At 40.0% G+C, this 288,358-nt stretch overlaps 3 protein-coding genes across 9 annotated transcripts; 1 reads left to right on the top strand and 2 right to left on the bottom strand.

Moving 5' to 3' along the window:
• Window positions 1-94,291: 94,291 nt before the first annotated feature.
• CUNH4orf33 (chromosome unknown C4orf33 homolog) lies at window positions 94,292-110,531 on the bottom strand. Its single transcript, XM_044429360.1, has 7 exons — window positions 110,366-110,531; window positions 106,860-107,040; window positions 103,060-103,120; window positions 100,933-100,984; window positions 100,652-100,851; window positions 97,815-97,949; window positions 94,292-97,115 (listed from the first exon to the last, which is right to left on the bottom strand). Exons 2-6 carry the CDS (start codon window positions 107,038-107,040, stop codon window positions 97,844-97,846), a joined length of 600 nt encoding a protein of 199 aa, XP_044285295.1. The 5' UTR covers window positions 110,366-110,531; the 3' UTR covers window positions 94,292-97,115; window positions 97,815-97,843.
• A 146-nt stretch (window positions 110,532-110,677) lies between these two features.
• Window positions 110,678-183,074, top strand: SCLT1 (sodium channel and clathrin linker 1). Of its 5 annotated transcripts, XM_044429709.1 has the most exons (23): window positions 110,678-110,936; window positions 111,020-111,182; window positions 112,256-112,355; window positions 115,389-115,456; window positions 116,583-116,635; window positions 117,819-117,891; window positions 118,520-118,575; window positions 120,094-120,229; window positions 122,408-122,530; window positions 123,140-123,205; window positions 133,284-133,354; window positions 138,096-138,186; window positions 138,303-138,394; window positions 143,478-143,655; window positions 144,602-144,700; window positions 148,267-148,338; window positions 151,702-151,776; window positions 155,116-155,261; window positions 157,993-158,185; window positions 159,397-159,593; window positions 173,175-173,253; window positions 179,680-179,775; window positions 182,637-183,074. In XM_044429709.1, the coding sequence occupies exons 3-23, from the start codon at window positions 112,331-112,333 to the stop codon at window positions 182,703-182,705; spliced, it is 2,058 nt and encodes a 685-aa protein (XP_044285644.1). In that variant the 5' UTR covers window positions 110,678-110,936; window positions 111,020-111,182; window positions 112,256-112,330; the 3' UTR covers window positions 182,706-183,074. The 5 variants fall into 5 exon arrangements, with proteins under 5 accessions (XP_044285644.1, XP_044285642.1, XP_044285641.1 ...); XM_044429707.1 differs by lacking the exon at window positions 182,637-183,074 and having other exon boundaries at window positions 110,678-110,820; window positions 179,680-180,061; XM_044429706.1 differs by lacking the exon at window positions 182,637-183,074 and having other exon boundaries at window positions 179,680-180,061.
• A 991-nt stretch (window positions 183,075-184,065) lies between these two features.
• JADE1 (jade family PHD finger 1) lies at window positions 184,066-262,406 on the bottom strand. Of its 3 annotated transcripts, XM_044429702.1 has the most exons (12): window positions 262,141-262,406; window positions 251,895-251,972; window positions 223,954-224,036; window positions 223,783-223,857; window positions 217,923-218,080; window positions 215,119-215,306; window positions 212,501-212,712; window positions 209,372-209,539; window positions 208,054-208,170; window positions 200,307-200,834; window positions 195,935-196,052; window positions 184,066-188,576 (listed from the first exon to the last, which is right to left on the bottom strand). In XM_044429702.1, the coding sequence occupies exons 2-12, from the start codon at window positions 251,944-251,946 to the stop codon at window positions 187,663-187,665; spliced, it is 2,613 nt and encodes an 870-aa protein (XP_044285637.1). In that variant the 5' UTR covers window positions 251,947-251,972; window positions 262,141-262,406; the 3' UTR covers window positions 184,066-187,662. The 3 variants fall into 3 exon arrangements, with proteins under 3 accessions (XP_044285637.1, XP_044285638.1, XP_044285640.1); XM_044429703.1 differs by lacking the exon at window positions 223,783-223,857 and having other exon boundaries at window positions 262,141-262,403; XM_044429705.1 differs by lacking the exons at window positions 223,783-223,857; window positions 223,954-224,036; window positions 262,141-262,406 and having other exon boundaries at window positions 251,895-251,966.
• Between the last annotated feature and the right edge of the window lie 25,952 nt (window positions 262,407-288,358).

The following is a 288,358-nucleotide window of genomic DNA, read 5'->3' as shown; positions in this document are numbered from 1 at the left end:
TAATGTCTGTGAGTCATGAAGATGCCGTACCAAATCAGGACTTGGAAGGGTCCCAATTGGCTTGCTTTGAAGAATGTTAGAGGAGGGCCATGGGTACAACACAAAGCCCATCATCTTTAGTGACACGATGGCAACATAAAAGCCTCATTCTATCATCTGCCACGGCCATCCCTTGCGAAGATGCAGTGTGAAGCAACTGACGGAGGCATCAGATTCAAGACAGCATCCCCCGGCCTTCAAGCACAGTGTTCTCTCCAGAGCCAGCCCATCAAGAAGCAGGGTGAAGCACCCACCTCAGGCAACAGAGCCAGAGAAGCAGCAAATTGTATCACTCCCATCCGCTGCCTCAATCCAGATGTCCCACCTTTTGAGGAAAGGTTACAAAATGGTTAGAAAACTGAGGAGAGGGAGTAAGAGGAGAAATGATGGAGATGCACACAATTGTGCACATGTGGAGAAAGTAGCAGGGCAAAACCTCTTATACTGCAACCCAGTGTGTCCATATGAAGCCAATTAGTGAGAGAATTGGGACAAATAAAATAAAGATCTCTTCACAAAACACATGGTTAAACTATGGGATTCACTTCCATAGCATGTGATGGCCACCAATGTAAACAATTTGAAAGGAAGAATAAACACATTCAGGGAGTGATCAGGGGTTATAGACAAGATAAGGAAACCACTGTACCATAAAACTCTCTAACGCAGTCTTATGCTATTGCTCTCCAGATGTTCTGAGTTTAACTTGCATTAACCCCAGATAGTATGCCAGAGGGTAAGAATGCTAGGACCTACAATCCCAAATATCCAGAGGGAACCAAGTTGGGGGAAATCACTACATCAGGTAATATTATTATTTAATATTATACAAGTATTATTATTTAGTATTATTGCAATAGAATCCTCATATGTTGAGGCACAGTTGTTACTTGTTAAAGCATACTCTGGTAGCAGAAGACATCAGAACCAGTAATGGAAATCAGCAAGTACAAACTCTGCGCCACCACCCACATTGATCTGACAGTTTACCTTCTTTGGGAAACACATGTCTCCCGTAAATACACAATTTATATCCACATTTAGTTTCTAACTCAACCAGTAGATGGAGAAAAGAGCCCATAAAATTATTTTCATAAGTGACATTTCTGGAACCTGTGGGATAGATAACATATACATCATATATTGTCCCATCCACAGGAAAGAAATAAGCACAATGCTACAGCATGAATTTAAAAACAAAAAACAAAAATCCTGCTATTTCAAGGGAAAGAGGACATCTTATGAACAGATTTGATCAAGTGAATTACATTACTGTACATAATGGCACACTTATTTGTAAACTGTGCAGTGTTTATGGAGCATGCCCATTGCTTAGCAGATTTCTTTTTTAGAGCATAGTAGAACCAAACTAGGAATAAACATGTGGAACTTTTATTGGATGTGAAATAATTCAGTGTGAATAAATGTTAAGTCCATGCACTGTGAAAAGGTATGTGCACTGTGAACTGAAGTTGCACATAGTTGTTAAAGATTTAAGATAACTGCACCAAGTTAATAAAGCTAAAGAAAAAACACACTGTAAATCTTTACAATACAATCCTTAATTTCTTTATCAATCTTGCACACAAGTGTATAAAGGGCAGAATTAGGGCAGACAGGAGGGACGCATTACAGATGGAAGGAGAGCATGCAGTCAACCTGAGAGAATGAAAGAGGTTTACTAATTCTAAGCCTTGCTTGTCATACTTGTGTACAGGTGGGTGACCTTCTAAAACAGGTGTGATCCCACCGTCTAATCTATGAAACAGGTTGACCAAAACAGCAGAGATTCCTTTAGGGCACTGATAGTGAACCTTTTAGAGACCAAGTGCCCAAACAGGAAGTCAAAACCCAGTTAGTTATTGCAAAGTGAAAACACAACAAAAAAACCGGAGAACTGAGGTTGTAGTTTAGAAAAAACACCTCACAGTCAGACCAAGAAAATATATATGGAGAGCCAGTGTGATGCAGTGGTTAAGAATGTGGGACTGGGACTCAACTGATCTGGGTTCCACTGCCTGCTCAGCCATGGAGCCAACTGGGTGACATTGGCCAGTCACAGACTCTCAGCCAAACCTACCTCACAGGGTTGTTGTTATGGGGATATAATGGAGGAGGAGAATGATGTAAGCTGCCTTGAGGGCTTTGTAGGAAAAACCCAGGATATAAATCGATATATATACATATATTTATATATATATTCATTCTTGGGAGCACATTGACCTACCATTGGAAAGCTAGAAGAAGTTATGTCTACTGATTCATGGCTCGTGATGTCATCACCTGGCCCTGTTCCTCCATTCCGAGCCTATGCATGGCCGCTCCGTACGATGTTATCCGATGCTAGGCTGCCGGAGCGATGCAGGGGTGACATAGCTCACGTGCCGAAAGAGAGGCCGCTGCGTACCTATTGTGGAACCCATGCCATGTGTTCACCACCACTGGCCTGACCCTACCCTGGTGCATTCCCCTAACCCTAATATATGGGAATGACACCATTACAAGGGGAAATTTTGAAAAAGCCTTCCTTGAATACCTTTTTCTAAACAGCACAACATTTCAGATCACTCAAAAAACATTCAAAGGATCAAAATCATGCCANTAAAAATGTTTTAATAAATAAATAAAATAAATAAATAAAATCCCAACCAAGTTTGCATGGAGTCTCTAAACTGGATCAGGGCAGTGGTACTGATGATTAGCAGGGTTATTCCTTTCTCTCTGCATCATTTTTCCCACTCTAAATCTTGTCTCTTCAAAGGCGCTATTATCCCCACCAGGGAAACAAGTACAGATGCAAATTGGATTTACAGGCATATTACCTGCATGCATAGGACTACAGCAGCCAGGGATCCAATTTATATGGGGAAAGTAGTTAGGGCAGAGAAAAGATACTCCCCCACCTCAGAGTACCCTGCCTCACCCGCCCAGAGACACCCCCCCTTGCTATTAACCATAAGTCAAGCATTCAAAAGACCTTAGAAATCACCACACCTTTATAAGTAGAGGTCTTTCTTTCATAGTTTACCAGTTCCTCAATTGTACTTCACACATTTTAATGACTAGGATTCAAACTTAAAGCAGAGATGCTATTTATTTTTTTAAATATAAAAAATGGGATTCAGAATCTTGCACCCCCTGCTTTTACCAAAAAAAAGTTGCTGGAATAAAAGACTCCATTCTACCAGTCTTGTCTTTCACAGTCTGAGATCATGATGACTACAACTATTTTAAGTGTCAGATAGCAGGACTGCAAGGCAGAAGAGGCCATTCCCAATCTTCAGAGCACTCAATTACTCTAAAAGCTATTTATTGGAAGTATTCATAAAGTACCTATTACTTTGGCACCTGAGAACCAATTAACCTTTCATTAGAGCCCTTCATGTAGTGAGGCTTGTACTTTATATGTCAATCTCTTTTTCCAGGAGTAAAACCACCTGTCTTGTACTCACTTGCCCTTTGATTCAGCACCCTGGATTGTCAGTAACCAGATCCATTTACTCCTGCAGGCCTGCAATAACTCTCCCTGAGCAATCCTTTAATTCAAATAATGCTATCACTATTTCCAGGACATAGAATATTTTATGCAGACACAGAACAATTGGATACAAAGTAGGGCAGGGATCACGAAACTCTAAAAGTTTTGGGAACATCTGGCAACAGTGCACAGGGATGCAGAAAAGCTAAACCTACCAAAATGCTGCCACGTGGTCACCTGCTCAAAAGAGCACATGAGGACAGCTTCCATGGGGCTGCTGGTCATCAATCTAGCACAAGTTTTTTAAACTCTTCAGTGATGCCACATTTTCATTTATTCTAAATGGTACCTGAAAAGTAAGCAATATTCCATATAATATGTCGAGAAAGAAAGAACCCACTATGAAAGCTATTGATGGTTAACAGAAAATAGGTTCACTGATTGCTTCTATGGAAGAAATGAAAACAAGTGCTCCACAGCTGAAGTGGTTCCAGCTGGTAGCATATAAGATCACATCAGTTTAGACTGTTTCTCAAGGCCAAGAGGTTCCAGATGCTGCTAAGCTGTTTGATTTCTTCATAACAATGTGTGCCTTTTGCTGCATATCTCTGAAAATATCCAGACTATATATGTGCATACCAGCACACAGAGAAGTTCAGTTCTCCATACTCCACCCCAAACCTTGATTCAGCTCATCCTCTTTTCCATCTTTGACCTGTTTTTCTTTCTAATCAAACAAGAAAAGCATGTATTTCCATGCCTATCCTTTAAAAGGGTACCCTTTCTCTATTGACTAAAATTTGTGAATGCATATTTTTGAAAAAAAAATCTAAAAATGATCTTTGGAATGCAATCAGAACTTAAGAATGTGCAAGCTTTTTCTGGAAAATGTACTCCTGTATGCATTTGGGGCTACAAATGGGACATTTGTGATCTGAAACGAACATCCATCATACATCCCTATCAAGTGTGAAGAAAGCACCTGCAAATAATTTCCAGTTTACAGGAAAAGGCTTAGAACATAAAGCTTGTAGAGTTCCTTATTCCACTTTACAGGGACTGCAAAATTAGTTGATTGATAAGAAGTATAGGATATCTGGGTGCAAAGGCTGTATACTGCTGAATACTAGATGCAACGTGAGGTTGTGAACTGGAAAAATGATTCAAATCACACAAGGAAAGAAGCATATTGAAATTTCATTCAGGTTCTTTCACAGAATTTTGAAGAAAATGTTCTTGTCTGAAATATTCCTGGTAGCAAATAGGCCATAATATACTTTGAACTGCCTCCCAGAATATCTTTGTGGTATACATTTCTTATTTCTTTCAAATCCTGCAAATCCACCTTTTCTATGAAGTCTTTGACATAACACCTTACTCTCCATGTCCTATCATAACTAAGCCTGCAACTTCTAGAAGGCAGTTACTTAATCACATCTTAAATATGCTCTGTATAAATAATCATGTCATTTTTCCTTGAGGTGACAACTGCATATTTAATATCCCTCTGCCATTCTCAGTTCCAGCCATAGCATAGAGTGGAATAGGAAAGAGGGCTAGATTCTTTTTTCCTGTTTCAAAACCACCTGCAAGCAAGAAAACATGAACATTCTTCTGGGACTGTATTTCTCAAGAATGTTCCTGTAGCAGTGTGGTCCACACGCATTGACCCTCATAGCTATTTATCTTTCAGCTTTATCAATTTAAAAAGGCAGGAGGAATTCTCAAGAAGGTCCATTGACTATTTACAGTTTCACAAAACACCCACATAGCTCTCACTCAAAAGAATTTCTCAGGTTGTCATTGACCTAAAGGTTCTTTTCCACAGTTTTTGTAACAGGAGCATCTGCAGAGGGGTGCTCCAGCCACTTGGAACTCATTAAAATATACTTGAGCTTGACAATGAGTTGCGAACATCTGTCAGACTTGGCCAAGATTTCCATCAAGTGAGACGTGTGGCTGTGTTACTCTGCTACACTGACTTAATAAATGAGTTGGCTGCTGTCAGTAGAAGGAAAGGTTGGTTCTAATTACTACATTGCCCTTTTTCAGTAACTAGAATGTACTTTTACTGAAATGTTCACACTTTATATGAATTGCTGTTTGGTGTAATTAATTTGCTGGCATCAGAAACCTAAGTAGAAAACATTATGAGTTCCCATTTAACAAGGTCAAATCAGGGAAAATATGGCTGAAGTTTATGCCATATAAAATTATTTTTAAAAGCTATATGGATGTATCTAGAAAGAAGTCTAGGTTAAGTTGACATTTTTAAAGTCTAGAGGATTTTAGAAACGTGTTTATTTGATACCAGATAAAGAGAAAGGTTAGATGTATTTCTGAACTAAAAGATGCACCTACCCCGAAATCCCTATTACAAACTTAATCCTTTGAAGATAATGTGCCTTGAAAGACAGCTCTCTGTATTGTATCTTCTACTTTAACAATCTAAAATATGTGTTATTTAAAATCTGTTTCAATTGTGCAATAGAATCTGAGTCATTCTGTAAGGTTAAGAAGTCCCTTCCATAATACATATACAAAATAATATATATTCAATATAGTACAATACTGGGAAACCCTTATTTGTCTGTGATGTCTGCTTAAAATACCAACCATAATTTCAATACTTATGTATAAAAATCCCAAGAAATCCATGCCTTCTACCATGACAAGGATAAAGCCATTCTAATGTTACAACTCAAAACTGGAAGAGTTGCCCATTGCTCATACTAAAAACCATTTTTACAATTTACACAGAGGCAAATCTGGGCTTTCAAGCAAATGCACACTAACAACAAAGAGCTTCACCCAGTTGCTTATGGTGTGCCTGTATGACAAGATGCAAGCATCTTAGGACCAAACTACTCTTCATGTACGTTGTTATCACTGATGGGCTGAAAGGTGGATATTTAATGAAAAGTAGCCCCTGAGACTGTGAATGAGAGCAAGAGGAATATTGATCGGAAGAAAGAATCCTCTTAGCCATTTTCCTTCTTGGTATTCCTCTACTTGAAAATACTGTCTCAGCTATGACAAAAATTATCTGGGATGTGTATCTTGGCCCATGGATGCTTCTTAGATGTACATCTGAAAAGGTAATGAGCTAAGTAACCCTAACATTAATGACAAAATCACGCTTCACTAATACACACATGTATCATCCTTGTTACTGTCTACTATAAAGCTTACACACTAAGGGAGCCTTCAGTATAATATCCTCTACTAGGCTCTTTCCCTCCACTCAGTGGGGCAGCTGTCAGAGGTGCCTAGCTGCCATGTAAATTTCATACAATGCCTTGAAGGAAAGCCGCATTGCATTGTGGGACATTAAAATGGCAGCTGGGTGCTGAATGTTCACAGTACTCTGTCAGGAAAATGCTTAAACAGGGCCTGGAGCACAGTGCTGGGCCATTAGCTGCTGTCCAGGGACACTGAATGCTGATTTCAGCTCTATGCAGAACTGCAAACAGTGTGTTTTCTGTGTGGTTATAATGTGCTGAAAGAAGTGAAGCTGATTTCCTGTTCCACAAAAGAATCAATTATCCACAGCTATATAAATATTGCAACTATAATAGAAACAAAGAATTACAAACATATGAGCATTTTGGACTACTTGGAGATGTGTCCACATTTTTCTAACTGTCGAAGAGCTTCTGAAAAGAGGCAGTTAGATGCGTAGAATTCCTGTTCCAAAACTGCTCTTCCACATCAAGGGCACAAAGAGTGAAATGGTGGCAGGGATCAGAAAAGTTTGAAAAAAATATTATTGCGTTTTACAATAAGAGCGTGAAAAGAATGGATTAGAGAGTGAAAAGACTGGATAAGTTGGCTCTGTTCTGTATTATTATTTAATGAGAAATTAAGAACACTTATTTGGTCAGTAGGAGCACATTGAAACAATTTTTCACTTGACTGGGAGAATCACTTCACCTCACACTGATAAGATAAATTATTAAATTATTTGAATATAGTGACAAGAGGAACTTCATCTACATTCTTTTAAATGCAGTTTTCAGAAGCAAAGCTTCAGCATAATTTTAACAATTTCAACTAAACATAAGTAAACATTAGAATCTTAGTGCACCTTAAGGACTAACAAATTAATCCTGGCATAAGCTTCCATCAAATTATGGCAGAATAAATTTGTTAGGTTACAATACATTGTCTGAGAGGCCAGAGGACTATTTGGAATCCCAGTTCCAAGATCCTGTAACCTTATGCCAATAACCATCAATGCCCCTGCGTCTTTCCCACTCCTTTATCTAGTTGGCCAAAAACAGCTGCTTGGACAAAACGCATGGTGTGAGGTGCTACAGAGTTCACCACTGTTCCTCATTCCATACATGGGATGCACATAAGCCTCAGAGTTCAGAGGGTTAAGGTGCAATGAGGGTATGGGCACTGGATTACACTCCTAGTTTTTAAAATGTCAAAAGTTCTTTTCCCTGTTTTACTACGATAGACTAAAATGGCCACTCTTTAAAAAGATTTCTTCCTAAACATCATGCAATGCTAATAGACGCTGTGAGTGCTGCATACACAATCCAGATATATTAAACAACTGGGCAATTTAAATGGTACATGTGAATGTGGAGCTGGGGGACTAATCCAGCCTACAGTAGAGGGTGTAAAAAAAGTCATCTTTCCTGCTAGCTTCTCAGTCTAGATTAGGTGTTGTAGGCTTATTTTTGAATGAAGGGGGAAAGGAGAAAGAATTTTACTAGCTACATATTTCATGTGGCATAGTTTGACCCTAAGCAATCAGCACTGATTTGCCTCTCTGGGACCACTTGTTCCCATTAGTCCCTGCAAAATGGAACAAAAAAATAATAATAACCTATACAACCAAAAACCGCTTGATGAGTATCTTTGCTAGAGATATGTGTTGAATTATCCATTCCAGCCTTGTACGTATAGCCCAATTTGAAAGTCAGTTGAAAGTGCTACAGTGAAAGCTGGTGTGGTGATTAGAATGCTGGATTGAGAACCACAGCTTCAAGTCCAAGGGTCAGCTGAAAGTAGATTTCCAGATGTTGGGACATTAACTCCTACTATTCCTTCCCCCCTTTTATTTTTTTTTTTAAATACAGAAAAAACATAAAATGCAAACATGTCATAATATGAATACAAAATTTCAACTAATAATTAAAAAGGAAATAATACAGTACCCCCACCACCCCAGAGACCAATAATACCTACCTACTCCTACCATTCCTAACCAAAGACCATGGGGATCTACTTCCTCCCAAATCATGAAATAGACCAATCCCCTGCTCAGTACCAGAATCTACAGAATTCCTGACTGAGGGACATCCAGCCTCTGCTTAAAGAACTCCATTGAAAATTGGCCCATTCTGAAAATTCTGAGCATTCTCCCTGGCCTCAGTATCTTTGCACAGTATGATCTATTCCTGAACATGACCTTCATCTCTTTCTCCTGCCTGACTTTGATTTCCTTTTAGACTGCATCCTGCCAACAATAATCCCGCAGGTATGAACCTGTAAATACCACTTGTGCCCTGGTTGCCCTGGATTCCCTGAATCTGATTACTTTTGAGAGAGTGTAATTTAGAACAAGACTACCAACTGACTAAAAGTTTTGAAATTCACAAGCCTAACTGAAGAATTTTGCTTTTGAAGACAACACGTGCCTAGCAACTGTTCTGAAGATGTATGTAGCTGTCTTCACTGCACTGGATGAAGTTCAGTTAGCAAATATCTGATCAGATTCTGTGATGCAAAGACAATAATTGCACTGCGGTCTGAATTCTGATATCTTAATAAGCACTCGTTTTTCTGTTCATTGCAGGAGTCCATTACTATTGATAGTCTGAGGGGATGTAAAAGAGTCAAGTTACTGAATCGATAGCCGTGTCCTCTCTGACACAGATAGGCAGAGCTTCCTACTTTAGTATCCTCCATAATGTTTATATGCAAGATCAGTGGGAGCAAGAAGCAGGTGATGGTTCTGTATTCATCTCTAACATTCCTCTATTCATGTGGGAAACATACTGTTCTTTAACCACTCACATTTTGAGTACACGGGTGCTTAAAGGGTAGCTAATGAGTGTTAAGTGATCTTCAGTATGACACCATGATGCACCATTCATGCAAGTAGCCACTTAGGATGCATCAGCAACACCTCTTCTTGCTAGGTCCCTTCATATGAATTGTTGAAAGAATGCCTATGTAGATATTACGGAACATTATGAACTAACCTCTTTGAATGTCTTGTACTCATGTAAACATTTTTTCTGTTTTAAAATAAAGACTCACTGTTGAGCTGATAATATTAATATTGTATTATAGCCATGCTTCTTATACTTAAATTGCACTTTCTGTGAACCACTTTGAGCACAACATATTTCTATAAAATGCAATATACAAATAAATTGACAAAGTACATAGGCAGAGCTCTATGGAAATAAGAAGTTACGTTGTCTCAAGACTGATTCAGTCATGTTGGGAATCACTCAAAAAAAAATGGCTTTCTGCAGAGGTCTCTGCTTATGTACTAGAAAATGACCATGTAACTTCTTTCATAGTAGTTTAATGCAGGTCTTTGCTTGTGAATCCCTTATCCCTTAAAGTCATTCCACTAAAGTCGTTGAACATTCCAGTGGTATTGTCCTTCCTTGGGTGGAGTTCTAGGTACAAACTGGAATATGCAGAAGTTCAGGTCAGGTTACCTGCTATATAGGACCTGTGAATAGCGTGACTGATCTTCAGCAGTGCTTCTATATGAAATTTCATGCAAGAAAATGTTCTGAAGGCTGATGTGTCTTTTTGGTGCCATGAAATGCTTGATGCAGTGCTTATCCTCACTGCTTGTTCATTAATGCCATCAATTACATTGAGTCAGGTGCATTTCAGTCCAGTTTCTCACCATAGTTCAGTACTGAAACGATCCTTATTTATTTCACCAGTACAGTTACAATCGAAGTGATATCCTGCTGATTCTTCTTAATTTTAGTGACTTTCGATACTACTGCTCTGCTATTGTTCCAGATCAGTGGGGAGATCAGTGGAGGTAACACAAAGCAGTGACTCCTCTACTACTTTGCTGATGAATGCCATAAAGAGAGCTCAGAACCTGCGGTCCTTCTAGGTTGGAATTTCCCAGGAGTCATCACAGTCTATTCTGAGGAAGGGGTGAGGGGTGTGCTTAAGACTCTACTATCATTTCCCCTTTCCCCTAACACAAGGCTCAACAGCAACTTACCTTGGAAAGGAAGGAAAATTACCATGGGAATAGAAGGAACAGCTTCAGTGTGCTCCTAGTCTCTCACTGGAAGGCAATTCCCACCAAAATGATAAGCCCAGGGACAGGCAGGACGGGAATCATTTAACACTGTGGGATTTATGTGTACAACATCCTCCTTCCATGGTGGAATAGGCCTGTCATTCCAGAACAAGCCCCAGTGGAAGAGCAGAGCTGCATATGGTATCTCAGTAATGGAGAGGGATAATCCATTCCAGACACTGTCTCATGGATTCTTTGGCTGAAAGAAACACACAGTTGTGACTGAATCACTAATTATGCACTCCTGGAAGAAAGACATCTAGTGACTCTGGTACTTATCCCAGTGACCTCTTTGATCAGGGTGGTGGCCACTCCAAAAACTACCCTCTCAATAGTCTAAAACATCTGGCAGTAGCAGTTGGGAAGTCTGCATTAAATACTAGTGACACTACACCGGAAAATAGTGCCTGTAGTATATTTCCTTGGATGCATTGTATGATAGCATGGACTCTGACACAGATGGGCAGAGATTTCAAAAAAGAAGTGGGGAAAGAAGAAACAACTACATGTGCCACAGTCTGAAAATGTTAGATACTGCTCGAAAACTAAATTTCCCACCCACAAGTCAACTGAAATGGAAGGGTTCACTGATGCTGTGCGGAAAATGCTGGGAGAACTGCCTGTCTGCCTGTCTGTCTGTCTGTCTTTCTGAGAAAGCAGTGCAAACGGACTTTTAAAATGAGAAACCTCTGATTCTCCTACAGTCTGGTTGCTTGCAATGTACATACAACCCCTCTAGTCCCAGTGTACCCTTAATAACTACACGTCCTTGCCTAAGAAAATCAACGAAATTTCTCCAGCCTCCCCTCAAATATGCAAAAAATGCCTCCCCACCTTTGCAACCCGAGAATGGGACTGAGAAAGAAGCTAATGCTGCTTTCCAAAACAGTGTTGCCAACAGTTAACATATCACAGCAGTGTGAGCTCATCATCCTACAGCAAACCTAAGAATAAACAAAGCATCTTAGTAGGAGGCAGGGAATTACTTCTGGGGCAAAGACAACATCATGTTTATTTCTTTGTATTCTGTCAGAGATGATCACTGTCAAGTCAGTCATCTCTAAAAACTGCAGAGCTACAATTAGATATGTTAAAAACCCATCTGCATACAATTTAAATGCTGCAACTGAAACTTCTCTAATGAAAACCAATTACGTCCTGGGACAATGTATCTTATCCAACAACATTTCAGGATTGCACTATTACTAAATGCATAGTTCACATTCCATATAGACAAATGTCATTTTGATGGGGCAATAATTTGATTTCTAGTCACAGTATTCTGTCATGTTTATATGGAACAATTTGCATTTTATGACCAAATATTGGCACTCTAGTAAATATTGAATGTGTTGCTTGCTCCCTCATAATGAATCCATTCAGAAACCTCTTTTTATATTAAGCAGACTGATCATTTCTGTTTTATTTTTGGTTCAAGTCCTAGATCATGCTGTAATGGTAACAGCCATTACTGAAATTTCACTGTATGAAGGTAAAAATAACTGGCTTAAAAGTTAAAAACATAATCCGACCCATGTTTAGATAGACAAAGCCCCATAACCCACCCACCCACAGCATTCCCTGATTAATGGGGTAATTTGCATAGGGAGTAGGAGGCCTGATTTGGTTTCAGTGTTGCCTGTTTTACTTTGCCTGTTTCAGTTGGAAAAAGAATCCTGTTAATATTAATTTAAGGTTCTTTTTAAACCTTTCAGTTGGCTTCAGACTCAACTATGGTCAGACAGAACTTATTCTGCAACAGATCAGAGGTGAGAAACCTACAGATCATGTTCAGCTCTTGTCTTCACTTCATTGTGTAGCCCCCAGTAACCTCCCATCATCTCTTCTATCTTTGTCAGTAATTGATCTGATCAAGCCAATGTCAAGAAGAGAAAGAGAAGAGAAACTGGGAGGCAGATGCATGCACAAGCTCAGAGATCATGAGAGATCATGTCGCAGATCATAATGTCTAGAATGGCATACTGTCCTTTAGAAGGATGCTCCTGATACCAAGCTTGTTGTTTGCTGCTGTGCTTGTGTGTGCACATGACTGCTTTGTGAGAGAGGGGTGGGTGGGAAATGAGCCAGGATGAAAAGCATCTGATGAAGAGACAGAACCAGGAATTTGCTAACATAAATCAACCCGGCAGAGAAATTAAAGGTAACTTTTTTGGTGTGACAAGGTGCACCATCTTGCACTGATCTGAGAGGAGATGGAAGAAGCCCTAAAAATACAGAAATGGATGGGGTAGGAACAATAGAGTTATAGAATGGAGGAGGAAGGCAAGCAGCAGAGGTATGTAGCAGGATAGGTGTAGAAGAAATGCATTCCACAGAACTATTTACATATAGCATTTGTGACATTTGACATTGGTTTCTTCATTGCTATCTGCATAATAACATTATTATATCTTAGTTAAGCAGTACATTCTAGGTTTTGCATTATTTGAACCTCTTCTGAATTTTCCCCTGCCAAACACTTTCTCTGTCCCTACCCACAATCTACCCTGCCCTGGATCATGTTTAGAAACAAGCAGCAGCGCACAAGTTCAACAGGCTACCCATGCAGAAATTCGGCCCTAGGAAGACAAAACTTTGTCCACCCCTTTTCTAGATACACAGATTGTTGCAGCTGTTTTTAAGTGTGTTCACAATAACTAACCAACTTAGGAAAGACACAAAGTAGCTGTTATCTTCCTGAAAGAGCTTAACCATTCAGTAAAAGGACCTGAAGTGTGTTTTACTCTAGTGGGTTGTTTTATGTAACTTCACATTTATCCCTAGAAATGTGCATGTGTTTTCTATTGTTTGCCATTGGATTGATTTTTGAAATGACAAAGAGCTAAGGAAGAAAAGCTCCCTAGAGAACCTCCAAAAATTAAAATCACTGACAAAGGGCTCAGTCTGATGGAAACGACCTTAAGACCTTGAACTCAGATGCTTATGAGTATCTAGTATCTAGAGTCAGAACATTGAAGACAATTTTTGACTCCTCACTCCCCTCACTCTACATTTTCAATAGCCAGACATTTTTAGTCATGTAGCAACAGTGTTCCAGCAAGATACATAAGAATGATGGCGCAACTACAGCATACCTTTCATCTTGGTCACTCCAGGCACCTCCCCTCCCTGACCCTCAAAATGCCCACCTTTCTGAAGGTAGCTTTCTGGTCTTAGGGTGTAGTTAGTGCACTTCCTTCAAGAGGACAGAGAAGGAGGATTGGTGATCTGATTTCCAGTTCTGAGGTCAGTCTGGGAAACTGGATTATCCTGTGGTTATTCACATAATGTCTAGGGACTATAGTGTCATTCCCTAAGTCTGACTGCTTAGAATGGCATGCCCTGCTTAGAACGGCATGCCCCAGTAGTATAAAAGTACACCCTGTTTGTATTTCACCAATGGTTGTATGCATGGCAAGTCTTGAAAACCAACACAGGATATCTAGCCCGGAAAACCCTAAGTCAAGTTTATGCAACTAGTTTTAAACATTTGCAAAAATTTGCATCATCAGGGCATAATGTGCAGAATATGAACTTGCCATTCCTATTTCAAAAAGTGTATGGATGAAAACAAACAAATCTAACTGCTATCCCATTACTACTCAATTCCATAGTCATCAAAAAATCAAAAAAATCCATAAAAGGAAAAAATGTTGCCAATAAAGTCTGGGCTCTCTTAATTTCATGCACTGTGACTTCAACAATTTCTTCATTTCTCATTTATTTCTCTAAAAGTGGCTTCATTTAAAAACAGGGGAAACCACATTTCATGCTCCTCAGTTTCATTAACATTATACAAATGCTTCTACCAAAAGGAGACTCCTCTAATTAAACCATCGTAGCAGATAAAAACATTTAAAATGATGAATCTGAACAGAACCTGACATTCCATATATTCTCTTGCATTTCTTTTCATTATAGGATGTTAAAAATCTAAAACTGTATGCTGAAACATCTAAGACCTGTCTTATAAATAACAGAAATTGAATATCTCGTCCATTTTTTAAAGTGTTATCAGCAAGGCTGGAGAACATTGATCAATATTGCAAAAACCAAATGCTGTGACCAATGAAAAACTTATATCTTGTTGACTAAGGGGAAGATATAGCCCTGGTACCAAGCTCATTCTGCAGGAAATTTAGTATCCACATTAAATGAGTTACGTAAGTCAGACTCATCATAATTCAAGATGAGCTACAGTATGTGCTGATTAATGGGCACTTGATATAAAGTGTTTCCAAAAATGAGAGTAAAATTTAATGTTACGCATTCCCCTTGGGGCCAGGAAAATAAGCTTGCTTGACTGACACCTTTCAAGAAGTGAAAGCAACTATAATGACTGCTCAGAGGCTTACAGTATTAAAAATGAAAGGATCGTACTCAACTTGTTTCTTTCCTTGATTTCAAAGTGTGCACTGCTAGATTATGCAAGGAAAGTCTTGCCCTCTGTTTGTTTTGATAGAAACCTAATATCTTTGTTCACAGATGTGTGCATACATGCATGCACACACGCATGTGCACACCCATACAAATGCAGAGAAAAATCATACATGTTTTGCCAAACTCTGTAAACAGCCAGTAAAGCAATAAAGCAAGGTTGCAATACTGCAATCCATAAATCCATATGGAGCAAAGCAGAAGTACTGAAATATTCTTAAAATAAGCTTACCTAAGTCAAGAACATGAAATCAACAGCTTTGGTGATATTTCAGAACTACCACAGAGACTATGTTAGAAATCCATCTGGGCCAGTGTTCTATCTTAAATCTCAAACAGTGCCCAATATGAGTCCTGAGAAAACCCATGAGCAGTGAACTATATATAAATCTTATTTAATTAATTAATTGTGAAGCGAGACTTTTGTTATTGCCTGGTGTTTGTCTCTAGTAACTGATAGTCTGAGAATTACTATAAACATGGAAAAACCAAGTCTAACTATCAGGGCCAGCAGCCATTTGTACACTTAACCCTCCATGTATTTCTTTAATCCCTTTTAAAGAAAACATAACATCACGTAATAAATTATATACTGGTAATTATGCATTAGGTATGGTGTTTCCTTTTAGTCACCTTAAGCTGTGGTGGATGATGTCTGTTCTAACATTTTATGGGAAGCTGAATGATTTCTTTGCATTCCTGCTGTGCAATCCTTTAATTATTCTATAATCCTCCATCGTAATGGAGTTTCTAAAGTATAATCCTTTTTTTCATAAGGAACTTCTTCCCACCTTTCTACCCTGAGAAATTTTGTTGCTCTTTCTAGTACCAGAACTATGTTTGCCTGGAAGCCTATACATCTTGTGGCATATGAGGTCATCAGGCTGAAGCCAAAACTCAAAATGCAAGGCAACCATACACACATTTCTTTTGGACTCATGTTTCCAAAATCATGCTTTCCACACTACTTCCCAAACATTTCTGAAGCTATAAAACCTGGTATTATCTGGAAATGGTGGAATGAATGAAATGAGAAGCTTATGAGCTCTTGCAGTTCCGTTATACAGTAGCACCATCTTCTGTTGCCTTATAGAAAGGCAGAGAAAGAAGCCTTTCTATAAGAAAGAAGCCCCAGTAGAGGGAGAAGTTCCAAAAGACAACCAGCATGTGCAAATAACTGAGAATATTTCCACTGCAACTGTGCCATTTTTGATTTAGGTGATAACTGGAGGTGTCAGGGGGATGCCACAACATCCTGGGAAAGTACACCTTATACATAAAGCATGGAAAATGACTGTGTTTTCACAAAACATTAAACCACGGTTTAGTGTCACAAGAATGGGCCTGTGCAAGCCTTGAGTACACACTTTCCTCATTTCTACTTTGCTGCAATCACAAGGAACTTGGAAACTTCCATTTCCAGTATGGAATAACCATAGATTTCTATATGAGCCTCAGTTAACCTCAATTTTGGTTTATGGAAACACCAAATTCAAATAGTGGTTTATAAAGTTACCTTGTTTTAGTAAACCATCACTAAGCTTTAACACAGTTTTGCACTTAGACATAGTACTTGACTGTGGTTAATTTAAAAACTGAAAATAGAAACATCTGATCTCCTCACGGGTACACAAGAAGATTGGGAAGGGGAAGTGTGGATGCCCAAAACATGCACAACTGTACCCTCACAACATTAAATCATGCATAGTGTGATAAAAATGCAGCTTTAGAGCACATTGACAAAAATCAGAACTGTAGTCATAAAGCATGTTGAAGGATAAACCCCTTAGCTTCCAATTTATTACTTAGTTTACTTCATTATTCCTTACATTAAAAAATGCATGATTAGCCTCAATGCATCTTTCACACTTTGCATTCCAATGTGTTAAAAATACCTAATCATTAAAACAGTAACAATCTGGAATCTTCTAATTATTTTTTCTCATTGACCTTCCTGTTTTTACACAATCTTTTATATATGTAATGTGACTCCATCAAAATATAATTTAAGTTTTATAATTGTTCATTTTTCTAATTAACACTTTAGTTTCAAGATTCATCTGATATGATTTCCCAATAATTATGCACTGGGCTAAGTACTTCTTTCACTTCCCTAAACTGTTTATCCAGTAGAGCTAAAAGGAAATAGCATCTATTAGTATTTATTTCATTTTTATCTTTATTTATTAACAATATTTATACCCCGTCCTTTACAAAATGTCCCAGGATGGCTTACAACCATAAATAAATCAAACAATAAATAAGTACAACAAAATACAAGATAACATAACAAGAATAACAAAACATAGCTGACCATAACAATGTTAAAACCTAGTTAAAATAATTAAATACTAAAATATTGGGAAAATAAAAAGGGTTTTGCATGGTGCCGAAAAGAATATAACATCACTGCCAGGCAAACCTCGCTGGGAGGTTTCACTTAAGTATCACTTAAAACCACTTTAATATCCAATTTAAGAAAGGAAAGTTGGAAATTTTTTGCAGTTTGACATTATTAAACATAAAGAAATTCAACACAGGAAGCCTTTCCATATATGGAAATACATTGATAGAGTGCATCTCCGTCTGTTGGGTTTCTACCTTCTCCCCCAACCAACCACGCCATTTTTCCAGGTACTTTTTAAAAACCTGGGGAAAAGTGGCAATCTTATATTGAGAAACAGAAGAATAATTACTGTTATTCACAGAGATTTTGTAATTTCTCCATCATTCAGCAACAAACATAGCAACAGCTTCTTTCCTATGTACTTCCTCTGTTTCATATGCTCTTATAAACCCCTTCTTTAGTTAGACAAGCATGAAATGATCTGTTACTGGTAACATGTTACAGATAACAAAAACTCTTTATTGAAAAAGCAAAAAAATTAAACAGTGGAAAGCTTTTTAAAAAGAAAAAACTTCAATCTTAAGCTTGAATGGCAACTTCAATCTTTACTTCAAATGAAAATCTCTTTCAAATGGGCAAGGGGAAAATCCAGCGCAAGTAAAGTCTTTCTCATTGACCATGAAATTCCATACTGCTTGGTTTTATTTAGGTTTAACTTAGGTAGATCAGCTAACTGGGTTTCTACCTACCTAATTTAGATTTGTAGACAGACATGCTAACTGGGTTTTGAATGCATTGAGAGTTTTAATTTAGATTTTAAATACAAAAACCAGGGAAGTGGATTTGCCCTTTGATGAGAACTGAGATGTGGCTTTGAAAATATATTGCTCATGAGCTTCACTTTTCCTTGAAATATTACATACCCCCATCCCTGAGATTAAGGTATACATTTATCTTAAGTTATGAGTTATGATGCATTCTCTTTAAGTAGATTAGCACTTGGAAAAAAAACAGACATTGCATTAACATGTACATTGGGAGGTTGTCACAGTGATAACTGGGCCGCAATATCACCACCCCTTTCTCTCTGTAAACCTCTTGGCTCTTTAAGAAAATGCTTGATTATGCCTACAGTTTTTCATTTTTACCAGGTGCATAAGGAAGATGCCTGCAGACAAAAGGTTGTACATCCCTAGCCACGGAATAGGGCAAGATCTTAGGAGAAAGCACAGGATGCCTTATAGCATAGAAGGTGATAGCTCTGTCTGTCTATAATATCTTCAGAAACAACACATAGCCTTATGGTACCGCAAGAATAATATAATTACTATAACATAGGCCTTCATGGACTGTAGTGGCCTTTATCAAATGCTTGAAGAGTTATCCTCAGTTGTCAGCCATACAAATACATACACAGGTATAGAGGAACATTGAATGGTGGGATCAAATTGTAGTGAATACAAAAGGTCATTGATACTCAAACTCACCTCTTACATGGTTTTCTCTGTTGTGTGTGTGCACATGTGCATGCCTACTAAATATAACATTTCATTCAGGGGATGAAGTAAACCTACTTCTCTAAATGAGACACTTTTTGTGCATTTGTGTTTCCTCACTCATGGAAGGAGTCCTTTGCACAGGGTCTTGTGCATGTTTTCCAGTAATACTCGCCACTTTTTTTAGAGCATGTAAAATCTGGTACTTATCATGCCCTTGTCTGTGCAGTGTTCAGTGGTGCATTCTAGCACCTTGTGGTTGCTTAATAAACATATAGTAAGGCAGGGAAAGCAAATACCTAGGGGAAAACATGTGTTGAAGGCCACTGGCTTCCTTCACAGTGAAAACAGAAGAAGAAGCCTCAGTAAAGCTGTGGGATAAATGTTCCCTGTAAAGAACCCCTATGAAAGCTCTTGCCATGATAAATCTGTTCAACTTTATGGTGTAACAATACTTTTTGTTGTTTCATCGGATGTATAATCTGATCAAATGTGCAGTTACTGAGAACAAGGCTCATTGACCACATCAAAGCTTACTTCTGAGAAGACATGTAGAGGGTTGTAAGGTGAGGGAAACCAGTGGAAACAGCAGTGGGGCTTAGATAGCAAACTGACCAATGTAAGGAAGATCGATGCTATTTATTCCTAGCAGGGCTCCTGCACTGGCAGAAATTGGCAGAAATGCACCAGGTAAGGCCTTTCTTATTTCACCACTTCTATGTTGCTAAAAGTTGTCTTACATTCCTGCCTGCCACACAATGTTTAAAAAGGCTGGAGCCTCACAAGAAAAAGTTAGTAACTCTGCCTGGAATCCATCTGGATATATTGCCAAAGAAACGCATTTGCAGTTCTTTCTGTTTTGTACTGGGTATTCACAGTGCAACCTTATGCATGTTTGCTCAGAAGTCAGTCCCATGATCTTCAATAGGATGTACTCCCAAGTAAATGTGTAATTTACTCAATCAAACTGGTCAGTCCCAGAGATCAATCCTGACTGCTCTTTAGAAGGCCAGATCCTGAAGATGAAACTCAAATACTTTGGCCACCTAATGAGAAGGAAGGACTCCCTGGAGAAGAGCCTAATGCTGGGAACAATAGAGGGCAAAAGAAGAAGGGGACGGCAGAGGATGAGGTGGCTGGATGGAGTCACTGAAGCAGTTGGTGTGAGCTTGAGTGGACTCTGGGGAATGGGGGAGGATAGGAAGGCCTGGAGGAATGTTGTCCATGGGGTCGCAATGGGTCGGACATGACTTCACGACTAACAACAACAAAAAATTGGAGTACTCCCAAATTGGGATGTACTCCCAAGTAAATGTGTATTGACGGAGCTTCACAGCACAGTCAATACACCCTTCCAAGGAGTATGGCTCATGGAACACAGTGGGACTTATTTCTAAGTAACCATGAATAGAATTGCACTGATAATGAAATAACATAAAGAAAAGAGATGGGTGGGCATGTATGAAACCTGCATATGCTGGCACAAAGTAGAGAACTTTTATGTAGGTTATGGGAAACTACAAAATTGTTAGACGAGAGTAAAAAAAAGAAAATAACACCCAACTTGCATGCTGTGCTGTTTTGTGTGTGCACGTGCGTGCACTCATGCTCAAGCACATGGGGGGTGAGGTTTACTTACAGACTGTAACAATTTAAATAAGTTGCTCTCTTCTGACTTTTGCCCAACATACCATTTTTCACACTAATCTCCCTCTGACCCAAGGACCAGCTGAGATGGTGCCTGCTAGGAAAATTCAGAGCACTTTTGAAATCATAAAACAAATCAGCTGTCTGAGATAATCTTTCTTGAAAGACACCAAGATATATTTTTTTAAAGTGCTAATTATGATTTTCTTTCTGCAGCAATCTCTAATCCCTGGATGAATGCTATGTAAACCAGCAAGGTTTCTGTGGCCACCCTGCAGTAATTGACCTTTTGCTCTTCCCATTTCATTTGCCCTAAGTGTTAATTGACTTTGAAAAAGCAGTATATTATCCTTTTAGAGGTGCAGGGATGGGGAGGAAAGAGAGAGACAGAAATACTGATTTGTGCATGCCAACATCCTACAGCATCAAAGCCCTTTTAAATCATAGTGCAGTGGAGCTGGAAATGAGAAGCAGGAAAAGGGGGTGGGGAAGGAGGAAAAAGGCACTGATATGAAAGAACTCCAGTGACATCTACAGGCAGTCTAGACCTGCCATGCCTGAGAAGAGGAGTCAAAAAGTTAATCCTCAGTGCATTTACATCCACATTTTCTGATTTATAGAGCTTAAATCACTAACACTACCATCACACTAATTGAAACTGATACAGAATATCCTGAAATGTAATCTAATGAAACCCCTGCAGGAATCTTACAATAGCATCTTCAGTTTCAGATCATTTTTGCCTTTTCCCCCAGAACAGTTATTTACTCCCCTTGGTAATGTTGGGAACTTCTCTAGGCTAAATTAGTCAACCGGCTTTAGCGTATACAATACATACATTGACTGTAATATATGCATTATGTATATTGACTGTTAAGAATTCTATATTCATGCTTATTTGGAGCTGTGTCTTCAGCAGAACTCATTGACATTGGTACTACATCATGCACAGAGTTGTTCCGCTTATTAGTCAAAGGCAGCATACGATATGCCAAAGCATCAACACGGTGCAGACTTGTACAGCCGTAGTAACAACAATGATGTCATGCCAACTGAGATAACGTTAACTTTTCCAAACATGCTAGCAACTCAAAGGTTGGTAATTTCCTCAGGACCAGTTCGTGTGCAACCTTATGCCTAAGGAATGCACTCTAAGATGGAAACTTCCAAAGTCTGTGTATCCAATGTCCTGTTGAGCTGTTGCTGGTAGGGAATGAGGATGGAGATGATTTGTGTCTCTGTCCTCTGAGTTTAGCTTTCCTCCTAGAAAGGCTTCTGAGGCCATGCAGAGAAGGCATGCTGGACATGGAGGCAGGGCTGGAGAAGCTACAGGATTCCTCATAACCTGAACTCTCCAGTGCCTTTCTTTCTCTACCACCACTCCGCTCTGAGCTCTTTCTGACCAGGACTGCCACAGCAATTATTTCCATGACATCTAGAAAGGGGTGGGGCAAAGGTCCCCCTTCCAGGCCATAACCATTTCTATCCTGGGCCAATATGATGACAACTTTCCCCATGGCTACCATACCAAACAGCACTTTGCATGTGTAGGAGAGCAATCCTAGACCAAATGTCCCAGTTAGAATGTTCTTATCACAAGGCATAACATCTTTGAATGGACTTACTTCCAACATTCATCTGCAAGTCACCAAGAGCTAAATTATTGAGAAATCAACATATAACCCTGTGGCTAGAGCATCCTACTAGAACTGGGGAGAGACCCAGTTTCAGATTTCCAATAATCATGAAGTCCATTGGATGACCTGAAGTCCGTCAGCTACTATCTTTCAGCTTCACTTCCCTCACCAGATCACTGGATGGAATCACATACACTATCCTCAGTTCCTTGGAGCAAGGGTAAAGTATAAATTAATAAACCTGTTGTATAATAAATTGTATAAACCTGAAGCCAGCCTTCAACTGCTGCAAGTGACTGCTTTTGTAATCTCACAATTTCCATCTAAAGCAACAATTAACAAAGAGGCTCTTCAGATATAAGGTGCTGTATGGAGTGGGACAACACCTTGCAAATGCATTCATCCATGAATGGAGAAATGACAACAGAAGAGAGAATTATTGTTCATGTAAATTATATTAAAATGCACAAAATGATATATGCATACCCAGTTCAACTGGTTTCATAATCAGCAGGCCCTTCCTGAACATTGTGGAAGGGTCACAGAAAATGAACAAGCCATCATGTGATATTCTGTTACTGGTAGACCTTTCTAAGACCAATACCCAGCACAGGAATTGTTACCAATTTTTAGGGACAGGTATGGAAATTTTTTTCATTTTGTTCACATTTTAATGCAAACATGTCTAGATTTATACCTTTAAACCACAATGAAAACTCAAACTCATTTACCATTCAAAATTCACACTTCAATTAAATTTTCCAGTCAAAACATGCATATACAAATACATAAATCATGTTTTGTGATATGGCTGCAAAAGAAGGGCACATGCTGTCTTAGACTGCATTTATCAAAGCTTCACTTCCAAATCATGTGAAGTTCCCCTTTACTCAACACTGCTTTGGCCTCATCTGGAGTACTGTGTCCAGTTCTGAGCATCACAGCAGACAAGAGGGAAAAGATTCAGAAGAGGGCAACAAGGATGATTTGAAGAATGGAAACAAAGACCTGTGAAGATAGATAGAATTGGGCATGTTTAGCCTTGAGAAGACTGATAGGAGATAGATAACACTGTACAAGTACTTGAGAGACTATCACAAAGAGGAAGGGCAGGATCTCTTTTCAGTCATCCCAGAGTGTAGGGCATGGAATAACAGTTTCAGGATGCAGGAACCCAGATTCCAAATAGATATCACTAAAATTTTCCTGACTATGAGAGCAGTACAGCGAGGGAACCCATTACCTAGAGAGGTTGTAGGTTCTCCCACACTACATGTTTTGAAGATGCAATTGGACAACCAACTGAGAGGGATGGTTTTAACCTGGAGTCCTGCACTGAGTAGGGAGTTGGACCTGATAGCCCTCAGGCCCCCTCCAGCTCGCATATTCTGATTCTATGTTCAGAAATGCATTATATTAGGAAAACTGGTTGCATTTGTAATCAATGATACATACAAAAATGCATGTATGTGCATACAGTTGCTTATGGATTGTCATGTGAACTTAAGAAAAAGATCTTTAAAGTTTAGGATGAACTGAATGAGAAAAAAGAGAAACTGAAACGGATTTGTCCTTCCCTAGTCTGGGAATGTGGACACTGTAGCACAAAAGTTCTGGAGGACATCAATTTGACTATTCCTGTCCTATCATATTGACCTCTGGACAAAATATCTAATGAGCTTCAGGTTTACTTGGTGTCTGTCTTATGAATGCCCACCTCCACACAAATTAGGATCACATCTATGACTTGCCAATAGGCTTGCAATATGCCACACATTTCCAAACACAAGCAAGCCAGGATACTGGGAATGAAGTGAGCTAGGGTGAACAGTTATCAAAGAGTAAGCCCCGACAAACATAGTGAATAATACTCGTAAACCTATGTGCAATTCACAAACATACATGTATACATCATATACCCAGTTCCATGCTTAAGGGTAACCTTGAGCTTGTTCACTCAGAAATCCATTGATTTCAAGGGGACATGTGCCATAGTAAGTATGATTAGCATTGCGGATTGAGTCTAGCATTCAACACATGGCATGAAAGACTAGAGAAAAGTGAAGAACAGCAAGAAGAACTCTGTATCTGCAAGGGCTTCAAGCACAATTGTTTAACTTATACTGCAATATAATAATACAGGATTCCTGAAGAATGTTTTCCCCTACACATCCAAGGAAGGCTTTGTTTTCAATAATCTTGTAAGAGCAATTGTTATGAACTGTGGACATTTCTTTAGCTTTTATCATTTTGTAAAGTCAAAGTTGTGACGTGCAACAGTTAGCAGAGACAGCCCCCTGCTGTCCCATGTTTTTCTGTCATAACAAAGCAGGCGTCCGGAAATACTGTAATTCTTTCCTAGGCACTGCTTGCTGTACCACTGCCAAAGGGGAAAGGGCATATCTGTATCCTGTTCCAAATTAGAGATAAGCCCTTTCCCCACACCAAGGGAACCTTAGCAAGTTCCCATTCACATGGAGCTCTGCAACTATATTCACCCAAATGTGATTACATTTCCCCCTGAGGCTTTCTGAGTTAACACTGGAAAGTCAGGAGTGTCAGGGCTAGAGCCAGAGCATACATCCCATTCCCCTCCATGGATGGACATTCTAAATGCCTGCACAGGCCTTACATCTCTCTCACTTCTGAATCGCTGTAATGAAGCATGTTGATAGGCCTCTCGCCATTGACTGAACAACCTGGGAAAACAAAGATCTCTGTACCTCTGAAATAATGCAAGGTTTTCTTCAAAACTTAACCTTACTAAGTGACCCCTACATAAAATGATTCCTTCTCTTGGTCAAGTTCCCAATGAGCATAAATACATAGTCTTTCTTCTGTCAGTGTGTTATCAGGTGTCTTTGTAGAATGTGTTGCTTTGGTTCTAGTGAAGTGCACTTAAGATGCATTGACATGAAACAGTGTGTTATGATTTAGGCACACGTTGTAGGTGCTGAGTTAACCTGAGTGAATAAAATTCTCACCAGGATATTGCAGTCACAAACAGTTCCAATGGAAGGAGTTGACTTGTAGTGTGCCATAATATTAGTATCGATCCGGATTGCTTAAAGACCTAAAAGGGAAAAAAACTGCAGCACAGTGAGGCAAATGTGCTGATGATACAAAATGGAAGGAACCATGCAAGTACAGGGCAGAAAAGCAATAAAACTCGCAATAACTCAAAGAGACTAGAATCATGGGCAGATAAGTAGCTTATGTAATTCAGCTTGGCAAAAGGTAAGATAATGAATCCAGAGACGAGACAAGAAGAAAGCTGCATCTGGAATAAGAGAAAGGCAGCTGTTAAAATGGCTGCTATTTTAACATTCTGTTCCAGAAAGTGCTTTACTGTAAATTTAGATTTTTAAAAGTAAAGAAGAAGAAAAAAGAATGTTTCTGTAGTTATTTCTAAATGTCAAAAACATTACGCAAGAAGGAAAGATCTGCAAAGAGAGGACAGAACTTCTATTTGGGGCACAACAAAACAAACACACAAACAAAATACCTAAAAGATTTTTTGCAGCAAGAAAAAAAAGGTTGTGGGAAGATGTGGCAGGATTATTTGTGGCATACGCAAACATCTGAGTCACCGCTAATATTCAGTGAACAAGACACAATGAAACGTTATCTGGAGGCAGGAAAGTAGACCGTCTGTTTGATACAACAGGGCCTTTATATCCTTTAGCTGGTTTGCACTTAGTGACACTTACTCAAAGGCAGCATGAAGCAGAAAAGGCAATACAGGTTTGGAGATATTCAGCCTGTATTGGTTGCTGGGGGTAGGACTGAGAAATGGAGGATTGACTAGGGGTAGATAGAGGCAAGTATCTGTGTATCTGTCATGGAACAAGTGAATAACCCACTCTGAAATTATGTATAGGGCAATCAGAGCCATACAATTCAACTTCCTCCATTCAGGCTCCAGAAATTATATACTCTTGCTCAGCTGGTTAATGTGTTAGACTGGAGAGTTTTAAAGAAAAGTCATCTTCTGAGAGGACACATGCAATAGAGAGTAAACTTCCTCACATTTTCTCCCTTCTGCATGTGGAGATATATCACTCTTCATTCATTTGATACACCTTTTTTCTGAATCACCATCATAACAATTATTTCCATGCATGGCTTTCATGATACTAAGACCCAAAGAATCCAGCTTCAGGAGGAAAATCAGGTGTTCTGACAAACTGAGGATGTTGTCCTCGGAAAAGCAAAATACCTTTTTTCAGAGGAGGGTATTTAGAGCATTCCTTCCAACATGGCATGACACCAGTCAAATTCAGGGCCTGATGCTAGTGCTTGTAATAGAAAAATAAAGAAGCAAGACAGCCAATTTTGATATCCTTTGGAAATTTTCATTTCAATATGTGGGTGGGTCTGGGGCCCCTCCTGTAACTTCATTGAACCCTCCCCTGACTTCATTAACCCCTATCCTTCCATGAAGTCTCGCCACATGATACCCACTTGAATAATACAGATGCCTGCAGGGAGGCCTCAGTCACATGTACTGCTGCACTCATGGAGACTTCCAGGTGAGCCAGAACCCTGTGCTATCAAGGTTCCAGATCAGGTGGAAGTCTCAGAGACCATTAGCCACATAAGCATCATACATGCAGGTCTAAAGGGAAAGGTCTGCATGCACATTCATCCCAGTACGTTTATTCAAGTAAGTACTTCAGATAATGCCTGAATCATGTGGATGTGTCACCCAGTTTTACCCCTAAAAAGCTGGTGATCACAGCATATAACTAGTCATTATACCCAATTTGTTTCATAATAATTAGGACTTCAAAACAGTGTAACAGCTAGAAAAACAGATCCACTGGAGTGTCGACTCATATGCCTTTAATCAATGCATAGATGAGGGAATTTCAGCTTTCTCTATCTCTGAACAACAGCTAAAATTTATCGTTTTTCATGAGATACATTCCATCAAGCTCTTTCACACAATTATTAAAGGTACGTGAGCTGTGTCTTCCTCCTGTAGGAATACTTACCTAAGACTGCAATCCTTCACCCACATTCCTGGGAGTAAGCCCCTTTGAACTTACTCAGACTCACTTCTTTTTTTTTATAAATTTTATTAAGATTTTTAAACAAACACTAAAGACATCATTCATCAAATACATCAGATGTACTGGGTCAGCCCCCTACTCATATTTTTTAACATTCTATAGTCATATTCAAATCCATTTATAATAATTTAAAAGCATCTTTAAATCTAAGCCAAGTCCCGTTTCTCTAGCCAATAATAAAAAAAATCCCAAGTTTGATAGAAGTCAGTATCTTCTTTCTTCTTCAGTGATAAAGTCATTTCTGCACAGTCCAGAATTTTTTTTAGAATCAGTTCATCGGTGAGTAATTCCTCACTTCTCCAGTGTTGAGCAAATGCAATCCTCGCCCTGGTGATTACATGTAACATCAAATACATTTCTTGTTTACTAACATCTTCCGGTATAATGCCTAATAAAAAAACTTCAGGTTTAAAAGCTAAGGGTTTTTGTAACATTTCCTCAAGCCATTTAGGTATTTTAAGCCAATACTTTTTCACATTGTCACAAGTCCACCACATATGGTAAAAAGTACCCAATATATGTTTACATTTCCAACATCCATTTGACATATTTGGAAACATCTTAGCTAGTTATTTATATGTTTTAATTATGCTGTGAGCCACCCTGAGGCTTTGTTGTGATGGGGGTGGCATAGAAATGTTTTAAATAAAGAAATAATAAAATAGTCAATTTGGCAACAGATACCATCTATAAAACATTTTATATAAGTTTTCTTTATACGAAATTGCTAATGTTACCTTAATATTTCTCTCCCATAGCTTTTGCCATTTTTCTAATTCAATATTATATCCAAAATTTTGTGCTCATGTTATCATAGTTTCCTTAACTTGTTCAAATAAGAAATCATATAATCTTTTAATCATTTTTTCATCTGATTTAAGCATCACTTGATCAAATGCTGTTAAGTCCTTATAAAACCCCCATGCTTTACAGTCTTTAGTATATCTCGATTGCATCTGCACCTTTTGTCACCAGGATATATTAGATCCCTGTTCTTGTGTTTCTTGATCTAGTTTCAGGCCTCCATCCTTATCCAAAATATCATCATATCTTATGATCCCTTCAAAGTTCAATTCATTTGGATACACAAAAGCTTCCACAGGTGAAAGCCATCTTGGCAGTTTATTATACAATTTTAGCTTTAACTTTTCCCACACCGACATTAATGATCTTCTAATAAAGTGACTTAAAAAAGACCCATGTGACTTAGCCTTCTCATACCACATATAAGCATGCCAACCCATTTGCAAATCATGACCTTCAAGATACAAAATTCTCTTTTTTCTTAAAGTTATCCATTCTTTTAGCCAAGTTAAAACAGACGATAATACAACATCCAATCAGGAAGACCAAAACCACTGTTCTTTTTAGCTTCCTGTAGTATTTTTAATTTAATCCTTGGTTTCTTCTTTCTCCAAATAAATCTTGAAATTTGAAAGTTTAAATCATCAAAAAAATTTTTATCAATTTTTTCAGGAATCATTTGAAATAAAAACAAAAGCTTTGGTAGTATATTCATTTTAACAAATGCTATTCTTCCCATCAAAGATAATTGTAAATTGGCCCATTTTTCCAGATCGCCCTTAATATCCTTCAATAGTTTATTGTAATTGTCTTCTTTCAAGGTAGTACACTTGGCTGTAAGATAGATTCCCAAATGCTTAACCTTTTTAACAATCTGCAAGTCTACTTGTTCCCGCAGCCTTTTTTTCTGGTCTTGTGTGAGATTTTTAACTAACAATTTTGTTTTTTCTTTATTTATTTTCATCCCCATAACCTCACCATATTCTTCAATCCAATGTAGGAGTTTAGGCATTGTTACAAAGGGTTCCTCCATTAAGAAAACCAAATCATCTGGAAATGCTTGCAATTTATAACTTCCATCCCTAATTCTAGTACCTTTAATGTCTGCGTCATCCCTGATATTTCTATTCAACACCTCTAAAATCAGAATAAACAACAGGGGTGACAACAGGCATCCTTGTCTTGTACCCTTTTGTATCTCTATAGTCCTTGTAAGTTCTCCATTAATTAAAATCCTGGCCGACTGTCTTTGATAAATGCTTGATATCGCATTCATAAACTTTTCACCAAACTCCGTTTGAGCCATCTGTTGCTTCATAAATTGCCAATTAACATTATCAAAGGCTTTCTGGGCATCCATAAACAGTAAAGCCATTGGATACTCAGACTTACTTCTGAATTGAGTAGAAATGTATAGGGTTGCACTGTTAGTTATAGTTTAGAAGCCAAATGCTCCCAGATTTTACAATTCTGCCTATTAGTCTTATTAATTTTGCTATATACACTTTGCTCAGCCTATGTTTAACTGGCAGATTTAACTATCAAAGTGCTCATGAAGTATATAGGGCATCCTAATCTTTTCATCTCTTTCAGTATGACACAGACATACAATATATTTCTACAGTTAGAGAAGCCAAAAGATAACCGGCATAATATTCAGGCAATATATGTATGTATCAGAGGTTCTTGGAAATATTCCTGCACATTACACCTCCAAGAGTACTCCTTTGTTGTCTCCTTTTCCATTTCAAGGTGTGTAAGGTTAAGGGAAAATAAAATCTAATATTTGGCTTCTGTGTGTATTATTATAGGGGTGGTCTGCTTCCTTTGACAATGGCATCATCAGTACAATTCAGAATTAAAAGAAATGTACATTTGTGAGGATCCTGTTAAACACTCACAGCTGTTAATTTTGACAGTTAATCTTTTCTGGTATCCTAGTGAGGTTTGCAAAATTGCTAACAGTATGAATTTTCATGTCTGTGGTGTAGAGTTTTACATTTATAGATAGTGAGATTTCAAAGAAAACTTCAAAGTATTGCCAGAATTTTTATCTCAAAAATATCAGAACATAAAAAAACAAATAAAATAATGTACCTTTAAGAAGTACCATGATTTCAGTCACCTGGTTCATTACTAGCACGTTAGTGATACTAGGAAAGGGAACACAGATGTCTTAGAAAGGTCAATTCACCATTGTCTGCTTGGCAGTTCCCAGTTAAGAGTTTTTGGTGTCTTAGACTTGGCACATTGCCTTAATTCAATTAATTAATTAATGTAAACTTTGAACTTTTCTCCTAGATGGCCAATAGATATCCAAAATAACTAAAAAGATACCTACCTACAACTTGATAGAAATGATCTGCATGTCCCTATTTTACACCAGTAGGACATCCAGAAACAAACTTAAGCATGATTAAATACACAAAGTCATTCACTCCTTTGCTTTCCTCTACCATACAGGTCTCCTTCATGGATCACTGCCTTGTTGTGGTGAAGGGGCTTGCAAAGCTCATTGAAGCAATTAGCTATGCCGTGCAGGGTCACCCAAGATGGACAGGTCATAGCAGAGAGCTTTGACAAAACATGATCCACTGGCAACCCACTCCAGTATCTTTGCCATGAAAACCCCATGGACAGTACCAAAAGGCAAAAAGATATGATGCCGGAAGATGAGCCCCTCAGGTCGGAAGGTGTCCAATATGCTACTGGGGAAGAGCGGAGGGCTAGTACTAGTAGCCCCAGAAAGAATGAAGCGACTGGGTCAAAGCCAAAAGCACACTCAGATGCTGATGTATCTGGTGGTGAAAGGAGAGTCCGATGCTGCAAAGATCTATACTCCACAGGAACCTGGAATGTAAGGTCCATGAATCAAGGCAAGCTGGATGTGGTCAAACAAGAGATGACAAGACTGAACATTGACATCTTAGGAATCAGTGAACCAAAATGGACAGGAATGGGTGAATTTAATTCAGATGACCATCAGATATACTACTGCGGGCAAGAATCCCTCAGAAGAAATGGAGTAGCCTTCATAGTCAATAAAAGAGTAGGAAAAGCAGTACTGGGATACAATCTCCAAAATGACAGAATGATCTCAGTTCGAACCCAAGGCAAACCATCCAACATCACAATAGTCCAAGTTTATGTCCCAACCACTGGTGCTGAAGAGGCTGAAGTTGACCAGTTCTATGAAGGCCTACAACACCTTCTAGAATTAACACCTTCTTCCAAAAAATGATGTCCTTATCATCATGGGGGATTGGAATGCTAAAGTAGGAAGCCAAAAGATAACTGGAATAACAGGCAAGTTTGGCCTTGGAGTACAAAATGAAGCAGGGCACAGGCTGGTAGAATTTTGTCAAGAGAATACGATGGTCATAACAAACACTCTTTTCCAACAACCCAAGAGATGACTCTACACATGGACATCACCAAACGGTCAACACAGAAATCATATTTACTATGTGCTCTGCAGCCAAAGATGGAGAAGCTCTATACAGTCAGTAAAAACTAGACCGGGAGCTGACTGTGCTTCTGGTTGCAAAATTTAGGCTTAAGTTGAAGAAAGTAGGGAAAAGCACTAGGCCACTCAGGTCTGACCTAAATCATATCCCTGAAGAATATACAGTAGAGGTGACAAATAGATTTAAGGAATTAGATCTGACAGACAGAGTGCCTGAAGAACTATGGACAGAGGTTCGCAACATTGTACAAGAGGCAGCAACTAAAACCATCCCAAAGAAAAAGAAATGCAAGAAAGCAAAATGGCTGTCTGTGGAAGCTTTACAAATAGCTGAGGAAAGAAGGGAAGCGAAAGGCAAGGGAGAAAGAGAAAGATACAAACAATTGAATGCAGAATTCCAGAGAATAGCTAGAAGAGATAAGAATGCCTTCTTAAATGAACAGTGCAAAGAAATAGAAGAAAACAATAGAATAGGGAGGACCAGAGATCTCTTCAAGAAAATTGGAGATATGAAGGGAACATTTCATGCAAAGATGGGCATGATAAAGGACCAAAATAGCAGGGACCTAACACAGGCAGAAAAGATTAAGAAGAGGTGGCAAGATTACACAGAAGAACTATACAAGAAAGAGCTTAACATCTCTGATAACCACGATGGGGTGGTCACTGACCTCGAGCCAGACATCCTGGAATGTGAACTCAAATGGGCCTTAGGAAGTCTGAGCAACAACAAAGCTTGTGGAGGTGACAGTATTCCAGCTGAGCTATTCAAAATCCGAAAAGATGATGCAGTAAAAGTGCTACACTCAAATTTGGAAAATTCAACAGTGGCCACAAGATTGGAAAAGGTACATTCCGATCCCAAAGAAGGGCCATGCCAAAGAATGTTCAAACTACCGCACCATTGCAGTCACTTCACATGCTAGCAAAGTTACACTCAAAATCCTACAAGCTAGGCTCCAGCAGTATGTAGACCAAGAACTACCAGAAGTACAGGCAGGATTTCGAAGAGGGAGAGGAACTAGAAATCAAATTGCCAACGTACGCTGGATCATGGAGAAAGCTAGGGAGTTCCAGAGAAACATCTACTTCTGCTTCATTGACTATGCTAAGGCCTTTGATTGTGTGGATCACAACAAATTGTGGCAAGTTCTTAAAGAGATGGGAGTAGCAGACCATCTTGTCTCTTGAGAAACCTATATGTGGGTCAAGAAGCAACACTGAGAACTGGACATGGAACCACTAATTGGTTCAAAATTGAGAAAGGATTTCGGCAAGGCTGTATACCGTCTCCCTGTCTATTTAACTTATATGCAGAGCACATCATGAGAAAGGCGGGCTTAGATGAATCACCAGTTGGAATTAAGATTTCTGGGACAAATATCAACAACCTCAGATATGCAGATGATACCACTCTGATGGCAGAAAGTGAAGAGGAACTGAAGAGCCTCTTGATGCATGTGAAGGAGGAGAGTGCAAAAGTTGGCTTGAAACTCAGCATTAAGAAAACTAAGATCATGGCATCCAGTCCCTTCACTTCCTGGCAAATAGATGGGGAAGAAATGGAGGGAGTGAAAGATTTTATTTTCCTGGGCTCCAGGATCACCGCAGACAGGGATTACAGTCAAGAAATTAAAAGATGCTTGCACCTGGAGAGGAAAGCTATGGAAAATCTTGACATCATACTAAAAAGCAGAGACATCACCCTGCCAACAAAAGTGCGTATAGTCAAGGCTATGGTTTTCCCAGTTGCAATGTATGGCTGTGAAAGCTGAGTGCAAAAGGATTGAGCCTTTTGAATTGTGATACTGGAGGAGACTCCTGCGAGTCCCTTGGACAGCAAGGCGATCAAACCGGTCAATCCTAGAGGAGATCAACCCTGACTGCTCTTTAGGCCAGATCCTGAAGATGAAACTCAAATACTTTGGCCACCTAATGAGAAGGAAGGACTCCCTGGAGAAGATTCTAATGCTGGGAACAATAGATGGCAAAAGAAGAAGGGTATGGCAGAGGATGAGGTGGCTAGATGGAGTCACTGAGGCAGTTGGTGTGAGGTTAGTTGGACTCCAGGAGATGGTCGAGGACAGGAAGGCCTGGAAGGGTGTTGTCCATGGGGTCGCGATGGGTCGGACACGACTACACAACTAACAACAACAACAACACCACCATACAGGTACCTGGGATTAGGTATTTCCATTCAAAATCCAGCTCTTGACTGCTACTAGGCATGGAAAGAAATCAAGACTATAAGATGAAGGAAGAATTCATACTTGCAACATTTACTAGTTCCTTTATGTTGCTTATTCATCATGGGTCATTAGCTAAGCTTAATCACACTTTTGAAATAACTGTGTGTTATAATTTAGTGAATTTATGTCTAGCAGTTTTACCCATTTTAATGACTTAATTAAGCAATTATTACATGTTTACATGAGCAAGCTCTGCTAGCATCAATGGAACAGTTCATGTGGGTAAAAGCAGCTCATACAAGCGAAACTTCTGGGAGTTCGTTTCATATTGCTTCTAGTTTTGGGGGTATCAGTGTATACATGATTTTTCCATAGCAAAGGTGGGGTAATTTTTATTTTTTTAGGATTAAAGACTTAGTATTCCGCTTTTCATTCACTACATCCTGCATTTACTGTAAAAGATAAGGGTGGTTTGGTCAAGCATACCCTAAGATAGTGCATACCAAAAGAAATAAGAAAAAAACCTACAATAAAATGGTGAAATGAGACCACAGTATTTTCAGATGGATAGAATATACTGAGGAACCTGGCTCTATGATTCTAAACATTGGGAAGCTGCTGCCACCAGATACAAAACTGAATGCTCTAGAGGGGTTGACAAATTGCCCAGGTGGCTTTCTCCAGGATGGCTTGTGTGGGTACTGCAAGCCACCCAATAACCCATGAGCTATTTCAGGAGTTGATATACCCCCAGACAACCACCCCACTATGTAGACAGTGAATTGGTGGATTAGCTCGATGCCAAGAACAGGGGGCGGGGGGGCAGGAACATGACGCTCTTGCCATAAGGCTACGTTGAGCAACAGTGCCAGTAGCCTGAAAGTGCTACTGGCACCACTTGGCAGCTGACACTGGCTTTCCCTTCACCATAAAAAGCATATTGTTTGGCATGCAAAAATGGTTTGGGAGCTCCTTTGCACATGATTGTGCAAAAAAGCTAATTTTAAAAACCAGTGCAATTTTGAGGATTTCAGACCTTGTCTATAGCTATGGCCAGGGAATGTTTGCTGTGGGGGACATTGTCCCAGTTGAGACATCAAATCCATTGTCACCCTGCTTGCCCTCGCAGAGGGCAAACTGTTAGGAGAAAACAAAGGTATGAAGGAGAACAGGTTGGGAGTTTTTATTATTTTTTGAAAATTTACACCTCCATTACAGCAAGATTCTCATCATTTTTCCCCAACTTTATTTATCATCACACTGCATACTTTGCAATTTGTTCCAAGAAAGGCGTGAGTGGGAAATGGGAAGCTTTGGACTGGGACATGTGTCTAAAAGCTCTAGGTCCTACTCACCTGCACCTTTTTAAGGGAAACAAGAGTTTTGACAGTTATCAGACCTGTCAAAACCTCTCTCCCCTTGAAATAGGGATGGGGTACATATTTGTACTGTTCTGAGCATCTCAAGTCTCAGGATAAAGTGCATAATGTGGAATCCTGATGGCAATGTGCATCCTGATGGCAACACCTCCTTCTTAGCAAAAGATCCTTTGTGCCTCCAGACTGGATATGGAACCTGCACAAATTCCAGATGGAATTGTACACTACAGCAGTACTGTAGCAGTGGGACTGAAAACATTCACAGTTTTGCACCAGCTCTATTTTTTAAAATAGAACTGTGATTTGATTGAGTGCACAATTTAGTTTTCAATTAATAAAAGAACTGGGCAGTCAGGGACAGCACCTTCAAGGTACTGCTGGGACTGTTGAAAGGACTGTTCACAGGTGTCAAAATAGGAATTGTGAAAGGTGACTTGACAGCCAGTATCTGTGATCTCTGAAGGAAACAGGTTTGAACAAAAACAATAGCCAGTCTGAAATGGCCCTCAGCAGTGACCTTCCTTCCATGAGGACAAGGAAGGAGCCAAGAACCTACCCTGACCTTAATTGTCTGACAGTGTGGTTGTTCACCCAAAAACCAATCCACTGTGGCGAGCCAGTGTGGTGTAATAGTTAAGAGCATGGGACTGGGACTCAGGTGATCTGGGTTCTAGTCCCCGCTCAGCCATGGAGCCAACTGGGTGACTTTGGGCCAGTCACAGACTCTCAGCCCAACCTACCTCACAGGGTTGTTGTTGTGGGGATAAGATGGAGGAGGAGAATGATGTAAGCTGCCTTGAGCCCTTTGTAGGAAAAAGGCAGGATATAAATTGAAAATAAATAAAAATAAATTGCAAGGGTGGCCTTGTGTTATGTGGAAACATGCCCAGTTCACACAACTCAAGACTCCACAGGGTATTTTCAGACTTGTTTGTCTCAGGGTAGCTTGTCATAAGGTCCAAACCTGACAGTTTCCTCAGCATGTTTTGTTAACCACACACAAGTCACCCTGAAAATTCATAGGTTGTCCTTGGGTTGTTCAAGGTGGCTTGCTTTCAAGGTGGTTTGCCATGAAGTGTGAACCCAACAAAATGACTTGAACATGGTTTGTGGGAAGGAGCTACAAAACTGCCTAGCTAGATCAGCAAAAAGCAGGTTACATTTCATAGTCTTGCTTGCAATATTCCCTTTCTTTGATATCTTGAAATGGCATTAGTCAGCTTATTCATTCATTTTGTTATCTCCCTAGACAGCAACGATTCTTCCCTCTTTTTCCCTTCCTGTGAGAATTGCACAAATCTAACCTCCACCACCTTTGGGAGAGTTGTTCATTTTAAAAAATAAAGGAGCATTGCACAAATTTTTAAAGCAAGGTTACTCCTCTAATAAGCATTTGTGCTCATTAGCAGAATAGTGGAAGCAGAGTGGGTTTCTGGGATTGTGCTGTAAAGGCAGCACATTCATGCTACAAGCAGGCAAGAAGCCTAAAGCAGAAAGAAACCATGGCAAGCTGCAGACCAGCTGATCTTTTGTCAGGAGTAATATGGGTGGAAAGCAAACAACCTATGGCTTATTTTCAAGGTCGCTTATCATGACATCTGAGTCATCCCAATCCAAGCTACTTCCCCCATGCCAGTAATAACCCGTGTGGGCAGAAATGAATAACTAAGTAATGGTGTGCACAGCAGTATATTATTATTGCTACATTCCATTTATACCTCACCTTTCTGCCCTCTGTAAGCAACTCAAGTGGCTTACAAGGAACTTTTCATTTTAGGCCACCTTGGAAAGGTCCCTGTCCTGCAAATTTTCAGCAACTTCAGCAGGGCAGTGTCCTCTGCAAGATGGCCTAGAATTATGTCCAGCCAACTCCTTGTTTTGGATACAAGACATTGGCAAGTAATAGGGATTCACTGAAGATTATTGTTCCTCTTCTAGTGCCTTATTCATTTCTACCCTAATATTGGCATGGAAGGATCATGCCTAACTGTGCCTTGCGTCCAAAGCATGGAACTGGATACAGCATGAGGCTGCTAATCCACAGTATCTACTCGTAGTTACATCATGCAACATTGACATCTGATAACTCTATAAATGCTTCCTTTCTGATTTTCTGTTCGTTAACATCTAGGCAGTCCTGCAGTACAGTGGAATAGTGTGAATACACCAGTTCAAATTGTGTTTCTTTTGCTTTCTTTAAATACCACATTTTCCTGCTGATAAAGAATGCGCTAAAAGTGTTATTGAAAAATAGAAGTGAAACTGGGCATCCTCCAAAGAATCCATACATTATTGTGAGGAGGGAATGACAAGCACACAATAATGTCTCATGAGGAACAGTTCAGGGCCTGAAACCACAGGTGTTAAATGCTGATATAACTAAATGAACACACAAAATTAGTGTTAAAAGTATGGGGAGGTCCTGATTGTTGTGCTTATAGATACATAAATGACCCTGCTAAATATCTGAATGTTTAAATATTTGAAAAGCTAACATATTAAACAAAGAGAGCTCTCCCTCCTTAGAAGCAGAAATGTTCCAGTATCAAATGGCTGTAACTTTTCAGCCATACCTATTAACACCAGGCACTGGGGAGAAAAAACATCTTACATTGAGCTGGCCATTACAAGTTTACTATGTTCTTATGCTAGTCTTATCATTCACTTAAAACATAATGGCTTTTGCAGGAATTTTAAAGCTTGCATATGTCTTTATTGGACTAAGTCCAGCTGGATTCTCTAGGTGGAACTGGGAGGGGACACCGTGCTTTTTGCTCAGCAGCCAAATGTCTTGTGCTTGCTCTGCTTATGTTTTGCTGCACCAGTTTTGCTTCAGCCACCAATGCAATTCTGGAGGCAACAGCAAGGGCTTTGCTAACGTGAGCAGTGCTGCCATTGATTTGGGGCAGGGGATGGGAGACATCCCACACAGGACTCATCTGTGGAATCAGATGAGCTGTATGAAGAATTAGCAAAACAACAGACCCAGGATCATTCTATTTTCATTCTGGTGTAGCAGAAGGTATTACTTCTAGTGAGTCCTATTTATGCATTTGTATAAAAACTGGAAAGTATCTGTGGTGCTGTATACACAAAAGAAAATCAAAGAACAAATCACAGTGAAATATATATTTTCAGCTCGACACCAGGTTTTGCCTCCCCTGTTTAAGATCATTACATCTTGGTGGCAGGTATGAGTAAACATAAGTAGTATGGCGGATATCTGTGAAGCTGAGAATAATAATGACTGACATTTCTATAGCTTCTTTCATTCAATGCTCTCTAACAAGCTTCGCATAATATTGATTTACAAAAGCTGAGCCTAGGCCTGCAAACACTTCAGCACACGAGTAGTCTGACATCCACGACTAGTGCCATCACAGTCAATAAGAAGACTAGTTGTGCCGATGGCTTCTCTTATGCTGAAGCTGATAGGGAGTATTAAATTGAAGAGCCCATATGCCTGCAATAGCATTCCAGCCCCCTTATTAGCATAGCAGCCAACTACCAATGCAAATCTTGAATGAAGCTAACCAATCTTGCACTCCAGGGATCACAAGGAGGGTGATTTTATAATTACCCAAATTGAATGAGCCTTAAAATATGGCACCATTTAATTATATAGCCCTATCAGCACCTCCAGTGTATGACCTTATGCACATTCATGGAGTCAGACAGTGCAAAGCAATTTAATACTCTAGCTGATCGCATTTGTAGGTAAAGTTTGAGCCACTCTCAAGAAAGGAAGGAAGATGGACCATATATAATTCCACAGCCTTGTATGGAATGAGATAAGACAGTTTGGACAAATGAACCTATTACCACTTCTCATATTAATAACATTAATTTTATTAAAATGGTAATCATCATTTAAAATTAGACCACGGGGAGATTAGAAGCAAAGTACTGCACTGCCATCTGTTGACGATATGGCATAAAGACACCCAGCCTTGTCCTTTCTCACCTCTTTCCTCCACTCCCCAAATCTCAGAATAGGAGTGTGAGGTTTGCTTTGAATTTTGTTTTGCTTTGTCTTAACAAGAGTAATGCTGCAGAGAGATCTAAAATGTCTGTATGGCCTAGAGTTTTTGCAGCCTATCCCAATGATAATAGGAAAGGTTGGCTTTCATCAGGAACTTTATTCTAACTGAGGAAAGCTACTGGATGCAAGGATTTCTGGGATGCATAATGTGAGTATACTTAATTACAAAGAAAAAGAACTGAGGCTAGAGTTTGGGGCATGTGTGTTTTCTCATTAGGATAGGTCTGATTAGATTGTTGGGTTTTTTGAATTATATATGAAGTAAAGAATTAACAACAGGATGAGTTCCCATTCTTTAAGCCACTCTAGCTTACTGAAGTACTTTATCAGGCTGATTATTCATCAGGACCACCTGGATCTCTGTCCAGATCGTGGGGTCAGCATGCTAACCAAACAATCCTATATGTGACTAATCAGAAGTAAGCTGCCAAAGTCCTGACATAAACTCCTCTAAGTCAAATTGGACTTACTCCCAAGTAAGTAAGGACAGAATTGCAGTCTGAATGTACTAAGTACTATTCCATTAAACAGGCTTATGTGCTAGCTTTAAACACTTAAGTCGCAAATCCCAAAGACACAAAGAAGGGGGAATGATGTTTTCACTGTGCTTTTCTGTAACTCTTGTGAACTTTATTTGTAAATCCCATCAAATGCTCTTAAAACACACTTCTTTCTCTTTCCCATTTTTCAGTTTAAACACTTGGGCTGGGCCCCCCTTCCTTCCCATCCCCCACTGAAGGTGTCAGAGCAGAGTTGCAGTTATATCAAAAGCCAAGAAGTCTGGTTGAAATAATTGCAAGAAATTGTGTTTGCAGAATAGCACATGTAGGCTCCCAACACCTCCCACCCCTGCTTCATATAGGATGACTTGATGAAACAAAAGACAGGAGCCTGTACCTTTACTGATGCAGATTAAGAAGCTTTACTAGTCAGAGAACTTTGCAAAAGCTTGTTAGGAGGGCATGAAAAATGCTGGATCTGCATAATCCTGCCTGTGCTCTGAGCAACTCTTCAGTGACCTCCCATATTTTCCTACCCAAAGCAAAGCTCAGATTCCCCTCTGTTCCATTTCTATTCCCAACCATTTAAAAAGAAACAGCTTGCAGCACCATTCAAATACCAGTTCCTGCCTCCATCTATCTGGCTCTCATGGAGCTGATTGAAGAAGCAGATCACTTCACCACACTGCATAGCAAAGCAGGCTTTGCGGCTCTTAAAACTAATATAGCATCTGGTCATTTGTCTTATTAGCTGCAAGCACTGATCTACCAGTAGTACATTATTATTCCAAATATCATTATAAACAACTGATTCAAGAAACAAAATCCCAATAGCATGCATTCTTTAGAGGTCTGACCATAAAAGCATTATTTCTTCACTTAAACTCTCGAGTTATTCGGTTATTACCTTCTTTTCATTATCTCCCAAGCTATCTATTTGGTATCCCCCCAACTCTTATTCTTAGTGAAAGAGTGATTCATCTGCTCAGTGAGATTTATCACTTGTTTTTCCCAGTGTTGTTGTGCATTTTGCAGTAGGTCTTTATTATCTAATAATGATGACTTGCAAATTAAATTAGTTTTTAATGGCATAGTTAAATTCTAATTTATGTTTTGGAGCTTTGTTTAATTCATTTAGTTGTAATGCAATGGTTTCCTTGTTATTACCTTACATTACACAGTTTGTTGCCTAGAAGAAGCAAACAGAACTACAGTAACTATTTGAGATTTGTTGGACATCCTAGATCCTCATCAGCATTAGAATAGGGTTCATTTTCTCAGGAAAGCCTTCTTATGTGGGTAACTACCAGCATCACACTACCGCCCTACAACCTTGATAGTTTGGCAGCCTGATCAGATTAGGTTACTAAGAAATAATTGTACTTAAAATTAGAGAGGGGCTGAAGGAATTTTGAGGGAAAGTGAAACACTGTAATAGAACAGCCTAATGTTTTTAGAGGGGCATCACCCTAGTTAATTTGAGCCAGGGTACTCCAGATGTTAGTCCTGAAATTTATTTTCAATTGAAAGGGATCATTTCTGAATGATATGAAGAATCACAATGGAGAACAAAATATATCCAGCTTACCACCCCATTTTACCCAAAGCTGCATTCAAGTATGAGGTCCCTGCTTGGTCAAAATTTTGTGGGATTGATGCATATGTAGGCCTTCTGTGATGTCCTTCAAAGTTGGATTCAGATTTAGTCATACATTGAGCAGATCCACTGCTCAAGATAATTTTGTCATAACAAACTTGAATTCTAGTGATATTAATGGATCTATTTTAACTAAGTCTAGATCCAACCTATGGAGTTTTGGGGGACCTTGCAAAGGAATCATTTTTCAGTGATATAGCACATGATTTATAAGCAGAATGTCCATGTATTACTTCTATAGCATTGTAGAAGTAAAATGTAACCACAATCTTCTTGTTGAAATGACTGCTGAAATGTGGAAGTAGAGCATCCAGCCCAAGGCATTCTACATAATAGCACAGTGATGGCGAACCAATGGCACACATGCCATGGTGGGCACACAGAGCTCTCTCTGTCGGCATGTGAGCCAAGTAGCCCCAGCATCACCCAGCAGCCGAGCATCAAACAAGAGCACACACAGGGGCCATGCGCATGCTAGGAAAGGAGTAGCGGCGCCAGGCAATGATGTCACATACCACAACTCATTAGCTGCAACTCGTCTGAGCTTTTGCATGGCGGTCAGTATGCTGCAAAGGATATATATATATTTGTTTGGACTGGCTGTGAGTTGTTTTTTCTAAACTAAACCTCAGTTTTCAGGTTTTATTGCAGTGTTGGCACTTTGCGATAAATAAGTGGTTATTTAGGCACTCGGTGTCTACAAGGTTCACCATCACTGAGTTAGGGTTAGAAAAATGAGGTGTCTTGGCATGATTTTGATGGTTGGAATGTGTTTTGAATGGACAGAAATGTTGAGAGGTACAGAAAAAGCTGCTCAAGGAAGGCTTTTTCAACATCGCCCTCTTTTCAATTGAACTTTCTCCCTATGTTAGGGTTAGGGGTGTGCACCAGAGTAGGGTTAGGGTTACAGAAATGTGGTGTCCTGGCATGAGTTTGATGGCTGGAATGTGCTTAGAATGGGCAGAAATGATGAGCAGTCCAGAAAAAGCTACTCAAGGAAGGCTTCTTCAAAATCGCCCTCTTTTCAATGGTATTTTACCTTATGTTAGGGTTAGGGGAGTGCACCAGGGTAGAGTTAGGGCAGTGGTGGTGAGCCTATGGCACACATGACACAGTGGGTATGCAGAGACCTCTCTGTTGGCACGTGAGCTACGTCATACCAGCTTGGCCCCAGAAGCCCAGCATCGTACAGTGCACGCAGGGGCCATGCGCATGCTCAGAATGGAGTAGTGGCACCAGACCATCACGTCACAAGCCACGACTCATTAGCTGCGACTCATCCAAGCTTTCACATGGCTGGTCAGTGCACTGCCACACGCACACAAACATATATCCTTGGACTGGCTGTGAGTTGTTTTTTCTAAACTAAACCTCAGTTTTCAGGTTTTATTGCAGTGTTGGCACTTTGCGATAAATAAGTGGGTTTTGGGTTGCAGTTTGGGCGCTTGGTCTCAAAAAGGTTAGCCATCACTGAAATAGCATATCTATGATAGTAGATTCAGATATTTTCCTGAATCTACTATTGATCAATAGATAGATAGATGTAGATATGTGGCATCAAAATACACATTTATTTCTGACAGTAGTTTTGACTCAATGATATGTGCAACAGGACCCTTGTATACACAGGGATAGGTTCCAAGCTCCCCCGTGGATGCCTGAAAGTAAGGGTAATAGCAAACATATTACCCAATAGAAGATAGCACAAAAGACTGAAAGAGCAAAAGAACAGAAGAATGGAAGATGGAAGGACAGAATGATAGATTTGTTCTTTCCATACATCCTAGCAACATATGGTTTTTTTTCTTTCTCTGTTTTGTACATCAAGAATTTTGCATTCTGTCTGGCACTTTATGGAACTTTACCATTTTTCTTTCAGACCAAGGTCAAACACAGTTAAATTAAGACGTGGTAACAGAGGCAGTGGATATGAGGTCCAGCTGTATTTTCAAAGTTACAAGCAACTACACTAGAGCCAATCATACTTGTGTTATAGAAGTTCTGTATTTATCAAAAAGTTATATACTTCTCTTCCTAGCCATATGTGTTCTACAGGTGATCACTATTGCATACCGTGTTCCCAAGACTGTTAACATCTCAAGTAGGAGATTGCTATCTATCATGGCAATAGACAGCCACCTTTCAAAGAAAATGTCTAACATTTGAAGAAGCATGCTACAAAAAGAAATGAATACAGAATTGCACTGAAGTACTGAGCTCAAATACAGAATGAGGGTAAGTCAAAGATAGAAGTGACATGCCTCTGTTTGAAAGGTTTAGCTCATATGTTTTTCATCTGAAGTGTCCTCGAAATCAGCAGTACTTATTTCCCAATAAATATATCTAGGACAAAGGCCCCACATTATGCTCATGCTGTAAATCCTCCTGAGAAGTAACTCTGGATTGTCCACTAAATAAACAAGAAGAGTTACTTCAGAGGAACTTTTTGAGAGAAAAACATATTACTGTTTTGAGGCACAATCCAATGAAGAGGCCCATAGTCCTATCAACATGAGGGATTCTGGGCATGATATGTATGGTGGGAGCTGTGTGGAAGCAAAGGTCACCTCTTTTCTTCTCCCACCATGCAAAGCACTCAGCTACTTCAGCCATCTAGGTATTAGTGCTTGGAGTGCAAGCAGAAATGGTTGAGCCACTGCCAGGATATGACATATGCTAATACCGCCTGTCTCTGCTCTTCCCTGTCCCCTTCCCTACCCCATCAGTCCATCTTCAAGGTTGCTCTTGCCACCACAGGGCCACAGCCAGGGCTGTTTTTTTCCAATATGGCTATGAGGCTACAGGGAGGTGCCCCAAGTTCAGGGTCCCAGCTTCATCCTTGGAGCCCATTTCCAAACTTGCTGCTGGCACTCTAAATTATCCTGTGGCCATCTAGATTCTGTCTAGCACTCAGAGGATTTTGTTCTTATGGTTTCTGTTACCGTTGCTTATCTCTACTTTTGCTTTTCTTCAGCCTTCGTTACCCTATAACACAAGGAAATGTAATTAAGAAATTTCATGTTTACATTGATTGCAGGATACTTGCATGAACTGGTAAATTTTTTATCCAACATTATTCTCAGTTTGGTCACATGTTAGGCAAACCTTCATGGATGCGGCTAGGTAATTTTAGACCCTGAGCCTTATAGTCTTACCAAGTGCTTTACTTTTAGGCAGTCATATTGCTTCAGTTGTAAATATTTATTTTCTTCCCACCTCTTGTCACCATTTGGTGTCACATACCTGCTCCTATATTCATCATATTTTAGAGACAAAATGTTTTCTAACTTTGATTAGGAAGGAAGGAAGGAAGGATCTGAACATGTGAGCTTTGTATTTTAAATTAATTCAAAACATAACACCACCACTATTCTGGGAATAAAATGGCTTTCATTGCTCTTTTTTACTTGGGAATATGCACTAATTTGTTAATGCAATACATTTTAAAGAAAAAGAAGAGTAGAAACCCTGAAACATCCAATCCTGAAAATGGTCTAGGAGAGCTCCACTAATGCTTGATCATAGGCAAACCCAAGCAGCCAATTAATGCTGCTGTTTTAAGGGCAAGAATACTGAGTCAGATATCACCAAGCACTTTTATTTCAATGGAAAGTGCCACTGCAACATCTCACCAGCTACTAGAATCAGTGGAAAGGAGAATGAAAAGACATGCAGGGAAATGAATACATTTTCTTCAGTGTAGGGGAGAGGAAAGAGCCAAGGGATTGTAGCAAGATGTTTACTCCCTTTTAACCTAATAATGTGCAGAATATTTTTCCATAAGCATTTGGTAAAGAAAACACAAAGACTGCCAGAATGTGCAATAAAAGGAATAGTGAATGCAGAGGTATTTGAATAAGACAGGTGGAGCAGTGACGTCTGAGTTTTCCAAAATTCAAACTCATTTTGGCTAATTCCTGCTTATTTCTTTAACTAACTCTCACTCTCTCTCTCTCTCCCCCCCCCCTTTTATTTTATTGCATTTTCTAATCAAGAAAGTCTGTGTTGCTAATGGGAAAAGTGCAATTTTCCGTGCATTTTTTCCAAAGTTTACCCTTTTCAAAAATATGCATTTTTCAAAAGTATTCGCAAATTCAGTAATTTGTGAACATTTTTAAGAAAAAATGCTCCTGTTGACATTCACATTCAGAACTGGGAACTGGTCACATCTGCATGATTTATGAACAGAAACAACTCTTGTCTTATATCTGTAAGCATGAAGCAGTATTTAGAAAGGTTAGCTGCTATATCTTTTAAAAGAATGCTTGGGAGGACTGGGGAAATCTAGGGAATAACAAGTAATGTGCAGAAAAACATGATTTCCTGGGTCCTTCTTTGAAACCTCCTGCCTTTTATATAACAGCCTTAATTTCAGGAGTCTATGAATCCATTCTCTGATACTAGGATTTGGAGTCCTGATCCTCAAGCCCAAAAGGAATAACAGAAGATCAGAGTTATTACTGAACATCTGTTGGAGAGCATATCTTTAAAGGGGCTTATCTTCCTGTACCCAGTAAAAAGAAGTGCAATTTGCAGACTTTTACAAAAACAAAAACAAAAAAGCCTAGTTTTACATCAGCTTCTTTTTGTCTCTGAAATATCAAAGCAGATGGTTGGGTTGATTAATACAACTTCTTTAGAGTTTTCACAGGCACTGACCGTGTTCTTCCTTGCTAATGTTCTCAAATAAGAAACACAGAAAACTTGAGAGCTGTGGGCCAAGTATGACAACACAGAAAATGGTAAGCACTAAATATAAAGCAGCAACATTTGCAACCTAATCCTAAACAGGAAATCACACTTGTTTCCATGGAATTTACTCCCTAGTCCTTGGGCTTAAGATTGCAGACCTAAAGCTCTTACAACATCATTATTGGCATAACACCATAAGAACAGTCTCACTGGATCAGAACAAGATCCACCCAATCCAGCGTTCTGCTCACATCATGGTAACCAGCTGCCATGGGAAACCTGTAAGAAACACATACAGTCCCCTCCTGCCCATGTTTCCCAGCAACTGGTGTATACAGGCAGACTGCCTCTGATACTAAAGGTACCATATAGCCATGAGGACTAGTACCCACTGATAGTCTTACCCTTCAGAATGTGTCACCTTTTAAAGCCCTCCAAAGTAGTGGCCTTCAATGCATCTTGTGGAAGTAAATTCCATAGTTTATCTAGGAAATGTGTAAAGAAGCACTTCCTTTTATATGTTCTGAATCTCCTACCAATCAGTTTCATGGGATGACCCCAAGTTCTAGTACTATGACAACAGCAACAAAGAAAGAAAGAAGACCTCTGTCCACTTTCTCCAGTCATACTTGTCATACTTTTGTATACCTCTGTCATGTCTTGCCTTACTAAGTAATCCCATCTTTTGTAACCTTCCCTCATAAAGGAGTTGCTTTGGCTCTTTTCTCCACTTTTTCCAACTCTATAACATCCTTTTCAGGTGCACTGAACAGAACTGCAGACAATATTGATACCAGTTTCAGCAGTCTGTGCCACCACTTACCATTTGGAGCAGATGTGAAAGCATTCGTCTGTGTCCAAAGAAACCTTGCCTACAGAACATCAGTCTATCCAACCAGCAATGAACTCAGCTGACCATTTTTCTGGACCTGCTGATGTGAGCCTGATTCACCACTTGCAAGTACTGTACACGCCCAAATTCCCCAACATGTTAGCACTCGTGTTAGGATGTCTAGGAGACAATATTAGAGACACCAGTCCCCCAAGTTATCCAATACCTTTTTTACTAAAATGGTTCCAATTTATCAACTGTGTAGAGAAGGACTGCATTGTAATTTGGCATCTTCTGAAACATAAAACAGTTCAGTGTTTCTAGTGATAATTTACAAAATGGCTTTTTTTAAATCTCAGAAATCTAGCAAATGTAGGATGACTTTTTATAATGGCTAAGTGCAGTGCTGTGTACATTATTCTTCTCTGTAGATTCTTTCTTTCTTAGACATCACTTTTCAAAAACTTTTTTGAAATCATTTGTATAGTTACGTCAAAAAAATGTAAAGTGGATAAAACTATATTGCTAAAAGATCTATATATAAAGTGAGCTTACCACATAAGTGTTTGATGCTATCCTTCCCTGCTGGTAACAGGAGAGTTTGGGAAAGGAATGGGAAATGGTCCTTTTCTGAACTTTCTTCAGTTAGAATCCAAGTCATTATATTTATCTGGTCATAGGGACATTTTTCGCAACTGCCCACAACTGAGAAAATTGATATAAAACCACTGTGGGTGGTATCTTTGTACAGCATGATGCATATAAATGTCTTTCCATGTGTGTGAATTGTCCTCAATCTGTTATTCAGTTAATCACTTATTGACTGAAACTGCAAAAATAAGCAATCTTTCAGAGTCCACATAGCTGAAAAAGAGGAGGGTAGAACAAATGATCCTATGTAATGACATTCCACAGATGAATTCCTTATTTATGAGTGGAAAAAGATCACCAAAGTTTCTCCAAGGAGATCAGAATTCTACAATACCAGAGCTGATGTTTGGAGAGAGAGAAGATTATCAGAAAAAAGAAAAAGAAAAAATGAAAATTCTCTTTTAAGAAATGTTGGCTCAGGCTATAATGAATGAAACTATATTGTTAGTTCATACTGATGGGAAAAGGAAACAGTTACAATTAGAAGTGAGGTAGGGCCATACTTAAACCATCTTATTTGTCTCTTGAGAAAGTCAAGAAGCAACAGTGACAACTGGACATGGAACTATTGATTGGTTCAAAATTGGGAAAGGAGTATGGCAAGGCTGCATACTGTCACCCTGCCTTATATGCAGAGCACATCATGAAAAAGATGGAGCTAGATGTATCACAAGCTGGAATTAAAACTGCTGGAAGAAAGATCAACAACTCAGATATGCAGATCATACCACTCTTATGGCAGAAAGTGAAGAGGAACAAGAGCCTCTTGATGCAGGTGAAAGAGGAGAGTGCAAAAGTTGGCTTGAAACTCAATATTAAGAAAACTTAAGATCATGGCATCCGATCCTATCATTTCCTGTCAAAGAGAAGAGGAAGAAATGGAGGTAGTGACAGATTTTATTTTCCTGGGCTCCAAGATCACCGCAGATGGGGACTGCAGCCAAGAAATTAAAAGACGCTTTCTCCTTGGGAGGAAAGCTATGGCAAATCTAGACAGCATACTAAAAAGCAGAGACATCACACTGCCGACAAAAGTTCGTATAGTCAAGGCTATGGTTTTCCCAGTTGCACTGTATGGCTGTGAAAGTTGGACCATAAGGAAAGCTGAGCATCGAAGAATTGAGGCCTTTGAATTGTAGTGCTGGAGAAGACTTCTGCAAGTCCCTTGGACTGCAAGGAGATCAAACCAGTCAGTCTTAGAGGAAATTAACCCTGACTGCTCTTTAGAAGGCCAGATACGGAAGATGAAACTCAAATACTTTGGCCACCTAATGAGAATGAATGACTCATTGGAGAAGACCCTGATGCTGGGAACGATTGACAGCAAAAGGCAGAGGATGAGGTGCTAGATGGAGTCACTGGGGCAATGGGTGTGGGCTTGGGTGGATTCTAGGGGATGGTGGAGGACAGAAGAGCCTCGAGGAATGTTGTCCATGGGATCGCGATGGGTCAGGCACAACTTTGCGAATAACATAACATAACTTAAGGCCCATAGTTTCTTTCAACAATATTAAAATAAAATTAAGTAATATGTCAATTGTTCTATAGTTGTACCTAAAATTCTGGATGCTATGTATGGGCTGTGAAATGGGATGGACATTTTGCCCCATATTCTCCAGGTGTTTATTTTCACTGGAGCCCAAAAACAGAACATTCTCAGAATATAATCAGAAAAATCTGTTCTGAGAAATTTCAATGTAGTATTTTGCAATTAAATGTGTAGATGCTCAGGGAAGAGAAAAGAGAGTTTTTAAATTTACTTTCACATCAGCATAAATAAACATACCTCACTGATTTCAACAAAGAAGTGTTAAGCCTCAGCTTTACTCTTGTAGAGATGATAATTTTTTAGTTGTGCAGGATATCCTAGGTCCCACCTCTAACATATCCAAACAAGCACTTGGAGAAGCACTCCTGCCTGGACCCCTGGACAGCCTCTGCAGGTCAGTGTTGACAATATTAGACCGATAGCTTGACTTGTTATAAGGGAACTTGTTTTTTGTAAGCTGTCCAGAGACTTTTAGTTTTGAGACAGCATATAAAAACTTTTAAAAAACAAATAAAAATAAAATAAAATAAAACTTCTATATCCCTATGTTGTACTCTGGGTTTTGGATCAGAATTTAATTATATATGATACAAAATGAAAGTTCAGATTTGCTACTCAAAACTCTCATATGCTTATGGAAGCTTTTTTGCTTCACTACTCTACTAGAAGACGTTCATGGAGGGTTTTGAACTTACAACTTTTTTACTTTCAACAAACTGGTGCAGTTAAAGATACCCTTGACCTAATTTGTCTTCACACTGGGAAGTCTGTGAATTAAACAGGGATCTACAACCTTTCCATCCCTGAGGGTTTTATGTGGTACTGACCTGGGGACACCAAAATCTGTATATGCATGCATACAGACATATATACATACAAAACATGCTTGCATTCACACACATACCAGACACCTGAATGAGATTTTTGGGGAGAAGGACTTGAGATCCATTTCCAGCAATCCTGATATAGATCACTTTTTCCTTACTACTAGTAGCAGCAGGAAAAGAATGGTCTGCATGAAAGCCCCTTGGGAAGAGAGTAGAAAGTACAGCAGCAGAGGAATTTGGCAGTGATGAAACGGTTAGGTCTTGTGGTGGAAGGCCGTGTGGTGGAAGGCACATGTAACCCCAAGACCACAGTCTGTTTATAACTTGACTAAAGGTTTAACTTGTTTTTGAATAGTAAAATCAAAAATCTTGTGAACACAGCAAATCTGCTCATTTCTGGGAAAACTTTAGGATTATATAGTTCTAGTGATATATTTTTTGAAGAGAATGCTACAGGGATGAAGTGTTCACTCCAAAAAATTGTTGTCCTAATTGCTACCTATAGAGCATCACAGTGCAAGATTGCTTATTACAGGATACAGTATATAACTAGCATAGTAACCATGCACAGACTCAAGGGCTGAGCAATCATCAGCATATAGAACAAAGAGGCAATTGTTGCTGAGGAAAACCACAGGGGATATGCTGGACTGACAACTGACTGGAATTCAATTTACTGAAGTGATGCTGAAATATGGGGGAGAGGTGGCAGCAGACTGATTATGGTTCGAAAGCAGTATTGCTAATACATCTCATGAACCTGTATCTTCTGTTGTCACCATGGCAACATGGTCATCAGAGCTATCCAGGAAGCTGGTAATGCTACCCGACTGTTCATTTACATTTTTGTGCTAGATACTGAGAAGACTCATGATTTAATAAGGTGAAAAGAAACAAAAGACAAAATGTAACCTGGCACAGAGCAACTGCCCCCTATCACCACCCATTCAGGCCACATGAAACAAAGGAGATGGCACTAGATCGATAGGTAGCTAGACCAACAGACGGACGGACGGACGGACAGACGGACTGCACACATTGGCTTTATTAGGATAGAAACGAATCCATACATTTTATTGCATTTCTGGAAATCACTAGCATTTCACAAGCGCCAATGATGCCTCCTTATTTTAGAACATTACCAAAAGTTTGGAAAGCCCAACCCACAATCATGTAAGCCAAAATGTGCAGATTTAAAGGAGCATGCAGTACCCGCTGTACATATTTACTCAGAAGTAAGACTCACTATCCTTAATGGAACTTACTCCCATGTAGGTACATAGTTGCAATTGCACAGTGGTAATACAATTAAGTTGATTTAAATATAAGACGAGTACTCTAGCTTCACTGGTTTGTAGATCAGACTGCAAACTTAGATATGTATTCCAAGAATTCTTCATGTTTCAGTACACTGATGCATATTGGCCATACTGAAGCTCCAGATTGCTTTTCATGCCATGAAGAATACTATTTTTTCCCTCATGACTTGAAACATAAACCCATGTGCCCTGTTAAGTGATAGTTATGCATAGGGAATGCTAATCCACAAAAACATAGCAATTTTAGTGGTCTAGTCAAAACTGTGACTGTTCACCTTGACTGTTGATAGATTCTTCAAATTCAAAGGAAGTGGTGGAGGGTCAGAGGTGGACAGACTTGGCACTTTCAAAGTTTCCAAGAGAAGAAACTCAGACAGAGTGTGTGAACCAGCCCACCTTGGAGTCATTTCTGAACTGTGGGGAGCATAATGGAGAGAGAATTCCTTGACCCAGTCAGGAGATGACAGGTGAAGTAAGCAGCCCAGTTCCGGAGTGTCCAGCATTTCTGAGGTCTAGCAGGAGCCACCCTGAGGGTGGAGTCAGAAACTCTCTGAAAGAGAGAGAAGGAGGGAACACTTCAGTTTGGATTCAACTCTTCACATGAGCAGATGCTTCTCTCAGCTCTCAAAGAGAAGCATTATTTTGATTGATGCTGCTTTGTAACCTGTGAACTCTAAGAACTATGCTTCAAAGGTATTGCCTAAGTCTGCTGGACACAGAAAAATGAGAAAGAGACCTACTCCTGGCACTGAGAATGCACTGCCTTTAGGAATTCTTGTGTGTACCAGATAAAGCACATACCTTGAAATTACATTAAGACTGTACTGTTATGCTCACTGGAAGTGAACATACAGTAATCTGAGTAAGCATACAATGTATCAGGCTGTGGTGTGACTCCTTATAGAGTCTGCAGCCATTCAGTATGACATTTTAACAATATAGCATCAGCCTGGCACATTGAGACAGAAACATCACTGCGTTTTTAAGTATGATCTCAAGTTTTCTAAAGCCTCCGTCCCTTCCTTTATAATCTACAAGCAGAACTCACACAGTTTTACAGACTGCGGGATATGAAAAATAGTATCAATAAACTTTTCAATGCCTCTCTAAAAATTCATAAAGCAGTTCTCCTGTAACATATGAGGAATACACAGTGCAGTGACATATATAATGATTTTTTTTTTCTTCAAACACTTGTTTGAGAAGACCTGCTTATCTCATTCAGGGCCTCTATGTTTATGAGTAATGTTGCCATCACAAACCCATGCTGATAAAACATGAATTTTGGCTCTCCCTTGCAGCAACGGTTTGCTCTCTTCCCCATCCCTTTCCCCCCCAAAAATATGTACTTTACCTCTGAAGCAAAGGTAATTTTGAAGTGGCAAAGAAAATTGTATCTTTGAAGAAAAATGAGGACTCATTTCTTTATGTGGTGAATCAGTGTTCTATACCTCCATTTCCCAGGAGGTATTTGAATCTACCACAGAGCTAGATGTTATCATGAAGCTGGAACACCAGGCTAAACTTTAGTAAGATCCAAAACAATGCATAAATATTTTGCATGTTAAAATGAATGTCCACAAAAAGCACTAAATTACTATCATTTCAGCATCTTTGTTGCTAGTGTGAGTGCTGGGAGGGATCTAAACTCACTTGCTGACATACAAAGTAAGGATCCCCTGTCTTCCTCCCTCAGCTCTATGTAAGTGGGAAGTTACTCAAGGAAGATGAGGCAGCCCATGAGTTAGAAGTCAAGCAAAAGAAGGGCGCCTTTTCTGAGGTTCACTGAAGGTATCCCTCTCTTTGCCCCATGAGCCCTGGAGGATGCTGGGAAATACTGTTGTTGTTGTTACAACAACAATAAGGATTAGGGACAAGAAGGAAGTATTAGCAGAATCCATGTAAAAATTTGGCTTTCAGACATAAAGAAAATCATTAATAAAATCTCTAAAATGGCATGGAGTCCCCAGAACAGTCCAATGAAGCCTTGTGCACAGAATATCCTCAGTGCACATGGAATGTCGACTGGCTTTGGAAAGGAGCAAGTGTAAAGCCAGATGGGAAGGGAAATGGCATGGAGCAGCTTGAAAAGGAAGACAGAGAAAGATACAAAGCAAGCACGGTTCGTTGCTCAGGTATTGCAGGTTGGAAGGGCCTGTAGTGGGGACAGAGTGGCTGATGACACTCCTGAAGTGTAGTTCATGGTAAGTGGCTAAATCATTCATGATGTGATAGGTTGCCCAGAGGTACTGAAATCCTATTTGAGATTTGGCTGAAGCTAAAATAGTTGTTCACAATAACCCTGGTGAAGTATCCATTGCTTTTGTACCCATATTGGACTTTGGGCTGAGAATATACAACAACCTTGTGATGCAATCCATTGGTTTAAACTTTTGCAGCTTGGAGGGCTGTGTACTGTATTTACAGTAGACCTGTAAGGTACTCAACACTGAAGCCAATCAATATCTTCCCAGTCCGTCCACCACCCACCCTCAATTTGCAGTAACCTCCAGACCTCTCCTTCAGCCAAATCCAGCACTCCGGTCCAATGTTAAATGCCCATACCCCTTTTTGACCCAAGTCAGAGCAGGAACTCACATATCTCCTGCTAACTTCTCTATGCTTGTTTTTAACCACTTCAGCCACAGGTACAGCTAACACAGACAAGCTAGGGGCACAATGCAACATTTCATTGCAGTGCCACACTTGCATTTATCTATTTTATTTATTTCATATTTATGATGCCCAATCAGCCTGAAGACCATATACAATATATACAGTGTACCCCTGTGAAGGAGATCGTTTCCTCCAAGTTTGGACTCGCTTGGAGAAAACAATCTCTGCGTGTCCCTGCCCCTGCCCCTGCCCCTGTCTCGCCACACGCACATGCCCACCCCCCAGCCCGTCCCAGCCTGCGCCTCCCATCCGCACCACCTTGGCGGCCAGCACCCATCATGACACCAAATTCACAGTTTTTCACAATTTGCGGGTGCTTTAGGAATGTAACCCCCGCAAATTTCAGGGGACTACTGTAGTCCATTCCCAGTCTGCCAGGGAAGAGCAGGGAAGCTGAGGTGGCTGAACTAGCACTGTCCACATTGAAGAGGGAGGTACCTGCCTCCTCAGGTAGGGATTTTAAATAAAAGCAATTTTAATAGCAGTTTGTGATGGAACTTCAGTTACTGTTTTTCAGATTATTTCACTTCTAGTGTAAATAATAATTCAAAATGATGCATAAGGAAAGCATCAGAGCAACTGTCTCTAAATGTCCCTAAAGATAATATTAGCATCTCTTCAGAAATGAGAAAAACAGCAGCCTTGCAAAAGTTAGTATCTCTTTAGAATACACTTATAGCATACTTATTACCTACCAGCACTTGCTCAGGGGAAGGAAGGAAGGAAGCTAGCAAGCAAGCTCAGAGAGATCAAGCTAGCTAGCTAGAGAGAACAATGGTTCTTATGAAGAGGTACAAAGTGGTGGGTAGGGATTAGTTGGAGGAAGGATTAAACTGCTGTAGGATGAAAGGACATGAAAGATGCGAATATCACAGAGAGAGATTAATTTTCTCAGGTACAACAAGGCAGTTTATCTAGGAGTAATAAGATTAAGATTGCCAAAAGGAAAATTTATGATGAGTATCAGGACCATGACTTAAAGTAGAATCAATAGGCAAAAATAATTGACTTCTGCAAAGCAGAATCCCTATTATTAATTTATTTAAAATTGTGTTGGGTAATAAGTTTAGGATTACCTGACATAGAGCAATACTGAATAGGAATGCAATTGTCATATAGTTCTTGTTTTTCAAAGCTATAATAGCCAAATTATGTATATCCAGATGCAGTCCTCTTACATCTGGTGCAACCATATGAAGAAGTTACTGGCTTATTTCTCTGATTTGTAAACTTATCTGCTTAGGGAAAGTTTATGCATGCATGTTGTTCAGATAATGATTACAACATCGTGACTATACACCTGCCTGAAACATTAATCACACATCAAACACAAGAGACAGAGCTTTCCTATCACTTCACCTCAAACAGAATTTTTCTCCAAATAAATAAATTTAGGGGCTAATTCAGAGTTCTGCATTATTGTAGCCTTCCTTCCTTGATCTGGTATATTCCAGATATGTTGTATTACAATTACTGTCATTCCAAGACAGTTCAGTCATTGGGATAATTGAAGATGAGGTGAAACACATCTCAAGAGTACTTGTCACAATGCCCTAATGCCCTTTAAGAACAAATATTTTGGTGAATGGATAATTTAAAGGAGGAAAGTGATGCTTAACTCTTTACCCCCCAATACACACACAATGTATCTTCCCCAAACTGCCTCCCCCACTGACTTTTCCTATCATTTGTTTCTATTTCATATTTGTAAATACGAACACTAAAGCTCCTTTGGGCAGGCAAAAGTTTCAGCCCAATAAACATCTTCAGATACCCACTAAAATGAGAATTCTTGGTACTGTTATAATGCTGTGTTATTTTTAAGTTCAATTTGAATTGTATATTGGGATTTTTTTTGTTTTACTGTGAGCGGCCTAGATTATTCTCTGGCAACATGGAAAAGAAATGCTAGAAATAAAATACATTTTTGTTAGCTCAATACATTTCTATACTTCAAATATATAAGCAATGTTGTTGTTAGTCGCCAAGTCATGTCCGACACATCGCGACCCCATGGACAACATTCCTCCAGGCCTTCCTGTACTCCACCATCCCCTGGAGTCCACTTAAGCTCACACCAACTGCTTCAGTGACTCCATCTAGCCAGCTCATCCTCTGCCGTCCCCTTCTTCTTTTGCCATCTATTGTTCCCAGCATTAGGCTCTTCTCCAAGGAATCTTTCCTTCTCATTAGGTGGCCAAAGTATTTGAGTTTCATCTTCAGGATCTGGCCTTCTAAAGAGCAGTCAGGGTTGATCTCCTCTAGGACTGATTGGTTTGATCACCTTGCGGTCCAAGGGACTCACAGGAGTCTCCTCCAGCACCACAATTCAAAGGCCTCAGACCTTTGGCTCTCAGTCTTCTTTATGGTCCAGCTTTCAGTCATGCATTGCAACTAGGAAAACCATAGCCTTGACTATATGCACTTTTGTTGGCAGGGTGTGTCTCTGCTTTTTACTATGCTGTCTGGATTTGCCATAGCTTTCCTCCCCAGGAGCAAGCGTCTTTTAATTTCTTGGCTGCAGTCCCCATCTGCGGTGATCTTGGAGCGCAGGAAAATAAAATCTGTCACAAATAAAAGCAATAGCACTTATCATTAAGGTAATTCATGCCAGACTTGAAATATCTTTCACACGTACATTTTTTCAGTAGTGCATGCCAATGAAAATTACAACATTTACCTATCCCAAGTCTGAAACGAGTCCACAAAAATTTGATTTGGAATTGCCTGGGTGTCTCTTAGTATAAGGTTCTCCCTCCCCTCACCCATCCACCCACCCAGAGAGAGAGAGAGAGAAAATCCTTTTCTACAAATAGACCAAATAAATCCAGGAACCCAACCCAAACAAAATTCTGTGATTGGGTGCACAAATTGTCCTTATAGGCATTACAGAAATCTCATCTTTTGTATATACACAGAGATACTATATAAACTTCCATTTATATGTATTCATGTTCATACAGAGAATCATTTATAAACAGGATCTTCATGACAACCTCCAGTGTGTTTACTCAAAAGTAAAACATGGTCACATGTTCTGTGTTCAACAGAGCTTTGTTTGGAGCTGCAGCCCAATTGTTGCAGGCCGTTCAGGCAAGAACTGTAAATGTATCTCTGTACACACACCTCTTTCCAGCTTATTTGTCCTAGACATGCTGTGCTATGAAATAATTTTAGGGGGTTTCAGCACCATAATCTTTATAACTGCTTCCTGAACTCTGGGCCAAATGATTGTGCCATTGTCCATGTATCCCCTGGACCAGCTCCCAACTTCAACTTTAATTATCTTACATTTCTCTATGGTGAGCCGTATTTGCCATCTGCTGGCCCAGTTTAAATAACCACTCTTTCAGACTTGCTTTTCATTGTATCACATTGTTTGCTAGCCTTAAAGGCTTAGTGTTACCTTTTGAGTTAAAAAAATGAATCAGAGAAGTGAACAATTCATATCTAAGTTCAACCTGATGTGAACAAATGAAATAAATGTTCATTTGGGGATTCTAGTCTGATAACAAGGCTTTCTGCCATGCTTAATGCAATTCCGTGATATGTTTTATTTTATTAAAAATTGATTGAATCCTAAACTTACTTTGTGTCAGGTGCTATCTCCTTAATCCTCTTCTAGCAGTATCATCCAGTACACTGAATTCCAATTCTTCCCACACCCACACACAACAAAGACAAGTGTTTACTCTGGAGCACTGACATTTTAGCATTTTTGTTTCTGAACAAATGGTAGCCTTAATAGAGGGAACAAGGATGAACATCCTTTCAATTGCCCCTTTATATAAACTGCCTCTGATGTGTGATTCAATAAAGTGCAGCCCTGCAGTGGCCCTTTGATGCTGGCTCTTATCTACCTGTCTTCACCCATTCATTGGATGCAGCCAACCAAGTGGGATTTAGTGCTTTTTAAAGCAGCAGTTAACTCCTGGCTAGTTTAAGCCTGAAAAGCCACCAGACCAGCAGGGAAATGCATCTCTTTTTCTCATGTCTGAATGTTAACCTCTATTTCACCCTGGTCACAGCTGAATATCTTGAAAAGTGTGAAAATCAAAGACACGCCAACCTTCACATATATACACAGGCGCACAACACTTCCCTGCTATATCTGGACAGTTTTATTTCCATACCTAGTTGGTTGTATTTGCTTTTACATGAATGCAGCAGTAGAACAACAACATTGTAGTGTTGGGTGTTTTTTTCATGACTTTGACCAGGGATGCTGAATATACAGCCATGCAGATGGTCCATGCTGATGGACCACTATTCTCATCATTCCTTTACATTGCCTATTGCTGAAGGAAGTTGTTGTCTACCAATATCTGGAAGTTACCTATTCCCTAACAGCAGCTGAAACCTGTCCTATTTTCTTACAATACTTTCTCATTCTCCTCACAGCTTTCCATTTGTTTTTCATTCTTACCAGCAAGTTTCCAACCTTTCATGGCCACTAGCTATGTTAGTTCTCTCTGGGTCATTTTGCTAGGGGGATTTCCACCTGAGGGTTTGGGTTTTGGCAGATGATTTTTCTCCAGATGATTTCTTATTATTCTCTCCCACACCCCCACCAAGTCTGCTGGCATCTTCCTCTTTTTTCTGCATGGTGCCATTTTGGCTGCATAACACTGGCACTTGGGAGAATTCAGCTGTTTATCACAATTTATGATCAGTGAAAAGTCTAGGGTCCGCCCCACCCCCCATAAGTGACAGTATGCAATTCACTGAGTGCTGTTAACTGGGCTTAGAAGATAGACTCCCTTAAGTCCATTGTTTCCTTGGATTTCATAAATACTTCCCCAGAATATGCAAACATCTTATCTGCTGGAATCATCAATCCAAAATGCGTGTTCAGAATATGATGACAAAGCAGAACACTCCTCCAATAGTCAATTCCTAAACTTAATGTAGAAACAGAAAAGAAACATTTCTGTATATACTTTTGTGTGTGGTTGTGCTGAAAATGCTGACAATTTATCCTACTGTGCAAGAAGATGGGGAAGATTATAGGATTCCTTCAATTCATTTAACATGCATCAGTGTTTACCAACAATATCTTATGCATTTTCTGTGCACTTGACAGAAAATACTTGGAATAGTTATTGCCTCTCAAACTTTTTCATTTCTGCTTTGTCCTAGCAAAGGAACAGCTATTTCTTAGTTACCTTTGGTCTGACAGAACAGAGTTAACATCTAACAAGGTGTAGCATCATCAGTACCTGCTATTCATCTCTTTCTTGCCGTGCATCCTATTGCATGTTAAGATACATTGGTAATTGTGGAAGGAAAGTGAGGCAGCCTGCAGGTTGCTCTAGGCTTCAGATAAGAACATATCCCCAATCTTATTTATAAGTTATCTTGATAATAATATTAACAACAACAAACAGCCTCTGAGAACTTTGCTGTAATAGAAGAGATGTCAGATCTCTTACATCATGTTATTCCATTACAAGTACCAGCACTGATCTTTGGGACTTGGAAAGGTTCTGAGAGCACACCCAGGTGAAAACCAAGAAAGCTCTTGTCCCTTGCATTGTTTCATACACCCTCAACAGAACCCTTCATATTTGTGCCCCCCTAAACTTTTTTCCAAGATTGGAGGTTGGTATGCATGGAGTTTATTCCATAATATGGACAACACATCATATTTATGCTAACAATCGAATGCCAAACCATGGGATCATCTGGGTATGGCTAATTAAATATAAACAAGTCCACAAATCAAACTGTGTCTGTGAGGAAAGAGAAATAATTAGGATTCATTTGGATAATTAATTAATTAATTAGATAATTAATATTTGTACAATAATTAATTGGATTTCTGTAACGTGCTTTATGTGGGGCTGCCCTGGAAGACAGTGTGGATACTTCAGATGGTTCAAAATAGAGCTGCCAGGATTGTTGGGGACTGGGCGTTATTCTCATATAACCCAGTCCTCTATCAGCTCCATTGGCTTCCCATCGAAGTCCGGGCTCAATTCAAGGTGCTGGTTTTTACCTATAAAGGCCTCAACAGCTTGGGACCAGGATACCTAAAGGAACGCCTTTTTCCCTGTTTGCCCTCCCATCCCCTGAGATCTGTGAAAGATGTTAGGAGACAGAGTACCCAGAGGAAGGCCTTCTCTGCAGTGGCGCCCCGACTATGGGATGCGCTCCCCAGAGAGGTCTGCCTGGCACCATCATTATATGTTTTTCAGTGCCAGGTTACGACCTTTTTATTTAATCAATATTTTAATATGTTTTAATATTGAAATTTATTATTGTATTTTATTAATTTGCAGCCAGAGTGGCTCGTCAATTTATTTATGCCGTTAGCCGTCCAGAGACGTTAGTAATTGGATGTCATTCAAATTTTATAAATAAATAATCTGTCAGTAAGACATAAGAATGGTTAAGATACCAAATTGTGAATTAGGATGCTGCTGGTTCAAATCCTGCTGCTGACATATGTGAACCAGGTAGACTGAGGAGATCTATCTGCCTCAGTGTCACCACCATCCTCTGCAACAAGTAGATCAGCCTTCTGAAAACTGAAATTCTCCAGATTTTTGGACCCACTCCCCATAAGCCCCAGCTAGCATGTTCAATAGTCAGTCATCTTGGGCCTTGTAATCCAAAACTTCTGGAGGACAATGTGGGAAATCTATAGTAGGCATGTTTAATGTGATTATACTGCTTGATTTATATGATTTTGGAGAGAGCTATAAGGCTCACTCCAAACCATCCTCTTCATACTACTTCTGCAGTTTTCCTCAGACATGTTACTGTATGTCACAGCTTCTTTAGATGTTGTTGTTCTCAACATGTGTGTGTGTGTGTATTAAACTTCTGGCACTATTCTGAGGCCAGGAGGAGTTTTCAGTCAGCTGGTGAGCTTTGAGGAGATGAGGGAAGAGGAAGTATATTTGGGACTTGAACAAAATGGTAATAACTTAGAAATTTTTCAGATGCTTTCTCACTTCATTCACACACATGTTCCAACCACCCCCCTCATAAGCAAATGCCTTTCCCCTTGCCTTCTACTTGAAAAATAAAGTCTGTGGTGCCTTTTCAAGCCTTTGCAATTGTCTCTTTGTCATCTGGCACAAGAAACAACTAGCTGAAATGTATGTCTTCTCAAAGTAAATCAGAATATCTTAATTGCCTTACTCACAAATAAATTGCATACATTTCACTGGGGATAACTCATGAAAAAAATCCATATGGCTGTACTTTCTTTCTTCTGGGTGGAAGGAAATTGGGTGCAGCTGATCCCACAGGCTTCACCCCATGGGGGTTGGGAAACAGGAGCAAGTGGCAACACCCTTTCACCTTGTCCATGAGGGGGCAGGAGAAGCCATCTATTTTCCCTTTGTTCAGTATCTTCACTTTTGCACTCCCACACACATTCACATAGTTAATTGAGCTTTAAAAAGGCACAAAACACATGAAGATTAAAAGGCCATTTCCCTGTATGCATACCCTTTCTAACTCCTCTGACTTCTCCCACAATTGCAGTTATGTATGGCATAAGCTCACATTTTAAACTACACTGTATTCATTAGTATGTGCCCCAACCTGAGAGAAATGTCTTTTGCATAAATACTGTTAGTGTGTTCCTTCATAAGCAAAAAGGGCTACAGCTTAGATCCCACCTGGCTGGGAAAGGCTGATGCAGGTAATAGGAGTGATATATATTAGAGGTTTTTGCAAGTATTGCTGTAACTTAAATTACTTGTGATATTTATTAGCATCATCCTTCCTACTCAACTTTTAATAAAATGCTATGCAGCCATTGGAGGCTGCAAACTTGAGTGGAGCCAGAAGACTAGGGATGCATGCCAATTCCATGTGGGAGGTGAACTGTGTGAATTTATCCAGTTTGTCCAACCAATCTTGTTCTGTTACCCACCCCCTTTCATTTGAATCAATTTGATAGGTATTGAATCATGCAAGTGTACAGATCCCCCCTTTTTAATAGCAGCAATTGTGCAATCTTAACTTTTGTGCAAAAGTTGCCCTATCTTTAAAAAAAAACTATTGGCAATCTTACCCTATGTGCACAATCACAAGTCTGCCTGCCTACTTGCTATATAGCCCCGTAGAGGAGTATTCTTGTAAATATCATTGTCCATTTCATTCTTTCTATACACAACTTCCTTTAGCTCAGCAGAGCGATATTCTGTAGTTTTCAAAGAAATGATGAATTCCTTAGTTTCTTAGTGAAACGGGAGGGATTAATGAGTTCTTTGACAAGGAATATGACTCTGCTGGGCTAAATGAAGGAGTGTGTGGAGACCATGGAAGTGACAGAGCTATTAACAAGAGGTGAACATAACTTGGTGGAGCCATATAGTGAACAGTTTTGCAATAATGCTCACTTGTGCAAGATCACCACTAAAACACGCTATCCCATTAGTGCCCATCTCAAGTTCTCCTCTTCCAAAGTTTATGCAGATGACAATTTGCACAAGTGGAAACTCCCCCCACCCCCAAAGTATGTATTTTTTTCCAGAACTGGGAAAAAGTTATTGCAGTCTGCCATTGCTCACTGGAATGGCAATGCTATGAGATGCCATCAAACTTAAGCACAATGGTACTCTCAGTGATGCGCATCCCTAGTGAAAACTCTTAACCCATTCACCTCACCAGTTCCAAGCTGCATTGCTATTTCCTGAAGCAGCTTTTTTCATCCATGGAGGGAAAATAGGAAGAAACTATTTTGAACAAATAGTAAAATGGGTAATCATTAAGGAGACCTCCTCTGTCTCTTCCATTCTGGATTACAGTGGGTGCTTTTGAAAAATTCACTGAAGGACATAATCATGCAACTGAGTATTATTCTGTCCTGAAATAAAATGCAAGCAGTACCATAAAATACTAGAAAATTGGTAATTTGAAACAAGACAAGCACAAACAAGTGTTCTACTATTCACAGATAATTTTGGCAGGCACTCATGTTTGCATTTGGAGCTTCAACCCATCACAAAAACACTTTTCTTGTATGTCCCTGTGTATCATCACACAGTTATGGGTGACAACACAAAATGTAGGATTGGTGGCACAAAAGAGAAAAAAAGTAGCTCAAATTATTGGCATAGGTTGGAAGAGATATGAGAATGTAAAGATTTTATCTTCACTGGGCCCCACCCGAGGGTATATCATTTTCACACTTTTGGTAGCAGCACAAAACTTGGAATCCCCCCCCCCCCAAATCTATAAAGCTATTTGGCATAGGTTTGGCAGTGATAGTAGAATGTTGTTTTTTGTGTGTTGATTCTAAACATGCATTTAATGTATAAATACACAGTTGTGGGTATTGCTACAACATCTGGAATTGGTGGCATAAAATGGCACAAAACTTTGCTATATGTGTGAAGGAGAGACTAGATGAGGGAAGGGGGGGATTGTAGTTAACAGAGCCTGCAATGGAACTGGGTGCTTTGTATCTGATAGCAGCCTCAGATAGGTCTTCCTATTATCCAGCCTGGAAGACTGTGACCTCCTCTCTGAGTTTCAAGGCTGCACTTTCCTGCAGCCGGAAAGTAGTGCTACAGTGGCAGGGACTCCCAGGCTTCAGCTCCCATAGCACTTGGCCACCTACAGCTGTCTTAGCATTGTATTCCTCTATTTATCCCCACGTGAATGCTCAGTGCCTGATTACTGCTTCCATGTGGTGAAATAACTTTCTGAGGCAGAACCCACATAGGATAGCCTGGTAGCAACCAGCAGTGATGGGGTAAATCCTCCATCATTCTTTACAGCACATTTAACTAAGAGAAAAATAAACTGAGCACTGCTGTCCTCTTGGCTTGTGAGTGACAGCATAATCCTCAAAGCAGCATGTCTAAGCCCAGCTCCATCAAAAGAATTGTTTATTACATTTGGATGATTTGTGCCTTCATGCTCATTACTTAATGACTTGATCATGACCATAGCAATCAAATGCCAGAGCATGTGTGTCTGTGTGAAAGAGAGATGCATGATGCTTTTCAGCAGAATCAGTTCACATATTTAGCTACAAAGCATTTAGCCACTAAGTAATCAAGTAAGGAGATAGAAAACCATGTGCATGTATGTTTGAATTGGCCCGTGTCAGCCATCATTACTTTTTCTCATCTGTCCCTAATGATGCTGGAGACCTTTTGGGGACTCTCTGCTCTGTCCCTTTCAGATCATCCAAGCAAGGCCACATCTGGTTGCCTGAGGGACAACATGTTCTTGCCTTGTTCTGCTGCCAAAAATGTGCTTATCAAAGCCGGGAGAACCTAATGCTGTGCCTGCAGGGGTACTGGCTAAATATGAGGTAGAGACATTGGCTTTCATGCAAGCCTGGCTCTCACTATCTCCACTCTGGCCATTCAAGCCCTCCATATAAAGGGAGAAGGTCTGAAGGGGCTTCTACTGATAATGCTCACAAAGGAGAATAAGCCTCCCAAGATCATCCACACATTGTATTCCCATTGCTATGTATGGACGTGAAAGCTGGGCACTAAAGAAAGCTGACAGAAAGAAAATCAGTGAGGTCAAAACATGGTACTGGAGGAGAGCTTTGCAAATACCCTGGACCTACAGAAAGATGAACAAGTGGATTCTAGATCATATCAAGCCAGAGCTAGAAGCAAAACGGAGGCTGTCAGACATCAGGAGAAGGAAAAGCTCCCTGGAGAAGACAATCATGCTAAGGAAAGTCAAAGGCAGAAGGAAAAAAGACCAAATATAAGATGGATTGACTCCATAAAGGAAGCCATAGCCTTGAATAGCTGAGCAGGGCTGTCATAGCTAGGCCATTTTGGAGGACTTTCATTCAAAGGGCTGTCATAAGTTGGGGATGACTTGAGAGCATGTAACAACAACAACAACAATCTGGAATCCTACTTTAGCAGAGGTTAGACATAGGCTTTCACCCACATTTAAGCAAATATTAAATAGAAGCCTGCATCAGCCCTTCACTCAGACTTGGATGCCAAATCTGGCCTTCCTGGGGTTCCTGAAATGGCTTGGTCATTATTCTAGAAATCTCTTGCTGTGGTCAAATAATCATTATTTTCTCCCTCTGTCGCCTTTACATTTTTTGTTTGTTGTGGTTGTCTGCATTTGATCCAGTCCACTGTTGGCAAAGTACTGTGTGCAGAGGAAGTGCCACTGGGAAATGGTGGTGTTTTCCCTGCCCCTTCAACATATGCACAGGCTCTGCATTGGGCCATTATGCAGACTGGAAGAGCCTATGGGCATTTCATATCCCCATGTACCCTACCTCCTCTACTCCAGGTATTATGTATTCCATGCCCAAGCAGTAGGGCCAAGTAGGAAGAGAATAGGGAAGGAGTAGACAGGCCTCTGTTCCAGGTAGCAAGTGACAAGGGGAGAAACAGAAATCAATTACCCCCTCTGGTGATCCCTCTGCACACAGCTATTGCAACCCACAGTTCTGTGCATTGAAATATTTTAACATATATTCAGTTTATAAAATGGTTTAAACCGATAAACTCAACTCTGCTTTCATTAACCAAAATAAAAAGCTTTACACTGTGACAGATTTTCTTAGAATGGAGGAGGATGGCACCATTACAATGCTACCTAGATTCTGAACTAGTTACCATACACTTCAAACATGCCATCATTCTTATTTCCATAATTGGTTTTATACAAGGACACATACCACAGAGTTAATGGCACGAAAACCTCCTAGCCTTAGTTCATACTATGGATACATTAATGGGCCAATGGGGATGTCAGACGTAATGTAGAACATGGCCATGGATCTGCAATGGGGGCCTGTCCTGGGTGCTCCCTTGCAGTTCCGGATGCCTTCATTTCCACCAGCTCTAGCATAGCATCCAAGACTCCCTCACCCTTCTGTACCTTGGAACAAGGCAGGCTCAGTCTTAATTCAAGAGGTGAGAAAGGACATCAAACATAGTCTCTGACCATTGTCACAAATGTTTCCTACAAGCTCATGACAGCTATGCAAAGACATACCACATAATCAAAATAAGCCAGCATAGGGGTTTTTGTTTTGGGGTTTTTTCTCTTTTGAGGAGGAGAAGATGGAATAAACGAACAATGCCTTTGATGAGTAGCAGAGGTTCAGCAGGCTGGTTCATACTTCATAGGATTGAAATAAGCCACTGAGGCTGATTTACATTGTGGTGCATGCAGGACACAATTTGCATAATCCCTCTCCAGGTACAATTTTTCATGCCATCTGAACCCAAGCAACATGGCTTTAGTAGGAAGAAGCAACCTTCCAATAATATATGGGCAGTTGTAGCTTTATTGGAGGATTGTTTTTCCCTTCAAAAGCCATGCTGTCTGAGTTTAGCCAAAATGAAAAGTCACACCATGACCAGTGATTAAGGAAATCATACCTGGTATGCATCATGATTTAAATAAGCCATGATGTTTGTTTTGAATGCATGAGTATACGCTATCTCTCCAGAGGTGCTTCCAGATGGCCAGCTGTTAGGGCTACCAATCAAAAGGCATTATGCATTTTTCCATTTCGAAACACAATTTTTGTGAAAAGGAAAAGATGGCAGAAACAGTGTAAAAGCACATGATGGTAACAAGTAGAAGATAGTGTCAATTGGATACCACAACCATTAAAATCCACGTGTAAGACTTTACAATTGCATGTTCACATGCTTATTTGAAAGCAACCCCTTCCTTTCCCACAGTACTTATGGTGAACTGTGCACTGCATATATACTTTGGAACAACCACTATATATTTGCAAAATCCTACAGCACATCATTCTAATGCATTTTGTACTGATTCACAGGCATCAAGACAGATGCTCCCCTGTGACTATGACCATGGATCATTTTGGGTTTTGTCAAACCTCTTTGTGTTTTTTTTTTCTATAGCATTTGAATGTATTAAATATAATAATAAAAAGCTGAAAAATAAAGGAAAAGAAAAGACCCTACAGTATGACAATATAATTAAATTACTTTAGTATCCTGCTTATCTCCTGGTTTTCAGATCTATGAGTTAAATACAGCGCCAATTCAATTTCCTTAAACACTTGACAGGACCTATTTTCTCTGAGATTTCCTGCTAACAGGCTTTCAGTCACATTAAGTGCTCTGAAAGTGCACCAAAGTTGTATTTTATCGCATAGGCCTAATTGAGCTGTCTGGGCTAAAGTAGCTGAATGTTACAGAAATGTTTATTATACAAACCCACTTCAGCTAGAGCTAGGAAAAAGAGCATTTTTGTAATTTATCCCTGCAAAGGGCTAGAAAAAGGCCTTTTATCACCTTTCTCATTTTAGTGAATTATGTTTATAGAGTCCCTCTACCTCTGTGAATCTGATTTTGCTCCAGCCAATAGACAAGAGATGCCTCAAACATTTAACAGCTGACTCTCATTATGCTGGTTGGTTCCTGCTTCAAATCAAGAAATATGTCTTAATTCTATATCATATGCAGTAAAACCAACTGTGTCTCTTATTTACAACCAGTTTCTATTTCTATCATCACAGCCAAATCATGAGCCTGGTAATAATGAAATGAGTTTGACTAAAAACCTGCTCTAATTTCATCTCCATTTCATCTTCTACTCATCGTGTGACTTATTTATATCTTTTTAAACCCCCAGTTGGAATGTTCTTGAAACTGATGGTATCAATTGCAGCAAACAGCCTCAGGAGACAAAATGCTGAATGATTTTGTGGTTGACTTGCAACACTGGGAAAGCTGAATATTCAACCCAGGTCTGTCTCCAGCTTGTCTCTCTCTATTGCCATATTTAATGTGTCTTCCAAAGGTAGAAGGTAGTACCTGGCAGAAATGGGGCAACCCTATAATTTCCTGGAATAATCCTATAATTTCCTGGAGAGAGGGTTGTCCAAGACCTCAAAGGAAGAAAGCAGTTAACCTTCTTCAACTTAGCAGTTCATAAGCAAGGCATCTGAATAAACATGTTAAAATACTGACCACACGTTGATGAATATGATTTCACTTTTCTTAAGGAGGTCTCCAGAATCAAGAACCATGATAACCAGAAATGGGGGGAGGGGGAGCATGTGCACATAAGTTCTGGTAAGGTATCCTTCCACAGGGGGATGTCCCCATGAACATGGCAGCTACAGTGGTCTCATATCATAAAAAGAAACTTTCTAAAATGATCTTCAAGTTCTATCATTAGAAAGCATTGGGTAAAGTAACTTTCAGAGAAGAAAGCCTGCCATTTCTAATCATCTTGTTGATGAACCCGTCATATGCTTCCAGGAAAGAAACCCAGAGATTTCCCAAAACCCAGTCTGGAAGCAATGATTTATGGCAACAGTTATAGGTTTAAATTTGATCTGCACTTCCACATATGCTTGAAAAAAATAACACTGAAACTGTGATCATCTCACAGGAGTTAGGTCTTTTCTACCTTGTCATTGTTCAAATTGCTGGGCATGTGAGAACCTGGATCCACAATTAAGGTTTGCATTTCATTTTGTTACTTTTGTCTAGTTGCAATACTATAGTAGCCTACATACTTCACTGGTATTCAATGCACCAGGGGAGCATGAGGGAACAGCAAGAGACTACAAACAATGTATGCTGTATTTGTTGGTGATAAACCTGTAAATAGTCAAAGCTTTCTAAAGTGTGCCCTTAAATGCTAATAGTACCACTAAAAAAGAGACATGAATCGTGAGGCATTGACTGCTGTTGGCTCTGTTAGCAATGAAGGCATGCAAGGAAAAAAAGGGTGCAAAAGACAGCAGAAGAGCAGTAGAAAAGGTGCCTAGGGGCATAAAGCAATATGTGATGAATAAAGAAGCAAATATGTGGAAGATGTTGAGAATCTAAGAACATGAGAAAATGGAACCATGGTCTGCCAATTCCAACATTCTGTTCAAGCAGCAGTCTGCAGGGAACCCACAAGCAGGACATAATTACTCTTTCAAGCATTTTCCCCAAAACTGGTGCACATAAAGGAGGGAGCATATATTCATCAGGACTAGTAGCCATTGGTAGTCGTATCATGAATGAATTTGTCCCCCTTATAAAACCATCCAAAGTAGTGACCGTTACATCTTGTGGGAATAAATTCCAATGTTGAACTGTGTATACTTCCTTTTATCTGTCCTGCATATCCCACAAATCAGCTTCATGGGATGACCCCAAGTTCTAGTATTAAAACAATGGGAGAAAAATTTATTTCTGCCCATTTTCTCCACACAATGCATAATTCTGTAAATGTCGATCACGTCTTCCTTCAGTCATCATTTTTCAAAGTTAAACCACCTCGCTGTTGTCAGCTTGCTTCATAGGGATCTGTTAAGAGCTAGGCAGATGCAGCAGGAAGATTTCTAGCTAGTTTCCAGACATTATAGTATGCTTAGAAGGTGGTACAATTCAACAAAGTTTGAGTAACATGGTGCTTAGTGAAATTATGTTGTGTTTGTGAAAGTGATTGTAGCAGCATCAAGATGAAATACTGTTAAGTGATCAGTGAAATCATTAAGGGACATCCTTGTCTCATTAACAAGGCCCACTCCTGCATACCATATCTTTCTGTTCCTCTCTGAACTTACTCTACTCTAATACTTAACTCATCTTGCTTTATTTCTCTTCCTTTTCCCAAATGCCTCCTTATTAAAATTCAGCATCCACACTAGACTTGCAATTTGATTGACTGACTGAATTTTTTTCCCTCTGTCCACACTTGGCAGGCATTTAATAGTAATTAAAGATTTCTCAAATCTGTTGAAAGGCTACTCAGATAATCAACAGGCAATGACTTTGATTGATAGTCACTGTCAGACACACTAGAAGATGAGACCTCTGAACACATTTCCTTGAAGAAGCTTTTCTGGTGTAGAAAATATGCTCTGGACTGAAAAACAGAGACAAATTTTCCCCATATGCCAATGATGCCAAGAAGAAGGACAGACTAGGAAAGATTTGCTGCAGCCTTCAGAATTTCTTTATGATCCTATTTCGCCCTGGGGTGTCTCTCCTTTTCAGTGTTAGCCTTGGTTCCTTAGTGGTATGACATTTCAACTAGATATCCACAGCAATAAAACTAATACTGAAGCAGCCTTGGCTGCTTAGGAATTAAGACAGAATGTGAATCCTGTGGGTTTTAAAATAATGAGAAGAGATGGCAAAACCAACAGCAGTGGTAAAGGGCAAGAACAGTTAAAGAGCCTCCGTGGGTCATCTTCGGAAAACATATTATTTCTGTATACATTCTCTTGATTTAGTGTCTGCTACATACGGGCTGTACTACCACAAAAGCTAATAAATCATTGCTCTGGGTGACAGCTTTAGCACCTGTGCTTTATCATACAGCAGGGAACCTTGTAAATTACCCAGAGAAGCAACTGGTAGCCATACAGCATGTCTGGAAGAATCATTCAACACCCACCCTGGCACACAGTTTACTTCATCCCATTTTCAGTAGTATATAAAGCAAATGTGACAGGAAGATTTACCCTGATTGCATGATTAGTTCATAGGACTGACTTCCAGTTTGGAAAATCATGGACCCCGTGTCCTATGTGCAGTGTTGAAGAAGGGATGTATATACTTGCCACTTTTGCTCTTTAAAGGTTTAGGGTTGTACTGAAACTTAAATAGCTCCTCATGCATGTAAGCCCAATTAGCAAGCTTTGTCCCCTCCTCAGAGTGGTTAATATACTATACATCTTCCACCAGATTCAGCCACATGCTGGTGCAATCATGTTGACAACCACTTCTCCAATGCTCACGGATCAGACAACTGAAAAAAAAATGTGAGCACAATCATGGAAGCAGCATAAATGCATGTCAACATAAATGCATTGCTTCATGAATCGCTTCCTCCACATGACTGAATCCATAAAGCTGTTATGTGTGTAGAATCTTTCAATATGTGAACCAAGCCCTTGGAAAAAAAGTATGGGGTAAAATTACTTGAAGCAAGCCCAGAGATGGAATTTGCACATTGAGGGTCAGAGCTAGAGGGAGGAATGTGTGTTGAGTTCTTTACCATACGAATGTCAGTAATAATGGTAAGGAAGAGCCATAGCTCACCTGCAGAAGGTCCCAAAGTCACTTCCTAGCATCTCCAAAAAGGGGTAGGAAAGTGCTAAGTACAACTGGAAGGCTACTGCCAGTCAATGACTTATCTTGCATTGAGGATATAAGGCTGCTTCCTATGCTCCTATGAATTCTTAGGATTGAGTAAGTTTGCATGGCTCTCCTTTGCCAAGTAACTAGTGCTAAGAGTAACTAGTTACTCTTTGGAGGTAGATTTGGTTACTCTTTTAGAAGTAGTGGGTTTCCTTGCAAAATGAAAGATCAAAAAAGACAAAGATGGATGTTGCACACTAAATTGCAATAGCTGGATATAATTTCCAGGAAGGCTGGTGATTCCTATGTTGGTGAGATCCTAATCCATTGCAGAGCAGTGCTTTTTCTGTCATAGAACACACCAGAACAGAGTTACGGCACCTTTTTTTGACAGATTTTCCAAGTTTTAAAAGTAACTTTTGAAAATTTGATGTTTGGCCCATGTGGATTTGAATCGCCCTGTCGAGCATAGCAGGTCAGCGGCAAAATCATTAAAACGGTGCATGCAGGCTGCTTGTGTGTTGAATCTGTTGCATGCGTACTTCATCCGCACTGGTTGTAATGGCACCGCTCAGCTTGTGACGCTGCTTGGCTTGTGACTGGTTGTGTGGTTGCGCACTGAACTTACTGCGGGTGGCAACCGTTATGTTTCATTACACAACTGACGTGTGTGGGTGTGTGTACAGTGATTGACTATGTACAAAAGGTAAATAATTTCATGAGTTCCGGCACCTTTTTTCTTACAAAAAAAGCACTGTTGCAGAGTATATTCAAACTTTATAGATGCTGACCATGGTACTGAACTCCAGCCCAAAAATAGGTTTATCATCATGTAGCACCATGGATAGCAGTTATAAAGCTCAAAATAAAATCTACAAGGAACTCCACTGACATAGGAGTCACCGTGTTTGTATTCCCCAGCAACTGGGGTGCAGGCACATACAAACCATATAACCACTCGACCCACAGTATTCTCAGTAGTATTTAGCATGGTTTGTGATTAAAAACATGACAATGAATTACACAAAGTTTGGTCCAAACCATGCAGTTTGTAAATACATATTCAAAAGCTTAACCACAGGTTTTCAAGAACAAAAATCAGTTCTAAATATCAATTTTAATCCTAACAAATTGAACCTCAGCACAAATGCTATGACAAACACATTGGACCTGAATTTCCATTTGAGAATCCAATCACTTCATCAAATCTGTGGGCTTTAGGCAAGCTCTGATCAAGAATTCAGTCATGGCTTTTGGCAGGGCTAAGCAAGCTAGGTGGAGAGCTCAAAGGTGACCTGGAAAGGGCCATTCAATAGAAAGTTCTGTACAGCAGGCTGAAGGAAGATCTTTAGGCGGGGTCAGAGACAGAGCAGGGTTCTTACCTTAAGACAATGGACAAAGAAGGAAAGGAAGGAAGGCACCATTGAAACGACATGGGAAGATGTGTTTTCAAAGATGAACTGAGACTATTTTACTTCAGATTTTGTAGTTCTTCTTTGAAGGCAACTGGTTTGGTCCTTTCTTGTGGTAACCCACATCTTGCATGGCATCTTACCCTTGAAGAATAGGCTCAAGAATTTGACACTGTTGAACTAATCAGTTACTCTCCTACTCTATTGAGGTTTCATTTCTTTCTTTTTTTCTTTTGGTACAGGTGCCTTGTCTTCTTTCTTTCATTGCCCATGATATGAGAGAAAAAGCAGAACACATGCACATACCCCAGGGCTTTTCCTCCAGCCTGCCCAAGGAAAAAGCCTTTGTCAAGCCAGTTAAAGTTGCCAAGCCTAAATTTCTACGTTGCTTCAGAGTCCCACCAACAGGGCTACATTAACACAGGAAATAATGAGTTTGTCTTTGCAGGCCAGAGGGGAGCTATTCCCCAGCACAAACACATAAGAAATTAGGTACACATTCAATCAGCAATGAATACTTGAAGATGAGTTTTTTGTGGCATTAACGCTCAAGTAAAATTTAAATAGTATAATGCGAACCAGAGCCTCACATTTAGATTATTGTGTGGCACAAACAAGCTCTAACTTGCCACTTATTTGCAGGGAACAGTGATTTGATTGTAATGTGGAAAATTGGAATACACATCATGCAACCATTGGGAAATACACACACGCACACACACATACATACAGATTACAATAAGAGTATGCTATTATACAGAGAGAATGAAGATTACATGGCAAGTTGGAGTGTAACTATAACAACTTGTAAAAAGTTTGTCCATTTGTATTTCAGGCTCCATATTGTTGTGCATGTGTGTTGTTTTTTTCTTTAAGTTTCACGTTTTCATCTTGTTACAGTCTTTCTGGCAGGAATGAGGTTCAGAAGATTAGTGCTTCAAGTTTCTGAAAATTGCAAGTAATTTCAAGAGAAGCCAGAATGCTTTCATTTTGGAACATTTCAGTGCCCTATAGTTTAATTGGCAGACCATTCTATGTGCTTTCACACTTTCTGCTCACTGCTAGAGTCACCAAATTGTTGGTCACAGGTGACCTAGAGAGCCAAATGCAGGCTGTTGAAAGAAGTGGAGCTTGTAACTTTATCTAACAATCCTGTTTCATCATCCTTATAAGAAAGATCTGTATATTCCTGGCACATATCATTATGAATCAATGATAGCTCGAAGGTCAACCACTCCAATCCTTTCTACTGAGTAGAGGTATGAAGGACTGGAAAACAAAAATGGAAAAAACAAAAAAGTTCAAAGGCATCTCCTAGCTGCTCACTCCAAAGGATTCTTCCATTTTTTTCAGGTGCAAACCTGAAAATCTTGGAGAAGACTGAAAAAGATTCCTGTGAAATATTTTCTGTTTGGGAAAAGGAAATGCAGTACTCTCCCCCTTGCCACCCCACATGTTCTTCTAGTTCCTCCCTTTCAAAATTTGAAAATGCCTCAATTTCACCCACATACACACACACACAGACCAGTCCAGCTGCTGCCCAGTAGACATTCTCTCCTTTATCTTCATGGTCCCAAACTTTGTGAATCGCTCTTATTGTCCCTACTCATCTCAACTCCACCACTCTGTTCTCTTTTTGACCAACCAGGCCAGAGTTTGGTCCCTGAGCTCCCTTGAAACCATCTTCATAAGAGCACTGATGAAGTCCCTACTGCAAAATCCATATTCAGTTTAAATAACCCAGCAAGTGGGATTCAGAGATATTTATTTATTATTTATTTATTTAGGGGACTTCTATGCTGCCCCATTCACCAAAGCCTCGGGGCGGCTCACAACCATAAATAAATAGAATTCAATAAAACAATATAAATTAACAATATAAATTAAGTCGCCCTGGCCAAAGAATAAAATGAATAAATAGTATTAACAATTAAAATAACATTTGAATAAAAAGTTATTCGCCTGGTGCCAAAAAACAAATAACGACGGCGCCAGGCAGACCTCTCTGGGGAGCACATTCCATAGATATACTGCCTTTGAACCTGAAGGTAATATATAGCCACCCCAACTAGGTTTTAGACAGTAGATCTTTATTTCCTACCAGATTCTTTTTATGCACCAAGCCTCCATGATTCTGTCCTTAGCTAGTTGTCCTCCAACCTCTAAATCTCTCTTTCAGTGTCTCCACAGAGAAACACTCTTTTTCTGTTTTCCCTTTATGTTGGTACCCCTAAGGATCCCATACTTAGCCCTCTACATTTTTTTTTTTACTCTTGAGTAACCTCATCACATCTTATTGCTCCAGTACCATGTACAGTAGGACCCCCATATCCACAGGGACAGGTTCCAAGCCCCACAATGGATGCCTGAAGCCATGGATAGTAGCAAACACTACGTGTGCAGGGATTAGGGCACAGGCCCTCTACAAAAGTGGAAAAACTGTGAATATCTCTAGAGTCTTCACTACCACTGAGAGACAAAATATGTGAGGCTGGCTAGTACCAAGACAAGGACTGTGGTTTCCCCAAACAGAGTGTGTACTTTCCTAGAGATATTCACCCAGGTTTTCCACTTTTGTGGGCATCCGGCACCCCTAACCCCATGAATGTGGAGGGCTGATGGTCAGCTTTGGTTAAGTGAAAGTCCCGTCACACATCTTACTGCCTTTCTGATATTTCATTTGAAGTTTTGTTCAATGTCTCAAGTTCATTATGTTCAAGAAGCAACTTTTCCTGTTTCCTCCTAACTCTTCATTTCCTTGCTCATTCCCCTTCTCCATTGGCAGCACCACCATCCACCTTGTTGATCAGGCACAGAAAATTAAGGATTTTTTCTTCAACTCTTCATTTCCTCCTCCCACCCCCATTTCTGTCCAAATCCTAGCACTACTTCCATTGCAACCTTACCAAAATGCAATTTCTTCCTCTGGTCAGCAAAAACTCTTGTTCATGCCCTGGTCATCTCTCACCATCTCTTACTTTTTTAAACAATTTTAATCATTCTGGCCTTCCATTGTTTCATTTTTCCTGACTCACATCAATGCAAAATCCACACAGCACTGACATTATGTTGCTTCTCTTTTGATCTGTTCATATGGCCCTCTTCCCTAAATTTCCTTACTGGCTTTTTTCCATTCCTGCATCATGCATAAGTATCATATTCTCATCTTCCAAATATTCAATTGCTTGGCCTCTCCTTATCTTCCTGAGTTCACACTGAAGTCTTGTTTAGTCTAGCATCTTATTCACACAATGGCCAACCAGTTTCCTGTGGTGAGCCCACAAGCAAGACGAGCACAATAGCCCTCCCTCAGCTCTCCCCATCCTGCTTTTGTCCCCAAGCAACAGAGATCTGTATCTGCATAGTAACTCTGAATATGGAGGCAATATATAGCCAACACTTCTTTCCATTTATTATGTTTCTATTCCCCCAATAGCCAAATCTCTCAGAGATGTACCCACTATACAAACTATTTGTATACAAGTAAACAGACAACACATACACAACTCACAGCTATTGATAAATCCTCCATGAATGTGCCTGACCACCTTTAAAACAATCCAAATTGTGGCCATAATAGTTTAACTCCGAGCTGTATGGACAAGGGCTCCATTTTATCTGTCCTGATTCTTCCATCAATCAGCTTCATCAGATGACCCTGAGTTCTAGGATTATGAGAAACAAAGAAAACTATCTTCTGACACACTCTTTCCAGAGCATGCTTAATTCTTTACACTATTGTCATGTCTCCCTTTTTTCTTAGCTCAACAAACTCAACCTTTTTTCATAAGGGAGTTGTTGCCCTTGATCATTTGTCTTCTCTGTTCTACACCTTTTCAAACTTTATCATATCTGCCTTTAGGTGAAGTGATCAGAACAGCACACAGCATTCCATGAGCAGTTGCACCCAAGATTTTTATGAGGGCGCCATCATATCAATGATATTTTTTACTCCTTTTTAAATTATGCCCTGTGTGAATTTCTTCTTTTGCTCAGTAGTAAAGCACTGGGTCAAGATTTTCACCAAGCTATTCAGCATAACCCAGAATCTTCCCCATGCACCCATTTTCCCCTTCCTCTGTTGATTTCATTTGCCTGTTTGAGATTTGAACCCCCAGTTCACTGTAGGACACCTTATGCATGGATAGTGTATGATAGTAATAGCAGCAATAGTAATTTCACTGTCCATGTGCAGACTGCCTCTACAAACCAATGAGTATTCACAGCCAGCCTCCACATAAGTCTGATGTTCAGTAACACAGCTGTCAGGTCAGAGGACCATGGTTGGCACGAATGGGGCAAGAACTGCTTCTGCAGGCTGGTGTCTTTACCGCCAGCCAACCCCAAATGCATTTCAGCTCCTTCTGCACACTTCTCTGGACTATGCTAGGGAAGAGAAGAAACATGACATGTGCGCACGCGCACACACATCTAATTATAATTGCACTACTACATGGATTGTAACTGTGAGAAGCAGGGGCACAAGTATCATGAATGGATAAACCTATCATCTACCTTTTTTAGACATCTTAAGCTCTGTCTGTCTTCCCTAAGAAATATTGCCCATTGAACTAAAAATTAAGATGTTCACACACTTGTTTGCTAACCTGCAAACCATCATGGGCAGGGATTGTACCCATTCTTCCCCAAAAGCGTATTGACAAACAAGTCTAACATTGAAAGTAGCAGTTGCAATTTGGCAATGAGAAGTTCTCTTTTTTTCATTTTAATAATGTTGCCGTTGGCATTCACAAGTGATATGGTGGCTGTTATTCAAGGCACTACATCCATAACTCATGTCTGCCAGGCTGTTATTGTATGTACACTTTGAAAGAAAAGAGCCTTGTCGGCTGTCTAATATGATGTCCTTTGCAATCTGTTATAAGAACATGCATCTCCCATCTCGTTAATCATACTTTTATGGGTACTGAAGACATGATAACCAACAGCAAAAAAGATTAAAATATAGAGGAATGTCAAGATTAGGAAGAAAGCATTTGGAAACAAACAAGCACAGAGAAGAACTGTAAGCAGATAAGCCAAGAAGCTTTGAGCACACTTTGTGGTGAATACGTGGCAAAGGATGAGGGCAGAAAAGATGAGACTAAGCAAAGGAAGGTTTTGTGTCTTGCTGCTACCAACAAGCAGAAACAAGGTTTAAGTATTTTTGATAGAACCCTATGAAAACATTTTTAAAAATTGATAAGTGTACCAAACCTCTCGCTGCCTTAAAACTGGAAATAGCTGAGGCATTTTGTTGGAATTATCATGACATCTGCGAGACATCATTAATCTCAGTGCTTGCTTATGAGCCCAAGACTTTGCCTGCTTATATGTACTTTGCTGCCACCAACAGGATACAGCAGTTTATTTGGAGGCGGGGGGCGGGGGGGGCATGACTACAGTACAAGGCTACATACAATTATATAGGCTGCATCTTTCCCTTGATGTATGTTTACATGCAAAAGAGCAGCAGCCATGGAGATAAAGATAGTTTTACAGATGCAGAAGCTGCAGTCTGCTTGTTACACTAGGAAAAATGTGTTTTTATAGTAACAGGCTATAATTTTAGTCAATTCATTATGGTGGGGATTCTATAAAAATATTTACAACATATATTCATACCACATGATTAACACTGATATAGTAAATACTAAGAGAATGAATAGACACTAAATTGTCATTATTAAGAGTTTTGCTGTAGCTCCTTTTGTTTCTAACTGCAAGCAGCTTAGAGCATTCAAGATGCAATGCTAAAAGCATTGCACACTTGATAACAGTAGTAGTAAGTGCAAGCAAAGCCTCCCAGTCCTTAATGATATTTAACTGAAAAAGGGGCAGGTATAGCATTTTTATGGAAGGTATCTTTAAATTTATGTGGCATCTAATACAAAGGGGATAAATATTATCAAAACTTTGCAGCAAAATAACAATAGCATGCCGTAGAGACATATATTACATTATTACATTGCACATCATGAAACATGCTGACAACATATTAAAATCCCTATGGTTGGTTATTGATTTATACCTTAATGCTGAATACATTTACTCTGAAGTTCCATTAATTTCAAAAGGAAATTACTTACAAGACAGAAGCTGATGTTACTGGCAGACTGGTTACTTACAGGAAAAAAGGAATAGCAATTCTGATGATTGCATGAGACAGGATTGCTTCTTCACACAGTTCTACAATTTCCCAGAGTGTGTATAGAATCAAGCCAGTTATATAGCAACAAGCCAGGTTTTCTACAGATTCATTTCAGCCTGGGTTCAGGCCTGGTTTAGGGTCCAAATTGGCCTTGGTTGCCTTATTAAGACTGGGGATAGAGGGAGTTCAATTTTGCTACCCTTATTTTATTTCTGTGTGACTTTTAATGGCTCAACCATGGGGTCCTTTTAGATTGGTTTCCTTGGCTGAGTTTTGGGAGCGCTGTACTTCAGTGTATCTAGTCCTACATACAAGGTTGGTCTCAGGGCATAGTGTCAGGAGAATGCCTGCCACTTGTGTCATGGGGTGCCACAGGATATTAGAATAATGGAATAGAGTCCAACCACATGCTCAAAGCATCCCTGACAGATGGTTGTCCAGTTGCATCTTGAATGCCTCAAGTGTGCCACCCAACCTTCCTAAGTAATTGGTGCCATTGCCAAACTGCTCTAACAGTTAGGATTTTTTTCCCGATGTCCAGCCAGAATCTGGCTTCCTGTAACTTGAGCCTATTATTCCATGTCACGATTGGGAAGGGATCCTAAACCTCCTCTGTGCGACAGCCTTTCAGGTATTTGAAAAGTGCTATCATATCTCCCCAATCTCTTCTCCATTCCAAACATGCCCAGTTAATTCAATCCTTCTTCATACAACTCTGTTTTGGACCAGGGGTCATCCTTGTCACTCTCCTTTGAACCCTCTGCCAACTAGAGGGAAACCAGTACCTCATGTGAAGCCATACTTCTGTTAAAGCAGCCGAAAAGAGCATTTGCCTTTTTTGGCAGCCACATCACATTGTTGGCTCATATTCAGCTATGATCTACACCAATTCTGAGATACTGCTTGCTTGTAGCATTGTTGAGCCAAATATTTTCCATCTTGTAACTATGCATTTGATTCCCTTTGCCTAGGTACAGAACTTGGCATTTGTCCCTATTGAATTCCTTTATGTTGCTTTCAGTCCATTGCTTCAGCCTATCAAGAACACTTTGAATTTTGTTTTTGTCTTCCAGGGTATTATCTATCCTACCCGATTTTCTGTTGTCTGCAAAACTGATCAGCATTTCCTGCACCTCCTCAGCCAAATCATTAATAAAAATGTCGAACAGCACCGGTCCCAGAAGCCCTTTGGCATCCCACTTGTTACCACTTCCTAGTTTGTGAACTATCGTTGAACACTTTAGCAATCAACATTAGACAGACCCCACAGTTCTGATGTTCTTAAAACTTATCCCTTTACACAGGCTTTTCCTCATATGTGTCCAAACTAGCTAGATTTTGTAGCACATAATAGACTGTGTTTTATTACTGAGTGATTGAATTGTCTTGATTTTATTGCTTTATTCATTGTTGTTGTTATAACTTTGTATTCTATGCCTACCATTGTGACACCTTCATGAAAAGCTGTATAAAAATTTGAACACTAAAATAAATAAAACATAAAAATATTTGGTGCATGTAAAGAACACCTAGCGATAAGGAGCAAACTGGTTGGATTAAATATATATTTAGAACAGAGGAATATGGAGAGACTGCAGGAAGCAGGAAACACTGCTAATGAAACATGAAGTTTCATTCAGTGTCATTCAGAGCAGTAATGTTAAGTCTCTGCCACTGAAGGCTATTTGCAGTTTCTCTAGTTTTGAATATTTGCTATAGATTGCACTGTCGGTGAAGTATAGAAACTTTAACCTCCAAATATTGTTGGAGGTTGTTGTTTGTCATTAACAAACAATGGTTTGTTGGCATGGCTGGGTTCACACAACACAATAATCCATTTTTCAACAACCCATGGTTCAACAGCAACCCACACGTAATTGGGTGATGTAAACCAATCCATTACATTTACATGTTAAAAACACCTTTATGTATTTAAAGATAATTTTTAAAGGAAGAAAAATGACATATATATTAAATTGGGAGCCCATTAGTTAACACATACTGTCAGATTTACAGCCAAATAACAGTTTGCATCACCAAGTATTCTATTAAAACAATTCAGCCCACCAGATTGGTCAATGCAACAGTGTGAGAATTTGGCCTTACAGCTTTAGTCACTTTTGCCTGAATCTGTGGCATGCTTCATATCCTTATGGAAAAATAAAGCTGAACAAGTTATAGGCCATTTCTTGCAGAAGCACTGAAAATGTTCTTTCAAGGTATTACTCCTTGAAATGTAAATGTTGGTGATTTACCCAGAAGAGCCAATCAGGATTTCCCCTGGAAACCTCTCTGTTGAAAGTTCTCTTAAATATATTTGCAATCAACTGTGTAAGATTGTTGGAGCTAAGAATTTTCTGCATGTTTCAGTTATCCTTCTCACAGACAGCCCAATGAAGTTTTTATTATTCCCTATAATGGCATTCTATAGCTTATAATATTCTATAGAACTCACACCCTTAAAAACCTGCATTAATGGCTTTTAGGTGCTGAATAAAAACCTGTCTTGGCCTTTTGATGATTTTAATCTCTGGTGTATTATTGATTCTGCTGCAATAGTTTTAGTACTAATTATTATTTTGATTTCTATTCTACCCAATAGCTGAATCTCTCTGAGCAGTGTACAACAGGTCATAAATACAATGAAGCACCATTTTAAAAAATCCAAAATATATGTTAATGTATAAACTAACCTGAGGTACTTAATCAAAAGATGTTATAGAAATATATTCAAACAAACAAAAAGTGGGGCTAAATATTTATAGTATAAATATACATTTCTCAGAGAGGTACAGAAGAAAAATTTCTACCCATACCTATGTTGCTTTATAGATTGGGTTCTACAGCACATTAAATTCATTTACAAAAGAAACTTTCAGTTTAATATTTTAAACACTTCCCATGTTCACTCAAGTTAGAAAATGCCGGGGGAGAAATAGATACACTATTTATACAGGTATGGTGTGGTAGTTCGTGTTGTGGTTTAGAAGTGGTGTGTGGAGGAAGTACACCTCTGACTGAGGAAGGAAGATAGGCAGACAAGCTTTCCCCCACACAAGGACCTTCCCTTGAGAGAACTGAAATGGCTAATGTCCATTCACAAAAGTACTGCAGGGCAGAGCCATTCACAAAATGGTGGCAGACAGGACTGGAGTTTGGCATCATCAGCTGATAATTACTGATATCAGGGACAGTGTCAAGGGTTGGCTTGGTCAAGGGTGCACACCCTGGCATGGAGGTGCTGACCGGAGCTCCTCGGAGTTTCTCTTGCTCTTCGTCATTGCCACCTGCTAGTCCATTTGCTTCTCACTCTGGCCCAGACAAAAGTGGTGTTGACATCAGCTGAAACATTATAAAGCTGATCCAGTAATTCAAGGAAAAAATTATTTCATTAAGTGATCCCTTCTCCAACGTTGTTTCTCCATATAGCCCACTGAATGCCAATATACACGCTTCTGACTAGACATATTGTTGTGAGCCAGGTTTCCACCCTTCACACATTCATAGCCACAGACCTTTTTTGCAAAAAGTTCTTTATTCACCAAAGTGTTTTCCAGAAGCACAGGCACCCAGAATGAATCTCTGAGCATTTACAGAGCAGTTAACTGAACCCAATCTATCTAGTATTTACGTCTAGGAACTCTCATTTACGTTTGGCCCTATCCTTTTGGGAGGGGCCTTTTGGAAATGAATGTGCCTCCTCCATGCACATCGACTCTCTAATTGGACCACCCTGAGAAACCCCTGTGTTCCAGGTGCCCTCCTCATAGTGGTACTTCCTGGTTATACTGAGAGGCTGCCTGTTCACCTTGGAAATATGGCCTTGAGTAAGTATCTCTGCTTCTCACATCTTGCTGTCTGGAGTTGGTCCACATTCTGACCCCCACCCCCAGTCCTCCTCCTCCTCCAAGTCCAGGTCAGCATGCCTTCATCTCAGTCGCAAAAGGTATATAGAATTGTACTATTTATCTTCGATTCCCACCTCTCCCAACAAATAAGCATATAGAATTACAAGTGCATATTGTGAGTATAATGTGTTGTGTCATTAGGACTGCAAACAACACCCTACTAGACAACTGCAGATTTTTTTTTCTTCAAATGAGCCTTCCTATGTGTAATTATTATGCTATTATTGTTGTCCTTGTGCCTCCCCTGAGCTGAATTAACTGAATAAGCAAACCAATACAATTAAAACAAATAGCCAAGTATAATAGTTTGTTGTGAAAGAGGCATCGTATTTGCCTGCATGCAGCATTACTAGGACTTAAGACTCAATACATCCAGTAAATACTACTGATTTGCTGGATTAAAGGCTATTATGGATCTATCTTGACTAGGTAAGATTAAGCTTCTTATGTACACTCAGCTCTCTAGGTTCTGCTGATTTTATCTTGCCTCTTGAGACCTATCAATTTGTCCCAATTCTGTCCAATAGAACCATTACATTTTCTGGTACCAATCCATTCACTTTCAATAGAAATACAATTTTTGGTAATACTTCAAAGGATGCAAAGGGGTACATAGCTGAACATAAATATTCAGGTTGTTTTCCCAAATCAGAGTACATCACATTATCCTACCAATGAATACATTCTTTGTTGGGTGTCTGCTCTCTCTTATCTCACCAGTTCTCACTCTTTTCTAACCAAAAGTCCTATGTAACATGCTTTTTTTCTAATGAAACTGATACATCTAAAGATTCCAAAAAGTATGTTGAGTTCTGTGCTAAGCACTTCAGAATGCTGGCACTCTTAATATTAGATAGAACTAGTCAGCTGACTTTAAGGGGAGAAAATCACAGTTCTTTGAGCATGCTAGTTTGATTTGCATTGATTCAGTAACTTAAGAAGCATAAAGCTTAAAATGATTAAAAAGAAACTATGAAGTTAAGAAGAAATGTATTTAACCATGCTAAAACTAGTTCAATACTGATTATACCGATTCAATATCTCAACTTGAAGCTTAAATGATTTAACAGAGTTGCATTTAGGAAGGTACATGCTAAGAAAAATGCTATATTCACATTTGACCATGTCAAAATATACTCAAAAAATTGTAATGAGCCTGTGCTTAGGAAAGAGCATTGTGCAACTTAATGTAAGTAATGAACCTTTCATGTGAAATGATGTAGTGTCACAACTCATTTGCATCCCACTTAAAGTGTAATTAGGTTTCCCTGACAGCATGGCTTATGGCTGAAAGAGCAGACCTGGCTGCTAAATTAATCCCGAATCCTTCCAGTTAATAACATTCTGGAAAGCAAACTTTACACACTTTAAAGTTCCCAAACTCACACTTAACATGACAAATTAAAAAGAGAGGCTAGTGAAGGCTTAAGGGATGATGGACCAAATTAATCTTTGGAGCTCATTTTACTTGTAATTGTAACTATTTTCTTAAGGATGGTATTTGCTCTAAATAAGGCCTATGCATTCAACAGTGTGTTGCCATTTCAGATTGATAGATAACAAATTTGTTAATTCCACTATCCTTAGGCCCTCAGCTTTCAAAGGTCCAATATCCAGAAGTGATGGAGAGTGAAATGATCACCATTGATTTCATTAACTGTGGCATGCAATCAACAGCTGTCAGGTAGAAAGAATATATTAATATAACAGTATCCTCATTCTTTTGGGTTAAAGACTTTTCTTAATCAAACAAGAAACCAGTGCTTAAAAAAAGAAAAGAACCTAAAAAATTAGGTCTATTTGTTAGAGGTATTAATGGTACACAAAATGAAGGCAGCTGGCACAAAACTGCTCTTTTGCTACCAGAAGACAATGAATTTTTCAGGCTCCCTGTGGTGGGATCTTCATTGAAAATGAATCTTATGAAGAGAACTAATCTCGCTAATGTCCCCAAATACCAGGTGAACAACAGAACTCAAAAACCATGTTTGACAAGGGCCAATATTATGCCAAAACACAATTGCATAAAACTGAAAGAAGAAAAATAAAATTTTACCGTGTTAGCCAAATGCAAGTGTATGGTCTTAGATACTCATAGTGGTTACCTTTCAGGGGTGCAGACTCCAGATTGTCCTTCCCTACATCAGCCAAGTTTCAGCAGGCAGTGCTTCAAGAATAGGCCTTTTCTGTTGTGGTGCCTTGATGATGGAAGGCTCTTCCTAAGGGCTTTGAGAAGTTCTTTGGTGTCATTTTGGTACAGACCATTTCATCCTCTTAGCTATTTTAATGTATCCCACTTAAATTGGCTGCTCTGTTATCTGTGATTTTATTTTTTAAATTTGTCTTTTATTATTGCATTTTATATTATTATAAGATGCTCTGGGAATATTTTGTGGAGAGTGGGGAACACATTATTGAAATAAATCCATAACATTCTAGATCTTTGGCTTCAGGTAATGCAGGTATGCAGTAATAATACATTGGTTATCAAATTGTGTAAGGTAACAACAATAACCAAGAGATGAAAAAAATGTAAGAGGAAAAATGGTTCATGCAGAGGTCAAAGGAGAGTTTTATGGTGGAATAACTGCTAAATCATATTGGGAATGACTGACTGTCTGGAACAAAAGAGCTGCATAAACATTACTGAAATGATAATCCATTCATTATTCTAAATTGACTGACCCACTAAAACACAACAAGAAAAAATTAAATTTTTGTCTCAGATGTAAAATATTGTTGGGTGTTATATAACTATTTTTTCTTGATGACTCCTTTGACTTCAGAGGTTCCTTCAGTTGCAGCCAAAACTTCTGATGGCTTTGTTTTTAATGCATCCAGATCCTTGTGGATTCCCTTGGGGACACAGTCGTCAGGACTGTCAGGGAGTCTGTATTTAATATTTAATATTTAAAAATCCTGAGAAATAACAGAGGTGAGTCATTGGCCCATTTCAGATATCACATTGCCAAAATGTGGTCTTAAGCACTGATTTGGACAAAACAGTTACAGCAACCTACAAACGGAGGAGTGAATCGGTACATAATAGGTTGGGAAGCTTACAATGACATCCCTGTCCTGACCCCTCAAGACCAGGGGAGACTATATTTATCTAGTTTTTCTAGATGGTCAGATTTTATTGTATTATTGCTCTGTTGTAAAGTGCTTGTACAATGCCTGCAGAATTTGTTTTACAGATGTCTAATAAACACAAATAATAAACAACGAACAACTTTGCTGAGTAGGTACCTGAATACAGATCTCCCCATTCCAAGTCTACAATGTCACACTTGCCCTCATATTTATATGGTAATTCTTGCTGTAAAAAGAAAGAATGCTTTTCATGATTCTGTTTTCTACAGTATAAAAAGTTCTTAAATTAACTATTCTTATTAGAACTGACCCAATCTCTACTATAAATGGGGAAGTATATCAAACCCAACTGAAAAAATAAACATAATCATTTTTATATGTGGCATATCATTCTCACTCTGCTCACGCTGCATGGATATAAGTTATCTTATGCTACAGCAAAAGAGTATAGTATTGCTAGTGAAACCGTTCTAAGATATTGATGCTATTCAAAATTCTAAAATGTGATAATATGCAAATAAAGCATTATGCATTTCCATACCATAGCACATGGTTATTAGCTTCTGAAATATGAAAACCTTTTTCCAGCTCTATGGAATATATATATGCATTGCTTATAATAGTTTTAAGGAATGTTGTATTGCTCAGTACTAAATAGCACTGAATAAATAGTCTCAGATAAATTTATACCATAATAAAAACTTTGATATAAATGGAAGATGTGTCAACAGGTGGCTATTTTTATTAATTTGATAGAAAAAACTCCATAGAACCAATTTGCAAGTGATTTGCAGATGTGTTGGCATTACTTAACTGTATTACTATGATTTATGTTACAAACCCTAATGGAGATGATGGAATGAATTTGCTGTCTGTAATTACCACAACAGAAAAAAAATCAGAAGGGAAAAGGGTTTTTTTAAACCTCAAAAACATAGTGATTGGCTTTTAAATTCTGTTCGCAAAGCAAAAGGTGGAAATCCATCTATTTAATTTAACAGCAGAAACGGATTACACCATGATTTGTAATCCCTAGAAAGATTCTTTAATCAAATGACCTTAGCTGAACTTGAGAAATTAGTACATATGCATCCCTGTTTCATACATTTACTTATGACCAATTTCACTGAACAGTCATTGAAAATTATTCATGAGTGCATGTTGGATAATGCCATGGCTATTATTTCCATTAAATTAAATAACTGCCATAGTAATCAAATAGCTCAGTACAACTACATTTGCATAAAAAGAACTGTATTTATATCCTTCTGTCTTCAACCTTGCTGTAGACTAGTCAAGTAGGTTACAATCCCTTATACAAGTAAGTTTCATTGACTTTAACAGGACTTGTATTCGAATAGGCATACACACTATTGCACTATTATATTTAGTTTGCCATCAAAATCACTCCATTTCTTGTACCTCCAAAAAGCCCCCCTTTCACTCCATTGCTTGCATCTCCAAAAATGTGCATATGAAATTATTTTTGTCTCATTTTTCACAGTAAAAAGGTGCATCATCCATCATTATACTTGGAGTATAATGGCCAAAATAGATCTGTCTTGATGAATGAGCCACTTAGTGGTCAATCAAAGAATTTCAGCTGCTACAAAAGCACCATTCTGTGGTAGGGGTATAGTAAGTTTGCACAATCTTGCCAGCATCACTAGTGCAAGACATTCCAGTTAGGATATTAAGCCAGTCTCTTTATAAGGATTTAACAGCATTTGATCAGGTGATGCTTAAATCAGATGAGAAAATGATTAAAAGATTATATAATTTCTTACTAGATAGGAGAATGGAAGATGAACAGGTTAAGGAAACTATGATAACGTGGGCACAAAACTTTGGATATAATATTGAATTAGAAAAATGGCAAAAGCTGTGGGAGAGAAATATTAAGGTTACATTAGCAACTTCATATAAAGAAAACTTGTATAAAATGTTTTATAGATAGTATTTGTCGCCAAATAGACTAGCCAAGATGTTTCCAAATATGTCAAATGGATGTTGGAAATGTAAACATAAATTGGGTACCTTCTATCATATGTGGTAGACTTGCGATAAAGCGAAAAATTATTGGATTAAAATACATAAATAGCTTGAGGAAATGTTACAAAAACCCTTAGCTTTTAAACCTGAAGTTTTCTTATTAGGAATTATGCCTGATATTAGTAAACAAGAAATGTACTTGACTTTACATGTAATTACTGCGGCTAGGATTGCATTTGCCCAACTCTGGAAGAGTGAAGAACCACCCACCGATGAACTGATCCTAAAAAAGATTTTGGACTGTGCAGAAATGGACAGATTGATTTTGTCACTGAAGGAGAAAGAAGATACTGACTTCTATCAAACTTGGAACTCTTTTTGTTATTGGCTAGAGAAACAGGGCTTTGCATAGATTTAAATATGTTTATAAGTTAACATAAAAAGAAAAAATGTGGGGGGCTGACCCAGTAGGTCCGATGTTTCTGATGATGTTGTTTTTTTAGTTGTTCTTTGTATTAGGTTTATTCAGAATAAAACTTATTTTAAAAAAAGGATATTAAGCCAGTCTCCACTAGGAATGTGTAAGGAATCAGATAATCTCAAAAGCCGTCCTGAGGCCTTCATGACAGGACAACATATAAATATTTTAAATAAATTAATTAATTAAGGTGGAAATCCAGTTGATCTCAGTTTGGCTCCACAGATGCTGCTTCATCAACCATGTTCTGGTCCTGACTTAATCTGACATGAACCAACCCATCTGTTTCTCAAATAGGCTGCGATTTGTATAAACCTTTAAAAATAGAAAGCAGGGGGAAATTGTGCAATATTTGGGCCTCTGTTTTAAATTTGTGCAAATTTATGCAAATTTCACAAATTGTAAATAAAGTAAATTGTGCCAAAGTGATGCTTTTTGGGCTCCAAATTTGTTCAAATACTTCAAGCAACTTTATGGACTGCAATTTGGTCCACTTTTGGCTGTCTGGTCAGAAATGAATTAAACAAATGCAAACAGGATGGGTTTTCAGTCTCAAATCTCTAATTACCATTCATTAAGATGCAGAGGAGCTAAGTTAATGATTTCCAGATATATCCTTTTAATGTCAACATCTATGTATATTGAAATCCTCATGTACATAAAACATGAGCAGTACCCAGAAATGAAATACTTAAATCTGATTGGGTTAGATGTTTGTTTTGTTTGTTTATATATGGAAATTATTCTAGTGGAAATCTATTTACTTCAAAACAAGAAGGTAGCCATGCCTAGCAAAACAAAAACCAAGGAGGAGGAGGATAAATAAAGTGGACTGTCAGAACAGGTTTCATAGAAATATAATATTGTCAGAGCAACACTTAGTGAATTTTACAGCAATGAATAGAAAAGAACAAAACACAGAAATCTTCTAGGCTAGAAAATTTGCAGATGCAACTTCATTCTCCTCCTTAGCAGGGAATCACAGTGGTGTTGGGAACTACACATGAACCCATGTGTTTATGTGTATCCCTATAACTGTTGATCCATAAAAACACTGGTTTTGTGTGATATTAAACCATGTATTATGATTTAACTTTAGAGAGGCAGCTCAACAATTCCTTCAGCTATGGAAATGCCTTGTGACATTGAAACACTCTCAGAAATAAATCAAAGCGTAAAAAAGTAACAGACATATATATTTTTACATTCCAAAACTTATGAGCAGAGTTCCATTCCCGGTATTTTTCTGTTGCACTATATTTTAAAATAGGATTCGACCACTAGGAAAGAAATAATTCCACCATGATATTCAGTCAATAAGGGGAAAAACCAGTCATAGAAATCTATTCTTATGTCTAATACTATAAAGCAAAGGTTCTTTATCTTTATTTGATCATCCTTATACCTATTTCCTGTTTCACAGACTGATGCACTTGTAACCACACATTGAGTCCTTGGCTGAGGTATGATTTTAACACAGGTTCACTGAGCTGGATTTAATGACTGATTTAACACAATAAGTCACTTTTAGCTGAATCTCCATCTCCATTAAATATAGGCTGGAATCCAAAGAGCACCTTTAGTTGCGTCCAAGAGTTTAGACATACCAGTGAGATCTTCAGACTTTTTTTTCCACTTGCTACTGTGCCAGATCACATACTGCCTTTGAAAATCCACTCTGTTTAAAAGTGGCTTACTATGCTATATGTGGGAGAGACTGAGGGACTCAGCCTCAAAACCACATTGGGTTCATAGACTTAGTTGTTTAGCTTTTTGGTAATTTTAATCCTGAGTTATCATGGCTACACAATGTGTGCAGATGATCTCAATTTCCGTTCCTGGAACACTGTCATCTAAACAACAGGAACATCATGACAAAAATCACCATATTTTTATGTGCTGGATCCAAAGGGCAATTTTATGAATTTCCAAAATATGCTATCTGGTGGTGGTACCCTCCCCTGCAAAGGTAAAAACAGGCTCTCATAGCATACAAGACACTTTGACAAGGTGGCATCAAGCCAGGTCATAGCTGGGTACCTGCTGAGGACCCTAATCCAGCAAGGCTTCTACTGACAAGAGCTCCCTGGATCGACTCCTCTACTTCACCATTGCAAAGGCATTGTGCAGTTGTTTCCATTTTCTGTTAATGTGCATGTACTGATCCCTCATGTACAAATCTCCTTCACAAACAATGTAAGCTGTATTTTCTTAGGATCCTTGCCACCCAAAACATCTTCCTACGAGCTTTTAGGAGCAGGAATATTTCATAATACTGTTTGTAAGTATCTTACAGTATAATTAAGTATATATGGACATTTTGGTCCAATATTTATAGAAAGTTGAAAGGTGGTCCAATATTTATAGAAAATGATGAATTAATACCCTTGAAAGAGATGGAAGAACATATATGTTCCACATATACCCAACAGCTTGTTTGCCAGGGTTGGACAATCACAAGCATAGCTGCTAAATTGACCAAAAGTAAAAAGGACTGGGAAGCAAAAGAGTTCAAACATGCCAGCTATTCATTCAACTTCTCAAGCCAATGCAAGACAATTGTCCATTTCCAGAGCTTCTGTGATACTCAGGACTCAATCCTATGCAATGAAGACAGAAGAGAGACCTACAGCTGCCACCATAGATGAGTGGGGTATGCACAAAATTGCAGCCTCAATTGGAAATACATTGTTTCATTTAACTCAACATTTTAAAACATTAGGTTGAAATGAAAAAATAGAAGTGTAATAACCGCAGTGACTTTGCCATTCATTATGCTTAATCTCATGAACTGTTACAAATGAGCCTAAATGTGTTTATACATTTTATTCTGTTAAAACTTAAGAATTTTGATGCATTCATATGCAAATACTAATGTATCTTGTTTCAACCATCAAGAATTTTATCCCATGATGAAAAAAGCTGTATTTTCACTTAAGAAAAGTTACATTTTCAATAGTGAAAATTGCTCAGATTAATAGCTCTTATTCAGTGTTCCATTTTAATCATGAAATGGGAAGTTCCATCTTAGAAATAGCAATCAAATTAAGATTATTCCTATCTTAATTTGAAGTTTTAAAAATAGTTCTAGAAAGCAGTCAAAAAGAAAATTTAGCGAGGAACTCTTAAACACAACATTGATAACTTTATTCTCCCATCTAGTGGCAAGAAACAGTAAGAAGCAAGGTTTCTGGGAAAAGCCTCTAAATACAATAATAAAGAGAGGCACAAATTATCTAAAATTTATTTCTATGCTCATACAGATAGCAAAACACAACTGCAAAGAAAAAAGACAGAAAACCCAAGTTTCTACTTCCAAACACGTACATTTAAGGATTCTGATTAGATTTTGCTATATTTAACTTCTTTATTTAAAAATCTCCAACCCTACTCAACTCATGTGTAATAAGCTTTACACCTATAATAAATAGGTGTAATAAAAAATGGGCATTGCATTTTTATCTATATATGTCTTACATGCAAACAATACAATGCAAGCAGAAGATGGAGAACAAGAGACAGAGAACAGCATTACTATTACCTGCTAGCCATTCTTCTGCAGGCTGCCTCAGAATCATGGTTTAAATGTTGAATTCTTGCAAGACAGCAGCGATCCATGCATGCTTACTTGAGAGTAATTTACACTGAATTCAATAGGACTCTGAAATAGGTTGGACCAGTGAGCAGTAGATTCTGGTGACTGCATTGTCAGTTGATCCATTCGCGGGGGAGGTCTGAACTTTAAAGTAATATTCCACAGGTTCAGCACCATGGATAACTCCTTAAAAGTTCAGAGCCCAATCTGGAGCAGGCAAACCTTCCCACTGACATTAGAACCATCAGCCTCTGTTGAAAATGGACATATTCTCCCACTTTGAACAACATGTGTTATTCTTTAAGTCTGCCTGTACATACATGGCATGAACAAAGAAGGTGGAAATCTAAAGGAATGTAAAATTGTTAGACAAAATGTGCTCATTGTATACAACTGGACTACACTAAGCAAGCCTGGAGGCGAGGATGGTAAAGAAACACATTGCTTGCTTTGCTCTTCACATCCTCAAAAGCAGTTACATATGCCAGCACCCTGGTAACTCTGCACCTTAGCACTTTTGATGTATATGGCTAACACAGGCCATGAACAATCAGAAAACCATTACAAGGCTCACTTCAGATCCAAGAAAATTTTGCTTTGGTATTCAGAGATCCTGCCAAATCATGCTTAACAAATGCAGCCTATAGAGCTTAATTCAGCTATATAGCTGAATAAAGCTTAATGAGATGTCTGAATAGCCAAACCATAGCTTCAGAACAACCGCTCAGCTTTCAAACTATGGTTTAACTTCAGATTTAGGGAAACCTCCCAACACTCACTTCTCCATGGTAGAATCTCCAGCCCTTGCAAATATTAACAGTGTTGGAGGACCTTGCTAAACGGGATAGGCATCATGAAGTGGTTACAAATGAAATCATAAGCAGGGCTCCATTCCTGGAAGACGATCCTGCCAGTTTTTAGGGAATTCCTCTCCTTCCTCCTCACCTGCCTCCTGCAGTGCAGCCTACCCCATTCCGCAGTGTAGCTGTGCCCCAGTTTTGGGGGTTAGAATGCCTGCCTTGGCAAAGAGGAGGCATGGAGATCTTCTTCCACCAGTCCAGTTGCAGCCATTTAGGGCTTTTCTGAACAAGGCATGTATCGCATGTTCAATCCCTGCTCACAATGTCACATTTAGACAATGTCAAGACCTCCAGTTTTGTTTTTGTGTCTAATCAGCACTTCCAGCAAGGGTTTTTAGAGCAGAGAAAATGCAGCATTTCATTGTTACAGCAAAATTGCAATGTGTTCCTGTGTATTTTCACTATTCCACTATACCAAGTGCCACCTAGATGTTCTGTAGTGAAAAGGCAGGAAGAGAAACATTGCATATAAGTGCTCAGACCTCAGTTCTGTGAGGAAGCTGAAAGCAAATACAGCAGTCAATTAATGGCCTTGTCTAGAAAAACTCTTAAATCCAGATCTAGTTCCTTTGGTAGCTCTATTTTTTAATTGAACCAAGATGTTGGAAGACTTTTAAAAGACAGCAGGCATAACAAGGAAAAGGGGATTCCAGTTAAGAGTCTGTATTCCATCCACACACTATTCACAAAAGAAAAATCCATCCCACCATTTTTACAGATGTTGTTATGCTTGGCTTTTTCTTGGTTCATTGAGCTTTGAAAGGGGAAAAGCCAGGCATGAAACTAGTGCAGTGGGAAAAAATGTGTCATTCCCCTCTTTTTTTTCATAATGAAAATGGGGTGGGATAGTGCAGGAGTGGTATACCATGCAAAGGGGGAAAGGAGTTAGGGAAAACAGGTGCTTCCAGACTAATAGTGCCGCCAATTAAAAGGAACGGTGGAGCAGTTCAGCCTTTCCATATTTTTTTCCCAGAGTACACAGAAAAGGGAAGAGATTTTTAAAAATGAGAGTAGTTGCTACTGGAAGACAGTGTCATTTGCCATCCCCCATGCACATAACCTAGACTGCAAAATTCTCTGAATAAGTCAGAGAAATTGCATCACTAAAGTCTCAAAATGCAGTCAAGTAAAACTTGACATATTTCAGGAGGCATTTGATAAGATATACACATAAGACTGTTGCACAAATCTTCTTAAAGACTGAACTTGAATATTAAATATAGGCAGTCCGAGTTATGAATGTCTGAGTTATAAACAACCCCATACTTACAAACTGCCATAAAGCCTATTAATTTTTAAAAAATTACTGCAGAAAATTGTACCACTGAGACAGGGGAAGCAAAAAGGAGGAGGAGGCCTTCAAAACATGCCTTCCTGCCCTGCCCATCTAGAGAGGGAAATCTCTCTGTCATTTCCTTGATGCAAAGAGGTGGCACTGGTGAGTTTGGGTGAGCAGGGAGCCTAGAGATACAGTTTTTCTGCTTACATGGTGGTCCTGCTCCCCTAACCATTGCATATGTGGAGGCCCTACTATACATGATCTGTACATTCATGATCTGTACATTCAACTTAAGGATGAATTTCCATTTTCTCAGGAATGGAACTTGTTCATAACCCGGGGACTGCTGGTTTGAGTTCTGACTTAATGCACAATTTTCATTCACCTGAAATTTATGGAAAGAAAATCACAAAACTTTGCACTGGATTGTGCTGTATCGTGTAGCTGTTCGAGAAAATTGTATTTCAAAGACTAATGAAGGAAAATAGTTGGTAGATAAATGCATGAATCTTTCCACAAATATGGTCTATTGTCAGAACAGAAAAAAATCAATTTCCAATAAAAGTATTAAACAAAGCAAAAACAAGAGTGAACATCATTTCTGGAACTCACAGCTCCAACACAAATATTTTCACACATCCCAATCCTGAGAAATAGTGGCAAAGATTTGCTTCTCACTAAACCAATGATCTTACTTCTTGCAGAGCTTATAACTTAAACTAACTTATAACTTTTTAGTACAGAATATCTAATTTCCTAAGCACTTTGACAATCTTACTGCTGAAGGAACAGGATGAAATGTTGTTCCATCCCCCCTACACTAATTCTCACAAGAGTTTGTTCATATTGAAATGACTCATAACCATCCCTTATGTTTTATAAGAGGAATCAAAGCCTTTATCTTACTAAAAATCTTTATGGAAGAAAGAGGAGGAAATAAAATCTGCATTAAACATGAAAGCAGGCCACTCTCTAACTGGACAACCCACAAAAAATTATGCAATACCTGCTTGGTATGAAGTAGTGCACAGGGGAAGTAATGCACATAGTGATCAAAGTTGCAGCAAGTAAAAATTGCATTTTCAAAGCCATCAGGCAATAAAGAGTTCAGCACACCTCATATACCACAGCTCCATTATAAGAGCCAGGAGGCTTCTGAGATGTTTATTTTCAAGAAGTAATTAACAGTATTGGGTAACCTTGACAAGGCTTTAATAATTAACTAAGTTTTAATCAGTGGGCTATGATTATAGTAAAGAATTTGTGGCACTTAAAACATATACCCATTATTGCAGTAATAAAACATAGGGGATTGAATCAAGACTTAAGCCTTATTCAGGTATTATCAATGTAAGTCTGCCAAGCACATTAGGAGGGGGAGCGTGCTAGGCCTTCCCTCCCTTCTCCCTCATTGCTTTCATTGGCCCCAACCCAAAGAGAAAAGCAATACAGGCTAGGTATGGTTATGCTTCAGCCACAGTGACACCCTGACAGGGGTCCCCCCAAGAATGTCAGCAATGGTTAGAGATGAGGAAGAGCAAAAGCAGCTGGTGACGAAGATGAGGAGAAACTCACTGATGGAAAGAGCACATTAAGGAACTATTGTCCCAAAGTCTTCAAAACCCTGGAGCTGACACCATCCTGAAGGGCTATGTTCTGAAAACAAGTACCTGGGTTGACTTAAGAGGTCCTCCACGCGATCCGGAACATCGATTTTCCTGCATTCAAAACATTCATGGAAAGCCTCCATGAATACATGACGCTTTGCTCTTTTCAGAATGTCCCCCTGAGAGTACCAGGCAACAGAAATATCCAATATATCCATTTTCTCATACAATGTTAACTATGTTTCCTTACATTTTAGGCAATGCCATATACAGATGCCATAATGCAGCTATACTGAAGCAGAGATACTCTCCAAGAACTTTTGGTTCAGTTTGAATTCCATTGTCTCAAGTGATCCCTGTAAAAAACCCCAATTTTAAAAGGAAGCTCGATCTTTGACAATTTATATAAGCTCTCTGTTCCCATAAAAGGGTGGCCTGCACTTTTCTACTTTTACAAGTACCTAGAATTTAAAGAATGGATGGACCGCATGAGGAAGCTAGGAAAAGTGAGAGTCAACCAACCAGCCAAATAACCTATACGCTGCTGTGAAGGAGGTGAGCTACTTGCTACCCCATTTCACAAGCAAAATCCCTTGCGCCTTTGGCTTTCCCTTGATAGCATGCCTTTTGACAGCTGCCAAGACAGCACAAAGTAAAAATGGACCCAGAGAGGATGTAAATAGGTCCATGTCCATCACTGGTGCCTGCTGCAGTTTGCGGTTACCTCCCAAGACATTGCCCAGGGAAGGCTTCCTACTTTTGACTTTCACAAATATGCAAGGCCAAATATGTTTTTAATTGCTAAAATTTTTATGCTTATAAAATAATTAAAAGAGGGATGACAAATAGTGACTGTGCTGCTTGAGCACTCTGGAAGGGCTGTCAGGGCCTGTCAGCTCAGCAATTGTGAAATGCAACTTCTGGGAGGAAAAAAAGGATAGAAGTGAGAAAACCACAGTGGCTGAAGAAAAGCTTAAAAATGTGGTGGAAAAAGAGATGACGACTGTCGGTTATTTACAGGGTGGGTTAGCATGACATGAAAACTTTCCCTATAATGGAAAGAGATGACAGAAAACCACCTGAATCAATATCGCTGGATTCATTATTCATTCACAAGGCTATCAGTTTAGCATGAGAAAGGAAAACTTGTGTGACAACACCAAAAACAAAGTATACAGTTTAGCTCACAATATGTAACTCCATGATTAACAGCTTCTGGCTTAAATACATTGACAATGCTTATTTTTGTAAAATAAAGTAGATTTTTATGGAAATCATATGTTTATGTCACACTGACAGACCCACAGATCTTTTTTAATACTTCAAAGGTGGGCTTCCACTGAAGAAAAGTGTCCATTTAAGTATTCAAGACACAACAGAGGTGACAGAGCAACAGATAGATTGTGCAGCTGGTTCAGGAAGAGTCACTAAAAATGACAGAATTACATGCTCAAGTCAGGAATATATGAACGTTTAAAATCCAATGATAGTCTAGAGGGTACAGCAGACCAGGAGAGACTTAATTCTTCAGTGCATGCTTGTGAGTAGCATTAATTGCTGATTTGCTTAAACAACTTGATTACTTCTCCAGTTCACATCCATTAGAATGCAGAAGTGTGGTTTCAGGAAAGCAGGTTTCTTCCATTTCCTTTTCTGTAAAAATAATATTAGTAATCAGAAGGCATAACATCATGGACATCATTGCAAATTCAAAACAATAAATTCATTGTCCATAACTATAGAAATAAGTAAACCCTTCCATTTTTTCTTTTTGTTATTCTCACACATACTGCATTATTTGACACTCCAACACCTGCGAACCACAAAACTATAAGTACTTTGCTGCCATGATATAACAACCAACAGAAACAGGTAAGAGCTTACTGCGAAATTCTCTGGAGAAAAACGTAGAAAGAGAGGGCATTTTCCAGTTTGCTTAGCATCTTGCAACTGGAAGACCCATCACAAGAGTAGCAGCAAGCCACAACTTGTTTAAATAATCCAGGAAGCTAACCAAAATGCATGCTTCCAAAATAGGTCAAATCAACAGTCCTCTGTTCTGTGAACTCTACTGATTTTCTCCATTCTAAAAATGAGCATCACAGCTTATTTCCATTGTTGATTTAAGTACCTAGTGTGGCTTAAATGTGGACATAAAGGCACAGTGGAAGGGCAGTCACTGACAATGGCAAAGTGAAAGAGAATGGTGAGGGTTTTCAACAGTCTGATATGACAGCCCATCATGATATGACAGCCCATCATGGCTATTTGCCCATGATGGGTTGTTGTCTCATGCAGATAAGGCCATTGGAATATTTCATATTTTATGAACACAATTATGAAACTACCTACTTCAAGCTATTCAGCACTTCTTGTCCTTTTTAATTGGTATGCTTGCATGATGCCCACAAATCTGATATAGGTTGCTTCCAATCTTCTCCCATTAACAGGGTCAGGTTGAGACTTCTAAAATATTCTAGACGATGGCTACAGGAAAATGGAACCAAAGATTCAGAGAGTTTAGGAATTTATCCATTGCAATTCCAGCTGGATTAGTATAAACATGTTAATAATTTTTAAAACTATATCAGAGAGCTAGGATAAATTTAGTACTTCTTACCACTCCAAGAAATTGCATCCTCATTTGTACATATGTTAATGGTATTTATATGTGCATAATCAATGTACTTTTTATTCTGTCATCAACATTTGCCACACAAGTCTTTGCACTCATATTTAAGCATTTTTCTCCTAGAATCTCAGAACTCTTGCAACAGCCTGTGTAATAAGCTTCATAGCAAGGTTTACTATATGACTAAAATCGTTATGTTGTTCTCGTAACATATGCTGTTCTCTGCATCTCCTATAATACCGATATTCTTTTGCTTAAATACATTGTCATATTAAGCATGTATCATTGCTTCTAGCAGATACAGTAGAAATTGACTGTATATCATAGTGAATGCATTTTTCTCTTCTGACCTTTGAGTTGACCTTTGAGTTTGCCTGTCAGGATCCGAGCCTGATTCACCCCACAAGTACCTGCAGAACCAGGACAACACCGGTACCTGCTTGGAGGGATCAGGTGCTTACAATCATGCAGCACAGGTAGAAGCCTCAGAGAGATCCAGAACGGCTTCCTTGTGCTGCCCCTTTTTGCCACGGCAGCATGAGCTGTCGAGCTGGCTATTGTGTGTCCTTGCTCCTACCTTCACTCTTGTCCCCAGCCAGACCCTGCCTCGTCAGGTACCTGCACCCCATCTTCCTGACCTTGCCCTGTTTCTGATGGTGTTTGTCTCTCTGGTATCTGACCTTTGACCTATTCTTGGACAGTGCTTCTGTCTGGGCCCTGTTGTCTCACTGGTTTCTGACCTCAGACTGCTTGCAGATCTGCCTTTTGCCTTTGGCCCTTGGAACCTCATGCAAAGTCTCTGCCTTGCACCTGCACCTGGCATCCTGACTGTAGCAGCCGACTGCCTACATCCTTGCCCTGACTTTATAATTGTTAACCTATGTAACAAACAAGACCAAACTTTATCCATTTGAACTCAGGAAAAACAACATATGGGTTGGCTAAGGAGCCTGAAGCAAGGATGGCTGCCTACATAGGCAAGATTGCGTTGTACCCATTTTCTATTTCTGGTGTAAATAAGCCAAGATAAACTCTGTTTATATACAATTTCAATCCAATCCAATGTGCTGAAAAGAATTCTCTAGAAGGAAAGGCATGCTCCTATGGATTGTGCTCCCAATGGACAGAGGGCTCTGAGACTGGAGCCTTCCATTTATCCCATCCCCTAAAAGCAAGCGCTACATTCTGTGGTCTTTGGGGGCTCTCCTGGGCCCATTAAACCTGCTCTATTAGGTTTTGAAAAGTGTTTTGCTTATTATAATTATTTTATATTGTTTTATATGTCCTGTGATATCATAAAATAACTTTATATGTAAAGATTAATATTTTAAAGTGAAATTCAGAATCTGTTTTGATAGTTTAATTGCTGTGTACCTGTTTCTCAGCCCAGAACCTGCAAATTTTCACCTTGCTCTGGGAAAAGAAACCATGATCAGTTAATTGTTGGTTTATAGCCAGGTACACATAAAGATCACCTCTCAGAGCCTTGGGCAAATTATCACAATATAAAGAACAGTACAATACTTCCTTTAAACAAGTGGGGCATACAGTTTATGCTCTATCAAATTTTATCCCAGATCAAGAATAACAACTAGGGACTCAGTTAACACATCCATGTGAGCCGTCCTGAGATGCCATGTGTAAGGGACGGCATATAAAAGTTTTAAATAAAATAAAATAATAAAATCCATACAATGAGATACAAGTAGGTAGGATTAGACTTTGTCTGGTACAGCTATTTGTAGGGACACGGAGAATATGCAAGATTGTGCTACAACAGTTACCTCTTTCAAACTTAATTCCTCTCATATATAAAGTTTTCTTCTAATCAGCAACTCAGATTCCAATTATTCCTTTTGTTTCTGTTTACATTAGTAAAATGCGCAAGTTAACATCCTTACCCAGATGTTAAAACTAAGCTTTGTACTAATGAAATGGCTGGACTTGCACAACAGTTTAGGGAGGAGTTGAAAAGTGTGGACTCTGTCAGAACATTGCAAAGTACTCATAATTAGCCCCCTTGCACAAATACAATGAGTATGGGACACAGCAAGTGATTTCAAACCCCACAAAATCATTAAATGTATTCAAAATAATGTGTGTTGAGGCAATGACAGAAGAATAAAACGTTCTGCTAAAAAGGTGCTAATTTACAGCACCTTTCCAGCACACTCATTTTTTTTTTGCAAAAATGCACCAATTCACATACTGGTTAATGTACTACATACCCAAACAGTGAACAAAAATGCATAGCTGTACTAAGTTAGCTTTCACATTTATGTTTAAAAACATTTAGGAAAACAGAGTATAAACAGGAGAAAAATTACTTTTAGCTGTGATTTTGCTTATATTTATTTAATCACTTCTTTACTAGAAACAGAATAAAAAGTTTCCCCGCATGCATTCTTTAGTGCCAGTAGCTATACCACAATAATGTTGACCATGACCCAGATTCTCCCGAGTTATCCTTGTCTTCTAACTTTACACTCTAAGTGAAGGGAATAAAATACCACCCCCCACCGTCATAAACGTTAAATAGCAACACAGATGTACTTACAAATCAGGTTCCTGTTCTTTCTGAATGTCACACTGAGGCACAGGGTAAAGGGCTTCATATGTTCTATCCACACTGGATCCATGAATCGCAAATGCATTAAATTTGTCACTGGCTGCTGGAAAATAGCTCCAAGGCAGGTGAGCTCTGCCATTCCATTTGGCACTTGTTCTTGACACTTCAAACTTTACAGGAAGTTCTTGCTATGTTAAAAAAATTACAATTATATTTCAATCCTAAAATCAATCACGCATTTCGGGGTGGGAATCATATGGTTTACTTACTTTGCATATTTTTCGTCTGCCGCAAAGTAACAACACAAGATGTTGTCCATGCCTATAAAAACATGGCATAGTTATAATAGGAATGCATTCACTTGCACATCTCCAAGCCAGGATTTATTATAGTTCTTACATAAAAATTGAAAACCATTTCTAAATAACCATCAGCAATGTAACTAAATATGAAGAAATTGTAGGACTATATGTGCTACATTCTACACAAACCCACAACATAAATATTTTATATATATGTACATACTGTATATATGATTAAAAACATATAAAAAACTATGAGGTGCTTTTACATTAACTAGTAACTGCCCAATATTTTCACTGATCCATCATCCTAACTGCTGATCACTGCTCATCATTTCTGGTTTTAGACTCTATTCAGATTTGGTCTCCTTCATGCCTGCTTCCAAAAATTAAAACTGTACACTACTGTAAGTCTCAAGCCTTAAATCAGTTTTGGACTCTGATCACTTTGTTCACCAGTTTCTCCTGCTGGTTATTTTGCTGCTACTGCAGCCACAAATGTATAGAATACTACGTGGGATTCCTAGATTCATTTAGAGAGCCAGTGTGGTGTAGTGGTTAAGAGCATGGGACTGGGACTCAGACGACCTGGGTTCTAGTCCCCGCTCAGCCATGGAGCCAACCGGGTGACTCTGGCCAGTCACAGACTCTCAGCCCAACCTACCTCACAGGGTTGTTGTTGTGGGGATAAGATGGAGGAGGAGAATGATGTAAGCTGCCTTGAGCCCTTTGTAGGAAAAAGGCAGGATATAAATGGAAAAATAAATAAAAATAAATAAACTTTAATGCAGATTTCAAAAGCACTTGCGAATTCTCCTACCATTGTAGGTATTGAGATAAGTAACATTTGCCACATGTTGTGTGTTCATGCTGTAACTAGAAACTAGTCTATGTACAGCCTGAATAGCTGGGTATCAAGTGAGATGGAAAAAATATGGAGAGCACAGAGAACTGTCAATTCAACAACTGAAAGGATAACATTGCTAAAGACTGTGTCTCCAGCACCTTTCACTGCACCTACTTTTCTCTCTTACCACTGACTTTGGATTGAAAGCTTGGCAACTGTGCACAAATTAATCTATATGTTGTCTAACCTTATCAGTTTCTATGTTACCACTACATTTCACTATCTGGCAGTTCAAACTTGCAAGAATACAGGTCAGGAAAAACTACAGATCATTGGTGGCCATAGGTCCACATTGACATGCCTCTGAAACACTGACATTTCTTTTTTAAAACATTACAGACAACTGTACAATTTTCTAGGGCACCTTTATTTAAATTACTACAATGGTGCATTTTTTCAGGCTTAAAAATACAACTAAAAACCAGTGGTGAACAAAAGGAACAAAGAGGGCAGTGGAAGATAAAGAGATAAAGCAACCCACAGTGTGTCCGAGGGTCTGTTGGGTGTTCCATGGGTTGCTCCATGACCAACCCACTGTGGTTTATTTGCATGGTGACTTTAGCATGTGATGTGACCCTGCCCACTGAAAATTTATTAACTAAAGAAACCAGATCAGGAAACATTTCTGCCAGTTAAGAGACTATTAAAGAATCCTTGCTGAAGAATCCTGACTGGAGGAAAAAGAGAAATGTGTCCAAGAAATGTGTCTTGCCCCTGAAGACTCTGTTCCTTCCCATCCGAATCCCTGTGTGGTACTTCATTATACAAATATTCAGATAACCTTTTCCAAAGGTGTTCTACTAAAGGTTTTCTTCTAGTCAAAGGCAGAACTAGCACTTACTCTTTAAAGCAGGGGTAGAGCATCTGTGGACTTTCTTTTACTATTGGAGGCTAACTTCCATCATCCACAGCCAGGAATACCAATGGCTAGTGACTATAGCTGTTATACAACAAATGCAAAAAGTCAGAGGGTCCCCATCTGTCTTCTATAGCCTCAAAACAATTTCAGGTGGAGAGACACTAACCGGAAGTATAGATTCAAGCCTCTGGTGCTAGAGTCTGTTGATCATCATCACAAAACTGAAGCACACTTAAGAACTTAAGGAATCTCTTGGAGTCAGTGTTGAACATCCAAACAAACAGAAAACTGTGTACTTTTTAAAAAAGATTTTGAAATATTTACTTACGGGCAAAGCTCCACTTCTAAGTACTGACGAGTTTGCCCATTCAAGAAGAATGCTTCTACAACTAAAAATGTATAAACCATTACTTATTTCATTTTAAATCTGTTTTACACTTAGCAATTACTAAGTAATAGCATGCATGAGTATTCAGATGTAAGACCTACTGAGTTCAGTCATTCTTAGTCCATGGGCATTAGAACTAAAGACTTAGACTTCAATCCTATAAGCACTTACCTGGAGGTAAGTCCCAGTAAACTCAATGAAACTTATTTCCTTATAGATTTTATAAAATTGCAATATTAAAGCTTATTTTCTTCTTTAATTTTTCAGCAGCCAATTAACAGTATATATTTCACATCATTTGCTTTGATGATAGGACAACCATAAACCATTTACAGATTAAGTAACAAGAGTAGTTTTAAAACTGGTACAAGGAAGTAGAGATGATTCTTCCTTCTAGGTAAGCTTAGAAACAGTTACAGAAAATAACATTTTTTCTAACTCGTATTAGCTGTCAATCAGGTACATGCAGCTTAGGAACTCTTCATCAGAGGCCAGTGTAACTGAAATTGAACAGAACTGAGCAATCACTCACGAACTGGCCCCAAGGAAAAGCCCTAAAGAGCAAGACACTGATGTTATGAATTCCTAAAGCAATGGACCGAATGTGAAACAACCAAGGGAGCAGAGAAGGAATTTCATTCATGTGTATGAAAAAACTACAGGAATCATGTTGCAGTAGGGAGGAACAAATCATCTAGAAAGAATATATAGCAAGCATAAAAAGCAAATACCTTCTATAAGAGTATTTCTTCTTAATTTCAACTAGGAAAGTATAAACTTTCATATATTCTTTGAAAACAGAAAAAATAGGGAAAATTGTGATTCCCTCTCACACACACACACATTTAAGTTTTTTAATGCATATTTTGTGTCTAGTGTTAAAGGTAACACAGTCCAACTTGAGAATTCATGGTATACTCAGGCATGACTTCAGGTGGTTCCCTAGAAAGTTGTGCAAATTTCTTAAAACACTGAACATGTATTTGTTGAAACTATAGATACAATCCTACAGGTCACATCTTTGCAAGACAGAAGCCTCTGAATATAGAGGGTTCTGCATCTTCATTGCCCCACTAAGCAGTTGCTAGTCAGGCAAAAGGAACAAAGGAAGCAGGTTTTGTCTCTCAGTCCACTATGTTTTGCGTTTTCATCTATATAAGTCTCCTAGTCCAGGTGAAGTAGGTGCATGGGTGGCATCAGGGCCGGGTTAACAGAACCTATCAGATTCCTCATAGCATGGACTTGACTATCCCTCTCCATTGGCACACTCTTCTCACTTCTCTGAGATTAATTCCCCAAAAAGCAGCTGCCATGGTTGTTTGAAGCAGTTGCAAATAGGCAAAACATGGTTGGGTATCTGATACCAGAGTCCCCTTTCAGAAGTCCAGTAGTGCCTATAGCCTTAGAGAGTCCACTCTGAAGATATTTGGCATCCCTGAAACACACTCTTGGAACCACAGGATTGCTCTCTAAACTACACTTTGTATAAACGCTGGTATTTGGCAACCATGAAGAAAGTTTAAAATGTAAGGTGAAAGAAAGCAATTCTGATTATGTAAGATTTGTTTAATTTCGAGAAGCCAAATAAACATTCTGATTTCTCAATCATACTTCACACTGATATATTCTTATTTAAGTAAAATATTTGTTTGTTTAAGGTTTTTATAACACATTCAATTAATCAGACTGGCTCTCAAAATGGTTTGCAAATCGACCATCTAAAATATAAAACACACAACATTAAAAAACACAACTAATCACAAAATAACAGAGAGCAGTTACAAGCTACCACAACAACAATAGTAATAACATACATGATAAAAACAAATCATATCATGCCAATGATTTGCAAGATAAAAACCAATAAATATAAAATCCATAAATTTAACAATACATCAATGATTAAAATGCCAGGAAAATTAAAAGCTTTTAACCTGGTGCCAAGAGAACTACAAAGTCAGTGCCAGGAACACCTCCCTAAACAGCTGATTCCGTAACTGGGGTGCCACAGCCAAGAAGACTCTTCCCTTGTGGCTACCTTCATTACTTCTTTTAGAGGTTGCTCCTAGAGAAGGACTTCTGTAGCTAACCTGAGGGTGACAGAAGTCAGGGTACTCATAATGAAGGACAGGCTGTAACGGATATTTTGCTTAGGGCTGGGTAGAGGAGGAGAGCAGGGCAGCCTTGCAAGGAAGAGTACAATTATTGATAGCCCATCAAATATGTTTCATTTACTGCCTAGCTGTGCAAGCCTATAGTCTAGCTTATAAAAACAGAAATCCATGTTTTCTAAGGCTTTGATGCCTGGTTGCCGGATGCAAGATTTAGTGATCATAGATACAAAGTGGGTGGCTCTTCAGAAGACTGAATTAAAGAATTCATTTGAGGAACTTGATTTATTAATAGGCGCTTGAGGGAAAAAAATATTCTGACCATAGTTTGGAACTCAGTTGAAATGATTGAAAATGGCAACTGTACTAAGTGAACTGCTGGAAATCTCATTATAAGATAAACCATTTTTAACTAGACATTTGGTGCAAATTAATTTATCTGGTATGAAAGATGGAAGGTTGAAGTAGCAGCTAATAGCCTGCTTCTTGAGCTTCAATTTTATACTGCTGTTTCAGCCAAGCGTACAATTCTTCATTATATGGAAAACTTAGGATAAATATTTTTACATTCAGCCATTTTGTACTTGGATATGACATCTGACTATGAAAGTGCAGGAATTTATTTCAGTGACACCCTTTAATCATCGCCATGCATAGTGACTGCCTATTTCCATTATGTTTAACATAAGCCAACAGTGTTTACAAATGGCGTGTGCTATAAACAGGTCATCACTAGGATCTACATATTTATAATAAAATATCATAGAACATTTCTGCATAATAATTTGCTAAATCACTTCCCTCTTTGTTGAAGGGACCTTTCCTTTTGTACTTTGCAAAGTGCCATATATACCAATGGCTATATATAATAATGATGAAGTTTTCTTAGCGCTTCACTATTCTTGGCTTTCTAAAGCACAAGCTGCATGATAATTTTTTACAGATAGCTTAGCATAAATGACTTTTGGGATTCAACTTGAATAATAAGATATCTGTTTATCATAAAACCCCAGGACCTGCATATTTATTTTGTGGACAGAATTGCATGGAGAACACAAAAAAATCTAGATTCCATGGCTTTCCTTCCTGTTTAGATAATCTAGACTAGCATGCTCAACATATAAATGGTGTTTGATGGTATTTATTTAGGTCACATAAACTCTTATCATTTGCAATTAATAGCCAGCCAATAAAAATGGAAATTATCTTTTCATCCCACCATATGCTGTATACTGAAAGAAACTATGTTTACACATTTGTACCTCATAGCTGGCTTTCCTGCATTTATTCAATCAGACTTAGTGGGACTACTCTGATGGTCACACAATCTTCTTTACTAGCAGTTAAATGCTCTGGATGCAGCGCCCATGCAGGAAGAGGAAATAGCAGCAACCTTGGGGGAGACTCACAGTTTCTAAAAAACTGTATAAATAATGGTAGAAAAAACACACTGTGAATATACTCAATTGCCATGAAATATGGTGTGTGATGGCAATGAAACAATGAATCTTTAGGAAGAAGAATGGAATAGAGAACAGCCATATAGTTTCAAATTGCATTTGCTTTGTTTCTTTTTTTAACTACTAACCTCTACATGCAAGATACCTTAACCTCTATTGTTTTACTTACCTTCATAGTCCCATAGTCCATTGAATGGCTTTCCTGGTGCACCAGGAGGAGCTGGTGGGTCATTAAAAAATGGAGCAGTCACTTCCATCAATATTCCTCCATTTTCAGCTATAAGCCTTATCACTACTGGATCATGAGACACTGGGATGCTGTTCCATGTATGCTCAATTTTAAACTCCATCTACGTATTGCACAGTAATCAAAATTAATGATTTCAAATTTAAAGTATATGTAAACAGTCGTAATAATTAAAGGCAAATATTGCACAATTGCGGTTTTTATTCACAAAATGCATTTTACAGAAAATAAGTACAAATTATTTGCCCATTACTAAAGACAGACATCTAAATATCAATTAAGAAGTATTTTATTAAAAGCAAGGGATCTAAATCACACATCAGATCTTATAGCTGCTCAATCAATATTATGATTTGCACAAGTTTCTAATGAGCAAGATTAAGAACACACCCATGTGTTCACTTTGTGAGAAGAATTTCTCATAACCTCTAGAGCTGTTTAAAAAAAGGAAGCTACACATGACCTCTGTCATATAGCTAGGAAAAACAAAACATAGCAAAATGAAGCAACAAGCAAACAGATAAGAAAGTGTGGTGCATATAAAAAACTCTTTTGCCTATGGTTATAGTACAGAATCATAGCTGAACTGTAACTTAATATTCTGATTGCCCAGTTACAACCAAAACATGTGGGAGTGGCACATTATTCAAAAGAAATGAGCAAGTGAACATTACATTTTCCACTATGAGATTTAATATTAGCTATCATATGTTACATAAGAGTTAACTGCCTTTCTGGAATTCTAAACCTTTTCCTCTGGTCTATATACCTGTCTGTTCCTGCCTTTTTTTACCACAGGGTGTCCACAGTGATCACAACATTAACTTGCATAAATATGCAAATTAACAATTACCTGCCACAAAAAGTTATATTTCCACAGCAACATTTGTGTTCAATGAATGGCTTGTTCCATTGAGTAAACAAGATATGCAAGATTGCAAAGGATGTATTTTAACATTATGTAAAAAAACAAATTTCTGTTTAATTACGGATGTGAGAACCTACTTGTAAAATCATCTACATACATGCCTCTAAACACTACCCAGAGGTTCATACTGATATGCAACACAGGAGTCTCCCATTGAATTCTGTGGTTCATTAACTTAATTCTTTGTGCAGAGAGAAAGAAGTTTACCTGCAGAAGCTTTTTATGATCTTCCATGCACCATTCCTATGGGCAACTTTAATATACTTAATATCACTTCTCATTATCTCTGTATAGTACAAAACTTGGGCATTCCAGTTACTTACATTGCAAACCTCTGAACCAGAGAAGCAGTTCAAATGTTACAGTTTATAATCAATTTTCCCTAAATAGATCTACAAGCAGCAAACAAATAAATCTCTCAAGGGAAACCAAATGTATCTTAACACACACAGAGAAAAGTGTCAAAATCAGAAATCCAATGTTAATTTAACTGTAGCCCCATTAATTATTATCATCATTACATTTCTATACTGCCCATAGCTGAAGCTCTCTGGGTGGTTTACAATGAAGTATAAAAACAATAACATACAATAGATAAAAACATTAACAAGAATTTAAAATTAATTTAAAGTAGCATTGAAACATTAAAAGACAATAAAAAGAGAATTTAAAAACTCAGCCAAGAAAAAAAGGCACCTAGATAATCATGTCAGTCCCCTGACTGGGGAGTCTTTAAAAGACTCTGCAAAGGGGGCTGCCTTAACCTGGGGTCAAAAAGATGGCAATTTTGGTGTCAGGCAGGTCACAACAGGGAAATTGTTCCAAAGATGGGAGGGGGCACAGAAAGGGCCATTCCCCTAGTTGTCACCCTCCAAGACTTTTGAGGGGTTGGCACTAGGTGGAAGGCCCCATAGGATCTACTGTAAATAGGAGTAATAATGAGTAAAACACAGACAGAAGCACTAAAAGCAAGCAGCTGAAAATTTGCAAAAACTATCCCAAAAACTCAATTGCTAGGAAAGGCCATGGGGATAGAAGAGATTTTCATCCTGTTGAAAATCAGGAGTCTCAAAGTAGGCCTGATGTCAGGGATCAAGATCTTTGCCACCTGCTAATGTCCCAGGGGCCTTTTATCACCATACTCTGATTCAAAAGCTGACAGCAAAGACTGAAACCTCCCCAACCCACAAGCCATCACTTCCATTCACACGTGCCTTCTAGCTATGGGTAATGCTGCAGCAGCAGGAAATGGAGAATAAGAAATCAACGGAGGGTGTGTTGCCAGCCTACCCCTTCAAAAGCCTATGACCAACCTGCTCAGATTAGCAGTAACCTCCCTCCCCTTCCTGACACACACAGCAAATGTAGAGGAACATCATGCTCTAAAAATCCTAGGGCTGAGAAAGGAGTGATTTTTAACAGCAGAAGCCAAGATACATTTACTGGTAAGGAAATTAATTAAAAGGGATGAGCCTTCATTTCCCACCTGTGGACAGGCTTGAAAAGGTGGTTTATAACTGCCTGTTACAAATCACCCAGAAAGCTTTCTTTATTATGTTATAGGGAAATGAAATAAATAATAAGAATAGTCATAGCAATAAATGTGATTTCAGACAAGAGTTTGCATTTAAATTACACATCACTCAGAAGAAATCTCATTCTCCACACCTCCTAAACTTGCTTAGTTATCAGGCCAGCTCAACTGGAAGTCAAAGCAACATTAGCTGCAACTGCTATGGGGCATGTGTATATGCAGATACATCTCATTACATAAGATATAATTATAATATATAATTAGTTTAATCCTACATCTAATCTTGAAGAAAACCCTAGCAAATTCAACAGAATTTCCTTCTAAATAAATACATGTCGGATTGGTTTGTCACTTTAGTAACATACATCTAAACAATGCATATTCTTTCCATGTTCAGCCATTTATTTCAAACAGATTTTCAGGTGTAGCTCCACAGGGTAGACACATGCCTCCTTATGTTTTGCAAAGTGCTGGACACACCGGTGACATTATAGAACCATTAAATATTATAGATGCTTAAGAGGTGGTGTCAGGACGCTCAGATGGCTGCTACTCCTGTTCCCCACAGTTCTCTTAGCTTTACAGCACCTCCCTCCGTGTGGTTCCCTCCAGGTGTGTGGACTGCAGCTCCCATCAGCTACTTTACAGTCATACAAAAAGCCTCTCCCTCCGCCGGACAGCTGACATTCCCCCAGCTCCGGGAAGCGCCCTCTGCTTTTGACAGCTTTGTGTCTAACAAGGCATTTAACTTAAAACAGTCTTGCAACGAGCAGAGCTTGAGCAACCACAAAAGTCCTCTTAGAGTGGAACCCCGAAACAGGGAACAGCAGTCCAGCACAACCGAAGCCACACGCCGCCACCTTTAAGGACTGAGCCTCTGCGTGTCTACTCAAAAGTAAATCCTCGCTGACCCAAGAACTGCATTACTTATACGGGATTTCTTTTTCTTGTGCGCAAGGTGCTAACCTTGGTAGCCGTTTCTTTAGCGAGCTTCGGGGCGGTGACTAGCCAGGCAGGCGGCCTGCCTCCCCCATCCCTACGTCCTGCCCTGAATTTCAAACGTGCAGCAAAAGGCTCCCGACGAACAGCGCTTCCGCACAGCGCTCCGCTTCACTTCTCCACTCAGGGAAGTCTCTTTGGACTGGGAGGCAAAGGCAGAGATGAGCACGTGACATGCTAAACCAACAGGAAAACATCTCCCAGTCGCCAAGGTTCGGATTGGTGGTTGGCGCTGGGGGCCTCACGCAGCACCCGCCCCCGTTTCTCCCCGCCGCTTTTTTGGCCGGCGTCGGTCGTTATGGTAGCTGGCGGCGCTGTGGCAAGTAAGTCGGCAGGGCGCGCCCTCTTTTTGTGGGGGGAAACCCGTGACTAGGCGGAGCTGGCGGTGTCGTCGCTGCGGTGAAGCGAGGAGCTACCTCCAGGTGAGGCGGCGGGGGCTCCCGCTGCTTTCTGTAACCCCGGCGGCCTTTTTAACGGTCCGCCTGCCAGGAAGTCCAAGGAAGTTGTCGCTCCGCGGTCGGATTCTGAGCAGCAGACGGTAGGCTTTGTCCTAGGCGACACCGTTGGGGGGTGCGGAATGCATAATGCCATAAAAAGCTGGGGTTTTTTCTTCTTTTGCAGCTTTCTTCAGTGACGTTTACTTATAAGTAACCCCATTGAACATCTCTGGGCCTACTGTGCAGTAAAAAGTTGCAGCGTAAATCTAGCCAGATTTATTGCCCAATTCTTGGAATGTCTGCTCTAGGAGTCAGTCTTCACTAAGTTAATTACGAATTACTCTCAGGTAAGTGCGAACTGAATTACAGCCTTTTAAATTCAAATTTAGGGATGTATATCCTAACTTCTACCATGTTTCCAGGGCAGTTTATATAAAAATCGAAACAGAATAAAAGTACAAATGCTTTAAACTTTTTATCCTTTGGCATATGGAATTGTAACTATACCAAATATAACGCCCCACACAGAGAGAGCAGGGTGTGCAGGCACCCACATATAGCAAGCACAGCCCTTTTAGTGACAGGCAATAGGTTTTTTGAAGTGGTTGCATGCTAATGGCTCAGCATCTGTCAGAGGATAAGAGAGACATCCCTGCTCACCCACCTATCCTGACCTTGCTAGGTAATGAGAGTGGGCTGATGAGGTAACAGCCACCGCTTTCATGTTCATACTCTGTGCGCTTGGAAAGCTGGAGCAGAAGTACACTGCTTTCAAGTTTCTGTGTTAAACTTTACATATACTTCTTTTGCACGTAAGTGAATCTGTGTAAGGGCTCTGTGCTAAGGAAGGGATAGGGGATATTGCAGGAGTACACTGAATCTGAAGGAAGAAGGGATCTTAACTGGAATCAGAATGCTGAAATGAGATTGGAAGGGAGAAATATTTTTAATGGGCTTGGCAGTGGGTGGTGGGATACATTGAGATTAAAGCTGTTTGTGGTGGAGTTACTTGCTCATATGGTTAAAATCACTTCAGCCAGAGAATTTTAAGTGTTTTGAATTCTTTTAGGAACCTTCTTTCAGCTAAAGGAAAGAGTAACACTGCATAAATTCTAGCTAGGGAGTATTTTTAAGTGAAGGTTAATCTGAATATTATCCTGATAGGATGAAATCAAGACTGTTGTCATTGTTTACTGTATTTATGAACCTTGCCATGCTGAAAGATGCTGAAATTCTCAAGTTTATTAATTTGGTTTTATCATATTTTAAACCCTTTTTTGTTTTTCGCTAATTCTTTTTTCCAACTACAGAAAAAGTAGCTGGAGAAAAAAGGTTGCCCTGTATTTCTTGCTAAGAATTTATTTTTTTAATATTTTGAGATTAGAAACAAATGGAATTAAATTCCTGGCATATTTGTCAGGTTTTGCATTTCTGCTGTTAAGGAGAAAATCTGTCTATTGGAAACCTTATGTGAACTTCCAGATAAAGTTACAGAATGGCGTCAGAAACTGATTTGTCAAGTAAGTTCCACATAAAGTACCATTAAGATGTATACTTTTATATATATGCATTTCCTGAAGTCTTATCTTGATAAGCTTAGCTAGTGCGTTTTTTAAGAAAAATGTGGTAACAAATTGATTTCTTATTATGTATTGATTTTTTGATTGGATATCCACATATTGATTTATTTTATGAAGTAAGACTTCCTGTATCTGCCAAATCAAATTGTTGTTCACCCTTTCTGATTTATTTTCATTTCTGTCAAATGTAGCAGTAATGTACATACTATAAAATACACAAAGACATAGAATATTAATTTGACTAAAAGCATGAACATAACAGGCTTAGTTTAAGGTACTTTAGATCTGATAAATATGCTGTTTAAGATAGTGTGATAATTTAATGTGGTTTATGAAGGTTTGCATCACAAAGTAAATTTTCTGTTTCTGAGACATTTCAGAGGAACTCTTACTGTTACTGAAAAACTTCTGATATAATTTCTTTATATCTAAATATCATTAATCTGACATGCTCTGAAAATGTCAATAGCCACTCTCAAAAGCCAAGTGTTAGCTATCCAAAAACATTTCTTATAGTTCTGTTTCACCTTCATAAAATACTTGCCAGGTACAATCTTTGTAATGTCAAAGCATGCCAAGCTGCAAATAAATGAAATAGTTGTATTGTGACATTACATTTCCTTTGCTTTAACTACACCTTTTCTTTACTATATAGCCTTTTCCTCTGTCATTCCTTAAATGTGCAACTTTTGAAAGCTATGAGTCAATATATTTGTATATTTCAGAAAACTACCAAGTCTATAAGGAAGCAGTCCAGTGGCTCCATAGACAGTATGGCCACTTTAGAACTGAGAATCCATTCCCTGATCACTCTTCCCCTACTGTGCAGCTGGCACAGTAAGAACCATACCAGCTACCTTTCTGAAATTAGGAGCTTGACCTCACAGAGGGCTTATAGGGTCTGCTCCAAGGGGCCAGGAGGAGAAGAAACTGCAAGAGGACAGATTATAAACTGATCTGCGTCCTTCCCTCCCTTTCTGAATTGCTGCCACTAGATTATCCGGAAACAGTCATCTAGCAGTAGTGCAGAGCAGGAGGGGAATGGTGGTGAAGACTGCCTTGCTCCTCCCTCACTACATGGGATGCTCATAAGGCTCCAATCTTGGAAGCTTACTGGCATCTCAGTTGAACTATGATCTAAATGAAGGTTAAGTATTCTAACCTGAAGAATTCTCTATGTGAAATTCTAAAAGGACCAATACCTAAGAAGCACAATTACGTTTACAAGATTTTATTTTCCTATTTTAAGAGCCTTTAAAAATTGAATAGCCTCACATAAGTTGTAATGATTTAGACTATAATAGAAGTAGTATTAAGTAAGAACAAAACATCTTTTATGTCTACTGCAAATAGTTTTATCAGTGCATGTAATAGTAACTGATTTCACTTAACTGTGGGGTAATGAGAGTAGCAGAATGATATGCACAAGCTAGAAGTGCAACTGATTATTGCTTGTATAGGGTAGGTTGTGGAGATTCCCTAACATTTTGTTAAGGTTCAGCTGATGTGCTAACAACTTCTATTCCTGAAGTAAACTGATCTGACCACTAGCTAGCACATGCTTTGACTGTATCTAGGTTGAATTGTTACTTTATGCTGTATGTTCAGAAGCTACAGGTAGTCCAGAATATTACTGCCAGGTTGCTCTTGGGGGCCAATTAATGAAGCATATTATTCTGCTGTTTTTCAAACTTCTTTCAGTATGATTCTGGCCACAACTCATTCGGTGCTGATGATCACCTTTACAGTTGTAAACAGTTTGGCTTAGGACTGCTTACTCCCCTGTGATCCTGCTCATCTATGGCAATTGTTTGAAGATGCTCTATCCTGCACGCCACTTCCATCTAAAATTTAATTGTTGGATATGCCATTTCTGAAGTTGTACTTAGGCTCTAGAGCTTCTCTCTTGGGAAGTCTGGCTGACTCCCTTGCTTGCAACCTTTATATGAGCATGAAAAAAGTTTATTTTAATATTTTTGGTCACCTGTATCAGGATTGTTTTAACCTGCTTTTTGATGGTTGCTAATTGTAGCTTGGATTAGATGCTATTATTTTTGAATTATATAGAATCAAGATTAAAACATATATAACAGCTATGTTAGCAAAAAAGCAGCATATAAGTATAAAAAAACTAACTTTTTTCAAAACTAATATTAGATGTTTTGAAAAAGACTGAATATTATGTAAGCTATTAGGATACAAACTTCGAAACATTACATTTATACAATAATCTCTCAACTTCTGTCCCAGACCCGAAAAATTAAAAATGGTCAGTGAACACAGTTTGAAAATAATTATCATCAAAAGGATTATAAGTCTGTCAGATAGTTTATCTTGGGTAAATTGCTAATGAAGGCAAGACCACTTCAATTTATGCGTTACTGTTCTGTTGATATGTGGATATCCAATAATCCTTTTGGCAGGGTCCTGACCAATTTTGAAAGAGAATTATGTGCACTTATGGTAAGGATAGCAATAACATAAAACTGAGAGCCAGTGTGGTGAAGTGGTTAAGAGTGTGGGACAGGGATTCAGGAGATCTGGGTTTCAATTCCCACTCAGCCATAGAGCCAACTGGGTGACTTCAGGACAGTCACAGCCCAACCTACCTTAAACAGCTATTGTTGTGGGGATAAGATTGAGAAGAGGAGGAGAATCATGTAAGCCACCTTGAGTTTCTTGAAAGGGAAAAAAAGATGAGATATAAATATAGCAAGCAAAGGCAATCCATGCATATTAAATGCTGTGATGTAGTAAGTTTATTGCATTTAAATTATTAAAAAGTATGCCTTCTTTAGAATGCCAGGAAACAGAACTGATTTAATACAAAGCTGCAATCCTCTGCATGTTTAGATGGAAAAAATATTCTTAGTAGGACCTGCTGGCGGTTGTAATACCATTTTCTTTCAACTGTGCATAAGATCATATCCTGTTTATATGTGCTGAAAGTGAAGGCTTTTTTCTTTTTTTAAGATGAGAAGCTAAGTGCTCTGCTCAGACAGTCTCCAAGAGAAACTCTTCCAATGACTGCCTCAGTACAGGTAAACAGGGCTTGCTTGAATTCTGATATGGGAATTAATCACAATAGTGATATAATCTATCAAGACAGATATTGAAGCTGTTCTTATTTTTCACATGCTGTAATGTGCACTAATTTACAGTCTTTGCATTTAATACGCAATGGCTGGATTTCCCCAGTCTCCATTCACAGTAAGGTTTTTCTGTTCATCCATTCCTTGATAAGGAGAAGATAAAGTTGCTTGTGTTTAAAGAATGGAAGTATCTACATCTTCCTATTTAAAAACATTGCCTTAATATTTATGGTTCCTGTAGTACTATAGAGTAAAATCTAAGCCAAAGTTTCTACTATGTGTGTCTAGTTTAGTCAGTATAATAACCATGATGAATAACTGGCTTTGAATTCTTGTTGTTAGTCGCAAAGTCGTGTCTGACCCATCACAACCCCATGGACAACATTCCTCCAGGCCTTCCTGTCCTCCACCATCCCCTGGAGTCCACTTAAGCTCACACTGACTACTTCAGTGACTCCATCTAGCCACCTCATTCTCTACTGTCCTCTTCTTATCCCTTCACAAATTCAGCTTTCCTTCTATCCTACCTTCTTTAAGTACCATATATGTTATGATTGTTCAGTTAGACAAATTATACCTTGCAGAATAAGTATTTAATCCCAATCCTGAGCCAGAAACCAAGGTTTAAACTACATTATGGTTTGCACAAACCAAACAGGGATTGAATTGAAGCATGTAGATGGATGGAGGAGCACAAAAGGATAGTCATTATCCTCAATGACTAATCCATGGTTTGGAAATTAGATATAAACTCTTGCTATTGATCCTAATAGATTGAATAGAAATTGTTGGAGTAATAAGTACACATTTTGATAATATTTCAAGTTATTCATTATACCCTGTTAGATACATTATTGGTTGAAACAAATCTCCAGAAGTACTGAAATGACATAGATCATATTAGTGCAAAAATGGAATCAGCGGGGTATAATTAAGCCCATGTTAAAGGGTTTATATATGTTTATATGAAATAGTTTCTATGCTTTTTATAAAGCTCCAAGTTTTCATCATGCTTCTCTTGTATTCCTCTCTCTGTGTGACAGCATATAAATTAATTGAAATTGCTTTGTTTCAGAAAAATACCCTTGAAGCAGATAATGCAATGGAATCCTGGTTGCTGGACCAAAGGTGAGAAGGGTTTTCTAGTGTAATTAAAAGTAAATCAGTAACATTTAACATGAATTTTAACTATTATGTTACTTCATCATAAACTTTTTCAATGCTTGATTTTTTTACAAATAAAAAGATACATTATTAAGATGAGTGATAAATACTTTATGTGAAAGCAAAGCTTTGCTGGTGCAGATTGTGCTATAAATTATACCTCTATTAAGTCTACTTAATTTTGTGGTTCTAGATTCCATTTTAATCTTACCAAATAATTCTAAACTTGGTAGGACATACCTTGAAATAGATATGGTTTGATCAAGCTGTAAGATTTTTAACAGGCAAGCAGAAAATGATATCTGTGTTTTTATCTGAAACATCATGTGGGCTGATTCCAAGTATAGTCATACTTACAGCAGATCCAGTTTTAATCAATGGGACTTAAGCTAGCATGACTACATACAGCCATATTTATTCATATTTCTTGAGCTACTTTGCCAGTAATGATATTAGGTGTGTTTAGAAAACCTGCTGACTTTCCATTTAAGAAAAAGTTCCACAAACACTTCATGCCTTAGAAATTGCATTATGGTGAAATTCCTATAGGAGAAATTAAACAATACTGATTATAAACTGAAATAGCCTTGTGGTACCAACAGTCAGTAGACTAATCACTACATGGGATTTTTACTGGGTTCAGTTTTTGGTGTGAAAACTACCATTTTGGATAATAGTGGTTAATAGCTATGCAAAACTACTGTGTGGGGTCATCCAGCAAAAGCCTTGCACAAATTCCTAAGACTTGTTTTGGAGTATTCATTAAATTATTTACCAAACTATGCTATACTCTATAAGGGAGAGTATCCCAGGAAACTGAACAATGAGCATGAAAATAGCAGAACTGATATCTTTGAGTTGATAAGTGGATAGCAAAGAAATAGGAAGCTCCTAATGGGTATGGCAGAAGAGTGAAAAATGACACGTATCAATGGAAAAAAAACTCTCCATAGTCATGCCTATAATCTGACAAAAAATTTTAGTACCCGAGTACTGTGCTCAGGTTAATATTATGGAATACTGAGAGATTAATAGCACAGTTTTTTAGAATATTAGTGGAATGGCAGTATTCGTTGTTTAAACTGCATGCTTTCTGAATGTTCAAACAGTATGGTAATTAATGTTGTGCTTTTTACATCCATTTTAGCTTATTATCCCCTATAGTTGCTGAATATGATAAACATCTGGAAGAAATGAATGAACAACTAAGATACTGTCAGGTATGAATCATACAGAAAGCTATGCTAAATGAGTTCTTGGTATTGGTGAATATTAGTTCGAAACTTTTTTTTTTTTTTGCTGTTCACACCAACTTTAACAGTAAATGCTAAGAGCCAGTAATGTTCAGAGATGAACTGATAAGGATTTTAGTAGCATATCATCCTATGGTCTCCTGATATCATTGGAGAAACACTTCCATTCTTGGTGTTCAGTATCCAAAAAAACATGCCCCTACCCTTCCTCTTTGCAGCCAATGAAGGAAGAACCATGATAAGTGAACTCTTCTTCCAAGGTCACATTTCGGCCTTAGGGAGGAATTGAGAACAAGGTCAGGCCAGAATTGTTCTGATTCAAGTTGGAACCCCACCGCCTTTCATCCTCCTAACCAGCCTTAAATCTAGATTGCTGAAAATACCCATCTAGATAAAAGGTAAGGCACAGGGCACAGCTGTGGCAGAAATTGCTGCCTCCATACTTTGAACCTTGCATTGGATAATGGTAAGCCTCTGAAACATACATGCATCTGCTTATTTATTAGTGGTAGAGATCATCTTGATTGATTTTTAATCTTACTGTATGTGGCTCCTATTCACAAGTATTAATTGGTCCTGCTTTGTTTTCCTTTAGATTCAGATGAGGGAAATGAGACAAAAACTTGAAGAAGTCATCAAAGAAAATGAAAGGTAGATGGACTGAGAAAATTTGTCAGTATTTTAATTGTTGAGATCAGACAGGACAATTTTCAGAAAAAAGCTTTTCATAAGAATATGCATTTGTGAGTTTAACTTAGTTAACTTTAACTTAGAATTGTATCTTTTCCTCGATACACATATATGTCTAGGTGAGCACAGGTTGACATGGAGGTCTGTTTTTGAAGCATCCTGTGGGCCAAATAAAATTCTTTGTGTTTACATTTACACTAAAATCCTGTGCATGCCTAATCAAAAGTAAACCCCATTGAATACAATGGAACTTACTTCCAAGTGAGTGCAAATCTTCCTCTTCCTTGCCCCCCCCCCCTTGCCCTCACCATCTTTTCCAACCCTGACTTCATAATTACAAAATGCACCTTCTGAGCCACAAATGCTCAGGCAGTTAACAGAGGTTGACATGTGCATGTGCTAAGGAAGAAGCAGTCTCCCCCCCTGAAGTGCAGTAAAGATTGTATTGCATCTCTTAACCATGTTGGTTTGGATCCAGAATTTTGCCTTCTGCCAATGGAAGGATTTCTTACTTAGAACCAGTAAAGGGATTGTTTTGGTCGAGTGGGGGAGGTGACTTGTGCTACAGGCCATATATCATCTGAAACTTGCAGACCCTCCAGAACATTTTCGGAGGTGAGCTGACCAAGGCAGATTCACACAGACTTGGAGGGAAAATAAGCTAGTGGCTTATTTCCTTCCTGCATGTGGCCTAATAGTGGCTATTTCCTTCCTGCATGTGGCTATTGTGAGCTGCCTAATTAGCAAAGTTATGCTTGACCAATCCCATTAAGGGTTGCTGTCTTGGTTGGTTTACAAGCTATCCTAAAACCCTAGAACAAACTGTGGCTTTTTCTGTTTTTATGATCTTTGAACCTGGTATTCCTGTCCCACCCACCCTCCCTCCCTCTCTCTCTCACACTCACACTCACACTCACACACTCTCTCACACACACACAAATGGAGGGAGTTAACACATATTTTCTCAGCCAAATTAGTGATGCTGCCACTAGTGGAAGACCAGTGGATCCAATACATTAAACACCTTCCACAATTTTTCATGAAAAACCACCATTGCTCTTGTTTATACAACTATAAGATACGTTTCCATATGATATTTAGCAGATATCCATTTGCTGATTTTGTATTCTCTGAAGAAATTTCCCTAGCAGCTTTTCCGCTTCTTACCTGCATAGTAAGAAGTTACTAAATTCTACAGAAAACTTCTTATTTTGTATATGGATCAGTTCTCTGCTATGTCAGGATTATGGACAAAAGAGCTACACAAATCACTTTCATGATGTACATATTTCTCAAGCAAGAAATAGGATTTCTTTTGTGCATTTACTGCAGAATATCTCCAATATGCTTATAATGTCCAAAATGTTAAAACATTGTTCTTAACTTGAAACATGTTAATTTCCAATGGATGATCCATTTCTAACATAAATGAGATTTGATTGTTCTGTTAAAGGTAATTAATTGTCCACTTTAATTTAGACTGCATGAAGAACTGAAAGAGGCTATTGAAAAGCAGCTGGACACTTTGCCATCTGGCTCTTCTTTAGGGGATGTCATGACGATGGATGAAAACTTAATAAAAAATCTTCAAGAGCAGTTACAACTAGCAAATAAAGTGAGTAGATTCAAACATTCATCCTGACTTGCTTCTTTGACTTTATTGTATGCAATGCTTAACAAGGTTTAAACAGGGAAAAAATGATGGCCAGTTTTAAATGGTGGTTGAAAACACAGCTGTCCATACATGCTTTCTCTGACCTATGCTTTCTCTGACCTATTAAAATACAACCCTATTTTATCATCATGTAATGTTTTTAAGGTATTTAATGGTTTTAATTAATTTTGTCTTGTTTCTATGTCATGCTGCATTTTAGTGCAACCTATTTAGGGATTTTAATGGCTGGAGAAAGCTTGGAATGTATGATATATACATTCCCAGACTATGTACCCTGTCTCTTAGGGCAAGTGCAACCCTGTCTAGAAAGGATAGTATCACTTAGCAGGATAACTAAAGCCACCTACCAACAGAACCTCCTTCTTGATGGTATTGAAAGCTGCTGACAGGTCCAGAAGAACCAATAGGGATGTACTGCTCCTGTCCCACTCCCAGCACATCAGTTATTACTTTTACAGTGGCGCCTTGGTTCATGAACTTAATCCATTCCAGGACTCTAGTCGTGACCCAAATTGGCTGTGAGCCTAGTTAAATTTCCCCATAAAGTTCTGTGTAAATAAGGTTAATCCGTTTTGTAACAATTTTTTTAAATCAGAAAAATGTGAAGCAAAGTGACAAAGAAAAACAAAGATCACAGCCGTCTCCCTCCCCACCCTGAGCATGAGTGCAGCTATCTTCCTGCCCCCCCAGCACAATCGTGATTGCGCCCATCATCCCAGCATGCTCGGGGGGAGGAGATGGGTGTGGGCACGCTGGGGGCAGGGGAGAGATGGGTGCAAATGCAGCCGCACTGGGGGGGAGAGATGAGCGCGAACATGGGTGTGCTGGGGGTGCACGCTCGGGGGGGGGGGTGGAGACGGGCTGATCATGCTGGGGTGGGGAGATGGCTGAGATCGCGTTTGCACTCGTGCAAGAAAGACAAGCGCCATTTCAGCCATCTCCCCGCCCCCAGCACAATCACAGTCATCTCCCTACTCAGGAGGGTGGGGAGATAGCTGTGATCGTGATTGCCACCCAATGCGAAGTTTGCCACCTGAGTCAAAAATTTTTTGAAATTTTTGTTCATGACCCGATTTGATTGTGAACTGAGGCGTTCATGAGCCGAGGTACCACTGTATTTTAATGTAAACCACTTGGGTATTTTAAAATATGTACATTTATTTATTTATTAAAAGCTTTTCTATCCTGCCCCCTACAGAATGTCTTGCGATGGCTTATTATAAATGAAGCATTTATCTTGAAAAGATTATTTTTGCTAAAAATTAATACAATACAAAATTATGTTTTTTGTTTGGATTTTTTGGGTGCAATCCAACGACCTCCTCATATGGTTTAGAGGGACAGGCTTAGGAGAGGATAGGGTTCATCAGAGTCTCAGCTCCAAGTTTCTATAATCTCAGAACTGGTGGTATGGAAAGAACTCTGCCAGCTGCTGTCCCAATGGTCACAAATGTACCTTCAAGGGGAGAAGGAAGGGCATGCTGGCGGGAGTGGGGGACAGAGTGAGGAAGAAACTGGACTGGTTACTTTGATTCCTATTGGCAGTCAGCCTTTTTCCTTCTCCTCCCATGGTGTTTTATCTAGACTGCCAAAAACAGCTGTCTAAATAGAAATCAGTGATAACCACTTTTGCACCACATACAGAGCAATGGATGGATGTAAGCTTCCAAGTTTGGAAAGGCAGGGTTTAAAGGATTGTGCCCTTAAATTTGCTTTTAATTTAAGGGCTTTAACAGTAATGCTAGCTCTGTGTACTCTTGAGTTCTGTTACACACACTTATAGTAATGCTTTTTATTCTCACAAGTAAACAATAAGCCTTGAACCCCAGGAAAGGAGAACAAAATATTAGCATTCATTGATACTCTGTTGCAGTTGGCATATAAGAATTGCAATGTAAATAATTGACTTTCTCATGAAAAATACATTCTTGCTGTTTCAATGTCTAACATGCATAAGTAAAGCAGCATCACTTTAGAAGATAATTAGTCATGTCATATTTGCATAATAGAAAATGATTTTGCAAAATATGTACTTATATTGGTTTTCAGGTTTCTGCTTTACCAATACAAACAGAAAGTAATATACACTATTATGATTTCTATTTGTATTTTTTGTAGGAAAAAGAACATGTACTAGAACTTTGGCAGACAGTATCACAGGAATTGGAGCGACTTCAGCAGATATACCAGGAGCATATGACAGAAGCACAAATTCATATTGTGGAAAGGCAAAAACAAAAAGTAACTTAATTACTTAATTATTTTGATTTTTTTTTTTTTTTTGTAAAAAATGCCAAAATTCCCTCTTTCCTATTCCTTTGAGATTGCAAAAATTATTTCAGGACTAATAGTGAACATTAGAAAGGTTGTAAAAGTCATAAGGCATATTGAAAAGACATTTGTCATACATTTGAAGATTTTTAGTTGTGTCCATCTGGATGTTCAGAGGCCGATTTCACTTTACCTGTCATTTACTTGTGAATTTTAGATATATTTCTATATCTAAAAATTATTGGTTCTGCTGAAAGTTTCACCCATACAATTGATGAAATGTACTAAGTTCACCCGTGATCTGTCAGCTACTCAGAATAGTTTGTCCATGTTTTTACCTCACATGTTTACACACACATCCTACTAGTGACTAGAATATGCCACTATTGCCTTATTTTCTTTGCATGTTTCATTTGAAATATCTGGCTGACCATCAAAAAGAATTCTGGAAAAGAACCTGTGGTAATATATGCAATATACTAGTATTCAAATGTTTAAAACATTAAACTTGAGCATTTATTTTATGTTGATAATAAATCTTTTAGATGTTAACTGCATGCTCTGCATCCTTCTTTTTAGGATCAATTGACAAGCTTTCAGCAACTAACGAAACAACTGCATTTAGCCAATGAAAAGACAGAGTCAGTAAGTGAAGTACTGAATATTATAACAATTTGAAATTGTTTTAGCTTGTTTCATAAGAGAAGAAAAAATATAAAGCAAACATGTTTCTAAAAACAGATTCCAGGCATTTTTTACATGAGGGGGGCAGTTTTTAAAATGCATATATTATAAACCGTCCTATTTTTATTAACTGCTGTATAATGTGTTCTACTTCATTTTCACCTACCTTAATTGGGTTGTTGAATGGAGAACACAGCATCCCTGTTATAGTCTAGAAAATACAGTCAGGATCTAAAATCCAGGCCAGCTTGTTATTCATAGGTCCTGAGTTAATGCTGCTTGTCTAATAGTTCTGCACAGGGCAGACTTGAACCTGCTGGCTAGTATGTGAGGAAGAGTTTGTAAGTCAGGAAGTGTCTGGTTTGGAGGGAGATTGAAATAGAGGGCCCTGTAATGCTAGTCACTAGCAGGATATGGTACGCCATGATGAAGAGAACATCTTATCAGAGTGCTTGAAAAGCTAAATGGCTCGTGCAATTCCCTCATGGAGTCCTACTCTGTCCTGGGCTGCCTGCCTTCTAAGCTGGCTGACATCTAACCTGGTTATGCTGTTGGGTGAGCACCAGCTTGATTCATAATAATGTCCCAGTCATGATGGTTTGTTCATGGTTGAGGGAGCTGATCTGACATGCGTTACTGAACCCTGGATGAATGAGCTGGCCTGTTTAGACCTGGCCAGCTTTGACCATCCACATGCTCTGCACAGTGTCAGGCCAGGCTGGTACATAAAACATAGTCACTCTGATCCACAGAGACTCCACCTTGCTCACTAGGATGGGCTCTGAGAGCCTGTGGTTGCATTTAGCATCCTCACTAATCTGAGTACTTGGAGGAAGAATAGAAAGGAAAAGAAAAGTACTCCAGATCAGTCCCTATCTAAGAAAGTTGTTGGTGTTGAGACTGGAGAGACTTGGATTTTGGCATCAGAGGAAGATGGACTGCTGGCAAGGGATGCATTGCACTGTACAAGGACTGTGAAAAATGTGTTTGGCCACAGTAGGAAGAAATTCATTAGGAGGCCTTTAAATTGAATTCTACAAGAGAAGTAGAAGTACAGTGGTGCCTCGGCTAATGAACACCTTGGTTCATGACCAAATTGGGTCACGAACAAAAGTTTCATGAAAATTTTGATGTGGGTTGCGAACTCCGCATTGGCGGGCAACCAAGATCGCAGCCATCTCCCCCCCCCCCCACCTTCGAGTGGGGAGATGACCATGATCACAGTTGCGTTCATGCAGGGAAGACATGCATGATCACAGGTGCTCTCCTGCAGGAAAGCCCATCTCTCTTTCTCCCAGTGTGCCCACGATTGCACCCGTCTCTCCCCCCACCCCCCAAAGCACACCGGGATGACGGACACATGCAGTTATGACAGGCTCAATCTCGGTTGTGTTGTGGGGGCGGGGAGATGGCCACGCTTGTGCTCGGGGGGGGGGGGATGGCCACGATCATTGTTGTTCTTTGTCACTTTGCTTCACATTTTTCTGATTAAAAAAAAAATGGTTATAGAACGGATTAACCTTATTTACATTGAACCTTATGGGGAAATTTAACTTGGCTCATGACCAATTTGAGTCACGACCAGAGTCGTGGAACGGATTAAGTTCGTGAACCAAGGTACCACTGTAATAATGGGCAAAGGCTTATATACCATAACTGAGAGATCAGCTGTAATAGTGCTGTTAAAAGAAAATGTAGGAAGAAAACTAGACAATAAAGTGTGTGGTCTTTGATGTCTTTATACTAATGTTCAGAGTATGAGAAGCAAACAACATGAACTCCTTAATACAGGAGGGTGAATATGATTATAGGTATAAATGAAACTTGGTGGGATGACCCCCATGACTGGAATTCTGCAATTGAAAGACATAGCTTGTTCAAGAAGAACAGAAGGGGAGCTGGAGTTACACTATATATTAAACTTGAATATCTCTGCACAGAAATAGGGGAGGATGAGCTTAGTAGCTCCACTGAGACCATCAGGATTAAAATAAATGGAGCAAGGAATAAAAGGAACATGATGGTCAGTCTACTATTGACTACCCAGTCAAGAAGAGGAAAAGGATAAAATGTTTGAAAAGCAAATTGCTAGTGTTTCAAGCTTGCATGATAGAATACTAATAGGGTACTTCAATTTTTTTGATACCTGTTGGGAGAGAAATTCCATAAAGTGTGGCCCCTCCAGGAGATCATGTTCATGACTTTCTCCTATAGAACATGGAGGAAGGGACTAGAAGATTAGAATCTAGTGAAGCATAGTCAATCAAGCGGGAAGACCTAATATATAAAATTACAGTTACAGGAATTCTGTGGGTAAGTGACCATGTCATACCTGAATTCTTGATTCTAAAGGAAGCAAAAGCTGAATGTAGCTAGGTGTATACCTGGAATTTCAGGAAAGCCAGTCTTAATAAATTCAGAGCAATAATAAGTAAGGTCCCATGGCAAGTGAGTCTGATGAGAAAAGAAGTCAAAAATGGGTAGAAATTTTTAAAAAGGAAAATATAAAGCTACAATTACAGACAATTCCAGCAAAACAAAAAGTAGAAGACAACAGGAGAAGCCAGTGTGACTTCACAAAAAGCTTAGAAATTACCTGAAAAAGGAAGGAAGGACATGTATTAAGTGGAAGAAAGCCAGGCTACAAAGCAAGAATACAGGCAGGTAGTGCAGAATGGGACAAATGGTGTCAGGCTAAAGCTGAGACTGAGCTCAAGCTAGCAAGAGATGCAACAAAAAAGCCTTCAGATAGGTGAATACTAAAAGAGCAAATGGTAGTTCAACTATTTAATGAGGAGGCCAGATGACAAAGTGCTCTGTTCCTATTTTGGCTCAGTATCCTTCCAAGAGTGATCTATAACCACCCTTGCAAATGTTAAGTACAGGTTGAAAGACCAGGATTACACCTTGAGATTGATAGGAAAATGGCCAAGGAATGTCTCATTACCTGGAATGAGTTCAAATCTCCATGGTCTAAACTGTGTTTTAGAGTAATAAAGGAAATGGCAGAAGAACTGTTAGAACCATTGTCTGTTATCTTTCAGAAATTATGGAGGATGAGTGAAGTACCAGATGACTGGAAGAAGGCCTAATGCTTCCCTCTTTAGAAAGGGAAGAAAGGAGGACTGTGGGAACTGCAAACCTGTCAGTCTGACATCAATCCTTGTGAAAATACTAGAACAGTTATAATATAGCAATCTATCTGCAAACATCTTGAAACAATATATAGATTGCTAGAGGCCAGCTTGAGTCGGTTGCAAACAAATTCTGCCAGATTAATCTGATTTCATTTCTTGCTTGGATAACCTCCCTGATGGACTGTTGGAATGCTGTGGACTTAATCTATCTTGGCTTCAGCAAAGTTTTTGACAAAGTGCTCCATTAGTAGACTAGTTAAAAGAAAGCTAGATGGAACAATCCGGTAGATCCACAGTTGAACATAGAATTGAACTGAAACATTGCTCATCTTCTCAAACTGGGTAGAGGTAACAAGTGGGGTACCACAGCATTGTCCTAAATCTAGTGCCATTCAAGATTTTAAATAATTTTTGAATGAGAAGGTACAGGAAATGCTTATCTAATTTGCAGATGACACAAATTGGGTAGGATAGCTAATACCCTGGAATACAGAATGAAATTCAAAGTGATCTTGATTGGTTGGAATACTGTGCTGAAAAAAAAAAAGACAAATACTAAATGCTGCACATAGGAAAAAGAAATTACATATGTGGCGACAAGATGGGGAATATTTGTCTCAACAACACTGCAAATGAAAAGGATGTTGTAATTGTGCATCACGAGTTGAATATTAGTCAACAGTGTAATATAGTTGTAAAAATGGTAAATGCTTTTTGGACTGTGTTAATAGAAGTATAATTTCAAAATCACATGATGCTAATTCCTTTCTAATCCCTAGTTAGGCCTCATTTTGAGCACTCCTTCCAGATTCGGACCCCACAGTTTAAGAAAGATGTAGATGAATTGTAAAAGACTCAGAGGAAGAGAACAACAATGATCAGGGGACCAAAAACAGAGCCCTGTGAGGAGATATTGAAAATGTGAGCATGTTTAACCTTGAGAAGAGTGAAGGGAGAAATGATAGCACTCTTCAGGTACTTAAGAGGTTGTCACAAGAGGACTGTGTGTCATGGTCCATGACAAGTCAAGAGCAACAGAGGCACCAGGACCAAGTCAACAGAACTTCAGGAAAGACAGATTGCAAAAGCGGGATTTAATGGAAAGTCCAAATCATAATTATAGTACAGGCCAAGATAGGAACCAGAATATGCGTGCAGGCAGAACAAGGATATGGTTAGGAACAAGTCCAGGGTCAAGAACCAGGAGGACAAACAGAGGTGCAGTACCTTGTACAGGATGACAGGGTAGGAGACATGGCATGGTAGGATGCAAGTCAAGGCACACAAGGCAAGATGCTTGAGACAACAGGAACCAGATGGAGTAAGGGTCTGGCAAGAATCAGAAACTGAACCACACCTCGCAGGAAGCCCTGCATTACTCGGCAACATGGCAGGGTAGGAACCAGGATCAGAAACCATCAGGCACAGCAGGAAACAAGTGAGCCTGTGTTGCTGAGGCAGCATCGCAGTGCAACAGACACAGCAAGATGCAGGAGAAGGAAGGTTCAGGCAGGGTGCAAGCACAGCAGCAAACAGGAAAACCTTCACTGCTGAGGCCAGTTCTGGAGGGAAGAGCTTGTTCTTATAATAGCTCTTCCCCAAGGATTTCTACCTAACACTCATCAGTAGAATAAGAGGTCCAAACATGCGATGGTGGTGGTGGTTTTTCAGGTTCTGACCACCAGAACAGCTCAGATTCTGACACCACAATTTCTTCTTGACCATCCTAGAGTGCAGGATATGGAATAATGTGCTCAAGTTACAGGAAGCCATATTCCGGATGATCAATAGGAAAAACTCCCTGAATGTCAGAGCATTACAACAATGGAACCAATTTCCTAGGGAGGTTGTGTGTTCTGCTCTGAAGGCATTCAAGATGTAGCTGGGCAGACAGCTGTTAAGCATGCTTTATCTGGAAGTTTTGCATTGAACAGGCAGTTGGACCCAATAGACCTAATGGCCCCTCCCAGCTCTGTTGCATGATTCTTTGGCTCCTTTGAGCTACATAGGTTGAATTAGCTAGATCACTGCAGAATAGTGTGGTCCCTGCTGCACTGAAAGAAGTGGTGGTGCAACTACCTATGAAAAAACCTTTATTTGATTCATAGATTTATACTACATATTGCCTGGTTATAAATAACCCCCAACCCCACTTTGGAAAAGGTTCTCAAGAGAATGGTCGGCAGTGTTAGGCACTTTTAAATGACACTGATTATCTTGATCCATTCCAAGATGGGCTCAGGTCTGGTTTTGAAAAGGACTCAACCTTGGTTGCCCTGATGCATGAGCTGCTTTGAGAGAGAGAGATAGGGAAAGCAACTATTCTTTCTTCTTTATCTTATGGCAGTCTTTAGTATCACTGACAGCAATATCCTTTTGAATTGTCTCTATTATTTGGGACATAAAGTCACCATTTTATGGTGGCTCAGCTCTTAAAAGTTGGGTTTAGGGAATAATATTGCATAGCTTTATCTAGACCCTGCAGAACACTCTTCTATTCCCCAGCATTTAACTTTTATATGGAGCTGTTAGGAATTGCCAGTAGGAGATCTGAGGCAAAGTTTGTGGCTCTGTTTCTCTGTGACATAGAAACACATTATAAAGCAATACCTGAATATAGTTATGATTTAGGTGATGTCCAGCAAACTGAAACAACTTTACATGGTGTGCCAACTGTGTCCATTTCTGGATAGGGATAACCTAAACAGTATAGTCTATGCACTAGTAACCTCATGATTAAAATGATCTAAGTAGTGCTGCCTTGAAGCCTAGTTTAGAAGCTGCAGCCAGTACAGTAAGTAGCACATAAAATACTAAGTGGAGACCCGAAATATACACAAATTATACTTGTTTCAAGGAGTTGTACTGGCTTCCTTTAAGCTACAGAGCTGTTCTTGAGGTTTTGCGGGTCACATGCCAACTATAAGCTTCCCAGGATACCTAGCTGAGCATCTTTCCTCGTATAGACCTTGTTGGTCCCTGCAATCATCTGAGAAAGCCTTACTTGTCCTTCTCTGACAAATAGTATGTTGTCAGATAGTAATAAATAAGAGGATCTTCTCACTGATGTGGTACCCATCCTTTAGAACATTCTCCTTTGTGAGGTTTGAGATGCAGAAACATGGCAAGTTTTAAATGCATCTTGTAAACATAGGCTCTCCCTGATTTGTGATAGCCTCTGTTACTTCCTTTGTTTTATTGTTACAATATTGTACTGTTTTGAAATGTACTTGATGTTTTTACTTACTATTAAATCTTGCTTCTGTACTACTAGGTTGTATTTTAATGTGAACCAGTTAGCTATTTTAATATATTAATCAAAATAAAAGTATAAACAAATGAATAATCAGCTTCATCATGAAAAATAAGCTTCTGGGTAGGGGACATTACTTCTTTACCTATTTTATTGCCTAGATCTATTAAATTACACATAGTACTGATTTATAACTTTTTCTCCCTTCCCTGTTCCTGCTTCCCACTTTGTATCATGTCTGTTAGAGGGTAATGAAACAGATGGTGAAATTAGAAGCGGTTTTGTACATTTTCTAAAAAATTTTGCATTGGAAAATTTTCCAAGTCAAATTAAGTTAATTTGCATAGGTTATTTTCATCAGGAAATTTTCTGATGCCCTTAAAAATTACTTAATGCACATATGATTTGAATGTTGTTTTATGGAAATTGTATTAAAATACTTCTAAGAACAATTTAACAATAACATGTATTTGTTTAATTTTTTAAAGGTACTAAAAATGGAAAATGTTAACCGGGTTTGCATGTTATAGCATCAATTCCTGGATTGTTTAACCCAGGAATTGCACAGATAAGCAGAAAAAGTGAGCCATATGCTATTTTTTTCTTCTTTTGATTAACACGTCAGAAACACCCCATTTCTAGTCTTTTGTTTATTTAATTCATTCATTTTTATACCACCCAATAGCTGAGGCTTTCTTTATGATGTGTGAACCTGTAATAATAGGTCATTTAACCTATAAACAACTCAGGATTAACCTAACAATTGCCCTGCGTTTTCAGATTTTCACATTTTCACAAAACAACCTAGTATAAGAATGTTCTTGGATTGTTAACAGTGAGAGGGCATGCATGGCTTGCATACTCTGCTTGTTCCTAGAGTTCCTGAGTTAAACAGCATGCAAATCAAACCATTACTTAAATTTAGCACCTGGAAGAGCTGGATGATATGCTGACAATCACTCATCTATTTCAGCAGGTTTCTGTTCCCTTTCACTAAGATTATTGGGGCACCTTCAATTTTTCTGTCACTCTTCTTTAGTTCTTTTAGACTTGAAGATGCACATGTATTTCAGTATTCTATATGTATGCTAGTAATCACCAGGAGAAAAAAACATTGCAGTTTTGAAACTGCCAGGCTTGCTTAATGCTTTATTTGCAATTAGCTTACATTGACTGGGTTTGCTGAACTTGAAAACCCCTTGTGTGTAAATAGCCATGATGTAAGTCAAGTAAGTCAATCCCCTTCAGAATGTCTTGTTTTGAAGACACTCTGATAACCCATGGCTTGTTACAAGGGTTTGTAAACCAACCAACAATTGGTTTGGTTGGTTTTAAACCAACAATTGATTGTTGTGTTATCCAAGCCCAGCAAAGTGATCCCATCTTGAACTGTGGGGAGGAGATACACACTTATCCAGAGCAGCAGATATGCATTGTCACTCTTCACAATCCTGCAGTGATGTTGCCCAAGCAGCACTTCTGACTGACTGTTGCTGGTCACCCCGCCCCCACTTCTTTCTGATACCAGAAATTTATGCAGATGTCTCTAAGCCTTAAAATAAAAAGGTACTTTTTCAGAGTTCTGCAACTGCTTTCTTTTTCTTGCCACTGTTTACTTCATGCCAAAACGGAGCCACAAAAAGAGGGTACCTTTCTGGACTATCTGGAAATTTAGAAAGTTACAAATGTGAGAAAGTACTGTGTTAGTGCAACACTTACAATAAGAAGACTACTTTGTGATGGGAGGATCCAAAACACACACCTGTAGACCAAATGGTCCATGTTCTGGAGTGCCTATGCCCAAAGTACACAACAGGAAGGTTTTCTTTTAAAAGATTTATTCTTGAGAATAACTGGTTACCGAAGAATCATTCCAGATGGTGAACCCAAGCAGTTTTTAGTTGGCCCTTTTATACATTGATCATAGAGGATTATATGTAACACAGTTAACACTTTCCAATAGATTACAGAAGTAAAAAGTTACAATGGTGTGATCTTTCCCACTTGCATACCAAAGAAGATGCTCCAAAGCGGGAGCAGGGGGGAGGATAGAGTACTGTTACGCAGAAGAGAAGGAGGATGGGGTGGGCTGGTGTGTATTGCCCTTTGTTTGACCTGCTCTTAGCTGTCAAGTGCCAACTAGATTTCTTTGGAATGATGCCTGGTTAGAGTCAGCTACATTTCAAGGATGCATACATGCTGATTTCTAGAAAAGAGGGTTTTTCTCTGGCTTGGCTATGTGTCAATGACTGCATGATTACATTTGGGTAAGTTATACCTCTTGATTTGTACATCACCCCTTTTGTTTCATTCACTTTTGCATTTTCCTCCTGATGGTGTGTTCCAGTTGACAGACACTTGACAGTTGTTAACTGTCAGCTGTATGCATGTAGGTTACATACATTGTTGTTCACCTCATCATTCTGTTACCATTTCACAGCTGTAACTGACACTGTAATAGACTAGACAAGAGTTTAAAGAATGCACATGTACAACGTTGAATGTTATCAACAAACTAAATAAAAAAAAAATTAGGAGGACACTTGAACACACTTCATCCTAATAATAATAATAATAATAATAATAATAATAATAATAATAATAATAATACCCCAGTTATGCTTTTTAGAATTCCTCTGGGTGGGGGGCAAGGAATGCTGAAGAGTCAAAAGGTATTGCAATTTCAGTGGAGAATGAGGGAAACACAAGATGTGCCATAAGGGACCCTGGGATACCACTGAAGGAACAAGGGGAGAACCAATGATCTTTTAGGTGTGCTAAGGATTGGTCCATGATTAACCCACATTGCATGGTTGAATAGCTGAAAGGTGGGTTGTTGTGCTGTGTGAACTCAGCCATTAATTATTACAAATGAGCTCATGATTTTTTTTCCATTTTGAATAAGTTCCATCCCATAAGCCACATGAATTGTTTATATGAAGAGATGGAGCATTAGTACTGTACAGAATGATTAAGAAAAAGAAAATCTGATACAAGCAAAACATAAGCGGGACTTGAAAGCAAAATATTGTTTCTGTTGCATAAAGAAAGTGATAAGATTCAAACTGAGAGAGTGATACAGTGCAAAATCACATTAACAGTGATACAAGTGGCAACATTTAAGAAAGAAAAAAAGTGACTTAAAATGGGAAATAGGACACCTGTTAGGAAGATACTGCAATTGTCAAGTTGAAAAAATATGAGAACCTCAACAAGAGTTCTAGTATTCAACAGTAAGAAAAGAACAAACTTTTTTGAAAAGTAAAATTCATGTTGCTGAAAACATGCATGTAACACATAGGTTACAGGATGTTCATTACACTGGCGGAAAGGTGACACACTGATGTTCATTACACTGGCACTGCTTGCAGAAGGTGCCTCTGCTTGATTTTTGGAGAACCACTCTTTCCTGCTCTGTACACCCTGACCCACTGCACTCAATCAAGTGCCCTGGCCTTCTGTGTAACAATTTCTTGGAGGTAACTGCTGTGGGAAGAGATGTGGGAAGGTCTGCTGATACAAATCGGGATCTTTCCCTGCGACTTCAAAAAATAACAGCTGAAATTTGTTTGTGTCAAGTTGCATGCTTGCTAAAATAGAAGATCACTTGCTTTTTGGAGAAATGCATTTAAAGACTTTTCTCTTGCAGACTAATAAGGTATTTCTGAAGACTGTAATGGAACAGAATGCAGAGCTGGAACTGCTACGAAAGCAACAGAGGTATACATAAGTGCATGTGCAAAGTGCTGCACAGTTTTCAATGATTCCATCCACTGCAGTTTCCATGCCATATTGTGACATGTGTCCCTATCCCTTATGGGGCTATGTACCATTTTCCACCCTGATAGAAAGGTGGTGCCCTGATTGAAAGTGTTTGGGGAATTAGCAGAAATCATATGAGGAATTAGACAATTCACAATGGTTTCCTCACACACAAGCAGCTTTGTTTACAAGCTGATGGTTGTTGGTTGATTTGGCAGTATCTAGGGTGTAAACAAGCATTAGCATACATTACCTGTATTGCAACACCAATAGTGTTGGCTAGAGGGTTCCCTGGAAAACCTTTTAATCTCTTGTTGTACTATTAATATGACTTTAGTGTCATTCCTCTTACTCCTTTTAGCCCCCTGGCAAGTGGGAGGGGATGGGGTTTAACCTTAGGTATGGTATGGAGCCAACTCTATTCTTGTTCTCCCTGTTGGCAAAGCAAAAGATAATTTGCAAAAAGGCAATGACCAAGTAGTGTTTACTGAGCATGTTCAGAGGCAAGACGTCAGCAGCACTACTCACAGATGACTCAGATGATGTGCATTTACACAATAATGGTTCCCTCTACACAAGAGAAACAGATCTTTCTTTGACCCTACCCTGGTGAATAATCAGCCAGGTAAGGAGTAGCAGGTGACAACCACAAACTTATCTTGTTGTGTTACGAAGCCAAAGCACTGAATTTGATGGAGTAAACCACCATTATGACACACTCCAGATTGAGAGAATCAGTGGTGAAATCGGTGGTGCCCTGGTTGTTGTCCATCATGGCTGTCATGATGGACAATTGGCATGCATGGGCTAGGACTTTATACCTGAAACAGGGTCTGCAAAATCACTCGTGGATGGTGTCACAGTGGAAGTATTCCTCCACATACTGCTTTTCAGTCCAGATAGGACCTGTGTAAATGATAATCACTTCATATCATGCCCAGCCAGAGGAGAATCATTCCCAAATAGCACTGGTACTTACTTCTGTGGTCATGTTGAGCTTCATTTGATCAACAGGATTGGTCTTGCCCAGCCCATAAGCATAGCCATTTATATTGCAAGATTGGACACCACTACCGCCATGTCTTTCCCCAGACTTTTTTTGTCAGGGTCAGTGACTGTGACATTATTGTAATACATTTTCCAGACCCTCATCTGCATGGGAAAACCTAAGTTGTTTGACCCATATTGAGCTGTGTTATCTGAATCTGGGAGAACAACTTTATCATGGTTGTGGAGATTGTCTAGCAAGCCACTTAAGAACCATGCCATTCTTAATTATCTTACCCATATCAATGCCCAACCAACACTTTGGAGAGAACATCATAGGTTCACCTGCTTCCATTTGTCCCCCCTCCCCTAGCTTCAGAAAACTGCATTAGTAAAAAAGAATGCGGACCTATGTTTTAAGTTTACATTTATCAGTCTTTCTCAAATGCACAGGGGCACATTTATACCATATGAGAAATTTTGCTTGGTCAGTTTCCTTGCCCATTTCAGCTGTCAAAGGGAGTGGCAAATCACAGTGAGAAACAGATTGACAAAGCAAGACTGTATGTAAACAAATTTGTGCATGGTTGCTTGTACCAAACTGTTTAGCAGTAAATTGAAAGGGGAAAACCTGCAATAGAATATGCACCCAAATGGATAAAGGGAGAAGTGCCCCCATTTATCAAGTCTGATCCTCTGAGTTTAACTGCTGAGCATCACCATGTATGCAAATTTGATAACCAGGAGCTAAATGGAGAAGAATTTTACATACAAGAGTTGGGAATCAAGTTGAGAGAAGAGTTGCACACCTGCCTTAACTGCTCTGTTAGAATTTTGTTAGCTTATTTTTAGAGTGGCTTGGCATGACTTGTGACCCAACCTAGCATATGCAGATATTTCTGTATCAAATATCTGCCAGTCATATGTGTTTAAATGCTATCTGCCTGACAAACTTGATGATTTTAATAGGAGCATTTTTGTTTTCATCACCATTATAGATACATGCTTAGGGCCAAACTGGAAGTGACATGTGATCCAAGTAGGACTTTCAACTTCTTTTTTTAGTATTAAAAGCTATTGTGGGAGGTGGCCCCGAATTAGATATAGGCTGTAGTATAGCCACATTTTTTTCTCATAAGGGAAGTAGCAGCAGACAGGCTCTCTAAATTTGGATGGGATGATTAACCCATCCAAGTTGCTATTTGACAGCTCTGCCATATCATTGATTTGTTCTCAATGTCATTTTGCAAAATAATGCATGAAAATTAGGTGGAATGGTATAGATGGAAAGCATCTCTTCCATATAGCTGGAAGTGCCTGATCTTGCTTAATCTTAGAAGCTAAGCAGGGTTGGACCTGGTTGATATCTGTGTGTGTTACTTTTTGCAAAATAATGCATGAAAATTAGGTGGAATGGTATAGATGGAAAGCATCTCTTCCATATAGCTGGAAGTGCCTGATCTTGCTTAATCTTAGAAGCTAAGCAGGGTTGGACCTGGTTGATATCTGTGTGTGTTACTTAACTTTTGTGAACCACCCAGAGAGCTTCGGGTATGGGCAGTATAGAAATGTGAATAATACTAATAATCGAGAATGAACCGAGGCTCATGCGATGGGGCAGCATATAAGTTGTCTAAATAAATAAATAAAAATAATAAATACATTAAGGAGAATAGGGAGTGTAAACGTGTAAGGATATTATATGAGATGTTTCTCTTTTTTAGTGAGTTATTGGACTGCTTGAATGCAGAGCTAAAACCACTTAATAACCTAAGTCAGTCAAGAAAACTTGTTGGGGTGAAAACCAATCTAGAAACTTTATCTTACATAATTTTTATAGAGAAATGGGAACTCTTTAGAGAAGATGTTAATTTCATATCCTAATTACAATATTGTTATTTAATTGCAATAAAATATGCTTTAAAATATGAAATAAAGAATATGATAAAATAAATTTATGACATTGTCTTTCCTTCCTCTTGCATTATCAGAATTAAAATAGAAACCTGATTAAAACATCACAAGTATGTGATGTTTATAGCAGATACTGTCTATATTTCTTTAATCTTTTCCATTTTCATTCCTCAAGCCTCTTTACCCAAACTGAAAACCACCTTTTCAGAAGAATATTAAAATATGTGTAGGTGGCATTTGCGTATAAACATATGTGAGAAAGTGGAATGTAACTGCAAAAAGGGTCATCTCTCTACCAACTCCTCTTTACCAAGTGTGTTTGTATTTTCATGTAATACATAGGCGTAGCCATGTGTGCATATACATTATGACCCAACTTGTACATTATAACAACTGAGGTTAGTAAAAATGAGTAGGAGTGAGTGTCCTAGTTTCTGTTTATTTGTGCTTCATCCCAGGTTTGTTTCTTTGATGTTTGATCCTGTACCTGGTTTAAACTCTGAATTGTTTGTTGATCACAGCAGGAGCAGTCAGGCTAAAAGGAACTAGCAAGCAATCATGCACACCACCATTCATCATGGTTTCTTAACCATGGGTTGTTACTTGTTCAAACTGACATGTATTTGTGTATATGAAAATGTTTCAAAATGTGTGTGTGTGTACTGTATGCATGTGCATTCCATCCCTGTTCCTTTCTCTGTAAAGGAAACAAAGGCCTGTGCCTGTTTGTTTCAATCAGAATTTTAGCATGAAAGTATGCCTTATGTAATGCATGTAACAGTTACAGACTTTTTAATTGGATTATGTTTTTTAGAATGTGTTTGGTTTGCATACATCAGAGCTTCAAATAGATGTTATTTTATATAATTTTAAGAAAATTGGACAAAAGTTCAAAGCTTACTTAATTGAAAGTTACATTTTGGTATCATTTTTGCATTATGCCTAGTTTTGGATGCACTGAAAATTTAAAGTGCAATTACAGTATTTTCCTCTGTCATTTAGAAAGCATCCTTGCATAAATAATTGATTGCTACAGTCTTAGGAGCTAACCCTATATGTAATGAGCATGAATAAATATTTTAGTGTAATTGCCCTGTGTGCAATGGAACTAAGCATAGAAGTACGAATGACTTATTAGATATTATCAGCTGAGGAGTTTTAGGTGCAGGTGAGGAGTTAGTATTCCCCAATCTTATGCCCTCCAGATGTTACGACTCAGAATTCCTGACCATTGGCCATTCTGGCTAGTGCTCATTAGAGTTGAATTCTGGCTAGTGCTCATTAGAGTTGAATTCTGAAACATCTGGAGTATATTTGGCTGAGGAAGGCAACTGTAACCAAGTTCCTGTCTATGGTAAGGCTTATATAGCTATAAACATGGTTTAAGTTTTTACATGTCTCATGTTGGTTTTATATCATATGTATGGGCACAGGCCATGAAAAATATCCACACCCACACCATAATGTTCTGGGGATCATAGCACTGTTAGAGTTCTGTGTAGTAAACTCATTATAAGCATTACTGTACCTAGATGAAATTCCTGACACACAAGTGATTTCAGCAGTAATGTTGTGATTTATTAACAGCAAGTGTATCAAAGATATACAAAATAGATAAAAAGGCGGCATTTTTTATTGGTCCAACTTAAATCTTTCTTTTTAGTCATTCTCAATAACTTTGTCATAAAACAAGAAAATTCCAGAAAATGCAGTTGTCCTTAATAGTTTTCAGAATCTTTTTCCTTTTATGGTACATAGGTAGAATTTAATTACAAGTGATATATGTGTTTGCATGCAGACAGTCCAAACTGAATTTGAGAACAGCTGCTGCAAAGGTTGAAGAAATGACCAGACTCATTGAGGATCTTAGGGCACAGATGACCAGAAAGGTAAACTGCTGTGCTTGTTTAGTTTCAGTCTCAAAAAAATTAATTAAAATTTATTGTATTGTATCATGGGGTTTCTTATATTCAAGCAAAACTTGAATAACTTCTGTGGCTTCCAGGAAGAAGAGATCCTAGCTGCTCGGGAAAGAGAGGAAACATCAGATAGACACTTTCAGCAATTACAATCTAGCATAAAACAGCTGGAGACAAGGTAGGTTATTAAACATTCACCTCATGAACAATTATTGAGATGGTAAGGCTGCTATCCAATACATGTTTACCTGGGAGTAAGCATCACTGAACTCAGTAGGAGTTATTTTTGAACAAACAGTATAGATTCATGCTGTAAATTATAAGAAGCATTTCTGAAATTCTGAACTGTCCCTTTTTAAATAAATTGAAATTTGAATGTGATGACTATCAGTTTGGACCATACATGTACTTTGCAATCTGGGCAGTTCATTATACACTCAGCCCTGGCTTTTGCAGATACCAATTGTATCCAGCAAAGCAGTGTACATGACAAGGTTCAGTTATTAGTCTGATGCTTGTTACTGTAGAGTTGTTAAATTGCATTATGGACCTAATTTAGAAATTTCTATTAAACTAAGTAGAATATTTCCGGAATGGCTATGATCTCAGGACAGCATGGAACAGATCTACACAGTTATCCTTGTTGGTTTCTCAGTACTTGTCTTTATTTTTGTTGTTTACAACCCTTACTTGGCTCCATCAAACAAATGAGCAAATTGCAACTGAATCTCTGAAAAAGGCTTCTGTTCTGGGACTTGCTATTAACTCCCCCCCCCCCCCCAAACTGTTAGCAAATGCATTTCTTACATGTGGATCTTGAACAGGGTGGATAAAAATGGATGACTTAAAAAATTAATTAATTTATATTGACTTTTTTACCAGACTTGGATTTTTAAAAATAAAATGGTTTTTGAGGGGGGAAAATCTATCTAAATATAGTTTTCTATTAAAGACCCGTTATAGTCCAAAGGTTATTCAACATGGAATAAGGATTAGTTTTTAATTATCTAGTATGAGTCTATATATTCATGCAATTTTTCTATCTAGAAGATATTACTTTACAGTTCTCAAAACTGTGAATTTGTGTCTGCAGAAATCACATGCCTCTTCTTCACAGCAAAATAATATAAAATAAATATACAGTGTTGAGAAAAAGACCTTAATCCTATTACTCCTTTGCAAATCTTTGTATGCAGAATCAACTCCTTACCTCTTAAGTGTTAAGTTTTTAAAAATCAATGAACAGAAGAAGATCATTGTGATTAGAATACATCTGCACAAGAAGCTAAGTGTGAAGAGAGTGGAGCGAATAGTAAAAAATTAAAGCGAATACTTTTGAGCAGAATACTCCACAGGCCTTTGGATCTTTTTGTGCATATCCTGAGGTTTATCATATTGTTCTTTCCCTGGAGGAGAAAACTCATAATGACAGCAGGTCATAAAAGAGACCCAGTTTGGGAATATATTTAATAAAGTTCCTCTACCTACAGGTAAAGTAGGCACACATACAAATCATCTAGAAAACCATGATTTAAATCATGATGTAAATCAAATCCACTTCAGTCATGAATGGGGCGAATTTATATCTGAAATGGAGCAATATATTTGAATATTTTCAATTTTAGAACAGTGTACTGTAGCCTATGTTGACTGGTGAACAAAAAGCTGTTTTAATTTCTCTTTGTTTATTTTTGATACTGCCTTTTCACCCAAATCATAAGGCAGCTAGCAATTAAATCCAGATTAAACAAATCATAATTAAACACAGCATAAAGACAAATAAATTGAAAACATGACAACAGAAGAAATAAATAGTACCAAGCAATTAAGCAGTTTACATTAACATTTGGCAGATCTTTGCTGTCAAATCATTTCCAACTTATAGCGACCCTATGAATGAATGTTTTGCTCCTCTCAGCTATTCCAAATGCAAGAGGGCTTCATTTATAAAATATTTCTCTTATTTGATCTTCATTTTTATTTTTGCCCTCAAGTTTCTCTAACATCCTTGTCTTTTCCAGTGAGTCTTGCCTTTTCATACTGTGCCTACAGTATGACAGACTCAATTTGCTCCAGGGCAAGTTCTGACTTGATGTGATCTAGGTCCTACTTGTTCAGTCAAAGGTATTTATAAAGCTCTCAGTCAGTACCATGTTTTGAACACTTCATATTTCTTTCTGTCAGCTTTCATATGCACCACAGAGTGATCGGGAATACATCAGTGTGAATGATCTTGGCCTTCATCTCCCATGAAATGACCTTATCCTTCATGATGTTTTTAGTTCCTTCACTACTGCTCTTCCAAATCTCACTGTTCTTCTAATTTCTTGGCTGCAGTTTTCATCTGACTGATCCAGGTTGCAGAATATTTCACAGCTTCAGTTAACATGAAAGTTGTGTAATCCTTCCGTGTTTTGTTAACATTCAGCAGCAGTCCTGCTTTTGCAGTTCTTCTTTCACTTCTGTCAGGAGTCATTTCAATTTACTGCTGCTTTCTGTCAGGAATAGAGTACCATTTGTATTATCTTGAATTATTCATGTATCTTCCATCAATTTTCACTGCTTCCTTTGATCCTAATCTAACTTTTTGCATGGTATGTTCTGCATACAAATTTAACAGATAGGGAGATAAAATGCACCCTTGTCTGACACCCTTGCCTACAAGAAACTGTTCTGTTTCTCCATATGCTGTGAAAACAGCACTTACTTGACCACAATGCAGGTTGCATATCAGGATGATCAAGTGCACTCATACCATGTACTACAATGTGTAACTGCTCTGTTTCTTACAGTTCCCAGTTTGTCTTTATGCATACTTCTCAGCTTTCTTGTTCCAGTTGTATGCATTGTGCAGCATCTGACTTTTGTTTTGCCTTTCCGCATGTCAGACATTTGACCTCCTTTCAGCTTTGAACTAGTTGCATCATTGGTGACAGTGTTCTTCATACTTTGTCCTTTGCTTTTTCCCAGTACCTGGTTAGTGCCCTCTAATCTGAGAGTCTCATCTTCTGGCACTATTTCTTATTTCATCTTGGATTATTTCATCATAGGATTTTCAAAGTAAGAATAATCAGAAGTGGTTTGCCATTTACTAACCAGAGTTAGGTTTTGAAAGGTCCTCTGTCAGTTTCATCTTCAACTTCCACTGCTGCCCAGTAGTTGCCTGCCTGAATAATAACTGCCTTTGTTCGCTAGTGGAAGGACAACAAAAAGGAGACCAACGTAACCTCCCTCAGCTGAACCTGAATGGGGCCAACAAGAAAACCCACTGTTTGGGTTCCTCCCATTAGCAGTGTATATAATACATCACACCAAAACATGTTTAAGGGATCTCTTTTACAGTTTGGTATAGTGCTGAGGCTCATTTCAAAGAAATTTTCAAGCCTCCAAAAATTTGCTGGTCCAGTTAGTGTGACCCTTTACTTCATTTAGCTTTTTCATTATAAAAATATCACTATCGCAGTCTGTTGAATAGCTTCAGGGAATGTTGGTTTCAGTAGGAATACCACACTGGAAATACACTAATATCTATTAACAGAGACTTTCTTTTTTGGAAAAAGGTGTAAGCCAAACACTATGAGGGCACATTTTTTTATATTCAGTCTTTTTGCCTTAAAATAGTTTGGCCCATTAATCAGCTTGATAGCTGAGGTGCAAAATTGTATTTTAGTAATACAATTTAGTAATGTCAGCAATATCACATATTTCAACATCTGTTTCCATTGTTTTGAATCTGTTGAATTTTCTCCTTATATATCCTAATACACTTGATGAAAACTGTAAAGTGGTTGTCTCATAGTCTTTCTACCCTGTAGAGCTCAATTTCAGAGTAGGCGGGAGAGAGATGCCTTGTATCTTGGCAGTGCCAATCTCCTGCCCTCATCACCCAAAAACTCCTCTTTTAAGGTTGTACCTCTTAGAGATGCAGCTGGCATGGTTCTTTCTACACCAGCTCTGTTGGGTAGGAGGGAAGGTACTCTGAGTATAGATACCCAACTCTGAGGTCAAAGCTGTTCTCCAACTTCTGAGTTGGGAATCTGAACAATCCAGTAGCCCTCTAGACATGTCTAAGGTAATAGGATTTCTGTACCTGCCTAGTCCCAATTCATTGTCTTTGGCTATAAAAGTAGCTTTCCAGTCAAGGCCATATATAACAACACTGAATGATATGATACAAAGCTTGATTGTCAACAGCTATTCAATTAAAAATTTGTAGTAGGAGAATATGTAGTAATTTCTGAAAGTACTGGCTATACACTTTCAGGAAGAGAAAATAAGTGTCATTTAAGCTTCAATTTATGCTATTCAGAATTCTGAGAAAACAGTTCTATTGTACAAGCCTGAACATTCTAGTCATAATATAATAAAGTCAATATAATCTTGCCCAGGAATTTCTTGCAGTGACATAGCCAGCATTAAAAAGTAAAGCTAAGAAATGGCTGAGATACAGGAGCTTTAAAGTGTAGCTTTAATTTGCTTGTAGCCATTATTTGTGCAAGTACAATACACTTTTTTTTTCCTTTTGCTGTATTAGATTCTATCAAAACTTAAAGGAAGTAAAACATTTGTTTGACTTCTGTAAAATAGTAATGAAATCCTATTTGCACCAATTATCTCTTAAGTAGAAATATAAAAGGCAAAGCAAATGGAAGTTTTAAAGAGTTATTCTATAGTATTATTAAGTGATATTTCTATAGTTGTAGAACTCTCTTTGTTCTAGTTACAAACTACACAGATTTTAGTTGGATGTTTTGTAAGTATTCAGTAAAGAGATAAATATAAGTTTACTCTTAGCTTGCGTTCAAATTAGTTAAGCACTGTACCCCTAGTGGAAGTAAATATTTGTAAGAAGTTGACATCTGCCTTCTTGGCTTCCTTGATATTGGAGTCCCAGTAAAATGAATTAGTTGAGTACATACAGATTTAGATTCAGCAAATCAAAAAGAGCCCACTCAAATACAACCTTAGGGTTTTAAAAACTCTGTCTACAATAGTCAAAGTTGTAAACATTAATTTAATAACCATATTCAAGTTTGAAGGAGGCTTCTGTTTTCTTTCCACTTAGGCAACTGAAGTCTGATCTTTAACACGAAATAAAAAATCCAGGACTCCTCCAAAATAGTAAACCTGCATGATCTGGGGAGGTTTAAGGAAGAACTCGTAAAAACTTGTACTCCCTATTCACTATCTGAGAGCTATTGTAATTCATTTTTGTCTAAATTTAATTCTATCACTTGTGGAATCATTCGTTCAATATACAGGCTTTGTGTAGCTGTTCAAGATTCTAAACAACTAAGAACAGAAAGAACAAACCTAGAAAAACAAATCCAGGAATTGCAATCAAAATGCTCAAATATAGAAGGAGAAAAGTATGATGCTGTAGAAAAAGTTCGTCACACCTTGCAACTCTTAGAAGAAGCAAATCTGCAAAAGAGTCAGGTAAAGCAAAGTTCAAGGCATTGATCTTAATATCTGGATTTTATACAACTTCAATAACCCTCAAGTTAATCTTTCTGAAATAATTCAATTAGTATTATTGGCTAGCATTATTTTGTTTTAATTTGTTTGTTTTAATCTTGTAAGGAATGCATAATTTTCTGTATTTTTAGAAGTGATGCTAATGCATTTCAGTTCAAAATAAATTATGCTTGGAATAGCGCTTTAAAGCACTCATATTTTGACAATCCAAAGTATAATTTCCTGACTTGGAAGGATGGTTGGGTGGGCGGAAGAGAAGAGTTGTTTTACCTGCCTCCTGCATGCAAGACTAAGATTGATGGGAGAAGAGGATTGGCAGTTGGTGAATGTTGCACTTAATGGATACAACAAAACAAGAAGATAAGGTTGTGCTGAACTACTGGATAATTTCTCAGGTTATCAGTTTACCTTGGAAGATAGTAAATTACTCAGATTTTGATCTGTTGGTAATGGGATTCAAATAACATTTCCATAATTCCAAAATGAAAAGAAAGCTGTTTAAGACCAGGAAAGATGCAGCACTGAGCTAGGCATATGCTTTTTGTGTATGTTTCTTCTGGAAAGAGGTTCTTCCATTTTGAATGCTTTGATATACATGTTTTGGGTTGTTGTTGCAACAAAAATAACATCTGCAATTAGGACCATTTAAGAAACTCCTTTATTGCATTTATAAAATACAAAGCACATTATTAGCTGGAGTTACACTGATCTACTTACAAAAATGTGGAAGAATCCAAAACTTATTAAACATGTATTTTAAACAACAGAGTTTGGAGCAGGTAAGTAAGTATACCTACCACATTTATTTTCTAGAAAGTCACTATTTTCTATATTATTGAAAGTTGTGGCTTGGCTTATCCTCTACAATAAGATTTTACTGGCATATTCCTCTTATTTCCCACTCTAGGCTATGGTAGCTGAGAAACAAAAAGAAGAGGAAATTGAAAATATGAAGGAAGCAGTTTCTCAGTTGCTTCAAGATGCTGCTTCAAGAACTAGAAAGGAAGTGAGTTACCATGCTTCTGTATTCTTATTTATTTACTTATTTACTTACTTACCATGTATTTATAGTCCCCTGATTAACCCGACAGGGCTCTCTAAGTGGCAAACAACAATAAAATACAGACCCACATTGCAATTCTTAGTTACGGCAGGCAGGGGGATGCTGCTAGAAGTAGAATGAGCTCATGCAGACAAACAGTTGGTAAAATCAGGTCCCAAAATATCTGTGAAAGAGAACAGATTTTGCCTGGCACTGAAATGAAAGTAGTGATGGCACCTGGCAGACCTCTCTAAGCAGTCCACTTCAAAGGTGGTGGAAGCCACCAAGAAGGCCTTCTTCTAATTGCCATCCCTTTGATTTCCTTCAGGGATGGTTCTTTCAGAGGGACCTCATTCCCAGATCTCAGTGGGTGGGTGTATATGGGGAAAGGCATTTCTTCAAGTAACCAGGTCTCAAGCTGTTTAGTGCTTTACAAGTTAAAAGAAGCACTTTAAATTGGGCCAAGGCTTCAATTGACAACCAGTGCAATTTATATAAAATAGGTGTTATATGAGCTCGCAAACTGATAGTCAACACCAGATGCGCAGCCCTATTTTAGACTAGTTGAAGTCTCCAAATAAGACATTTTTTCTATTAAAAATAGCATAAATAGTACGAATACTTTAAAACTAATTTTTTTATATAAATGTGAAATTGATATTGATGGGCATATATTTCTTTCTGGATGCTTGATATTAGATTTAAATAACATTATTTGCTGAATGAAGAACTCCTACTGTTCCTACTAAACAATGTATTTCAGGCAAATTCAGTTCTATCAAAGCCATTACAAATGTTTAAATTAAATATTTTATGTTTGAAGAACTTAAGCTGCAAATTGGAATGAAGCTTCATAATTGAAATGAAAAATATGCTATATTTTAGTGTTACAGATATATACCTTATCTGAGACATTTGTGCAAGTGCATTTTTAGTACAAGTAAATTCTAATAGGGTTTAAACTGACCAATAACGGGGTATATCCAACATTATGCTAGTTGGAAAAAACCAAGAGTTAGTATTGCAACTAGTACAGATAACACCATTTAATGAAGTTGTAATGAGTTCTGCAACAACTTGCACAAGCAGAATAAAAGTATTAGATGTTACACTTGTGCACTGATAAATACAGGGTTTTTGCAAGTGGTAGAAGCTTTGTACTAGTGGAATGACACTATTAGATATAACCCCTTGTCCCTTTTTTTCTTTCTTGGTAGCTGCTTATTACCATAAGTGGTGGCAAAAGTGTACTTCAAATAAAGACGCTTTACCCCTGCTTAGAAAAGTTACTTTGTCAGTCTGGCAAATATGAAGCTTTGATACTGGAAACCAAAATGGCTGTCATGAAGTCATATTGTGTGTCTACTGTGAGATATATAACCCATTATGTATTTTCTGAGTCATACCTTTTTATGCTTCAGTAGAATCAGTGATGCTATTGACTTCACTGTAATATTTTAACTGCTCTCATTAACAAGATTAGCTTGAGGTTTTTAGCTTAGGATAATCTGAAACAGAAAAGCTTTGATGCAGCAATATTGTGCATCATTAAGTATCTAATACTGAACAAAATTGTAAGTTTGCATCAGCTCATCTCTAAATCTAAAAGTCTAGTTATGACAGAAAAAATAATATGCTTGATGTATTTATTATTGCATATATCTCACATTTTTTTCTTCTTGCTAGGAACTCTAGGCAGTTTACAAGGTTCTCCTCTCCATTTTATCTTCAGATGAGGTAGGCCTGACTGAGACTCAGTGATTGGCTCAACGTCACTCAATGAGCTTCATGGTCAAGCAGAGACCAGAATCCAGTTCTGTTGAGTCCAACAGGCTTAATCACACATTTATTTATTTAAAACATTTCTATGCCGCCCCCATTGCAACAAAGCCTCGGGGCGACTCACAACGTACATTGGCTATCGAACATCACACTGGCTCCATTTTCTCCTTGGAACTAGGTTTTGAACCATAATAAATCCCTAGTTAGTGAGGCTAGATTTAAATCATGATTTTCTAGATAATTTGCATGCCTGCCTGCCTTACCCATAGGTAGGGGAACTTCATTAAAATATTCCCAGACTGGGTCTCTTTATGACCTCCCTTCATTATACATTTTCTCCTCCAGGGAAAGAATGATATGATATGCACAAAAACATCCAAAGACCTGTGGAGTATTCTGCTCAAAAGTGTTCACTTTCATTTTTACTACTTGCCCCACCCTCCTCACACTTAGCTTCTTGTACAGATCTGTTCTATTTCCAATGATGATCTTCTATTCATTGAATTTTAAAAATTTACCACTGAAGAGGTAGGAGGTTGATTCTGCGTACAAAGATTTGCAAAGGAATAATAGGATTAAGGTCTTTTTCAATTTTTTTGCTGTAAAGAGGTATGTGATTTCTGCAGACGTAAATTCACAGTTTTGAGAACTGTAAAGTAATATCTTCTAGACAGAAAAATTGCATAAATATCCAGCCTCATACTAGATAATTAAAAACTAATCTTTATCTCATGATGTGTCTTAAATAGAAAACTATATTTAGGTAGAATTTTCCTCAAAAAGTGTTTTATTTTTTAAAATCCAATTTAAATAAAAATCCAATTTAAAATTTAGAAATCTTTCTTTTTAGGTTAATTCATTGATTTTTGTCCAGTCAGTCCAGAAGTAAGCATACTATCCTACAGGTTTGGCGCTTGAATTCACTGAAGGCCAAACCCCTCCCACAGCCAGCTTAGAAATATGCCAGCTGTTCCCCTTGAGGTTCTACCTGAGCCTTGGAGTAGGGGAAAGGACATGTCAGAGAGCAGAATAGGAAGAAGCATGAATCACATAGTTTGCACCAATTCCAATCAGTGTTCCAGCCTCCTGTCCTCTCCTTCCTCTGGCACTAAATATGAAAACATCTGTCTAGATAACACACAGAGCATAAAGCATGGTAGTAGTGGAGAGTGCCACGGCCATGTCTAAATCCAGTGTCAGCGTCCAAGTTGCCATAGGAGTGATAGAGTTGAGCCCTAAATGTGCATTCTAAGTTGCCATCCTGTATTGTTATATTGCAGCTTTAACCATGGCTTGCCAGATTAGGAATAAGACTTTTCATACATGGGTAAACCAAACTGAAACAAACTTTTGCCACTAATGATAATGAGTTGCTTATGGCATGATATATTTGTTTTCATAGCATTTTAAAAAACTAATAGAAAGCTGTGACATCTAGTGCTTAAATTCATAAAATGTGAAAGAGCCAAAAAGTGCTTGCCATATGTCTTATAGCACCTTATTTTTAATATTTTATTTTAGGAAGTATTTCCAGAAATGTATGTCCAGAAGTGTATTTAAAAATGTAGGACATGCTATTTCACACAACAATATATAAATGAAATGCATAATATTATAGTTACTTTTATCCCGCTATATATCTCAACATCATTAAACCAGTTCTGTCTGTTCATTGTAGCACTAGTAATACTTTGTTTGCTTGGCTGTTGCATCCTAAATAATAATGTAATCATTTTTTTTAAATATAGGTGGAAAATGAAAGGAAAAGGTATAATATACAGATTTCCCGATTAACAGAAGAACTAACAGCACTTCAAATGGTATGTTTTTGTATTTTGCAGAAACTGTTTGATTTCAGTTTCAACTTCTAGGAAAAAATGTGGGTTGTTTCATGAATTAAAATCTTCCCGTTTTTTCTCATACATTGGAGAAATATAAATTCAAAGGCTAATGATGTGACATGAAAAAATTCCAGTGTTTTATTTTCCTCTAGAAAAAATAGTAATTCTAAAAATTGACTGGCTTCTTAAATTCATTAATGACTTTGTTTGCACAACACAGCTTTGGGTAACCAACTATGGTGGGTTGTTCTGTCTTTCCAACCCAGAATAGTTTCTGTAGGGTAGCTTACCCTGTCTTGTTCTAGGGGATGTTCAATCCACGGTGAATTATATCAAGCATACCTGGGAGAGTAATTTTATTGTGGGTTGTAGAGAATGGCTACAGAGCTTTTTTTTTTAAAGGAGTAAAACCTTTATGCCACTCACGTTCCCAAGATTACCAGCAACTGCCCTTCTACTGATGCCAAAAGATACTTTGGAAGCACTGTCACATGTTCCTCATTTTTTTTCCTTAGAAGAAATCCTAAAAATACACAATTGAAATCTCTTATTTTCATCTCTTGAAAAATGTGAACACATTTTGTTGTTTTGCCAAGTGTACATTTACAGCTATCTAGTACGAGGTGAGACTGTACATAGACAGCTTTGTGCACAGTTTCCTGAAACTAAATGCTTAGTTGTCAATGGCAAGTTACCAGTAAAGGGCAAAAGAGCAGAGAAAGGAGGTGCACCAAAATAAGGTGGTGGTGGACATTTCACCTCCTTGCCAAAAATTTTAAGAGTTGAAGTGATAATTGACAGTGTCCTCTACCTTTTCAACATTCTCCAATGTCTGCAGCCACTCCAAAAAGGTGAAAAATTAAGTCCTATCCCCCTTTTTGAAACAGTTATTGAAAATGAACAAATGTCCCCATCATTTACTTCTCAGCTATTACATTTGCATATATATCCGTCTGCGTGTATGTATTTGAAGTATCAGAGAATCACAGTACTCACAGCACTACCTCCAAAAAGGAAGCAAAGTATGTTGTGGCAGAAGGAGCATCTCCCTTTTCTGGAGTAGTTGGAGACATGGGGAACTGTAGGAAAGATGGAGAGCGCTGAAAACTCTTACTGCACAATTAGAATTGGGAGGATTACATTGCTAAATAGGTGATAGTGCCTCTGCACTCTTTTGGTGGAACCTACTTTCCCTGCTTTTTCCTCATTTACTGTACCTTTTCTGTTGACAACTAGACAGATGACAGCTGGCAACTGTGTGCAAGTTAGCCAGTATACAGTTTTGCCTTGTTCTGCCTTTGCTCCCTTTGACAACTGAAACAGACAGGGGAATTAACCAGGCAGTAGTTCTTTGTGGTCTCTATGCATCACACATATGGGCTCTTCGACTACATGGACCCTATTGTTGATGTGAATACACAGATGACCACTCAGAGAATGACAGTTACACTTTAAGCAACTTGCCTTACTCACTTGCACATTTGCGAAAGGCTGACAAAAGTTTAAAAAAATGGACAATATCCAGGCCACAAAAATAAGAGAATGCAACCCCAATTGTATTATTTGACACTGTGTAACTTAGCCCCCAATATCTACATCTCCATGACAGAAATTTGTAAGGCCACATCTTTTCTTTTCCAGCAGTACTTTCTGTTTCTGTTTCTCTAGTCTGCAAAGCTATACATTTAGTTAGCATGTCCAGTCACCTATGCTAACCTGGAAAGGAGCAAGCCTGCAGCCAGATGGATGACTACATGTGGAAGTAGAGCAGGGACTCAGTGACACTATAGGCCCCTTCCAACTCTAGTATTCTATTTTAGAACCAATAGACTGAAAAATATTTTATTGCATGGGCACTGCTTTCTTGGGTAGCAAAAGAAGTTAGCCCATTGTGGGATCCTTTATACGCACAGACTCAGAAGTAACCTAGGAAATAACAGAAGTTCTGGTCTGTGTGCTTACTGGAGTTTCAGCCTATGCCTGGGGGGTGGAGGGCAGGAACAAGGAGATAGTGATTTTGGCACCCCTGGAAGAGTTGGTTAGTAAAGGGACAAAATCACTGAAGAGACAAGAAGAGGTGAAGAAATGAGGGCAGGGGCAAATACTACTTTTACCTCCTTCCAGCTTTGCAGGTTCCTATTTGAAATTATTTATTTAAATATTGAATTTTTATATTGCTTCTTTCCTGCATGTAAGTCAGAATTTAGAATGTCTATATAATGTATTTTCTCTCGCATGGAAACCTCAATTCCACATTTTTATTTGTGTAACTGTATAACATGCTTTATTTGCATATATCCAGTTCCAGTGTTTGAGTTATGTATTTGAGTTATACCTATTTGAGCAACATTGAGTTTTAGACCAGGCTAGACTGAAAGAAAGGTCAGTTGGTATAGAGAAATGAGATGGTAAGCATTGACAAAAACAAAGAACTAGACAAGGTGCAGTACCTTGAGTACCAGCGGCATCTCAGGGTATTTGTACAGGTACCATTTAAGAATGCCTTTTGTCATAGGATGGCATCCCTTGTTAATAAGGAAGAGCAACTGACAAATATTTTATAGTCTCACATACACAATAATCAGTGCAATTTGTTCATTCAGCTTACATAATGCAAAAATTAGTGAAAGCAGTCTCATTGTTGATTTATTTAGAGTTTTTATATACTGTTCTTTAGTAGACCCTCTCAGAATGTTACACAGCAACTAAAACAACATAAAGCATAAGACTGAAGCATTTACATAATAATCATAAAAATTCAAATATAATAAACCACAATGAACCTAAATAATAATAGCAATGATCCACAGCACACCAATCATCATATAATAAAACCAGTGTAAAATCAGAGCCTTCTATTCAGCAATTTAAGTAATGGGCAAATAAAAAGTTTTTACCTGGTGCCCAAATATCTAAAGGGTCAGTGGTAGGCACACCTGGGGAGCTGATTCCATAACTGGGGTGCCACTGCCAGGAAGACCCTTCACCTCATGGCCACCTTCCTCCAATCAGTAGGCTTTTTACAATAAATTTTATATAACTTACAGTTATCCTGTTGTTATTCAGAAAGGAAAGTCAAGGTATCAAATTGCTACACTGTAATGATGGTTCTGAACTTTACTTCTGTCTTGCAAGCAGTGAATTGCAGAAAAAAGACAGGGCACTAAAGGATAAAGAAATCTTAATGTAGGCAGAATTTGTGCTTATGTCATATGCTAAAGACAGTGCATATATTGGTGCCAGGTGCTTGATGCTTCTCCCCTGACATTGTTTGCCAAGTACAGTTACAGCAGTATGAGACTTACTGAATTTTTGAATGCCTACCCTTTGTTTCTTTGGTAGGAATGTGGTGAGAAACAGAGCCAAATTGAGCGGGCTGTCAGAGAAAGGCGAGCTGTGGAAGAAGAATTAGAGAAGGTAAAACTTACTTCCTGTTGTGCCGTTTGTATAAATCATTCTGCTTAACTTCACGGCTATATCCAGGATAATTTTCATGGGATTATATCCTAAGAAAAACATAATAATTGACATTTTCTGTAGAATAAACATAGGCAAATTATACAAACAACTCTGAGATACAGAGATACTGTTGTAATAGAATGCCTAGTTGTTCATTACAATACATTTTGTTTGCATTACATTTTTCAGATGAAAGTGCTGACATTTGCCCCTTCACGGATGCCATTGTTTGGGAGTGTCAGAGATGGATGTGGCCAGGGTTCCATTTAATCGTATTATTTTGGATAGATTTCAGTTTGTGCCATCTGATGATGTGGACAAATTACTTGGCGGTTTGAGACCACCACCTGCTCTTTGGATTCTTGCCTTTCCTGGATATGAAAAGCTGCCAGGACCGGGCTTAGCATCTGGACCTCAAAGGTGGTTAACGCATCATTGAGAAAAGGTGCAATTTCCATTGCACTTAAATAGCAAGTAGCTAAACACTTGTAAAAAAAATGGAAACCTTAATTCAGCATCTCATGGTTCTCATCCAGCATCTAATGGCCATTCTTAGATAATATACTAGAAAATGTTTGATAATACCGATTATTCAGATCCATTCCAATATGACTTCTTGGCTGGTTTTAAGTTAGAAGTACCATTGGTTCTCTGTGGTGGATGATTTACAACAGGAAATGGAAGGGGGAAATACCCCAGTTAGTTAACTTGCACCTCACAGCAGCCTTCAATACCATTAAACTTTGTATCCTGGGTCTCCTAGCTCATGTTGGACTTGGGGACATGGTGTTAATGTGTCCTTGGTCCTTTCTGGAGGTGGTGCTGTTGTGGGGTCAATTCTCACCCTCTGGCTATTGGCCTTTGGATATTTTGATTTTATTTGTTCTCCATGTTTTTTTAAAATCTACATAAAACTACTAAGAAGTCATATGGAACACCTGGAAAGTACAGGAGGCATTTCTTGCCAGAAGAATTTATTTTTTTGTTTCATCTGTTTATTAAGTGTGTTCCTTTCTGGAGGAGGCAGACCTACCTATGGTCATCCATATTCTGGTTTTATCCAGACTAGATTACTAATAATGGTGTCTTCAGCTGTTTTTAAAAAAGTTTCAGCTGGTGCACATGCCTGCCTTGAAGAGGCTTTGCCTCAAAAAACAGTATAACAATACTATAGATAAATAAATATTATCTCTAGAGGCAACTGGCATATAGTTTAGCACTTACAGAAATATTCTGCATAGATCACAAGGCCTAGTCAGACATGGCAACATCAAGTACAGTGATAGCCAGGCTTAGCATGTTAGATTTGCCCCACTGTTGTTTACCTGCTCCTCACACCCCCACTCTGTCCATGTATCAAGGAAAGGTTTGAAGTGCGCAAGCCTATATAACACATGTAAGATGTCCTATGAGCTGTAATTGCAGGCATTAGCCAAAAATCCAATGAAACATTGAAAAGGCTGTTTTGTCAATATAACAATGAGAAGGTGGGTATAATATGTTACCATAGGTTAAACTATATGTAGTATACTGGGTTTCATTTCTTTTGCTGGGGCTTCCAGAAAGCATTTTCAGGATTGATTTAGCTGTGAATTAGAAAAGTCTATTAAAAATGTGGCCACAGTATAGAGAGAGGAATGAGTGGAATATTACTCATTTATTTCCACACAATGCTGTGTAAGATATGTGTAGAGACTTAACTGTATGAAGTGAGATTCCTTGGATTCCTTGTCATATTTCTTGCAATTAGCTCTTTGTGTGAGAAAAGCAATTCTTCTGTGTTTAAAAGCTGTTTCCTGCAAAAGAGCATTTTCCTATCATTCACCTTGTACTGTGTCTGTATTTGAAAGACAAGAATGCTAAAGTAAAAAAGAAAAAGCAGATAACCATTAAGTTGGAGTGTGCACAAAATTATAATATGGGTGAATTATGTGAAGGATACGGCATTCAACAATTTGCACAATTTATTTAAAGAATTTTATTCTGCCTTCTTGCCACATATTGGTATTTGAGGCAGCTCACAAGAAGATAAAGCCTGTGAAACAGTACAAATTCAGCAGCAGCAGACAGTAAACACTGGCTTCAATCCAGACCTTGCCTCCTGCAGACAGAAGGGCTGTTTCCATCTGTGAAAGACTTCTGATCCAGTTGAACATTTTCTGCTGGCAGAACAGGCAAGGAGGCAAGTTTTGTCAATTCCACCCTACCTCTGAGTTTCCCTATGCCACTTAACAAGATGCTCCATAGGGCTAGCGACCTTCCAGAATAGCATGGAAGTTAGTTCTGCATACTACAGATGGATACAGGAGTTTAGGACTACTTCCCACCAGCCGGAGTGTACTGAGTTGTATTCTACTCAGGCAAATTGTATCTAAAAGCCATGTTACAAGGAGAGCAAAACAGCACCAGCAGCCAACCCATAACAAATGGTAAAAAACAGAACCCTCCTATTAATTATAACCTACTAATTAATATTTGTCTGTGTGTAGTGCCTTTCTATGACTAATCAAGGCAGTTTACAAAAATTCAGATAAAAACATTAAACAAATACAAACATGATAAAACATTTTAAAACATTTAAAAAGGTTAAATTAGAAAGATGTGTCTTTACTTCCTTTATAAATGCTGAAGACTACTCACAATGTTTAGCACTGAGTAGCTAAAGCAGAGAAAGCCTTTTCTCACATGTGGAACAGACAGACCTTTGTAAGTGAGGGTTTCTTTAAAAGGGCCTCATCTGCCATTCTCAGTAACCAAGCTGGTTTGTATTAAGATAGGCAGCACTTCATATAGCCAAGCCTTGAGTTGTTTAAAGGTTAAAGAACCATCTTGAATGGAGACCAGAAACAACTGGCAATCAGTGCAGATCTTTCAGCACTGAAATAATTTGATCCTGATACTGTGCATCAGTTAGCAGAATATTTACTGCATTTTGAACCAGTTCCAGCTTCCAGATGTTCTTCAGGGTAGTACTTTGTAGAGGGAATTGCCCCATGTAGAGAGAATTGCTGTGGTATAACTTTGATGTAACCAAGACATGGATAGCTGTTGCCAGATCAGGCTGACCAATGAACATCACAGACAATCAAAATCTCAGATTATAGCCTTCATCTGATGCCTGAAAGATAGTAGAGTAGGCAGAACTCCCTTGGGAGGAGATAATCATGGTGCAAAGGAAATACTACTTTCTTGAATGAAACTAGGGTGTGAAAAGTGATTACTAATATAACACAGGTGACAATGTTATTTTTACAGAGCTCTAACTAAAACAATAAGATGCTTTTGTAATTTAATCAGATATACCGTGAAGGCAGAGGAAATGAAGACGATTATAGAAAACTAGATGAACTATACCAAAGATGTCTGAATGCTGAACGTACAAAAGATGATCTTCAACTCAGCCTGCAAACAGCACAAAACAAAATCAAACAACTGCAAATGAAGTAAGTAACTTCTGTGCACTTCAAACAGGTAATGATTTCATTCATTTGGTGGTGATGGTATAGTATGCTGTCAAATTGTCCCCAACTTATGGTGACTAATGAATGAAGACCTTCAGTATGTTCTGTCCATGGCAGCCCTGCTCAGCTATTCTAAATGCAAGGCTATGATTTCTTTTTTATATCTCTTATTTAAGTCATTCACTTATTTGTTGTTTCATCGCAAAGTCGTGCCCGACCCATCACAACCCCATGGACAACATTTCTCCAGGCCTTCCTGTCCTCCACTGTCGCCCAGAGTCCACCGAAGCCCACACCAACTGCTCCAGTGACTCCATCTAGCCACATCATCCTCTGCCATCCCCCTTATCCTTTTGCTGTCAATCATTCCCAGCATCAGGGTCTTCTCCAGGGAGTCCTTCCTTCTCATTAGGTGGCCAAAGTATTTGAGTTTCATCCTCAGTATCTGGCCTTCTAAAGAGCTGTTGGGGTTGATTTGCTTTAAGATTGACTGGTTTGATCTCTTTGCTTTCCAAGGGACTCGCAGGAGTCTTCTTCAGCACCACAATTCAAAGGCCTCAATTCTTCAGTGCTCAGTCTTTCTTATGGTCCAACTTTCACAGTCATGCATTGTCACTGGAAAAACCAGTTTTGACTATATGGACTTTTGTTGGCAGGGTGATGTCTCTGCGTTTCAGTATACTGTCTAGATTCGCCATAGCTTTCCTCTCAAGGAACAAGTCTTTTAATTTCTTGGCTGCAGTCACCATCTGCAGTGATCTTGGATTCCAAGAAAATAAAATCTGTCACAGCCTCCTTTTCTTCTCCATCTATTTGCCAGGAAGCGATAGGACCAGATCCCATGATCCATTCCCTTATACTTTGCTGTGAAGTCTCTTGAGTTAGGATTTTCATAGCTATTTTGATTGATTTGATTTGATTTGATTTATATGCTGTCCCACTAGCCATAGGCTGTCTGGCTAGTTATGTATTGCCATTCCCCCCCACCCCCTCATTGAAATGTACACATTGAAATATAGTTATGTGGGCATTTCTAACTGGTTTTTATTTTGTACTGATAGGATAAAGTTTTAAAATAAATTTCTGAAGGGTGATTTCTGATAGTTATTAATCTGGGCTCTGGATGTCTTCAGATAGATAGATATATCATCATATACTATGGTTTCAATGTACATTGAAGCCATCTTATCATCGTAAGTTTTATGTAAGGAAAGGAAGCAGGAGGGAAAATGAGTTCATGATGAGATTGTGTTTCATATGTGCCTTAAAATATTTTATGGTTGCTGACAGGATCGTGCTTGGCATCAGCTAAGAGGCCAGGAATGGCAAAGACCAAAGTCTTCCCCCCTGCTCCCCCAGTACAGCTAAATGGAAAATGGCAAAATTCTTACACAGATTTTGGTACAAGTGCGAAGGGGGCCCTGCAGCACTGTGACCATAGTGAATAGAGTCCTTCTTATACTTGTAACTTAGTAAAGCCTTTCTTTTCTTGTAATATATTCACTTCCCTTAGGCTAAGCCTGCAGCTGACTTGAGGAGCTTTTGCTTCAACTGCAGCCTGCAAAAAATTATTTCCTTTCATGAATACTAAGTGTTGAGTTTCAAAATTCATCTTCTTTATATCATACCATAGTAGAGTTATTTAAATAATGTCTTAAGGCTTTTTGTAACAGCATAGAAACTAGACATGAGTTGAAATGCTTGAATTTTTAAAAAAGTTTCTAAAAATAATACCTTCTACAAGCATACCATAAAATTCAATAGTCTCTCATATTTATTGTTGGGAGCAGGCAGTATGGCAGGCTGGCCAAGCATTCCCACAGGGTACCAGCCTTACCCCAGGTGCTGATTTAGATTCGAGTGATGAAGACTGTCTCAGTAAGATTGGGAAGCTGGATTTGGCTCAAGGTCCTCCTCAACAGGGTGAGGAGCTGGAGGTGATTAGCTCAAGTGCAGACGCTTCACCACACCAGGCAGATTCTGGAAATGGAATGAACAGCCAGCCAGTGGGAGAGGCAGCCAGGAATGAGGAGCTTCCACACTCATAATACTTCCCTCCCTCTGAACTGAACTCCATGGTAAGGCTCCAGCAGAAGCAGAAGGCCCAAAGAGATGAGCAGCATGCAGAAAGGAGGCAGCCCTACCTTCAGAAGGTCTCTTCTGTGGGTTCGGGGCTCATGTGCATTCATAAGGAGAATTCTTGGAAGTAACCACAAGTTTGGGTTCAACAAACTGCTTTGTGCACGCTAGAGATTTGGTCTGTGTGATTTGTACTAGAAGCAATAAAGAGTGTTTATAAGGAAAATGGACTGTGGCTGGCATTTGTTTGAAGGAAGAACCTTAGCTCCCAACAATTATTCCAATATATATATATTAATTATGTAATGTATAGTGCTGCCACATACATGGTTACTTAGAAGTGATCCCCTTGGGATTACTCAAGTGAAGTGTGTCTGGATTTGCAGTCTTAAAGTAGTTTTTGAGTTTGTACTGATAAATATGGAAAATGAAATCTCCAAAAAGTACATATATGGTAACATGCTTATGGGAATTGCTTTTATATGTTTGTCCTGCTACAAACCCCTGCATATTAAATGCCAATAAAATGATCATTCCACAGTTAACTCCATTCTGCTATGCATCATAAGTATTGGGCATTCTGATTAAATAATGCCCTCAATGTATTTGTATGTTTCTTTTAAACTTTATTAAGCTATGAGGAAGAGATAGGCCATTGTCGGGAAATGATCTACAAGTTGCAAAGTATTCTGGACTCTGAAAGAGAGAACTGTGGCTCAGTCAGTGAAGAACGCTTAAAACTTCAACAGGAGAATGAACAGTTTCAAAAAGAAATGGAAGAATTGAGAAAACTAGTCTTGGAGGTACAACAAGCTGCAAAATTAAAGGTATTCATGTTATAATACTTCAGATTTGATTAGGAATCCAAGAGATATAGCTATACAAAATGCAATACAATATAATAATAAAAAGACAGAAATAGTTATTAAAATTGTTTGGCAAACAAACATAATGATTAAACATTAAACCTAAAATACCTGGATAAAATGGAATGTTTTGATTTGGTGCCAAAAAGAAGGTAAGGTTACTTAATGCAAGCCAATATATTAGTCACCTTTTGTAACAGGTATTTCATCTAAATGCTTAGAAATCCTCAATACAGAACATACAATCTGCATTATTAATACATTATCCATTAATAAACACTTCAAGGTTGAATCTACCAACATCATTCCATGAATCCGGAATAGGAAGTATTTCAAATACATAACCTTACTACTGAAACTCCAAAATCTCATTTCCAGGCTTCCCATTTTTTTCCTTTTATTTTCTCTCTCTCTCTCTCTTCCACCCAGGCTTCCCATTTTCCCCTCTTTATTCTCTCTCTCTCTCTCTCTCTCTCTCTCTCTCTCTCTCTCCCCCCCCCAGCTTCCCAACCCCCCCCTTTATTCTCTGTGTGTGTGTGTGTTGGAGGGGGTGGAACATGCAGTCTTTTGTTTTGCCTGTAAATTCCTCAGTATCCTCTCTTTACTTTCCCTGTGGGAGTTGCTTTCTCTTTTTAGCAGCTGAGCTGCTCCTAATCATGTCCTCTTCACCCTTCTGGAAATAACTGCTCCCTCTTCTTTAGTAGCTCAAGTTTTCAGTACTTTGTATGGGGAATATTTGTTTGAAATAAGTGTTGTGGTTGGGTCCGTACAGACTTTAACTTTGGTACTACAATACTAAACAGAGGCTTCAAACAAAATGCTTGTTATAGAACATTAAGATACCACTGAGAAAATGAATAAACCTGTTCACCTAGAAACGGTCATTGCTCACTACAAGTATTAGCTGTTGCAGTCTATGTTTCATCAGTGAAATACTGCAAAGTACTTCAAGGCAACTGGCTTGTTAACTAGCCTATGTAAAATAAGAAAGTGCAAAGCCAAAATAATTTGCAATAAATTCTTGCAAAATGTATTTTATATATGCAATTAAAGTTCTTTAACAGCTGGATATAGTTTATTCTTACTGTATTGCGTATTGATATCTTTTAGGTCTATGGTCAAAAGAACAGAGCTGCTGTTGTTCTAGTGTGCATCTTTTATTTTTCCTACAGATAAGCACAATGGAAAATGAACATTTAATAAAAGAGCATGGATTTGAAGCTCGACTGAAAGAGTTGGAAGATGTGAATCAAAATTCCACAGCTGAGTTGAGACACTTGTTGATAGCTCAACAGAAAGCAACTAACCGATGGAAGGAGGAAACAAAGAAACTAACAGAAGTGTCAGAAGCCAGAATAAATAGTTTAAAGTGAGTTATCTTTTCCCCCTTTGTATACAAGCAGTAGTATGTAGATACATTGAGAACAGCATTCCATACTGGGATAGTAGGTATTGTGATACAGGTTAGTTTTTAGGTATTGTGATACAGCTGGTTTTTAATTAATGTCATTCAGTTTTGTGACTGTCCTGAAATATTAGCTGCAACAGAATTAATCATGGAAGTAGGATAAACTCTTTCCAGTGGATAAACAGTGCTACCAGAAATTTAACTTCATTTCCACATATCTATTCGAAACTGTTTACAAGTGGACTCTGGTCTTCTGATTCAACTTAAGATGTAGCAGCATAACTAAGAATCCTGGCCTGCTTCTGGGGCTACACCCTCCCTACTTGCCTGCTATGACTGGAACATCGGTGTTCAAATGTAGTAGCTACAGTTATTAGAGTCTCCTTCAGTGGTGTTTAAATGAGTCATGGAGCATAATACAGCCCAGCCATAGGAGCTAAAATGGTAGCAAGAAATGTCTGCACTGGAATTGGAAGAAAGTATCAGATTCATTGAGCTTTTTGCTGTTTCAGTGTAAGTGCTTGGTTGTGAAACCTTGAAATTCGATTGGAACAAGAAATGCATTGTAGTTGTAAAATATTTGATCAGTTCAATCCTGTAACCATACCAGTTAGTTTAAAGGATGACTTAGAAGCTTATAAAATGCTACATGAAAGCATGGGAGAGAACTTCAAACTATGATCCCCAAGCTGCAAATATCAGATGTCCAAAATGGGCTTGAAATTGAACTTCAGGCCTCTGCACAATGGGTTAGTCACGTTATGAGATTACACCCCACCCCACCTTTGAAACAGATAATGATTGCAGAACAGTAAATATGCATGCAGTGCAATACAAGTAGCAAAGTTATTGCTGTACAGAAATTGTGTAGGAAAAATGTCATGTCCAAGATGACCCTATGGATTTTTACTTTAAAATATTATTCAGTTCTTCCCAAAGTGTTTGCAAACATTTATATCCTATTATCAGACTTACACATGTTCACATCAGACATTATACAGGCAGTCCCCCAGGTTACAAATGAGTTCCATTCCTGAGAAAACAGAAATTTGTCTTTAAGTTGAATTTGTATGTAAGTCATATCATGTATAGTTGGACCTTCCCATTTGCAGGGGTTGGGGGTGCAGGACCCTGTGAAAGTGGAAAAATACATAGATATCTCTGCACCCCCCTCCATCTGCCCAAACTCGGTAGAGTCTCCTCTGCAGCAAGAAAATGCCTGAGGGATTTCCCTCTCCAGATGGGTGGGGCAGGAAGGCATGCTTTGGAGGCCTTCTCTCTTTCCTCTTTCACTTCCTCTATAGTAATGATGATTTTTCACAGTAATTTTTAACAATTAATAGACTTTATCTGTAAGTATGGGTTGTTTGTAACTCAGATGTTCATAACTCCAGGACTGCTGTAGTAATCTGCAAGCATATGTGAAGATCTGCTGTAGCAGTGTTGGCAGATGCTGTCATATAACAAGAAAACTCCTGTGCATAACAGTTTGTAGAGACTTGATTTAGAGACTTGAACCAGGATCGTGCCCAGTCTTTGTGTTTCTGTGAAATATGTTTGCTAACTGGAGTATGATGCTATCTATATGGTAGCTTGTTACCCTTAAGAGAAGAGATAACGTTGAGGTTGAGTAATTCATTTTAATAATATGTTTTATACCTCCTTTTGAGGTCCTTTCTTGTTCTTCCAGTTTGCATTCCATTTTTTCTTTGAGTAGTTACTAATGCAAGCATGATTTATTATTCTGTAGTAACAGACGTAACGTAAACAGTCTCAAAGAAGAAATAAGCCTAATGGTTTTTGTTCCAGCTTACATATGTCATTGAAGTATCCATTACACTCATGTTTGCCATGATGTATCTTCATACTCCAGGCTGTTGCAGAGCCATATCCTGAATTCTAAATATTTAAATATGGCAGGACACGTTATTAAAGTTGCAATTACCTTTAGAATATACTCCCATGAAATACTGCTCTGTTTTTGCTTCTGCTTTAACAAGAAAATTGTCATTGAAAGTAAAGTTCTTAGCTTGTGAAAATCTGTTCCTCTTCTGGGTAGGAATGCAATCCTAGATGAGGTAGATCTTGATTCCAGAAGTGGAAACACTTAAGAAGAGGATAAGAACATAGGAGAGCCATGCTGTATCAGACCATGGTCCATCTAGTCCTGCACACTGTTCACATAAAGGCAAACCAGCTGCCCACAGGGTCCCTCAAGCAGGATGGGTACAGAGTTCTTCCTTCCTAGGCTCCTCAGCAACTAGTGTATGCAGGCCTGCCACCTCTCATAATTGAGGTAGCGCCTAGCCAGCAAGCCTAGTAGCAATTGATAGTCTTGTTCATGAATTTGGCCAGTCTCCTTTTAAAGCCGCCCAGCTGGTAGACATCACTGCTTCCTGTAGCCGTGAATTCCATAGTTTAAGTATGAAGAAGTACTTCCTTTTTTCTGCCATGAATCTCCCACCAATCAGCTTCATGGGATGATTCCAAGTACCAGTATTATAGAAGAGGGAGAAGATTATCTCCCTCTTTGCCTTCCCCACACCTTTCATAATTTTAAATGCCTCTATCTTATTTGCCTTTTTTCTAATCTGAACAATTCCAGTTAATAACCATTCTTCATAGGGGAGTTGCTCTAATCCCTTGATCATTTTAGTTGCCATCCTTGCACTTTCTCCAACTCACTAATGTCCGTTTTCAGGTAGAGGGACCAATATTCCAAGTGTGGGCACTCTAAAGGGGAGTACTATCTTGGCAGTTCTACTTTCAGTTTCTTTCCTAATTATGACTAACAGGGAGTTTGCTTTTTTTCCCCACAGCACTTCCAAACTGGGCTAACATTTCATCAAGATGTGCACCACAATTCCAATATTCCTTTCTTAAGCAGGCACTACTAGCTCAGATCCCATAGCTCATATTAGAAGTGGGAATGTTTTGCACCAGCATGCATTATTTTTAATGAACTGCATTTGCCATTTTGATGTCCATTTTTCCAGTTTGGAAGAATCCCTTTGGAGCTCCTCACAGTGCCTTCTGGTTTTAAACATCCTAAATAGTTTAAGTGTCATCAGTAAACTTGGCCACTTCATTACTTACTTCTAATTTCAGTTCATTTATGAATAGGTTGAAAAGCTTTGGTTCTGATACAGAACACTGTGGGAATCCACTAGTGACATCTCTCCACTGGGAGAAATTTCCATGTATTTCCACCCTCCATCTTCTCTTCTTTAACTAGTTAGTGACCCATAAGAGGACCCTTCCCCACTTTTATTTTACAACTGCTTAGTTTGCCCAGAAGCCTTTCAAGGGGAACTTTGTCAAAAGCCTTTTGAAAGCCCAAATAAACAATTCCTATTGGTTTGCCCTGTCTCCATGTTTATTGACAATGTCAAAGAATTCTAATAGGTTAGTGAAACAAGACTTCCCCTTGCAGAAGGCATGCCAATTTCTTTTTTCCAGCGGCATTTGTTCCTGTCTGCTTACTGATGTTTCTTTCCCTCCCTGGCATTTGCTGAAATTCTAGTTCCTTACAGTGCTTTTTACTACCGTATATATTAGTCTTGGGCTGGACATTTTGGTTTATGATTTGGACTTAGTTTAAACATGTCTCAGTCAATATAGTATCATGAATTTTCAAAAGGCTTTTGACCTGGCAAAGGAGCACTGGTAAGATTAGCTTTTGAATATAGGTCTGTGTGAGGACTGGACCTGCTTCTCCTCAAATGCAGCATTCCAGGGTGGTTAACTTGGACTATAAATCTGAACTAGAAGAAAAGGGAAAGGTCTGAATTCTTAGCTGAAATACCAAGAGCAGAAAACTCCAAGATAAGCCAAGTAGCTGGTGAGAACCAGATCAAGTCTTGTTCAGGGAAAGACACTGTTGAACAGGCAAGGCCTAAGAAGAAGGAATGCAATTTAATAAGATTCACTAGGTCAACAGAAGTGGCCAGTTGAGTAACATCTGGCATACCTGCCTTCTGGTCCACAAGCAGCGGGAACCTCTCTAAGGGTGAAGCAAATTGTTTGATAGGGAGGAGAGGAGATGAATTCAATTTGGAATCTACTTGTTGGCATGAGCAGTACCTTTTCTCTTTAATTAGCTGGCTCATTAACTTTAAGCTTGTCTTTTGCTAATGACCTCTGCAATGCTACCTTTGCATCACAAACCCAGGTTGGCTGGATCAATTTTACATGACTGTAGTTAGACATTTCTCTTCTTAATGTGCTTTTAAGGGAAGAGGAGGAGGTGGGGCATATCAGGACAGACTACATCTTAATGCCCGAGCCAGGTGCTACATTTGGTTACTATACTGAAGGCCAAAACATCAGCCTCTATTTGCAGCACATCCAAGTACATACCTTCCTAGAAGGCAGCAATGAGAGAAATGTACCAGATACCATCTCTGACAGATTTAAGTAAATGTAGAAATGGAAACCACCTCACTGGTCAAAATAAAACTAGCTGTAGCACAGACTGAGGCAGTAGGAACCCTGAAGAGCCAGTGCTGATGTATCACAACTCCTGGATGACCCATTAGCATTACATCTAAATCAATGAGCGAAATAGCTATAAATGTTAAGCCCACCACAGGCCTTCCACCGTTGGAGCAGTAAAATTGGGAAAAATATTTTTAGTCAGGCATCAATTTTTTTGAGTCCATACAGGATAGACAACTTGCTAAACAATTCTGCATATTATTTCTTGATGGCCACGTAGGGGGAATGCAAAAAGAGTATTGTAAAAGAGGGACAGAGAGAAGCCAAACCTATTCCCACTGGCCTTGAGTATTTGGAAGGAATTGCAGGGTCCTCAAACAAACCCAGTGGCAAGGTGAGCACAGTGTTGTCTAGACATTTGTTGAATATGCTTAGGAGGAAAAAGTTTACCTTGGAGATGTCTAGAAAATTTTCTCTCTTCTTTAGATTATCCACTATCCTTTCTAAAGGGAGAATTGGACCCCAGTGTGTCCAAAGAAGGGAAACAACAAATCTAAAGTAGTACCTGGACTATTGAGAGAGCTAGAGGCAGACCTTAGGTTTTTTAGGAGAAGCACCTTTTCCTAAAGTAGTTTCATAGGAGGCCATGAGCACCTGGCAAGACAAGAATTAAACTGTGTAGCTCCGACATGGATTTTCGGTGAGGCAGGATGACTACACCTATCCCTTGAATTTTTCTCTGTCCTACTGGCAATGTCTAGAATGGAAAGAATAGCAGCACACAGATGATGATTTTGTGAGACCTTGAACAAAAAGGAGAATACAAAGTGCCATCCTTAACTAAAAGTGCTAGTTCTGTGGGAATGGATGCCTACATAGATAGGTCCTTTTATTCTTACAAGCCTTGGAAGAGCCACAGGGCAAATGTGGCTTTAGGGCAAATGTGTTTTTTTGCCAAACTAAATTCAGGGTCTACCTTTTCCCTTTCAAGCAGTAGAGGAGAAGGAAGCTTAGAACTGGAATGACTTACTGTCTTATCATAGCCTTCAGAAGTGTTGGATTGCTACCTAGGTTCAAGGCTGCTATGGACAGTTGGGCAGTCACCTGAATAGCAGATGGGGGAATACTGGATATCTTGTTCTCAACAGAAGGTCACCTTGGAGACAGAGCATGGACAAGAAATTGCCTTCTTAATTTCCCTTCATGGAGACTGCAGTAAGGTGGGATACATGCTTGAAGCATAAGAAAATGTTGATCAATTGCACTTGTGAATGTTAAGATCAGATAATAATAATGTGAAGTAAAACAAGCAAAAACCCCAAAGATGAATGAAGTACCTGAACTTCTTCAATCTACTACCAAGGACTAGTTCAACCCATGGCACATTTAATTGAGTTAAATAGTGTTGCGATTGGGAAACATATGCCATACTGCTTGTGAACTGTCACCTTTCCTTGAATGGCTACAATAAATATGAATAAAATGGTGGGACATCTGATAAACTGGCTGTCACATCTGTTATGGTCTTTGAAACTTCTTAAACAAACATCATACAGATTTGTTTCAGTGTGTCTGATAGTCCATACTGTGACATCTGGAGATATCTACAGATTTAAGATCCTGTTTTCTAGTTTAATAGACATTATGGGCACTGTTTCCATTTTGAACAGGATGAAGCAATTATGTCCTTATTAAAAACTATCACTCTAACAACCTTTCATGAGGAAAGTCTTGTCACTTGGCAGTTACACTCTAAGACATTGATTTAAAAGATGGCTTGTTTTTGATGTTTACACATCTGTCTGGGAATATACAGTAAGCAGGAAGATTTGGAAGGAGGACTAGATGGGGGGGTACACAGATCAAGTCAGTGTGGTGTAGTGGTTAAGAGCATGGGATTGGGACTCAGACGATCTGGGTTCTAGTCCCTGCTCAGCCATGGAGCCAACTGGGTGACTTTGGGCCAGTCACAGACTCTCAGCCCAACCTACCTCACAGGGTTGTTGTTGTGGAGATAAGATGGAGGAGGAGAATGATGTAAGCTGCCTTGAGCCCTTTGTAGGAAAAAAGGCAGAATATAAATTGAAAAATAAATAAATAAAACAATTAACGGTAGTGCTAGGTTCCAGCCTTCCTTGCACCCATAATTTTGGTTGTTGTCCTCTCAACCTGCCTTGGGTTTCCCAATGCTGCTTTTAAATGCCATAGTCTAAAATATGAATTCCTTCATGCATGATAAACAGTTCATGAGGAGGCTGATCTGGCACGCATAACTAAGACCTGGGTTGGAAACATGGTGGAGTCTTTTTTTTTCCAGCTGTGCCCACTGAAGTAATTGGAACATCATCAGGATAGAAGTAGGCCAGAGAAGGGAACTTGCCGTGGTCTATAAGAATTAAATCTCTCTCTGTAGGTGTCTTGTTTGTCTGATTGCTGAAATGTTTGCATATTATCTTGGGTTAGTGGGGCAGATGGGCCCTGCTCTCTCAAAATTCATTCCCAGCCAGACAGTTCAGGTTTGAAATATGAAAGGAACAGGACAGAAGGGAAGGAGTTGGCCGGTGGTTCTGAAAAGTCTGGGTAAGCAAGCAAGATTAGTCAGATAGTGACTGAGAACCAAACCATCTTGGGCATGGGAGAAGGCACTGTAGAACAAGGGCAGTAGGGGAGTGAATTCCTGGATTCAATGAGGTGGTGCCCAGACAAACAGGCAGTCCAGTTATTAGCATCAGCCATTCCCAGAATAAGACCTGCAAACACTATGAACCACCCTGAAAGTGAAGATTCCAGGAAAAGAAAGGAAGGAAAGGCCCATTTCACTTTGGAATCAGCTCATCACATGGGCAGATGCTACTGCCACAGATTAGAAGGGATCATTACTTTGATTTATAGAACTTATTAACTCTCATAGAAAATGCACTGTATTACAACAAGCCCATTAAGCTCCAGTAAAAGTCTGTATTTTATAAGCTTTGATCTTCTGCAAAAGAAAAAAGGGAAAGAAACAGAATCACTGTCCATACCAATGGCACCTTTTCTTGAGGTGGTTCAGCATTTCATACACTCCATGACAACCATGAGACTGGCCAAACATGTCCAACAAAGGTAGCAGGACACATGCTAGACTTTTTTTTCAGCCAGGCATGAGAATGGTGTTCTGAAGGTAGGGGACTTTGATTTAGTTTCTTCATCACAATTAGGTCACCACTTGCTGACATTTAAACTGATGGCAGATTTCCCCCTCTGCATGCATTGATAACTTACATTGTCCACCTGTAGAAGCCAATGGCTTTACATGGCTTCCAGTGGTTCCAGAGGGTTTGGAGTGGGGTGGGGGGCTCCAGGTGATATAGTTGGCATTCCTGTTGAAGTTCTGATCTATCTGTGGAATACAGAGATGAGCCAGGCATTTGATACAGTGGCCCCTGCATGCCATCTCTGTAATAGAGCTTGTATAAGTTCATGGTATACCTGTAGCTGAAGAGTGATGTAGCAAAACATGAAATTGCTTAAATGCAGATGGGAAAAAATCCTGATACCATCAGGCCTTGGAATAATCAAGCACGCCAGCTCCGTTATCCTTTCAGTAGCTCTCTCTGTCATTTAAAGGCACCATTGATGGTAGAACCCAAGTCACAGTGTCCCTGTGTCATCCCAGTTAAATATATGGCTCTCTTTCTACACTTCATCCTCTCTGCAAGCACAAGTTGGTGTCCATGTTTGAAGAGCCATAGTGTGTTATGATATATGTTTCTTTAATTGTAGTATAAATTCCTTAGACATTGAAGTGTCATAAAACATGCAGTTTAAATTTGATTAGCCTTCTTTATAAATTATGGCAGTCTTTCTAGTTGTTAACACAGACAGAATTAAGTGGCCTGTTGCATTTTCTCCCTTTCCACCCCCACCCTTTTTGTCTCAGCGTTCCCAGCTCAAAATGTAAGGGGTGTGCCCAGATCATTTTTCTCTGGTTTGCAGCATATTTGTAACCTTGGTTTTTCTTGCTTCTCTATCATATCCAACATATTAACCCAGTAAGCTGCCATGGAACCAGCTGGCTCTCTTTAATGCCATTGACAGCTTACATAGATTATATAGTTCTTGGGAGTGTTTTTACATGGGGATGGAAATGACCTAGAAAAACAATTAGGAAACTGTGCCATTGAATCCAAATAACACAACAAAGGCAATCAAAGGCATTGATCTAATCTGGAAAGAATGAGACTGATATTCTGGCTAATAAGTGAGACCATATCGTACATTGAAATGTTCTAAAGTGACATTACTCTCCACTGAAATAAATCTGCGAAATTATTGGTCTGTTTGCTAGTGGGCATTGCAACTGTCCCCCTTCACACTTTTCTGTAACAGTATTTAGTTATTTATTCCTATGCCACCCAACAGCTGAAGCTCCCTGACTTTCACATCTACTGTATTCTTTCAGTGGCTATTGAAGTTTTAGGTGTTGGTACCTTACTAACATTGAATAACAGCACAGACCTTTGCTCATATCCATGGTGCTCAGGCACTTACTCAGGAGGAGCCTGTTGTACTTTTGTTTCTATTGCAATTGCACTAGGAAGGCAGCAACTCCGTATATACACCTACAAGCATATGGGTCCTGCTTAACTCACTGAAATACAGAAAGCCACAGAATTAACCACTATTATACCTGGGAAATAACTAGGTAAGGGAGGGCTGCCATTCAGCAAAGTCACTCAATAACCATAGCAGGGTTTTCACTGCTTTTGCATACAGTGACGATACAATACACACAACAAACGGCATGTAACTTTGACTATTGCTGTGATGGGACCATACATTTGCAATGCAGGGGAGGGGGATTTCCACATGCAAAATCATGTGCTCTACCAACAGTATAATAGAGAGATTGATGGAATAGTCACAGATTTTATTAAACAACATAGATAGTGGTGTGAGGACCAACCGTTCTGGGTTTGAGACTATCTGGTTTTGTGTGAGATGAGAGATAGGAGCTTTTTATTCCCTCGCTACACCTTGATACTGAGTATTTCTATACCTGTTACATGACCGTCTGTCATGTTCTGCTAGAATAAAAAGATGGCAATCCCCAACCAGCAGAGGCTTCCTATTTCTCAAGGCATTATTATTCTCAGCCGAGAAATGTCGAGCAGTGCAGAAAAAGCTACTCAAGGAAGGCTTTTTCAAAATTGCCCTCTTTTCAATGGAATTTTTGCCCTATATTAGGGTTAGGGGTGCACCAAGGTAGGATCAGGGTTAGAAAAATGAAGTGTTCTGGCATGATTTTGATGGTTGGAATGTGTTTAGAGCAGGCAGAAATGTTGAGCAGTGCAGAAAAAGCTACTCAATGAAGGCTTTTTCAAAATCACTTCATTTTTAATGATATTTTACCCCTATATTAGGGTTAGGGATGTGCACCTGGGTGGGGTTAGGGTTAGCGAAACGAGGTGTCCTGGAATGCTTTCGATGTTTGGAATGTGTTTAGAATGGGCAGAAATGTTGATCTGTGCAGAAAAAGCTACTCAAGGAAGACTTTTTCAAAACCACATCATTTTTAATGGTATTTTATCCCTATATTATGGTTAGGGGAGTCCACCAGGGTAGGATTAGGCCAGTGGTGATGAACCTATGGCATGCGTGCCACAGCAGGCACACAGAACATCTCTGTCAGCATGCACGCCAAGTCGCCCCAGCATCGCCCTAGCAGCTGAGCATTGGATAACAGCGCAGATAGGGGCCATGCACATGCTTGGAATGGAATAGCGGTGCCCGGCGATAACATCACAAGCCATGACTCATTAGCTACGATGAGTCTGAGCTTTTGCATGGTCATTCAGTGCTCTGCCAAGGATATATTTTTATGTATTATTGCACTGCATGTGAGGGTTTTTTTCTAACCTAAAACCTCAGTTTTCAGGTTTTATTATAGTGTTGGCACTTTGTGATAAAATAACTGGGTTTTGTGTTGCAGTTTGGGCACTTGGTCTCTAAGCGGTTCACCATTACTGGTCTACTAGGACAGAGAAATTCCTCCTTCCTTCACAGCCAGAATTGGCCTCAATAATAGTGATTGAAGCCAAAGTAGATCCTTACTTGAAAAATAGGCAAGATTGCTAACTCAAAGGATTGAGTAGCAATCCTATTCTTGTTCATCTGGTGTAATTTGTGCCATTTTTTTTTCAAATGTTGTCTTCGGACTGTATGACATATTATTTTCAAGGCTTAGGATACTTAAAACAAACAGATAAGGCTAAGATGAAATACCCATTAAAGTATATATAGTAGAATAGCCCAAGGCATTAAAACAAGGTCTTACCAAGCTTCCAGGCTCAGTTTTAACAAGTCTCCCAGGGAGTTCCTTGAAGTGTCTTAAGATCTCCATAATGCTGATTCAGAGTATGCTAATTATGCACACTCCTAATGCTGGAAAATGACCTCTGTGCCTTTTATTTATTAAAATCCTTTCACTTCAGTAAAAAGGAACGCTCATGTTGGGAATTGCTTTGAAAGCTAATTGGCTGAAAAGTAGGCTATAAAAGCTGAAAATAAATGAAAATGGGTCACTAAATTTTTCTGTGTTCTCTTCAAATACTTCCAGATATCTTCAGTGGCAGCATTGCTTGAATAATAAGCTGTGACCTCACAGTCTAATTTATTCCTGAAAACTGTACTGACCAGTCAGTGATGAATTTAGAATTTGTTAACCTACTGCACAGAGATGTGATATAAGTTAAATGAACAATTTGGAGCACATTTACTTGGAAGGTTCATCAAAATCAAGTGATTTAAAATGGCAACTGTATACACACTTAAATAGAAAAAAAGTTTATTCTCAACATGCCTGCTTAGAATGTTGGGAGTTGTAGGCCTTTTTGTCTGTCTAAACATAGAGAGGAATTTACCATTTTGTTTGAAATCTGTAGTCTCACTGTTACTGTGACAATTAAATGAATTGTCTTAAGATCTCCATAATGCTGATTCATGAATTAAATGTAATTCATATATAAATCTAGGACTTAAGTATGTGCCTAGTTACAAACACACAACAGCTCAAGGTCAAGATACCAGCTACCTCTTTGCACACTGAAAAGCCTGTCATTTCCTCCTCTGGCTGCAGCTCCTTGTACAACATCCAGTGTGGTTCTACACAAGGTTCTCCATCTTCTGGTAGCAATAGGAAGGGGTACAGACATACCCTTAAGTAACACTTTGGATCCCCGAAATGAACACTTTTGAATAATAAAGTGTTTTAAATTTCAGTATTTAAATTTCAATAAAAATTGTGTTTTATTGGCTTTATTTTGAATCATGGCTGTGCCTTTGTATTTCTAAACATTTGCTTATACTAACCTAACATGCTTTTCTCAGACTGATCCTTGTGGAACAGTAGAGCTGTTCGTTAGGTATTAGCTAGAGCAGTGTTCTTTGACATACCATCTAGTCTATTAAATGCATTGCATTGCATTTGGGGGCCTCTGCATTCTCTTCTTCAATCCCACCACGTTATTTTTGGCTCATATTCTGTAATACTTGGCAGCTATAACTGTTTATTTTAAGATATTGATTAAAAATGTTAACAGGATGAGAAACAGCTGCAGGTAGTGGCAGTCTGCAAAATATATAATTACTAAGAATAACTGAAGCATATTACAGCATAACTCAACAGAAAAACATCTGGAATGTGCTGTATGTGTCACAGGAGAATTTAGCATTAAACACTTCCAACAGCTGGCAGATTTATTACCTCCTCTGCTTTAGTATTACATAGCTCACCTTTTGTTTTCATTGCAGAAGCATTGGTTAGTAGGCACTTGAGCAATTTTTGTATAAACCTTCCTTTACCTATTATAATTAGGAGAAAGTTTTGGAAAATACATTTAGAAGACAATTGATTATTAAATTCTTCAATTTTATACTGACTTTTTAAAAATACATATTCTTCGCTGTGGTGCTTTACAAACAGTCCAATCATAGGTATATTTACACAGAAGTAAATCCCTGGAGAATGTGTTTAGGATTGCAGCCTAATTTGACTATTCAAGATGCTTACTCGTGTAACTAAAAAAAAGTTTTTGCAATATCTAGTCTCAGTGATGTTAGTAAAATTACATTTAAGCATGCAAACACAAGGTATCCTTAGTAGCATCTTCAATAGTTTGTATGTTGACATGTTTGGTCTTCATATAGCTTAACCTGAATATAGAAATTGGAAGTGAGGGATTGCTAATGTTAAATAGAGCAATCCTAGGTGGAACTAGAAGGAGTTTTGCCAGCTCTCATTAGGCAGGGCAGGAGCTATGGGAGATAGTTCTGTGAGGCTCTCCACTTGTTGGATCTTTAATCTCCCCAGTGAAAGCTATAGGTGGGAAATTAGTTAGGCCTTTGTGGGCCTGTACCGATGCTAGATTTACACATACTGCAGTTTCCACAAGGATAAGGGAACCAGGATGCTCCCCTTGAGCCAGTGGAGAGGCACCCTAGCTCCGTCTTGACCTCTCTTTGTTATGCATCTGAGGGCTTTAGGACTGCTCTTAAAATCACTTAGGATGTCACTGTTTTGCAATTTTAAAAGAACCCATCCTCCAGGTATTATAATATCAGCAGGGTTGCAGTCCATTGAGTTTGCTGCTAAGTAACATGCTCAGTTTAGGATGCTACTTAGTCATAGGCTCTTGAATGCCTATTCCTCCTTTTTAGATTTAGGAGGTTCCAGTATAGCACCTCTGCACAAGTTTCCATAAGTGCAGTGCATGGAGACCATGAAAAGAAATACCTAGACTTTATGGTTGTTAATATTTGATAAAGTGTATTAATGGGGCTAGATTTCTAGTGTTATCATACAAAGTATGCCATTTTGTGAATGGATCCAAGATTGTAGATATTCGTTAAAAGTTTTGTTCCACATTGTGACTAAGCCATCATACTACTAGGAATTGACATTCTTGATGTCTTTATAGGTACCATCCTTCTTTATAATTCATAGGAAATAATTTTCAAAGGGTAGAGGGAAGACTATGCGATTCTCCCACATTCCTCTGGAAAGCGGTTAGTTCAACAGTACATTGATTTTTATGAATTACTTTCTTTGATCTTGTTTGATAGAAGCGAGCTGAATCGTCAAAAAATTCACACCCAGGAGTTAGTTTGTCAGCTGGAAAGAGCAAATGAAAAGGTTATTGAGGTAAGACAGTAAGCCTCATCTAAATGTTATACTTCAACAAAATGAAAATCTTGGAACACTCTTAGTTAAACCTTATTGATAAGGAATTATTAGTTTGCCTTTTTTGCTATGAAAGTTTTGGGAGTCATAGTCATTCACAATCAAAAAAGCCTGTCTTATTTCTGATCATGCATATTAGAAGTATGCTAGAAATAGTGATTAATTTGTTCCAATAAAAATGTTACAGATACTCATTCACAGCTAATTTTGTGCAGTAATTCAAAACCCCATTTCTCCCCAGTAGATAGCACTTTTTATGATATTTAGCTTGTATCTTTTTGTAATGACAGGCTCAGTTGTAACAAACTATTTTTAAATGCCCTCATTTGCCAGGATCTTTTTCCTGTTTCCTAGTTTGAGAGATAGACTTTGCCATATACATTTACTTGTGGCAATGTTTTAGTTTTTAGATTAAAAAGTCAATGTAAACCTGAAATGCATTTTCACTTGACCATCACTGTTGTTCTTCGTCGTGGCCTCTGTGCATCACACATATGGGTTCTGTGCCTGCGCAGTGCCTTTGGCTGGAAGATTGATAGCTAACGGTTTGGCGGGAAAACTCCGCTCCCCTCCCTGCTAGCAGTATAAATGGAGTGAAGTGTCCGCCATTTTCCAGTCTTTGTAACCGCCGTTCCTTGTGCCTCGTGCCGCTTCACTCTCGCTTAGATCGTTACTCGTATTCTCTTTGCTTCGAGTTCCTTTTCTCTTTTCCAAGTTAGTATTCCCTCATTTATATTGCTCTCTACTGTTCCAGTTAGTCTCTTCGTTTTTCTCTTTCTTCTTGTTCGTATAAACAAAAACCAAAAATATTATCTGTTCTCGCTATACTATCTTCTCTTTTTCTATTTTCCGCGATGGCGCAACGAGCGGCGTTCCGCAAGTGCGGAGAATTTGGCTCTAAGATGCCCGCTGCAGACCCATATGACCTGTGCCTCCTCTGTTTAGGGGAAGGTCACAGGACGGACAAATGCGGCCATTGCCTGGCCTTCTCTAAGCAGGCCAGGAAGAATAGGGAGAACTGCCTACGTAAGCTCCTGTGGGACCAAGCTCTTCTACAATCGGACCAGCTCGTGGCTAAGCCTGCTACAACCTCGGTTGCACCTGACCACTGTCCGTCTTCAGCTGATCTGCTGCAACATCCGGCCCCTTCCTCTGCTGCTCCGCCCTCACGCCCTTCAGGCGAAGGTGCTCCCACCATGGGCTATCAGCCTGTTTCCCCACACAAGAAACAGCGGGAAAAGAGGAAACACAGCGGCCTTGAGAAGCCATCTGTGCATAAGAAGGCCAAAAGAGATAAGGCCGAAAAACTGGCTAAAAAACTGAAGAAACCCGAGCATATGAAACATCGACACTCAGGTTCGGCGGCTTCCTCGGTCCCAACCGCAGTCGCAGTACTGACGCCCTTGGGCCCAACCATCCAGGCGGCAATGAGGGTTACTCCTCCAGTCTCTCCACACCGTATGGGATCTGAACTGCACCAGGATCCACCTCGCGGCTCGATTTCCGATGGCGAAATTCAAGACTCTCCACTGAGGGCCCGGTCCCTGACGCCTATGCTGCCTGTTCGGCTCGATACCGAGACTGGAATGTCCCCTCCAAGAAGCCGTAGAAGTCGGTCTTCCAACACCTGATCCGACGACTGGTACCATTCCTGGTATTCTTCCATGCCAAAATGGCCCGACTACCCATCCGTTGGATACTACCCAGCTGCTAGAGGTCAATCCCCTCCACCAACTTCTTGGGATCGTCCCCTTTCTACAGCCTCGAGAGACGCCCTGCAGGCACCGTCTAGGGAGAGCAGTAGATCGGAGTTGCCAGGAGATTCCTCCTCCAGCATCCCAGCTCCATATTGTGTGGACTCGGATGAGTCCGAGGTCGATTTGAGTTTGCCGGATGCTGCAGTCACCTCGCAAGGCCCTGCCTGCATCACCAGAAGAGCCGCACATCTCGTTTGCTGAACCAATGTCCAGACTGGTGAGGTCTCTGGAAATCGAGGCCAATCAACAGCCCGGTCCCAGCACCGATCATTTCTATGATGTAGTGTGGGGTGAGCAATCGATCTCCATCGCTTTACCGCTCATCACGACTCTCCAACAAGTGATGGCTCAACCATGAAACCTCCTGGCTCATCCTCAACTGACCTTGAGAAGATATGAAGCCATGTACCGGGTTTGGGAGGGGGACATTCTGTTCCTCCTCTGCCACCCCAAACCGAACTCGGTGGTGATGGAGTCTTCTCAAGGCTGGGAGGCATGGGGTCACACAGTGCCCCGCAACAAAGAGGGGAGGAAGATTGACTCCCTTGCGCGTCGAGTCTATGCGGCTTTGGGACTCAGCCTAAGAATATCTAACTATGAGGCGACTTTGGCGTGTTATCAATACTTTATAATGCAGCGCCTGGACAACATCATCGCTGCTCTCCCAGATAACCAAGGCGACCTGGCGCTGGTATTCGTAAAGGAGGACATGCAGGTCGCGGTGCAACAGCTCTCCACAGCTAGACAGCATGTGGACACGGACTCGAGGGTTCTCGTTGGCACCATCTCTCTCCGGAGACACGCCTGGTTGTGTAACTGCAACTTTCCGGAGGAGATGAAGAAGAGGATCAAGGAGATGCCCTTTGACGAGTCTGGCCTCTTCAACACAAAGACCAACCACAAGTTGAAGAAGATCCACGAGTCGAGGATGACGGCCCGGCGTATGGAGTTGCAACCTCAGCCTCGACGTAAGCTGTCGTGGACCCGTCCATAATATTGACAACAGTATCCACCCCGACAACAGCCACAGCATCGTCAACAGCGCTGCAGGCAACAACCGCCACAGCGATTCCAGCAAAGCCGCTGCTGCTTTGATGGAGACAAACACCAGCGCTGATGGGACGGGCAAACCTTTCCTCTCCTTCCAACCCCACCCTTCCCCCTCTCATTTGGGGACCGGCTGAAAAGCCGACTCCCCGTTTGGGAGTCCATTACATCTGATCAGTGGGTGTTATCCATCATTCAGCACGGATATCGAATAGAATTCGACACGTTCCATCATCGAGTCCCATCCGGTTTACTCCATGCTCGCCAGTGTTGTTAGATGAGGTTTGCCAGCTCCTTTCTAAAGGAGCCATTCATCGCTTATCTTTATCAAAAGGACTTCACGGATTCTATTCTAGATATTTTACGGTCCCGAAACGGGATGGAGGTCTTTGACCAATATTGGACCTAAGAGCTCTTAATAAATTTATAACACCAAAGAAGTTTCGGATGACCACACTTCAAAATATCCTGCCATTGCTGAGGAGAGAGGACTGGTTCGCCTTACTGGACTTGAGGGATGCCTATTTTCATATTTCGATCCATCTACGTCATAGGCATTTCCTCCGTTTCGCGGTTGCTTCTGAAATCAACAAATTCACAGTGCTCCCGTTTGGACTGGCCACCTCCCCGAGGGTCTTCACGAAGTGTATGGCCCCTGTCTGTGCGTACCTTCGACTACGCGAAGTTCAGATACACCCTTACCTCAATGACTGGCTGTTGGTTTCCCAGACTAGAGAAGGACTTCGCTTCTCTGTAAATATGGCTTGTGACTTATTGCAGGACCTTGGACTCTGCATTAATCGTGAGAAATCTTCTCTTGTCCTTGCGCAGATGATCAACTTTATAGGAGCCCGGCTGGATTCTACGGTGGCGAAGGCCTTCCTCCCTCAAGACAGACAACACACTATCGCTCAACACATCTGCCGAATTCGACGAGACAGAACTGTTCCTGCCCAATCAAAGACTTTTGGGGCACATGGCAGCATCCATTGCTGTAGTTCCATATGCCAAACTTCAGCTTCGCCCCCTTCAACTGTTCTTCAACAGAATGTTCCGGCCACAGACGGATTTGACTCCCGTCCTCCGTCCTACAATCTCTACTATGGTGGATGGCATCAGAAAATTAGCCCAGCTATCGATGCAAATCTGGGAGCGGTGCATACAGAGAGATATTACCCTGATAGCAGTACATCTAGTGGGTACGAACAATGTGGAAGCAGATCTCTTAAGCAGAAACATGTCCAAGTTGCACGAATGGGAACTGGACTGTCAGACATGCAACAGGCTGTTCCAGCGATAGGGCTTCCCAGATAGAGACCTATTCACCACCCGACAAAACAGGGTGTGCGAGACTTTTTGCTCGAGAGCAGGAATCGTCCGGGGGTTGTCCGGGGATGCCTTTATAATCCCTTGGAATGATATGATGTTTTACGCTTTCCCCCCAATTCCCCTCATCATGAGAGTAATAGCAAAGTTAATTCACGACGGGACCGCAGGACTGCTGATAACTCCTTGGTGGCCACGCCAGCCATGGTTCTTGACACTTCTTTGCATTTCTCAAGAGGAATACCTTCAACTCCCTCCCATTCCTTATCTCATAACTCAGCAGGAGGGCACGATCCAGCACCCGGATCTAGCGTCGCTGAAACTGACAGCCTGGCGAATTAGATAGCAGTCAACATCGGCCCAGTACCGACGCCATCTGCAGTTCCTACTGATCCTATCCCTAGATCCGACACACCATTCCATGCTGTGAATCCATCTACCTCCTCTACATCCTTGGATCCGACGAATATTCTGTCGGCTTCGCGAGTTCTTCATCCGGACATCCAATATATTCTCGATTCTGCACTAAGGCCATCCACTCGAAAATCGTACATGGCGAAGTGGTGTAGATTCTCTAGTTTTGCTGAATCTCACTCGTTTTCACTGAACTCTGCATCCATAGATCATATCCTCCAGTTCCTTTTAGAACTCCACTGTTCTGGACTTAAACCATCCTCCATAAGAGTGTATATGGTGGCAATTTCCTATTACTGCGGTACAGTGCAGGGTTCTTCCATTTTTTCTCAACCATTGGTTAAGAGATTTCTTAAGGGACTCTGCAACCTCCATCCCAGTCAGACCGCTTACACCTACGTGGAGTCTTTCAGTGGTGTTACAGGCACTGACAAGACCTCCTTTCGAACCCTTGGCAACAATTGACTTACGTCTTGTTTCTTGGAAAACTGCTTTCCTTGTAGCAGTTATTTCAGCCTGGAGATCTAGCGAACTCTGTGCCTTCAGGGTAGACCCTCCATTTTTGAACTTTCACAAAGAGAAGGTAGTTCTGCGAATGGATCTGTCTTTTCTTCCAAAAGTGGCTACATCTTTTCACATGGACCAGGACATTATCTTGCCTGCCTTTTTCCCGTCTCCTTCTAATCCGATTGAGAGATCCCTGCATACTCTCGACGTCCGGCACTGTCTAGGCTTCTATAGATCGAGGACTGAGTCTATTCGACATTCCAATAGGCTCTTCGTTAAATACTCGGAACAAAATCAAGGTTTCCCAGTTACTCCTCAGAGACTGTCCAAATGGATAGTTCACACTATTACTCTGTTCTATCAGTTGGCCAAGATAGACTTAACTACAGTTCCCCGAGGTCATTCTACTAGAGCTGTAGCTGCTTCCTCAGCTTTTGCGTTAGGAGTTCCGATTGAGGATGTCTGCAGAGCTGCCACCTGGGCTACTCCATGTACTTTCGCTAGGCATTATAGACTAGATGTTCGTGCTAGACAGAGCTGCTCCTTTGGCAGAGCTGTTCTTTCAACTATTCTTCGTTGATGACACCTCCCTCCACCATTTCAGCTAAGCTTGTTATTCTACCCATATGTGTGATGCACAGAGGCCACAACGAAGAAAAGCAGGTTGCTTACCTGTAACTGATGTTCTTCAAGTGGCCATCTGTGCAGTCACACAACCCACCCACCGGCCCCGCTTGGTGTCATTGGGTGGCTCTATTCTTTCTTTGGTACCGACAATATTTTTCTGTTTAGCTGTAATTTATTTTTCTGTAGAGAGCAAACGTCCGGTCTATCAAAGACTGGAAAATGGCGGACAATCCGCTCCATATATATTGCTAGTGGGGAGGGGAGTTTTCCCGCCAAACCATTAGCTATCAATCTTCTGGCCAAAGGCACTGCGCAGGCACAGAACCCCTATGTGTGACTGCACAGATGGCCACTCGAAGAACATCAGTTACAGGTAAGCAACCTGCTTCTCTACCCATATGTGTGATGCACAGAGGCCACCTCTGGAAAACACTAACCATGCCCAGCCTCTACACATAGAAATTTAACACAAATTTAAAGCTTTCTTGATAATATAATTTTATAGAAATGAGTTGGGTCACCAGACTACAAAATCTGGATATTCTTGTTAAAGTTAGACACAATGCAATCTGTCTTGTCTTCCTTTGGTATTCGATAGTTCCTGCATATGCCATTGAATAGGTTTTTCTTTTTCAAACCTTGCTTTTTGCAATATCCATGATCAGATAACAGAATTGTACATTTATAAAGAGGTGTTTCATTTATATAGAGTGAAAAACTAATGAAGGAACAACAAGAAAAAGTCGACAGGCTTCAAAGGCGACTTAGCCAAGCAGAAGAGAGGGCAGCTACAGCATCTCAACAGGTATCTAAATATAAACCAGACAACACTCTTTGGTGTTGGCTGTACAATCAGCAATATTTTAAAATAACAAGAAAGTTTTAGTTCTTGAGTAGTTCTGGGATGTGGAAGAATGCACATTTGGGAAGCTCCTCTTCTTGATTGGCAGATAAGCAAGCAACATCAAAGCCAAGGGCTTCCACTTGATGCCCCAACCAAGCCTGTCTGGCAAACAGGCACCAAGTTTCTGGCATAGCTTATAGCTGAGTCCTTGCAGCAGCTTTTAAATTATACTTCAGAAATTTCTAATTAGTAGGAGTAAGCCCCATTTTCAGGCAGGGACTCAGGCCCTACTTGGTTGTGCTCCAGCCCCTTAAGTCTGAAGAAAGGACTGCTGCTTAGTAGGTGAGAGCATTCCTAAGGACAGTCTTCCATTCCTGGTACAGCTTCCTCAGCTTGGCTTCTCCTTGCATGCAGAGCAGGAAGGCAGCCAGTAGCAGACCAAACCTAGCTGGTGGGCATCATTCTTTCGGCTGTAATATTCCCACTACATGATTCCCTTCTTTTCATGAGGAGTTGGATTGATGTGTGGTAGGAAGCAACTGGATAGCACTTGAGGTAGGTCAAATGGGGCACAGTAGTGGCTTCTACTCCCTTTCAGCCACCCATCCCCTTCTCTCTCTGAGATCAGCATTAGTAACTCCCAGGAACTGAGGCATGTGTTAAAAGACATTCTCTTCATGAAAGACATTCATGTACAATTCATCCTCCCAACTCAAAATGAGATCTGCTCAGCAGCTTGTATAGAAGTAATTTAATATCTGACTAGTGAGTATAGAAAACTGCTTCTAAGGACTACACCTTGCAGTTGACAAATTGCAAAGACAGCTTTGCTGCATTTTTCCTCCAACTAAGTTTCACAGGTCCTTGCACAATTTCGACTTACAACCTGACTCCTGGAAGCATGCAGTGGATACTTACTGGGGCCTCTAAAATAATATTCAAGTCCTTCAAGCTTAAAATCTCATCCTGGAGCAACAGTAGTGATGTAAGGATTGAGATCTCTGTAGCATCTGTTGATCCTGTGAGCTATCTCCGCAAAGCTTTCCAAAACAGATGATTCCAGTTACCTGCAACTTTGGATACATTTGTAGAATTTCTTGTTTGATGCAGCATCCATAGTATGATTATCCTTTTAGTTTAATCTTATGGACAATGTCTTCAAGAATGGAACTTGTTTGGTCAGTGCTGTACATAAGCCTTAGCTGCTATCCCGAGATTCAGCAGGGAAAAATACTTTCATATATCCCCCACATATTCCTCATTCAATCCCAATATTAGCTTGCTCTGTATGTTTGGGGAGGCTTACTGTCCTGTGTAAAGCCCTCCTTGGAAGACAAATGGCAGTATGTAGCTGTGAAAGGAGCCCTCTATTTCCTCAGGGTTTTTGAACATCTAAATAGACTGTCCCACCCTGGAATCACTGAAGAAAGGAAAACCTGAACATAAATTTCCATTCTCAAGGATTCCAAGGTAAGGCAGTCTTCTCACCCAGTAAAGACCATTAAAGGTGTAAAAATTGGATCAGAGGCAGAAGCACAAACCAGTAGCCTCTGGTTTGTTATTTATTACATGTCTGAATCAGCATCCAGTGTAGAAGCTCAGAGTGGGATCTTCTAATATTCCATTGGCAGGTACAAGTTAGCATACTTATACTTGTTTTTCCTGCATTTTCATATATAGTTTTCACTCGTTAGAACTAAGGAAGGGGTTTTCTTCCAGACTCTGGGCTTGGTCTCTTAGATGAGGAAGGTCCTTCTCTTTGTAATTTCTTGAGGTCTTTCTACCAGTTAGGAGGAAGCACTTCCCAAATTTCTAGATTGAGAATGGAAAATTAAAGTAAGTTCAGATTTTCGTTTTTGGAGGGCAGAGGGATAGGAATAATTGGATCAAGGAACAAGCAGAAGTTTTAGGACCTATTAATGTTAAGGTATATAGGAATTATGAATAATGTAGAGGGCAATCACAGATGTTCCACACAACCTACTTCATAGGGTTGTTAGAGGAGAAAATGAGAGGAGAATTATATAAGCCACGCTGAATTCTTTAAAAGGAAAAAAGGTGGGATATAAATTTAATAAATAATCATAAAACAGGTATTTCAGCCTTTTTAGTTTGTTTCAAATCATAGATTTAGATTGCATCCAAACACTACAGCTTAAAACACAACATGGACATTGCCCTACCAATCACCTGTAGCAGAAAATTGTGCATTGTATTGTTTTCTCACATCTCCAAATGCTCACTTTTTTGGCAGCAGAAGCACAGTAGAAGTTTTCTCACTACATAGACATATACTAAATGAGTACCTCTTTATGATATCACTGTTGCCAAACAGTCAATTCATAGGCAATAGCTGTCACATAACTAATCACCGAAATCCATCACTAGAAATGTAAGGTACATGACAGATGAAAAATAAGAATGCAATGTTAGAATTTTTCCATCTACACCCTGATCACTGATGGAGGGCCCTACTCTATTCCAATTGTGGGATCAGATGCCCAACCAAGTAGATAGACGTCAATTTCCTCTGTTAACCTGAATGGCAAAATACTGGTCTGTGGGGAATTTCTGAATGTGCTTTGGTGTTACTGTGTTGCTGGCACTTACTGTGTGATTCCTCTACGTGCATTGATGATGGTGGTAATTTTCATGAGAAACTTTCTATTAAAAGCTCTCAGTCAAATTGAAACATTTTTATACCTTTAAGTAGATCACAGAATATTTTATCTTATCTCTACCTCAGGTTACACTGTAATCTTATTAGATAAGAATTCCTGCTAAAGAAACTAATTACTGTTTTGCTTTGTTTTTAATTACAGCTCAGTGCAATAACTATGAAAAGAAAAAAAGCTGCCTCCTTGGTGGAGCTGGAAAATATTTTAAAGTAATGTATTGTTCTTTATACAGTATTGAGACATTAGCATCTGACATGCATGGTGCTGTGATATTTTGCAGAAATTCTGTGTTGCTTGAACACAGAGAAGTATTATAGTTTTGCATTCACATTAAGCACTAGACCAACAATTGGAAAAAATAATGTATTGAAGCAAAGTCAGAGGAAAGTATTTCGTCTCTTTCTCTGTGTATAAATAAAAATACCATGTACCATGTTCCACATTCATGCTCTTATAGTGAAAATCTTTCTATAAATTTTCACCAACTTAGAAAAAGTTAACTGCTGGATTAGAAACCTTAATTGTATGACTAATTCATCAAGTTATGTAATTTTCATTGACAATAAACCCATTTTTCAAATAGCAGTTGTTCATATGTTGTCCATATGTAGAACTGGGTATCTAGCAATGGCATGTTTATTAATAGGATACTTTTAACATTATAGCACATTTTTCCTTGGACATCAACTGTAATAGTCAAACACTGAGTCTTCTCTGTATAGTTCTGTTGCAGTTGCATGTAAGTCTTCCACTACACTAACTGCTACCTCAAAGCTGCTCTTTACAACATTTTGAGTATCACAATTTTATAAGTGGTCTAGCATGAGAACTAAGGTCTCAGAATCAATGGTTAATCTGTATCTAAGAAAGTTTGTAACCTGTGCTCAGATATAAGCCTTTGAGGAACAATGGATAAGTTAGAAGGGGTATCTGTAGTTTGGTCCTGAGGAACCTCTTCCTTTTGCTGAAGCATAATCTGTTATCCATCCAGTAGAATTGCCTCATAAAATTAGCACCCCAGGCAAATTAACAGGACCCTACATGTGTAACTTAAGATGTTTATTTAGAGTGAGTGTCACAGTAGGATTTCCAAGAAAGAAAAGCAGACCTGAGATTTCAGGTCTTCACAAAGGTGAGGGAGAGCTTATTAAAAGCAATAGCATACTATCTTGTGAGTGTGTGATTAGAAAGCACAAGTTATTGTAAATTATCCCAGGAGGAAAGGGAGGGAGAATGAGATGGAAACTGAAGGAGATGGTAATAAGCCAAGCACAACTACACTCAGGTGGGTTGAAAAGTGAGAAAGAGAACAATAAGCTTCAGAGGCAAGGAAGAAGGAAAGAAAGGGGATTTATTATCTATCTGTTGTCTGCTGTGACAGAGAAAGGGGGAATCCTCAGTGCTGAGTTAGATCTAAAAACCAAGAGGAAAATCAATACGGATTCCACTATGCAGGAACATCAGGTAATAGGAATGAGGACAATCACCTAGCCAGGGATTCCAAGCAGAGTACCTGTTCTTGGAGAAAATAAATCTTGGAAAATTAACAGGATGCTAGACCAAAACAATGGAATGTATTGCAAAATGTACAGCATTTATTCACATACAGACAAAGGCACAATTCTACTAAATATTTTAACAAAAAATACAGCCATCTTCAACTAGGTCTTTATAAATACTTCAAAAAGGGGAGGAAAATAAATACAGGATTGGGCCATGTAATATAAAATAGTCATCTCTACATATACTTTATTTCTGATTCTATCTGTTTTGTCATGCACCTGTTCTCAAATTTGAGCAAAATGGACACCAAAGCTAGGCACATAGTGAAAAATCCTCTGTACAAGGTTTTACAAATGTAATGACAGGCTTTTTTTCTTTTTTAAAATAATAAAGATTTGTACATATGAGACATGTATAACCTTTCGTTCATTAGACTGGTGTTATGTGTATGCATCCAGTACCTAACAGAGAGCATTCCAGTCAATATTACAAAAGGGTTTATTAGCCTACATTTCAATGTAGTACACCAATTATAATCAAAGGGATTTCTTGGGCAGTCTGCATAAGGAAAAGGTGAAGGTTAACCAGAAATCTCAACTGTTTCCATATCAACAAAATGAATGCAGTGGTAGGTAAAGATTACTGCTTTTATGATTCTTCACTTATTAAATATTAAGTATGGTATGAAACTTATACAGCTGGTCATACTGATATTTTCCCCTCCTTCTGCAGTTAGTCTATGGGGGAAAGCATTATTTATTTTTTTCTCTTTCCTTTTTTAAATTTTTGGTTCAGCATTATTCAAAATATCAGAAAGCTTATTAACCTAAACATGGTGGGGAGCAAAACAGGTAAGGCATTCTTCTGCACAAATGCTAGCATTCCTAATAGTGCAAATGTTATCTGATACCTCTTTCAAACTTGGTCGAAACATTGAATATTTTCTCAGAATCAAAACCCTCAGTTTATTCCTTCTATGGCTTGATGAACAACACCCTAAAGGGCAGGCTAACTCTCTCAACCCTCACCTGAAAAACTTACTGTATTTAAAAGTATATTCATCAAATCCCTCTTTTCCTATTATTTAACATGAACTTTGTCTGCTTTTTAAAGAAGCAAACCCGGTCAACATACCTGCAAAATACAAGTAGTTAATTAATCAGATGCAATAATGCCTTTTAGAACTAACTCATTTCAGTTTCCAGTTGTGGCCTAAAATCTTTAGAACTGAGGCCCAAAAGTCTTAACCTGCTTGTTAATCCTATTTGTCCTGACCCAAAGGCTATCATCTGCATGGACTACATTGGACACAGAGATGTGCAGGAGAGACTTTTCCATTCACTTCTGTTTTGTAGAATATCCCTGCCCACACAGAGCTCTGCCTAAGCGCCACAATCCCAGCATGTAAAGAGTAGCTACAGGACTAGGGCGATTACATACACATTAAGGCTCAATTTTGATAATCCTCCAGCAATCTGAGGATTCATCAACAGGCAACAGAGTTGCACTCTTCATTCAGGCCCACGTTCAGTTTTCTGTTTAGCACTAATCGTTGTTAGCTGTAGTATCTGACTCTTCAAACTCTAGCATTTGCCCTCCAAACAACAATCAAAATCCTACTTTGAAGTATAGTTTCTGGTTTTGTTTGAAAAGCAAATCACTAACCATAAGATAGAGTGGTTAGTGCTAACCCAGAAACTGAAAGGAGTAAAAGAACAGAGACTTTGTGAGCCCACAGCTCATTTCCAAAATATGGAGCAAGTGGAGATGAATTTTGAGGGCTAGTTCCCAGATTACATGATCATGGGAATTGCTGCTAATTATATCTACGTTTCATGAGTTCACACATTACCTTTTTCCACTGTCCAACAGATTATGTCTGTTTGCATGTAAGAAAAGTATGTGTAAACCTCCCCAAATATAGTTAGTACTGATCATGCAGGGACTTGCATAGCAAGATGTAACAGCAACAATCCAGTTCTCAGCTGAAACCCCTGGAAGACTTGAGTCAGATTGCAAGGTTTCAACATTGCTTTCATAGTGTTATAAACCCACCTCATTAAAGACAAACCTACAGTGAGAATATACAGTAAGTGACTGCATATTTATGTTGATGGATTGGGAGGAGGGTTGTCCATAAAAAACAATACAACTACTGCTGCTTAAACTTTTTAACTAGGCTATATGTCTAATTTTATATCCGAGTTGAGTCCCAGAAATTACAGCAGCCTAAAACTACCTATGTATCCTACAAATGCACTCTCATGGGTGCAGAAAATAGACTCTTAGTGATCTGTTCATCTTATTATTGCTGATGGCTTACTCTTTCTAGTTATTGCAATTTTTTGATGATGTAACCAGAACACAAGCTCCTTCTTGGTCAAATCTAATCCATATCATGGAATCATGTTGTTAAATTGGCTTAAATGTAAAGCACTACTCACATCTTATTGCCTTTCCATTTTATTCAAAAAATATACATATATATTTATTACATCCTTCTTTTTGTATTTAAAGTAACCCTTGCGTGTAGGAAACTTGCATATCCCAACACATACCTTTAGTGCACATTGGAAAAGGCTGCTGACCAGTGCCTTTAGAAATGTCAGCATATCTTCATGGCAAATTTCAACCTGTTTTACTTGTCATGGCTTCTCCCAAGGGCCCCTGGCAACTGTAGTCTCACCCGTTACAGTTTCCAAGAGGGAGAGGAGAAAGGTAATGAGCCATGCTAGAAAAATGATTCATATCTGCAGTGTAGACATGCTCAGTCTTTCCCACTTGAATTGTCATCGTATTTTGGATTGGCAGGTGCCAGCTAAAGCAGGCTACAAACCTACCTACCTCCTCAGAACAATACAAAGTACTTTAAGACATAGATGCCCTCCAAATTTGTGGAGCTGAGTCATTTTCATCCACTCCTTAGGCTCCCTTCAGAATAGCACTATGTGCTGCTGTTCCTGGTTGGTTGTCATTTTTTTTTTTTTTTTGAACTATCGGGCAGCTTGGTTCTACCCCTTCAGGTTTCTAGTAGTCATCATAAATTCTTACCTGCTTGATAGACTTGGCATGACAACTCTTCTGGGGTTATAATAGGTTTGAACTGCCAAAACCCCCTGAATTTTAAAACAACAAAACAAAGTTGCAGACTACTAGGACTTCGTCTTAGTGCAGCCTGATGAAAGTGACAATTTAGAATGGGTTAAGCAGTGCAGGTGGTTATTACCACCATATTTCTTTATCCTCTTGTGTATTAACACCTTGTGCTTTTCAGGGACAGAGGAAGCTCCTCAGTGCTATCTGCCTAAACCAGGGTCTCCCCACTCAAAATCTACCCCACTGAGTATTTGATTTTTCTTTTTATTAATTAGTGTTCAGCCTATTGATCAATTGGAGCAATAAGGTCAATTTCTCAGATGATTTCTTCAGGGCAGCTGCAGATAAAGAAGCTTGAAACCTCACAGACATGAGGATAGGCAAAGGGCAAACTCTTAGTCAAGTGCACATAATTCTACAGCCCAAGGAAAACAAGTAAATTGTTGGTTGATCTTGTAGCCATGTCTAAAGACCCTCCTCCTTGTCACACCAATAAATAATGCAGAGTGGATTTTTTTTCCAAGCTGGGGATTCACTGACTCCAGTGCTGCTACTGTGTGTCACTCTCCAGTCAGGAAGCAAGGATGCTTCTCCTAATAATTTCTGTCCTTCTAGAAATAGTGCTATTTGAACTGAGCCTTTGCTGCCTGCATTTCTTGTCAGCCATTTCTGTTTCTGAATCACTCATCTCCGCATCAGGGGCATACCCGTCATTCTCGCTGTCTACCTTTAGGTTGCTTTTCACTCTGTCTTTAGGGGAAATTCGACCCAAGCCCGAGTAAGAATAGTTCGAGTTTTGGCGGCACGCCTCTTCCTGCCCCTCTCCCTGCCCCTCTCCCTGCTGCTGTCTTTCCCCTTTCTTTGGAATTCGGAATCCTCCCCAGTTTTTCACAGGGCTTCTGGGTGTCGTAGGCACTTTAACTGGAGCTGGGCTATAGTTCATTTTGAAAAAGGAGCCATTGCATTTAGGCACCATTTCCCTCCGGGTTCCAGGCGCTGACCTGCCACTTGGGTGGTTCATGGCCCTTTTGTTCTCGAATTGCCTCTGAGAGAGTTCACTGGATCTCAGGGGTTTGTGGTTGTGTTTGGGAGGTTTCTCCTTCAGTTCTACTTTCATCACATCACAATGGGAATGATTGTCTCTTCTCTTCCTGTGGTCTGCTGTAACAACCCCATTCTTCTGTTGTGCTGATCCAATTTGTGCTTCTGCAAAGGACTTTTCAAAGCTAAAAAAGCTACCGGGAGTTGCAAGACCTTCCCTTTGACTGGGCTGCTTAAGTAAACGTTTGTCATCATGCCCAGAGTCAATCCTCAGTCGTTCTCTTTTCTGTGTTTTTTTCAAAGAGTGACTCAAAGACATGCCCATTTGCTTTCTGAAGAAAGCTGAATGCCATTTCAAATCCTCTATCTTAGGTGCATCTGGGTCCAGTGGTGAACTGTTGAAGAGGACCATATTTTCCATAGAAGAGAAAGAGGAAGGCATGCCTGGGAAGACACAAACAAATGGATTCATGGTTATCTGAAGCAAACTGCAATCATTTCTGAGTGTTGTATGTTCATCACCTTTTCACAAAACTTTACCTTAGATCCAGCCTAAGGGTGCAATGCTATGGCTGGTAGACACTGACTGGCTAGCCACAGAAAAAAGATCTGAGTTCTCACTGTGACCTGACTAAAGCCCCCTGAGATTGCAGTGGGGTCTGCATCCTTGCAAAGCCCTCCCTCCACTCTCACAGATAGAACATGCTGGTTGAGGTCCAGAGAGTGGAAGACCAGAGCAGGTGCTGTGGGGTGGTAGGGGGAGACACCACTATGGTGCAAAGTATCCAGGCTGTGCCACAGCCCCTCCTCATAAGCCAGGGAACAACATCCAGATGACGGAGAGTGCAGAGGCAATCTGTACTCTATGCTGCTCCTGCACTCAACTGAATGCCTGTAACTTTCCAAAACCAAAGGGTTACAGGCAGCCACATAAGATGGCTCTCTAAATTAACTGTACATACATGCAAAGTTACCCATACATATAACTCTTATCACTGAAATCTGCAGGACTTTCAAGAGGTGACCTTCAGTGAGATTCTCTGCATTTTGTCAGCTGAAACCAATGGAACATGGTGTGGATTCAGAATAGGTTCGTTTAAAGCTTATACTCCATACAAAATTAGAATGACCGCTTGTAGTAAAATATTGCAGCATGAGGGTCCATACACACTTATGCACATCTATGATCCACCAAATTTAAAGCAGCCCTCTGGGGATTCAGTCAGCCTGGTTTTGCAATCTGCATTGGGGCTGCAGAACAAGTAGTAGGGTCACAAATGTGCTAGGCCACAATACATTGTGGTCTTGGCTCAAGGTGTTACAAGAAACCTGTACAGACCTGTTGGTTGTAACACCTGTCCAGACACCAAAATGAACTGTCAGCCTTATCTGATCAAAGACTTCCTGTACCATATAAGAATTCCTAGATCAGTGGATTAATTGGGGGAAGGGTCACTGTGCAGCAGCAGCTAAATCACTGTATGTGTGTGTCACTTCCCCAAGCATGATGTTAAGCCAGCATCACGTGAAAGTGGCAACAGGGCCACAGATGCCAAACAGCAGTGCCAAAGTTTCAGTAATCGGGTTTTAAGGCAGCTAAATTGGTGCAGCTGATTAATGACTGAAATCGGAAGGTCATCCAACTGTGGCAGTTTCCTGCTGAATGAGCACTTCTGCCTTTGAAGAACACAGAGTTACAACTCAGCTACCTATTTCTTCAGGGTTTATGCTTTTAAAGCACTTTCTGAGTGGCAAGCCATATTAAAGAAAGGTCATCGTTCCATTTCGTTTCTAACTGTCTCCAAAGCACTTTGCCTGTCAGAGCAAGACACTCAGGTTTAAAGAATGTGATAAAAAGGCAGACATTTCTAGCGCAATTCATTTTTAACATAATAGACTCATGGAGCTCTGTTCTCCCGACAGTATTTTTCTCCTTGGCCATATGATAAATTTCTATTATTGTTGAAAAGTCAAGTTGTCAACTGTTGGTAAAAGGAGGTTAAGTGTGGTGAACAAGGATGCATTGTTTGTCTTGCGACATTTATGCCCTTTGCTTTATAAAGGACAAGAATAATTTCCAAATGAATACCAGGGAGAGGGGAGGAGTAAGAATGATATACCTTATTTCATAATCCAAGCAGAAAATGAAAGGCTTATCCATGTGGTAACAGTGAACATTAAATAACATTCAAATATATTTCCTTTAACAAACTGATTGTCATTAAATGGACACAATTTTTATATTTGAAATAATGCAGGTTTTGGAACTGTGCCCTCCCCTAAAACACAGTTGTCAACTTGGAAGTGTAGCATGAGCGCGAGAGGGCAAAGAAACTTTTTTCCATTTACCCCTGCTCTGCTACTAGGTAAAGTGGCAATAAAAACAAAAACTTTCTTAAACATTGAAATTGTCAGGATCAGGGTCTGAATGCGCACAGAACCAGGAGCACCTTTGGGGGCACTTGCAAGGAGCACCTGTGGAGCAACTGTGCAGTGCAGCTGGAGACCCTGAAGACCAGCGCAAAACGCTTCCCTACACTGCCGCTCCTTGCCACAGCAATGCAAGCGTCCTGGTGGCTTCTGCTTTTCTATGCCTTGTTCCAGTGCCAGCTCGTTCCTGCCTTGCACAAGCCCTGCTCCAGTTCGTTCCTGCCTTGTTCAAGTCTTTTCCCACCTTGCTCCAGCCAGTGCCCTTCCCACTCTTCCCATTTTCCTCCAAGCAGACCCTGCTCACTCCAGCCTGCTACAACTCTTGCATCAGCGTCTCTCCTGCAAACTAACTTGGGAACTATGCTCTCACACTCACTCACTCTTCTCTTCTCTCTATCTCTCGTTCACTGACTTGCTCCAAGCCTCTGGCCCACAGTAAGCTCCAGACTCAGCTCAAGCTCACACCCTGAACCCGGCATTCTGCCACTCCTTGCTGCTGCCCATGGGCCGGTCCTCGTAGTTTCTATGACCCTTCTACGCCCCGTCCAGGTTTTCAGCGTGAACGCTGAGATAGCCAGCATTCTGCAAACCTTGCAGAACCAAGTCACTACCTTGCAGGCTGAACTTCTTGCCCTGCAAGTGGCTAGTCCTGCTGCGCTGCCGCCGCTTCAGCAAGCCCCACCACCTCCCCTGCCGGCCCACTTTGATGGGAACTACGAGGCTTCCTGAATCTGCAATCTGTGACCTGAGGCTTACCCTACTCCACACAGTTGTATTTGCCTCATGGTGAGCCTGTTCTATGGTGTATCCCCTGCTAGAATGGGATGACCCTATCTTGGGGAACCAGGGGAATTTCACAGCAGCACTGAGAGGCATGTTTGGCCATGCAAGCACGCCCACACCACTAAGCTGCCCTTCCAGGCTCTGCAGCAGGGCCTCCATTCCATGGCTGAATATGCTGCAGAATTTCAATGTCCTGCCAGTGACACCTTGTGGAATGAACCGGCACTGCACTTCCATTTCCAGCAAGGTTTAAACTCAGCAATTAATGATGAACTGGACAGAACTGATCCTCCTCTTCCTTAGTAATCTTAACAGCTGATTTCCAGAGTCTTCTGGTGGCCAACCCTTCGACCTGATGTCCAGAAATTCATGTGGTCTTGTGAGACCTGTGCAAGGGCCAAGGTTCCTCCCCAAAAGCCTACTACAACCCCACCTGGCACTTTCCAAGACATAGTCTGTAGTGTCTCTAGATTTCATTGTGGACTTGCCCTCATCCCAGGATCACAGTGCCATCCTGGTAGCAGCAGAGCTGCTTACTAAGATGGCCCACTTTGTTCCTCTTCGCTGAATTCCTAACGCATTGCAGACAGCCCACCTATTCCTCACTCACATCTTCCACCTCCATGGTCTACCTGAAGTGGTTATTTCCAATAGAAGGCCTCAGTTCACCTCCTGCTTCTGGGCAGGCTTCCAAGAACTCCTGGGCATCCAGAAAAGGTTGTTGTCAGTCTACCACCCACAGATGAACAGACAAACTGAGCGGGTCAATCAGGTGTTGAAGCAGTACCTCTGCTGCTTCCTCACGTACCACCAAGAGGCCTGGGTTGACCTTCTGCCCATAGCAGAATTTGCTTATAACAACATCTGCCATGCCTCCACCAGGCATAGTCCTTTTTATGCCAATTTTGGCTACCACCCTCAAGATCACCCATGAACCCCAGTCACAGCTCTAGCCCCTTCCGCTGATGACTATGTCACCCACCTCCAGAAGATTCACCAAGAAAAGCACTGCCTAGAAGCAGCTAAAGCTGCCTACAAAGCCCAAGAAGACCAACACCATCAGGAGGGGGCCCCATTAAAGTGAGAGACAAGGTTTGGCTCTCTTTGGAACACTACTGATCCCACCATCCCTTGGCCAAGCTTGACCACCAATATCAAGGGCCCTATCCTGTCATTCAACAGATAAACCCCGTGGCCTTTAGATTAGATCTCTCCCACACCCTGAAATTCCACCCAGTCTTCCACATCTCCGAGCTGAAGCTCCACCACCCCATCTGTTTCCAGGATGCACCGTTCCACCTCCCACACCTGTAAAAATAGATGGACACAAGGCCCAGATTCTGGACTCTCGGAGGTCTTGTGGAAGACCATCGCTGAAGCCAGCATGGCAGGTGGGCAGGGTACAGGGAAAGGAAGAACAAGGTACCACCATCCTCTGAAGAATTCCACCAGTGCCTCAACTGACAAGAAGGGAAAAAACTTTTATTTGGTTGACACTGGTGGTCTAAATGTTCTGGAGTGCAAGCTGAACCTGGATGCAATCCTATTCTTCTTCTTCTTCTTCTTCTTCTTCTTATTATTATTATTATTATTATTATTATTATTATTATTATTACATTTCTATGCCGCCCCTTGCCGAAGCCTCCTAGTCTCCTAGTCTCTATGCTTTTCCCACCTTCATTGGATGCCTAAAATCCCCTGAGTTCACAGAGTTATGGACAACCACACATACTGAACACACCAGAAACACACATAAATATACATTTACATTGACTTACACTCAATCTAGACAAATAGTAGGATATTAGTCAAAAGCAGAAGACCCATAAAGAATGGGAGAGGTACATAATGGAGGTTAAACAATGTGGGAAGTAACCACAAGAAAGTAACCAATCAGTCTTACACAGACCTGGTTCACACGACATGATAACCCACCACAGGTAACTAGCATTGTTGGGTTGCAGGGTCATCCAAATCCAGACCACTTCTCATAGGGTGGCTTATTTATTATGAACAAGCCACGCTGACAACCCATGGCTTGTCCTGGGCTTGCTTATACCACAGCCCTGCGGATTCCAGGGACTGACAAAAATCCCTGCCAGTTCACAATTTCATTCTGATGCCACCAATGACTTCCCCCCTCCAAGTGTCATTTTTGGAATGACTGTCACTGGTTCCCTACCTGTTTAGTTTCAGTGCCACAAAACTGAAAAATTGTTGATTCTTCTTGTGGGGATGGTTGTAGTGGTAGTATGCAAATACATACTTACTGCTACCCAACATGTGTGGTCTTGCTTGGTCAATGTCCTTGCGTGTTTCAGTTACTGAAGGGAACAGTAACATACATCGAAACTGGCAAGGGGAAACTGCATAATGGCTAACTGGTGCACAGCTGACCAAGGTCAACTGCTAAGTTGTTACTAAAAAGTACGAATAATGGGAGGGGGAGGAGCAGTAAAAGAAGGTGCCCCAAAACAGAAGGCAGCATCTCCCATTAAGCAACATAATTCTCTTAATGTTTATGTTGAACTGACAGTTCTCCATGTCCTCCATCTTTTCAACACTTCCCAGAATCTCCAGCTACTTCAAGAAGTAGAGATATTAATCCCATCACCTTTTCATGGTTCCTTTTTGGTGCACTTACTGCTGCAATTCCCTGACAGTTCTCCAAAACCTCAAATGTAATGGCTGGAAAGGAACTAGAGAAGAAATTTGTATCACCTGGGAAGGACCGGGAAGAGACTGGGAAGAGGGGAAATACCCACACATAGAGTAATCAAGGGGATAACATTGCTAAGGGGCGGGGGGAATATTATCTCATTCTTGGTGCACTTCTTTTGCTGAATTTTTCTCTTCCTTTCTCTCTGGTGCTTTTCAACTGATTATTTGACAACTGGTCCCTGGCAAGTGTGTGAAACAGCCTGTTTACAGTCTTGTGTTATCAACTTCCATGTATGTTACCTACTTTACTTTGCCACCCCCTTTCACACATGAAAGATACAAGGAAACTGACCATGCAACACTAAACATACCAGACAGCTATGAGAGCTTACTTGCAAAAGATCAGGAAAAAAATAATTTTGAAAAATGAACTCAGTTACACAATTTTCAGGTGCAACTTTTTTTTTTAAAGCAACTTTGTGCTTTTTTGAAATGCTAGAAAATGTAACAAGAAAAAAGAACAAATAAAAAGGGACAGCAATTGGACTGGGAAGAAGGAAGCAAGACAAGTTTTGCTGCAACAAACACTGGGCGCAAGCTGGACGACTGAGGGGAGGGAGGTGAAGAAGAAGCCATAGTATACCCAATCCTTCAGGCATACCATGGGTTGTTCTATGAATAATAAGCATCCCGTGACTTAGTTTTTAGGGTGGCTTAACCTGACGTGCAAACCCACCTATACAGTATAAACATAAATAGCTAATGATTTTATTACTGTCTAGAAAGAAAAAGACAACCTTTAACCAAATACCAGAAGACTTCTGGAAAAGATCAGCTGAGAGCTCTAGCAAGGGCCACCTGTCCCTCTCCTAGGAGCCCACTGGATGAGAGGAAGGCGGAGGAAAGAGTTGGGAACATGGGAAAGGAGGGAAAGGCCACATTCACCATTGACCTCCTGGATAATGTGTTCCAGACTTTCCATAGAGCTTCAGCTATTGGTTGGTATCAAAATATTATAAGCAAGGCAGGGGTGAGGAAACTCTCTTGCCTCCAAGGCTAGATCCTGAGCCTTCTGACTCATCCCCAGGAGAAGGGTGGGCTCTTCTCTCTCGGTGCCAGAGGCTCATCCCCTAACATCATGAGGGTCTCTTTCTTTCCACAGGCATGGAACACTTTCATGCAGAAAGTGTCAAGAAATGATCACTCTTCTCTCCCAGGATAGGAAAAGAATAGCTTTGACAAAGGGCAGAGAGGTATCTGTTCTCAATTACTGGAAGAGGAGCCTCCACACTGTTATTTCCAATCAGTGATTCTCTAGTGCTGGAATCCCCAGTTGCCTTTTTCTGGCACTGGCGGAGAGGATGCTGAGCCTGAGAGGGAACCTCTGTGGGAAGAAGTTCCCCACTGCTGCCTACAGAGAGGTTGCCCTCGGCGGATAACAAGTTTCCCACTTCTCCATGACCTAAAGAGAATTAAGTTATGCAGTACAAGGCAGTAACGGAGACGGAGCTGCTGACAGTCATGAATTGACAAAATCAACACATCAGAGCTGCAGAACTTAAAGCGTGTTATATCATAGTTTATGAGGGGAAGCAAATAATCTCAATCTAAAACAGGCAGCAAGTGGCAAGTCACATAAATAGGTGTACCAATAGATATTCTTAATACATTTTGATGAAGCCATCCCCAGGAACTTAAGCCAGAGAAGTTATCAGAGCCTATTCATATTCACATATTAAAAATGTTTGCTGAGTTTCCCTCCAGTTTTGCAGGTGCAAAGACGTCTATGCCAAAACGTAAGAAATGTGGGCCAGTTAAATGTATTATTGTGCAGCATAACGTTATGACATGAATTCAGCTTTCAGACCAATATGCCAACACTTCTTGTCATGCCATACTCAGAAACTACAGAAGGCAACAGAACTCACCTGAAACTCTTTCATGCTCTACAAGATTTGTGTAGAGATTGAATATCTGCTCTTGGACTTTACAAACAGATCTTTTAATTTTTTCCCGTCGGGTCACCATATACGTGAGGTTTCGGACCTAAATTAAACACAAAAATATGCACAATTACTGAGACACATAGAAAATACAGACATTATTCTGAAGTTAGAAAATGGGCAGATCTGCAAGAGGGAACTGTCTCAAGGATCAGAAAGCTTTTAAAAAATGAAACACTGTAGTTCTTGAACATAAACGTGACTTCTTAATTGAATTAAAAAAAACCCTTAGCAATGGCACTAAGGTTTCTCAAGGAGGAAAGGGGTTGAGAATTCACTCCTTCCACCACACCCATCCAATTCCACAGACCTGCGGCTGTCTATGTTTACTCAGTGGTGAAAGAAAGGCATGTGACACAAGTGCAGAGGATCTCTTCTTTCTTGCTAGTTTGCACATTCCAGAACCAGGCTCCAGCATTCCAAGTAAGTTCCACACCACAGCAGTAACACATACACGCAGCCTTTGGACCAGCATCATCCCCTCTGAGGAAGTGTTCATGCCACGCTCAATAACCCCGAACAAGCTGCATTAGCTGCACTTATATAGTTTCCACAAGTCATCAGGGCTATAGCCCACTTACGAGCACAGCCCAAACCTTTGCCATCCTGATGCCTTTCAGCTGTTGTCGTTCAGCAGTTCAGTCATATCTGACTATAAGTGATCCTATGTGCCGAATATCACCACACTTTCCGATCCTGTGCCACCTCTTTCAGCTGAACCATGCTCTGGCTCACATCCTCTTTCAAGTAGTCTAACCAGTTTGCTCTTTAGCAACTTGGTTTTCTATTGCTGCTGAGCCTTCCAAGCGTATTTTTTTCTAATGAGCTTGATCGCATAACGTGGCCAAAATACACGAGTCTCAGCTTGGTTATCTTGCCAACCAGGGATGCATCTGGTTCCAGCTATATTGAACTACAACTCTCACCATCGTCTGCCAGCACATTCAGTGGCTATTGTGGCTGGGAATGATAGGTGTTGTAGTCCAACACAACAGGGAGGCACCAGGATGGAAAAGGCAAGCACAAGAGCTTTGGGACAAACATCCTGCTATCTCACCTAGAAAGGCTTCCCTATTCCCTCTAATGAAGGATATTAGAGTGGACCCATGAGCTAGAATCTTTTCAAGATGCCTCAGCCATCATCTGCTTCTTCTCTCTGAACTTAGGAGCACTGTAGTTACTAGGAGACCCTAGGACTCACCCTTCTAGCAGACTAATGGGGAGGTACTGTTAAGACACCAGCCTTTTAAACTCAAGAATTGGCAGCCACCTTTCTTCCCACAGTCTGCTCATTACTTTCCTTAAGTGCAGAGTTCAAAACTAGCTAGCAGAATCATCATCACAGACTTCTCGTGATGTGCTTGGCTCTGCAAAGACCTGCCAGCTAATCGCTACTGAGAAGAGGAAGAGCGTGCAATCAGCTGCACATATATCAGGTGGCGTGCCAGAGGCCTTCCTCATCTGCTGCTTCTACCAAGCTTAGCTTTCAAAGAGAGGTTGAAGGAACAGCACTGTCTAAATTTAGGACAAGACTGGCATTTGTCTGGAGCTCTTTCACCCAGCAATCTTCTTTCTGGAATGCACCTGCTTCTTGCATAAGCAATATAGCCAGACTTAGTGGGTGCATGATCCTCCTTGGCATCAAAAATTTGCACTAGCACAGCCAGTAAGTCTGACCAGTCAGAATTCTCAGAAAAATTATCAACCTACCCACTAAGTCTACGTTCCAAAAATAGATGCTGACAAAGAAATCAAAAACTGTTACGCAGGTTTCCAAGAGGAAAACTGTAACACGTCAAGGAAAGGTACGCTCATAATCATAGGTGCCTGGAACACAAAAGTAGGAAACAAAGCGGAACATATGGTGTGGAAAAGATGGCCTAGGCAGTACAAACAAAGCAGGAGAATAACTCCAGAATTATGTAAAGCCAAATGTGTGTTCAGGGCAAGTACATACTTTAGGCAACCAATCAGATGACTGTTCACAGGGACATCAAAAGGCAGCCAATACAGAAATTCAAATATGTGAGCAAACATGGAAAATAAAACAATAGCTCACTGACTGGAAATGTTCAGTATACAGCCTTAAGAAGATGCAAAAGACTGCAGCAACAAAGATTTTTATTCTGTACAGAGTCAAAAATGCCTGATGTTCAAGCTGGATCCCCAAAAGGAAGATGCACTTGAGATCATGTTACAAATATCTACTGGCTACTGGAGTGCACCAAAGAATTTCAGAAGACTATCAGTCTAAGTTTTCTAGACTAGAGCAGAGCTTTTGACAGTGTGGCTCACAATTAGCTATGGATGGTTCTAGTGCACCCCAGTTCCTGATTCTCCTGATGCATATCCAATATTGTGGACAAGAAGCTACCGTTAAGGCAGAATGAAGAGAAACAGAATGGTTTCCTAGAGGCAAAGGCATCAGAGAAGGGTATAGTTCCCCTTCTTTTTAATCTGTACACAGACTATATCCTAAGGAAATAGAGAAGAGTTAGAGAAAGGAGTGAAAACTGGCAGAATATAGTGAAAACTGGCAGAACAGTTCCAGAAAGAAGCAATGCATTGAAACGAATTCTTATGGAAGTGAAAGAAGAAAAGTATCAGCTGAACATTCAGAAAAGAAAGATAACTACAGAAGTATTGTACAACTTTAAGGTCAACGATGAAGAAATTGGAATGTTTGCATATCTTGGCTCAATTGCCTATTCAAAAAGAGATTACAGCCAATAAATTAAAAGACTGAGGCTCCAAAGGGCAGCGATGAACAAACCAGAAAAGATCATCAAGTTTAAGGGTATCTTGCTGGAAACCAAGATCAAGATGATCCACACTATGGAATTCCCTATCACTATGTATGGTTGTGAAAGGTGGATGGTAAAGAAGCTGACATTCAAAACATGGTGCTAGAGAAGTGCTTTGAGAACACACTGCACCAACAGAATGACAAGTAAATGGGTCCTGATCAAATCAAGCCAGAACCTGCACTTGAACAAAAATTACAAAACTGAGGCTATCATGCTGCGGGCTCATCATGAGAAGGCAAGACTCACTGGAGCGGACAAGAAAGCTAGGGAAAGCTGAAGGCAGGAGAAGAGGGAAACCAAATTTGAGAATCGATTCCGTAAAGAAAGCCAGTCTTGGATTTACAAGAATTGATCAGGACATTTAGGAGGACATTAATTCACAGGGTTGCCGTGAATCAGTGACGACTTGACAGCATGTAACAGCAGCAGCAAACAGAAAGATAAACAGATGTGGGAGGAGGCCGTGGTCTTCTTGCTCTTTTGTGCTCAAAAGCCATAATGTCTTGTGGGACCATCAAGATTCACAAATTTACTGTGGAATAATAAGCCTTCTACTCTAAGATTTCTTTGCTTGCCCCAAGCATTCTGTTTTCCTTATCTGGAGGTAGGTCTGAAAGACCAAGGAAGTTTGGGTACATGGAGAGTAACTTTAAAGCAAGCACAAATGGAGACACTGCACAGTTCTGTCCTGACAGCAAGTAAGAGGTTAATTAGCTTGCCTTTTCTACAATTTGTAGTAATCACTTCTAATTACACACAAATATTTACATATGCAAATTAGCACGTGCGCAGTTGCAGAATTGTTTGTCTTATGGGTCAAAGCCTTAGATCTAGTCAGTACCTAGCACCACCATGAAAGGGAAAGCCCCAGATGAGTTCATACAGGTGCCCATCCCACTGACGTAACTTGGGGAGCATCCTAAGGCAGAACACTTCTTACCTCTTTATTTCAACTGTTTCCCCATCCTCACCCTAGTTTGTACCTCTTAAATGGGAAGAATTCTTGCAGGTTGGGAGGCAACAAACATGAAGGGTGTGGATACAAATCCCTGCTAATCACTGTCCCATCATGCAGTGCACTCCTCTACACTGAGAGGAGTGCCAGAAAAGAGAGAGAAGGCATTTTTCCCCAAGCGTGTGCTCCCCAGATGTTGTGGATTTCAATTCCCATCAGCTCCAGCCAGCATGGCCAATGGACATTCACTCCGAGAGCTCTGCTCCCAACATCTGGATAGCACCTGGTGGGAAAGGCTGGAATAGAAGTTTCAACTCAAGTCTGCAAAATTAAGAACTCATCTTCCGTAGTCACTCTGCCTAGTGGCCACTAACTCTGTAGGCCAGGATCTCGGGGCCACGTAGACAGCCAAAGGTCTGTGTGTCTATCAGCTACACAAAACCTAATTTCAGGAATTTTGTGCCTGATTCTACACATTTAAGCATCAAGTTTCTTCCCTCTGCATTCCACGCCTGAATGAAGCACAGCAGCTTACCCTCTCCAAATCCTGCCGGAGGTGGGTGAAAAGCTGTAGTCGCCTGAACAGAACGTCCTGCTCCCGTTTGGCTAGATTGTCCTCTTCATCTTTCTTTGGGGTGATCAAAGGTTTGTTGAAGTTCGATTTCCTCTTTAGCTTCCAGTACTGATACAAGAATTCTACCAAGTCCTCTGGAAGCTGCAGGGCCTTGGCCACTTCCGAAGCGTTGACAAAGGCGTAAAATTCATCCTCCAGTTGTTGAAGCTTCTGCTTGCGAACACTGACCCTGTGAGCCTCCTCATGGTTTTGATCCATGCTGTCAAAGGGCTCTGTGTGAGCAGGAGAGGAACTGTCCTGTGCCCCATTCTCAGTCTCCTGGCTGGTGAATTCACTATTTTCTTCATCAGGCTTCTTCGTGGAACTGTGCTTTGGGCAATAGGATTTGAACTTGACTTCATCGTTGTCAGCCAGAATAGTCTTCATCTCCAAGCCACGGTCAAATGCACAAGTGACATGGAAGGCTGTACGGCAATTTTTCACTGAACACTGCAGCGGTAGGGGAAAAGGAGGAAGGTTAAACAACAAGGAAAACCAGTTTCACCAGCCAGTGCTGTTGATATTGTGCTACAAGTTGTCTATGCCAGCATAACATAATTTATATTAGCAGTGGCATCACACTAACATATTGCATGAAAGGTTTGTAAGTTTGTACATAATTGTGAAAGAACAAAAGTTTTTGTTGAGCTGACTCAAGTGCAAGTAGAGGTGAAATATAATTATAATCAAAGCCACTTAAATCTGAAGAACTCTAAATGAAATTTTGCAGCAGGAACAATAATTTCCTGCCTCTCCCTCCTGACTGCAGTTTCTTGGGCATCCCAAAAAGTAATTCCTGACTGTCAAGGGACCTTCCATGATGGCACTCAATGTAGTGTGAGGGCTATAACTGCAGAGGGTAATAGCAGTAAATCAGCCAACCAACACCCCCCCACACACACACACATCCATTTTGTGAACAGAATTACCTAAGAGAGTAACATTTTGTGACAGACAGAATTAGCATGAGAATTAATCTGTTTGCTGCAACTCTTAAAATGCAACTGGAGTTCTAACGGTATAAACCATATTTTGCATCACATTCACTATATGAATCAATAGATATATAGATCCAGTTAATGACACAAAACTAACTATACTCAGTATGTTCTGTATTGTGCATCATAATACTCATCTTTCTAATATCTTAAAAATATGAGGCATGCCAAGATCAGCACCCTGTCTAACAGCACAGTCTAATACCTCAAGAAAGTTCCATAAGGAGCACATGATAGTGGTATTCAAGCCCTGTTTTTCAGCATTCAGTGGTCAGAGGCATGTTATTTATTTAAGGTACCTACAGCCCTGGTTTCAGTGTAATTCACCAGGTATCTTAAAATGTAAGTTTTAAAAATGAGCTCATAAACTGCAAGCATAATATAATATTTAAAACTAACTGTAAATAGTGCCATCAAATTAGCTAAGCTATCAGAAGAGAAGCTGTTTAGGAGCCCAGATGAACAGAAGTGTTTTACAGTGTCACAAGTCAAATTAGGAACAAGACAGCACCAGCCCCAGAAAAAACCTGCTCCTGATTACTATCCATCCCTCCTCTGAAGGTGGAGTACCTTCTCCTGTAGATTGCAACCAAGGTTTAGTGTACCTGAAAGTGTTTAAGCTAGCTACCTCCAGCAGACCAAATAAATAGTCTTCCAGAACAGTGCAATTCATGCTACTTGCTGTCACAGAATCCTGTGACAGAGGTATAGTGCATGGTCTGCAAACCCATTAATACTGTAGCACTGTACCAGGAGTAGACCTGCTGATGAAAAACTGAATGGGAAACTACTAAAAACTCCACATAAGCCACTCTTGAGTTTCAAAAGAGCAGAGTTACAAAGAAAATAAACACTTCGGAACCATTCCCTCTCTCAAACCTGCTTCTCTCCATGTCACTTTGGGCAGCTGCTAATAGCGTCTGTATCACAGCATACTCCAAGGCATTAAGGGGGAGAAATTTTGCTTTTACCCCATTGGCAACTCTCTTCTCCCCTTTAGGGCCCTCCTCTGCCAACTCCAATGGGTAAAGTTGTAAGAATAAAAGAATATTACTGACATCTGCGATTACAGGAATATACCACTCATAACCTGGATGCTATCTATCCTGAGGGATACTCATGCTGCTGAAGAATATTTATACAGCTCTTTTGTCAAATGAGCCAATTATCCTGTTTCTCAGAATTTTGCTATTCACATTGACTCAGCAGCCAGGTGCCAAAGAAAAGCACTCTGCAAGGTTCAAGCTGCAGATGCTTCAGATAAATCTACCTGAATATAATCAAACACTGAAGCATAATAAGATACACAAAGAGGTGTACTGCCCTCTCACCTTCCCCAGTAAACTTTCTGTAACAAACAGGGCATCAGATCTAATGAGGCTGAACAGGTTCTCCAGGCAAGAAAGCTCCATTTTATTTTGGATTATATGCACCTGCAATTTTATAAATCTCTAGCTTAGAAGGCATGGCCAAGATCTATGACTAGGAAAGAGATCTAGCTAACTTTGAAGTGAGGGGGGAATATTTCATGTAAACGGGGTCCTGCTACCATCTGAAACTACTAGGGGCATCTTTTAAAAGGAAGCATAATTAGAGCCATTACCTTACGGTTATTGGGTGGAATGCTACAATTCTTTTACCTACAAGATGCACATACACAAATATATATCAAAACGACCAGGCTGGCTTTTTTTAGCCTGCACACTGCTCTTCACCAGTGCAGAGATTTCAGCTTAACTGTTAACACACTTACCGAAGGAGACAACTTTTTGTCTTGATTCTGAGTAAAAATCCCCTGCCTTCAGTGCTGCAGACTGCCCATTTTAGGACTTTCTTTTAAAAATATAATTGAAGGAGGAAAGCACCAATGTGCTCTACCCTAGCACAAGATGCAGCTTTAGCTGCAGCATCATGTCTCTTCTCTGCCCTCTGCTCCTGCCCCTGCATGTAATGCAAGCTGGCTAGGGCTGAAGGGAATTGCCATCCACCAACATCTGGAGTGCCAGATACTCCCGACCCCTCATCCAAAGTTGAAGGTCACAATGTCCAGCTATTTTTCATTCTCTTGCTCTTTCTGGCATAAAAATATGCCCATTCAGCATAAAAACTACAGATGTGATAGTTCCTAGAATGACAATTCTTTTGTAATCAAGTAACTGCCCAACTTTTAAGTGATTAACTTAAAAGAATCAACTATACATACATTTGTGACTGAGATAGGCAGTGAGAGAACCTTGTCAGGTTCCTTGAAGGAAAAAGATAGTTCCTCCTTTGTACAGTACCCCTTCCAACTCAGGGCTCTCTCCTACAACTCTCCAACACTGATGGGAAAGTTATGAAGTTAACCTGGCTGAATTGTCTGCACTGTGACACAGCCTATCACTTACACACATTTCTCTCAGGCTCACCAGTGAATCAGGAAGCAAAATACTAAAGCTTAATGAAAACGAACATGAAGAACATTAAATAAGTTTTACTGGAGCCTTATATGTCAACTCCCTTTTAAAAAGGTGAGGGGGCATGTAACCTGTACTTTCTTGCATGGCCATGAAATTTGAATGTGGCAGTCATAGGTACATCTCTACTTAATCTGGATCCAGGCAATCCCTTTAGCACAAATATTATGCATGACCATTTAAAGGTGGAATGGCTTTGTGTGACCTTGGTTCTTAAACAGGATTTATAAATTGGCATGAAAACTTTCCGGTGTAATCCAGGCAACTTGAACAAACACTACTCTGCCGGAATATGCCCAAGCAAATATACCGGTGAAAATCTATCATTTGCACAGTCTTTTTCCTGAAAGAGCACTGGTAAATCTATACTAATGTCATAAGTAATGCTAGAAAAGCAGAACTGGGATCTCTCCTCAAATACATGAGTTTTAAATTATTACCACCACCATAATCTCCAAAGTGACAACAATATTTTCTGCATGCTCTCATTCAGATTCTCAACACTGAAGGACTTTCAAATACGGAAGTGGAAGCACCCACAGGTATCTTTACTCAGGATGAAACCACTGCACAGTTATTTCAAGAAGGACGCTGTGGATGAAGTTTTCTCCTTTTACAAGCAAAAATGTAAGAAACCAAATGCAATGACCTGTATGGTGCTATCTTATACAAGATTAGGCAGAAAAAAGGTTTTCAACTCCCAGCCTGCCTCAGCAGTGTAGCACAGTTGGCTGGGACATACTAGGAACTGAAAGCCTTTTTTCTGTAAATGTACATAGAATCACTACTTTAGTATTTATTTATTTATTCATTCATTTGCACAGTGGGCACCAATTACATTTCTATGGGTCATATACTGTGCTTTTGTTTTACACTGCCTTTGGAAGGGGAACAGCAAACAAAGCCTCTGGCAAAGTACTTGAAAAGCTGCCTGGATTCACTTTCAAATCTCTGGAGTATCGATTCACAGCAGACAGAGACACAAGAGACACAGGAACATGAACTAAACACACACCATTTAACACATGCCCTCATCCTATGGCCAAGTTCAGCTTTCATGGTAGCCCTGGACAAATCACCAAGAAGCATTCCCAACTTCCCTTGCATAAGAGAAGGGGGACATTGCTCATTCATAAGCCTGCATTTTTCTCCATCTAAGCAACAGTTTCTTTTATAGTAAAAGGCCAAAAGAAAAACAAAAGAGAATATTCACAGGTTAGCTCTCCATCCAGGTAGGAGTTCTTTTATGTCTATGCATCAACCAATTATTAACAGTCTAGAATCCAAGTATTGCAAATGATTCTTCTACACTAATAAATATTTGATGCATAAACATGAAAGAACAGCTAACTGAACAGTGCACTAACATAAAGTGTCTTCTTTTCATATAAATCTATCACAGTGAAAAAAAAATCTTTTACTTAGGAAGCTGGGAGGGCTAATTAGAAGATGAAGAGTGTCTTATAAATGCTCCCGAAGCTCTATTATCATATCCATGTACACCTGTCATGGATACTTAGGATGCAACTCTATGCAGAAAATTCTCAGAAAAAAATGCCCTAAACTTCCTGGCACGCTCCACCCAGCTGTGCTGAGAATTGTATGCTGGCTGGGGCATCCTGAGAGATATAGGACATTTTTCTGTTCGGACATGCACAAGACTGCCCCACAGTTTGCCTCAGGTACAAACAGTGGCATCACAACCTGTGCCAAAACCTCCTTTACAGGAATGTTCTGCACCTTGAAGTAGTTGTTTCAGTTTGTCACCTCATCCCTGTTCCCACACATTGATTCTTTTTGTGTCACAAGATAGTGTGTTTAGTGCTCAAACTTACAGGACATGTACAATCATACCGGGTCATCACACACACAAACGATTAATTCACATGCAGTGTGCAAACAAGATGTGTGGACTGTAAGACATGATCCAATTATTGGAACTGGACTGAGTCAGTCTTTTTCCACAAACTTCCATCTCCAAGACAGGCTAAGATTTGCATATTTTTAAAAAATGCTAAAGAAATTTGTGCATTTTGCGCGATTTGTGTAATCTGCTTAACATTATGCAACTTGTGCAAATCACAACAGATTGTGCATTTTGAGCAAACTGGTACATAAAAAGAATATGACTCTAATCTGATTTGCCAATTAGTCAACTTGCGAAATTGGCACCTGAAATGCATTTCATTCTTGAGCTATTTGCCCAAATCATCTAAGAACCATGTCTTTGGGGTGCAGATTTGTGTGACCTGGATAATTTTATGCAAATTTCCTTAGTGCATGTATCTTCCATAGCACTTCTTAGTAACAGAAATCTGCAAATTGGCTCAACTTACACCATAACAAGTCAGCACCAGTGCAGAACTGGAAAATTCATCAGTTTCACCCTCCATCATATACTTCATGCTCACCAATCATTTTGAACCCAGCTGCATTAACAAACCACAGTTTGCTAACCAGTGACAACTCATGAAATGAAACCAGGACTCTTTGTGAAACATGAACTGTGTTGTGAACTGTGGGTTGTTCACTGCTGACAAGTCATGGTTTGTTATTGGAGCTGGTTCAGATGACACAATAACCTACATTTGATGATACAATAACCTACAATAGCCCAGACTGAATGACAACTCATAGTCAATTCAAACTCAACCCTCAAGAGTGAGTTATCATATGAACCCAGCCTGTGGATATCAAGGCATGGAATGATGTGTGGATTCCATCAGCTTCTTATAGCAATTTCAGTAGCATACTGAAAGGAAGGCAGAAAGGAAGGCATAGCCTAGGACACAGGATTGCTCATGTCACATGTGAAAATCTTCTTGTACAAAAGTCCAGAAAATCTTCTCGTACAAACGTTTGTTACATAGGACTAGAGACAGAGAAATCTCTATTTCACTTTCTGAAATGTCCACTTCTTTTCAAGCATAGGAGTGATTCATCCAGTTGCTTTATCATTTTGTTTAGTATTTTAAGCCCATATCAAAATGTGTATTTTCATATGGGCTTTCCCAAAATATACACCATTTTGTACGCATTTTTGCCATAGATACATTTGTCAAAGTATGCAATTACATGCATTACATTTGTCAAAGTATGCAATTTTGGAACTATATTCATTGAAGAATAATTAGTACTTAGTTTAACTTTGCTTAACCCAAAACACTCAGGTTTCCATGTAGTGCAACAACCTTCAGTCAATTGCAGGTTGATTATGCAACGCAAAAAAATGACTCTCACATAGCACAATTTATTGCCCTCTCCTAAGCATTTGTTCTCTAAAGGTCTGATAACTGAGCAGCTCATCAAGTAGAAGGGAGGTGATCATTGTCACTAATCTATCTTGTGATTAAATCAGAACTCTAAATGGGCCAAGAAAACAAGCCTGGACAAAAACAATGGTAGAAATCTTAGATTTATTGCTTGGTTAATACTAAGCAAGTTAATCACAGTAGATTTTTAAAATAAATAATATATTAATATTCCCTGTATTAATCAAGTGTCTGTTAAATGGCTTGTAGTGGTCATACATGTGGTCTGGACCTGGCTACAAACTCACGTGTTGATCTGTGCCGAACTCTAGCTTAACCAAAGAGAAAAACAATATACTGTTTTGTTTGTATCCACACTGCCACTGTAGATTTCAATTAAAAATAATTTTCAAAAACAAAAGGGAATAACATCAGAGAAGTGGCTTATGGGGTGATGTGCATAAATGGCACACCTGGAACCAGCAAACCATGTGCACCCAATATTCTGGCACAAAGCAGCCAAGAGAAAAGAGGATGTAGTCCAGTACACAAAAACATCTTCAAAAAGAAAAAAAAGTATAGCAGGAAGTATGAAATGATACCACAAGTTTTGAAACTTTATTTTCTTCAGACTCCTCACACAAAATAGATTTCAGAGACCACTACAGATCTCAGGAAACCATCTGGAAAAGTTCGGGATGATGTGTTAATCAACCATTTAAAGCAAAGGTTTAAACTGAGAGTCAGAAAATGGCATTCAAACTCAGAGCAGACCTGGCATATTCTAATCCAAAGCAGCTTCATATTAAGACTTCAAAACCGAGCTCCTGGTATGCACTCTTATATGTATTTCATGAAGTACACAACAGCACAAATGAAAACTTTACTACAAACATTAGGAAAAGAAAATATTCAAGATTTTTCCAGTGAACATATATTCATAAAAAACAGACCAAATATTTACCTGTATGGATGCCCCAACCTTCTCATTGCAAAGGCTGCATACCAGGGCCCATCTGCTGCTGGGAATATGAGAGACCTTTGTGATTGGTTCCATCTTTTCTGGGCTGCCAATGCTCACCTAAGGATCAATGGATAAATAAGGTTTTCAAAAACCAAGCAGAGAACAAAGGGGAAGCCCAACTATTCTGGAGTTATTTTGCTATATGCAGAAATACCAAGTTAACTGTTCTAATGTTCAGCAGTGTTTCAAGAAATATCCCACATGAAAGCTATTTAAGAAACCATGTATTACATTTTTATTCTGTTCTTTCTTGAAGGATCACAAAAAAATCCTTCAACATACTCAATGTTTGCCTCATAATGGGTAGAAGGTAGCTGTCCAGATGTTTGGGACTTCATCTTCCAGAAGAGTCTGGCAGCATGGCCAATAAAAAGGAATTCTGGAAGTCTGAAACATTTGAAAATTTACTTTCTGTCCAGCCCTGAATGCAGTGAGATAGTGGCTTGGACCAGATGTACTCAAAAGAAATTCTACCACACTCCACAGATTCTCAACTGAACTCAAATTACTTATTGAACTCCTAAGCCAAACTAGTAATCCATTGTGTTCTTTCCTTGCATTTACACTGTAAAGTAACGCTGTACTGTATTCATGTAACAACTTGTATGAGCAGCAGCAGCAGCCTGGAAATCATATTTGCTTTATGCACAGAAGGTGCCTTCTATGTTCCAGATATGTTGAACTTCAAATCCCAGAATGTGCAGAGGCTTTCAGGGGCTGACGCCAAACATTCCTGGAGATCGACCTTCTTCTAAACACACGTATATTCCACTCTGCTTTATTCCCTGCTGCTTTCTACTGGCAACTGCAGTGCGGACATTATTTTCCTTCTTTCCAGATACCTTGTTTGGTCAGGCCCTCAGTTTGTGGTATCTGCTTGAATCTGTGGGTTCTTCCACCATGCCCAAGCTATGTTTACCTACCCCAGCAGAACATTAGAAGAATCCTCCATGGCCAGCTATATCCCGGTCTTTTATATACAGCCTGCCAGCTCACACATTCTCTGTGCTACCACTGAAAAGTCATGTCAAACCTTCAAGCCCCACAATGACACAGGCTACCATTTGTGCTTCACATCATCATCTATTTCAAGGACAATGTTGCTGGCCTGACTCCACACTAGCTGGTGTCCATGATATCTTTGATGATCATGCCTGCTATATGTACTAGTGCCGCCACCATCTTTTACTTTATACAGAAAAAGCTGTGATCTCTATTCAGAGCATGTCCAGATAAATCAGTTGTGAAGAACACTCACCTCTGGAATCCAGAGGGCACAGCTGACGTGGACCCACTTAGTCCCACTACGAGTTGGCTTCATGGCTCCACCTTTCTTGGGACACAGCAAACACTTTGGCTGAACACCTAGAGCACAGGTCCGGCACAGCCAGCTGCCTTCTGGAACTTTGAGGATGCCGTAGCACGCCTGATGTCACAACACCACAGAAGAGAAATCGAGAAAAGGAAGGAAAGTAGTATGATTCAGAAGCTGGCAGAATGGTGCCTTCATTTCTATGAGCTTATTGTTCATGCTTCTATAGCAGTTTTTATGTACGGAACACTGTTATCCTCCTCCTGCTCAACCTCAATGTATGAAGGAGGTCATTTTACAAACAGGGCACTGTGGATGAGGAAGGATCTTAATTTCAGGTGGTGAGAACGCAAATGAGCTAGTTGTAAAATTTGCTACACTAGAGCACTGTGTCAGATACATCAGCAGTACCATACCTATGAAGCCGCACAGAGCCACACGTGCAGCTAGGGCTTTGCTTGCTATGCTTACCACCACTGGCTACTTACTCAGGAAGCAAGAATTGCTGCATGGAAAATAAGGCAGCAAAGAGCCTTCTTTGAATGGTGGCCATATACTTTTACAAATTAAAATGTTATGCCATGGAATAGTTGTCACTAAAGCAGCTTCCAAGTGGTCAGGACTCCACATAGCTGTGCTGGTTCAGGAATTCACTTCCCAAAGCAATCAAGCAGGATCACATAAAAAGCACACCCATGCCTAAGCCACCCATGAGATCAGGCCAAACCATGTGCTAAGTCAATTCCAGACATTGCCATGGCACTGCAGAGCGCCAAACATGCAGAAACAAGTTTGAGTCATTGTGCCACTGTGGTCACATTTGCACCAGCTTCTAAGCTCCCCTCAAATATGAGCAAGGTCCAACACTACACTGTATAAAATGCTAGGAAGGAAGTAAAGAAGACTGATTTAACCAGCTGTGACAGGAAAGGGAAGGCAGACTCCTGCCTGGGTTAATAATTATCTCCACTGGAGTTAAGCCAAGACTTTGAAACCAAAATAAGACCATGACATATTTATATCTGTGTCCACCTGAAAGATGAGAAGGTGAAACAAAAAAAAGAAGAAGAAAAAGGACGGAGGGAGGCAGTGTTCCAACAGCACAAGTGCTACTGCTTTGCATCCTGGCTCAATGTTTGCTCAGCAGGAAAGGGTGACCACAGCTGTGGCACTCACACTGCTTCTTTCAGCGGAGAAGATGCCTAGTGAGAAGCCTTGAAATACGCTACTGTTAGTTCTGCCTTCTACCTTGTATGGTTCAATACAATTCCAAGGAACACCTATCAGCTTGTCAGGTAGGTAATTTTAAAAATAAACTAAAAACTCTAAAGTAATTTTGCAACATAAACAGTACGTGGCACTTGAAAGTAGCCCGTCAGACAGGGCATGTAAATATATTTATCCTTTATAGACCCAAGAGAGAAAAATAGCCCTCCCTTGCTTATCATACATTACTCACAAAAGGGCAAACCTGCAACTCTAGAGAATAAACAGAAGCACATGGCAGGCTTCTCCCTCAACAGGAAGCAGCCAACCGCAAATGCTGATGTATTAAAAATAGCCATTTCGCCTTTTTTTTCTGCACTGCAAGTCAAGTGTGTGTCATGTTTCTACAGTAGACTGCTGTACCATGACGCCTTGTATGCTTCCAGGAAAGTACATTATACATGCAAGCTTGCATTACGTGCTTTCTAAGGGTAAGGCTATCTACACCAGAGAGAAAGCAGGCAGGCCTTGCAGAAGAAAGTGAAGAAGAAAGTAATTAAAAAATCCAGTGATTTGTCTGTGGAACTGGGACATTGTTAAACAGTTACATTTTTTTAAAATGAATAGGAATAAAATGAGGAAGACAAATGGATAAAAATAAATGAAGATGAAATGAAGGGATATATTTCATTGAAAGATTGACCCAGGAAGCGTGGTCGGCACACAGAAGCCTTCCTACATGTAGAGGTGTGTATCTTTTGTTGTAGATACAGCCCATGACAAATGTTTGTTTCATTTTGGATAGGCCTACAAGAAAAGAAGCATCCAAAGTGGCAGATTTCTCAAATAAGAATATGTAGGAGCCAAATGGATAGTGAAAGTACAAAAGGTCAAGTTTTCATATGCACAAAGATGCAACAGGCCAGTTAGGTCTGCAAGAAACCAAAGTGAAGGCTTAAATACCTGCCACTTGAGAACTTGTGGAAAAGCTCCTTAGAGGCCATAAACCCTTTAGCAGGGCCAAAGTAATGCCCTACGGCATCTGTTAAAAAAATAAAAGTGGACAACTAGAAAGAGAAGAAACAGTAAGGAAGGAAAGTTGTGGACAACTAGAAAGAGAAGAAACAGTAAGGAAGGAAAGAATAAACAAGAAATGAGAAGAATCCCGGCTTTAAGAACATAAAATGAGCCTCAATAGAGCAAAGAAAGGTCCATTCTGTTCACAACTCAGTCAAACCACAAGTAAGAGGTGGATACAGGAGCACCTCCCATCCATGCTTCCTAGCAACTGGTGTACATAGGCATATGGCCTCTGGCACAGGAGGTAGCACTGAGTCTTCAGGTAATCACTATTAGCCTTATCCTTATGCTGCCTATCTAGGAGAAGAGAACACATGTCGCAGTGGAAGTGGAAAGAGTAGGAGCTACTTTTTTCCCATATGACAATGAGAAGGACAAATGGGCTCCTGCCAAAACATTCCAAACAAGATGCACAAGCCAGATGTGGGCCAGAGACCACAAAGAAGAATTGCAGTGTCAACACAAAATAGGTAGTTTGTAGTTTCATACAGTTACTAAAACAAAATTTTAAAATCTGAAAGCATGTTGTCCTTTTCCAAGTTCTACTAGAAATGTGCAAATGGCGAAGAAGCATCTAGTAGTCAGATACCAATAGTGTACTCAACTTATTCAACCAATCCCACACATTGCTTTCTTCCTTACCCCTGTCCCTTTGCTTCTAATGCATATATTTCATCTAAGATTCCCAACCACCCTCAAAAACACCCTAAAAACCCTATTTCTGCTAATCACTCTGAAATCCATACAAACCAGTCTCGATATTAATTACTGTTACATTGGAGGCTGTACCTGATGAACGCAAATATTGCATTTGTCACAGAACACCATCTCATTGCCATCTTCACCATCTGGAGACTGGCAAACGTCGCAGACAACATCCTCATCATACTCAATTCCAAGCCCTTCCTCAGTCTCAATAGCATGATTCATGTTGTCATAGCATCGCTGTTCAAATTCTTCCATGATTCTCTCCATGGTGTATTCATCTAGTTCAGGCATCCCTGGGAAATTAATCCAACGACACTCATTTTTTTTAATAATCCAGACACAGAGACACTAAGGGATACACTTTCATATATCAATCTATAGCAAGCATCCATCTTTCTTTACTAAAATTAATAGGTTGAAAAAGTAAGCTATTTCTATTGGCAGGCACCTTCCAACAGTTTGTTGATAGACAGCTATTAGCTCCCCATCAAAAAACACCACAGAAAAATGCAGACCAATACAATATGTCTCACTTTTAATGCCAGTGAAAATCAAACATACATACTGGAGGAAAACAAAACTTTAACATCATGTCATTCTTCCTTTGCAAGTGAATGATAATGTTTCTCATACAGAGACTTCATTCTCAGTTATTCATCTCGCTGCACCTGGGGCTATTTTATCAACAATTACTACTTCAGAAACACCTTTGCAAGTTTCTCATTGCAAAACAGTGTACTTGTGCGGGGGGCGGGCAGCACAAAGCTTTCTAAGCTTCCTATCATAAGAGACTGCTCCACACTTTAGATAATTTGAGCTCAGCCATTTCACAGCTGTCCCTTAAGGCTTCTTAATTGCTTAATAAAAGCTTTTTTAAAATATTCTTGATGCTTTTAGAATAAGTATTTGGTTTTAACAATGAATTGCTGCTTCAGAATAAATGGTAACAATTATGAAAAAGCGGGGGTGGAGGGGTACAATTGTCAGGAGTCCAGTACCATGTCAATATCAGTTAGCAGGGTGAAAGGCTGAACTACTGCAATGTAATATATGTGACACTACCCCTGAAGACAATCCAAAAGCTTCAGATGGTGAAGAACATGTCTGGCAGAATTTTGACCAACACAGCCAAGGTTTATGCATACCATGCTTTAGAAGAACTGCATCCCCTGTGTTTTTATTTCCAGTCCTAATTCAAGATCTGGTTCTTACCTTTACAAATGCTAACCAGCTGGGGATGCAAGCACCTGGAGGCATATCTTTTCCCACATCAATCCACTCATGCAAGATCTCCAGGGGCCTCCTCCATCAGAGTTATATGGCTTAACTAAGAGGGCTTTTGGAGCGCCAACATCCAGAAAGTAAATGCCCTCTCCAGACAGGCCCACCTGGTGCATACCTTGCCATCCTTTAGTTGTCAGGGGAAAAGGTTTTAATTCAACCAGGAATTTTAAAGTGTAATTGTAATTTTAAGTTGGTTTAAATGGTTTATCTGTTGTTTTTGTTGTTGTTTCATTGTAAACCAGCTGTAGGATGAAGGGAGTTATATAAATTATCATGTAATTCTCCCAAATAACTTTTTGTTATTAGGCAGTGTAAAAAATAAAATTAATAAATAGTTTAAATAAATAAATAAGGGGTGAACCTCACAAAAGTGTTTAGGGAAAAAAACTAAATCTGGAAGCTTCCAAAATCATTATTATCTACTCTACTAATAAATTTAATGTTAAGCTGGAATTGGTTTTATTGATCTGATGCTCTTCCTTGTGTGTTTCAAATGTATCCTAGGGCTTCTGACTTTTAGGGAAAAGTGTGCCATCTTCTCACACAGCAAATGCGAGGAGTCGCATTTCCATTTGAACCAAGCCTTTGTTTCTCCTCAAGCCCTCATACTTGTTAAAATCCTCAGGTCAAGTGGGGATACAATGGTTCCCCAAGAAAACTTTTCACTGCAGAATTTACACAGTAAATCTACAACTGAGCCCTCTACTGACATTGTTCTTTTCTGTCACTTGTACCATGTCCCCAATTTTCCCCCAAAATTTCAGAGAAAAGCACTATGTAGACCATAAAATATTCCCCAAATTGAATGATTTTGCCAGTGGAGTGTCTTTATGTCACCAAACTGAAGCAGTATTTTGCAGCTATAAAATGATCCCATGGGCTTTTCCAAAGAAAACCTGTCTAGGGAAGCAGCCTTAAGGACTGCAGATTGGCACAAACAATGAGATTTCACAGAGGAACATTTACTTCAGTAGACTGATCCCTTATGTTTTAGAAAAATACCCCACAGGACCAAAAATTACTCCTTCATGCTAATGTTTTACCTGAAGATGGCATTGACAGCTATAATACTTGTCCAATATTTTAAGTTAAAAACATACTTCTTCTGACCCTGTGGACAAATGTGAAGCCCTTTACCACTCATTTGAAAACTGCTCAAGACTGTAAAAGTCCCACACAAACACATTTGTGTATATTTTTATCCATGTTGGATTATTAACTCCCCCCTTGCATACACAGAAATGCATAACTTGTTTGCAAGCACTCCTTTCCCCACCTCCTTTTCTGTCCAGAAAATACGGCTTTACCACACATAATATGCAGTGGCAGCTGGGCCACCATCACCCCCGCCTTGCTTCCTGTCACTTCTCCCACAGCTCAGCCAAAAGCTGGCTGTAACTGGATGCTGCACTCACCCATTTCTCTGAATTCTTCATTGGCCAGTTCCAACCATGCCACATCCATATAATTAAGGTCATAGCGACATACGCTCTCCGCCAAAGTTCGAATGTCAACATACCCGAGCTCAGGGGGCTCAGAACCCGAAGAAAGGATGTACTTCCGAGGTCTCGTAAATACGACTGCTTTCGTCTCAGACACAATCCTAAAAGCATAGTAAACAGAAGGTGTTAATTATACTAGGATTTAATCCTCCTGAAAGTGGCAAATCCTCCCATGCAATTACTGCCAGATGCTTCAAATTGCTACACAACCAAAAAGAAAAAAAACGAACAGGCATTATCTACTGGTCTTGGAGCAACAAAATTATCTCTGGCTACAGTAATAAAACATATTTGAAACATGTATGGTCTGCTCTTCCATTTTGAAAAATAATGTTCAAGGTGGCTTGAAACATATATATTATTGAGATACTGGAATCATTTCAAAGAGAACAAAAAATTGGGAGCTACATCTGAACAACTGGTCCGATGTATTATTATTGTGTTATGGTATCAGAATATATTAACAAATTTGTAGATTGATAATCTTTGTTGTATTCACTGCAAGAGAAAGGCATATAAAAATACAGCAAATATATAGGAAAAGGTAAAATTTCTGTAAGGTACAAAACATGTGCTGTGCCAGGGAAAACATGGCACAAGAATAAAGAGCAGGGGAACAAATAGCACACCAATTCCTTTATCTCTGGCCTGCTGATGCAATTGGGTAATCCATGAAGTTGCTGTCATTGGCTTCCCTGATCGTGGCTGCGTTTTGCTGCCATAAGCACATTCAAGGCCTGTAAGAGGTTGTGCTCAGCAGAGACTAGTGCCACCCCTAGCCATCACTCCTGCTTGTTGCTCCTTGCTGCTGACCCCAAACAGCAGGCAGACCTGGCAAGGAAAAGGAGATAGTTTCAGCCAGGTAGCTCAAGCTGGTGCTTAAAAGACCATCTCCTTTTGCTCACCGCTGCCAGCTGCTTCCCCAGCTTTGATTTCGGGCCAGCGAAGAAGAGGAGCAAGCTTCAGTAGGCCAAAGAGGGCAGTGAGGCAAGCATACTCTGTCTCCTTGGGAAGTCCCGCAAGAACATGCCTCACAGCTGTGATCATATGTTAATCCTAGCAGAGGGGGCACAAGGAAGTCCAGGAGAACATCGGCCCTGCACCTCAGCCTCAGGATCCCAAATCAATCACTGCAGCAGCTGGTGGGAAACAAGCCACATTCTATTTGGTCTCCTTGAGGAGGCTGAGCAGAATATGGCTCATTCCTGTCACTGATGATCCTAGCAGAGATGGGCTGCTGAGCAGCCCCCAGCTGCCAAGATCAAGAGTGGGTAGCTTTGGGCAGCTGTCCCAAGTGTCACTTGGGCACCCTGGGTGACTGTCATCCCCACTCTGCGCCCCATAGTATTCCCACAATTTTCTCTGCAATACTGGCAGAAGAACTAAGGCAGAAAGGGAAGGGAGGAGATACCCAGAACCTCACTATGGCTGGCCATCTGTCATGTACACTGGGAGTCACAGGCAAAAAATCCACACTGTATGGCTTTCTATGCAGTGTAGATTGCTGTGTGTCATCACAACCCAGCCAGTGAGTAACTAGTGTGGAAAAAGCAAACTTTACGTTAGACATACTTAGGAAAGGAACCAAAAATAAAACTTCCAGGATCATGCTCCTCTTATAAACAAGTGCACTTAGAATACTTTGTTCAGTTCTGGCCACTATTCCTAAAAAAAGATGCTGCAGAGTTGCAAGAAACACAAAAAAAGGCAAGTAAAATCCTCAAGGGACTAGAGAAACCCTCCTACAAGGAAAGATTAGAACAGCTGCAATTGTTTAGCACAGAAAAACAGAGAGTACTGAGAGATATGAGAGAGGTGTACAAAATTATGCATGGTGTGGAGAAAGTGGGAAGGGGACACTTTCTTGCAATCTCGTAATATTAGAACCCAGGGTCATCTCATGAATCTGGCTAGTGAGAGGTTCAGGACAGATAAAAGGAAGTATTTCTTAGCACAACACACAGTTAAACTAGGGAATTTGTTTCTACAGGCTGTAATGATGGCCATCCAAGAGTACTGGACACATTTATGGAGGAAAAGGCAATCAATGGCTACTAGTCTTGATGGCTATAAGCTACATCCGTTATCAGAGGCAGGGTATCAGTTGCTGGGGAACATGGGTGGGAGCATGCTGTGGCACTCGTGTCCTTCTTGTGGGTTTAACATGGGCAGCTGGTTGGCTATGAAATGAACGGAATGCTAGATGAGATGTCCTTTGGTCTGATCCAGCAGGGCACTTCCTATGTTCCTATATTCTATATAGGAGCAGCTGAGAAGAAATGCAAAAGAAGGCAGCAGCAGAGTGACTTGGAACCACTGAAAAGGAAGTTCAGGGAAAGCAATAGAGCTGTGAAGATAAAGAGCAACATTTCAGAAGCGCCAGAAACAAGAGTCCAAGAAACTACGAAAGAGTCTCATTAACTGCAGCGTGATATGTAATCAACTGTGGTTTAATGTCAGTTAATACACTTTTATTTGTTCTTAGTTTCTATTGATAATTACTGAAAGTCAAAAATATTGCTGTATTTGTGTTTGATTCTTAAGTGATTGCAATCTACCCTTCCTTGAAGACTGTAGAAGCTTCCTTGGAATTTCCTAGAACCACACAATTGGATGGAAAATAACATTCCAACAGAAATCCAAAAAGCAGTCATCCAGAGCAGCTTAGAAAGTGAAGCCATGGTTTATTTTCTTCCTTATGTTGCACCAAACTGTACCTGGCTACTGGCTCTGGGATCGTCCCTGGACTCACTGGCACCTGAACTCCCTTCTCCCATTCCTGTCTCCAGGGATCTGCCAGCACATAGTATTCATCGGGGTTCAGCTGGTAAGAATCAGGCAGCTTCATGGCAGTGATCAAGTCTGTTCTGAACACCTGCAAAGAAAGGAAGCAAGAGAGAAAAAGATGAGACACTGACATTCGATATTGCACTCTACGATTCACAGCTCCAGGGTAGCCATAGAGCACAGTGCACAACAAGGTCACTGTGTAAGCGCTAGACTAACATGGCCTATTAAGAGGCCAGGTGGCTAAGCACATCAACATGCTGGAACAAAGAGGTGGAAAACACGTCATTTGGACTTGGGACCCGTCACTCTATTATTCACTGTCCTCCATTCACATGACACAATCCAAGTGTGGTACAAAGGGATCATCAGTTCTCATACCTTTTAACAGAAATTGCATATATTCAAAGTCTTCCTGAATAAGGCAGTATAACCCAATACGGAAAGGCCGGATCTCTTGGAAGATCTGATAACAGTTGTTCATCTAGAGTAGTAGCCAATCTGATGCTAGTACTGTTGTAAATTTTACTGGACTGGTGTAAGAGAGCTCTACGGGCCAATAGCATTTCCCCAAAGAAACCTGTAGCACCAACAAATGCTATTGTCATTGCATTAAAGGCCACTAATGCTAATTCACATCAGCACTACTGTTGAACAGGATACTGCCTTTAAGGGCTTAAAAGGAAGCAGGAACAAGCCATGTACTGTGTGATTTGCTGGTTACTTTACTGGTATCCTCATTTTATGACATGCCCATGTCTCAAAAGATAACAGTCCAGAGAAGGTAATGCACTCTCCATCTCTAGGATCCAAGGTTCAATCTCAAACACTTCTACAGAAGAGCACCTCAGCAGAGCTGGTAAAACTTCTGCTTGACCTAAGTCATCCAGCCTCTCCTGCCTGCCAGGGCAGGCTAAATGAATCATGCATCCAATCAATATAAAGCTGTTCTTTCTACCTCCACAAACCAGGATGGATTTAAATCAAATTGATTTAAATAACCATTTATATTACAATTTAAATCATAGTTTTCTACATAATTTGTACACATGTCTGCCTTACCCATAGGTAGAAGAACTTCATTAAAATATTCCCAAACTGGTCTGCTGCCATTATAGGTTTTCTCCTCCAGGGAAATAATAATATGACAAATCTCAGGCTGTACACAAAAAGGACCAAAGAACTGTGGAGTATTCTGTTCAAAAGGGTTCACTTTCATTTTTACTACTTGTCCCTCTCCCCTCACACTTAGCTTCTTGTGCAGATGTATTCTACTTCCAACAATCTTCTTCTATTCATTGATTTTTTAAAAAAAAAACTTAGCCCTCAAGAGGTAAGGGATTGATTCCCTTTACAAAGATTTGCAAAGAACCAATGGGTTTAAGGTCTTTTTCTTGACTCCGTATGTTTATTTTATAAAATTTTTGGTGTGAAGAAGAGGCATGTGATCTCTGAAGACACAAATTCACAGTTTTGAGAACTGTAAAACCAAGCATCTGTGATAATATATTCTAGATAGAAAAACTGCATGAATAGACAGCCTCATGCTGGATAATTAAAACCTAATTCTTATTTCAAGATGAATAACCTTTGGTCTATAAAGTATCTTAAATAGAAAACTATCATTTAGACAGATTTTCCCCAAAAAGCATTTTATTAAAAAATCATTTTGAATTTTTAAAATCTGATTTTTAATTTTTTTTAAGAATTCATTGATTTTTATCCACTCTGCCACAAACCAATAATCCATTATTTTAGCAATTCTGAACTGGTGACCCCTGTTAGAATTTCCCAAAAGATTTCGAACACAGCTTGACATTGCAAGGGGGAGGATGTAAGTCACAAGCAGCAGGCAATGCAAAGAGCAACACAGGTAAATAATATGTCTGGAAAGCATGCTGATAAATGTACACACTGATACAACAGTGTCTGACTTAAGGGATCACATTGCCTTCTTGAGAGCCAGCCTGCCCAATGCTGGATCCCAGCTAAGAGCTAGTTGCAAGAAATACTTTGCATGGACACAGTAACTTTTGAATTTGGGAGCTCTACATTGAACTAAGGACAGATCCTGGAAGTGCCTTTACCTTTTTATGGGGGATACACTGTTTGAAAGCATCCTTGTGGGGCACGAGCCAATACTTATTCCATCAAGGGAATCTGCAGACTCTGTACCAGCACTGTGCCTAATTGTGAAAACAGCATTCTTCCAACCCTGCAGAACCTGAGCCACAGTGAAAACGTTGCTTAGAATGTTATAGGATAGGAAGAGGTCACAATGCATGCCGGATGAACATCCATATACATCCATCTGATCATCAGCACAGGATTAGGGTATATATCAAAGTGGCCACCAGAGGACTTGCTACATAAAAGCTTTTATAATTTAAACCAAAATATCAGCCAGGAAAGTTTGTAGCCAAGTTCTGCAGCTCTACATTGCTTACCACTCTCACGCCATCTGCCATCCAGATTTACAATTGCTTTGCAGCCACAGTTCAAACTCTGCTTTGAACATGAAGAATTTCTGAAACTAGTAAAACATTTTGGAAGTTGTAGGAAGTCATCAGCCACAAGCAAGCAGGGATGGGATCCCTAACTCAGCATGTGTCATGAGTTAGAGCACACATCTGTGCGGAAAAGCCTATTGCATGTGCTTAATTCAATGTGGTTTGTCAGTGCTCATCAGCAAAATAGAAGCCACGAAGTGTCAGGCATTAAACAGAACAAGACCATGCATGCCTGCCCCCAACGCACTCCTGCCAAGAAAATATGACAAAGCAGCAAGAATAATTCATGCTTAGCACTCCATCTTCAAGATTCTATTTTAACAATAACTGCTGAATTTCTTTGCAACAAAAAGGTATTTACCCATTTTTAAAAGCAGGGTGTGTGTGGGAGAAAGGGAGAAAGAGAAGAGGATAGATAATTTTGCCACAGAGTAATTGAATCAGTCCATACAGTGCCAGCAAAGATCACCACAAGTCAGGCACCACCTCTAAAACAGTCCTTCTGAAGACTCATCGGTTTATGGCCAGTGCAGTCAGCAAGGCACACAGCCAGCTTCTCTATGCACATTTATAAGGCTGGAAACAGATTGTTCAGTGAACAGGCTGGTTGGGGGAGGTGGTGAAGAAAGAGGGGGAAGAGAGTTTCAGTATGTCTGGCCGCAATCCTCCTTATCATGGATTAATCCCAGTGCTTCACTGAGACTGATCCAGAATAAACGCTTTGGGAGCTGTTGCATATGTTTTCCAAACTCTGCTGGTGGCAATGCACATGTGTTTCATGCATCTGCCCCATTTTCCAATCGATCTTGTTACACTGTATGTCAGGAGTTCTTCCACTTTTTGTTAGCACCCTAACATCTATGTATTTTTGCAAACTGTACAAATGCTCCAAGTATACGTTTTACGAAAATTTAAGAGCCCCACCCTTTTCCACCCCAAAATATAAAGGAGAAGGTGATTTTGCTGGATAGATTAACCATAGGATGAGGGCAGATTAAACACAGGGATATTTTCATCATTTAAGGTATTACAGGAAGAGAGGCCCACCAACTCCCACTACCACCAGTCAGACCCAGATGATGAATGAAGGAACCCATGAGACACTCACACAGCAGTGACTAGCAAATCTTCATTCTGCCCCCTTGCTTAAGGAGGATGTACATTGTATATTATATGAAAAAGGTTGGGGAAAAGACTTTCTTGCTTTAACTAATTGTTTAGGTCGCCCTGGAAAAGTTTGCATCACCCTTGTGACCCACAATTCCAGAAAGGAAAAGAGAGATTTCTAAATGATTAATATCCTTTCTTTACAGACTTAGAATACTATTATGACTACCCAGGATGACTATTTAAAATGCTTAAGAAAAGAAAAAAGTAAACAAACACTGTATTTAATGGCAAAGTATTGCACTGATAAGAACTTAGAAACAATGCAAATGTCAAAAGTTACAGAACAAAGTTGCTTTTAATAAGACACAAGACTTCAGACTTTGTTGTTTTTGCGGTTGCTGCTATTATTATTAATATCATCATCATCATCCTGAAGCTGTCTGTGGAAAAATAGGGTCTCAGCATTTTAGAGCCTGAATATGTGTGGCAAGTTGTTTTGGCTACAAGACAAGGAAGGATTTAATGGAATATCAAGGATATAATTTCCAAGAATCGCTGCCTCATATTGCCATCCCTGCTATTCAGCAGATGCCACCGCCAGGTCTGGAAGCCAACACTGCAGAATTACTGATCTCTGAAACACTCACTGGCACACAGCTATTCATATCTAACTTTATGAACTAATGTCTGAGTTTTCTTGTTTTCTTCCCCCTTTTTTCCTGTTGCATAGTATCTCTTAGATTGTAAGCCTGAGGGCAAGGACTGTCTTATTTGTTATTAATCTTGCATAAGCTGCTCTGGGAGCTTTTTCAGCTGAAGATCAAGGTAAAAAATGTTTTAAATTAACAAATACGGAGAGTGTTTTGAGGTTGACATTTTGAAGTTAACACAATGGAAACTGCAAAGCATTCAGTATAAATTCAGGATAATAAATTCAAGAATTGAGATAGTAGAAGAAGCAGAAAGAAAGCCATTTTGAATAAGAAATATACAGCAACCCAATCTAGTGATTTATTTTCATAAACAACTGCTTTCTCATCCCTGTTTATGGCAGAAGCAGACCTGGGCATGCATTCCTTTATACATGCAGACTGCTTCCACCACTGGAACAAATGAGACAGGACTTACACATATTCCTAAAGATTATGTAAAGGAAAATTTTACTTATACAATCCTATATGTATATTTAAGCCATAATCAAAGGCACAGGTCATGTGCCTGCTGTTACAACAGCTAGACTGGCAAATAAAAGCAACATGGCTTTATCAGTGATGGTCCCTCAATTGCAGACCTCTTCTTGCAGCTTTGAGCCCTATGTCCTCATAAAAGACCTTTAAGGAAGTTTTACAAACTTAATTTGCATGAGAGCCCTTGGACTATTGGCAAGTTTTAAAATGTGATAAATAAATTTACAAACTGGACTTTCTGAGTGAGTAGATAACATATACGTTCCATTCAAAACAATCTCAAACATGGCTTCTTTTTCTCAATTTTGATCTTTTTTTTTCTTTTTCGCAAAGTGTTTGTTTCTGACCCTTTGTTCTTTGTAAACTGCTTTGTGTGAATATATATCTGAAAAGCAGATTATAAATTTACTGAATATATAATACACATTAACTTGGACAAAGGCCTAAAATGGCAACAGGATAATAAATTTGAAAAAAGAAGATTGAGTTAAGTGGTCTGAATGGGCTAAGACCCAAGCCATGCTAGGCATCTAGTTCTAATGAACCAAACGGGTTCCAAGAAGTTCAACTTCCAACAACAAATTCCTTTTCTTCTAGTCTTATATGTAGCCCATGGAACCTCTGCCAATTGTTAAGACATGCATCAGGTTGCACTTGGTGATCCATCATGAAATGTTAAACCTGATTTGTATTTCCTTCTTTGATCTAAGTTTCTAAAAGCAGTGCATGTAAAGCAATGAAAGAGACAAAGATTTCTGGTTTGACCACTTTGCTGAACAAGGGCTACTATTCATTAGTGCCACGTAATGGCTAGAAAACTACAGAAAGCACTCCTAAAAATGCATTTTCACTGTTTTGCACAAATCAAAGACAAATTCCCCAATATACTTTTAAAAAGCAAAAGAAAGAAAGGAAAAAAGGACTAAAAAAACTAGGTTGGGTTGGTGCCAAACTAACCCAATATTCATGGCTAAATAACTAACTTGATGCTGGCAGGGACTGTGGCAGCAGCTGAGCTCCCTGATCTCCTGGCCAGAAGAAAGGTTGCTGGGTGCCAGCTGAGACGGAGCAGAAAAGGAAAGAAAAAGAAGTATTAGGAAATGGAGGAACATCTGTTTTTCAGCAAAATGCAAGGGCATTTGACAAAATAATACCTCTGATGGTTTTCGATCCTCATGCTTAGAGCATGAACTCCTCCGGTGCTGAGACCTAGAATGCTGGGACCAGGTTGACAAGCCTAGAAGAGAAAAAGAAACGTAGAACTAAGATTGGTTTCAAAGGGTTTTGCTTCCTTCCATCCACAAAAGAATCCAACTTCAGTGGGATTCTTTCCCTAAGGCAAACAGTCTATCGCATAACAGAAATGCGGGGGGGGGGGGGTGGAATTGCTGGCTTAATTATAAACCCCTTCCACATCGTTTTTCTACCACTCTAAGGATTATACAACCAGTGGCTGCCATGTTGGTAGCTTTTAGTGGAGCAACTACAATGTGATAGCAACTGGGAAATGTTTTAAGTTGTTGGTAACTTTTCTTCAACTTTTTCTCAATCCAGTCCTACAGTCCTGGCTACCTGAAGGAGCGCTTACGTCCATATATGCCCACCCGCCCCCTGAGATCTGTGGGAGAGGCCCTTCTCCGGGAACCCTCCGTGAAGGAAATTAGGAGGGTAGGTACTTGGAGGAGGGCTTTCTCAGCGGTGGTGCCCAATCTATGGAATGCGCTCCCCAGAGAGGTCCGCCTGGCACCGTCGTTATTTGTTTTTCGGCACCAGGCAAAGACCTTTTTATTCAAACGTCATTTTAATTGCTAATATTATTTGCTTAATTCTTCGGCCAGGGCGACTTATTTTATAATGTTAATGTGTTTTATATTTTTAGTGTTTTATATTTTAATTGATGTTGTAAGCCGCCCTGAGGCTTCAACGAATGGGGCGGCATAGAAATTTTTAAATAAATAATAAATAAATAATAAATAAATAAAAAGGAACAAGGACTATTCAACAGCTAGTTATACTACCGTACAATACAGTCTCATTAAAAACTGTAATAAGTCAGAAACTGCAACTTTGTTACAATCCTTTTATTCTTCTTTCTTCTTTGTCACATGTCATAATAGACTACTTGACTGGGCTTTGGTATGCCCAACATTTTTGGAAGAAAGCATGATTATTTTTAACATACAAATCTATATTTTGCATTCAAATATACACCACCCAAACAGATTTTTATCACTACACAGAGCCTAGCTACTCATATATGTTCAACACATCTTATTCTCCTGGATGCTGAAAAATACTGTGGGCTGCATATTAGAAAATATAGGAAGGATATTTAGAGCTGAAATAGGAATTCAACTGTAGATGAAATAGAAATTCAACTGTAGATAATTCCCTCCAAAGAAAAATCAATAGCATTAATGGAGTGCAGGGTGATATATTAGACCTTGAAATTTTGCAGGAGTGTAATTGTAATGTTTTGGAACCAAACTTGTAAAGGAAATCCACATCCTCTTCGCAACTTGCCAGCAACTGATAACTAGATGAATTACTTCCTCTTGATGAGGTTAGATGATTCAGCGCTTGATAGAAAGCTCTAAATCCAGATGTTTGCTGACAAATAAGATAGGGACAGAGATGTCCATAGGGGAGGAGGGAAATCCCAAAACTCAGGTTTTCCAATACTATAATCTCTAAGAATGGCTGAAGTAGCTATGGAAGCCAGAGAACAGTGAAGGGAGGGCATCTGGAGTGTAAAATGCCAGCAATCTTAGCCTCCAGAGTCTGCATGACAGGAAAAGCCAAGTTAGGGAAATAGCCAAGAAATCAGCAGCTAAAACCAAGGAAACACCTGACTTTGGTTAAGAGCTCGGGAACAATGATTTCTCTTTTTAGATGTACATTTAAAAATTAATTTAAAACTTAAACACAGATTTACAAAAAGAATTAAAATATAATGTAACTTAAATACAGAAAAGGAGAAGCCCAGACCAGAAAGCTCACACCATCAACTCCCGAGCAGACTAGTGAAAGATCTGGTAGCAAGGCTGGTAACATCCATGTGCTTGTTTCAGTATTTATAAATTGAAAATCAGCTAGGATGTCCTGGTAGAAAGGCAGTTTGGAAATGTATTAATAAATAAGTAAAAAAAATAGATATTGGCTGTGATATTGACCGGATAACAAGCACATAGCAGATGTAGAATCTACATTAAACTGTCAGGTCAGTACTGTAACCTTATATATAGATGACAGTCAGCCATGGATGAAAATGATTCAGTGTGGCACACAAAACAGATAACAAGATCTTACTGTGAAATCAGTCAGGACTGAGATACCATTGGTAATTTATCAATGAACATTACTTTGAGATATTTTCAAGTTGTGATTGTGAAAAACAGTGTATCAGTATTCTGCTCATCAGCACTGAATGGAAGACTTTTATATTGCCTTACCTACCAAAAAGATCTTACCAATTCATCCAAACCCTGGGACAAAACTGGCTTTGGTTGGCTTGGCTCACATGGAAGGAAGGACTCAAAGCACATGCCAGACTGGAAACAACTGGGATCAGCTTGCCTTTCAACACCCATTGCTGGGAAACATGAGTGGAAGAGTGCTATTGAGCTCAAGTCTACATGTAGGCATCTGATCAGCCACTGTGGAAATAGAATGGACTATATAGGCTCTTGGTCAAATCCAGTATGGTTCTTTCATTTCTCCTGAGGTGTGCCCGGCGGCGGTGGGGGGAAGAGAAAGAGCAATGATAGAGAAATGAGAGGAAAGAAAGGAAGAAATTAAAGCCCCTCCTTCTTCAGAAGACCCTGATGTAGACATTCTCTCCTGTTCTTACCTAACCTTTTTCTCTCAGGAGAAACATATTCTACCCACACTTTGTTCCAAGTATATCTCATGCCACTGTTGGAGGAGGAAAGATGTCTGTACCAGAATATTACAGCTGTTGTGGGGAAGGGCAAAGATCCAAAGTATTTCCAGAAAAGATGGTGGGAGGGAAGAGAGCCATTACATAATCAGATTTGTGTTACTCAATGATCTAAATACTTCATGATTTTAAAAAGCCTTCCAGTAAAATTTTAAGTCCTTGTCTATACTGTTTCTTACTCTTCCTATTGAACAGAGTAATAATTTTATTACTGGTTTTTTAAGGCCTCATTTTGGGTAAGACGAATATCACACCTTCCTTGGAACCCTTCTTGGTTTTTTACCACACAACCTTAATTTCATCAATCATATTGTTCACAAATCAGTTCCTGAATGTTCATAGGCCTGTCAGAATAATCTACAGACATTGCCAACTTCTGCATGCTCTAGTAAATTCAAAGCAATGGCTATATATGTTCACCAGTTTGTCCTATACTGATGTTTCAGGAATAATTCACAGAAATAAGCTTTCTTCTGCAAGCAGAACCCTGACCACCTCTGAGCACATTTCCATGGAGAAAAACATGTGCAAATGAGGAACATAGATTGAACCAGCAACAATATCCGCAATTGTGCCAGCTGGAAAAAGTGCTGCCAAAATCATGGAAACTGCTGCCAACTATAGCCATGATCATGTAGTTCAACATTATGTTTGTCCACAAACATATGCATATTATTAAGATAGTCAGGATAACTCACACGTAGAGACAGATGTTTTGTCCAGCAGTCAATGAGACCAAAAAATAAACCCATTCTGATGGTTTCTGCATGCTAGGAAAGTGGCACAATATAATTAGCTTTGCCATGCCCTGATTATGAAAATCACAAGAGCATCTAGCTGACAAACTGTTAAGAGTTCTGCATCAGAAGGGCATATGGGAACCTTCCCATCAATGTGTGATGCACAAAGACCACGAGGAAAAACATAAAGATTTCAAGTCAGAAAGCAGTGAGAAAAAGATGCATGGAAGAGCTGTCCACTTAGCAGTCTAAAGCTATCAAATCAAACTGTTTCCCGAAGCTATTATTCTTAGAAAACCGCCTAGCACCAGCACAAGACAACTATATTGTGCCACTTTCATAAGATTTCATACATGATAGGGTATGATATAATTGCTTTTAAAAGTAATGATAAGCACACAATACTGATGCTGGGCACTGGGATGAGGGAAGGGTTCCCAGCAAAACGCTTTTAGCTATTAAATCTTCCCAACAACAGGGTTTGCACAGGTGCAGGGCCCATACGTGTGATGCACAGAGACTACAAAGAGCATAAATCATGTAAATCTTTTTAAGAATCAAAAAAACCCAAATCTTACGACTGCCAACTTTATCACTTTATGCTCATGTTAAAAATAGTATTTACTTCACTTACTATTTATTGTAATTATTCAGAAACCACATTTCATCATAAAAGATAACACAGCAGTTCATAAAATAAACCCAGTAATTTTAATTGGCTTGAAGCTTGGAGTCAATTGAAATGAAACAGAAAATGAAACATTTCATGATATTTTTTAAACCATTTTGGCTAATAGAAGGTTAACATAATACCAAGTCCTTTTTCCTCCTAAACTTCACAAGCTCAGTTGAAACCAGGAGTCAGCTCCCTAACTTTGTCAGTGTACATGGCAAGTTATAAATATGAGCACAATGCAACTAAAAGTAAGCCCTGTTAGTGTTCATGGGAAACTGACACATATTTTTAAATCTCTCCCTTTGAGCTCAATGAGATTTAAAAAGCTAAATTTTGGCTCCACAGAGTTCTATATCATTTCTTTTACTTCCATTTCTATCTCAATGCTTCCAAAGAAATTAGGGAAGGTAACTTCAGATTAAAGTATTTCTTAAAGTCCTAATAAAAACTGAGTCCCAATGTAATATGCAAATTATATAGACATTCATGCTATATTTCATGTCATTTAAACAGGAAAGTTAACAGAGTCCCGGAAGATGATTCACATATAAGGCTTGACAGAACCCTTAGCTCTATGGAAACAAAATGGCTCTAATGGGAATACAGCATGTGCCAATTCCCCAGTGCCCAGTTGCAGGCCCAGCAAAGTACATTAAGGGGGTCATGTGGCTGCTACCTATACACATTGGCTTCTGCACACTGGCTCTTGGCTTGCTTCTGTGACCATGTTTCCAACCATATTTTCTTCAGCACTGGTTAGCTAGAGCCATTTCAATTAATTTTCTAAGACAACAGGCTAATTGTATATTCCCCCTTCCCACAAAGCTGATGTTGGATTATAGCCCAAGTTGCTACAGTTAACATTTAAGGGATTCACAGGCCCCCAATTATCTTCAGAGGAGTTCTCCTTAAGTGACTTGTCAAGGCAAGAGAAGAGAATCAATCTGATCTGCAGTAAACTGATCCTTTCACCATTGTTTGCGGACTTCAGGAATTTGAAGGAGACCTGCTGATGTTCAATTTGACACCACGCTTCTAAGGAAGTCATCTGCTTCAGCACTGAGACTTAGTTTTCCTTTCATCTTCTGCCAGTTTCTTGACACTTTCCTCTTTCAATTTGGAAAATATCCTCCATCTGGATCCGTAAAACCTTGCCGGAATCCTTGATTAATTGCTCGTGTGTTTTGTGACATATATTTAAATAATTATATTTACATATCTGACGAGCACATGATTACCGAGTTTCATATAACTGTAATAATGTTAAGACTACAGGAAGTTTTATTGAGCAGCATCTGACAGAAACAAAGCAAGGCTGTAGTCTTGCAAGTAAACTCTTAAAAGCTACTAGCCCCCAGCTCACCTGCACATTATTAGCCCACGAAATACACATGTCCATGTTCTGTTATCCAAAGAATAATATTGGATAAAGTTTCCCTGTCTGCTCATGTTGAATAAGAAATATCCAGGTGAAAAACCAGGTGAGCAGCTAGACTAAAATATGACTGGATTACAGCTCAGCCTTAGCAAGCAATACCATCAAGCTGATTCTCAAGACACATGATTCCCAAGCTACTTCAGTCAGGTTTTCACTTTTTCTTAGAAGGCTTTCCTCAGAAAATAATCTGTCCAGGATTAAAGAAAAATTCTTGACTCACAAGCAAGAAGTGCTACTAGAATGTTACCAAAAGTGCATCCCAAAAATACATCCTTGGGATTGTATGAGTTTTTTATTTATACTTATTTACTATATTTCTAAACTTCCAATAACCTAAGTTCTCTCAACACTATACAATACATTAAAATATATAAAACTAACATTAGCCATGGAACTCTGATAAAACCCTCACTTAATCGCATTTCTAAGTTTTGTGCACCACAGCTTTCCAAATGCATTCTGATCAATGAATATACACTTCTCCACTTGTATACAGTAGATACTCATTCTATTACACATAAAAACTCATTCATGGTCTGATGGTATCAGACACTGAAATGCAATCCTCCCCACACCCTTCTGTGATAAAAACATTTATATGTCAGATCTCATCCTTAGCAGAAAAGGGGCAGATAACTTGAGCCAACAGAAAAATATTCTCCATTTTTAATGGCAAAGAGAACAAGTTGAATCCTTCTTCTCAATATCTTCTGGGCACAATACTTTCTTAGAGGCAGCTTAATGCTACACAATATAAAAAGGATTGAGGCAAGCATGGCTTTAATGCTGATAAAGAGCACTGCATTCAGGGGAAAAATGTAAAAGCCCTTCTACAGATATTGTCAACACTATTATCTGAGCCATATCAGCTCAATGGCACTTAATTTATGCAAATGAATCAGAAAATTCAACAGTTAGCATATTAAAAGAAAAGTAATGATGAGGAAATCAAAATAGCAGAAGCTTGTCAGAAATGGCAACATGCTTGGATAGAAATGCTATTTCCAAATTCAGCGCACTTATCTATTGTTGGATGGGATCACTCTGTACATTAATTATCTGCTTTAAATATTCCGTATATAGTGCTGTATGCACATTTCCCCCAAGGACAGGTGGAGTGGGGAACGAGTGAGGAAAGATAGAGTTTTAACATTTTTAAAATGAACAAGTCCACATAAGCTGCCAAAACATATCCAGTGTCCCAGAGAGCACACCCAGCAACCAATATGCTGCGCTGCGTGGCAGAAGATTAGCTGCAGAGTGCATAATGCACAACACTGTTGTAAAACCAGCTGCAGATCATCTAGCTGTGTCCCAGGAGCACTCCAGGCTGCTATCATTTCACTGACACTTCAAAGCCTTTGCACTCTTGGAGGCTACACACACTTTCCCCTACTGTAAATACAATGCATCTACACTGCTAAATCAGACAGGGCAACAGGGCTTCCAACACAGAGGCTTGCCTAGCTGCTGCTCCTGCTTGCTGTTGGTATTTCCCTCCACCGCGTTCCTTTCTGGGCTCTCTTTTTGCAAGAGTGGACTCTGTTGCCAAAACAACACCATTTGTTGGAAACCATGCGGCTGGAGCAAAAAATGGAAGTGGTTAGAACTGACTGAGTTGCCAACCCATCATCATAAACCTTATTTCAGACTTCCTTCTATGTCTGCCAAGATCATGGAATCACAGACAATCCACCCACCAGTCCCATGCTGTGCAAGCAACAATGAAACACAGCCAGAGGGCAAACGCTGGGCAGAAAACTGCCTGCAAAACAAACAGTTCCAAACCAAAAGACAGAGATCCAAAATAGAATATATGGTATGAAAATACCAGAAATTATCATTGGAGTTCTCCTTACAGCAGACACAACTGCAACGTATATCTTATATAATGGCCTCCCCTAACTTTCTGATATTTTGGACTACAATTCCCAGTTTCCCTGACCATTGGCTGGCAGGATTGCTAGGATATGAAGTATAAAACTTCTGTAGGGCGCCAAGTTGGGACCGTTTTAGGGGTATGGAGGGGGCAGCAGAACAAAGTGGGAATTCACAAAGATCACCCGCTCACTGTCATTCAATTCATGGAAGCCTCCATTAGATCTGAACACCTTCTGTGAATGGAAGTACAGCACTGGCTACAATGCTTCATGTTTAAGAATAATTATAATTTATTACATATCACTTTTATACCTATGTGCCAACTCGGTTATGGTTGCTGTGGCTGTCTTGATATTGTGGTTTTATTGTTTTTACTATTCTATTGTTTTATCTTATGTGGTGTTTCTCTTCTTTGTTAGTTAACCGCCCAGAGAGCCTTTTGACTATTGGGTGGTATAAAAAGGAAATAAATAAATAAAATTACCAATATCACTCCTGGTAGATCTGCTGATCAATCAGCTTCTTCTGATTCAGTGTTTGACAACGATTCTATTCACTCTTTATCTTATCATTCAGGCAACAAATGAAACATATTCATATAACTGATGAAACTAATCCATAAAATACACTTACCCAGAAAAAATCTATTAGATCACCTGCCAACACACAGGTTTATTAGTTGTTTGTGGCACACTGAGCACCCAAAAGGGAATAAAATCCAACCTCTTGCAATCCATAAAAACTTCTCTGGAAGAGATTCCTATTTGCCACAGGCAACTAAGAAAATGACTATTTACTCGTACATGCCTGAGAAAACTAATTTGACACCTCAAGTTCAAAAGAGAAGAGTTTCTTATTTGAAGTCACCATTTCTGACCAAGAAATATTTCCATACAACACCAAACACATCCTTTTGTACTATTGTGATAGATATAGCACATATTTTCCCAGCCTACATATACAGGCAATCCCAGAGTTACAAACATCCACATTATGAACAACTAGTACTTATGAACAAACTCCCATAAAGCCTATTGATTTTTTAAACAATACTGCAGAAAATCATCATAACCATAGAGAGAAAGGAAGTAAAAGGGTAGAGAGGGAGGCCTTAGAAACATGACTTCCTGCCCTGCCTATCAAGAGAAGATCTCTCTGGCATTTCCTTGCTGCAAAAAGGAGGCACCAGTGAGTTTGTGCAGGAGGAGACTAGAGATATTTGTGGTTTTTCAGGTGTCCTGCACCCCTAACTCCATGAATGTGGAGGGTTGACTGTACATGATCTGACTCACATACAAATTTGACTTAGAGACAAATTTCTATCTTCTCAGGGGTAGAACTCATTCATAATCCAGGGACTGTCTGTATTGCCTATAGCAGTGGTGGCGAACCTATGGCACTCGTGCCTTATCAAGCATGCAGAGCCCTCTCTGTGGGCACGCAAGCCAAGTCACCCCAGCAGCTAAGGATCAGGTAAAGGCAGGTTGCTTACCTGTAACTGATGTTCTTCGAGTGGCCATCTGTGCAGTCACACATATGGGATGCTGTGCCTGCGCAGTGCCTTTGGCCGGAAGATTGCAAGCTAACGGTTTTTGGCGGGAAAGCTCCGCTCCCCCTCCCCCATAGCCTATAAAGAGCGGAGTGTCCACCATTTTGTTCAGTCTTTGACGACCAAACGTATGCCCCCATGTGGAAAAAATTTGCCAGTATGAGATAGGAAAAAAGATTGGTACCATGAAAAAAGGGAAAACTTTCGGTACCAACAAATATGTTCACTCACCGACACTGAGGGGGCCGGTGGGTGGGTTGTATGACTGCACAGATGGCCACTCGAAGAACATCAGTTACAGGTAAGCAACCTGCTTTTCTTCGTCGTGGCCTCTGTGCATCACACATATGGGTAGATTAACAAGCTTACCATAAAGGAGGAGGGGAGGTGTCCTCAATGAAGAATAGATGAAAGAACGGCTCTGCCAAAGGAGCAATCTTGCCGAGTCCGAACATCTAGACGATAATGTCTGGCGAAAGTGCAAGGGTTCGCCCAAGTAGCAGCTCGGCATACATCATCAAGCGAAAGGCAGATGAGGCTGCAACAGCCCTAGTTGAATGGCTTCGAGGGGCTGTAGGTAATTCAATCTTAGCCAGTGGATAGGATAAAGTGATAGTATGGACTATCCACTTGGAAAGTCTCTGCAGAGTGACTGGATCGCCTTGATCTCTGGTGGAATATTTAACGAATAGTCTATTTGAGAGTTGAATAGATTCAGTCCTCGATCTGTAGAAGGCTAAGCAGCGCCGAACGTCAAGTGAGTGCAACGATCTTTCTAACGGAGTTGACGGCGACAGAAAAAAGGCAGGCAAGATAATATCCTGTCCCATATGAAAATATGTAGCCACCTTAGGAAGAAAAGATGGATCGAGGCGCAAAACGACCTTTTCTCTGTGAAAATTCAGGTAAGGAGGGTCTATGCGGAGAGCGCAGAGCTCACTGGCCCGTCGGGCTGAAGTGACCACAACAAGAAATGCTGTCTTCCATGAAACGAGACGTAAATCGACTGCTGCCAATGGTTCGAAAGGAGCTCTCATAAGCGCTTGCAGAACAACAGAGAGACTCCATGTAGGTATTACTGGCCTGATCGATGGATTAAGTTTATGAAGTCCTTTAAGAAACCTCTTAACAGTAGGTTGAGAGAAGATGGTTGATCCGTCAACCAAGCCATGATGGTAGGCTATTGCTGCCATATACTCTTTAACTGAAGACGATTTCAATCCAGAATGGTGCAGTTCTAATAGGAATTGAAGGATCTGATGTATCGATGATGTAAATGGAGAGAATGAACGAGACTCAGGAGAGGTAGAAAATCGTCTCCATTTAGCTGCGTAGGACTTCTGTGTGGACGGCTTCAAAGCAGAATCAAGGATGTGTTGGATATCAGGATGAAAGGCTGTCAGATTTGACGGATCAATCCTTGAATCTGATGGTACGAAAGGAAGAAATGAAGAGGAAACGCCGAACCCACTGGATTCGACGGCAGGATTCGATTTACTTGAAGTTGTTGTCGATACCGGTGGTGCAATGTTAGCTATCGGATTCGCCACACTGTTAAGTTCAATGACAGTAAATCTGGATAGCGAAGTGGACCGCCCTGTTGGGTTATGAGGTACGGAAGCAGTGGCAGATGGAGGCATTCCCCGCAAGAGATGTTGAGCAGTGTCACAAACCAAGCTTGGCATGGCCACCAAGGGGCAATTAGTATCCCCGAGGCCCGATCGTATACTATCTTCGCTATCACTCTCATCATAAGAAGGATTGGAGGGAAGGCGTAAAAGATCAGGTTGTTCCAGGGGATCTTGAATGCATCCCCTAGGGATCCAATTCCCACTCTCAAACAGTAAGCATAGCACACCTTGTTCTGTAGGGTGGCAAATATGTCCACGTCGGGGAACCCCCAGCAATGAAAGAGATGGTCGCGTGTCCGAGGATCTAGTTCCCATTCGTGAAAGATGAACATGTGCCTGCTGAGGAGGTCTGCTTGCACATTGTCCATACCAGCCAGATGGACTGCCATCAGCGTAATGTCTCTCGGAATGCACCAGTCCCAAATTTTCATTGAAATCTGGCCAAAGTCAGGGACTTTGTTCCACCTTGTTTGTTCAGATAGAAGACGGTGGCTATGTTGTCTGAAGTTATCTGAATGACCCAATGTGGGAGAACATCCTCAAAAGAGCGTAGGGCCTTGAATACTGCCAGCAGCTCCAGGAAGTTGATATGATTCGTGGATTCTCGATGACTCCACGTGCCTTGGGTGTATAGGCTGGAGCATATCGCTCCCTATCCCAGAAGAGATGCATCGGTACTGAGGGTTATCGAAGGACATCATGGCCTGAAGGGAATCCCAACAGTCAGATTGGCTGGTACCGACCACCAGAGCAGAGAATGGAGCACCGAGGATGGGATTCGAATCAATTTCGACGGTGTGTCTCTCTGTGGGTGGAACATCTTGTTGAAGAAGAGTTGTAACGGACAGAGTCGAAGTCTGGCGTGTGGCACCACAGCAACCGAGGAAGCCATATGTCCCAGGATCCGCTGGATGGACTTTGCCAGGACCGTCCCGTCTCGTCGCATTTGATGGATGTGGCAAGCAAGAATCTGTTGTCTGTCCTGAGGAAGGAAGGCTTTCCCCAACGTCGAATCCAGGCAGGCTCCAATGAAGGTAAGTGTCTGCGTCGGAAGAAGAGAAGATTTCTCGGTATTAATGCGTAGGCCCAGATCATCCAACAAGGCACAGGTTGTACGGACGGATGCGAGGAGTCCTTCCCTAGATTGGGACACTAGCAGCCAATCATCAAGATACAGGTAAATTTGTATGCCTTGGAGGCGTAGGAAAGCGCAGACAGGGATCATACATTTGGTGAACACTCTCGGAGCAGTGGCCAGTCCAAAAGGTAAAACTGTAAATTCGTAGAAATGGGGTACAACAGCAAAACAAAGGAAACGCCTATAACTCGGGTGGATCGAAATGTGGAAATAGGCGTCCTTCAAGTCCAATGAGGCGAACCAATCCTCTTTCCTTAGCAGCGGCAAAATATTTTGAAGGGTGGTCATTCGAAACTTTTTTGTCATGATAAATCGATTCAGTCCAAAATCGGACATAGACCACCATCCTGCTTCGGGACCCTAAAATATCTGGAACAGAATCTGTGGAGTGTGTCAGGTGGGGTTACTTGACGAATCGCTCCTTTATGAAGAAGTTGTTGTATTTCACCAAGTAGTACCAGCGAGCATGATGTAAACCGGATTGGACTTGAAGGAGGAACGATGTCGAATTCTATCCGATAGCTGTGCTGAATGATGGACAATACCCACCAATCAGATGTGATGGACTCCCAAATGGGGAGTCGGCTTTGCAGCCGATCCCCAGATGAGAAGGGGGTGGGTATGGAAGGTATCAGAGGAATGGCTCGCCAGTCCCGTCAACGCTGTCTCCTATCGTTGAAATGGCGGCGGCCCTGCTGATAGCGTTGCTGGGGCTGTGGACGGTGGCGCTGCTGTTGCTGCTGCTGTCGGTGCTGGGGCTGCTGTCTAGGCTGGTAGGACTGCCTATAAGATGGACGAGTCCATGACCACTTACGCCTGGTCTGGGTCTGTAGCTCCATCCTGCGTGCCATCATGCGGGATTCATGTAGTTTCTTTAACTTGCGGTCGGTGCACGAGTGGAAAAGCCCGGACCTGTCAAAGGGCATTTCCTCTATCCGACGTTTAGTCTCCTCCGGGAAGTAACACTTTCTTAGCCAGGCGTGTCTCCGGAGTGAAACGGCACCAAGGCCCTCAAGTCTGTGTCCACATGATGCCTGGCTTGATGAGGACCTTGGCCAGGTCACCCTGGTGGTCTGGGAGCGTCAAGGCGACGTTGTGGAGGCGTTGCATTATGAAGTATTGATACCTCGCCAACGGCGCCTCGTACTTAGAGATACGCAGCCCCAGGCCTGAGGCAGTGTAGACTTGCCTGGCCAGGGAGTCGATCTTTCATCCCTCCTTATCCCTCGGTGCAGTGTGACCTCTCGCCTCTCTGCCCTGGGAGGACTCCACCACGACCGAGTTCGGCTTGGGGTGACGGAGGAGGAAAGGGACATCCTTCTCCCGAACCCGGTACATGGATTTGTACCTCCAAGACGTGGGTTGAGGGTGAGAGGGCAAGTCCCAGGGCTGCATCATCGCCTGCCGTAAGGTGGTGGTCAGTGGCAGGACGATCGATGTGGACTGTTCCCCGTGGACGTCGTAGAACTTGTCCGTAGTAGGTCCCGGATGCTGGACGTCATCGATGTCGAGGGAGTGGACAAGCCGGGACATCAGCTCCGCGAAGGAGACATGCGATTCATCTGGTGATGCAGGGCCCTGGGAGATCACAGCGACGTCAGGGGAGGTTGACTCAACCTCCAAATCGCTGGAGTCAGCACCATAATATGGGGATGCCGATGATGAGGACTCCGCCGAGAAGAAGGAGCAGCTACTTCCATCCCGAGGAGGTATCGGGGATGCACGCCTTGGGCCCGAGGACTGCGGTCGGTTGCAGGATGGTGGCGAAGACTGACCCCTAGGAGCAGGATAGTACCCGACGGAGAGCGGATCGCCCCAGGTCTGATAGTATGAGCAATGCCATCCCTCCGAGCGCTGCTCCATGGAGCGACTCCTTTGGCTGCTAGGCGGGGACATCTCTACATCCACCTCCAGAGTGGCTGTGGGCATAGGTGTGGGCGACCTAGCCTTAGGGGGGGAGTCCTGAATTTCCCCATCAGAAATTGAGCCTCTTTGTAGAGTTGGAAGCGGCCCAGCAGGAAGGTCAGCCACATGGCGAGGGGACCCTTGAGGGGTAACCCTCATAGCCGTCTGATGCACCAGGTTGGGTGGAGTGGGTACGGTAAGTGCCACCGGTACCGATGGGACCGTCAAATCCAAGTCCCGGTGTTGAGGACACTCCGGATCCTTCAATTTTTTTGAAGGTTTAGGAGCCTTCTCCTTCCTGGCCTTATGGCCTGCCAATTTGTCAGACTGAGCATGCTTGCACTTCTCGTGCTTTTTCGTGAAAGAAGCAGGTGGAACCATCGTAGCAGATGCGCCTTCGTCCGAAGGGCATTAGGGTGGAGCCACTGAAGCGGAGCCAGGCTTCAGAGCAGCAACAAGCAGGTTGGACTGCATGAGAGCCCGATCCCACAAGAGCCTCTGGAGGCGATTCCCACGGTTCTTCCTGACCTGCTTAGAAAAGGCCAGGCAGTGAGAGCATAGGTCATGCGGGTCAGTCAGAGACATTTTTGACCCACACTCCACTTGGAAAGTCGCAAGAAAGAGAAAAAAGGGAGATAGTACACAGGGTAAGTATATATTTTTGGTTTTTTTGTTTGTTTGTTTGTTTTGATAGAAGATCGAAAGGAAGGTAGAACGATAGAGAAAACTACAAGAACTATAAGAAATACCGGGGCTATAACAACTGGGAGAACAATTGAGAAGAAGAACAAGCTAGACGAGCAACGGTCAGAGCAAGCACGACAGCGGCATGAGGCACAGTGAACAGCAGTCGCAAAGACTGAACAAAATGGCGGACGCTCCGCTCTTTATAGGCTATGGGGGAGGGGGAACAGAGTTTTCCCGCCAAAAACCATTAGCTTGCAATCTTCCGGCCAAAGGCACTGCGCAGGCGCAGCACCCCGTTATGTGTGATGTACAGAGGCCATGACGAAGAACAGCAGACATAGGGGCCATGTGCATGCTTGGAAAGGAGTAGTGGTGCCAGACGATGATGTCATGTGCCGTGACTCATTAGCTGCGACTTGTCCAAGCTTTCACATGGCCAGTCAGTGCGCTGCCAAGGATATATATATATATTTGCTTGGACTTGATGTTTTCAGGTTTGATCGCAGTGTTGGCACTTTGCAATCAGTAAGTGGGTTTTTGGTTGCAGTTTGGGCACTCAGTCTCTAAAAGATTCACCATCACTGGGTTAGGGTTTGAAAAACGAGGTGTCCTGGCATGATTTTGATGGATGGAATGTGTTTAGAATGGGCAGAAATGATGAGCTGTGGAGAAAAAACTACTCAAGAAAGACTTTTTCAACATCGCATTATTTTCAATGAAATTTTTGCCCTACATTAGGGTTAGGAGTGTGCACCAGGGTAGGGTTAGGCCAGTGGTAGCGAACCTATGGCACGCATACCACAGTGGGCACACAGAGCCCTCTCTGTCGGCATGTGAGCCAAGTCGCCCCAGCATCTCCCCAGCAGCCGAGCATCGGATAACAGCACAGATAGGGGCCATGCACATGCTCGGAAAGGAGTACCAGCACCAGGTAATGATGACACATGCCACACTCATTAGCCGTGACTCATCTGAGCTTTTGCGTGGCTGGTCAGTGCACTGCCAAGTGTGTGTGTATGCGTATATATATATTTGCTTGGACTGGCTGTGAGTTGTTTTTTCTAAACTAAAACCTCAGTTTTCAGGTTTTATTGTAGTGTTGGCACTTTGCAATAAATAAATGGGTATTGGGTTGCAGTGATGACTGGCCTATACCATGTATACAAAAAGTGCACACCAGCAGTCTGAAGCAAGATAATCAGCCAAAAGCTTCACTGTTTTATATGCTGTAGATGGACAAACTGCCATTTGGAAAATATATATAGGTTGAGAACAATTCAACTGCAGCTCTGGGCAAGTCAACATGGTAATTTTGACCATGATAATAACAATGAAAGCTTTCCCTCCTCTTAGCCATATTCTTGAAGGAAAGTCACCCAACTTTAACATCCCAACTCTTTTCTCTGTACATGCAGCAGGCCCAGAGGGATTGCTCTTGCACAGAGAAAAGCACCACACCATCAGAGTGATTGATGCATGCCCATGCATGGAAGAAGGCGCAAGGAGCAATTGCTCCTGCCCCTATGTAATGGTAAAACAACAGTGCCACAGAGTGATCAGTGGTAATTATGGGGCTTCCTTTCCCACTGTTCCAGAAAGGATGGATTTCTCTACTTCCTGTATTCACAGGAACTGTTTGCAACAGGACTCATTAAATAAAACCAAAAAAAGTATATATGTATTTATTTCAAATACAGAAAGTAATATAAGCAGGCCACATATCTAAATAAGCATTTAGACATGGTGAAAACTATGCTATACAGCTCTTATAATGACAAGCTTTAATGAAGCCAGATGTTGTTGGACTTCTTATCGCGACCAGCTGGAAGATAAAGGACTGCTAATCTTTCAGCTGAGCTCAGAGAGTGGCCATGCTTCCTACTTCCCCCGCCACTACAACATGATGCAATAGCTGCTGGGCAATGATGATAACGCAACTGCAGAAAATGCAAGACTTCCGCTATTTCGCATGTTCTCCAACCCCAGCACCAATTAAGAAACATCATCTCCCTCTTCCAAGACCTCACCAATACTGTCAGAACTTGAGAAAGGAATCCTTGTGCTGGGCATGGGGCCATAGCCTCAAGCAATGAGAACCAGGAGTCCTGAAAAATGGTCCCAACTTTTTCTCCTTTCAGAACATTCCATGGGATTGTGCTGTTTTTAAATACATTTCTCCCTGAATCCTAGGCTGAGGTGTGTGTTCAGCATCTAAATATTATGCTGAATTGTAGAAAAAAGTTTGTCTTGAAGGTTGCTGAAATACTCAGGTTTGGAGCATTGTGCAAGCTTCCCTTGAAAGCAACTCAATTGCTAACCACCGCATATGGTGTTATTTGTTTAATTAACTCAACAAGAATACCAACCTGTTTTCACTTGTCAAATGTGATAGGGCATAATATTCTATTTTTAGAACAGGGATTACATATCACATCCATTACCAAGAAAAAAGGTTGGGTTGCCAAGATGGGTTTCTCCAAACATTAGCAAAATGACCTAATATGGATTGCTATTGTGTTTTTTTTTTTATTCTGCTTTATACTTTTTGTTGTTTTTAACTAATGTAATGTGTCTTATTGTTTCAATCAGTTTTTAATTATGTACATAACATTCTTTACTTACATAGACACTTTGAGTATCTTCTTCAATAAAAAGGCAGAATACTAATCAAAATACATTAGTTAATATGATTATCTACATGTTTTTGTACTAGGCCTCTATAAGCATGTTGTGAACACTAATACATGCATGAATTCACCCATGAAATATTCCTCTTGTAGCCCTGTAAGCAGCCTTACAGTGGTATAAAATCAAGGGAAAAGCCAAGAGGGTAGTTTTAAGATTGGATAGCATTTGAATAGTTCCCCTGAAAACTCAAGTCATGTGAAGAATTCAACCCAACTATGTCTGAAGACCTGAGAGATACCCTCAGACTACCTCGCGTGAAGAAGGAGAACTGGTGCTATGAATGAAATATTAAGGCCATCTCCACACATCCAATATGCCTCAGGAGAAAGTTGAAGACCAAGCAGAAAGGCTTTTAGATCCTGTGATGTCAGCAAAAGCCTGAACTCTATAGAAGATTGTTCCAAGAATCACTGAATCCAAAGTCTGGTTTTATATTTGATGTGGGCAGCCTGTGAGCTCCTCCCTCCCTTTTAATAGGATCAGTGCGGCCCAGTAGTTAAAGTTGGACTGGAATGCAGGAGAACCAAGTTCTAGCCTGCGGTTGACCATGAAGCTCTGCAGGTGACTCTGCAGTCATTGACTTCTAGCCTAAGCTACTGCACAGCACTATTGTAGGGATAAAATAGAGAGGAACATGTAAGGGACCCCTACTTCCTTGCAAGAGTGAAAACAGTACAAAATAAATTAAATAGTAAATAATAATAAAATATAACTTATTGGTTCTGAAACCAATGGTGGTTTCAGAAAGTCAAGTTTGAACACACTTTTTAGTTGGGAGGTTACTTTTTAGCTAATTCCCCTGACTTGCCTTTCTCCTACATCTCTTTGCCTCTTAGCATTTGACAAACGTAACTGCTTTGTTTGTTTGACAGGGACATATGCAGATTTCATGGCTGCATACATCTCTTTCAAAACAAAACAAGCAAAACAAAAAACAAAAACCCCTGTTGTATTCTAGTTGACAGTGTATAGGAGTGACTGATTCAACTGCCTGCTCATCTCTGTGTTATGAAAGGGTGTGTACCATAGCATCAAAAATCATTAGGCTTCAACAGGCTTCAGGGTGAACCTATCTAACTGGTCCTCCAAGTTAGGAGGTTAGGAGACTGTACAGAATTGAACCTCACTTAATAGCTCCTTCCTGTAACAAGAAAAATGGTTGATGCCTCCCACAGAAAGATCACCCACACCCTCTTCTGGCAAGAACATCACTGCCATGAACTGCCCCCCATAAGCAAAGGGTCACAGCATGGGATATTGAATATGGACAGCTTCAGTATTACCAGCTCTGGCAGAACATTCAAAAGGCAGTGATGTGAACCAATATCCTGTGATCAATTTATCTATTTTATTCTGATTTATGTTGTAAGCCGTACAGAGATGCAAGTAATGGACGGCATACAAATTTTATAAATAAATAAATAAATAAAAATCTGTAACACCAGCAACATACACATTTTGAACTAGGTATCAAACACATCACTAGGGACCCAGCCACTTATGGAGTAATTTTGCAATAATGATGTTGTATTTCCAGGCTGTTTGGTCATCGAATAGAAAATATCACTATAATTTGACAAAATAAATGCCTGATTTAAATACCTTTGTTCCTTCATATTAACCTAAATGTAATTATTTACACCACTCTCCATTCCAATGGCAGTCGTTTCCTGGGAACAAATAATTTACATTATTCCATCAGGTCTCAACAAATTTGCTGCACTTCCCTCTGTCTTCAATTTAATGTGTCACTTCATAAATACTTTCATTAGCATGGGCATCGTGAAATTACTTCATGCTTTTAACATGCCAATTTAGAATTATGTCCAACCAAAGTTCAGTTTAGTGCTAAAATACCTGGCCCTGGAACACCCATTACTGAAAAAGCCCCTACCTTGGAATGAACAGTTTAAAAACTCAGAATTCACTACCATTAATGTCAATGGGGATCTGCCAATTAATTCAGAGAGAGGATTATCAAACTGCAAAAGTGCATGACCACAGAATTTGGTGCCACTTAAGAGCATGACGCATGCTACCAGTCAACAGGAACAGGGGCACGGTACACATCATCAAAAGAGCAGATACTTCTTTAATACTGATTTCTTCCCCAAATGTAATCCTGGGCAGTATCCTATATTACTACTGCAACTCCACTCCACAGGAGAGGCAAGTAGTGCAACAGAACAAATGGTCTCTCAAATAAGCTTCTTTGAGATATGCTGACCTGCCTATCCAAAAACAAGTATCATGGTTCATTTTCAGTGTTTCAGGAACCACTCAATTCTGTTGCAGTAGCAATATGCTCTACATGATGGCAGTGTAGGGTACTCTCCATTGTTTCTTTGAAATCTTCCTTCCACACTTACTCCATCCCTTTGTTCGTCTGTGCTTTCTTTTCTATTCTGTCTTAGAGGTGTAGTGAGGTAGAAGACTGAAAAGATAGAAAAGGTGGAAAAAGAGGTAGAATCCTCTTCCCACCCCCACAAGTCACCTGAAAAGGATAGAAAGAGAAAAATATAGAATGAGAAACTATACAAGAAACCTCAGACCAAAAAATGGAAGTCATTCTTCTATGATCTAACTGAGACTCCTATACCCAAAATGTTATTCATGGTCAGTCCCACTGACCTGATTCACATGACACAACCCACAGTGGGCAGCAAGCCATAGTCAGTCATTGTGCCATCCAAACCCAGTCCTGTTATCCACAATGATTTGTATGTTGTTGTTGCTTTAAATAGACCACCCTGAGGATCCACGGGTAGTTCTAGGGGAAATCTTACTCATGCTGGGCTATCAAGTCATCTAAACCAAGCCGCCTGATCCTGCCACAGATAAAATCCACCAGCTTATAAGGATCTCAGAAAGAATGGCAAAACCTTCTATGCTCTTCCTGAGCTTATCCTGGTCACCACCAGCGCCACCTACACCACAGAAGCTTAAGCAACATGGTAGGGAAACTGTCACTGAGTTGCTGCCCCCACTCCCACTGCTATCATGAGTCTTTTTCATTTCTGACTATGTTCCTGTGAAGGCCTGTGAAGCCCTGCAAAACCCACTTTTTGAAAAGAACTGGAGTTTTGACACCTGGTTGTCAAGCCCCCATGCTCCAGTAAAGGAGGGTGGGATGTAATTTTCTATGTTCTCAAGAACTTAGAGTCTCGGGAATGGGTGAAAAAGTTGGGAGCATTGGGGCCTATCAAAGGAACAAAAAAATCCCCAAGGAGCCCTGTACCAAGTGGGGATAAATCTCCTTCTCATGAGTAAAGCTCAATCATATCTTTGCTTTGAATTGCCAGCTTACTTTTTGACAGCTATCAAGATAAAGTAAAGTGATTTTTAAAAAGTACTGAGATTCTCTTTGGATCAATGTCCATGGTCAGTGCCTGTTACATTTTGACAGCAGGTATTCCCAAGACATTACCCAAGTAAGGCTTCCCATGTTCGCATCCACAGAAATGCACAAACTGCAACTCTGAAACTACACAATTCCAGCTTTCCTATCTTTTTAAAAATAATTACAAAACTTTTGTGTGCATTCCAGGAACAAACTATTTTTTCTTTTCAAGAGATGGCAAACTATAAACAACTCCTTCACTGTGCCAGTTGAACACTTTAGTCAGGCTTTCAGGGACTGTCGAGACAGTAATTGTGAAAAGCAACCTTGGGTGAGAGGAATACAAAAAGCGGAGAAGCTGTTGAAACTACAATGGCTCCTGATCATGGCAGGGAGAGCAGCTTCAGCTGCAAAGTGTCCTAGGATGCTTGGCTGTTGGACCAAGTGAAGAGGAGCAGATAGAACAATGCTTGGTGAGGCTAGCTACGTCAGGAATAATGTGGGCTGTTCTTGCAACAACCAACTCACCATTGCATACCAGAATGGGTTGTGACATGCAAAGCCATCCACTGATTTTAATGAGCTTACTTCTAATTAAAAATGCATGAGATAGAAATCTGAAAAGCTATGGTTATCGAAAGAATTAAAAACAAAGGAGAGAATTTAGCAGATTGGTAGAGATGATGCAAGATGTAGTCTGGAAAGGCACTGGGCTGGAGAAGGCTGGTCTACAAAGTCATGAGAAACATGGTACAGAACTTCAGGCCCACAGTCCAATTCAGGCCCACCTGGGATCCAAATTGAACCCTCCAGGTTTTCCGAGGTGGCCTACCCCACCCCAGCTTGTTTCTCCCACTACCACTGTTAGCTTGCTGGTTCCCCTGCTTTTGTACAGTTTTTTCTTAATTTTAAAAGACTGAAATGTTTCTATTAAGGCTTACTTACTGGTAGTAAGAGCTTTAATCTAAAATACACTGGTATTTTGGTACTGTCCATGGGGTTTTTTGGAGATATGAAGGGAACGTTTCATGCAAAGATGGACATGATAAAGAACCAAAATGGCAGGGACCTAACAGAGGCAGAAGAGATTAAGAAGATGTGGCAAGATTACACAGAAGAGCTACACAAGAAAGAGCTTAACGTCCCTGATAACCATGAGGGGGTGGTCACTGACCTCGAGCCAGACATCCTGGCATGTGAAGTCAAATGGGCCTTAGGAAGTCTGAGCAACAACAAAGCTAGTGGAGGTGACAGCATTCCAGCTGAGCTATTCAAAATCCTAAAAGACGATGCAGTAAAAGTGTTACACTCAATATGCCAGCAAATTTGGAAAACCCAACAGTGGCCACAGGATTGGTAAAGGTCAGTTTACATTCCCATCTCAAAGAAGGGCAATGCCAAAGAATATTCAAACCAGTGCACTCATTTCACATGCTAGCAAAGTGGTGCTCAAAATCCTACAAGCTAGGCTCCAGCAGTATGTGGACCGAGAACTACCAGAAGTACAGGCAGGATTTCGAAGAGGGAGAGGAACTAGAAATCAAATTGCCAACGTATGCTGGATCATGGAGAAAGCTAGGGAGTTCCAGAAAAACATCTACTACTGCTTCATTGATTATGCCAAAGCCTTTGATTGTGTGGATCACAACAAATTGTGGCAAGTTCTTAAAGAGATGGGAGTACCAGGCCATCTTATTTGTCTCTTGAGAAACCTATATGCAGGTCAAGAACTGGATATGGAACCACTGATTGGTTCAAAATTGAGAAAGGAGTTCAGCAAGGTTGTATACTGTCACCCTGCCTATTTAACTTATATGCAGAGTACATCATGAGAAAGGTGGGGCTAGATGAATCACAAGTTGGAATTAAGATCACTGGGAGAAATATCAACAACCTCAGATATGCAGATGATACCACTCTCATGGCAGAAAGTGAAAAGGAACTAAAGAGCCTCCTGATGAGAGTGAAAGAGGAGAGTGTAAAAATCGGCTTGAAACTCAGCATTAAGAAAACTAAGATCATGGGATCTGGTCATCTCACTTCCGGGCAAATAGATAGGGAAGAAATGGAGGTAGTAAGAGATTTTATTTTCCTGGGCTCCAAGATCACCGCAGACGGAGACTACAGCCAAGAAATTAAAAGATGCTTGCTCCTTGGAAGGAAAGTTATGGCAAATCTAGACAACATACTAAAAAGCAGAGACATCACCCTGCCAACAAAAGTGTGTACAGTCAAGGCTATGGTTTTCCCAGTTGCAATGTATGGCTGTGAAGCTGGACCATAAGGAAGGCTGAGCGCCAAAAAATTGAGGCCTCTGAATTGTGGTGCTGGAGGAGACTTCTGTGAGTCCCTTGGACTGCAAGGAGATCAAACCAGTCAATTCTAGAGGAGATCGACCCTGACTGCGCTTATGAAGGCCAGATTCTTAAGATGAAATTCAAATACTTTGGCTACCTAATGAGAAGGAAGGACTCACTGGAGAAGAGCCTAATGCTGGAAACAATTGAGGGCAAAAGAAGAAGGGGATGGCAGAGCATGAGGTGGCTAGATGGAGTCACTGAAGCAGTTGGTGTGCGTTTAAGTGGACTCCGGGGGAGGTGGAGGACAGGAAGGCCTGGAGGAATGTTGTCCATGGGGTCGTGATGGGTCGGACACGACTTTGCATCTAACAACAACACACTGGTATTTTAGTCCCACCCTTTTTGCCTTTGACCCCACCTCCCACAGGATTGCCCCTCTAACAGCTTCCCCAAAATGGAACTTACTTTTCAGGCTGAAAGAAGTTCATCATTCCTACTATAAAGCTATCACCCCATATTCTTCATCTCTATCATGACTTTAGAAGGAGATGGATAATACATGTAACAAAAGCATAAGGCAAAGGTGAGCAGTTTCTGATAGTTACTGGACTGGAATGGAGCTGACTTTCTTTTTCCTTAAAAGTTCTTTTCATCAGACAGATAGGAAATCTTTGCACTTGTGCAGTTATTTACTGGAAAATGTTCAAATTAAACCTGGTCTGGGTTTACATTTTAATAGCAAGGGGGTCAAGAACCCAAGATTCAGCACAGTTCTCAAACTTTCATTATCAGTTACAATCCATTTAACGATCTAGTCAACAATTCTTACTATTATTAATGTATGGATCAATTGTTCCCTAGTCCATTACATCTAAATAAAAATGCTGAAAGCATGTTTTACAAAAGATAATCTCCCTAGTTTGTTTCATTTGTTTGATGTGCTACTTTGAACACAAAGAAATCTAGACTCTCAGAATGAGGCATCTCAGTGAGCTGGTATCAGCAAGGGTACTTAACATATCGTGATCGTTGTTGTTCTTTGTCTCTTTGCTTTATTGATTTTTCTGATTAAAAAATAGTTACAGAACTGATTAACCTGATTTATATTGAACCTTATGGGGAAATTTAACTTGGCTCATGATCAGTTTGGGTCACGACCAAAGTCCAGGAACAGATTAAGTTCGTGAGGCAGGGTACCACTGAACTGCTACCAAACTTCGACATTTTCTGATGACACGTCTCTCTCCCTCTTGCTCCAAAGCACCATAGTTAAACAGCCAAAACTGACTGAACATTGACAAAATGGGTTGAAAAAAATTGTTTTGCAAAAGCACAAGGAGCATAGTGTCGATTGATCTTCAACTCCACACTTCTCCCTCTGCATAGGATGCCCATAATCCTGCAAGTTCAGAGGGATATGGGCACTGCTGGAGGATTGGGTCCTAAATCCAATAAATAAATGTTGTTACAAGAAATTGCTTTCAATTTGTAATTAGCCTAAAAGTGATCCCACTTTTATCAACATGCATCAAGTTTAAACCTTCATAAACATTAAAATGTCCCTTAATCACTTGGTACATGTTTTATTTTTATTTATTTATTTTCGATTTATATCCCGCCTTTTGTCCTACAAAGGGCTCAAGGCAGCGTACTCCTCCTCCATCTTATCCCCACAACAACCCTGTGAGGTAGGTTGGGCTGGGAGTCTGTGACTGGCCCAAAGTCACCCAGTCAGCTCCATGGCCGAGTGGGGACTAGAACCCAGATTGCCTGAGTCCCAGTCCCATGCTCTTAACCACTGCACCACACTGGCTCTCATGTTCCCCTATTCACACACTGAGAACATACAACTCTAATCAGAAGCCAGTATTTTAAGGTTTTCCCTGCCCCTTCCTAGTAAATGTATATTTATTTAGTTTGAATCATATATAATACCTTTGAGAATGACACAAATCATACACAGAGAAAATAAATAATGTACTTATTTGGACATTTTCAAAAATGTCAATGCTACCACTGATTCATTCACCATACATGTTTTCTATTTTTAAAGCAGATCACAGGTTCCATATCATCTTAACAAAGAAGACAGATTTTATGAAACTGTTGTTAATTGTATAGAGAACTTTGTTATGAGTTTCGGTTACGACCCATGGTTACAACAATAAAAAATTTACAACTTCGCAGAGAGCTAGAAAAACTATTATTAAGCACAGGACTTAATAACAAATTCAAAGTGACATGCCGAACAATGGAAATCATTTTTGTTAGTTTAAGGAGACACAAAACAGACTAGAAACTTGTCCAGGCAGTTACACTGCCCTTTAGGGATGTACCAAGAAACTGATCACCCAATCTTCCCATCACAGTTGATTTATTAACTGTGGGACCTGGTAGTGCCTGCAAGACCTGCAACTCCTAACATGTTTTGTTTTTGAGGAGGACAACAACTACTGGATCCCATGGAAACAAGATTATCCCCAATTATCTTCCATTCCAGACTTTGCAAACCTAACTGCAAGATAGGATTGCTTCTTATGGAAAAGCCAAGCGTGTAAGAAAAACTAATGGAGCTGTCCCTCAAGGACCACCATAAGCTCCATGAAATCAAACCAGTCTGATCTCTCTCTCTTGTTTTTTGCAACACATTTCTCTCTTTGGGTCCTTCAAGCCCCTTAATTCAGACAACAATTCAGATGGATCTACACTTTGGAGAATCTAGACTGATAGGGAAACTGGACCTGTCAGAAGACTCACAACTTCCCCATGCCCTATATTATTGAGTTGTTTGAATGTGCTGGGACTGACTGAGGAAAGCAGTAGCAGTCATTATAAGGCGTGGCAAGGGAAGTACTGGCACACTTGGATCTGTAGGAGCTTAACTTACCGGTACCAGTGCTGTCACTCAGTGTCCCAAGCACCCAAGCAGGGAAGGGCTCAAACCAATCCAAAGTATGATACTATTTTTCATCATCATGTAGGTTAACTGCTTAGAGATGTTTATCACTTTATAGATTAATTGGTATATATTATTAATAGATTACATATAAATGTATTTAATTTCCATCAAAACGGCACTCAGGGTAGCTATCAACAAAGCTGTTGCCGAATGCCTTTCTTACGAACTATACCAGACTAGGCATCCAGAAGCAAGAGCCACCCATTGTCCCAGGAGTTTATTTTATGAAAATTATCTTTCCTTCTTTACCAACTCCCTTTTTCTTCTCAAACATAAGGGAGAACATATTGCCTCTTCAGACTTCCTAATGGAAAATATGCACTTAGTGCTCTGCAGGACTGCTCAGATGATGATGTAGTCATGTAATTATATCACCAAAGGTCATAACTTGAATTGGAACCATGGCTTAGTGGTAAAACACACACTTCGCATGACAAAGACCCAAGTTCAATCCCCAGCATTTCAAGGTAAGGCAGGAAAAAAACGCAGCATGAAAACCTGGAGAGCTGCTGCCAGTCAGTGCTGACAATACTGGGCTAGATGGACCAACAATCTGACTCAGTGTAAGGCATCTTTCAATATCCCTGAGGTTCAGTTTACAAAATGTGTAATGGCCAGCATATCATTGCAAAGCTGCCAGAAGTGGCATGATCTGACAATTTAATGATCACTTCATTCCCTACAGATGCTCATCATGCCATTTTGATTATTTATTTATTATTGTACTTCTATGTTGTTGTTCCTAGACTGTCTTCAACTTATGCAACCCTATGAAGGAATGCCCTCCAAAATGGCCTGTTCTTGGCAGCCCTGCTGAGCTCTTGTAAACTTGATACCTATATACCATTAGCATATAATAAAATCCCTATATGGTTATTATGTGACTAGGTCCTCAAACGAGGTGCCATGAAAAGCTCCCTAAAACCTTAGATGTCTGCCTAGTTTTATGGCTAATAAGCAGAGTTTGCAAATGCTCTAACAGCAAGCTCTACTGCACAAGATTTTGTTTTGGGGTTTTTGTACAGAAAGGAAAATGAGCCTCTGTAGATGGATTTGGGCTCATTTCTCCTGGTGATAAATTCACCCCAGGCAAAACTTACTACAATTCATGCTGCCACACAAGCTTGTGTTTTCCCAGGGTATGTAAACAGCAGCTGTATTTCACCAATCAAGCAGTAGTTACAATCAAAGATCAACAAAGATATCCAAATCCACCTTAACAATCAACCTGCAATATTGCCAAAGCGCATTTAAAGAGTCAAGAAAATATGCATGCTTACAAATATTAAATGAAGTATTAAGAGACATATGGTTTTGGAAAGGCCCCAGATATATTCTAAAACCTGAACAGAGAGAAAAAGAAAACTGTTCCCTCTCCACAGGCTCTGAATCAACATTCCTGTTTGCAAACATGGCAAATCCAAATGCCCAAAACAATCTATTAGTTTTTTATACCTTATGTGATAGTAAACTGCAGCATTCCAGTTTGAGTACAACCTGGGCTGAGATACACATGTTGGTACCTTGAATAAACAAGTCCCAGATTAAGAACTATTCAGCAGGAAATGTTGTCTTCCAAAACAATCATTTGAAGCAAGAGCTGCTTTATCTTCAACAAATTGTCCATTGTGGTCTCATCACGGCCACTTTCGTGAGCCACCCACAGAAGTTTTCATTAGCCATGATTTGGGGAATAGCTTCTTAAATCACACTTTTTACAGAATGTTATTACTCCACAGTAGCAGTTATCAAGGAGAAACACCAGATCATTTTTTCCTAAATAACTGCTTAATTTTACATAAAAGAGTTCATATAAAAACATGAGAATTACATACACCCATTTGGGCATCAGGCAAAATGGTGACATTTGGCTTATCAAGCAGCCTCAACTCTAATCTCATTACAAACTGAACATGTGACAACATTTGTAATGGAAGCTGTATACAATTTCTTGAATACTTTGTACCAAAATAGAGCTTTTTTTGGTTTTGTTTTAGAGTTCTATTATTCCATGCTGTGTAATCAGTAGTAAAGCCTTGGGACGCCTTTCAGCTGTTCATCTATTGAAATCTGTTTGATTTTAACAAAGCCTTTTTCATATTAACACTCTACCCAGCTGATATGCAAAACACCTTTGTTATTTAAAGTGCCACATTAAAAATGGTGTTCTCAACAAACTCATAATCCTGGTGTGATACAAGCAAAACAAAAAGGAGCACTTACTGCCATTGTCCTCAGAATCCTCACTGCTGCTGGGAAGTCGACCTCGTTTCATGATCTTCCTGGGTGACAGCAGGCAGTCTGTGAAACAGTAAAGCAGAAGTTAACCCAGTCATCAAGTTCTGTATGAGTATCTTTTCAGAATTAAGCAGTTACAAATGAACACAAACAGCATTAAACAGTATAAATATAAGCAATAAATATCCCGGAGATGTTTAATTAGGAACGTATCACATGAGGTGGACACAGAGGAGATCTGAGGATAATTGACAGCATCCCCAAGCCATGCATATCCCAAGGTTGTTAGGCATAGGGGGGTTTTTGCATGCCTTTGATATTAGCAACTTTAAAGCGACTTCAACAGGGCCAGTATTTTGCCTCTATAAAGCCTGTGAATATTTATATCATCCAACATCTTTCTGAAAAGGTTTTCAGCTATGGGAGTAATCAGAACATAAAATAATTAACTGCGCATGGAATGTCAGACCCAACAGAGACCAGATTCACACTAATCTAACATCTTACAGTCTGCTGGATGGAAAAGTCATGTATGACTCTAACTTTGAGGGAGACTAATCCACCTCCAATGCAACCATAAATGAAGTGAATCTTCACGTTACATCCATGTGGCCCACCATCATAACACAGGATGGGCTTTCCAAAGGACTTTGTTCCATGTAGCTACTTATGGCAAGAAGCTACTTGGAAGCATACACCTCTTTCAAGATTTTTTAAAAAAAGATTTCAAAACTTTCCTCACTAAAATCTGTTCCTGAATCTTTAGTAATTTTAATTTGTAATTCAGGAATTGTGGTCAAACTATGCAGGTAAAATGGCAGTCACTTCCACACGTAACTTTCCTTATGGCAACACCTGCTGTTATCTATTCTGACAGGTGCTGGAAATTCAGGTACCAACCTTCCACTGAAATGCCCAAGAGGTGTGTGGATAGGCCAAAGCATGGACAATAGAAAGAAGAGGAGGAGGTGGTGGTGGAGGAGGAGGAGACTATGACAACCCTGCAGCAAGAAAAACTTTTGTTGTCCATTTCCCATTAGAACATCTTTTCAAACAGCACCTTTAGGATTAGGATGTTTACTAAAATTCTAAATTTCTCTATGGGTTGACACATTTATTTGCTTACCAATAAATCTGATGAAGGCACTTAGGCAACATATCCCTGACAATTGCTGAGAACATCAGCATACATACTGGCTTACCAGCCTGTTCTTATAAATGCACCACACACATCTAGGCCAAAGCATGGACAATAGAAAGAAGAGGAGGAGGTGGTGGTGGAGGAGGAGGAGACTATGACAACCCTGCAGCAAGAAAAACTTTTGTTGTCCATTTCCCATTAGAACATCTTTTCAAACAGCACCTTTAGGATTAGGATGTTTACTAAAATTCTAAATTTCTCTATGGGTTGACACATTTATTTGCTTACCAATAAATCTGATGAAGGCACTTAGGCAACATATCCCTGACAATTGCTGAGAACATCAGCATACATACTGGCTTACCAGCCTGTTCTTATAAATGCACCACACACATCTAGATCATGACTTATCATTTTCTTTAAAGGTGTTGAAAAGCTAATAGAACCAGATTGTGACAAGTCTCAAATTGAGCATGCGCTGAAGCGTTCATAAGTGCAGTTTAAATGAAAAAAATCCACTAAATCTGTCCAATGTGTGCTGACATCAGCACACTCAAAATGACTATGAGGATAAGCCCTTTGAGGTGAAAAACTCTCCATCCTAATAGGTCCCTCTGACAGAACTGATGCAGCACAGCATTACATTATGCAAGAAATGAGGCTCTTCCTTACAATGTAAGAATCGCCAGTGAGAATCTAAGAGCTGAATGGCCAGAAAGAAAAAAAAGAGCTAAAAAAAAGTGGAAACAACGTGACACAGCAAGTGAAACAAAGCATGTTCCGCATGAATTAAAGTGACAAGTACTCTAGGCCATGCATCAAATCTCATGAGGTTTAGTTTGCCATGTTTCAGTTCCAGTGACAATGAGGGTTGGCCAAGCCATTAGCAGCAAAATCCCAAGGCATGCCTTCCAGGTGCAGTTTCAGGAATCAGCTGCCAAGATGATTTGCTTCTAGCTTTGTACACAGACGCTGAACTCATTAGATTCTCATACAAGTGGCAACTTCTAGTAAGGGGCTCCAGTGGTTTGTTCAAAACGGACACATGGCCAAGTAATATATAGAAAACATGCCTGATTGTAGTTAATTAGTTGAAAAAAGAACAGACTTAGCTACAGAAGAGAAAAGCAGGATGGATAAGACCTCAAAGGCACACAAATGCATACCCCAAGCACAGGAAAGCTTTTCGAGCTATGTGCACATGGGCAATTTGAGAAACTGTCCTGAGCGATGTCACAAAATGGTTGGAAGGCATGGCAAAGGACAAATAATCTTCACAAAAGAAGAAGGCAGAGGTAGTGCCTGAGCCCCAGCATACTAAAGAACTCCTTTGAACCCACATTATTTATAGTAATATGTGATCCATCACTCATGGAGTCCTCAACACTAAAAAAAAAAAAAAAAATCATGGTTCCATCCTCTTTATCCAGGTTTGTCACTATTTGGTCCCAAGCAAACCAAGTTTCCTATTATCAGGACATAAGACTTTGCAGAGACCCATACACCTTAAGATGTAGAGACTGACGAGATTACACGTTACCAGTACTGCCAAAATCTTACTTTAGATGACAATTCAGAGGTGCAACACAGAGCCAGCAGAATGGGAAATACTTAAGTATAACAGTCAGCATATGAAGTACTTCATTTCATAAAGTGCTGACAGATATTTCAAGTCGAGGATACAATTAACAGATTCTGAAGCTAGCATTAATAAAGTGGCCAGCTAACTACACTTATTTGACTTGCAGCATATATATGTTCCCTTTCATAAAAGTTCGCAAGATCCCGGATTGCCTCCTTTGCATCTCCTGGCAGCACTAGAAAAGACACTTGTCTGAAATCATGGAAAGCCACAGCCCATCAGCAGCTTTCTAATCTCGGGTCAGAAAGACCAGTGGTCTCACTTAGTATAAGGCAGCTTTCTAAATCCAGTAGCTTCCTAAACCTTTCATTTTCAGCACCACTACCTATGTGTAAACACCTCTTTTAGCCTCCGTGGCTTTAGTTTCAATGAAGTAAAGTGGTGTTGTTTCTACAACCTGTGATACCTGCCTAAGAAGTATCTCCAATGATTTTATCATCATAAATTTCTTTGCTTCTGAGTGTTATATTGTGGACATTGCATCCTAAGTCTGCAATTAAACTTAGCACTATTGTTTTTTGTTTCTGAAGTCTTAAATACAAATGAGAAAAATACAAAAAGCATCCAAAATGTAATTTGCGAAGGAAGTGTGCATGAATGTATGTGTATGTATAAATGACTATACTTATGAAGGTATGTAATAACACCACTCAGTGCCAAGTCTGTTTGAATAAAATGCCTCTTCCTTTAGGAAGTTAGGATGTGGAAGGAAAGATCTACATCTCACCTTCCCCCTAGTATACTGATTCCATTTGCAGGGGTATTTGAGAAAGAGTCAAATACTCAAAATGTAGCTAGGAATCTGAAGTGGTGCAGTGCTAAGGCCACTCTATGTATTTCTGAGTGCACAGTTCAGTTCTCACACAGGTATCTGAAAACCTCAGTCGCTGCAGAAATGAAAAGTATTACTTAAGACTTGATTGTGTGCTCTTCAAGAATCTGCAGAACTGTCAATCATATATGATACATAGACAGCTTCAATTCAGATATGCAGGTTAGGCAATTTACAAACTAAACAAGTGATCAAATGATATCATTCATAATAACATTTCCAAACTGTTGCATGCATCAGTCATTAAAATTGCCAGGTTTATGTCCATGTTTTTCACATGCACATCAGGCATATTGAGAAACAGTATTTCAATTCCTCCCCTAGAGTTCCACTAGCCCCCAGGACTGCCAAACAAGAATTTAAAAATAACCTTGCGATGTATCTAGGGCTGCAAACCCATACACACCCAAGAGCAAGCTCAACTAAATTAGTTCTGAATAGGTCTGTAAAAGAATTCACTCAATATGAATGTATATAACTATTGCAGTTGTTCCATACACTTACAGTAGAGTATGTGAATAAGTTCTAGAATAAGTGACTGTCATTGTTCTATAAAGATCAGAAGTAAATTAATTAATGGAAGTGCTAATATAGATGTGACTATAAATATCAGGAAAGATTCGACTTCATACAATATCCATACTTCTAAGATTAAGATAAACTTTTATTAGGAGGCATGTGCACTAAAGGACCTTTTGGACTACCTCGCATTCTTTCATTGGACAGAGACTACCTACTTGCCACAAAACAAAAATGTAGGGATTGCCAAGAAAAAATAACCCCCAGCAAAATGAAATAAAAACAATCTCTTTCACCTTCCTCAGTGCATCAAAGCACAGGCAGTATCAATACACACTACCATAGCTTGGTATAGGTTAAGCAGCAGCATGTGAAAATGTAGTCTGAAAGTGGATACAATTATTATTTTAATGGATGAAGAGAAACAGATTTTATATTAAATGTGCATCCCCAAGTCAAAGCTTTAACTACCTGTGTTTCCTTCCAGAGTACTTTTAATGACTTCCATAAACCCCTGGGTAAACAGGATTTATAATTCCAGTTCTGACAGATCATTAACTATAACAGTGTTAACGGGTGCCTCTATAATAAACCGCACAGGACCACTACAGAGGCAGCACAGGGAGAATGAAAATGCAGGCTCTGAAGTAAGATTGAAAAATTAGCTTTCCTTCAAAGTGGCCCGTGAACATAAGAAATATCAGCTGTACCAGGATCTAATTAGAATGTGTATGCTAGAGATAATTTCAAACAGTTTTGTAAATGTGGAAAGAAATACACATCTATTTTTGTGCTAGGTTTAAATGAAATCTACCTATTGCCACAGGGGACTGTATAACCACCACCCCTCAGTTACATCCACTTGACTTTACTAGATTCTTCTCCCAACTTTGCAGCAGTACTGAACATACATGTTTTTAAAAGCCTACTAAGCATCATTATGCACCTTTGTAGTTATTTAAGGGCACAACCCCATTATCTGTTTAGAGAGAAAAACGGCCTGCAGCTCCCAGCATGTGGGGAGTTGTAATCTTTGTTTAAACATACACAAGATTCCAATATACAGCAGCAAACTACAGTCAAAACTCAGGTTTAACTTTCGTTGATTTGTGAGCTTGCTCTTAATAATTAATGGTGGTTTTTTGTTTTTGTTTTTGGAGATCTGTGACCTATGGTGGAAAATTGCAGATGACACACATAGACTAGGAAATGTAAAAAAAAAAATTGCCACACTCTGTTTGGGGATGCCACACTCTTTGGCTCAGTACTAACCAGACTCACTCACATATTTTGTCCTTCAGTGTGGGGTGTATCTTCCATTTCCCCACAAGTGGAAGCGGCTATTAGCCTATCCTGACATAGGCATAAAGTGAGTTATGTTTTTAAATTAAAAATGTTTTTCAATTAACTGCTAGGTGTACATATCACCAATGTAAGCTAACACAGGGAGGGAGGGAGGGAGGGAGGGAGGGAGAGGGGCTATTCAGTACATGTATGGTTGATAGTATTTAAAGTTAAGCTTGGGGGGGTAGAGATATTCACTGCTTTTCCACTTTCATGGGGGTGCTGCACCCCTAAATCCCTGTGAATGTGGAGGTTCAACTGTACTTAATTCAGTTTTAAAAGCCATTGAGAATTCTATCCACGAAGAATCAAATGACATGCATCTAGCTTAATCTACCTCTCACCCATCAGATTTATTTGGTGACTTAACCATGCTGTCACCTCAGTCCATTTCAGCAGGAAATAGCAGCACGATGTAGCAGCACTAAGCATTAAGAGGATGCTGGATTCTGCCATATAATAATTCTGTGCACTGGGAATGAAATCAGAGATGCTGGAAAGGAAATCTGCAGCTGTGAGGAAGAGGGCTTTTTATTATTTTAAATATATGTGTTAATAACCCAGAAGAGTTGGACTGGAGGGAAAGCTGTCACTAAAAAGCACACTTCTTCCTATACCTCCTAATGTTCCACAGACTGGAAGAACTTCATGGAAAAAGGACGTATTTTAATATATAATTCCATCAAAAATACAGAATAGGCATACCATTTTTAGGAGTGACCCTTTTCAAAAATATATGCTATGGGGCAATAATTATAGCAACAGGGCACTCATTCCAGTACACATCTATGAACACTTTAACCAAATAGAGTCAAGCAGGGATGACTCTGAACTAAATCTTGGCCATCCTCTCTACTGTGACAATCAATCAATTTCATTCAAAATTATATTTATCATGTGTCAGGACATCTTTTGAAAAAGTTTAAAAACTCAACAAAGACTGTATTTAAAATTGTTAACACTGGTTGGGAGAGATGCCCACAGAGTCAGTCTGAGGTCCATATTCAAGATCACACACTTGAATTCCACATTGATCAGTCTGTAGCAACTAATGGTTGGTAACCACAACTGCAACACCTGTAAGAATCCTAACTTCATGAAAAATCACACACTGAATGGAGGAAGGAGTGACCTTTTAACAAATGTACTTTACAATACAACCAGTTGGTTAGAGTTAGGGAGGTTGTGACAAGCAATACTGAATAAGCATCCTAAATTCATGGCAGATCTTTTAATTTCTCTGCCCATATCCCTTCTCACTAATTTCAGAAGACATGTATCAGAGTAAACAATCTGTTAATATAGTCTTGTCTTCCCTCTCCCCCTACTTTTTGAGATCCTGGGGAGGGCGGTGTTTGCTTGGCTGGGTGCTGTTGCTGCTATTGGTCTGCAATAGAGCGCCCAAGAATTCCTGATTGGCTAATATGGCATATTGGTACACATTATTTATGTCCTTAAAATGCTGTACTTCCATCAGGCCTCTAGCCCTGATTTAACTGGAAAGCTCCCATTCGGGGAAAGAAGGTGTTTGGCTTTCTAGGTGCGATTTTTGCTTCCTTTCCCCACGATGAGGTTATCCCGTCGCGTGATTTTCATCTTCACTGGATTCACCACCAGGGTTTGCAAGGGCATCCACTGCTAAAATACGGCGGTCCCGTCTCCTGAACCCGCCGACCGGCTTTCGTCATCCAGCCACGGCAGCCGTTAGTCTTCGACCGCTTTTGCAATCTAATCGCCCAGGGATTGCAAGCTCCAAAAAGCAGATCGCGATCTGAGCGCGAAGAGGTGGAAGCCAGGAAAATAACACATTTATTCCCCCGTTCACACAGAAAGTCAGAGGGTAGCCAGAGACCTAAAGCTTGGTGAGGAGAGAGGGCGAGGATGGCACCTTCCCGGGCACCAGCCACATCAAAGCCGCATCGCTATTGCTCCTCTCTCCATTTGAAACTGACCAGCCCTCCTCGTCGCATCCTCCAGTCTCTCTCCTTGCGCTCCGCCCTCTCCGCCCGCTTTCACCAATCCGCTCGGTCCCGGCTGCAAATCAAACTTGGTGCTCCCGGCGCAGCTCCCTCTCGCTCTCTCCCAAATCTACCTCGTCGCTCGAAGCAAGCAAGCCGTACAAGCCCTATTCAAGCTTCCCTCCCCCTGATCTCCATGTTGTAATGTCTAGGGAGGGAAGGAAGGAAAGAGAGAGAGAGAGGGAGGGAGGAGAAAGAGGGAGGGGGACTGAGCGGCACCCGCGAGCCTTGCAGGAGCTGCTTGCCCTCCTCCCCACCCCATCCCCCGCTCGCCTGCCTGCCTCTCTCCTCCCACTCCTCGACAGTTCTGGAAACTGTATCACCTCTTGTCACAGGAAACCATCCAGCAGGCGGTTGCAAACAAACAAACGCCCTCTGGCCCCCACCCGCTGGAGAGAAGAGGGGAACGAACACACGCACGCACAGAGCCAATCCCTACCACAAAGGGTGCTTGAGAAGAGAAGAGGGGGAATCGAGACGAAAGGGCTAGTCCAGCATCTTGCAAAGCCTGAAGATGGGAAGTAACAAAACCTAAGGATACGGGCAAGCAGGGAAACAGCACCGTGGCGGCTTTGTCTTAATTTCAGCACAGGGGCTTGATCGCAACTAGATTCTCCTCCTCCCTCCTGCTGCTGGAGGCGGGGGAACGGCGCACGGACCGTTAGGTGGCAACGATGCGGTTATTTGAAAACACCACCACCTACACCCATTTTCTCCTCTCGTTTTTTACCTTGATGCGGAGAGGTGAAACGGAGCAGCGCATCCCCCCGATCCAACCCTTACTTCCTTCCCTACAAGCACGGGAGGGGGGTGCGGTGCATAGTTTGCACCCACCTAGCCTTGCCCTATTCCATTTTCGAGATTTAAGGATTTAAGCGCCTGCCTCCGGTACACCCGAGCTCACCTTCCGACGTTTCTCGTCGGAAATATTATTACACAATCGAGCCTTCCACCCTCAGCTTTTGCGAGAGCGGTGGGTAGCCCCGGCTCTTCTCAAAAGGCAAATTGTTATCTCCGTACGCGAAAGGGATATCGAGGGCAGAGATCCTGACCTCCCTCGTTTGGAGAGCGCTTTGAAAAGTTTGCACCCGCCACCTGCGAATGTTTGCGGCTCCACAGCAACCGTGTGTGGATTTAAGCTCCTCAATACACAGGGAGGTGGAAGAGATTGCACTGAAAGAATGGATAAGTTCAGGCGTCTTTTGCTTGGCGGCACGCACCTTCCTGCCCGCGCGCCCGCTCGCCCAGGCTTCTTAGGCTCCAAGCGCAGCCGAACAGAAAGCCCCGCCTCCTGACGGGGGAGGGGGTGCCAACGCATGTAGCAAATGAGGCTGCTCTAAAGGGATTCGAATCCCAGGGCAACATTCCACATTCCATCCTTTCCCCGCATTAATCATCCACGCCAGCAGCAGCAGCGTTGAGCACCGAGAGAATCTGCTACCACCCAGCAGAACAGCAGTCGAACAACAAGCCCTGCCGCTGATACACCACACACCCCTTGTTTCCATGATATCCATACGCTCACACTTCTCTAACACGTGCACTTTCCAAGGGTCTTTACAACTTGCTCCCCCGACAGGGGAGAAGAGCGTTCGCTCTGAGCCGTCGCTGGCCGTCGTTTTGTTTCTTTCTACGGAACCAGGCGCCCTCCTGCTGCCGGAGGTCCCTTCCCCACCCCACCACCCCAAAAAACCGCCCCTCAATACACAATGCCCCCAGCTGCACCAAGTTCACGATCATGCCTGCTTCTTGTGCCCGACCGACGGTTCCGTGCTGCCCGTACAAATGAGAACAGAAATCTTGATTTGTGGAGGGAAGGGTGCATTTTATTTGGGGGATCTTTTTGCCACCTTTCTCAACCCGCCCCAGTACACACCCTGCCCTTGAATTAATGCTACGGAGATTTGGAACATGTGGGTGACACGGCGACAGATCCTGATTCCCTGGCCACCCCTCCCCCTCCCCTCCTTCCCCTCCCCTTTCTAGAGATCTATCTAAAAAGGACCTGCGCTCTGCCATTGCCATCTGTCTCCCAAGTTGTTACAATGCTTTTCACTTTCCGAGTGGGGCTGATATATCATCCAGCATGGATGCGCTTTAGGGTAGCCCGCCCTCATGCACCCACCCACCTTACCGACAAAGAAAACTATGGAAAAAGTCCACGGGGTGCACAACAAAACAGCACTGAAAAACTGGCAGAAAAACAAAACAACCCCCCCAGAAATCCACTCCATAACTGCTTTCATTCATCTAGATCACCTTAAAACGCTCCTGGTTTGCCAAAAGCAAAGTCTGCAGCGACATAAAATGCAGCCAGCTTTCAACTCCCCTCCTCCTCCCCTCCCCCATACTCAGATCGGTTATCAAAAGCTCCAAAATAATCACCTATTTTCTCCTCCCCCTTGCCCCCACCCCGTCCCTCCCCAGCAATGTACAAGTTGCTTATGGGATAGCGAAGCTGCAACTCAACTGCCTCCCCCTTTTTGCTCCCTATCAAGAAGCAAATCTTTTGGCGCCATATTAATGACGTACTATATTATTTCCACTAGGCAGCGACCTTCGGCATTAAATTGCTCTCTAGCTGCTTCTGGAGAACTCCAAAGCTAAGCAACCCCCCACAACCACCAAAAAAAAAAAAAAGGCACCACACATCAAATATGGCTGTGCAAGGCGGCTCGTTCTGCGGCGACGGGCGGAGAAGAGCAGAGCGTAAGGAGCTGCCTGGGCACAGTTACCTGCTGCTGTTGCTGCTGTGATGGTTGCCAGTGAGGCTGGAGTTTCTCTGCGCGAAGGGGTCTGTGCTGCCTCATGAGTTCAGACAAGCACTGGAGAGTGGGAGCAGATTGTGGCTCCCTTCACACACACAGACACACACACATAGAGAGAGCGAGCGAGCGAGCGAGAGGGAGAGCGAGTGAGAGAGAGACTCACTCTGACTGACGTTTTTACTTGTTATGGAGGAAGGACTCTGTGAATCAAACTCATTTCTGGGTCACTGCTGCCACAGGGGGGAGCTACTTTAATCCCCTGCCAAAACTAGAGTGGGGGGAGAGGAGGCAAGGAAAGGGATCGAGAGAGAGAGAGAGAGAGAGAGAGAGAGAGAGAGAGAGAGAGAGAGAGAGAGAGAGAGAGAGAGAGAGACTACTGCACTTGGAAAACTGTCTCTTTTAACTCTTTGCGCTCCTGCTTAGCTGAAGATGTCATGCTCCATTTACACTGGCAGGGAGGAGGCTCCCTCGGTTCCGGAGGTTTGCGTCGAGGGACCTGCCTTCTTGGAGAGGAAGGATCATTTCACGCAGGGACGGCAGCCACGGGGGTTTGGAAGACAGATCTCACGCCTTCCGAAATTGTCGATTGCTTTAAAGAAGGCTCGCCGGCTGTCACTTGGGCAGATGGCTTGCTCGCTTTTAAAAGGACACGCCATTGCCTTGGAAAAATATGTATTCTTAAAAATATACCTCGTTATTTGTGGGAAGGAAAACAAAGACACAAAAGTACTAGTAACCAAGAGGCAAATTGCAGGCATGTCTTTCCCTGTTTGGGGTGTACTATGAATCGCATGATACTTTTAAAATGTTGGGATGGGGGGAAATTCGGTGGGGGAAGCAGTTTTGAACTAGATGACATCCATCTGTCACCCAAGCTTCTCCTATAATTTTATAATTTTTTATATTTCCTTTGAGGTCTTGCTCTTCCTTTTAGGGGAGCAATGAAAGTCTCCAAAATAATATCAGTCTTCGTGATTTATAGCCATACTCAGGAAAAGCCCTCTGCTTAGAGCTGTTGATAGCACCATGGCAGAGTACATGTTTTGCATGCAAAAGGTCACTGGTTCAGTCTCCAGGTAGGAAGGCACAGGGGAAAAAACAAATGCTGCCTGTCAGTGTCAGCCATGCTGGCCTCCCTAAATCAATGGCCAGACTCAACACTGGACAGAAGATAGATAGTTGCACAACAATATAGTTGTTGAGAGCCAGTGTGCTGTAGTGGTTAAGAGTGTGAGACCTGGACTCAAGCAATCTAGCTTCTAGTCCCTGCTCAGCCATGAGGCCAGTCACAGACTGTTGGCTACTTTGAGTTCATTCTAAGAAAAAAGGTGGGCTATGCATCTAATAAATAAATAAATCACCAGGAGACCTCCATTTGGAAGCCTTATTCTGAATGAAGCTATGAAATCTGAACTCTTTCCCATCCCACTCACCATTTTTTCTAGCTCTGAAAGTAGTTTAACTATTTTATATATGACGGATAGGAGCAAACAAGGTCTAACCTGTAGCAATTATCTGCTTGATCATTCCCTTTATTTCCAGTACTCAGGCACTTTGTGCTGGCGCCTTTGTAGCAAAACAGTATCACCCATGCAGAAAAGAGAGACTCAACAGGCCTGGGGGGAAACCCAAAATTCCCTACTCCCTCCCAAAATCTTAGAAAATCCCTTGGGCAGGTAACCCTTGAAAACAGCCCAGTGAAGGGTGAATATGGCTAACTGTGGGGTGTAGGAGCATGATGAAGTGGTTGGAATCCTTAACAGCAGAGCTCCACAGTGCAACATTTTAATGTCCCACTTAGATTTCCATATAAGCTGCACTACATCATAGGTAGCTGTGCAGACCCATTAAAAATACCTCAAAACTATTGGGAACTGCTTTATCTGGACCTTCCAAAATATCCCAAAGTTGTGAGTAAGCTTTCAAGAACTTTGGATGCTTCCAGGGAGAGAGGCCCTTGCATTCTTCCATCTTTTTCTCCTTGATGGATTTTCCACATTAAAAAAAATCAAAGAAGCTGCATAAAAACATGGGAGGATTACAAGTAGAAAACAGAACTGCCCAGAGAGAACCACCCAGTGAGCTCTGGCTTTTGGGTGGCATCAAAACATACTGAATGCTAATAATAAGACATCTGGATACACATGTAAAATTCCATAAATCTGGCAGGGCAATGGTGCAATAAAGGGTTCTTTTGGAAGCATCCTGTGTGACATTTTGGTTGTTCCCAATAAAGATATTACCAGACTGTGTGGTTTATGGAAAACATATAACCTGTGGAATAGGGGAAGCATCCTCTGAAAGAAAGTACAAACTGGAATTGAAAGAGTAATTTATTTTGGGAGGCAATAAGAATCCAAGTATATTAACAGCAAAGTCCTATACATGTTTACATGTACTCAACTGAGTTTATGCCCTAGTATATATATGTACTTGGATTTGTAATCTAATTCTAATATTCCCCTGAGGCCACTTAATAGTGGGTGCAAGATGGACAAGTATTTATTAATTGGGAGTTGATCTTAAAGCTGCAGTAACATATTTATGCTAATAGCCCCAGTTTAAGCTCTGACGTTGGCCTGGTTCGCATAATCAAAACAGCCTATCATGGCTTCAACAAATAAGTAGTATATGTGGAGTTGTTTTTTATCATTCAACCATCAACTTGTCATGTCATGGAAACTCGGTGACTGTGGGTTATGTGAGGTTAAATAACCCTCATATAATCCACAATCTCTTTAACTCTTACATAATGCATGTTTTCTGGGTTTGGAAGACATGACAAGCCACAGCTTGAATGCTCAAAATGGCTGCTCAAAATGGCTGCCAGCATATGTCACAGCCCAGCATGGTTTAAATAAACCATGGTGGGCTGTTCGGTCATTTGAGCAAGCCGACTAAGTCTGAAAACTGTTCTTGAACTGAACTCCACTGTTGGTTTCCCAACTGATAAGAAAGAAAGACAACCTGGCCTGCTCTTTTCCCTCTAACAGCAGCTTGATATGCCAAAATTGGCAAGAGGAAGCTTTTCACAGTATGGAGATAAGTGTTAAGGCATGAATACTTAACTAGATCAAGCAACTGAGAAAATGCAGTCGTTGGTCCAAAAATTGACAACCCTACATTTAAGACATCAGCATTGTGTTGCCACCAGCTGTTAATAATACACCAAGGAGACACTTTAACCAACCTGAATATCACTGTACCATTATTTCCCACATTCCAAAATATGAAATATAAATGAAAAATTGGCAGGCCGAAGGAGACATATTTTCTTAATCAATGAATTTACATTTTTCCCCTGAGCAAAACTCAGCATGTAATCCTTTGCAAAGTATCTTTACCAAATTAAGGAAGAACATTGCTTTAAGTTTATCATAACCGAACATGAAAAAAGCTAAAGCTAAGCTTGCCTATGGGGGAAAGTATCTATCTATCTATCTATTTATCTATTCATCCACACACACACAGATATATATATTCTAGGACAGTTAAGATGCACTAACTATGGCATCCCCTTGGGCAAATTTTTTTCAACACAGTGATGCCAGAATGGCTCCAAATGGAGAAGGCTGGAAACAGCTTAAAACACATTCACACTTGTATGCATATATACACACACAGTCTCTTAAGTAGAAAAAGTCTGAGCTTTTGTTTGCTCTGCCTCAAGAATCTATGATTCAGTGGAGGCATTGCTCTTTATACATTAAAATAAGCCAAGTAATTTATCCAAGCGTATCATACACCTACACCTTTGCCACACACATTGCAAACTTGTTACACATTCAGAAACCAATTTCATTTTCATCATAAATCAGAAACTAGGTCTCCTATTCATCTCTGCAAATTCTAAAGTGGTCCTTTCTTATGAGATTCAGCTATAGAGACTTGATCAATATATGCTTGATTTTTTTTAAAAAAATAAGAACATTCCTACTTTTTCTTACTTATCAGTTTCAGAAGAAAGCACCAAATAACAGGCTCCAAGCATTATTTATCTTATATACTAATAGCAAACTTGCTTACTGAGGGTGGATCATTATGTAACCCACACAGAACAGTCCATGCACATGAGGGAGGTATAAGTATACAACAGGACAGTAAAATGAAAAATCTTGTAAGGGAGGAAACCCCAAATTAGTTCATTTAAGACCAAGAATACTCTTAAGTGTGGAAAACTGCCTGTCTTTTGTGCAGATGGGTAGACACTTTCCAGGATCCACCATATAATATTCTGTTATAAGCCCAAATTATTAGTAACTATAAATAATAGATTGATTTAAATATAGATAAATTGACTTTGACTAATTTATCACCAAAATAAAACCCCTCTGAGATTCAGGATCTCACATTATATGCAAAGCTATACCTGAAATATTATGATGCCATAAAGGAACCTGAACTTTGTTAACCACCAAATAAAGGATCAGTGAAGAATGGTGATATGTCAGAACAGCAACAGCTTCTGTTAAGAAAGTCAAAGATCATTTTCAATTATGGATAAATTCTTGGCTTCACAAACATATCAGAAAACAGCTTGGTTATTCCAAGATCAATTCCAAAATTCAGATGCCATCACACTCCCAATGGCGTAACTGAAAATGAAATAGCATCTAAATGCCACCATTCAAACACACATACGCTCGCACACACCACTTGCCTTCCTGGAGTGGCAAATGACAGCACAGCTAGAGCAGTAACTCACACAGAGATGCAAAGACAGACTTTTCTGAATGAAAGTAAAGTAACCAGCAATAGGGGGACTATCCAATGCAGGTGCAGGAGAATTAAGTTCTCCCAGCAGAGGCTAACTGGAAGCAAGTAAATGCAAAGCAGTAAATCATGTAGATCCTCTGTTTAGATCAATACTACTTTGGGCTCATAGGAAATAGTTTGGAGTGGTAGTTACAGCATTAGACTAGAGTTGGGGAAGAGCCAAATACAGATTTCCACTTGGGCAAGAAACTCATTCAGTGATCTTAGAACAGTGACTATCTCTCATTCTGGCCAATTCCAGAGAGATTTTGTAAGAATAAAATATGGGAAACCCACATGTAGTGCTTTGAGCTTGTTGGATGAGAGGCAGGATACAGATGTATTATTGATGTATTTCAATGTATTCCTCATGCTACACTCATAGTTTTTACATAGCACACTATTGGGCCTTGGAAGCAATTGCCATAAGACAACTAAAATGGCCTTGAGGATGGTCTGAAAGTTAATCATGGAGTTCTAGTGGTGAAATCAAGCAGAGTTACACCTATCAGCTTTTTGGATAAGACAACTGGGAACAATAAGCAGCAATGAATGTGCCAGAACTGGGGTGCTAGAACTGGGGAATAAGCCTTTCATAGGCTATCTGCTCAACTACCAATTCAGCAGTCGAAACAAATGAGGCAGAGGGACAACATGAAGCTGTATGGCCAGTATTGTGTTATCGTTCTGGCTTTTATCCTTAGGATAATACACTTGCACCTGTTCAATATTTGGTGTCCATGGGAATGATTGAGGATCAGATCCATGCATGTAAATTTATATGACAGGGATCTCCCATGAATGCAAGTCACACATCACAAAGTCATGAAATGATCTACAAATGCAACAAAAATAAGGTACTCCAAAGCTGAATATATGGAGGAGATCCCAAAGATGTTCCTCCTCTGGGGCACAATTTAATCTAGGACTGCTCCTGATCATCTGTAATCTGTTCTTGCAGGGTATGATGAATAAAATGAACTGTTCTACATCTGAAATATAGTCACATCATTAACTAAAGTATACTAAGTTATGTATATGATTTCACATTACGTGTCAATATTCACTATAATACCGCAAAACTGATACACAGTTTATAGGTGCATACAACTGGTAATCACACAGTCTCTGTACAAAAGGCCCAATTCCAGATGAAGTTCAAAACCCTTTCATTCTTCCACATTATAATTATCTACACATTTCATGTCATATGAATAAGACTCTTGTGCTAGACTGTGGCCTTTAATGACAAGATGTTGAAAACAACAAACAAGCAAGAATCTTATCCTGTTTGTGAATTCACTTGCAACACCTGGTTGGTGAGATATTGAGCAGGACATACTATTGGAAAGACTACACAGTATACTAATTCGTGTGCTTTGTTTGTAATTAAAGGCTGACTCGGTATTTCTGTGCTGGACCAAATTTACCTTTATGCTGAGTAGGCTACAGAGCAGGTCCCTGACCAAACTATATACCTGCAGTGTAATTATCTTGAACAATGTCATGCAGAGAGAATGGTTTTTCTGCTCCCTTGGCACTGGTCTTTAATATTTCCTCAGTTCCGCGCATGGTGGCTCTTCGCACAAACAATAAGAAAGCAGCAGCCTGAATGAACATGAGAAATACTTCAAGATCAGAGTGGAGATTGTCTCTATTCATATACAGTGGCAGAGAAAAAATAAAGCCTATTGCCTAAATTCTTAATGCCTAGATAAGATTCATCATATGCACGTGTGTGTGTGTGTGTGTGTGTGTGTGTGTACACACACATATCCTTTAAGCCTGCCTTATTCAAACACAACTTCCAAAGGCAGGGGTCACTCAAATGAACATCTGAAAAATTAATTTGAATGACCTTTAATTATATGTCCACCATAATGTTGACCATATTGCCATATTTACTGCCATTTTTCAAAAAGTGAATGCATGAACAGAACAAAGTAAAATAATTACAGGATTTCAATTACAACCATTTTTTAAAAATCGTCAGAGTAAAAACACAAGACAAATAAGGAAAACACATTTCCCCCTACAGAGTAGGTACATATAGCTAATAACCTGAAACCTAAAAGTATATATAAGTGATACAGAGACACCTGCTTTCAAAATGGTTGACAGTTTGAGAGTTTATTTAAAGCCACTCAGACATAGAAAAAGTACTGAGGCAGGGGGATTGCAGAGGCATGATGGATGGCTCCTCTAAAGCCACAGCAGCTTTGTGAAAGGGTCCTGTGAGCAAAGAGTGGCTCCCCTTGAGGGAAACCTGACTGGCCCACTTGGCCACCAAATAGACTTTCAGTTGCAGATGGATGAATCCATCAATTCTGGTTTCTCTTCAGTTTTGAGATTTTTAAAAAAACATTTGCATAAAGTGTGCATGTTTCTGTGTATTTTTCCTAACACATGTATTTTATATGCAATTTTGCCTGGCTTGCTCGTTTTTGAAAGCTGTTTTCCTAATATAATGGCTCCTGGGATTTATTTGCATTAACATGTGCATTTTTCCCTGGCATATGCCCCTAATACTCATGAAAGTGCAGTTTTAATTAAGAAACACTTTAACACCAATCAAAATACACTCTGTGCAGGCCCAGCACAAGCTTTCTTGCCACCTGAAGCAGAACTCATGCTGCCACCATGTAACCCCTCACGCTGCCTCCACCACTGCTGCAGAAGGTCCCTTCCCTACCAGCACCAGTCCCAGTATGGAGAGCCACCACCTTTCTTTTGCTGTCATGGGCTGGAGGCAGTGGCAGGGAGGAAGAGTTGCACAATAGCAGGGAGAACTGAGGTCTTCATGGTTCAGAGCTCTCACAAGAGCTCAGCCCATGACTAAGATATTATGAGGCGTCAACCGTTTGCCAAGATCTCGTGGGGACCCAGGAACATCAAAGCATCATCTGTTCCAAACACCTCTCTAGGGCATCTACTGGAAGTTACAGGAGACCGTCCAGGTGAGGGCTAAGCTTGGCTGAGGTAGGGGAGCAGTACAAACTGTAACTCATACCTGCTGGAGGTGGGAGTGTACTGGACCAGTGTGAGGCTCATACCTGGGGTGAAGGAGCAGCACAGTTCGACATTCTTCCAGTTCTGCTGCCTCATGGGCTCCTTCCCAGGCTGCATGGATAAGCTGGCCCTGAATGTGTAAGTATCCCATCTTTTCCCTACTTAATGGACTTTTGGGACAGTGGGAAAAAGATAGACAAAGCAGTAGGAAAACACAGGTTACAGGTAGAAAGCCTTGTCTGAAGCCTCTGTCAATCTCTATGAAAGACACAGGGCAATTGCTCAATAAAACCTCACACTGTAGCAGAATGGACAGTATTTGATGAATTGATTGACTGTTTGATTCATTTCCTCTTCTTCACATTTATCATTTTTCAGTGTAGCACAACACATTATAAAAGTTTTCCGTTCCTCTTCTCATTTCTTGAGGGACCCATCAAGGCAAAGTTTAATAAGGCAGAGTCTGGCAGCAGCCTTATTGGACTCAGCTTGTCTCTAAGAAGTCTCAAAACTAGCTCAATTGTACAGCATGAAGGTACTTCCATGTATTATGTTGATAAATGAGGAACATTCAGTCAGAGGAATATTACTAAAAGTTTACCATGTGTTTCAAAGAACAATTTCAGTCTTTAGGATGTCTTTTATGAGGAAGGAAATCCTGAAAATGTAATGTGCCTACTTGCCCTCAATAAATCATGCCACTGCCTTGAGTCCCTAGAAATTCTTATTATTTTACCTCTAGTCCTTCAGTTAATGACATCAACAAGGCAAGATCCAAATTATTACAGATTTGAATTCTTATTAGTTGATCATAGTCCTTGAAATGTGAAGCCAGATTTGCTAAATAACTAGGAGCAGTTTATAAGAATCCAAAAAAAAAAAAAAAAACCCCTTACAGATCTGTATGTGTTGTGGAGGGCCACACTGATTTTATTGTTTGCTCTTGTCCTTTGCAAGACAAATCCAGGAACTAATAAAACAAAGGCAATTGTCATCTTTTGCTCGCTTGCTTGCTTTTCTGTCAGTTCCACTTCTTGGAATGTATTTCTTGAGAAAAACTGCCCCTTTTCTTTTCACCTACTTTACTTGGTTGAGCATAATCATGAAGAAATTCTGTTACTTTGTTCATTCAATGCCTGGATCTAGAAAATTTTCCATTGATGGATCCCACCCTTTCTCCCAAAGAACCCACAGTGGATAACAAGGTATATGCAACATAAAATGTCATATAGACAACATTCTAAAATAACAAGTTTATATAAAATTCAGCAAAACAGAATAGGATGATGATTAGGATGATGATGATGAACAAATAGAGCACTTGTTCATACCCCCAAGGCTGCCAAAATAGATAGATTTTTTAACTAGCGTCAAAGTGCTAACAGATGGCTGAATCTCTATTGAAACCGAGTTCCATGACATGGGTGGCATCACTGAAAATGCCCTAAAGCATGTTGTAGTTTCATGAGCACATTCCTGGGGGGCACTAGAAGCAAAGCCTCTCCAACTGATCTTAAATCTTTGCATGGTCAATATAGGGAGCGGCAGTCCTTTGAGTACATTGGCTCATACGGGAGCTTTACTTAAGCAAAATTTAGTCTTCTCTTGTTGTCACTGAAGCAACCAAAATAAAGGGAAGGCCCACTCACCATAGAAATGCATAGTGCAAAGCAGACGGCTGACGAATTGGAGGGAAAGGATGGAAGCCTTAGAATCAACAGAGCATGTACCACTGACTTGGCTGGCAGCAGCATCCTGCTTTGCCAATGCAAGCCTCATTCATATTTCAAGCCGGCATAGCTCTTCAGAGAATAAAGCTGCCTGGAGTCCTTGTACATAATCATCTGCACCTGAGCATGCAGTTTTACATTGTGACGAAGAAACAACTAGCACATAGCTATGTGATAGAGATTTCTCCAATCTTGGCAGCATCCATTTTAGGAGCAAACCTCAAGAAGAGGAAGTCTAGGAACCTATGGTCCCAAAATTTGCAATCATTACAAGTGAGCTTTCCACCATCTATATTGTATATACAAAAGCCATAAGCTCTCTGATTAATTATGAAAGAATACCTGGACATTATTCATGTCCTCATGAGGAAATGCTCAAAACCTAATGCTGGTAGTGTCCACAATAGTTCCAACTGGTGTGCTCCAGATGTCTTAGACTATGATTCTCAGCAACCCTGGCCAGCATAACCATTGACCATACTGGATGGGACTGCTGGACATCTAACACATCTGGAGAGCCCCAGGATAGGGAAATCTGCTTTAGAGGGCTCTCAGGAATACCCTAGTTGTAGGATCTGCACTTCCTCCATTAGGTGTTGCATGGGAGCTTGCTTCTGCTTGATGATCCAATATCAGATCCTGTCCATAGGACCAGCATTCAAAAAGCCGGACTGTACAGCTCAGAATTCAAACTGGCTCTGCACTTTGCACTTCCAGGATCCTTAATCACTGTACACTCTTGCAACCCACAAGGGGCTATAAGATACTTATTCACAATAGGAAAGACAGGCAAATGGAATGGTGATAAGGCAGGATGACTTTCTAGAGTGGTTGTTGCATGAGCATATACAGCTGCTGCTGCACTCATTCATGTTCCTCCCCCGACTGCCAAATGTACCAAATACATAGTGCAGCCTGAGGTAGAGGGCCAAACTCCTATAGAGGAAATGCTTAAACAGGAATAGGAAGATGGGAAAACGCCAAGGGCACAGGTATACTTAATTGTTGATCCTGTATCATGGCAAGGCCATGAAAGCTGAATTCCAGTTATTCTCATTCAAAAGGCTTTAAATTATTTTTATATTTATAGTTTTCTGTTTATAACCTATACTTTTTCTTTTTGCAAGAAACCCTAGCAGCTTATATAGTCCTCTTCCTCTCCGTTTTAGCCTCACAACAGTCCGGTGAGGTAAATTAGACTGAGAGTTACTTGTTCAAAGACACTTGGAGACTGAGTGGGGGCTAGTATCTAACCACTGCTCCATATATTACGGTAACTGGGGAGGAAACACCTGTTCTGTTCATAAAGCCAAAAAACGAAGTAAACTTTCAATCATTGGGAGCTCAAGCATCTTTCTGGGCAGATGCCTTCATGTAACCATGAGTAGGACTGCCATATGTCCAACTTTGCAAAGGTCTGAAGGCCTGCAAGGTGATCCCTGTTTGATAGGTTGGTTTAAGGTAAAGCACCATAAGGAGGGAGAGCAGAGGGCTCTGTATTGCCCATCAGCACTTAGCATCACCTCTGCAGTAGACTGAGCAGGCACACAGGAAGGCCAGGATTGGGGAAGTGGGAGCACTGTGGCAGAAGGCAGTTGCCCCCGCCCCCCCAAGCGGGCCACTTACACACACAGCAGCTGTAAACTAAATTCCCTGTGGGGAAAGACTACCCTTCTGTCCCAGTGGCCTGGTCTGCACACAGGTCACCTGGTCTCCCACTATGGTGAAGGGAGGAATTTCATATTTCTACCTAAAATCCAGCAATTATTTCTAAATTTCTATCTGGCCAGAACGACTTACCTGGCCAGGGCGACTTATTTTATATTGTTATTTTTTTGCATTTTAACTTAATGTTTGTACTTTACAAACATTTTAATTTAATGTTATAATTTAATGGTTGTATATTTTTTAACTTAATGTTGTAAGCCGCCCCGAGGCTTCAGCAAATGGGGCGGCATAAAAATGTTTTAATAAATAAATAAATAAATTTGCATGTATACACTTGCAAAGCCTTTGTAAATTCATGTCCTCTTTTCTCCTCTTTTTCTGTCTTGCATTCCCTCCTTTATGACATTCAAGAAATGGCCACTTCATTCAGGAGCAACAGAATTATATTCATACAGTTTTGGAAGCATTGCATGGAAAAAGACCAAAATCACTATGGAGGGGTTTGAGTTTTGTACTGTAATCATTATTGTGATCTTATGTTTTATATGGCAGTTGTCTCTGCTTGTAAAGGTTGTGCTCTAAAAATTTTGCCCCTGGCTTTTAAAAAAAAAGATAATGTGGAAAATAAAAAAAACCTGTTGATGGGGAGTGGATCAGCCTGAAAAGAGATTTAGCTTCCCCCATCTTCCCATTGACCTCATGTGAAGTTTGATTACACTGTGCATGAGTGTAGTGATTGCAAAAGATTGTACAAAAGGGTGGTTTGGTTGCACTAGATGTTGCTAAGTGCCTAATAACACTGATAATAACACTGACGAAAGAAACCATGCATAAAGCCAAGACATTAAGCCACCTGTCTGTTTACTGCTAAGAGAAAGTAAATGGAAATGAGTAGCAACAAGAAAGGAACATTTGTCCTTCTACACTGTCACAAAATCTGATCCATATCCTGTGTCCCTCTGGAGCATGTGCCATTGAGATAAACTTTCACAGTCATATGCAAAAGCAGCCAAGGCCATTCTTGATAATGAAAGGCGTCCCACACACATATATCTGGAGCAGAAATTATCCTTTATCTGTAAAGATAACACATTATTTATTCTCAGTTCAAATACTATGCAGATATCCTCGTTAAACTAGTACAATATGCAGAGGGAACAGCTTGGTGCTTGCTATGAACTGCTCCAAATATTCAATTATTAAACTGCTTCTAAATTTGTCTAGCTTGAATGGGCACCATTTCCACGATACAAAACTTAGAGGGCAGCCCAGAAGGCCCATGACTCAAAGTTAAGTCACTTCATCAGCAATGCTATGCAAACAGGTCTAGGAGTGAATCCCATTGAACACTACAAGGATTTTTTTTTTAGTAGTTGTGTATAGAATTGCATGGTTAAGTGACCACAATGGCTTGATGGGAAGTAGCTTCAGTATTACAGCCACAAGTATTATCTTGTCATCTCAGAGCAAGAGGGGAAAAAGCAAATAAAAATAAAATAAATAAAAGCAAATAGTATCGGTATCTTAACAGCAATTATTATTAGCGACTCTAATCCTGGAGTAGTATCTGCTAAATCCTTTTCATTCTTTTGCTTTGGTATAGGTCATTCTTTTTTATATATATAATTTCTATTTCTGCTTTTGGACCTGGAACCTTTCATGTTCATTCCTGCCAAATCCTGTGCCATGAAAATGAATCCAGAACTCACAAACTTGACTTATTCTGTTCTTTTTCTTCAGTCATGCATTCTCTATAATATTCCCCTCTACCTCATGCTGCAGACTTTTTTTTATTCTGGACTCTTAGAAATCTTCCACCACCCACCCCATTTTCTTCTTCATCATAAATAACTTGGGGAAAATACATAACAATCTGACCCAGAAAACAGTATCAAATTTATGGCCAGAATATGATCTTTAATATGGCCAGAATATGATCTTTAATCATGGCAGTTGCATTAAAGAGTTCATGTTTCATATGAAAAATGTCAGTGTCCATCCTGAGCAATTTGTTGCTTGCATCAACAAAAAGATCGTCACCTTTTTATTGGTTTGCTCAAACAAAGAGCATAATTATGACCATCCAAATGCGAGAACACTCTAAGCCTTCTGCAGCCTAAGGCACTCTTTTTCTGTTGGACTACAACTCCAAGTATCATTGAGCATTGGCCATGTTGGTTGGGACTGACCAAAACATCTGGAGCACCAGGCTGGCAAAGTCTCCTCTGCTTTATGAGACTTGCTGGTCATAGTTTCTTTCCTCTTCACATTAATGCCACAAAACCATGGTAAGTCTAGCCAGACTTCAGATCTGTGAAGAGAAGACCCATTTCCTACAACTGTTATGCATTACGAGGAGCGGCTGGGACCTCTCATTTCTGCGTGCATCTCTCTCTCTTGGTGAATTACCAGCCTGTAGTTTGGAACATCTTCCTGGCAATAAAATTCCATGGCTTCTATACTGTCTTTGCTGCCCTTGCTGGCCACTGAGAAAGCTTCTACAGATTTCTTTTTTCAGCTAGACCTTTCCTATGGAATAGTTATTTTCTGAGCCTTGATTTGCTCCTCAGCACTGACTTGCTTTGACAGCTGTCCATGGCTCAGAGATGACATGCATACACTGAATGCTACGGACTGTGGGGGTTGAAATTATGGTGGCAAACTCTACCCCTGAACTATATACTTCAACAGATTGCATGGTTCCTACATGGGTAGACTCTGTAGGTGTGGCTGGGGACTATGCTTTGCAGGGTGCTGAAGTGGTAAGGAAAAATATTAAGGAAAAATGTACAGAAAGAAAGGTTACCCAAAAGAAAAACAATAGTACTGTCCAATAATCAGAATACTGCTAGTTTAAAACTGACAACAGTAAAAATGCTGCAGTCCAGTTCCAAATGTGCAGTGCACAAGATTGCTTACAGAGAGAAACCAAAACACAACTGGAACTGAACCTCCAGCACCTAGAATTGTGACATGTATCGCAGTCAGTACAACCAGGATATAATGATTGACATGGATGAAGAATGTTTATGCTTCCAATAATAAAAAGTGAAGGGTGTGACACTGTGTATGCCGAGACATCTCAAAAAGTCTTCTAACTCCCCAGCCAGCATGGGAAAGCACAGGATTGTGTCCTAATGCCCCACACATCTAAGATACAGGAGTTCAACAAGCTCACTTAGTGAACAATAGCAACCTGATATGAATGTGTGAATGAAACCTAAGACTGTATACCAGACAACATTATTAACCAAGCTTGGAAATTCTGACTCAAAAATTCACTAGTTCATTGCTAGAGCAGACTAACCCCTCCAGGGCCTAACCACAAAACTGTATCTTTTCATTTTTATTTAACCACACAGACACAAAAAACAGATGTTGATTCATCAAAGGTCATAACAAGAAATCTTGATACAATTCATACTGTGGGTAATCCATTGAAGTGTCACTCAGATCCAGGGGGGTGGAGGGAGGGATTCTTTTTCCATAACAATTTTTTTTTCCACAGAAACATACTGTCACCTTTTCTGAGTAAACTTGCAGTTCTAAAAGAAAATAACAGAGATCTTAGTGCCTTTTGCTGTTGCCTTGCTGTGGTTATCCATGTGCACCCCTTCCTGAAAATGGTTAAACATACATTTGAATTGCAGACATGCTTCAAAAAACCCATCTGCCAAGCTTCTGTTGGTTGATAATTTGGAGGGTCTGGGAAACACATGTAGAAGAAAGTGGAGTCAGTTTGGATAGGAAAAAAATAATTGTCCGAATCCTTCTTTTTTTCAGTTTTAGGGTGTGATTAAAAGAAGGAAAATGTGGCAAAAGGAAAAATTACAAACAACACCACACCCCTCCTAAAAGGGCAGAGGAATCTTGGAGGGCATTATAAAATCTGGGCTATTGCTTAGGGCATAAACGATAGGATTCAGATGACAAAGGGCTTCTCTGGATGAGGCACTTACTGTACTCCAGTGATTTTTCACTCATGGAAATGTGCAGGTCCTTAAAAAAAAGCATTATCCCCTCCAGCCTTTCCTGTGTTTTTCTGCCTTTTAAACTATTTATTTATTTGGCACAAGGAGAGTCTCTTATTAATTTTAAATTGCAGCAAATGAGAGCTAAAGCCTCTTGTACTGTTGCAAAGATGCTACAGTGAAGGTTTACCACTTGCAACATGCCATGGTTAGTTAACAAAATATAAAGAAAAGCAGAGAAATACAAACCCAGGAGAAAACTCAGTATAAAGTAAGCCTTTTTCCTCCTGCAAGAAACATGGAAGAAACTTCAATAAAGCAGAGAATTAACTTCCACATCTAGGTGCTTTACAAAATAGGCTTTCATTGGCAAATCCACCTGACCCAAATGCAGACAGTCTAGGCATCAATATGACCCTTTTGTCAGCTACCTCTATTTTCCTTGGTGGCTTCCCTCTTTCTTCCTACAACAAAGAAATGAGGGAAAGATCATGCAATGGGTGCACCTTCCCTTTGGAAGCACCAAGCAGCCATCCTTCTCAAAGACTTCAGATCTGCAAGTTCATTTTGTTTTTTTAAAGGGTCAGGGATATCTTAAGTGCCTGGTTCTGAGAGAGGCGTATCAAGCCCTTTCTCTTTATGCCCTTTTCAAAATTGAAATCCTACCTCCATCAGTTGCTATAAGCCCTTTTCAGGGAAAATTTATCTTGCCTCTCCCCCTACCGCTTTCCCTGGGAGGCCGATAGTATTTTGGAAAGAGGGCAATTTTGATTGAGAAAATAGTGCAGAAGAATTAACCCCTTTCTCCAACACTACTGCGGTCCCCACATATCTGTCCCAGTGCTGCTTTTAAGTTGGCTTTTTAATTGTGCGCCTCTCCAACATTTTGTCCTTAATGTCAGCAGTTAAATGGTACAAGAGAGTGATCCGAACACCACATATAGGGAGAAGCCATGCTCATTGCTTTACACTAGAAAAAGCTTTGGTGATACAACTGGTCTATCCACAGAACCTACTAGTATAACTGGCCAGAACCATTAACAAAGAAAGTGTATGTTACGTTTTGGCTCCAGCAATTTGGCTTTGCACTATCATATGCTTTGCCTTTGACCTTCCATGCGTTCTTGTTTTTCAAGGAAACATTTGATCGGTTTGCACTAGAAGATTTTTGATCAAAGCAAACATCTGTTTCTTCAGATGCAGAGCCTACAGCCACACCAGGTGCAGAAGCATCTTTCCTTCCCATAGCGTATGACTAACTCTTGTGCATTTATTACCTGCATTAGTTACATTTACCGAGGAATCTAATACATTTAAAGAACATTGCAAATGTCACTTGTCAGCTGAATATACTCATAAATCAAGCTTCTTTGATGTATTGATGTACATTTTCATTTTATTGATGCTTGAGTCACTATTTAATCTACTTCAGTGGAAATAAAACATAAATTTAAAAAAGGAAAATGAGAGTTTTTGTTTGAAGTCTGTGACAAGTTTGGTATCTAGAAAGAAAAAACAGTGTATATGGGTGTGTGGTTCCATGAATACAGAAGGAAAACCATACATTCAGCCAACAGCATCAGCTGGAGCTAAAAAGAATATGCTATACTCTGTTAACTTGCCTAAGTCAAGCTAGTAGGTTACAGAGACATGCAGGAAGAGGATGTGAGAGAATATGTTGCTCCAATGCTATGTCTTTGCATTCATACCTTAGGGCACAACATAGCCAAAGATACAGGCCTCACATTAGAAAGATCAGGTGGAACATTTGGGTCAATTTTTTACATTGCACAGCATCCATGCTTCAGAATTCCATCTGCCTCTCAGGAAGGATGAAGACACATGTATAGGAGCCGCCCCGAGGCTTTGTTGCGATGGGGGCGGCATAGAAATGTTTTAAATAAATAAATGAATAAATAAATGGTTGCTGTAGTTGTTTTCACCTGAAAAGACTGACAGGTATTAACCTTAGAAAGTAATACCATAAAAGCAGCCTCAAGTTCCCTTCAGTCAGCCTTCACCCAGATCTGTTGGATTACAGCTCTCCTGATTCCCACAATGGCATGGAATTATGGTAGTTGCAGTCCAGCGCCCCTGGAGGCCACCAGGAGAGGAAGATTTCATTGAGCTCATTGGGAAACTTATGGACCTCCAGTTGGTCTGGCTTACAATTTCCGTCATCCCTAATCATCATAGCCAATGGTGAGAGGTCATGGGAACTGTAAACCAGAACAAATGGGGGAAGGATTCAAGTTTCCCACTGAACTAGTTTCATGATTCTTCCTTTGTGTCTCATTTTTTATAAATATACTGTATAGGCAAACCTAGACTATTTCACTCTTCTTTATGTAAGATAATTCAGGCTATTCTTTATATCCATGTATTTACTTATTTGCAAGATGTGTATATCATTCTGTAGCTGAAGTTGTCCAAGTGGGAAACTTCACCAAGCAGTGAACAATAAAAGAAAGAAAACCAAACACAGAAATAAATATTTAAAATCAAATTAGGCAGATGATCATATGGTTGGTCACTCAGGGAAGGCTTGTTTAAATAAATATGGCTTCAGCAGGCACCAAAACCAAAACAAGGTTGGTACCTGCCGGAGATCAGCAGGCAGGGAGTTCCAAAGACAGGGAGCCCATTACATTGAAGGCTCTGCTTAAAGTGGGCTCCATACTTATGGCAGATGGAGAACATCTCTTGCAGAACTGCCATTCATGCCTTACCTGATGACCCTGGTGCCCAGGTAAGTTGGTAAAGAAGAGACTTCTCAGTTATTAATGAACTACATATAATTCCATATTCTTTTGCAAGGCTTCCCAAGTTTGAGGCAATATTTTTTTCCCTTTCAAAAGGCTATTTCTGCTTTGGAACACAAACACAATAACAAATGTTGTATTACTGTGTCATGTTGTCCATGGATGATTTCAGATAGAATATTTCATGTTAATGAGGCAAGAATAAACAATAGGACTTGCTTAACTTAGCCCTCAGGAAAGGAGAAGAGCAGGTTAAAACATTGTCCTCCCTTCTTCCAGAAAGACACCTTGCATTGCAATCCAAAACATGCCTACTCAGATGTAAGCCCTGTTGAATTCAGTGCAAGTCACACCCAGCTTAGTGAGATTACAGCCTAAGTCTGTGTTCAGGCTCAAATGTTCTCCACAGCTCCTGAGGTGTTCTTTGATTCTGGCATCTAAACATGGGTTCTCTTTGACATCAGTTTGCAAGGTCAACAATTAGTGGTTTGTACAGTAATATGTGGTCTGGAGGCTGTCTTATGAGAAGAACAGTTAGAGAGCAGAACTGTGTGGGTTCTTGGAATGATAAAGAAGAACCCCAGGGATAACAAAGTCTGTGGACAGAGAAAGGGATTTCCCCTCAGCCCAAGCAGCAACATCAACAAATGAAGAACAAGAATCAAAACACTCACCCACTTTGCATGAAATGGGAGGATAGGAACAGATAATTACACAAGCATTCAAGATGCATACAGAGATTGAGCCGAGGGTGGAGTGTAGAATATGACAACTGCTTGCACACCTTCTTAAGAAAGTCCATTTCAGCATCCTTTGAGGGCTGGTAGAAAACATGTGCAGATAAAGTTCATGTTCCAAATTGGGGCCCTGAGACAGCTTTTTCTTCCACTTAAAAGCAGCCAAATTATGCAGTCTTGTTTAAACACTTGAATAATGTCACATGTAATTTGGCCCTTACAGCTTTTGTTCAAGAACATACCACCCAGCTTCCAGAAGTAAGGTAGTTAATTAACCATAGCAACTGCCCATAGAAAGACTATTTTTAACATATATCTTTAATAGATATATTCTTATTCCCTTACAGAAAGGATGTTAGCCAACCAGATATGATTTTCCCTGTATTTAGACATATATTAGAAAAAATAATAGGCATAGCTCTATTTTAAATTAGGTAAAGGATAGAACCAGAACAAAAATGTGAGTAAAAAGTTAACAGGCACCTACTTTTCAATGTGTTTTGGACTATTATACCCCACCTTTCTCCTGAAATTGTCTCATGATGGACTGGATAACAAGATCAGTTGCAACAAGTTGGATGTACATTGGTGAACGATTCTGGAAGGGTCACATTCTCACTAAAACAAACAGCTTCATAGTCTCATGTGCTTGTTGATCCTTCTCTGGCACTAGAGAAGCCCAGCTGCAATCTCTTTTTACTAAAAATAGATTGGCTAGATTTAACCATGCCCTGGTAAACTCCAGACCAAACTACAGTTATGATAGGGGACTGCCGTTAAAGACTGTCTGGAAAGTGAAACCACAGTTGATTCAATAAGCAATCACTAATCTATTGACCAAGACCAGACACTGGCAACATAACTTACTATTCTCTAAAGGGCTCCAATGGCTTTTGTCCATTTCCACGTACAATATGAAAAGCTGATGCTTACCTTTAAAGTCTGGGAGGTGGGTAGTCTGGAGATACCCCTCAATTCAGCACTGTCACCAAAGACAGAGGGGTCTTTGATTGTTGGGAATACCTTTTACCGGCCTTATATAGTAGTACAGCTACAGACATTCCTAGGGAAGGATAGTTTGTGCTTGACCATTGTCATCCATTAACTGGCAACCTGTATTTTAGATCACTGCACTGCACTTTATGTAGGCCTGCCCTTAAAGTTGGTTCAGAAGCTGCAGTTGAAGAATGCTGCACCTAGATCGTAACAGGTGAGTTGTTACCCATGATGGGTTGTCATATCATGCAAACCCAGATCGATGCCCACAGTGTGGCTTGTATAAGGACAGCAAGCCACCAGGACAAAGCAAAGCTGGCTTGTGATCTCCATTCTGACAGGTCCTTTGAAATAGCCAAGTGCCACCTTGGAAGAGCAAGAGTGATTGCAAAACATTTTATTATTCTTGCACATGCAATAGCAATACATTTTATGTTCCTTAAATAACAGGGTGATTTATTCTTTTTGGTGCCAGGCAAAACCCTTTTCATTTTCTCATTTTAATGTTTGATTGGTTTTAAGGTGGTTTTATTTATTGGAAATTGGATGCAGTGCTCTATTTTATCTTATTTTGTCTTGCTTTTATTGTAGTGAGTGGTATATAAAAGCTTTTAATAAATTAATAAATAAAATGTGGGCAACATTTTTGTGAGTTTTAAAATTATTTTTGCAGTATTTGTGCAACTGCACAGGAATGCTGTTTCATGAGCACAGAAAACTTGACCCTCCGTGGGTCAGACTGAGGTAGGTTCTGTGGAAGAAAAGGAATGTCACTGCACATTTAGCTTTATCCAAACAGGTAGGCTTAACAGAGCAGGCACATCAACAATTGCAGGAACTTGAAACTGACAAGGTGTCCCCTGAAAGCAACAGGTGTCTCTCCCCGCATAGAAAAGCTTCTTGCTTCTATAGTATTCCTTAGTTATACAGAGAGAAATAGAAACCTAACCAATTTCTAGGTATGTAAATTACAACAATCACAGATGCACCAATTAGCAAACATTTATCTCATCTCATCTCATCTATCTTATCTTATCTTCTTGCTCTGGTGTGGATTTACAGCAAACACAGACTCCAACCTGCATCAAAACAAAATGTGAGATATTGCAGACACAGACTACATCATGGGCTATCACAGTCTGGTTTACTACATCCCAAGTTTTCTCAGGAATGTGTACATTGTATACTTTCCCACCAGAACAATATTGAAGGCCTAAACATCTCCTACCTCCACAGTACCACATTTGGACATTGTACCAAACTAGGCCGAAATAGGCTTTTTCTTCCTTTTGCTTTTTCTCAACAGCTGTCAAAAGGCAAACTGTCAAAGGAAAGCAAAGCCATGAGTGAGCTTTGTCTGCAGAAAGAGGGTGATGAGATTCACACCCTTTTCACAATGAAATCCTAACAGCTAGCTGTCAGAACTCATTTTCCTCCAAACAGTGGGCAGGTGGGATGCACTTTTGTACTTTCCTGAGCAACTAGAGTCTTAGGAAAAGGTGCAAAATCTGCATCTCCCTGAGCACTGTCAACAGGAAAGAAAAGGTAGAGATCTCTCCATTAAGGAGGTATAAATATCACTATTTCCTTTTCATAAGCAAAAATCCTTGTGTTTTTGCTTTCCCTTGATAGTTTACCTTTTGACAGCTGTCCAGAGAAAGCGAAGACGGGAAAAAACCCCTTTGAGAAATGTTCAGGGTTTCTAACAGCTGGTACTCTCCCAACATTGCCCCACCAAAGATCCCAATTTTCAGTTACACAAATGCTAAAAAAGTGTTTGTAAGTGAAAAAAAATATGCATGATGTATGGGCAAACATATTAATTTCTCAAGCACTTACAGCCCCTCCAAGATGCTTTTTGGGCACTTTGAAGGGGTTATCAGTGGCTGTCATCTTGAAAGCCAGACTTTGCAATCTCGGAAAAAAGTCAGGAAGGAGGAGCAGGAAAGCTGTCGTAAGCCAAAACTGGTTGGTCCTGCTAAGGAGGCAACTTATCCCTGCTATGGGATCTCCTGGGATACCCACAGGAAGACCAAAGAAGCTGAGGGATGGAGGGGGTGAATAAATCATGGTGAAAAGAACTATTTGTTAGGCATACCATGGGAATTTTTGCAGAACAACAAACCTATTTATTTCCAGGTTGCATTAGCACAACATGTGTATATCCACAATGTCTCCTGATATTTATATCGTATTTATTATGTTTTGACACAATCGGTCTGGATAGCACTTAGAAATCCCTTTTAATATAAGCAATTTATAAAGATCAATCAATAAAGTCCTGCATAACTTGGTATCCTGTTACTAAACAAAGAAAGAAAGACACAAAACACCATCTCCCCAAGCAACATACAAATGCACTCAGATCCTTCACAAGGGCCTTTTCTAGGCAGCAATCAGGGAGTGGGCCTTCCAAGAAGATTGTGCTAGCCCAGCCACCCCTAGTGACTTCTGCCTAAATGTGGAAGAATTCCCTTCTATTCCTCTCACACAACCTGTTAACACGGAAGCCTTCTGGGTATGTCTCTTAAAGAGGCATTGCACAACACAAATTTACAAAAGTAATTGTATCACAAGATACAAGTTAGAACTAGGCTATAGAATATGCTGGTATGCTGATTGTTGAGAAATGGATGTTAAGCATTTAAAACCAACCAAGTCATGTTATAACCAAAGCAATTTCCAGATTCTTCCTGAAAGAAGGAAGTGCCTGACCATTAAAATGAAGGGCAGTCTGACCCTCATGGGATTTACAGGAGGCATCAGCCCTTTTGCCAAACTTCATGACTGACTCACACGATTGCAAGGAAGTGATCCAACATAATTCTTTGGCCCACAGATGTTTTCATTGTTTCTAATAAAAATCTTGTTGGATTAATTACACCCAATATGAAGTGACACAGAAAATACTGCTTATGCAATGAATTAATGTGCCAAACTGCATTTGGCTAAGATCCTTTCCAGTCTCTCCTCATTTATTTACTTCAGAGGAAAGTAATTCCCATCGTGTGACAGATCTTTTTTTAAGGAATCTTAAGGTACACTCCTATGGCCTCCCAGCATCAGCTGGGGAACTATAAGATCCCATATCCAAGTTCCGGGATCTTGGTGCTGGGACTCCAAAAGCTGAGTTGCAGCTTTGTCCCTCTTGAAGCCAGTGCAGAAAGAACCATGCATCTGCCTCTCCAAGGTGGCAAAGAGGCCTTGGAGAAGAAGAAAGGGGGTATACAGCTTATGCTGTATCCAGGTGTATCCTGCCTCCTTCCCTCTCCTTCTGCGCAACTTCACCTCAATGGCTGAACATGGCAGGGCATGTGAAGAATGCCACTGTCATGCCTAACTCCATGGCTTGGATGTATATAAGCCCCTGAGTTTGGGAGTTTACATGCATCACAACCAGGGGACATTGGATTGCACTTTTACGGAAACCAGTGAAATATTCAGATGACACTACTGTGAATGGATATCATAGACAAACAGTACAGCTATTCTGAAGTAAATTGCACTGAATTTAAAAAAATGTTTAAAGAATACAATATTGTAAAGACTTGCTCACCAGTGTAGAACCTACTTCTGAACAGACATGCATAGAACCAGCACACATATTTAAATAGAGTTGAGTTTCTCACATTTTTGTGACATTCCTAAACATTGCTAAATAGGTAAGAATGCAGAAGAAAAACTGAACATATTTCCCTGTCAATACAGGCTTCCTATTTGCAAAAACGGGTTTACTGTAGGATGCAGGATTGTTTTTTGCTTTTTTTGTTTTCCAAAGAAGGCCTATGATCTGCATTTCTCCCTGAAGAAATTAACTTCTTGCAAGAATCACCATGAGCTGCTAACCAGAGCCTTTTTGTTTTGCATTGACATGTACTTTCATGTTGTGCTTCCACCACTTCAGTTGAAGCAGGAAGAATGACAGCAGACAATTCCTCTTTGAAAATAATCCCTGGAGACAATAAAGCCAAAGCTAAACATGGTTTATTGTTCTGAACTGTTCACTACGGAGAGCATTGTCTCATGGGGCGATCTGTGGTCATTGAGAAAGCTATCACATTCCCCAACCTGGTGTCCTCCAGAAATGTTAGCCTACAAATCCTACCATCCCATGGGATAATAGGAGTTATAGTCCAATATATCTGGAGGATGCTGCACTAGGGAAAGCGGAGGGTTTTATTTATTGTCCTCTAGTAATAATTTTTGCTCTTTCTTCTTTACCAGCCTAACCTTTACCCAAACATGTGTAACTGTGTAAATAGTCCATAAGGTAAAGGTGAAATGCACAAACATTTTGCATTCTAAACACTGGACACTTTGATTACATAGTGTGGACACCATAGCTGTAGCTTGTACTGGGAGGGAGGTTAGGAAGGTGGGGAGCATCCATCTAACTTAATATCTAAGAAATGCCATGCTGAATCAGGCCAAAGGTCCATCTAATCCAGCATTCTGCTCAACCAGCTGCCCAGAGGAAACCTAAAAGTAGGGCATAAGGGCTACAGCTGCCTCCTGCCCATGTTGCCCAGGAACTGGTGTACATAGGCATATAGCCATCAGGACTAGTAGCCATTGATGGCCTTCTCCATGAATTTGGTCAGCTCCCTTTTAAAAGTCATTCAAATCAGTGGCCATCACTCCATCTTGTGAAAGTAAATTCCATAGTTTAGTGAGATGCTGTGTGAAGGACTTCCTTTTATCTGTCCTGAATCTTCCACTTTTTTCATTGTTTGTGGTTTTCATTACTAACATGAAGTAAAGTGTTTATTTCCTGCCCAGCTCCACTAAAACAGCACTTTGACCTTTCTAACTTACTGATCCAATCAATCCATTGTACTGGGTGGTATAAGCCTTTAGGCCTGAGTGGTACAAAAAATTAATTCCCCAGACCAAGGCTAAGCAAACAAACAAAAACAGATTTTACTAAAGATTGTGAAAAACAGCAAGTAAACAGTTACTGTAATTATATGTTTAGGGAGGATTTTTGTTGCTTTTGCTATGTGCCATCAAGTCATCTCTGACTCATGGCAACCCTATGAATGAATACTCTTGAAAATGTCCTATCCGTTACACCCCTGCTCAGTTCTTGTAAACACAAGACTGTGGCTTCCTTTATGGAATCTATCCATCCAGGGCAATGGGACAGCATAGTTTAAAAGAGTTTAAAAAGCTAGCTAGATGAACATTTAGATGGAAATACACATTCATCTAAACCTAATCTGGATTGTCTTACTACTTAAACCAAGACCTTTAAAACTACATTTATCTAAATCCATTGGTAATGCAATTTCCAGTCTTCTTTTTTCCTTGACCAATGAGAAGGGAAGCGTACTATGTTAAATTTTTAGTTCTCAGCACAGTTATCAATTTCCTGACCAGGCCATTTGACCTTCCTGGCCAGAACAGGCCGGAAACAAAAAGCAATAATTTTACAACGAGAAACAAAACTGAAAATGGCTAAACAGTTCCATTCCTTTATGCCAAACGTTATAGAATGTGAAGTTTGGCTTGAAAATCTTGAGATATTACATTCCTATTTAGCTGCATTTAATAAAAGAGCTATGCTTCACTACTACAAATTTTTTAAAACAGCACTTTTTAAATAAACAGAACTGATTTAAACTGAAATTTATTTTATGTTATTTTAAATTATTGGTATAGTAATTTTATAAGGAATGTGTCTCTTTATGATGAGACCAATAGGAGTGGATATATTGGGCAGGTTTGCATGTCACACTAAACCACCCTGAGAATAAGCCACAAATAGATGGCTGGTTTCACTAATGCTACAGAGTGTCAGTCACTCTGTCTTCTTTCCCCCTAAGTCCCCTGGACAGATGAAGAATGTATCCCAGGTGCCCAGCATATTCCCTTCTGGTCAATGTCCTTGCCAATTTCATCCTCCATTTTGGAGCTTCCATTGCTAGTTATTTTCCATTTTTTAAGGGTGCTTCATATAAGGCTGAATCAGAAAGAATGCCTGTGCCTAAAGCTACTTCTCCCATGCAGCCATCAGCCACTTTTGGCTTCTCTATCACTTCCCTACCCTATCAGCTCTGGGAACTGTGGCTTGCTCTAAATAAAGTTAGCAAAAGCAGGCCAGGACTAAAGTATGCTTTCGGAACCTGGTGTATTAAACAACATTGATTAGAACAGAGGACAATTTCCTGGGCTTGGGCTCAACATGGAACTATTATTAAAGTGAACATGGTAGCCTTGTTCTTTCTCCCAACAGAGAGGAGAAAACACACCAGTTGAAGTCTCACTGTGGTTTGCTCATGATCACTGTGAAATAATGCATATTCTCTGTGACTTTATGAACTGGGGCATTGTTGCAGTCTCATTTTAATTCATTTTGGGGTCTATCCAAACACCACATGGGATGTGTGACTGCCAACGATCTATGTCTGCCACAAACAACTCCCAAGGGATATCTAGTAAAATAAATCCAAGCTGTGATGTTGTGGCATTCAGAATTTTCAGTCCTTACAAGGGGCAGCCAATGAGTTGGAAAGGAATGGGACATTTCTGAACAGAAATATGTCACTTCACAGATT

Source organism: Varanus komodoensis, unplaced genomic scaffold (genome assembly GCF_004798865.1).
Source record: "Varanus komodoensis strain SLA01 unplaced genomic scaffold, ASM479886v1 scaffold2, whole genome shotgun sequence".
Classification (NCBI taxonomy): domain Eukaryota; kingdom Metazoa; phylum Chordata; class Lepidosauria; order Squamata; family Varanidae; genus Varanus; species Varanus komodoensis.
This window is presented reverse-complemented; position numbering and strand designations above follow the sequence as displayed.

Excerpts from the sequence above, each read along its gene's own strand:
- CUNH4orf33 (XM_044429360.1), bottom strand. The coding sequence starts at position 107,040 with ATGGAGTTTAAAATTGAGCATACATGGAACAGCATCCCAGTGTCTCAT. Across the intron at positions 103,121-106,859 it reads TGGACTATGGGACTATGAAG|TTGTAGAAGCATTCTTCTTG; the intron begins GTAAGTAAAACA and ends ATACATTTTTAG. Across the intron at positions 100,852-100,932 it reads GCAGACGAAAAATATGCAAA|CAAGAACTTCCTGTAAAGTT; the intron begins GTAAGTAAACCA and ends TTTTTAACATAG.
- JADE1 (XM_044429702.1), bottom strand. The coding sequence starts at position 251,946 with ATGAAACGAGGTCGACTTCCCAGCAGCAGTGAGGATTCTGAGGACAAT. Across the intron at positions 218,081-223,782 it reads ACAGTCCCTGCCAGCATCAA|GTGTTCAGAACAGACTTGAT; the intron begins GTTAGTTATTTA and ends CTTTCTTTGCAG. Across the intron at positions 212,713-215,118 it reads TGAAGAATTCAGAGAAATGG|GGATGCCTGAACTAGATGAA; the intron begins GTGAGTGCAGCA and ends TTAATTTCCCAG.
- SCLT1 (XM_044429707.1), top strand. The coding sequence starts at position 112,331 with ATGGCGTCAGAAACTGATTTGTCAA. Across the intron at positions 118,576-120,093 it reads GTCATCAAAGAAAATGAAAG|ACTGCATGAAGAACTGAAAG; the intron begins GTAGATGGACTG and ends ACTTTAATTTAG. Across the intron at positions 155,262-157,992 it reads ATCAAACAACTGCAAATGAA|CTATGAGGAAGAGATAGGCC; the intron begins GTAAGTAACTTC and ends AACTTTATTAAG.